The sequence below is a fragment of the Taudactylus pleione genome, unplaced genomic scaffold (assembly GCF_031769625.1).
Source record: "Taudactylus pleione unplaced genomic scaffold, aTauple2 ptg000244l, whole genome shotgun sequence".
Lineage (NCBI taxonomy): Eukaryota > Metazoa > Chordata > Amphibia > Anura > Myobatrachidae > Taudactylus > Taudactylus pleione.
Genome location: NW_028284646.1, coordinates 8,193,931 through 8,482,288, shown reverse-complemented (window position 1 = coordinate 8,482,288; position 288,358 = coordinate 8,193,931). Strand labels below are relative to the sequence as shown.

Genomic DNA, 288,358 nt, shown 5'->3' with positions numbered 1-288,358 from the left:
GTACTTCAGGATTCAGTCTTCAAACCGGGCAACACCGGGTATCCCAGCTAGTTACCGATGAAAATGTATCAAGTGAGGGGTTTTTCCAAACCAGAAGCCTAGGGCTCTATGATTTCTTAACCAGACTCTGAATCCGAGTAATTTTTCCATTTCAGGTTTGCAGAAGGTTTTTTATCTCCTTATAGTGGAGAGATATGCTCACCTTACATTAGGTGGGTCACCTATACACACTGGTATACTGCAAATGTGTAGATGAGATACAGTCAATGGTGGCTCCAGAGGTGGGGCTGCAGCACAGTCCAAAATTCAAATAGGGGAACCACACCAACTGCCACCCTAAATACTGCCAAACTTCTTCAGCCGGGACTCACAGGCAGTGAGTGTTGCTCCCCTATTTGAAATTTGGACTGCGCTGAATTTTGGACAGTTCCACCTCTGGAGCCGCCACTGGATACAGTTGTGGTATTTTATAAAAATGCTAAATATGCAGCCATTTAATGCTTTACTGTTTGCACAATTTGTCAGCTCAGATATTTTATATAAGTAATCTGACATCTTAGTTTTCTGACATGTTTGCCGACATTTGTACTCTCCTATCTGGAAGAAGCTTTGCGTCATTAGGCTTTGCCCCCCTATGGAAAACTGACACTAATCACAAGTCCATGGGGAGGGGGTGGGTACAATATGACAGGATTTTATGAGAATCATATCATATTTGTTGGCAGTGTATTGGGGTGACAGCAGGCTGGGTATGACCTGATAGCAGAGTAGTCTCTCACTATAATGCACAAGCGGATTGAGCTGGGAGCAGTAGTCTTCCAGGGAGACTCCGCGCGTGTGCAGTGGTGCATGTTAGAGGTTGTGCCTGTATGACTGAGCTATTGACCTCTGGCTCAGTCTTACCTGTCAAATGCTGGAGGGAGGCCATATCCAATCGCAACAGGGGTTCCAGTTGCCCTGAAACTCCCCTCCAAGCCAGCGGCTGAAATCATGTCCACAATAGATATCTTGTATAATATGATTTCACTAGAGCTGCGGCCACAACATGCAGTATAAGGAACTCAGGGGAACTGAGCACACTATTAGCGCACCAGACCATACTATAGAATGTTTAGTGCACAATATACTTCCTCCATGGGTTGGCTACACCATAAAATGAAGCATATGGAAACCCCCCTCTATAAATCCTGCATTTGCCCCTGGATGTAGTGCAGGAGCGCACTCCTTCCAACAATATTAGCCGTGCTGCCTCCCCACACACCAGCAATTCCTGGCTTTAGCCTTCCCATTCTGCTCACTTCACTAGACAGTCAGCAGATTGTGGAAGGACCAGCCACTATTCTGGGGCTCTAGGGGACTCCCCGCAAATTCAGGAATCCCCTGGCAGTTGCTGGAGATTAGGTAAATATCAGGGGCGTCTTAAGAGAGGAAGAGGCACGTATGCACTCCTTGTGCGGGGCCGCCTCCTCTCTCCCCGGTGGCCGGCAGCCGACTGAAGAGGCTGGCCAGCCACCAGAGCCTTAGTAGACTCCGGGCACTAGAGTATGCCCGGAGTCTACTGTGCATGCGCAGAACACCAGAAAACATAATCTGGTGTTCTGAGCAGCGCTGACACCCGATGTGGGACCACGGACAGGTAAGTTTAAAATAATATGGATTCAGGGTGTGCGGTGCGGGGCCCCTCTGGACCCGGGGGCCCATGTGCCCCACACACACTGCACCCATTATAGATACGCCACTGGTAAGTATGGTTTGGAAACTGTGTGTGTGATATGCATGGTAGAAAGAGGAACATCATCTCATTGTCCTGCTTTCTACCACTCTTGGACCATATGCCTTTTGCCTTTTCAAAAGGCAAAATACTGTACTCCCACAGTCTCCATTAAGTTGTCCTGCAAATATACAGGTATGCATAAAATGGGGTTCAAGTGTAAAATCATAAAGCAACTGTGATAACCGCTTTCGTAAATGATCTTCATTGTCACCTGGGTATGAATTATCATTTAAAACAGAGAAGATTAGAAACCATTGCTATGATTCATAGTGAAATAATAGAAGATAGCAGGGCATTTATTGCAGCGTACATGACCTGCTGCTGTGCTGTTACCGAGTTTAATTTCGCATCACACATGGACGTATGTTGTGAGTATATTTTGGCAGCCAATTTCTGAGATATAAATAGTGCGGTCCTAGTACAAGACATTTTCTATTTTTATTGCTCTGTAAGCATAAGTACTGTAGTTAGGAAAAGTATTGGAGGATCTTGGCACTGAATAGCAGCACAGTGCCTTTTACTTCTGTAATAAGGTGTGAGGGCTGGGAATTAAACACTATTTATACAGTATATGGGATCATGTACTACTTATTGTAAACCATAAAAATAGTATAAATTACAGAGGAGTCCTGTAAAATATAGGATGTAGAATGAAGGCTTTTTGACAATTTATAGAGCTTCGAGGAGACTTTTTACAGTCAGGTGCATAAATATTGGGACATTGAGAGAATTTTCATATTTTGGTCTCTATTCACCACCACAATGGCTTTGAAATGAAACAAACAAGATGTGCTTTAACTGCAGACTTTCAGATTTAATTTGAGGTTAATTACATCCAAATCAGGTGAACGGTGTAGGAATTACAATGGTTTCTATATGTGCCTCCCACTTTTTAAGGGACCAAAAGTAATGGGACTATCAACTCAAAAGCTATTTCATGGACAGGTGTGGGCTATTCCCTCTTTATTTCATTATCCATTAAGCAGGTAAAAGTTCTGGAGTTGATTCTAGGTGTGACATTTGCATTTGGAATAAGTTGCTGTCGACTCTCAATATGAGATCCAAAGAGCTGTCACTATCAGTGAAGCAAGCCATCATTAGGCTGAAAAATCAAAACAAACCCATCAGAAAGATAGCAAAAACATTAGGTGTGGCCAAATCAACTGTTTGGAACATTCTTAAAAAGAAAGAACACACCGGAGAGCTCAGCAACACCAAAAGACCCGGAAGACCACGGAAAACAACTGTGGTGGATGGCAGAAGAATTATTTCCCTGGTGAAGAAAAACCCCTTCACAACAGTTGGCCAAATCAAGAACACTCTCCAGGAGGGAGGTGTATATGTGTCAAAGTCAACAATCAAGAGAATCCTTCACAAGAGTGAATATAGAGCGTTCACCACAAGATGCAAACCATTGGTGAGCATCAAACACATGAAGACCAGATTAGAGTTGCCAAACAACATCTAAAAAAGCCATTACAGTTCTGGAACAACATCCTATGGACAGATGAGACAAAGATGAACTTGTATCAGAGTGATGGGAAGAGAAGACTATGGAGAAGGAAAGGATCTGCTCATGATCCAAAACATACCACCTCATCAGTGAAGCATGGTGGTGGTAGTGTCATGGCTTGAGCATGTATGGCTGCCAATGGAACTGGTTCCCTTGTATTTATTGATGATGTGACTGCTGACAAAAGCAGCAGAATGAATTTTGAAGTGTTTCGGGCAATATTATATGCTCATATTCAGTCAAATGCTTCAGAACTCATTGGACGGCGCTTCACAGTGCAGATGGACAATGACCCGAAGCATACTGCAAATACAACCAAAGAGTATTTTAAGGCTAAAAAGAGAAATGTTATGCAATGGCCAAGTCAATCCCCTGACCTGAATCCGATTGAGCATGCATTTCACTTGATAAAGACAAAACTGAAGGGAAAATGCCCCAAGAACATGCAGGAACTGAAGACATTTGCAGTAGAGGCCTGGCAGACCATCACCAGGGATGAAACCCAGCGTCTGGTGATGTCTATGCGTTCCAGACTTCAGGCTGTAATTGCCTGCAAAGGATTTGCAACAAAGTATTAAAAAGTGAAACTTAGATTTAGGATTGTTTAGTTTGTCCCATTACTTTTGGCCCCTTAAAAAGTGGGAGGCACATATAGAAACCGTAGTAATTCCTACACCGTTCACCTGATTTGGATGTAATTACCCTCAAATTAAATCTGAAAGTCTGCAGTTAAAGCACATCTTGTTTGTTTCATTTCAAAGCCATTGTGGTGGTGAATAAAGGCCAAAATCTGAAAATTCTGTCAATGTCCCAATATTTATGCACCTGACTGTATATCCATGATAAGTAACATTATTCTCTATAATAAATTCCTAAAACATTTAAGTGAGTAAATCAGTTCTCATTTGAGGAACGTACAGTATACCTAATGTGTGTATTCTTCTGATGTGTATTGTGGTGATGGTGGCTACTGAACTGTTTGATTATTGATACAGCACAAGATCACAATGATGTCACCAGGGGCATTTTAAGAGAGGAGGGGGCCCGTGTGCAGCCCCCATTTGGTCCTCCTCCTCTCTGTCAGCGGCTCGCCTCAGCGCACAGCGTTGTAGATTCTGGCTTCATGCCAGAATCTACTGCGCATGCGCGGGTCTCCGGGAAAATGGCACCCGTGCTTACTTTCCCGGGGACATCTTCTCTGCTCATGTGCAGATCACTGGGAAAATGCCCGCCGCCATTTCCCAGTGACTGTTTGCTGCTCTGCAGCGCCAGTCCGGCGCTACGGAGCAGCACTTCGGGATCGACGGAGAGGTAAGTATAATTGTCTATGGGTGCAAGGTGTGCGATGAGGGCCCCCATGACCCAGGGGCCCATGTGCACTGCACACCCTGCACCCATTATAAAGACGCCTATGGATGTCGCTCTTATGTTTATTAATAGCAAGAAAGGAAGAAACTAGTTGGTTACCACTTTCTTCTACTTGTTACAGAAAAAATCCCCATAATCTATTAATTCTTCTAATTGACCCTCCCTATCTATTTTACTTTTACCCTAAGATGTATCTGTAATAGACTAGGGCAGTGATTCCCAAACTTTTTTGAATCACGGCGCCTAAGTGTATCAGCATTGTTTTCATGCCACCCCTAATCCAAAAGTTTGATATTGAGAAATTCAGAATTTTTTTTTAGTAAAGTAGTAAACTGAAATAAACTGTGCTACCTGTCATCCTTATGTTCAGTTATGTGGTGGTGGACAGGTTTACTCTTCTGTTTGTCCACATATTTACATTACATTGACCATAAATAATTTGATTTGGTTCTGGACCACCAACCTGAGGCACCCCTGCAAGTACTCCGAGGCACCCCAGGGTGCCACGGCGCACAGTTTGGGAACCATTGGACTAGTGGTTCTTTTCCCATACACAATCACCAATGCCAGACAGTCCAATACCAGTGTACATTGCTTAAACTGAGGAACAGGTACAACAAGTGGCTCATCAGATAACAATCGTGGCCGACACTCAAGGCTGAATTCAAACCCTATATATTTGTGTCATGAAAACTCGCCATAAAATATGTAAACTAAAACATATTGGGCCTGTTTTGGAGTTTCACACAGTCCTATCTGCATATGTAACTCGCAATTTCTAGCAGACTTCTCTTAAGTCGGGGCCTGCATATGCAATTTAGAGCACCTACAGATGATTAAGAACGTACACATCTCAGTTTCATCTCCACATGTGGCTGAGTGGGGGTCTCATGAGAATGACATAGGAACTGAGAGCTATTCAGAGGTGAGCATATGTAGGATATGTAGAGATCCAGGCAGTATCAGCCACATCTCCTGCACCAAGCATGGGGGTGTTGCAAATGTGACCTGCTGATGTCTACTTTCTTCAGTGGTTGAATGGGGTGCTCTAGTCACATAGATGCAGCCGACTCCAAATACTGGTAGAAATCCACATTTATGACTTTGGTACGCAGCAAGAAACTCCATGACTCTGATACTCAGCAAGTAACTTCTTGATTCTGATTTACAGCAAGGAACTCCATGATTCTAGTACTCAGCAAGAAACTACATGATTCTGACACTCGGCAATGAAGTCCTTGACTTTGGTTCTCAGCAAGGAATTCCATGACTTTGTTATTTACAATAGCAAGGGACTCCATTACTCTGATACCTAGCAAGGAACTTTATGACTCTTATACTCAGCAAGAAACTCCATGACTTTGATACTCAGCAAGAAACTCCATGACTCTGGTACTCAGCAAGGAATTCTATGATGCTAGTACTTAAGATGGAATTCCACAACTCTTGTACTCAGCAAGGAACCACATGACACTGACACTCAGCAATGAAGTCCATGATTTTGATACTCAGAAAGGAACTCTGGCCCTCATTCAGAGGCGGTCAGAGGATGCAAGCGGTCGCTCAGAAACTGGGCGGCCACTTGCATCCTGACCGCCCGCCTCTGTTGCGGTCGTTAGGCTGTGGGTTAACACCCACAGCTCTAACGACCGCTCGGGTGATGGTCGCGATGGTCAGAGACCATCGCGACCATCGGGGCTTACGACGAGACCCTAGGGTAGGGTCTCACTTGTCGTAAGCCCCGGAGAGCTTCTGGCTCTGTCAGAGCCGGAAGCTCTCCACTGACATCACTAGTGATGTCAGTGGGGCCTCCCCCAAATGGCAGGCATTCCCATGGGAACGCCTCCGTTTGGGCTGCCACCCCCCCGGCCCGCCTTCCAAACGGGGCGAGCTGTCAATCAACATCGATCGTCGGTTGTAGCGGGTCTCACGCATGCGCACGAGGGAGCCGGCTCCCTCGTGCGCATGCGCACTGGCAAAACATCAAGGCGGCTGTGTGGTCGTAGACCGTACGGCCGCCTCTGAATAAGGTCCTCTGTCTCTAGTACTTAGCAAGGCATCCCATGACTCTGGTATTCAGCAAGAAGCTCCATAACTTTGATACCTAACAAGAAACTCCATGACTCTGATACTCAGAAAGGATCTCCATGACTCTGATACTCAGCAAGGAATTCTATGACACTAGTACTCAGGAAGGAACTCCATTACTATGATACTCAGCAAGGAACTCCATGACTCTGGTACTCAGCAAGGAATTATATGACACTAGTACTTAGCAATGAACACCATGACTATGATACTTGGCAAGGAACTCTATGACTCTAATACTTAACAATGAACACCATGACTCTGATACTCAGCAGGGAACTCCCTCACTCTGCCCAACTCCTCATATCAGTTACTATATTATTATTATTATTATTATTATTATTATTATTATTATGCACTATAAAGTGTCCACAGCACTATATATAGAAGGTAGCAGTGTACCAGGACATATCATAAATAATACAATGTAAAATTATATATCTTGGGAACAACACACAACAATAATAGGCAGACTTCATAGGGTGAGTACAAGGGGTGAGGGTAGGACAACTTACTGATGTGGGTCAAGTGGTGGTAAGTTGCAGGGAAAGCAGTTGGCACTCAATGAGCCTGTCCCAATCATAAAGGTGATTATTTAGTATCAGTGGCAAATGAAGGGGATGAGGAGTACAGCTCACAAGCATAGTGCTGAGGGGAGAATAAGAGGAAAGAGGGCCCATCCTGTGAAGCTTATATGCTTGGAAGTGGGATGGATAGTTGGTAGATGAACTGGGAAGAAAAACAGGTCAAGGTTGGACAGATAAGCAGAGATTTTGGAGGAGTGCTGATAGGTTTTAAGGAAAATTATGTTTTTTGTAGTGCATTTATGAAGCTGGCGAGACTGTTAGAAAGGCTGACTTTGAGGGAGTGAGTTCCACAGGGAGAAATCAGGGTGGTGGCAAAGTGGTGATCAGTGGTAGAGCGGGAAGGAAGGGGGGGTGGTGGGTGGCAGGGAGTGTGGATAAAAAAATTAGTTTGGAGATGTTATAGGGGGATAATTGATTATGGCTTTTATATGTGAGGATGAGGAGTTTAACCTTGATTCTACGGGGGATAGGAAGTTAGTGAAGAAAGTTGCAATGGATGTGAGAAAGGAAAATTAGATGAACGGCATTCAAGATAGATTGAAGAGGGGAATGAAAAAGAAAGGGGGAGATCATATAGGAGGAGGTTACAGTAGTTGAGGTAAGAAATGGTGAGTCTGTGGATGAGTCTTAGTCACAACAGGGTTGAGAAAGAGATGATCCTAGTGATGTTATGGAGGTTGAAACATCAGGATCAAGATATATTATGAGCGTGATTTTGTGAGTAGTGAGGAAGAGGGAGGAATCAAGGATGACAGCAGGGCAGATGGCTTGACAGACAGCAGAGAGGGATATGTTATCAACAGAAAGAAAGAGAGGTGAAAGGGAATGAGGGTGTCTTGGAAGTGTGATCATCATTATCTGCAAACCCATGCACTTTGAAATTTAAGAACAACTGCACAATTCGAAGATAAAGGCACCAAAAATTATTTCAGATATTTTGCACTTCACAAATGCTGCTCTTTGTTTCCAATGATACCACGCCAAACAGGCTGGCTGTGCACCGCCCCGTGCCAGTCCCACCCCCTAAACCGGTGACATCATGGGGGTGTCAAGAGGAGGACCTGCAGGCGCTGGAATGTAGTGCGCGTCCCTTGGACACTACGGGTAGCTCTACAGTAGACCTACTGCCTGCAGGGTGACTTTCCAGGCACCCTGTAAACCACGTGCAGGTGCCGAAGGACAGTAACGGTGAAAAATATAAATGTGAAAAAGACATATTGAAACAGTTGATGAGTTATAAGGATGCTTTTTACTAGATGTTTTCTTTTGCCCTGGTTGGAAGGGCATTGATTGCCACCTCTCAATTTGATTTGATTTGAACACCCAGAAAGTTCTGAACCTTTTCAAGCAAAATTCCTCCCCAGCATGCAAACAGTTTACCAGCTTGTCTGGGCAAAAGACTCTTTGGATATTTCTTTGCATTCCAGACTTCTTTTCTGTATTGTGTATTGAAAAACACACTGAGGAGTCACGCAAAGTGTAACATTCAAAATTATAGTCGTCATGTTTACAGCTATCAGAATGTGGCAACAAATACTTTCTTTAAAATACATCTTTCTGTACTTGAACTTTAGATTTAGTTGGGAATAAAGTCACCCATGTCAGGCAGCTCAGGATGCATATGCCACATGTTAGCCTGATAAAAGCAGCTGTGAAATCCATATACGAATCATAAATCATTTCCACCACTCAACCATGCAGACAGACATTACACTGGTGTCTTCTCTAGCAGGGACTCAGTGCCCAGGAGGATTATGTGTTTAATCATTTCTTGTTTATGTGTAATGGCTAGCTACACTTCTCAGTAACATATTCCTAACGGTGGAACAGGTTACCTCTTTAGTACAAATGTATAGTGACAATTGCAGGGGAATGCAAATAGTAATCTAATTATCACAGATACGTTTTTGATGTGTGCTCATGATGTTAATATAATGGCCACAGAAATGACAACTGTTATTTCTTCTCCTGCAATTATCCATAGTATAGCTTTCCTTTAGGTCAGGGATATTCAACATGTGGCACTCCAGCTGCTGTGAAACTACACATACCAGCATGCCCTGCCAATGTTCTACTATTAGGGCATGCAGGGGTATATTAATGCCCATGGGAGTCTGTGTGCAGTGGGTCTTCTCCTCTGAGCAAGGCCCCCCTCCACCTGAGCCGCAAATCTTACCTGTGCACCGGACAGCAAGCAAGTCCCTCCTCCTCTGCTGCACCATATTTCCAACGATATTTGGGAAGATGGCTTGTGCACAATAGAGCAAAGGCTCTGGCACAGTGCCAGAGTGTTTGGTTTCACTGTGCGGTGCCATCTTCCTGCAGATTTCAATGGGAAGATGTGGAGGAGAAGGGACCACTTGCCGACACAAGGTAAGTATAATCTGTGTGCAGGGTGTGCAGTGTGAACCCAGGGGCCCGTGTGCACTGCACACCCTGCATCCATTATAAATACACCTATTTTAGGATGTGTAGTTCCACAGCACCTGGAGGGCCGTATGTTGAGTATCCCTGTTTTAGGCAGATTAATGCCTCTCTCCCTTCTGCACAAAGCCACATTTACAGTATTGAGTTGGTTATCTGATATGTTTTAGAAAATGCGTTACATTGGATAGATAATACAAGAGCGATATTAATAAATAGGAAGATTTGTCCAGAAACCACCAACCTAATATTGTAGCCAAATGGCAGAAAAGGTCATTAAAGAAAGTGCTGAACTTGCACCTTGGCCATTACTTATGCAATTTGCTTTTACACAGCAATATAGCAAGTGCACCCATTTTTATAGGAACATGCATGCAAGTTTACAGTTAGTCTGTGGGCTCTGGCAATTGGAAGCATACTTGCCTACTTTTCGTTTCTCTTCTCTGGGCTTCTCCTAGAGAAGAGACCCAGCTGACCACTTTAGGTGACGGGCCGTACTCTCACGTCGTGGAGCTAACATGATGCGTTTCACACCATTTTAGCACCGCACCCTCCCTACTGACCCGCCACTCCCAGGAATTATCTCCCCACCCAGCCCACTTCACTAGGCGTGGGGGTCTACCCGAAAAATTGGAAGCCTCCCGCACCTTGTAGGAGAGTAGGTAAGTAGGAATTGGAAGTCATCCTACATTTTCAATTCTTACTAACTGGTGGCAAAACGCTGTTGGACTTAAATTGTAATTACATTTACACAGTGGTCTACAACTGAAACTTATTTATTTGTATTCATTCCTTATTTGCTTTGATTATTCTGGCATTTGCCTACTCACTAACTAACACCCATACAACTACCTGTTACCCTAAATACTCACTACCTATTGCCAATAATGTATCACATGTAACTAATTTCATTCACTATGTTCACCCTATCTGTCTCCTACACTAACACTGATCAATCCATTGCTTTTACACTATCAATTATACCCAACTCTTCTCTGTATCCTATTATTATTTTACATATTTTTCGTTAAATGTTTGCGTAAATCTCACTTACAATTTATTCTTATCTTATTATTTATTAACAGCTACTTATATAGCATCAGCATATTCTGTTGTGCCTTATAATTTGGAAAAACAGCAATGAAACAAGACTGGGTAATAACAGGAAGGCATATAGGTATAACAGGTAATTATTGTTCATTTCACTACTATTCACTACTATTCCACTTCGATTACTTGTGAACAACAACATTCTTCTTGTGCATTTATCCACCCTTACTGTACCTTGAAGTATCAAAGGGGATGGATCTGTTGAGAGGGTGGGATATGTGGATTGGTACCGGATACCCTTCCTTATAGGGCCTGATTCTGGGTTGGAGGCAGTCGCGGCCTCCCTTGTGTCTTTTGCTGCAGTTGTGTCTGTGACTTTATGCTAATGCCCCCTTCTGTCTCTCAAGCTCCCTAGTATCTCTTCAGCTACAGCCCCCTTGTGTCTCTCAAACACCATTGTGTCTTCCCACCCCCAATCTTTCTCTCCAGCTCCCCAGTATCTCTTCAGCTATAGCCCCCTACATACCTGAATTATTCTCAATCTGGTTGTCCAGTGATTTTATAGTTAGATAAGTATTTAGAGCTAATATAAGTCTTATGGGTTAACTGCAGATACCAACCACTGGGGAGTTTAAAGCAAATGCTATGTGGAATATATTTCTTTTTATGTCATCACCTAAAAACTTTGCCCACTCTACTATTGGAATGCATTTATTGGTTACTACTACATAGTGATGGGGTGAGGCAGTAATAGGATTTTTGCCAAGGACATACTAAGGTTTTAAAGTAGCCCTTGCCAATCTCCTATTATAAGTGCCTCTAAGTCTGAATAGGTGGGGTTATAAGGTTACCAGTGTATTTGTCAGATGTATGTTGTAAAGAGTAAAGCTGGAAAGATGTGGGTTTCCCAGGTGCTCTAGAAAAAAACAAACAAAAAAGGATATATTGAGATGTGGAAAAGCAATGTAGATGGCAAAAGGCTAATATCAGTGAGTTATGTCTAGAGATGTGCACCGATCCCCGTGTTTTGGTTTTGGATCTGGATCTCCCCTGGTTTTGGATCTGAATCTGATTTTGGATTTTTTTCCTTGGTGTTATGTTTTTCGGTTTCGGTTTAGGTTTTGGATCTGTATTTTTTCCAAAAAATTATATAAACAGCTAAAACCACATAATTTGGGCCTGTTTTCATTCCTACAGTAATATTAACCTTAATAACAATAATTTTCAGGCATTTCCATGCATTTGTAACCACATCACAGCTCACAATATTGATTTCACTATTTTTCACCAAAAGGCTGCAGCGAGCTAGCTGGCTAAAGTAAGCAACAGAGCAGCGGCACAAACGCACGGCAGTTTAAAAAAATATAGGACATCTATGAAACATTGCCACACAGTAGTGGCAGACAGGATGGCAGTTTAATAAGCTATAATAATGTCAGTTGGCAATGCCCCAAATTGCAAAATATAAAGAAAAGAGGTGCAAGATGGAATTGTCCCTCCCACCCACTCTTATGTGGGATATTAAACAGGACATGCATAGTTTAACAAACCAAGCACTTTAGAGACTAGGACTGACACTTTCGTGACTGAACTCCTTGGTTTGTTTGGGCCCCCACAAAACATTTTTTGGAAGGACTACCTTCAATTATTAAGGAGGAGGTTGATGATGAGGGTGTTGGTGGTGGAGATTGCATGTGCTGGTCCAAACTGCTGGTAGTTGATACTGGACTGCTTGTTACTAATTTACAAATGATAATTTTGTTAAACAAATTGCATGAACTCGCTGCAAATGACGTAACAGGGAGGAGGTGCCTAGATTGTTAACGTCCCTTCCTCTGCTAACTTTGGCTTTACAAATGGAACAGATGCCTGCACCACTGTTGTCAGAATTTAGATTAAAATAATTCCACACCCAAGACGTGGTTTTCTGGCTTTCTTTTTATCATTAGCAAGAACTGCTGCCACCGGTGGCTGAATTATTCAAACCACATCCTCATCATCAACATCCTCATTAGCATCAGATAGGACACAATTTTCTCCTCATCCTCATTTTGCACTTCCTTCACACTATCATCATCATTTTTTATTATTTCAACATCTAATACTAGCACAGCCATCATGGCGTCAGTGATCCGCTGTGAAACTGGGTGACAGCTGTTATACTTACTTCCTTTATCAAAGGACTGTTTTATAGTCAATTGTTTTTTTAAACTACTACTTGTAGTAGTCTTCTTGGTTCCTTTCTGGGATGAAGATCCAACCCCAGCAGCAGCAACAGGCATAGCACTCAAGGATCCTTCTGAGGAACAATGGATAGGAGAGGAGTCAGTCCTTATGATATTGGATGCAGGACTACTTCTGGTCATGAATGAGGATGTCGATGATGATGCAGGTGTTGGTGGTGGATATTGCAGGCACTTGGATCCCGATAGAAAGGAGCAGCTTGGTGACACTGGACTGATTGTTGTTGGTTTTTTGTCCCCAAAGTTTCTGTAACCTTTCCGATTTGATGAATGCACTTCAAGTGATATAACAGGGAGGAGGTTCCAAGATGGTTATGGTCCTTACCTCTACTCACTGTTGCTTGGCAATGGTTACAAATGGCTTGGCAAAGATTGGCCGGATTTGGGTGGAAATAATTCCACACATGAGAAGTGGATTTTTTGGTCCTTTGCCCAGGCATGGTAACGATGGGATTTTTCCCACCATGGGCAACAACTGTTACCTGATTTACAGTTTTTATACAAACATCCTCGCCATCAACATCCTCATCATCATCAACATCCTCATCATCCTTGTTGTTATCGCCAACTACATAAATATCCTCCTTATCCTCCTTGTGCAATTCCACAGAAGCATCCTTGATTTCTACGTCATAAGGCACACAAATGGTGGAAGGAGGATCCTCTTCAAGTACAGTATTAGAAAGGTCAGGCTCACGGATGGCAACTGTGGACACACTTGGACTCTCCTCTGGGATTTCAGATTTTGTCAATGTCCCAATATGTATGCATCTGACAATATATTTGGGGTGTTGTTGGGTTGGTGGAGGTCACAACAGCTAGTGTGGGTAAGAGCTGGAAATATTTATAAACAAGAAACTTAAATAGTTATTTGTTTCAGGACCATAAATTCCACAGAGTTATTGATTGTCTGAGGATACAGCAATTAACTGATATCCTTGATGATTCCTCTATAGTCATTCCAGCAGTTGGGAGATATGTAGCATCTGCCAGCTCATTTAAAGGCTTTGTTGAGTTTCTCCTAAATAGTAAGCAGAGGTGATTACTATGCTACTTTATTTTTTGTTTTGTGATAGTTATTTTTAAAGAGCAAGTAAAGCCAATTATTTGACATTACTATATATCAAAGACTGTGTATTACTAAACAAGAGAAAAATCATCACTGAAAAAACCCACTTGGCTTCAGGCTAATATGAATACAACACTTTCAAGATAAAAAATACAAAAAAACAACAACATGGTGACTGATAACCTCAAACAAATATCCAGAAACATGTATTAAAGTGCTGGGTTTGGTGTCTCATAATAGATGTATACAAACAGTGCACTTATCTCTACAGTATGTACTTTTTTAAAATAAAATATAACAAACATTAAAAAAGTATGATTTCATCATAACATTGAAACTTACTTATCAGACTGGTATCACATCAATCTAGTTATATTCTTATAAGGAACTATATAGAAGCCCAAAATGTTCATAAAGTATACATAAATAGTAACTGAAGTACCAGGCGTTGCCTGGGTTTCAATTTTCAAGTTATTACATTTTATTATGTGATGTTGTCCAAATCCATCCAGTGGAAGGCCCAGAACAGGCTCCCTGGGCCAAAGTTCTTGCCGGTGCACTCTGCCGTGAGATCTGACTGGGACCCCATCACTCCATTAGGCATCCCAGATCAATTGCCACCCCTCTGTGAAGTTTTTATCCAAATCCATCCAGTGAAGGCCCAGAACAGGCTCCCCAGGTCAAAGTTCTGCCCAGCGTTCACCAATGGGAGGTCCAACCGGGACTTCAACCCCCTAGTATGTCTTCTGGGATCCAATGTTACTACTCTGTAAAGTTTTCATTCAAATCCATCCAGGGAAACTCTCAGAACAGGCTCCTGGGTTAAAGTTCTGCCCAGAGTACACCAACGGGAGGTCCAATCTGGACCCTAGCCCCCTAAAAGCTGGCCAGGATCCAACTGGACCACTTTGCTTTGGTTTCATCCCAATCGGTGTAAAGATGTATCTTCAAGTTATTAAGTTTTATTATGTAATGTCATCCAAATCCATCATGTGCAAGGTCCAGAACAGGCTCCGTGGGTCAAAGTTCTGCCCGGCTCACTCCGATGTGAAGTCCACCCTAAGACTAGTCCAGAGGTTCCCAAATGCCGTTCTAACCACTCCATTAGGCATCCAAGTACAATTGCCACCTCTCTGTGCCATTGTCAACCAAATCCATCCAGTGGAAGGCCCAAAAGAGGCCTCCCAGGTCAAAGTTCTGCCCAGTGTCCCGGGTCAAAGTTTGCCCAGTGTACATCAACAGGTCGTCTGACTGGTACCTCAACCTTCTAGTTTATCTTCTGGGATCCAATGTTACCACTCTGTGAAGTTTTTGTCCAAATCCATCCAGTGGAAGGCACAGATCAGGCTCCCAGGTCAAAGTTCTGCCCAGCGTACTCCAAGGGGATGTCCAACCAGGACCCTAACCACCCTAAGACTGGTCCAGAGGTTCCCAAACGCGCTTCTCAAGGCTTCCCAGCAGTTCAGGTTTTAGAGATATTTTGGTGTCTGACTCGCTGCGAATTGTGGCGTTTGATACAATATTACCACAGCATTTCAAGATTGCTTTGGTGCAGTGACAGCAGCTCCGAAAATCGGCTGTGCCCATGAACCTATCACTGACAGTTGTACAGCTAAATAGAAGCAAGGTAACTTTACAGCGCTTATTCTGACTTGGCAGTGTTAGTGCGCATAAGCGACCTCAGTTCATGCATGTGCATGGAGCGGGCGAGCAGGTGCCAAGGTATCCGTGTATACAGAAGATGGAGGAATTTCTCTTTGCAACCTGGATCTCCTCTGAAAATGGCGTAGGTTCCTGCAGTCAAATTAGGAAAACTTCTAGTTTTCAGAGTTTTTATGAATGAGTGTATGTGGACTGCAGGAGATATAACTGATATCTCCTGCATTACCTGTGTGATGATTATCTTAGCCCCAATACCCTTTCTCTCTGCTGGTTTTCACTTTCTGCCCCTTAAGTCTCATCTACAGTATATTCTGATTTGTTCACTATCCATTGTGACTTGTCAGTTTGCACTCAGGGATATATTTTCTAAAGCTTCTAAAAATGAAAAGTGGAGGTGTTGCCTGTAGCAATCAACCAGATTCTGTCTATCATTTCTCTGTTGTATTCTAGAAAATGATAGCTATAATCTTATTGGCTGCTATGGGCAACACCTGTAATTCTTCTTGACACGTCAGCTGCCTTTGACAAAGTTGACCACCCTCTCCTTCTTCAAAGCCTCCAACCTCTTGGGCTCTGTGACAATGCCCTCACTTGGCTCTCCTCCTATCTTTCTAACCTCTCCTTCTCTATTTTGGCTGCTAGCTATACTGTCCTTCCCCCTTTGCATTTCCTCTGACTGTAGTCTTCCTGCTACATTAATTACATCCTACCATACCTGCATCCAAGATTTCTGCCAAGCTTCTCTCTTCCTCTGGAACTATCTCCCCCACTTCTTCAATTGCTGAAACACTCTTGTTATTCAAAGCCTATCAGTTCTCTTCACTTGCTTAGCTCTCATCTCTCTCCTACCTCCCAGTTATTCTGCATCTGCGTTAGGGTGGAATGTATCAATCCAACAAATGTGGTCAAACCTCCAAAAACTGCAATTTTCTGAGGTGTACAGCAATACATATGGTTCCCCATATATTTTAAAATGGTCCACAGCAGATATCATAGATATCCGGTGCAGTCCACCAGTACTGCAAGTCCAAAGAATTCTATAGGGCTGCAATGTGCCCATATGCACAGCTCTGCAAAGAGATACTATAGATGGTATCGCCTATAGAAGCCTACAGATGGTCTTCCTCAAGCACCATGCCCCCCGGTGAGGGATCCAAAGGATCCCTCTCTATCCCCCTGATGATTGTGCATGTGCATGCTGATGGCCACGCATGTGCAACATGATTCCCTGTTCATAAATCCGGAAGTCAGAACTTTGCAAGGGACAGCTCTTATCTAAAGTTTTGTCCGAGGAGGTAGGTATTTATGCATACTGGCGTTATTAAACATGGGTATGCCTGCAATAGAGGATGGGATGTATAACATAGTATATGAGATGCATGATACATCCTGCCCTTAGTCTGTAACCTCTAAGGAGCAGGACTCTCCTCCCTCTTGTTCTCTCCCTTCGCTATCCATGTCCCTAATGAGCTTCGACTCATTGTCATTGTGAATGATCCCACCCCAGGGCACTAGGCCATTAAGTTAGATGTTTTAGTGTCAGTCATGAAGTCATCTTACTTCACTGTTTAGTATATTCCCTTATATTAATTGCTGTTGTTTTCTTTGTGCTTTCTATATTGAAGTGGTTGTGTTTTCATTGTAATTCTTTTAATGCAATTATTTTTCTATGTGGTTCAATGCAGACTTGATGGTGCCATCTAAATAGAGGATAATAATTTGCAAGGTGCGTCCCATTTGTATGGCACTCCACTGATAATTAAAACATATAATAAAATGGTATTTAATGAAAAAAGATTGTTTAAAATACATGAATACATAAATCTTATTTTTGTCAGATGCATTACTTTATGTAGACATGTAAAGTCATACGTTCAAAAATTCAGACCTCATAACACAAACTCATGCTAAACACAGTTTTAGTATTAATTAGTATTATAATTTAATTATAAAGCATAAAACATAGTCAGCACTGCTTTACAATTGGGTAAATTACAAACAGTAAGAAATATGAAATATGCGCAAGAGAGCAAGCAATCTTAGAGGCTGGACAAAGTATTTGAGACTTATAGGGCCACTAGTGTGGGATAAGGAGAGACAGACGGATGATAAGGAATCATGAAGAAAAGGAATGCAATTCACTAAACAGGTGGGACTTTATTGACCTTTAAAACTATGAAATGTATTATAATCTTTCTCATTTGTAGCTTCTTCTACCTCTTCTTCTTCTTCTTCTTTTATTCTGGCATCTCCTGGTTGCCCATATCTCCTCCCTGGCCTACTCCACCTCCATCTGGCACCTTCAGTCTCATCCTCCTTTATTTAACACAAACATTTCAAAATACTGTCATACCCCGAACCCATCACCTCTGCATAATTATTGTGTATCATCACTGCAGCCATTGGATTCACACTGTATTTGGCAGATACACCTGGATAACAGTGGTACAAAGAAATTGATATCCCTTTATCATCATATGGGACAAATCAGATTTGTCATGCCCCTTTCCCATTAGGCCATGCCCCTTTTTCAAACATGTGTCTTCTGTCCCTATTTGAAAATGGTGGGCGCACCAATGCTTACTGGCTCAGGGCACCAAAACATCTAGTTACAGCTCTACTGAGAAGAATGAGGTAATAAAAGAGTTCCACAGAACAGAAGCAACATGGGAGGAGAGGTTGTAAGCAAGCAAGAGAGAAAGAAAATAGGTATGCAGGCAACATAATTGTAGTTTAAAGGGGATGGGTACGAGATGCCGGCATTCGGGATCCCGGCTTTCAAAGTCCCGACGCCGGCATCTCAACAGGGATAGGATACCGACAAATGTTGGTCGGTACCTCAACCCCCCCCCTCTTCCTACCCCTAACCTTCCCTTCTCGAGCCTAACCTCCCCCCCATGTGCCTAAACCTAACCTCTCCCTCCATGCACCCTAAATCTAACCTTCCCCTCCCCACACCATAAACCTAACCCTCCCCCTAGTGCCTAACCTAAACCCTAACACTAACCCTCCCCCTTACCCTGCTACTTACCTTCGGGATTCCGGTGGTCGAGATGCGGACGCCAGGATTCTGACAGGTGTCAGGATTCCGACGCCGGCATTCTGTCTGTCGTAATCCCATTTGCCGGGATATTGAACGTATCCTATTTAAAGCTAGGTACACACTATAAAGTTATCTGTCCGATCTAGCTGTTGGAACGAAAATCTGGTAATGTATGGGAGCAAATGATAATCCACCATTTGTTCCCAAACACTGGAAAACAGACAAAAATGTCTATTCAGACAATTTGTCCATTTTTGACAGACATGTAAGTAAGAACAGATTCCTTTAGAACCTTGTAAATAATTAATATAGGACTCTGATATTTGAGGTTATAGGAAACTAGTGCAGGGACCATGCTCAGAGGGGAGCAGATGTGGAGCATTTAGAGATCATGTGACTCCATATCAATTTGCTTTTATAGTTGTTTTTATGTGAGAACATTAAATATGAGTTGGTTTCTGGCATACACAATATTGCTGCATCAGTTAGTATGATCTTGAATATGTGTTGTTTATTGCAAAGAGAAAATTGAGGGAAGCAACATGACTTTATATGATTATCCTCTGGGGTCACCATTTTCAGGCTACATCTAGGCTTAAGGCTGGGTCTACATAGCTTAGATGTGTCCTGCTACATATTTGCTCAGAGCGGCATTCTGGCTTCGCTGCCGTGGAATGTCAATACGCATTATGGCGTGGCGTACTGTATGCCGCGATAGACTACCGGCCATGCAATACACAGTTTAACTGCTGGTTGGCGAATGTTCCACGAATGAAAATTACAGTACTGAATACAATTCTGTAGCAGTGGACAGTAATCTGTGAGAGGCTGGCCAATTCTGTTCAGGCAGTATAAAGTCACTCCTCCAGGTGCTTGAAATGATCTCTTTTTGCCAAGACTATTGTACTCATTACGGGCTGTCCATACTGTGGGCCTGATTCATTATGGACCACTATTGTGATTACACACGCACATGGCCGCTTGTTGCGTACTGCACATGCGACTACTCAGACCCATTGCAGAGTGATAAACAGGAAGTGAGCATTTTGGGGGGTGGTCGGCAAAATGCATGCGTGCCAGTGCATTTAAATGCCGTTACAGGGACTTTCATAAATTAGCCACTGCGATGGCATACGCAGCTTGAGCTGTCACTACTTACAGGAAGATTAGCAAATTCTGAGTAAGGCCTGACCTAGTGTAATTGTGCGTGATGCTCTGATGTTATTTGATGGTACCGATGTGTTTGCAGACTTGCAAGGTATTACGGATGTGTGTAAGGGGAAGTGGGTGTCTAATGATGGCTTTGTGATTGCATTCATTAGCATATTTTCACAGCATGTCTGCGTGCGTAATCGCAGCTGCGATGGCAATAGCGATCTGTAGTGAATCAGGCCCTGTATACTGTCACTACATGGTGTAAAGATGCCTGGCTTAAAGATGCACAGGCAGGTTTTCATAGAGAGATCATTTTAGGACCAATATGCTCAAAATACGCTGCTCAACTTTATGCATTGATCCGCACTTTCCACATCCCTTCATCTCTAGGTTATGCCACCCAGCTGCATTAGACTCGAAGCCACTATAGACATCGTATTGTACATGTTACTTGGTGTAAAGGTGAATGCTTAACATGAGATACACAACAGGTGTAACAGCTGCTATGGCTGGCTTGCATGGGCGAGTGGGTAAGGTGAATGCTTTCTGTAGCCTGCGCCTCCAGTTCAAGGCCTAGAAGGGGACAAAATCATTTTTTAAATCAGTGTTTATTTTAGCCAACTATAAAGGTTTAAATAAAGGATTCAATAATTTGGTGGGTGAGTCCTGTGTTTTATATGAATACATATCTGCATTGATGTGAAGATGCACACACAGCATTTCATAAAGGCAGGGCAATTCAAGTTCTATATTGTTAATGTACTCTGCCAAACTTAATACATAGCTCCAAACTTCCCACCACCTTTCATTTCTATGTTATGCCGCCCAGCTACATTTTACTCTAAACCGCTATAGACATTGTATTATACTCGTTACCGGCTGGCCATACTGTATACTGTCACTACATGGTGTAAAGACGCTTAAAGACACACGGTCAGTTTTTTTATAAAGAAAGATCATTTTAGGTTCAATGATCTTACAGTACTCTGCTCAACTTTATGTATTGCTCCGCAATTTTTTGTTTATGTATTGCTGGATGGGGCCCTTCACCCCTAACCTAAGCCAGCATTAGTCATTCATCACACATCTCACAGGAAAGTGGGGACGGGGAGCTGTCTACAGTATGAACGTGTTACACTGCAGTTTATGCCATACTCATCAGTGCCAATTTTGGTTGTTAGGGAGCAAAGTCATTTTGTAATCAATATCTTTGTACCTTCAAAGCTTTTAATCAACGCATATTAAACTATGTTCACTATTGTTCATATACCGTGTGGAACTCACTGAATGCTTTAGCACCTCCTCCCACCATTACTCATTTCTATTCAGTCCCACTGAGCTCACTGACTGATAGCGTCAATTATCAGTATGTATGTGAAACACCCAGGTGGAACTATAAGTCTCAGCATGACTTGAGGCAACACTGATGGTGTGACATTAGACTAGCGACATGTAGTGCACTTGGTGAATAGCATCATGATCAGTATCTTGAAGGTGCAACACGTAGTACACCAGGTGGATTGTGTCAATGATCAGTGTGTGTGTGCGGCTTCCTACAGTGTCATACAGTTCATATGGGTGCAAGGAAACACTGCGATTGAGCTTTTGTATTTTTATTTTGTTCCTAAATTAAGACCCAGGTGGAACTATTAGTCTCAGCATTAAAAGCACATGACCTGAGGCAACATTGATGGTGTGACATTAAACTAGCAGTGCGACATGTAGTGTACCTGGTGAATAGCTTCAGTATCTTAAAGATGCAACATGTAGTACACCCGGTGGACTGTGTCAATGATCAGTGTGCGTGCAGCTTGCTACTGTGTCATACAGTGCATATGGGTGCCAGGAGACACTTATTGCGATTGAGCGTTTGTGTTTTTATTTTGTTCCTAAATTGAGACCCAGGTGGAACTATAAGTCTCAGCATTAAAAGCAAAAAGAATATAGCCACAGGCTCTGAAAAATTGGATATCTAATGTGCACAGATATAAACACAGCATCAGTGTTCCACGCTGCTGTTAGAAGGTAGCCAACCAAAAATAATAAATAAAAAGAAAAAATAACAATGCCGTGGACAACAGAGACCAATTTGTCTGCCGTATGTTAGTTTAGCCACGGTCTGCCGTATGTTAGTTTAGCCACGGTCTGCCGTATGTTAGTTTAGCCGCGTCACTTCATCACTTCTTCACAAGCGCATTTATGCAACTGCCGCGGCTATTTAAAAACCCGACTTCCATTCAGCAGGCAAAAAACGGGGGTACCCATAGCGATCCCCCATGTCTGGACATTTTAGGGGGGTGATAGGATGTTTTCCTGAAAATTCCAATTTTTTTTCGCCGCTCCAAGTTTCCCCGGGTCCCATTTTCGATTCCTTTGAAATTGAATACGGGGATAATCGGGCATGCGGGCGATACTTTTCCGCCTGGAAAACAGGCGAAGGAGGTAAAAGGTCCAGCAGGTGAAAAGTCTGGACTTTTCGCCTCAAATTGAATATGGCCCTATGTGGCAGTTGAATTAAGTTCACAAACTACTGTACAATTTGAACCAGATTGGTGTGAAAACTGTGAGACATTCTCTGATTATAAAATCTGCTTCAGCTTATCTTTGATTAGATCAAGCAATGTAACCATTGCACTGATTCAGTTTTATTACTTGCTACTAAATTACTTGTAGTGATATAAGACTACTTGAACAGCTGTGTCAAAGGCTCTACTCTACCTAAATAATAATAGTGGTCATTAATCACTCTAGGGCACAGGTTCTCAAACTCGGTCCTCAGGACCCCAAACAGTGCATGTTTTCCATGTCTCCACACTGAATCAAGTGAAATAATTAGCTCCACCTGTGGACCTTTTAAAATGTGTAATTGAGTAATGACTACACCTGTGCACCTGCTGATTGACCTGCAAAACGTGAACTGTGTGGGGTCCTGAGGACCGAGTTTGAGAACCACTGTTCTATGGCCATAATGAGCAGGGGGATTCCAGGGAAGTCTGACCAGGACTCTGTTTACTCACAATTACTTGTGCAGCTCAAAAATGATGGTGTACAGAGCAGGGGCGTTTTAAGAGAGGAGAGGGCTCATGTGAAGACTCAGTGCGAGCCCCCTACTCTCTTATGGCGCAGTAGATTCTGGCTTGGTAACAGAATCTATGTGCATGTCACTAGCGCACGCAGGTGGGGTTTCTGAGTACTCAGAAACCCCCCCTGACCATCCACGAAAAAAAAATTCTGAGACGGAGACAGCATTGTCTCTCTCTGGCCATAAGCAGGGTGGCCGCACAGAGCGGAGAATGCTCTGGGGGCAGACCCGGCCGCTGCTGCAATTTCCCGCTGCGATGTATATCAGCGGCGCACCTGGCTGTCCCACTGCTGTGAGGTTTGTGTGTAGATCCCCTTCAGTAGATACATCTACGGAAGGGGATTTATCCACAACCGTGCAGTGAACTCTGCCTTCCCTGGCCCCGCATGGCGCACTGGCTCTAAGGAGAGACGTCACTCAACTGATCCCACAGTGCATGCAGCATAGCCTACAAGGGATCGAGGACGAGGAGCTGTTTGGGTGCGGCGCGGGAAGGCTGAATGGCACTGAGAGGCTGACTGCAGAATCAAGTCAGGTCAGTCTCCTGTTAGCGTTGGCTGGTTAGGTGGTATGTGTGTGCTGTATCTGTGTGATGTGTGTGTGACATTGAAGTCCTGGGGGGGAGGGTGTTTGTGATTTTTGTGTGTGTGTGTTTGAAGTTCTGGGGAGGAAGGGGATAGGGTGTTTGTGATGTATGTGTGTTAAACATAGGAGTCCCAGTGAAAGGGGGGGGCTGTTTGGCACCATGGTTTTATAAAATAATAGTGCCAGTGTGGTCCAATTGGCCAGGTGCTGGAGCATCTGCATTGGAAATGTCCTGGGAGGGTAGAAGGGTGGGATATAGTAATGTAAAATACTAACTGCTCTGGAGTTTTTTTTTTCTTTGTAAAACAACTCTATCACTATTTCCCTATTTATTTATTTAATGTGAATATTAATTGGTGAAAAATGACCGGGGAAGGGGGGCAATGTCTAGTTATGACACTAAAAAAGAGGGAGGATCATCACGGCCACCCGGCAGCAGTAGCCCGGCAAATAGGGTGTGTGAAAGTATGCAATGTGTGTGTGTTTGTAAGTAATATGTTGTGTGTGTATGTTATGTGTGTATGCTGCGTGTGCCTATATATATATATATATATATATAATATATATTATGGAAACCCCCCCCTAAAAATCCTGCGTTTGCCCCTGCATGTGCGGGTCTCCGGGAAAATGGCACCCGTGCTTTATTTTTGGGGACATCAGTACTGTGCATGAGCAAGTCACTTGGAATATGGTCATCGCCATTTTCCCAGTGATTTTTGCTGCTCTGCAGGGCTGGCCCGGAGCTATAGAGCAGCACTCTGGAGACTACAGACAAGTAAGTATGACACTATATGGGTGCAGGGTATGCGGTATGGCCCCCCAGGACCCAGGGGTGCGGTCCTGTACCCATTATAGATACGTTCTTTGTGTACAGCAAATATACACAATTATATATATTTTTTTACATCATTTATATTTTTATTCCCTGTTTAAGATATTCATAATGTGGACTGACCTCCATCACACACCACTTACACCTACCTACATAGGTTCTGTCAATAAATATACTGCTCTGTTGCATAGCTACTTTTCACGTGCACATTAGTAAATTAACATAAAGAATATTGCACTTATTTACACTAATAGTTTCCCAACTCCAATTGGGACCTACTATAGATCTAGCACTGTGGCTTCTTACAATCATTTAATAGCAGTTTGTGATGCAAATGTCTTTTACAAAAGAGTCTTACTAACTAAGCATGGGGTCTGCTGTGTGAGTGCTGCTTGGGACTTCTTTTGGTAAATTCTCCCCAATTTTGAGCCTCTACTTATGAAAATGGTGGCATCTGCATACTGTAGGTGTGCACTTGTGCGTTAATACACTCTGTCGCAAAACCAAGACTTTGTGGCACCTGATTACTTAAACGTAGCGGAGGGGGGGCATTAAGTTGTGATGCACAGAAGGCAGGATTCAAAGGTGGACGCAGATGTGGCTGCATCTTTTAAGCGGTCACCAGTTGTGACTTTATGCAAATGGCATTACAAGTCCCTTCCCTGGTGTACATCCATGCTTATGAATGTGCAAAGACACCTACTTTGAACATCAGTAGATGCTGTAATACTGCCTGTTGTGTCTATAGAAGACACCACCGGTAGCTTCATCGAAACTTGCACCAGCCCTATGGCAGATGCACATCTCCTATCTGAGCATGGCCTCCAGTATGAACAATTGAGATCTTATTGCAAACACTCCAGTGACACGCCAGCGACACTCCCATAACAAGCCATAAGAAGGACCATCAGACCATCACTGTGCATCTGTTTAACCACCCAGGGGCGCCAAGGAGGGGGCAGGTATTGTTTACCCAGGACTTATTTAAGGGTCCCAGGGGGGCCCAGATCAGCTGCTGAGGGGGACAATTCTGCATAGTATGGAGAGGTGTTACTGAGGGGAATATTCGCATTGTCCCACTTTGAAGCACAGCTCATCCCCTCCCCCAGGGACCTGTTTGACTGAGCGATTGGAGCCCTTCATGCCGGGAGTCAGGGATGTGACAAAAGAGTGATATAGTAGCAGATCCAATGGGGAACCTGGAGAAAGAGGACGCACTGGGGGCTATCTCTCCCACAGGGTGCTACTCATAGTATAATTTTCATTTTTTGGGAAGGGGATGTGTCTACGCCTCTTGGATTTGGCCACGCCCCTTCCAGTAGATGGGCACATTCCCACTCTCGACGACCTTGTAGCCACCTCCTAGTTACTGCCCAGGAACACCCAGCACTTTTCCAAGACATTACTGATATCGTTCGTCTCAATCGCAACAGCGCATTTGTTGCGATTGAGACGAACGTGTAATGCATGCACTGTAGGAGTTTTTAGGGATTTTTGCGCGCACACAGTACCACAACATCACAGTGGTAATTATCACAAAGTATCAGTGTTGGCCCCTGATGATCAGGGCCGGATTAAGGCTTGTGGTGGCCCCAGGGAAACTAATTAGTGGGGGCCCCTACCAAAAAAATGGCATTATGTCACACTTTGTCCAATTATGAACATTATGCCACACTACCCCAGTATAAAGATTATGCCACACATTGCGCCCAGTATACCACACAGTGCCCACACAATGCCCCCAGTATTAATAATATGGCACACTATACCCCCAGTATGGCACACAATGCCTCCAGTATTGATGTTATGCCCCACAGTGCTCCCAATGATGCCACACAATACCTACAGTATTATTATACCCCACAATGCCACACAATGCCCCAGTATTAATATTATACCCACAGTGTTTCCAGTATTAATAATATGCCCAGTGCTTCCCCAATATACCATACAATGCTACCAGTATCAATATTATGCCCCACAGTGCCCTCCACTGCACTATGCCACACAATGCCCCCATTCACTCCCACCTCACCCCACCCTTTATATAATATATGTAATTCGTTTCTGTGCCCTCAAACCCCACCCCTTACATAATATATTTAACATGCAGAAATTATGAGAGAAATTATGAGAATCATGTCTCATTAACTTGATACAAGGTAGAGAAAAACCTAATATGCAGTTCTATAATTACACATGCAAATATTATGAAACTAATATGTCCCAGCGTTCCTAGGTTTAGATCTAGGCAGCTATCTATTACAGGAAAAGATGTCATTACTACGTAAGTATAAAAAGCTCAAAGTGGATCAGTGCTGGATAAATTAAACAACAATTAAATTGCAATGCTCTAAGGTACATTAATTAGATATAATGTTTCAAATAAAATATAATGAATGTACAGTATTGTTGAGTGGTTTACAAATTGTCAAAGGAATACATGTATAAACAATTCTCTTGTAGAGGACTCCTGTATCCATAAAGTTCAGTTATGAAACTTCACTTGAATGTGAAAGCCTCATATCAAACAAAGGGCCTGATTCAGAGCCGGCCGCTCTGACCAGAGCGCTTGCTCTGAATCAGGGCCCTCCTCAATTAAAATGGAGCGTCCTCCTGGACGCTCGTATAGCTGTGGGTGACCACCCACAGCATATACGAGCGTCCAAAAAGATGGTCGCGATGGTCTTGACCATCGCGACCATCGGACTTGCGACGGAAACCCTGCTGTAGGGTTTCCCAGCCACAAGCCCTGGAGTGATTTTGGCTCTATCAGAGCCAAAATCACTCCCACTGACGTCACTAGTGATGTCAGTGGGGCCGGCTTCAGACGGTAGGCGTTCCCATGGGAACGCCTCCGTCTGGCAGGCACACCCCCGGCACGCCCACCAAAGGGGGCGTGCTGTCAGTCACCATCGACAGCAAACCCCCTTTGGTGCGAGACACGGAGCGACAGCTTGGCTGTCGCAGTCCGGGTCTCGCGCATGCGCACGATGGAGCTCCCTCCGTCGTGCGCATGCGCAGTGGGGAACATCGACCCACTTGCGAGAGTACTGCCGCTTGCGAGTGGGTCTGAATGACCCCCAAAGTTAGTTCAATTGGGGCGTCTACAGTAGATTCAGAATCTTGACACCAGAATGTTGACATGGAGCCATATTCAATTTCAGCGGACCCGCGATACTTTTCCGCCTCCCAGACTTTTTGCCTACATCGCGTGTTTTGTAGGCGGAAAAGTATCGTGCGCGTGCCCGCTTTAACCTGTATTCAATTTGAAAGTAAGCGAAAACAGGACCCGGCGAAACTTAGACAAGTGGAAAGTACTGTCAGATTTGGGGAAATCAGCCTGACACGCCCCAAAAGATGCTCTGACATGGGGGTTCCCTATGGTACCCCCCGATTTGGCTTGCTGAAGGTATTTGGTGCTTTTAGCTGCTAAATATTTGTATAAGTGGTGCAGAATAATATTCAGGAGGGTTTTTTTGCAGAAAATAACTTATCCCAGCAAATTTGGGGTACTTGTAAATGGGGGTCAGCATATTTAATAGTTGCTAAAATAAAGTTGAAAAAAATCATGAAAAATCCCCCTGCCGCAAGCAACTGTAATTAAAAAAACACTTGGGGCATACTTGGGGACCCCCCCCCCAGAGTCAAGTGCGCTAGTTTTTAACTTTGTCCCCCAACATTTTTTTTATGCCCCCAAATTCAAAGTAATTTTTTTGGGTGTTCTGAAGTGTTTTTTTTTTTTTTTTGACACAGTTTATCTTTGGGGGACTGTCTGAAGGCTACACCGGGGGTTCCCGCAATGTTGCACCCCAAAACCCCAATTCTGCAGTTTTTCCTGCTTGCTATTCACAGGCAAAACTTTTCCGCCTAGGCGGAAAGTCTTCCAAATTGAATACGGAGGAAAGTCAAAACAGGCGAAAATGACGTCATCGGCGAAAAAGTATCGTGGATATGGACTTTTCGCCTCAAATTGAATATGGGCCATGGTCTGAATGTTGACATTCAGGATGTCGCAATATTCTGAATGTTGACATTTGACATAAAGTTAACATGTTCAAAATGTCAACATTATAAATGTTGAAAGTCAGAAAGTCAGCAGTCCTATTTTAGCCTAAACCTAACTGCAGTCTAACCCTAACCCTGACCATAACTACAGCCAGTGGCATAACTAGGGTCTTTGGTACCTAGGGCAAGATAAAAAAATAGAGCCCCCAACTCTGAAAAATGGGTGTGGACACATGTCACAATGGGCGTGGCCACTGAAATATGGGGGCATGTTAACAAAACACACCACCATTTCTCATCACTCTGGGAACATTCCTTTCCATTCCATAAGCACCTAAATGCCCCCAGTAATAGTGCCCCTTATGCAATTCCCCTAGTAGTAGTGCCCCTTATGCAATGCCCCCTGTAGTAGTGCCCCTTATGCAATGTCCCCAGCAGTGGGGGTCAAGCAGGGCATGTACCCTGGGTGGGCCCTGCAGAGAGGGGCCAGGGCATCATACCCACACCACCCACCCACATTGCGCCACAGCCGCCCACCTGCCACCATTGCACATATTACTGCAGCACAGGCCCCCATCCAGGGGGGTGAGGTTCAGAGGGGACAACCTCCAAACCGAGGCCCTGATTCAGAGCCGGACGCTCTGACAGAGCGCTCACTCTGAATCAGGGCCATCCCTCTGAATTTTAGAGCGGCCTCCTGGCTGCTCGCATAGCTGTGGGAGACCACCCACAGCTATAGCGAGCAGCCAAAAAGATGGTCGCGATGGTCGCGAGTAACACTTCATGCATCATCACTGACAGTTATGTTTGGTAAGTGATAGTGTATTTTTACTTTATTCGCAAGCGGGTCGATGTTGGCCCAGTGCGCATGCGCACAATGGAGGCGGCTCCGTCATGCGCATGCGCGAGACCATAGCGATGGGCAAACCGTCGCTCCGGGTCTCGCTACAAAGGCGACATGCTGTCGATGTTGAGTGACAGCACACCCCCTTTGGTGGGCGTGCCAGGGGCGTGGCTGGCCAGATGGAGGCGTTCCCATGGGAACGCCTACCATCTGGGGCCGGCCCCACTGACATCACAATTGATGTCAGTGGGAGTGCTCTCGGCTCTGATAGAGCCGAAAACACTCCAGGGCTTGCGGCAACGAGACCCTATCACAAGGGTCTCCTTGCAAGCCCGATGGTCTTGACCATCGCGACCATCTTCTTGGCCGCTCGCTATAGCTATGGGTGGCCAGGAGCTATACGAGCGGCCAGGAGGCCGCTCTAAAAATACAATTTTACAAAACAAAAACGCTGAAAGAGCGTCCGGCTCTGAATCAGTCCTGAGTCTCTTTCTCTCTCTCTCTCTCTCTCTCTCTCTCTCTCTCTCTGTCTCTGTCTCTGTCTCTGTCTCTCTCTCTGTCTCTCTGTCTCTCTATAGCAGATAAACATAGAGAGGCACTGACGCAGTATAAATATATTTTATCCATTGTAAGGCTGCAGCTAATCACTTTATTGTGGCAAGATTAAGATCCCAGAGGGGGTCAAAACATTGCTCATTTTTTACTGTCTGTGTCTGCTATATTTATCTCACAATGGGCTCTATTTATTAACATTATTTTTACTAAAATAAAGTGAAAAAGGGTGTTTTCACACCCTTTTCACATTATTTTAGTTTCACCTGTAGTTACTATAGGGCAAATGGAGTAGAATTAGTAAAATTCTACTCCAACCCCTAATTATCACTTATTTTTAGTAAAGCAGATCGCATTTCCCATAATTGTAATGGGAAATGTGATCCGAGTCCGACCATAGTTACTAAAAATAAATTGTAAAAAAATACCGGGGGAAGCCCTGTGATAATAACGCCACCTGGAGGTGGCGTTATCCAGGGTCTCCCCCGGTTACCGGGCTCCCACTCTGCTCTAACGGGGAGAGCAGAGGCGGGAGCCGGTACCAGTAATCAGCTATGTGGTCTAAATAGACCTCAAGCTGATTGCTGTAAAAAAAATAAATAAAAAAATGAAACATTTTTTTTTTTACTTACCTGAATCCAGGGACCGGTGATTGGGCCTCCGGTGATGGCTCCTCTCCGGTCAGCTGGTCTCCCACAGTGCACTGCAGCCCGGTCATCAGGTGATCTGGCCCCAGTGCAGTATGGGAGATCACCTGATCGGGAAGCCCGGAGAAGATCACTGGAGGCCAGGAGGATGCAGGTAAGTGTAGTGAAGGGAGGGGGGGGTCGCGGAAGGGGGGGGGGGTCGCGGGGGTCTGCGATCACGGGGGGCGGGGCTTAGCATTGGTGGGGGGTAGCAGCGACGGTGGGTCGGTGCAAGCGCGGGCTCTTAGTCGCTGTATTTTTTCCAAAAATACTGCGACTAGAGTGCGGATGGGATCCGCAGGGACAGAGCTTTATCGCAAGCTCTGTCCCTGCAAGGGATTTATAGCAAATCCCTGTGATATTGCCTGAATTCGCAATGCGAATTCACTCGGTAATATCACACTACAATTCACATTCAATATGCGGATTGTAGTAAATAGAGCCCAATGGATTACATTTATTTCTACTGCTTCTGGAGGATGGGTGAGTACGTCTCTGATTTTACCTGTTTATCATTATGTGGGCTGATGCCTATGGATTCAGCACACATATGATGAGTGCACCACTGCTGTTGGCTATTAGACAATGAGTGTAAGATTTTATATATATATATAAAATGTATTTCTGGCCCTGACACAGTGAGACATAGAATGAAAGGGGGAGGGGAAGGGACACACAGAGATGCATAGAATAAAGGCAGGGGAGAGACATAGAATGAAGAGGGGCAGACACACAGAAAGACAGTATGAAGGGGGTTAGACACACAGAAAGACATAGCATGAAGGGAGGGAGACACATAGAGAGACATAGGGGCATATTCAACTGGGGGCGAGAAAAGCAAAAATCCACCTGCGATGTTTTTCCTGCAGGTGCGGGATTTTTGCTATTCAATTAGGTGCAGATTTTTTATTTTTTTGTGCTCCAGAAGCTTTTTTTTCTGGCACCTCCAGAGCAAGTCTGATTTTTCTAAAATTGTTAATTTTAGGCAAAATCAGCAGAACTTGCTCTGGGACCCCGGTAGCAACCCCCCTGAGGACTAATTAAGCAATTTGAAGTTTCCAATTAGCTTAATTAGTCCATTTCTTACCTTCTGCAGTGCTGTCTTCTGCAACCACCTTCGGAAGCCGGCTCTTCTGCTGCGGGGTGAGTATGTCAGTGTGTGAGTGTTTATTAGTGTAAACCATGTCCTTGTCCTGCATTGTTTGGTACTGTTAATAACTGTTTTCTTGTGTGCTCATTTGCTTATATACTTTGTTAGGCGCTGCTGAACCCTAATTGTGCCATATAAATAAAGTATAATAATAATAACCACCCCCCTGCCTACAAAACGGGGCAATCTGTTGATCAACATCGACAGCCGCCCCTTTTGTAGTGAGCTCCGGAGCAAGAGAATTTCTCTGTCGCCCGGGGCTTGCGCACGCGCATTGCGGCCCATGCGTGTGCGTAGGGCCTAAACATCGACCCGCTTGCGGGCGCTCAGCGCTTGCGAGCGGGTCTGAATGAGGTCCCATGTCCCTAAGTGCAAGGATAGGTATGATAGGGGGCCTCCAGTCTCCCCTCCCATCCCCTGTACTACAGATTTATATCTCCCTGTAATGCCTCTCATAACATCACAGGTTTACTCAATGATGTCACCTCCTCCACTGCCTAACGGTAGTAATTACCAGTAATAAAGGATGTCATTTTTTTTAGGTGTTTGAGTGCTGAGGACAAGTTAGACTCGTCTTCAGCATTTTTATTGTATATGCTGAAGAAGAGTCAGACTTGTCCTAAGCACTCAAGGGGTTAATATACAGCTCTGGTACTTCTGCTTTTGCCACCCAAGAATAGAGATAGCATTAGGAGGACAGTTTTGCATGGCAAACTCATCACAAGTGAACCTCAGTAATGGATACCACCTGCTGCTGCAGGTTTTTTAATAGGGAGAAGCCTATCTCTGGTGAAAATGTATATTATATTTTCTATAGATTTAGGGCTCTTCTGATATATGTACTAGGAGGGTGGATACAATAGTCCTGACCATGAATAACAGAGAAATTTAAGTTCAAATGGCATTTATTTTTCGACATTTACTTCAATACACCTCTCTCATCGATGCTCCAACCTCTTGATTCCTTTTAGGAAAAAGTCAGGTGATTGGTCCAAAACCAGTCCTGTACAGCAGTCATGGCATCGTCATCAGACACAAAACTCTTCCCATAAATGTGTTCCTTGAGCTTGAGTGTGAATTCCAGTTCTTCCTTTGCAGTTATTTAATGACGGTACAAATTTTGTTCCATTTATTATTCAATATCTGCAAAAATAAAAGAAGAATTATGCTGTAATTTTCCACAGTGTTTTACCAAGACCTCTAGTACATACTGTACATACAGAAAATCCATACAGGGTGACATCTACTACTACATCAGGGCACAGACTTGGATCCAACTCACTAAAAGGTACTGGATGTACAGTCTCAGTGAAAAACTAGTAACCAGAGCAATAGAGGGAAGTAGGGGAGGTATTTTGTTGGCTAGAAGATGAGGTGGGCACCCCTAGGATGGTACAACCTTTGAAATAGGTTTTCACCTTAGCTCATTGGAAAAATGCCTATTCCTAATTAGACAAGATGGGTGGTGAGTGTACACAGTATAAGGACTATTGGTCACAGACACACAAGGTGCGGATTGGGCCCACCTGATAATGTTTAGGTTAAGTTTACAATGCATTATCCCCATCCCACTATCCAAATTGTTTAGCAATCATTATTATAGGTTGCTCAAATGTAATATTTTGTTTGAAGCGTTTTGATCATGTTTGACCTGTCATAGTCTAAAGAGAGTTAAAACAGGAAAAGTGAGAAGAGTGTAAGTATATAATGCCAGATTCTATATTCCCCACTTTTGAGGAGTTTTTACTGCACAGAGTCTACTGACTCTGCTGTGGCTGGCCAGCTGCGTCAGTCTGCTGCCGGCCGCCGGGGAGACAGGAGGGGGCCCGGCACGGGGAATGCATGCGGGCCCCTTTCTGTCTTAAGATGACCCTGGATTGGAGAATGTTGAAATGTAAAGGACTAATAACCAACAAACAAAACAAGTCTCTTGAAGCACCAGCAGAGAAACAAACTGACAACTTTGCTTCTACAAGGATTGTAAGTCACCCGCAGTTTTATTATTTTACACACCACTCTTAAGCTTAAGTTAAATAATAAGACACAGACAACTGTATAGCTTGGAAAAAAGAGGTCAATTAGAATTTAAATAAATCCTGGTGGCGAAAAAGCAGTGCTACCTCGGCCCACAGCTCATAGTAAGTGTTTATTTATCAAAATGGGGTGGAGTTTCTACCCTGTACACAAATCATCCTGGGTAGTACCACCTCTCCTTAACTAGCACAGTGCTGGTCCCTCCCTAGGATGGAAACCTGGTCGTCCTCTAAAGTAGTAACCGACTCGCCTCTCTCAAAGAGGGAATGCTAGTCAAGCTCTGCTGTGCTAAATTGAGCCGCCGAGGAGCACTGCTTTCTGTCCGCTGCACCTCTCCTGCTGGAAGAAAAAACATAATGCATTCCAACGATAATTATTCTTACAAACCAATTTACTCAATATGTCGGGTGGGTGGGATCTCAAACTGCAAAGAGGAAGTTGACTCCTCCTCCAACCCTAATATAACACTGCTAAACCCCGCCTCAACGGGGCAACTAATAGGCTAAATTTAATGACTGACAACTCACTACTACCAATTATAAAGGATCAACAAAAACCAGCTCTAACTAGTACTGCTCCAAATAAAAAACAGGGTTCTTATATTCTCTCAAGCTTATTTAAGCATTTGATTACTTGAAGGAGTGATGGCCTTATAAATTTGGAAAACAGGTTGACTGCTGATTGCTGTAAGAATATATAATTGTCAATTGACTGCGTCATTGGAATGAATGCTTCCTGACGGCTTGATTCAGAGATGAGCGCTAATTCCACCACAACTGCAAATTTGTAAGCTGTGCAAAAATATGCAAATGACTCAGCCACCTAGATTTGTATTGAGGCAACCTCTGGCGGCTTCCAAAAGCCATGCAACTGCGTACAATGACGCATATCTGTCAATTATCGGCCTTCTGAGTACCCCATTGGTCGCTCAGAATGGCTACTGGAACTGAGACAATGGAGCCATTTTTACTGCATATGGGATCTCAGCTGAGACTTGAGACAGGCCCCGAAAATGGTCACAACACGTCTGCATTTGAGTTCCCACTCCCCGTTATCGCCCACAAACGCTCCCTGACTATCAATCATACTGCCAGTAAAAAGTCGCTGCGAGTAAATGATAATTTAGTAAGTGATAATAAAATGATAATAAAATATCACAATAATAATACCATTTTATAGGTTTATATATACCAAGTAACCAGCTACACAGATACTCGATCAAACATATTGATCATATATATTCCTTTTCCTACCCAAGGTCACAACAGTATCTAAGGAACAAAACAAGCATTAATAGGCTGCATATTTTAGAAAATACAGCACTTGATGACACAGTGAAATACTGTGAGCATAACTGACAAGCTGTGACTGGCTGAGCGGTTGCTTAGATATTTCCAGCTAGGAACTTGGCTCCGCCCCTCCACCTCTGCCCACAGCAGGTGCCGCTGCACGTTTGTGTCATACGAACAATCCATGGGTACCCTAGAAGCAGGTCATTAATGTACTAATGTTATTATATGTAATTTATACTGTCTATGGGGGTCTATTCAGGTACATTTGCATTACCAATATGTTAATTAACATTTTTGTAATGCAATATACAGTCAGGTGCATAAATATTGGGACATTGACAGAATTTTCAGATTTTGGCCTCTATTCACCACCACTATGGTTTTGAAATGAAACAAACAAGATGTGCTTTAACTGCAGACTTTCAGATTTAATTTGAGGGTAATTACATCCAAATCGGGTGAACGGTGTAGGAATTACAACAGTTTCAATATGTGCCTCCCACTTTTTAAGGGGCCAAAAGTAATGGGACTATCAACTCAAAAGCTATTTCATGGACTGGTGTGGGCTATTCGCTTGTTATTTCATTATCAATTAAACAGGTAAAAGGTCTGGAGTTGATTCTAGGTGTGACATTTGCATTTGGAATCAGTTGCTGTCGACTCTCAATATGAGATCCAAAGAGCTGTCACTATCAGTGAAGCAAGCCATCATTAGGCTGAGAAATCAAAACAAACCCATCAGAGAGATAGCAAAAACATTAGGTGTGGCCAAATCAACTGTTTGGAACATTCTTAAAAAGAAAGAACGCACCGGAGAGCTCAGCAACACCAAAAGATCCGGAAGACCACGGAAAACAACTGTGGTGGATGACAAAAGAATTATTTCCCTGGTGAAGAAAAACCCCTTCACAACAGTTGGCCAAATCAAGAACACTCTCCAGGAGGTAGATGTATATGTGTCAAAGTCAACAATCAAGAGAAGACTTCACAAGAGTGAATATAGAGGGTTCACCACAAGATGCAAACCATTGGTGAGCCACAAAAACAGGAAGACCAGATTAGAGTTTGCCAAACAACATCTAAAAAAGCCATTACAGTTCTGGAACAACATCCTATGGACAGATGAGTCAAAGATCAACTTGTACCGGAGTGATGGGAAGAGAAAAGTATGGAGAAGGAAAGGAACTGCTCATGATCCAAAACATGCCACCTCATCATTGAAGCATGGTGGTAGTAGTGTCATGGCGTGGGCATGTATGGCTGCCAATGGAACTGGTTCCCTTGTATTTATTGATGATGTGACTGCTGACAAAAGCAGCAGAATGAATTCTGAAGTGTTTCGGGCAATATTATATGCTCATATTCAGTCAAATGCTTCAGAACTCATTGGACGGCGCTTCACAGTGCAGATGGACAATGACCCGAAGCATACTGCAAAAGCAACCAAAGAGTTTTTAAGGCTAAAAAGTGGAATGTTATGCAATGGCCAAGTCAATCCCCTGACCTGAATCCGATTGAGCATGCATTTCACTTGATGAAGACAAAACTGAAGAGAAAATGCCCCAAGAACAAGCAGGAACTGAAGACATTTGCAGTAGAGGCCTGGCAGAGCAACAACAGGGATGAAACCCAGCGTCTGGTGATGTCTATGCATTCCAGACTTCAGGCTGTAATTGCCTGCAATGGATTTGCAACAAAGTATTATAAAGTGAAAGTTAGATTTAGGATTGTTTAGTTTGTCCCATTACTTTTGGCCCCTTAAAAAGTGGGAGGCACATATAGAAACTGTTGTAATTCCTACACCGTTCACCTGATTTGGATGTAATTACCCTCAAATTAAATCTGAAAGTCTGCAGTTAAATCACATCTTGTTTGTTTCATTTCAAAGCCATTGTGGTGGTGAATAGAGGCCAAAATCTGAAAATTCTGTCAATGTCCCAATATTTATGCACCTGACTGTATTTGTGAAATTCATGTACAGTACTGTACACCTACTTTCTCTGCAGTTCGATCTGGTATCCCGGGTCCCGGCAATCCTGATTTCTCCTTCCTTTCGGTAGATATACCGTTCTCAGCTCTTTCTTTTTTTCTTGCGCACGCTCTGTCTATTTAGTCTTTTTTATTCTTGCACATGTGCTGCCTCCTGCTCTTGATGTACCTGCTTGCGCCAGTGTGGGAGTTTATATTCATTTGAGGGTGGACTAGTATTCCAAGGAGGGAAAGACAGAGTAGTATTCAACTTCCCTATCCTTATCATATGGACGATCAGATTACATTGTACATAGACGGCGGCTCTGAAAGTGCCAGGGAAACGGAAAGCAAAGCATTCCATCCCTTTATGGATCGCACTCAACATACAAAAGTACAGTGATGCGAGGCATGCACGAAGCAGGGCCGCAGCAGGAGAAGAAATAACTTTCTCCATGGTAACCCACTCTATGGGTGCGTGAATAGCAAAAATCCCACACCTGCAATTTTTTTCCTGCAGGTGCGGGATTTATGCTATTCAATTATTTGTTTTTGTACTTGTTTTTTTCTTTTTTGTGCCCCTGGAGGTTTTTTTTCATGCTCCTCCAGAGCAAGTGTGATATTTCCCCAAATCGTTTTTTTTAAGAAAAATCACTGAGACTTGCTCTGGGACCCCAGCGGCACCCCCTTAGGACTAATTAAGCAATTGGAAGTTTCAAATTAGCTTAATTAGTCCTTAATTACTTACCTTCTGCAGCGCTGCCTTCTGCATCTTCTTCTGTATCCTGCGTCGGAAGCCGGGTCCTCTACTGCTGGTTGAGTATGTCAGTGTGTGTGTGAGTGTGTATGATTGAGTGTGTGTGTGTTGTATGTGTGTGGCCCCCGGTGTGTGTGGCCCCCCAGTGTCTGTGTGCTCCACCCCAGAATGGGCACTGGGAGAATTACATCTCCCAGCAGCCCTTGCCCCTTCCACCAGCCCCTGGAGCCTCCCAGCAGCCCCCAGGACTCCCAGCAGCCCCCTCTCCTGTGTGAAGATAGAGGAGAGGCCACCGGGAGCCGCGGAGACCATCGGAGACCCCTGGGCAGGTAAGTGAAGAAGTCTTTTTTATTTTATTTTTACGTGGTGCAGGGTTTAAAGAGCTGAAAACCCAGCGACCACTTTTTTTAATTGGATACCACGGGTATCGGTTGTGCACATACCCATGGTATTCCAAAATTCAAGCTAGGGTGGCAAGTTAGAGAATGACAAGAGCAGTAGTGGGGTGCAGGATGATGTAATGTTGTTGAATCAGTTGACTGTTCTTGAATTAAGAAAATAGATATTGCCTCAGAACTGTTAAAATACTATTCTCAGGTAAAGGCTAGAGAGAATGTAAAAGTGGTTGATAGAAACCAAATAGAGCTTGATAGTAGGTTGTCATACCCGCAAGATTTGTTGTACCAAGTGTCCAATAAAGGAGAAGATATCGTGAAACAATTTTTAGCTTCTAAAGCATATAGAAGAACCTGGCTCATGGTCACATAACTGCAGGACATCCAGGGGTAGAAAAAACTTTTAAGATAATTTTTCAGCGGTTTACCTGACAGGGGTCCATAAAGACATATCTGAATACTATGCATCCTGCCCTGTATGTCAGTACTATGCTCCCTGGCCACATTCTAGAAGTCTGCTATGAATTTGGTTGGAACTCTAATAAAGTCTGCCTGGGGTCATCAGTATATTTTAGGGATGATGAATTACGCTGCCATTTACCCAGAAGTGATAACATTGCACAAAACATCAATAAAGACAATTGCTAGGGAGCTTGTACATGTCTTTAGCAGAGTGGGAATACCTAAGGATATCCTAATAAATCAGGGTACCCCATTCATGTCAAGAATCATGAAATAGTTGTGCTGCCTGTTTAAGATTCTCATCTAAGTCTATCTGCAGTATAACCATCAGATTGATGGTTTAGTGAAGAGGTTTAACAAAACTTTAAATAATTTGCTAAAGAAAGTGGTGGAAAAGATGGGAAGATTTGGATTATTTGTTAACCTACTTATTTTTGGCCATTAGAGAGGTTCCAAAATATTCCATGGGGTTCTTGCCTTTTGATTTAAACATGAAATAATCACTGAACCAGGTGTTAAGGTTAACCTAATGCCATATAGAGTACCAGAAGCTCAATGGGAATAGATGTCTAAAGAAATGTAAACAATGTTGGCGTTAGAAACAATTGAAGATTTACATGGTGAGTGGTCAAGTCCCATTGTACTCATTCCGAAACCGCATGGGAGCTTCTGCGAAGATTTCTGTAAATTCAATAGTTTGTCTAAGTTTTGTGCCTACCCAATGCCTCATGTGGATGAGCTTATTAATAGGCTGAGAACAGTATGATACTTAACTACTCTAAACTTGCCCAAAGGGTACTGGCAAGTGCCGTTGACAATCAATGCAAAAATCAAGACAGCCTTTTCTGCACCGGAGGGGTCTGTTCCAATAATAAATGTTGCCATTTGGGTTACATATGGTACCCACCATCTTTCAGGGGATGATGGATAAGGTTATAAGGGTATCCAGTCAGCATCACGACTGTCTAATCCTGGCAAGGGTCTAATGACAGGCGTCGAAATCCCGACACCTGTCATTATGCCTATGCCGGGAGCCCGATGCCCGGCATCTCAACTGAGGGTAAGATGGGCGCTGGGCGCAGACAGCCACAGAGTGGGGGAGGGATAGGTTAGGGGCTTCTGGTGGTGGACTTAGGGTTAGGCACCCCCCGGGAGGGTTAGGGTTAGGCTAGGGGAAGGGGGATTAGGGTTAGGCAACTCTGGGGGGAGGTTAGGGTTAGGCACACCCCGGGAGACTTAGGTTTAGGCTGCAGGGAAAGGGCGGTTAGGTTTAGGCGCTTACAGGGGGGGTTAGGATTAGGCACTTGGGGGGGAGGTTAGGGTTATGCACCCCCTAAGGGAGGGTTAGGGTTAGGGGGGGTTAGGTTAGTGAATAGGAAAATACTTACCTGTCGGGTTTAGAGCCGCCGGTCTTCCAGCGTAGGGCTTAGAACCGTTGATCATGCGTCTGGCGGTAAATCATACCGATCCCGTTATAAGGCCCCAAAGACAGTATGCTGCTGCTTATCTGGATAATGTAGTCATCTATTGCCCTGATTGGCAATCTCATTTACCCAGGGTACAAGCAGTGTTGGACTCCATCCATGAGGCAGGATTGACAGCGCCAATTTAATAAAATTAAGGCAATATAAATTTCAGATGTTCTAGGTAGCACCCAACCAGCTTTGATGACACCTGACTTTAAAAATAAATTTGTCGTGCAGACAGATGCATCAGATGTAGAAATAGGTGCTGTGCTGTCTCAAAACAAAGATGGTGAAGAGCATCCTTTTATTTTTAAAGTAGGAAATTTAATATACATCAGATAAATTATGCCACTGTTGAAAAATAAGCATGTCAATTAAATGCGCATTAGAAACACTAAGGTAATTTTGGTGCGGAAATTTAGATTTGTTAGGGATCATGCTCAATTGAAGTGAATGTTTGAGAATACAGAGACTAATGGGAGAATAACTAGATGGTTTTTGGCAAGGCAAAAGTTCTCAGTAGAGCATAGACCAGGAAGCAAATTGGCCAATGCAGATGCTTTGTCCAGTATTTGTAATTTAGGTACAACAGGTCTTCTGCCCCACAGGTCACAACAGGAAGGGGAGATTTGTGACAAAAACATTGGGGAAGTTGTCAAGGGTAGATATATGCCATAAGTTTCTAGACAGTTAGCTAATTAAATGCCTTGATTACCAGACTACCTTTGAGAGGCTGATAAAAGGTGGTTCAGTTTCTCTAATCTGTCTCTTACTTCCTGGGAAGGAAAGAGGCCTGCACAGAAAGAGAGACCATTACTTGTTATTGTAAGCGCTGTGCTTAATGCTGTTTTGGTGAGTTGGACACTAGGTCTTTTCACCTTGACCCTATGTTAGAGCCAGACAGGATAGGATTTGTTTTTTGGGTTTTGTTTATTTTATTTTGTGTTCTAAAATAAAACTAGCTGCTAGTACTTGTATCAAGGTCCTGGACTGGTATACTACTAATTGGCTGCTGTGTGCAAGGTGCTGCTTTTTACCCTAGGAGACGGCACCCCTAACCTGATCTTGCAGCATGGCATTATTAGCGACATCTTCCATCAGTCCTGCAGTAGCTAGCCAGACTCTGGCTTATCACGGGCATGCCGTGGTCAGCGGCTGCATCTTTTGCAGCAGTTGCACTGATTTTGGCGGCCAATTTCAGACAGAGATTGTGCACCTCCATAGAGCTGGTGCAATATTCGATAGTGTGATCGATGCCTGGCCAATGGTGCATCTTAATTCAAACATCACTGCATAAACTCTGCAGCTAGTGTGTGCCTCTGTTTGAATCCTATCGGTTGCGGTATTTGCATAAAGACGCAGGTGCACTGCTGCAAATGACCTAGGTGAACAATTGCACTAAGGGCCTGATTCAGCAGTGCACGTAAATGCACTGCTGAACGCCGATTATCGGGAATCTGCCCATGTGCAGGACCCGTTCTGCATGACCACACGCTGGCCCACATATGCCGTTGCCTGATTGATAGACAGAGGCATTTACAGGGCGGTGTGTGGGTGGGGACTGCCTGCGTTACCAGAAACGGGGGCGTTTTTCGGGAGTGGCAATACCAGGACCCGCATCCATGGATGCAGATTCCTGGCCTCGTAAACCGGCAAACCTGTGTAAGCTGAGGCTTGCTCAGCTGGCCGGCAGCATCCATCATCGCGACTGATGGTCACAATCCTTGGTCACAGCGTTGGGATCGCAGATGCAGCAGGGAGTGTCAGACGCCTCTTGCTGCATTTGCATTTTAGCAAGGACGGAATTGCAAAGCTGCTTGTGTGCGGCTTTGCATTTTCATCCTCTGCTGAGTCACCCCCTAAATGTGGAGCCTAATTTCAACCTACATATCCACCAGGAAATTTGGGATATTGTGATACATCACATGTGCAGAACAAATCTCAACTGACTCCCTGTACCCCCAGGCAGCGATCCATGCTGATCGACATCTCTGCCAGAATCACGCCCCAGTGTCATGTCAACAGCATTCTGGAGCTCATGCACCGGGGCATATATCATCAGTTAAGTGGCTAAGACATATTTGTGGACCACTTAAAATAGTTATTTTTGAGGAGTTAAGTCTGTTATCCATAGAGATTTGAACATATTATACTCATCAATGGCAGCCTCCAGCTGTGTTCTACAAAGGGGTTACTACATGAGGGACTCATTTAGTTTCTTGGACCACTGTTGGAAGGAGTTGAGTTGTGGGCAAAGTCTAATCAGTTCACGTTAGAGTACACAACATATGTTCTTGATATGTTAAGAATTTTGTATATATCTCCTCTTTCACCTAATTGGTCTTGTTTTTCCAATGGATTCACAGGTGATATAGTCCTTGGTAGTGGAAAATGGAGTACAAACTATTTGATGGAGATTAGGTGGTATTTACTGGACCTATAATCTCAAGGTATTTTTGCATAACCAGGTGTGGAGGTGGATTTCTGGCTTTAACACCATTACTCCTTTGAGAGTGTGTCTTTTCCTAACTCATGATAATAGAGAGACAATGGTTGATTACTAATAAAATATACATATTAGTTGAGATGGAAGGTAATGTAGAACAGTTGCCAACCATGTCCCCCAATAAACATTGTTTTAGAACATAGTAGCAATATATTGTATAGTGGTTGTCAAAAATAAATCTTAAGGGGCCTATCCATTTCTAGACTTTGAAGGTCTGAACGACTAGCGTTCAGACCTTCAATTCGCCGGGTGCTGAGCGGCACTGAAAGACGTTCACTGAACGTCTTTTCAGTGCTGCCGCTGCTGCACGTCCGGCTTCCTATCTCCTAACATGCCGAACCTGACGGCTGTCGTCAGGTTGACTGGCATGTTGGAGAGATAGTTGGGGTCGGCAAGGATCCAGCGTGCACTCGCATCGCTGGTCCTTGCCGGCTATCCACTAGCAGACTCTGCTAATGGATAGGCCCCTTTTGTAGACAAAGATTTGGAGAAAATTATGAGATCTTATTGAAAATATGTAATAGTCCTATTCCTAAGCTATAGCATGCAGCTTTACAGAATGTTATATTATGTACATTTTCTGGATTGGGTTAGTCCTTCACATTTTCTGTTGTGAAATAGGTCTGGGGGAGATAATAGCTGGTTGCAGGACTGGTTGCAGATAACAGTTTTGTTGATGGATTTTTTAGTCCTCTGATATTAAAAAGGTATTTTGCTAGTATTGCCTTTTATTGCGTGCCTCTTAAAGCAGTACGTTGTGTTATTCAAATTGTTTAGCACATCTCGCAACTGAAGTTGTGAATTAGAGAATTATAAATTGTACAGAGCCTCAAGTATGGCCCATGGCAGGAGAGCTGGCTGTTAGTGAGAGCTCTAAGAAATCTGCTATCCCAGTGATGTCTAAGAAACCACCCCCAGTGATCCTCAGTATGTACTGAAAAGCTAGGCCACATCCTTATCAGAGAATCAGGGGAGTGGAGATGCCCGTCTTAATGTTGTTCCTGGCACAATAAGATGATATTCATAGGAGGATTACTTACTAGAGAAGGGCTCGTGGTGTGTAAGCCACAAGCATCTCTGAGTTTTGAGGCTTCGAGAAATGCTTAGTGACTTTTTTTGTCTTCCCGTCCCCCCCTCCTCTCCCCAGTAGAAGTCTGCCAGGTCAGTGGTGCACTGGAGGATGGGGGTGGGGACAGGCAGCTAAATGGTTGGTGTGGGAAGTGTAATGCTGTGATTTCAGCATCGTTGACATGGCCCCCACTATACAATGCTGCAATTACAAGCATTGTAAATTGATGAGTGATCCCATGGCACAATTCAGCACTTTTCATGCAGCAGCGGGTCGGCCATGGGGAGCTTCCGGGATGCTTTCCCACTTTCCTGGGCATCCGCGAGGCTCACCCGAGATTCTGGAGTCTTCCAGATATTCCAGAAGAGTAGGCCAGTGTGCTTCAAGAAATCTTCTGTTCCTAAAGTCTTCCCTGATTGATGGACAAAATACTAAACTACTCACTTTCTATATTATTATACAGCACCTTTTGTACTTTAGGTGAGAACCCCAATATGTTCTGATTCAAGTATGCAACTACTGAGCTCCAAAGAAATTTGTCTGTCCATATACAAAGTTAGTCTACTATTAACAGTTCTTTTTATTGTGCCTACATATTATACAGAACTTTACAGAGAACATTTAATTAATTGCACCAGTCCCTGCCCTATAAAAAACATAAGCTCTGTACTCTCTACCACACAGACATCAAGATTCATTTTGTCAGACTGTAATGAATCTACCAGTATGTTTTTGGACTATGGGAGAAAACATAACAATTCCAATAAAGAGTGATAACATGCAAACTCCACACAATTGCATTTGGTTGGATTTGAATCAATACTCCAGCACTAAAAACCAGCAATGCTAACCGCTCTGACACCATGCTTAATTATGTTTTTGCCCTACTTTAGATAGGATATAAAGATATAATTCTTTTTGTATATCCCTTTGTCCCTTTATGAGCCAGTTTAAATCCCGTGGTTGTGGGAGCAGTATACCTGTAAAGACTTTTGTTGTTAATTGTCAGTCATTAGTGTTAAGCTGGGTACACACATAAAGATTTTCTGTCCAACCAGCCAACTAGTTGATTGATTGGAATGAAAATCTGGTAACGTATTGGAGTAAATGATGATCAGCAATTTGCTCCTAAATGCCAGAATCAGGTGAAAATGGTCTTCAGAAAATTTTGTTAAATGTTTGATCTAAACAATTTGTTCAAACAACAGTTTTTGCCCATTTTCTGGCATTTGGGAGCAAATTGCTCATTGTCATTTGCTTTCATAACTTACCAGATTTTCATTCCAACCAATCAACTAGTTGGATGGTTGGACAGAAAATCTTTACGTGTGTATGATGAAGCTTTAACTTATAGGGGTCCTTGGGGGTTTGTCCTTGCTGGGATATTAGGTCTGTTAGCCAAAGGCTCAGCCTCTCTTTTTTCTGGAAAGCCCACCCTCCCTCCCTGTTTGTTGTGTGTTTGTTGTGTGTTTGTTTTGAGTATTGTGGTGGAAAGAACGGTAGTGTGCTTTTAGTTATACAAATTAGATGAGTGCGCTCTCCTGGTTCAATGATAGGCCAAACCCGTCCCTTCCGGGAATGACACAGCTCGTCCAGGCGTGCTTTTTGGGGAGAGTTGAACACCAACGAGTGATGTGTTTGGTGTGCGTGTGTCTGTGGGTGTGTCCGTTCTTTGTTGTCCGCCACCATACTAACTTTAAGCTCACAATTAATTTCAGTTGGCAACATCTAATTATCTAATTAGATAACCCAAATTTAATATGAATAATTATTAATTAATTATTAATAATCTGATGTCAAATAAATTTGACCTTTAATTTAAATCCAACTCCTGTTGTCCGTGTGTTTAGTTTTAGATAAGTTTTAGTTGTGTTAAGTCAGTAAGGTATAGTGCGCATAGCAACCATAGGGAGTTTAAAAAAAACTACATAGTACTTAAAGGAACTCAATTCAATTGTCCTTCAGCTGCCATTCTAGTTGTATCCTTAGAGGAAAACAACAGCAACAGTAAGCATTGCATTTACAGGGGTGAAATAATGAACAAATATATTTATGTTTGACAGTTGTGTCACACACTGACCTTTGCATGTGACTAAATTCCATAGGACATAAGAGAAACAGTAGTTGGAGGTTTGAAAAATGCCACTGGCTGTTTCAGGGTCTGTAGGTGGATGTGTTTCCAAAATTGGACAACATTGCCTATGTGTGTGAGTGCGTGCGTGCGTATTGACCAAACAAATAATTGGTATCAGAGAAGTTGTGGAAAAGTGATGGCATTCCTGGGCAGTGACTGGAAGGTGACTAGAAATGCATCCAAAAATATTCTGTTCATGTCAACAAAAGTGGCTGCGTACACAGATGCACAAACGCAGGCATAGGAGGCCATAGTCAGACAGAGAAGCTGCAATTGCCATAGGGCAGGTGCAAATTTTGATGGTGCGACTGATAGTGGTGACCATGGGCGTAAATATCACAGGTACAAGGGGTGCAGCCGCTATAGGTCCCAGAGCTTAGGGGGCCCATCTTCCTACATTTTTCACCATAGGGGCCCTTACAAACTTTTGCTATGGTGCCTTCAAATACCTAGTTACGCCTCTAGTGGCGAATAAGGATGCCACCATCGGTCAGGTCTAACCAACTTGTCTGAACAACAGTTTTCATCTGTTTTTCAGCATTTGGGAGCAAATGACTGATTGTCATTTGCTTCCATACATTACTAGATTTTCATTCCAACCAGCCAACTAGTTGGATGGTTGGTGGAAAGGTAGTCTGGTGTATGGCCAGCTTTAATATTAAGGTGGCCATTCGACTAATTTTATTTACAATATGACTGGATTGATCGATCTGGTACAAATACCTCTATGTGTGGCACACAATCTAAAACACAGTTACAGTATCTCTCCAACAAAATTTCATTAAAGTGATCTTAAAGTTTGACTATTTTGATTGTGTGATATGCGATAACTGGAAGAATTTGAATATACCTTTTTATAGTGTATGCTCAAAGTATTAATTAAGATTAACAGAATATTCTTATTCAAAAGTTATTAAAACATAAATTTTTTAGTTGGTATTTTGGAGATCACAAAACTCCACAAAGCAACCAGTGCAGTCATCCAACCAGTGCAGTCATCCAACCAGTGCAGTAACCCATCCAGTGCAGTCATCCAACCAGTGCAGTCATCCAACCAGTGTAGTAACCCATCCAGTGCAGTCATCCAACCAGTGTAGTAACCCATCCAGTACAGTCATCCAAGCAGTGCCGTCATCCAACCAGTGCAGTAACCCAACCAGTGCAGTCATCCAACCAGTGCAGTCATCCAACCAGTGCAGTAATCCATCCAGTGCAGTAATCCAACCAGTGCAGTAATCCAACCAGTGCAGTAACCCATCCAGTGCAGTAAGCCATTCAGTGCAGTAAGCCATTCAGTGCAGTAAGCCATTCAGTGCAGTAAGCCATTCAGTGTAGTAACCCATCCAGTGCAGTAAGCCATTCAGTGTAGTAACCCATCCAGTGCAGTAACCCATCCAGTGCAGTCATCCAACCAGTGTAGTAACCCATCCAGTGCAGTAAGCCATTCAGTGCAGTAAGCCATCCAGTGCAGTAATCCAATCAGTGCAGTAACCCATCCAGTGTAGTATAGCAACTATGCCAGTCAAACCTACAGGAATTGCTAATCTCTGATACTGTAAATGTGATTGCTGTTATTAAAAAATCCCATTCTGATTACATTGCAGATATAGCTTTTTGCTAGTTCAACTAGTCAGGGAAATGTTGGTGGATTAGTTCTTGTAATTCATCCATGGATTGATACAGTACAGTATGTCCTAACTCCTGTCTTCCTGTAAGAGAGGAGGATGTAATTTGAGTGATAAAGCCACACTTCTGCTATTAAGACAAATCACAGCTGGTCATATTAAAATATATATCCTCAACATCTATGGATTGCAATCACCATTATCATTTTTATGCATACATATTTTGTTATAGGATTTAATTAATGTCACTTTCCACTTGTCAACTGCTGAGCAGACTGTGCACTTCATATGAATTACAGCATGGGAGACGGTCCATCTATGTAAGGCCTATTTCAGGCACTGATCAAATCATCACGCCACTTGTCTTTGGGACAAACATTGATGTGCATTCCTTGTAACTCCATCCTCACAATATAAATTTTGCATCACTAGATTTCTTCCCCCATGCTGTATTACGTTAAATATATAAACGTATTTTTTTTTAACTATAAAGATGTCGTTTTTTGAAGTATATACACTAATATTTAAATTATTTTTGCATATGTACATCTTTATAAACACAGTTGTGGCTGGAACCCAGTCCCGATACCAGGCTCCACCACGTGGTTAAGATGGCTGCCGAGGCACTGAAACCGCCATTTTGAAGCTGGAGCCAGACGTCATATGGAAACAAAATGTTTTAAATGGTGTTATGTGTGCTGCAGCTCTGAACAAAGTATGCTAGTTGCGCCGCTTAGCATGAAGAGGGAGTAAGTCCCAACACAGATAGCACTGAAGTGGTGCTGGGCTCTGGAACTAGTATTTAAGTAGCCTGTATAGAAACATACTGTATAAATATTAAACTGTATTCAAATATTTTGCTGTAAAGCACTGCAGCCTTAGTATGTAGAGCCTGATGCAGGGCACCAGGCACCAAGTAAGGCCTTCATAAAATGTGTACAAATATTGAATGTATTTAAAAGTAGTAAAGTGCAGTTATATTGTCCCTGGTGATCTAGGGGGATCTGGATTGCTGGTTTCTCCAGTCTCCCCTCCCAGGGAATTAGAATGTGTTCCCTTGCAGCCTCATAACTCAAAGTGAGATCAGGAAGTACAAGGAAAGATCGCCAGCACAGACAACTAGTGTTTTACTGGAGTTTCAAAGAGTTCCCACTCTATGACCAGGAGACTGCTGCCTGGAGATCTATCCCTGCCTTTGGAGTCAAATTTGTCCAGAAAGGGTGATACGGTCCCTCAACAGAATCCAGAAAGTAAGTTTTGGAGTGAACCATCCACTGCTCCAGGTTTGCAGGTACCTGGGGTGTGCATTCCTGCCTAGGAGGTCTGAGGCCCAAAGGAGTGACCACTCCCCATTGTCCACGCATAGCACATGCACTTAATTTTGTTGGATAAGGGACCAAGGGCGGGCTTGCCCCTTTGTGGAATCGTGTGTTAGAAAGAACTGGATAAAAAGAGGGCCTGTGAGCCGTGAATGTGTGCATTATCAGAACACCAGGAAGCATTGTACTTCTGTGACATCTGTATTATGTCATTGTCCCAAGCACCTTTAGGAAGGGACATTGAGCAATAAAGACCTAGGGCTAAATGTAATAGGGTGAGAGTTGTAAACAAAATGCGAGTTTAGTGCTAAACTCACATTTTTTTTCAAGTTGCTCATGTAATAGGGTGCGAGAACATTCAAACTTGCATGTTTCTCGCATTTCCGCAACTCGCAATGGCTAAACTCGCATCCAGATGTTTTCCCATGGAAAACATACAATTTGGCCAATGTAATAGAGTGCAAGTTTTAAACTTGCACAAAATGACTTACCTAAAACGCGCAAAAAAATAGAAGCATGCACAGATCAGTGAGATATGTGCATGCTTCTGTCTGTATGAACTATTAGTTTTAAAAATTTAAAATGCCGCCCCCCCCCAAGAACACAGACAGCACCAGGTATTTTTGAGCTGGTCCTGGTGGTGGAAATACAGGGGACAAAATGAGTAGGAGTCCCCCTCATTAGTCACATCCAGCACCAGACTCTTTCTAGCGGGGGTGTAATGCCGCAGCCATAGGACACGCTTCATGGAGTCCCCCGGCAAAAGCATTCATCACCTCACGCTAGTCAGCCCAGGCTGGGAATCTTCAGGGCACCCAGGCCTAGGCTGATTGCTCGGAGATATCTCCGGCACCCCTGGGTGGTGGGTGTTGAGTGGATAGTGTAATAAATATTTAAAATAATATTGTCCTTCACAGGAGAACTAGAGGTCCCAGCAAGCCTCCCCTGCATGCTGGGACTTGGAGAACCACAGTACCAGCATGTGCGGCATTAAGGGCTCTCTGGTACCTCTAGTTCACCTGGAAAAGAAATATTAAAATAAAGAGAAGGCTGCTCACACACCGTGATTGCAAAACTTTAATACACTCGCACATACTCACTTTGTCCCTGGTGTAGATCATGTCCCCTTGTCCAGTAGAATCCAGATCTGGACCTGTAAAAAAAAAACTATACTCACCTACCCCTTGGTTCCGGTCTTTTTCATTTCATGTAGGCATCCACCATCTTCTTAAAATAAAAAAATTAAAAACTTGCAGCCTATTACATCTCGCCCCTTGTCTTAAGATGCCTGCATCTGCTTGTATCCTGTGACTTCCAGAGAAGTTCAAAACACTACTCTGTTCTAAGCCCAGTGTCTCCAAGCTGAAACTGTTTGCCAGCTACTCAGTGCAGACTGGTTTATAGGGAGGGACCAGTGGAAATTAGCCAACACTACCCACCCGGTGATGCAGCAGCTTGTTTACACATACCCAGAAGTAGGCGGTTACAGTTGCCAAATGGTGAAAGCATGTGTGGAATGAGTGGTTCCAAGTGGCGGTGTAGGAGCCTGGTGGAAGCATTGCGTTACCCGCCCACTTCTGCAGTGAGAGGAGTCATTGACAGGTGGTTACTGATGGTAAGAGGGAATCCCTAAGAGTAGTGGAGTAGGCACCCACTATTCTTTCAGTGACAAAAATCTGTGATCGCCTGTCGGAGCAAGGTCATTAGGTCACAAAAGTATTTAGAACTCTCGATTCCTTTCATCTCTACACCATATAGTATAACAGTGCATGGAGAGAGCTTCCCCTGAAATAATAGATTCTAACTCTAGAGTATAGAAACAACCATGAGAAAGGCTATGCACTTGTATGGTTTTTAAGGTCATCCATTTACTCTGCAATCTGCAGGTATAAGCTGCCCACAGAACTGCCAATGTCTAATACTTATTAAATTGCATTTAGTAAATATATACAAATACAAATTGAAACTTAAATTGATACAAAGTATCATGTATATGTCATTTATGTGTGCCTTAATGTTTAATTAAATTATGCTATTACTTTTTAATACTACTTAACACTGACTGTACTAAGTATCTAAAGCAAATTGTTACTGCATACTACAGACCGGGTCTTCACAGCTAAAATATTCTTGAGCCAGAATAGTACAGCGCTGAATCATTGTCTGAGCCTGTGCATTATTCCAAAGTGCTGCCGTTACCAGTAATCTGATTGCAATTATCTTCAATTGGGGGGGAATTCTTGTGTACTATGTGTAGTTAAATGTATGCATTTAGCAAAAGAAAAGATAGATGTAGATGCAAATAGGAATATGCTATATATATATATATATATATATATACCTATGTGATAGATGTATATATATATATATGTGTATTTACACACTATAAAGTATATATATGATATATATATATATATATATATATATATATACACAGTATATATACACATATATATATATATATATTCACACAGTTATATGTATATATATTATATATATACAATATATAAGAAAGGAAATGTTACATACAGTTATTTTGTAGCCAATAATAGCAAAATTGAAAAAAGTGTTAATGGAAAGCTGAGTCAAGGATCCCACATATGATTCTAATACTATTTCCTAGGATGAATGGATGAAGAAACCTGGAAACATAAAACATGTAGTGTTCAGAGTTAGGATATACTTGATCAGGGTGACCTAAAACTGTGGTAGTCCAACTCCATGTCAGCTATATATAGCATCCTGCCTTGCCATAAATGGGGTGGAAGTGCTGCAGCATTCCTCTACTGATAGATATTATTTTTGTTTTCATCACTCTGAGTTTGGTTAGTAGGTTAACACAGATCCTGTCCGACTCTGCTGGGAAGGTTTTACTTCTCTTATCACTGGTAAGTTGTTATTTATATATTACATAGGACACATAAATCAGCTTGTGACATTGCTACATCTAATTAGTAATACATTAAGAGGTCAACATATTTAGATGTTGAACAGGTCAACATCTAAATATGGGATGTTGAGCAAAATTGACAGTTCAATACTTTGCACTAAATATAAGTATTTTTTTAATTGTATGTAATATATTTACCATTAAATGCTACTACATAAACTGTGCTTTAAAATGTTAAGCAATAGTAAAAAATAACTTAATGTTTAATGATATAGTTATTAGGTAACCAATTACATTTTGCTAATCTTTATTTTTGAAACAGTAAAAACAGATTTAATGAAAATGTAAGAAAACTGCGTAAAACGCACGACAGCCAAGAAATCTAGTTATTGTAAGCCATTGGCACATCCAATGAGTAAACTTAGCTCTCTAAGATTTTTACTATTAAAACAAATCCTTGTACTTCACTAGCTTGAATTCAAGCCAGACAGTTAATAAAGCAGCACATCCCAATTGGTATTACAAGCATTACATTACAATCTCTTGCCCCGTGGGTTTAGGAAAATGCCATGCATTTAAAGTATGTATTCTGACATTTCACACAACTACACAATAACTACATACTACTAAATCCATTGTGATTTGTTGAATACATGAACACTTATTGGCACAAAGCTGTATTTGTGCGTGCTGGGATATACTAGGGATTGCAAAGGTGCTTTACTAGGTATTTGGATTCATCCAGCTTAGTTTTATTTCTTATGCCATGACTTCCTGTACTGATGGACACTGGACTAACCTCATAAATGAAGACAGGATTTCAGTCATAGTTTTAGTGATGTGATGCTTCCTACTAGTATAGCTAGATATGGTACAGTATAAACAATATAAACTTCTGCAGCTATTTTGTACATAGAAAATACTAGTGTCATTCTCACAATACAAATATTCTGCATTTAAGCAGCATATCATGGGGTTTCTCAGGGAATTGTTAGCTTATTACACCGAATTCTGATTGACACGCATGAATGTCATGTATGCAAGATGCTTGTGACTGTCTTTAATTTTTATCTGTAGGTCGTACAGTAGATGGCTTATTTTGGCTTTAATGCAGTTACAGAAAGATAATGAATGTACTGTTTAAATAATTAGAGCTAATCTAACAAATGGTTTGCATCTTGTAGCCACCAATATTATATTTAGGCATAATATGAAATATTGTTGTTATGCTTTTTGGAATAATTGTGGAACAAGTGAGATTAACTGAAAGCACCTGTTTTTGCTCATTACAAATTAGTGCTGGATGAAGACTGTTACATAGAAGAACAAAATATAAAGCGTGTTGCCAATCTAATTAGAATTCATGAATGTTCAGTACAAGTAGTTGTGATGGATTAATTACTTGTGAGACTGAATTTAGTTATGGAGGGAGCCTGACAGTGTAATATAATCTTGATGTTGATTTCTAAACCAGCTGATATCACTGACATATGGAAATGGCACGGTGACATTTTAGGGTGGAGACAATTGATGAGTGAGTTGAGCAGACACAATAGCTGGTATATGTTACTATTTTTTGCCACGCTCCTATAAACAATGCAATGTGCCATAAATGAATGTACAGTATACTGAGAATACAATGCGGTTTGGGAAAGTAAGATGTTAACAAATGAATTTTAGAGATCAGATCCATTACCTGGCAATGCTCATATGGAGTTGTATATAATTTATAAAAAACCTATCATAATCTTTTGTTATGGACATGGCAAAATATATCATTATATGCCAACTTCTATGGGGGCTACGTTAACTGTCTTTATGCAATTTGTATAGAACAACTTGCATTTAACTTGTTGATAGCTATTCAAGTGGATGTTCACTATTTTTTTAAGATAACAAATATGTTGCTGATATGACTTTTTTTTAAATATGCTTGAGATATATAAGCGATCAAAACAGTCTATTTACTTTTCACCTACATTTATCAATGGCATACATACGAGTGTCTATAGAAGAACTGGTACCCAATATAAATATGAAATGAAAGGTACTGGTTTTCAATAACATTATATTTGGTGTAAAAGGTTTTTTGATTGTTTACTTAAGTGGCACACATTTTACAGCTGGTTACCCACTTGCATTTGGAATATGGTAGTAATCAGAGCTTGTAGTAAGTAAGAAGGAGGTGTCCCTGGCAGTACATTTTATTGTCCACAATGCTTACACTTACAGTTCACATAATTGAATAGAACGGAATAGAAATAACGCTACCAACTGGAGCATAAGTATGTGTGGGTATGTTGTTATTGGAACCAATAAACTCAATCCCTGTAACCAATTACATGGTTTTGTTGGTCAAAGCATGATTTCTGATGACAGTGGGTATGTTGCCAAGCTTTACGTAACGTACACACTGCTTTTACTTTTCTGCAAGTAGGATGCTCTTCTAACACAAGCTAAGATACATAGATGTGAAAATTAAAATCACTGTAACAAATATTTGCCCTTTGCTTACATTTAAAGTACGCACGGCTAGAGTGTGTTTTTTTGCGAGTCGTGTGCATCTACATAGCAAGTTTTGTCTTGCACAACATAGAGTGTACTGGCTGACATGAGTGTAGGTAGGCATAACCAAGTCGCCCTGTGCATACTTGCACTGGGCACCCAGGTGGTGGCACCAGGTGGGCGGTAAGGGTGTGTTATAGATTTCCCTTTCATTTTCAAACAATTACAATATTGCTTTAATATTTAATTTTTGCACCCGGTACTGAGTTTGTGATTAACTTATTCTTTTGGGTGGTAAGGGAGTCCTGATGCAAACTATTGGGCAGTATGGGGGGCGTGATCCTGATATTATGTTATCATTGCCACGTTTCACTATGCAATGCTGTGATTACCAACATTGTGAAGTGGGGGAGGAGCCAGAATGACACAAGTTATAGCGTCATTATTGCAAATCGCATAATCAAGCTGTCAGGACTGCTCACTTCACTTAGAAGTGGGCATCCCTAACCGGCCGTGGGCAGCCTCTGGGAAACTTGCCTACTCTTCCGGGCATCTGGGATAGCCCCCTAGATATGGGAGTCTAGATAAGCACGTGAACTTGCTTTTTTGTCACAGACATGTTTGAAAGAGCCAGGTTGAAAGTATTTGTAAACATATCTAAACGCATCTTAGCGGCATCATACATAAATGCAATGAAATTATGTTTATTTATATATGTTTTAACATGCAATCCAAAATGCATGGTTAATGTTAGTGTGTGTATATACATAAATTGTTTCAGCTACCACTCTGTTTTAGTTTTTTGCATTGTAATACTGTATGTAGCACTTGTGCCTGTGGTATTTTTTATGAGTTTATGAAGCTGAATCTGTAAACTACAGTATAGCGCTATAGTGGCATAGTAGGAGCAGTTGTTCCCCTTCCCTGTAAGCTTAGCAATGCTTTTTTAAGTCGTTCTATGGACAGGGATTTGTAGAAAGTGATTTTGTGGATGAAATCATAGCAACCCTGCTGAATGTTTAGAACAGCTGCAGAGGCTGCTTGGATATTACCATGTCTAACACATGCCACTGTTGTAGAGACCCAGGAGCAGAAAATAATTGTGTCTGTGTGTAAATCTACAAGGTGGAGAGGCTCCATGATTTCATCAAATTTCAACAATTTAATGTACACAAACATATTGGCGACATTTATATGTGCATTTACCTTTTGTTGCAGATAATTTGTTTTATAAAAGCTTCTTGTTCCATTTCATTATATCAACAAACATCTATTACATCTATTACAGTTCAAAGATTACATTCATTTCAGAGATGTGCTTAAGGACCATTTACATATGTGTTTCCAGTTTCCACATTATTTACATATGTGATTCCAGTTTCCACATGATTTACATATGTGATTCCAGTTTCCACATGATTTACATATGTGATTCCAGTTTCCACATGATTTACATATGTGATTCCAGTTTCCACATGATTTACATATGTGATTCCAGTTTCCACATGATTTACATATGTGATTCCAGTTTCCACATGATTTACATATGTGATTCCAGTTTACACATGATTTACATATGTGATTCCAGTTTCCACATGATTTACATATGTGATTCCAGTTTCCACATGATTTACATATGTGATTCCAGTTTACACATGATTTACATATGTGATTCCAGTTTCCACATGCCTTATCCAAGATGACAAGTTCCTGTTCTGTCACAGGCACATGTTTTCTGAATTTTAGATTTAGGTAATTTTTAAACACGTATTAAATGCATACAAAATATATACAGAACTAAACACATAAACAGTCTACATGTGTGGTTACTTGCATTTTATTATGCACCAAGGGCCCGATTCAGACCCGCTCACTAGGAAGCGTTCGCACGCAGCCAGACGACTATTTGCATTCTGCGCCTGCATATGCAGCGCAATGCGCGTGTGCGAACCAGTGTGAGCCATCGGGAAGCATATGCTCATTGCACATTGACAGCCCCGCTGAATGAGTGACAGGAGAAGCCATTTCTGGGTGGTGACAGGGGCTGGCCACTAGAAACAGGGGAGTGGAAGTGCGAACGCAGGCGTGCCTGAGCATCTTAACACTGTTTCAGAGGCGCGCATAACTAACAGGCAGCATCATTGTACATGTCACTTGCCTGAAATTTACACTGAATCACTCGCAGTGCTTGCGGTAGGGTATAGGTAGCCACAAGCGCTGCGATCGCATCCAATGGTACGCAATGTACCGATGGTGGCATATACTTCCTGGAGATGACGTGCAGAAGTGGCCGTCTTATGAATAGGCTGGTGGGCGTCTGCATACACAATGCAAATGCACACTAAGACATAGTGGACATGCTAATGCCTTGCCGTGTGATCATCTACCTTACCAAAATTTGCATACGCTTCTAGCGAGCTAACGCATCTAGCATGTGGGTCTGAATCGAGCTCCAAGATCTCAGTGTGTACATATTCTTAGGCTCGTATTTCCCCAGGTTGGAGGTGGGTGTGGGTGGGTGTGGTGGGTGGGGTAAAAGCACTAATTAAAAAACTAGTACAAGGACCCGACATATTGTCAGTTCCACTAGGCTTCAGAATTTAGTGTATATTGGTACTCTACCAGCAAATTTTATTTAAGGCACCAACATTATCTAGGGTATATGTATCAAATCTTGGAGAGAGATAAAGTGGAGATAGATTAAAAGTACCCACCAATTAGCTCCTAACTCTCATTTTCAAACCCAGCCTGTAAAGTGACAATTAGGAGCTGATTGGTTTGGTACTTTATCTCCATCCACTTTATCTCTCTCCAAGGTTTGATATATCTCCCTCACAATCTTTTTATATTATTAGATTTCTTTTTGTGAATTATAGATCTCTTTCAGAAGATAATTTAATACATTTTAAAGCTAAATTAAGGAGAAGGAAAGCAGATCCATTTATTCTCCCTATATTAAGAAACTGCTTTACATTCTATAAATACATGCCTTTGTGAAGTTTCATAACTTTATATACTATCTGAGTAAGGCTCTTCTTAGTTCTTTCTTGTATTATTATGTTTCTTTATTTGTGTAGCTCTGATACCTTAGGAGCCTTGCTGTCTTCTCATACTGTTTATGGGTACTACACTTTCCAGCAATGTTTTTAGGTCATGGTCACTGCAATAAAAGATGATAAAAGCAAAGACAATATTAAGACAAATAAGAACTATTCACAGTAGTCTAAAAGTTTATATTATTTTTGTAAAAGTCAATTTATAATAACTAAGTCATAAGGAGAGATTCATTGTAATTCCTGGGTAAGCACTTAGAATTGATTGGTTGAGGTCTTGCCCCAAAATTATCAGTGAGACACTTGTATTTGCTGACTTAATAGATAATTTTTGTGTAAACACAGACCAAAGCAGATGGGTCAAGGTCAAGGATGACAACGTATAGATAAATAAACACACCTGCACCCTGATTTTGAAGTGCAAGACACACCAGCATTCACTTTGACAGGTGGCCCAGACAGATGTTCCTTGAAAGACTGTCCATGGGTTACTTTTAGGAAGAGAGACACTCCTACAAGACTTAGGCAAGCCAGCAACAACCCTTTCCAAATGATTCCCATTTTGCAAGAACAACAAAGCCAACAACTTTGGTAATAGGCCCATATAATGTCACTTAAAAAAGCAAAAATCACCTATTTTTAAGTGAAACAGCACAATTTCCACAAAACAGATTAGAGGACAGGTATTTTCCCCAGCCTTTCTCTTCCACTGTAAGTATATGCATGGCAAAGGTAATCCCCTATGTAGGCTTAAGAATACAGATGTGTCCACATACACATATACTCAAATTGTGTGAAATAGCCCCGTTTGGTGCACCATGGACTTTGTGACTTAGCCGTGCCAAGTGCCCCGCAAGTGACATTATTACAAAATATGCGTCTAATTTGTATCACTAATATGACAAAAGTACAATGCAGGTATACCTTGAATACTGCCACTGGCAATTCATGTACAGTAGCTTCTATGTGTGACTTAGTCCATAATCTGGGTTGAAAGGAAAAATACATATCATTATGCTTAATCTGAAAGTATGGCAATCCCTACCTTTGACGGAGCATCTAAGTCTTGCCAAGCATCTCATGCCATATAGCACAAAAACATACTCAATACTATTATAATTGCTATTTTATTTAGTAAATAACTTCAACTTTTCTGGACAAAACAAGGAGAAAATCCAATTCCTATATTACCCACTAAGAAAAGGCAAGCCTAGCTATAATATAACCTGCTAAATCACAATAGTCCAGGGTATACATTTTTTGGTGATCACAATATAAGCCTTCAAAGCAATCACTCACCAATCCAATGAGGAACAGCTGCTACTCCAGTTGGGAGCATTAGATCTGACTAATACACTATTAGTGTCACCCAGGTGCAGACTCACAATAAACATAGCATGCTGCAATGGAGAGTACTAGTTAAAAGACAGAATGCTTTGAAAAGATCAAAGGCAGAGTTATTAATATGGCCAATTATAGTACATTTAAGCACTTTCATTCAGTAGATGAATACTCTATGGCTAACAGGATAACTGGTCACTATGAATAATAATCCTTCAGCAAGAGGCATACTGTTATACAGTAGAATCAGTATAGATCCAGTTTCTATGTTTCCACACTAATGTAGGATTCCCCAGTATATCGCACATACCACACCTAATAAAACAGGAGTTTTAGAACCAAGCGCCAGAATAGATCAAGCGCAGGAATTATTTGTCGAAGAGAATAAAACCAACTTATACACTTACAGTATGAAGACTTGTACAGGTCACATGGTTCAGGAGTAAAATTCCACCTTCCTCAGACATTGAACATCATCTGTAATTCCAAGCATACATTGATAAAAACACAGGAGCACTAGATAATAATGTAAAGGCCCCCATACACAGTGCGATATAGCAGCCGTCCGACGGATTGGTACGATATCGTTGCTATTTCATATCTTGTGTAGGTGTGGTATCGGCCAGTGCGCGTTCCTGTGGGATCGTATATCGCACCTCCAGATCTTACTGCATGTTCACTTGATCTGGGGATTCAATGTACGATCCCATGCAGCGCTATGTGGGTGGGGGAGGGGGGTGCCGGCATATTGGGGAGTCGGCCACCCGATCGCTCCGTGTGTGGGGACCATCCGATATCTCGGCCTTCGGATCACAAGTCGCATCGCAAGGTGCATATCGCACCATGTATGGGGACCTTAAAACTGTTAGAATGTGTTGGGGTTGTCCCTTTACAAATTAAATTAATTGACTGTCTTCTACTGTCCTTTAGCAATTGTACTAAATAGATAGCTTCATCGTTTTTACTTCATACTGTGCTGTTCAACCATTTACATAATCAGATTGTTGTTTATATTGGTTGACTTGTGTTTGCTACTCTGTTTTACTGTGCTGTTTGCATGTGTTGAATACGAGTACTGTATATCCAGAGAGAAGGCTTGTGTTGTATCTCAGGGCAACAGACATAAACAATGTTGCAAGCAGCTTATGTACAAATGTGGATACAAATTCAGAAGGTTGTAAAGAAATAAGGGGAAGATGTATCAAATATAACAAATATATTGCAATCATATCACCCTCTATTCGCCTGCACACTGGCATTTTATATCACCGGTATGCAGATTTACCTGCTTGCTGGCACAGCTCTTCCAATAACAAGCTGTCCTGGTGGATGCATAGACTTCCAGGTATCAGACATGGCAACTGAAAGGCACATTCGCAGATATCGCTCAGTGTATGCACAAGCCGCAGATAACGGAGAAGAGTCTGAAAAGAATTTTGCAAAAAGAAGCCTAGGCTTCTATAGCCAACACCATCTGATGAAGGTGTTGGCTAGCGACACAAGCTCTGGAAAGTTACGCTTTCCAGAGCTTCATGCATGCAGACACAATACAGTCCGATAGCATCCAATGTGAGTTGTGGTGCTGCGGGACCACAGGACCTTTTTATATATGGGGGATCCATATATATTGCGGTAAACCTCCAAAAATTGCAGTTTTGTGAGGTTTTAAGCAACACTTTAAACATTGAAGGAGGACACAAAAAAACAGAGAATTTAGTTTGAAAGTAAAAAAAAATGCTTATAAGTTACAACCAGTATTTTGACTGCATAATGGTATGATAGAATTTTCTTCAATCAAAACTGATTACGCTTTAGTTCTTATGTGTCTGCAATATAATAAAGGCCACACAGACAAGCCCCATTTAGACACTCTTGCTCTGATAACAGATAAAGTGCAATTATAGCAATGCCGGACTGTCCACTGTTGTAATGTTTCCATCTAGTAACTGGACAAAAACTGCAGTCCTGCATCCTTGTACATGAGTCGCAGGCCTAGCATTTCCAAATGAAGCACCACTGCATGAATCTTAAGTATAATACATGTTTACTAACAGTTATTCATATAGTGCCTACGTATTATGTAGTGTTTTACAAAATATATTAAGGAGTCTATGTACTAAGCCTTGGAGAGAGATAAAGTGAACCGAGATAAAGTACCAACCAATCAGCTCCCAACTGTCTTTTTAAAAAAACAGCCTGTAAAGTGACAGTTAGGAGCTAATTAGTTGGAACTTTATCTCCGACCACTTTATCTCTCTCCAAGGCTTTTACTACATAGACCTTTTACATGGACTTTGGACTGATAATGTTCAAAGGCCTATACTGAGAAGGGAAGCAGTTGTGACCAGTGCTGTGGGGGTGTGGCCCATGGGTGTGGCCAGGGCCATGTGGGTCATACTGTACTTACCTACTCTCCCGATATGGTGCTCCCGCCCCTGCGGAAAAGTAGATAAACCTCCCGGCTTCCGAGACCCCTTGACCCCCCGCGAATCCCAGACAAACCCCAGCAGCGGGGAAGAGGGAGGTGATGATGCTTTTCGCGCTTAATCGTGTCATCATGACCCCGCTCCCTGCTTCACAATGCCGAAAATCTCAGCATTGTTTAGTGGGGGCGAGACCAAAATGATGCGATTTCATGGCCGCCCCCTCGCTCCGCCCTAATTGCCAGGTAGTCACCGGCCACGCCCCCTCTACCGTGCCACATCCCCTTTGCTTGTCCGATCTGGCTGCCCCCTCCCAGAGGGGGCTGCCAGAATGTCAGCAAGTATGATGTGGGTGTGTATACCCCCTACGCTATTAGTGCCACTGTATCTCTAAATACATAAATATTGAAAAATTGCCTAATGTGAGAAAACTAGAAACACATTTTTAATACATATGATTTATGGCTGATTGTATGACCAGCTAGGCATTGGCCATCATCATGCTGCGATGATGATTGGCCTATTTTTATGTGGAGGACTGGAGCTGCAGCTTCATCCATCCCATTGTTAATTTGGCCCTGCCTTGGAAGTCAACTAACCTATAGCATGTTTGGTGTGTCCATCCCATGACGCCAGTGCTGTGAACAACAGTGGTGATCACCATGATACTATGAGGGGTATTCAGTATGGGAGCGAAAAGTCCATGCTGGACTTTTCGCTCCACATCAGAGATTTTCCTGGGAAAAAGTATCGGGCGCGCGCCCGCTTTATCCCCATATTCAATATAAAACCTACGAAAACGGGAAGGTGCGAAGTGGGGTCTGCATAAGAAAACAAAATTTTCCTGCAATAAATTGTAGGACCCCCCTAAAGTTGTAAAAACATGGGGGGATCACTATGGGTACCCCCGTTTTAGCCTGCAAATGAAAGTCGGGGATTTAAATAGCCGCAGCAGGTGTTTTTTCCCGACATTGAAGAAGTGTTGCAGAAGAGCACTTAGGTTATTTTTTTCATTTTTTTAAGTGGTCCCATCAAATTTGTGGTACATGAAAATGGGTACTAGCATATTTTTATATCCCTAAAGTAAGTTTTAAAAAATTCTGCAACTATGCACCTGCCGCTAATAACCTATTCTAGAATACACCTGCCGCATACTTACAGAATAGCCCTGAACCTATTTCCCTATTTTTAAACACTTTTTTCCCATTTTTTTTGTTCACCCCAATTTTTAAATACATTTTTTGGGGTGTCCCTATTTTTTTTTAAAACTTTTTTTGACACAGATATTTTTAAAATGTCATTCCCAGGGGTGCAGGCTATTTTTTTTAAGCCTGCACCCCTAAACCCAAATTCTGCACTTTTTTTCGCCACCTATTCAGTGGTGAAAAGTTATCCCCATTTTTTTTCAAAGACTTTTTGAACCTGCGAAAAGTCTTTGAAATTGAATACGGTGTAAAACCAAAACCTCCAAAAATGACGCCATCAGTGCGAAAGCATCGCAAAAACTGAGTTTTCGCTCCATATTGAATACCCCTATATGCTGCATAACGTTTTAGTTCCTTCACATCAGGCACTATATACATATGATGCCCAGATCTTTTGAAACTATCTTCTTTTACCACATGGATGGCATGTTTGATTTATTACTATAGTTACTTGTGGGAAGTTGTAAAGATTTTGATGTGTCTCAGCTTTCTGCCATGCGCCTGATTCAGAGATGGACGCAGAACACATCACTGCTACGTCTTTCAACACAGCAGGGATACGTAACTATGCTAATGTGCAGGAGGTGTCTGAAGTAAAAAGACGCCTCCTGTCAGCATCTGCGATTCGAGAGCTGCGGTCGAAGATGCAGTATTGCATCAACATCACGACCATCGGTCTCAATGTTTACCTCATCAAAGCATAAATAAGGGGAGAGAAGCATGTGCACACTATAAGCACTAAGAAATCTAATGATCAAAATATTTATAATAAACTGCAACATTTAACATGGTTTTTAATGTAAGGTTTCTTAGTACATGTTTGTCCAAAGATGTTTTATCCCTTCCACGTCACTGAGAACCTTGTAAGGTGGGTCCCTTACATCCCTAATTCTGACACATTAAATAATTAACTAGGACTTACCTTTCACAGAGCCCATTAGATGTGTGTACCTGCAATGCAAAGGACTCATCCCAATTAAAATCACCTGGGGTAGGTAGGAGGAGTGCTAGCCCAAGAGAAGGGGTCTTACCTTCAAATGTACCTTAAATAAACACATACACAGAGGAAAAAAAGGGGGGGCTGGGCTGCACATCCTAACTTAAACATAATAATAGGTGGAACCATGCTGAGACCTGTAGTTTTACAGCAGAAAATAAGGGGGGGGAAAAGCAGGTGCACACTATAAGCACTAAGAATTCTAATAATCAAAATATTTATAATAAACTACAACAATTAACATGGATTTTTAAGTAAGGTTTCTTAGTACATAACCTTGCGGGGCCAGGAAATCTGCGCCAAAAGACGTAGACCCTGGCTTTGGCATTCACAGGAAATGGGGGTGATACCCATCCATTTCCAGGAATACAGGCCGGCACAACCCTCTCCCCGCCCCCAAACGGCCACAGAATGTCAATTATGTTGCTGCTTACTGGCACTGCCCGCGATAATGCAGGACTCGTTCTCCACATGTGCAGAATGGGTCCTGCATATGTGCAGGTGTTCCGCCATCGGTTTTACGTACAGACAAGTGTGGGCCCTATCATATCGTATAATATAGGTCCCTATAGTTGTGTTTATTCATGTGGGGTCTCAAATGGAAGTATTTATTAGATTTTATTACTTGAGAAGACTTATGGTTACATGTGTTTTGTGGTTTGTTGATGTCCGTGTGAAGATGCAGGATTAATGTATCACATATGATACACATGTAACAGTATGTGATCATTATGGAACTGGATAGAGCCATATCAGCTATTTCTACAATAGAACTCCTTACCACCATAGTATAAATATTACTAGTTGTAGGTGTAAATTATGTAAGTGGAGCTTCCTAATAACTGCTAGGTTCCTTAGTAACAGTTTGGAAATCTATCCTTAGTTGATATCAATGGCGTCACTAGGGTTGGTGACACCCAGTGCACTGTACTCACCCTGTCACCCCTCTTATGATGCTCTGCATGCACTGAAGGCATGATGTATAAAGGGGGTGTGGCCTTGTGACAATGCAGCTACACTCACTGATGCATGACATTTTGGGAGTGTGGCTGTGGGTCACACCGCCATTCTCATCATTCTGGGGATTTGCTCAGTGCTCTGGGAGCCCCTGGGCAGCCCCGTTTCTCTCTCCAGGCATGCAAACATCATCCAACACCACTGCTCATGACACCATCTGAGGGGGTCAAACCAAAATAGCAAAGTAGCTTTTCTATTTTAATTTCACCTTGGATGGTGTCACCTGGTACGGTATGCACCCCCCATAGTGACGCCATTGGCTGATATATTCTTTTCAATATTAAGCAAGCAATAGTTTTTGGTTGTTGGTATAATTCAACCTGTACATAAAGGCTTGTTACTTTCACAATATATGTAGACTTTTTTTGCAATTCTTCATTCAAGCTCACAATGGGCACTTATCACCCTTTGAATCAACCCTATAAAAGAGATGAGTGATATGTTTACATTTGGATACGATTGAAAATGTGTATGGTTAAAACAGTTAACAAATTGCAACCTACTTCTACTTTAGGCATACCTCCTTTATTAATGTTTTTGTGTTTCATTGTAACTACCACTATGTTTTAAAATACTCATGAGATTGATGAGACATTTGTCACTTTTTAGTGCTTGAAAGTATTTATTACATGTTAGAAGTGGACCTAGGCATGCATAAGATAAAATAATAAAATACTAGATAATGAAATTGTAGAAAGTGAGGTCATGCGGGACGGTGAGAAGATGATCAGCTCAGTCTTAGACATGTTAAGCTTAAGAAAGCTGGGACATCCAGGAAATTATAACAAAAAGATAGTTGGAGATACAAGTGTGAAGAGAGGGGAAGAGGTCAGGGGAGGAGAGGTAGATCTGAGTATCATCAGTATTGAGCTTATATTGGAGGCCAAAGGAGCTGAAGCGTTCACCTATAGAGCACATATAGAGGTCAAAGAACAGAACCTTGGGATAACCTACCATTAGTAGAAGAGGGAGGAAGAGGAGTCATGAGAGGATGCAGAGATGGAATAGATGGTCAGAGAGGTAGGAGGCCGGCCAGGAGAGCCCAGTATCACCTAGACAAAAGGAATGAAGAAGTTGCATGAAGAGACACTTGTCCACAGTGTCAAAAGCAGCAGAGAGGTCAAGGAGAATGAGCATAGAGTAGTGGCCCTTGTATTTGACAGCAAAGGGGTCATTGCTGACTTTCGTGAGGGCGGTTTCAGTATAGTAAAGACAATGAAAGCCAGACTGAAATGGGTCAAACAGGGAGTTGGAGTTAAGAAAGGCAGCAAAGCAGTTGTAAACAATATGCTCATGGAGTTTGGGGGCAAAAGGGAGAAGAGAGATGGGCCGGTAGTTGGAGAATGCAGAAGGGACAGTACCTGATGAGAGGGAGAAATTGAAGGTGGGCAAAATGTTAACAGTCAAAAGGACAGAGGTAGCGGAATAGGTGGGAGAGGATAGGGTAAAGAGGGAGGTAGAAGGGGGGATGGCCAGATGAGGGCCAGGACTGCCACTCCAGAGACAGAGGAGAAAGATGTTAGAGTTGGTAAGATGAATGGGGAGGGGTGGTCTGGGAAAGGAGGGGGTGGAGTGCTTAGGGTCTGGTGGGAGTCAATGTCCTGAAGTATGGAGTTAAATTTAGATGTAAAGTAGGTGGCAAAGTCAAGGGCATAGTGTCAGGAGGGGAGTCGAGGAGGAAGAGGTCAGAGGAGGGAGTTGAAAGTGATGAAGAGATGCTGTGGGTTTGAGGACTGGGAGGAGATGAGATTCTTGAAATATGACTGTTTAGAGAGGGAAAAGGCAGCACTATAGTATGAGAGCATATATTTTAAATAAATGTTAAAAGGCTGCCTTAGAGCATGATTTCCTCCACTATTGCTCAGCGGTTCGTGAACACTATTGCAAGTATCTGGTGTATTTGGAATGCCAGGGTTGAGGTGTGAATCTACGAGGATGAGTAGTGATTGACAGATCAACATAATCAAGAGCAGAAGTAAGGGATGCATTGTATAGGGAAGTGGCTCGTTCAGGACAGGGGAGAGAGAGAATAGGGGGAGACGTGGGTCGCACAGGGAGGATAAGGGAACGGCGTCAATGTTATGCTTAATAATGGTAGCCTTAGGAGGCAGAGGTGGAGAAGGAGAAAGAGATAAGTTAAAAGAGAGAAGATGATGGTCAGAGAGGGGGAAGGGAAATTGGTGTAATCAGAAGTATCACAACGGTGAGTGAAGACCAGATCAAGTGAGTGTCCACTCACATGGGAGAGTGAAGAAGTCCATTGGGAGAGACCAAATGATGATGTGAAGGTAAGGAGTTTAGAGACAGAGGATTCTGTGGGGACATTGATAGAGATATTGAAGTCACCTAAGATGAGAATGGGAGTGTCTGTGGAGAGGAAGTGGGGGAGCCAGGAAGCAATGTTGTCAATGATTTGGAGGTAGGGCCAGGGGTATGATAAATGACAGCAACTTGAAGGTGAACAGATTGGAAAAGGTGAATAGCGTGAACCACGAATGTAGAGAATGAGAGGGACAGTTCAAAAGGTATGAGCTGGAAGGAGTAACCGGACGATATAAGGACCCCAACACCACCACCATGGCGAGTTCCAGGCCATGGTGTGTGAGAGAATGTGCAGCCCCAGAGGAGGGAGGAAATCAGAGTGGAAATCAAAGGTTTGGTGATGGCTAGGAGATTAAACTACTTGGAGATGAAAAGGTCATGGGTGGGGACCAGTTTGTTACAGACAGAACTGGCATTCCAGAAGACAGAGGAAAGGGAGACTGAGTTTGTGGGAAAGATCTGATATTATTAGAATTGCTGTAACGTGGAGGTGAGATTAATTTAAAGGAAAGTGATGGAGAGAGTGTAGAGAGGGTGTGGGAATCTGGGCTAGGAAGGGAAACTGCAGGTGGCAGGCTGGGTGGAGTTTGGTGTGATGTGGATGGAGGTGAGGAGAGGAGACAGGGAGCCGGTCTCAATGGGGGGGGGTAACTGGACCATGGTGGTGGAGGAGCGAATGAAAAAGGAGTAATGATAGAGGTGGGAGACAGAAGCAGAGGGGTAGAAGGGAGACAGGTAAATAGGGGAAGCAAAACTGGTAGTAGGAATTGAGGGCCTGATTCAGAGCCGGACGCTATTTGCGCTCGCTCGTTCAGAAAAAGGGGCCGGCTATTTAAATTGAGCGCTCGCTCTTTGCGGTCTGTTGACGCCTCTATGTCTGAGCGAGCGAATGAAACATGCGCTCGCTATTTTGTAAAGACGCCCCCTGGCCGCTCGCATCCTACGTCATCTCCGCTATTTATTTGATTAATCGAGTACATCGAAAGGCGGCTGAACTGCTCGCAGTGCTTGTGGTTGGATTTTCCTACCGCAATCATGCGAACAGTTCAGGCTAAGAAACAACCAAGTGACGCGCTCGATTTCCGACCACAATGACTGGTTGGCGCATGCACATTACGACCCATACGCATGTTCAGTTGTGCGAACATCGCTCGGAGTGAACGAACGGCCGCTTACGAGCGGCACTGAATCAGGCCCTGAGGCTGTATAAGATGCAGACAGTGCAGTAAATTTGTAGAAATGTAGGTGAAAGTAAAGTAATGGCAAATATGTGTAAACAATGACAAAAGGTTATTATTACCCAGAATAGTTATGGAGATTTAATGGGTGCAGATAGTAGATACTAAAGTAAACAATGATAGTAGTGAAAGGATGTGAGGCAAAGCTAAAAAGCAATGGTAATTCAGACAGAAGTATAGAGGCAAATCGGTATTGGTACAGTCTGAGGTAAGTGAAAACAAAAAAACAGAACAAATACTTTCTTTCAAGCAAAGTGGTAAGTTCTTGCAGTGTCCAAGCAGTGAGTTCAGTGTGGAGTGATCAGGTTATGCAGAGAACTAGGGCCCTCATTCAGAGCCACTCGCTAGCGGCAGTACGCTCGTTCCGAGCGATGTTCGCACTTCTGCGCATGCGTACGGATCGTTATACGCATGCGCGAACCAGTCAGTGCGGCCGAAATTCATGTGCTCGCAATATAGCGAATGCCTGCTATTTTGAGTGACAGAATGAGGCGTATGTGGGTGGTAACAGGGGAAGGTGCTTGAAAATGGGGAGTGGAGATCCGAACGCAGGCGTGCTCAAAGGTCAAAACGGGCGTTTTAAGGGTGTGCATAATTAATACAGCAGCGTCATTGACTACGTCACTGGGTTATTTTATAGCCAGAACTGCTCGCAAGATTGTGGTAGCAAAAACCAACCACAAGAATAGCGAGCAGTTCATACGCTGGTCGATGTACTCGATTAATCTAATAAACAGCGGACATGACGTATGGTGAGAGCGGCCAGGGGGCGTTTTTACCAAATAAACGAGCGTATGTTTTGCACGCTCGTTCAGACTTAGAGGTGTGAACAGACTGCAATTTGCGAACGGATCATTTGAATAGCCACCCCTTGCTTTTGAACGAACGACCGCAAATAGCGAACGGCTCTGAATCAGGCCCTAGGGGTATATTTACTAAAGGTCGATATTAGTCAATTTAAAATTTATGAAAATCGATCAACATCAATGTTGTTTTTCTGAGGCTAAATCACACATTTACTAATGCTTAAAAAAAAAAATCAAAAATTGTCTGTCAGTTAATGCGTGATTTAGCCCTAGAAACAAAATATCGATGTTAATCGATTTTCATAAATTTTGATCGATTTTAAATCGAACAAAGGGCCTGATTCAGACCCACTTGCGAGCGGCTGTCCGCTCGCAAGTGGGTCGATGTTATGGACTGAGCATGCGCACGACGGAGGGAGCTCCGTCGTGCGCATGCGCCAGACGCGATGAGCGAAGGAAAGTCCTTCGCTCGTTGTGTCCGATCAAAGGGGGCGTGCTGTCAATGTTGATTGACAGCACGCCCCCTTTGGTGGGCGTGCCGGGGGCGTGCCTCCCTGACGGGGGCGTTCCCACGGGAACGCCTCCCGTCAGAAGCCGGCCCACTGACATCACTAGTGATGTCAGTGGGAGTGATTTTGGCTCTGATAGAGCCAAAATCACTCCGGAGCTTGCGGTTGAAAACCTCAACCGCAGGCTCCGGCTCGCAAATTCGATGGTCGCGATGGTCTCGACCATCGCGGCCATCACAATGCACGCTCGTATAGCCTGTGGGTGGTGACCCACAGCTATACGAGCGTCCAGGAGGACGCGCCATGAAAATGGAGCCCGGCCCTCATTCAGAGCGTGCGCTCTGCTCAGAGCGTACGGCTCTGAATGAGGGCCAAAATTGATTAAAATCAAGCTTTAGTAAATATACCCCAGATGTTTGTTTTTTAGCATATACGTCAATTTATTTTGGTAATAAGACAAATGTAAGTGTATATAGTGCCTATAGAAAACCATCATAACCTGTCAAAATCCTTACCTTTTGTCACATTATACCCAGGAAAATAAATTAAATGAAACCAAACTTTTTCAAACTTTGGGCCTGATTCAGACCCACTCGCAAGCGGCTGTCCGCTCGAAAGTGGGTCGATGTTGTGCACTGCGCATGCGCACGACGGCGGGAGCTCCGTCGTGCGCATGCGCCAGACGCGACGAGCGAAGGACTTTCCTTCGCTCATTGTGTCTGATCAAAGGGGGCGTGCTGTCGATGTTGATTGACAGCACGCCCCCTTTGGTGGGCGTGCCGGGGGCGTGCCTCCCTGCCGGGGGCGTTCCCAAGGGAACGCCTACCGTCAGAAGCCGGCCCACTGACATCACTAGTGATGTCAGTGGGAGTGATTTTGGCTCTGATAGAGCCAAAATCACTCCGGGCCTTGCGGTTGAAAACCTCAACCGCAGGCTCCAGCTCGCAGTTTCGATGGTCGCGATGGTCACGACCATCGCGGCCATCAAAATGCACGCTCGTATAGGCTGTGGGTGGTGACCCACAGCTATACGAGCGTCCAGGAGGACGCTCCATAATTATGGAGGGCGGCCCTCATCCAGAGTGTGCGCTCTGCTCAGAGCGTATGGCTCTGAATGAGGGCCTTTATTTACACATTATAACATTGTTATAACCTTCAGTATAACCTTCAGTATTAAAGCAAAAATAACATTTACACACAAAATCTTAAAAATGAATATAATTTAATTACTAAAATACCTGGTTTGGATAAGAGATCATGGGCCTGATTCAGAGCCGTTCGCTATTTGCGGTCGTACGTTCAAAAACAAGGGGTGGCTATTCAAATGATCCGTTCGCAAATTGTAGTCTGTTCACGCCTCTAAGTCTGAACGAGCGAGCAAAACATACGCTCGTTTATTTGTTAAAAACGCCCCCTGGCCGCTCGCATCCTATGTCATGTCCGCTATTTATTAGATTAATCGAGTACATCGACCAGCGTATGAACTGCTCGCTATTCTTGTGGTTGGTGTTTGCTACCACAAATTTGCGAGCAGTTCTGGCTATAAAATAACCCAGTGACGTGGTCAATGACGCTGCTGAATTAATTATGCACACCCATAATACGCCCGTTTTGACCTTTAAGCACGCCTGCATTCGGATCTCCACTCCCCATTTTCAAGCACCTTCCCCTGTTACCACCCACATACGCCTCATTCTGTCACTCAAAATAGCAGGCACTCGCTATATAGCGTACAAACGATTTTTGGCCGCACTGACTGGTTCGCGCATGCGTACTAAAAACCGTACGCATGCGCAGATGTGCAAACATCGCTCGGAACGAGCGTACTGCCGCTAACGAGCGGCTCTGAATGAGGGCCCATATCCTTAAGCTGGGTACACACTGGAGCGATTGGCAATCTTTCCAATTTTCCTGGCGCCCAGAACAAGCAATATTGAGCGTACACACTGTGCAGTCTTGCTAATGACTGAATGATATATCTATCGTTTGATTGTATATGATTTATCGTTGCTCCTGTACACAGTAGAACAATCATCTTTAAGATCACTGGCTGGGTTAGGCAAGAAGTGACAACTTCAGGGGCCAAACTGGAACGCCATATCACCTGGTCGTCCTGTTGGCCGTTCTCACTAGACAATGTGCATCATATTGCTAGCGTTATCTTTAGGCTTGATGTGCAGCACGTCAAACCTGGCGACGTCATTAGTGACCGCGGGCACCCGCATATTGAGCATACTAAACTCTGAGCAATGTAGGTGATTTGTCCTTACAAAACGGTGAATTGGCCCGACATTGCTTCAGTGTGTACCCAGCTTTAGACCATTACAAACTTGCTCAGGTAAAACCAATGACCTTCCAGATCACACTACAGGCTAATTGGCCATCACCTATGTGATATATTTTGTATTAAGTTGATTATTAAAGAACTTGGCCAAAAACTAAACATGTAGCTTTGTGTGCAGTTGTTGGAATTAATATAGAGAACTAAAGCATGCTGGTGGGAGCTTATTGACACCTGGTGAGAAGATAAAGTAGTGTGGTATGGCACTACTAGAGCCCTTCATTTTCATTTTAGGCATAATTACCCTCTATCTATGCTTTATTTGGTTGGATATTATTTGACTTCAAATTTTCATGAATTAACCAGCATAGTTTTGCTGTTAATATAGGCCATCCATAGTTGTCTACCAACCTAATATCCAGGTGGGATCGGTCCCAGATTTTAGAGAACTGTCCCCTTTTAAGTTATCCCTGAAATTGTCCCTATTTTTTAATAATTAACTGTAGGTAAAATAAATACCACTCCAGCATTTTCATAGCAGGGTTCGAGGCTGGTTCTTTGATTCCTTGGTTGACTCACTGAGCTGCATATAGTCTATTGGGTGTGCAGTCATAGACATGCATGTGAGGGATTAGATACAAGCCCACCCTAAACTGACAGAGCATATTCAAGTACAGGCCTGTTATCACTCAGACACCTGGCTTGGGTGGTATTGCCTTTAGCTGTTGCTCACCTTTGCTTTGTTCCAGACCATCTTTCATTTTTGTCACATGCTGATTCTACATCACTCATGCCTGTTTGTGTATGACAGGACCTGCCTGACCTATTCTACACTATTAATGGTTGCTAGTTAGCCTTATTAGTAAGCCTAAATAGCCTTACCAATAAGTCACTATGGGGTCTATTTACCAAGCAGTGTTAGGGGATAGAGGACCCTATTCAGACCCGCTCACAAGCGCTGAGCGCTTGCAAGCGGGTCAATATTTAGGCCCTGTGCACGCGCAGTGGCCGCACTGCGCGTGCGCCAATCCCGGAGTGAGAGAGAAATTCTCTCGCTCCCAGGCTCGCTACCAATGGGGCGGCTGTCGATGTTAATCAACAGCTCGCCCTGTTTAGTAGGTGGGGAGGGGGGTGGTTTCACAAACGGAGGCATTCCTTAAGGAACGCCTGCCGTTTTGTGGGCAGCCACACTGACATCAGCAGTGATGTCAGTGGGGAGCTTCCTGCTCGATCAGAGCATGAAGCTCCCTGGGGCTTGCGGTTGTCGAGACCCAAACTCAGGGTCTCGCCGCAAGCCCCGATAGTCGCGATGGTCTTGACCATCGCGACCATCAATCTGGTTGGTCGCTAAAGTTGTGGCTGGTAACCCACAGCTTAGCTAGCGACCAGGAGGCCGCACTTCAAAACACAAGCGGCTGCCCACATTCAGAGCGACCACTCGCATTTTGCGAGCGCCTTTGAATGAGGGCCAGAGTGAAAAGTGATAAGGTGCCAGCCAAACCGCTCCTAACTACCATCTCACAGGCTGTGTTTGAAAAATGACAGTTGGGAGCTGAGTGGCTGGCACCTTATCACTTTTCACTCTGTCTCCTAATACTGCTTAGTAAATAGACCCATATGAGCTGTGCACAAGGACAGTGGTCAAGAGAGTACTGGTAAACTCATTAAGCTCCATGAAAATGGGACACCAACGGTGAAGACCACGACTAGCTTGGTTATAGTGGCTTACCTACTGGTGTCACTGGTGACCATCACAATGCACAGTAAAATAATTTTTTTTCAACCTCTCCGGTGTAATTCTTAGAAATTCTTCATACTTTCTAGGCTTTGCAAATTGATACTTATTAATGATGAGAATATAAAATGCAAAAAAAGTATTATAATCAAATTGAGGAAGCATGACATTATTAAGACATCATGACACAGATTATGATGTTCAAAGACCTCCTAAAATAATAATACTGTATGTGCATTTTGTTTGAATGCAATTCATAGGAACAACAATTATTAAACACAGTGTTTCTGACCACTAAATGCTGAATGCTTGCATAATAATTGGTTGATGATAAAGTATTATTTACATTTAAGACATAATATTCCATCATTGAGCTTTTTCAATCTTTTGACTTCGCATAGTTTCAGATTCAATAGCAAAGACGGTGTAATCTGTAATAGATTAGTGGTCCCAAGAAAAAAAATCACAGAAGTGGGTACCTATTCTGTTTAGCTGCATAGAAGGGATTATCTACAACATAATCTTAATTTGATTAAGGAACCACTTTACAACCAGATATACTAAAAACATTTTTAAAGCCATCTACATCCAGGCTCTATTACTGGCTATTCTAAGGATTGGCAAGAGTCCAGGGCAAATGCTATTGTTCCATTATGAAATACATGTGATTGCAATGGCATAAGGCAATTATATGATTTATTACACATATGTAATACTAGATGGTATGTCTACATATTTTAAATAGCTACTATTAAATAACTTACTAATGTTCTCCTATAAAAGCCTTATGCCTGAAATAACTATTCATTTCTTTTTATATAGCTCTAAGGACAGCCTGGTGCAATGTCTTCAAAGGCTGTCACTTCTTATCAAAGGAGACATAAGCATTATGACCAATCGTATCGCAATCTTCAGACCAGATATGTAGTTCAAGAATATTCAACACAAAAGTAAGTAGTGTTCACTTCACTTTATTTTCCTTAACTGCATTTTATTCGTGTTCTGAGCATCCAGTACACCTGTATGTAGAAATCCTGTATAGTAATTACAAGTGAAATACTTTTTTTTCAGTCCCTGCCAAGATCACCACAATTTCTCCTCACATGGTCACTGAATGATCTAACGGGTATAAGTGAGCAATGAAATAGAATAATCACAAGCAGTATGATTGGAAAACTATTTTTTCCAGAAGAAAAATCAAGCTGTTTTATATTATATAATTAATTATATCACATTTATTTGACCATATATTATAATCATGGCTACTGTATTTGTTATTTATTTTTTATTATCTCTGTACAGGGTACACTTTAAATATATCAGGACTCATTACCTAATATTGCTAATATGGTGCAAAATTTGCACTGAATCACAGCAGCGAATCAAACACTTGCTTTCATTGTCTAAGTTGCACTATAAAAATAAAATCTTATTGCGGATTGGTAGCTGTGGTTCTGGACAAATTCTTCCCCTAAACACAATGGGCCTGATTCAGATTTGGGAAAAGAGTAAAGTCCCATACACACTGGATGATGTGTGTATGGAGCGATATTGACAGCGGCGGGCATGGCGGGGGTGCCGGCCTCGTCAAGTGCATCCACACTTCCCGATGCCGGCAACGACGATTGTCGGTGAGGGGGTGGGGGTCGAGGGCATGCTGCATTCCGCAGCATGGCATCAGTAACGGTATCCCCAGATTGAGCTGCATGTACAGATGACTGGGGATATCGATAATGACCCGCGGGAGCGCACATCTTTGTCATTAAGATATATTGTTCAATGATATCGTTGTCATTCAAAAAAGTCGTCCAGTGTGTATGCGCCTTTAGATAGACCAAGTAACTTTGCACCTGGAAAAACCATGTTGCAATGCAAGGGGTGCAAATACATACAAGTTTTTTTTGCATGCAGGGTACATATTGGCTGCTTTTGCATGTAGCCCACATGGAATCGGTATGTAATGCCGGCGGCTGAATAGCTGCCGAATCACATACAGACAGTGGAAGACCGACAGTTCAAAATCCTGATGGAGGGTGTTAAGTACTCTAACCCTCCCCTCTCTCCCCCTAACCCTCACTTAGTAGTGCCTAACCCCTTAGTACCTAACCCTAACCTCCCCCCATTGGTGCCTAAACCTAACGCCCCATTCCCGCTCCCTAAACCTAACCCTCCCGGGGGGGTGCCTGAACCCAACCTCCCCCCCGGGAGTGCCTAACCTTAACCCCCCCTTCCCCTAGCCTAACCCTAACCCTCCCGGGGGGGTGCCTAACCCTAAGTCCCCCCCCGGGGTTCCTAATCCTCCCCCCCGCAACTAGAACTTAAGACACCCGGCTTACCTTCCTTTGGTATGTCAGGTGTCGGAATTTCGTCGTGGGGCTAATGATAGGCGTCAGGATTTCAATGCATATCTTTAGTCCCATGTCGGGCTCTTAGTGTCGGGATTTCGGTGACCAGGATAGCGGCAACCGGTATCCTGACTATATCTCGCCCACATATGCTGGTGAGCTTTATTTTTAAACTGCAGTTTACATTTCAGTCTGAACACACCCCTCCAAAATCTAAATCTCTCTGCACATTTTACATCTACTCCACCTGCAGTGCAGCCTGGTGTCACCAAGATGGACAGTTCCTAGCTCTTTCTCTTTTCCCAAATCTGAATCAGGCCCAATGTTTGTCAATGAGTTCCATTGAGTTGATTAAGCAGTAAGTGGGGATTACATTTTATTACAATTAGAGGTTGTTGTTTTTAAGTGTACTCATAACTCTTTGAACAACCTTTCTGAACCCAATTAGCCAACATCAGTTTCCAACTGTCTTTAAACAACATAGCAGTAGAATGCAGTGCCATGTAACATTTTGTGCAGAATTTGGGCATAATTTTAATACAAAGTAAACGGGAAAGAAAGAAAAAGTGGGAGAAGGAATTAAGCATTCCTGTAAATCCTTTGCAACAGTCTATGCTAGAAAATATTTAAATGACAACCAGGCGCGTAACTAACGTGGGTGCTGGGGATGATGTTGCTATTGTGCCCGCAGCACATCCAGGACCCACCTCCCATTGCACCCAGCTCACCTCAGCAGCATTACAAGAAGAGAAGCCGCTAATGATTCTTGCAGCAAATGGCTTTTTAGTAACAGGCACACTGCAGCATGTGACTAGGAAGCAGTTTGATGCATGGATCATCATCGCTGCCGGCCCCCCTTCTCTGATACGTCTCTCATTCACAGATGCTGGGAGGAGGTGTGGTTACCCGGACCATGGCCACGCCTCCTCCCAGCTTCAGTGAGTAGAGATGGAGCGGCATGCCGGGATCAGTAGGTATAGAGTGCTGGGCTGAAGTGCAGGGTGGGAGGGGAGGGGGGTGCGGCGGATGACAGGGGGTATAGCTAGACGTATGGGGGCTCCATGGAAATTTTGCTAAGGGGCCCCCATACCATTGATTATGCCCAAAATCCAGAGGACTCTAATGTGTTACCTATAGCTTTACTCCTAGGGATATATTCAATAAAATAAAATTTTAATCGATTTTGATTTCATTTAAAATCATTGAAAATCTTGCAAAATCGATCAACATCTGTGTTGTGTTTCTGGGGCTAAATCACACATTTACTAATATATAAAAAACCAGAGCAAAAATTGTCTTATAGTAAATGTGTGATTTAGGCCCAGAAACACAACATTGATGTTGTTTGAATTTCATAGAGTTTGAAACGATCAAAATCTATTAAAATCGTCCTTTAGTAAATATCCTCATAGTATCTAGCCACCCTGAAAATGGCCATCCAATATGCTGTACTGTAGCTTTTCTTGTTTGACATTTCCTCAAACTAGCCCCATTATTTAATATATGTTTATAGCACTGTTTCTTTATGTATACCATCATACCGTATAATTAGAACATTTCTATGTATTCCCAGCATGGTACAGTATATACTGTATATTTCTAGCCATTTATTCATTCAGGCCTATGGGAAAGTCACTGAGACGATCCTATTTGAAGCACACTGCACCAGCTGTCTTATGCATATATTAATGTGCTGCTAAATTAGTATTTCAGCATCTTATAATAGCAAATGATATCTTCTCTGCACTATTTCATTGTAATGGATTTTCTGAATGTTGTTTTCTCTTTTCTCCCCTACAGCTTTTTGCCTGACTTAAATTAAAGGAACTTGTATATTTATTTATTTTTTCTTAAGAAATTATGGTGCTTTCTTGTGTGTTCTCTGTTAGTACAGTTTTCCTTACTGTAAGATCTCTGAGAAAGTTTTTATATTTTCTACAGTGAAGATTGTCAGACCCTTACCTGGCATACACAGTCTGTACACTACTGTGAGTGGCTTGCGTTCGCGAGTAAGCCATGTGACACATGAGCAGCCCACATGATGATAGAGGGAGAGATGTACTAAGTCTTGGAGAGAAAGTGCAGAGAATTAAGCTACCAACCAGTCAGCTCCTAAATGTCACTTTACAGGCTGTGCTTGAAAAATAACAGTTAAGAGCTGATTGGTTGGCAGTTTACCTCAGCCCCAGAGTCACATAAATGAAAAAGTCAGTGTCTAAGGAGAACATTAAACATTTAGCTCTTATCCGACATGCAAACAGAAACCTACAGTATTAATGGCTACTACGTATAAAATACTCAACATTAGATTACCTTTGCATCCCTCCTTTCTTTTAGATAGGAAGATATAATGAAAAAAGCTCTAAATTGAACCAGTCATTCACACAGAACAGAAGTGACCATTTTGTGAATTTAACCTTTTATTTTAAGTTTAAATTGACAGGCTGCCTTCTCATTAGCAATGGATTACAGTGGAAAATACACATCTTACTGTGCATAAGAGATGAGCGTACTTTAGTAATCATAACAACAGTGTCACTACAGACTATAATCATGTACTATCTAACATCCTAAACAAAAGAGGCACACAGTAATTTCAAAATAAAATATTGCTATCAAGTAGTTGCAAACCTATAATATCATTTTTGGTCAGTAGTAAGTGAAGAAATGCAAAAAATCCTCCTGCTAATATATATATATATATATATACAGTCAGGTCCATAAATATTGGGACATTGACAGAATTTTCATATTTTGACCTCTATTCACCACCACAATGGCTTTGCAATGAAACAAACAAGATGTGATTTAACTGCAGACTTTCACATTTAATTTGAGGGTAATTGCATCCAAATCAGGTGAACGGTGTAGGAATTACAACGGTTTCTATATGTGCCTCCCACTTTTTAAGGGGCCAAAAGTAATGGGACAAACTAAACAATCCTAAATCTAACTTTCACTTTTTAATACTTTGTTGCAAATCCTTTGCAGACAATTACAGCCTGAAGTCTGGAACGCATAGACATCACCAGACACTGGGTTTCATCCCTGGTGATGCTCTACTGCAAATGTCTTCAGTTCCTGCTTGTTCTTGGGGCATTTTCCCTTCAGTTTTGTCTTCATCAAGTGAAATGCATGCTCAATCGGGTTCAGGTCAGGGGATTGACTTGTCCATTGCATAACATTCCACTTTTTAGCCTTACAAAACTCTTTGGTTGCTTTTGTAGTATGCTTCGGGTCATTGTCCATCTGCACTGTGAAGCGCTGTCCAATGAGTTCTGAAGCATTTGACTGAATATGAGGATATAATATTGCCCGAAACACTTCAGAATTCATTCTGCTGCTTTTGTCAGCAGTCAAATCATCCATAAATACAAGGGAACCAGTTCCATTGGCAGCCATACATGCCCACGCCATGACACTACCACCACCATGCTTCACTGATGAGGTGGTATGTTTTGGATCATGAGCAGTTCCTTTCCTTCTCTTCTCTTCCCATCACTCTGGTACAAGTTGATCTTTGTCTCATCTGTCAATAGGATGTTGTTCCAGAACTGTAATGGCTTTTTTAGATGTTGTTTGGCAAACTCTAATCTGGTCTTCCTGTTTTTGTGGCTCACCAATGGTTTACATCTTGTGGTGAACCCTCTATATTCACTCTTGTGAAGTCTTCTCTTGATTGTTGACTTTGACACATATACATCTACCTCCTTGAGAGTGTTCTTGATTTGGCCAACTGTTGTGATGGGGTTTTTCTTCACCAGGGAAATAATTCTTTTGTCATCCACCACAGTTGTTTTCCGTGGTCTTCTGGGTCTTTTGGTGTTGCTGAGCTCTCTGGTGCGTTCTTTCTTTTTAAGAATGTTCCAAACAGTTGATTTGGCCACACTGAATGTTTTTGCTATCTCTCTGATGGGTTTGTTTTGATTTTTCAGCCTAATGATGGCTTGCTTCACTGATAGTGACAGCTCTTTGGATCTCATATTGAGAGTCGACAGCAACTGATTCCAAATGCAAATGTCACACCTAGAATCAACTCCAGACCTTTTACCTGCTTAACTGATAATGAAATAATGAGGGAATAGCCCACACCTGTCCATGAAATAGCTTTTGAGTTGATAGTCCCATTACTTTTGGCCCCTTAAAAAGTGGGAGGCACATATTGAAACTGTTGTAATTCCTACACCGTTCACCCGATTTGGATGTAATTACCCTCAAATTAAATCTGAAAGTCTGCAGTTAAAGCACATCTTGTTTGTTTCATTTCAAAACCATTGTGGTGGTGAATAGAGGCCAAAATATGAAAATTCTGTCAATGTCCCAATATTTATGGACCTGACTGTATGTATATATATATATATATATATATATATATAAAAACCAACTAATAATCATAATAATTATGATTAAAATAATAATAATAATGCTGGAGAAGATAAAACAGCTGCAGTAGAACAAGTAACATCATCTCCTCCCTGTCACCGCAGAAGAAGCACTTCAGCTTCAGCTTCTACTCAAAGAAGTTCAGCATTTTCCTCCGGTTCAAGAATAAAATGCGTTTGTGGGGCTGATAGAGAAATTCAAGAATACTATGTCCCTGCATTTAAAAAAAGGTACATACTACTGTGTACCATGCATGGATAGCTAATAACAAGCTAAAAACCTTACACATTAATACTTTTTTATTTGCTATAGATTCATGATTATAATGACTATAATTGCAGTAACCAAGTCATTTTTTTTATTTAAATGATCCTAACTTACATACTTGCTACAGCTCTAACAGTAGAAATTAGCTCACAATTATATGCTCTACTATAATAGTAATGTTACATATGCTACACTGCAAGGTAATCATTGGAGAGCCAAAAGTTAATTAAAGATATATTCATAAAATTGTTAAATCAGAGGTAAGCAACATGTAATTATAGAGAGAAGCTGAATAACCAGATGCATAAGGGTCTAATAATGCAAAGAGAAACCATTCATCCAAAAGTTTCATACAAATGAAAGATCTATTTTGAATTCATTATTCATGTTGAAATAATATTTTGCATAACAGTGAATATATATATATATATAATAACAGTGCACATATTAACATAAGCAAATTACTAAAGCACTGTGTTGACATTTTTATACAACAAAACAATAAACACCTACTTATTTTAATAGATAAGCTAAGTCCTAAATGATCATCCTGTTTAGGACATAGGGTAAAACTTAAGAAACTAAAGAAACTACTGACAGAAAAAAGATAAAAAAATAACTGTGCATATCTATCTATCTATATATCTATCTATCTATCTATCTATCTATCTATCTATCTATCTATCTATCTATCTATCTATCTATCTATCTCTTATCTATTTGTCTATTTATCTATAGGTGTGTATCCACTTAGCGATTAAACAGGCCAATTGAACAACAGCGTTATTGTTCAATCGCTTGTTAATCGCTCAGAAATCGGCCATGTAAATGGCGAAAATGACCAGCAATGCGCACGCCCGCTGGTCGTTTTTGACATCTATCATCGCCCGAACATGTTGGTCAACCTGACGATGCCGTCAGGTAGCCCATGTTTGGGAGTGATTGATGTGCCTACACTGAACGACTGAACGTTCAGTGTGGGCACATCACATACTGTCAAACGACTGCACGATTACAATGTCGTAATCGTGCACTCGTTTCTATGTCTGTAACTGGATATGCAATGTAACTCTCTATCTATCTATCTATCTATCTATCTATCTATCTATCTATCTATCTATCTATCTATCATCTCATATTTATCTTTTACTCTATTGCTGATCTATTTGTTTATCTGTCAATCTCTTGTCTATTTTTCTCATACTCTATCTATATTATATATCAATGTACCTATCTGACAATTTCTTGTTTAATGTATCTCAAAATCTATCTATCTATCTATCTATCTATCTATCTATCTATCTATCATCTCATATTTATCTTATACTCTATTGCTGATCTATTTGTTTAACTGTCAATCTCATGTCTATTTTTCTCATACTCTACCTATATTATATATCTATGTACCTATCTGACAATTTCTTGTTTACTGTATCTCAAAATCTATCTATCTATCTTTCTATCTATCTATCTATCTATCTATCTATCTATCTATCTATCTATCTATCTATCTATCTATCTCATATTTATCTCATACTATATCTATCACCAATTTATCTCATTATCTATCTATCTATCTATCTATCTATTATACTATATCTACCTATCTGACAATTTCTTGTTTACTGCATCTCAAAATCTATCTATTTATCTATCCTTCTATCTATCTATCTATCTATCTATCTATCTATCTATCTATCTATCTATCTATCTATCTATCTTCTCATATTTATCTTATACTCTATCACTGATCTATTTGTTTATCTATCTGTCAATCTCATGTCTATTTATCTCATACTCTATCTATATTATATATCAATGTATCTATCTATCTATCTATCTATCTATCTATCTATCTATCTATCTATCTATCTATCTATCTCATAGCCATTGTACCTGTGACAGAATGGCCTTATCATTTGACCAGGCTACATCACCTTTTTTGTAGTACCCCTGGTGTTCACCAACTGGCCGTTACTGCTATTGGTGCCACCTGGTTACCTGTGAGTGTCAATTGTACACCAAAGTAGTGTCCCAAGTTGTAGGAGGATGACACAAATGATTAGTTATTTACAAGAATCAGTTACATTTTATGCGTTCATCACATTTATGTCACTGTGCACATTGAAGTCACAAAGGTACAGTACACCTAGAAAAAAAACCAGGAGATTGGCAATTATTTAATTTCTTCTTGGTTTCTTGAAGTATGTACAACTGATACAACAGTGCTGACTGAGAAGCATAGAGTTATACTGCACCACCATGTTGTAAATGAGTTTCCTATATACTGTATGCTCATGTGCTTTTGGCAATGTTAGCATACAGTGTGAAAATGCTGAATAATGCTGATGCCCCATAGCATGTATTATTTTATCTATCTATCTATCTATCTATCTATCTATCTATCTATCTATCTATGTACGTAATAAAAGGCCGGCACCCCACCTTGCAGTTCCACCAGCCTCATTCCCCCAGACCTAGTGAGTGTCTCAGCCCCATTCCCTCAGACCTAGTGAGTGTCTCAGCCCCATTCCCCCAGACCTAGTGAGTGTCTCAGCCCTATTCCCCCAGACCTAGTGAGTGTCTCAGCCCTATTCCCCCAGACCTAGTGTGTGTCTCAGCCCCATTCCCTTAGACCCAGTGTGTCTCTCAGCACCATTCCCCCACTGTGTCAGCCTCATTCTCCCCCCAGCCCCAGGGTGTGTCAGCATCATTCTCCCCTTCAGCATGTTTCCCAGCCCCAGTGTGTCAGCCTCTTTCCCTCTACCCTCAGCGTGTCAGCCTCTTTCCCCCCACCCCCAGCGTGTCAGCCTCTTGCTCCACCCAAGCCCCAGAGTGTCTCTCAGCCTTGCCTTCCCCCTCCAGCCCCAGTGTGCCTCAGCCTTCTCCCCCCAGCCCTAGTGCATGTCTCAGCCTCCCCCCCCAGCCCTAGTGTGTGTCTCAGCCGCCCCCTGAACCTCAGTGCATGTCTCAGCCTTCCCCCTCCAGCCATAGTGCGTGTCTCAGCCTTCCCCCCCCAGCCCTAGTACGTGTCTCAGCCTCCACCCCAGCCCCAGTGCGTGACTCAGCCTTCCCCCCCAGCCCCAGTGCATGTCTCAGGCTTCCCCCCCAGCCCCAGTGTGTATCTCAGCCTTCCCCTCCCCATCCCAAACCAGCGCAGCCGCCACTTACCTTGGTTGCTTCTTCTCCGCGGCTCCTCTTGATCCTCTCCTTCAAGCAGCCTGGCCCCTTGTTATGACACGGCGCGCATGATGTCACGCACGCCGTGTCATAACAAGGGGCCGGGCCACGATGGGTGGCTGTTAGTTAACAGCTAGATCCCCTTCCGTAGATAGATCATGATGTCATCAGCAGTGTCCAACATCATTCCCTACAATCCAAGTGGGCACAGAGGGGGAATATACCCATGCCGTGCCCGAAGCGTGGCGAGCGAAGTGAGCCCGCGAGGGGTTAACTTTCTTATTTTGGTGCACTGTGTGGGCAGGAAACTACACTTCCACCCTCAGTGCACATCACTACCAGATACAATAACTGAAGTGGAACTAGTCTTTACCGTGGCTGTTATGTTGGTGGAGCCGGAGTGGCCGAAGCGGGCCCGCTCCGACTCCAACCATTTAAATAATGGAGACCGGGTTGGCGGACAGTGGCTCTGTCAGATGCAGTCAGCCACGGGACCCTGCACCATAGCGGACCCCGGTGCAAGGCCTCGGCTGCACCGCTGCTAGTCCCACCCCTGTCCTGTAGCCAGAATGAGCTTCTGTGCAGAAGCTCATTCTGACCAGTTAAAGTCACCTGACCGGCTGACAGGTGTGCTGCCAGGTTGGAGCGGAGCTCTGATCACGGCAGCGGCATGTGGGAGGCAGCGGCAGAGCCTTGAATGCCCCTAGGCATTCAAGTCGCCCCTAGGCATTAGCTTATTATGCCTATGCCTAGGGCCGGCTCTGGCTGAAATTAACATATATGTGCTGGTTTTTCCTGAAAGGATTGGCACCATTTATAAAATCATAGAAAAAGGGCACTCAATACCAAATAAATATATTTCAGCAGATACACATATTTGACCCATATAATTCTGCATTAATTCTTCTATGAGCCAGAAACACAGAATTTGTATGAAAACCTTAAATCATTCAATAGGACACAATGCACAAGATACTTTTCTCTACTCATAGCTCTTACCAGTTTACATACTCTCACTATAGCTAACAGGGAACATTTCCCCACACCTGTCATCTCTCTTCTTTTTCTAGTGCTAAGGGCAGGGGCGCATCTATAATGGGTATACACGGGGGCCCCGCTCCGCACACCCTGCACTCATAGTATTACCGGTACCTACCTCTCCAGAGTCCCACATTGGTGCGGGGGTCCAGCGCTGTAAGAACGACAGGAAAATGGCCGCTGCGGCCATTTTCCAGTTGTTTGTGCATGCGCAGTACAGGGAAAATGGCCACCGTGGCCATTTTCCTGGTGACCTGCACATACTCTATAGATTCTGGGTGCACTCTAGTGCCCAGAATCTATAACTCCAGCGCTGTCCACGCACAGCTCAGTGAGCTGCCGGTCACTGGACAGAGAGGAGGGGGCCCGTGTCGGAGACTGCACACGGCCCCCTTCTCTCTAGAAACGCCCCTGGCTAAGGGTATATTTAATGTAAGTTTTTAGAAATGGAGATGTTGCCCATAGAAACCAATCAGATTCTACTTAACATTTAACTAGCACCTTCTAGAAGAGAATAGCTCAAATCTGATTGGTTGCTATGGGCAACATCTCCACTTCCAAAAACTCTCACTTTAGTAAATATACCTCTTTGAATGAAGTAGTTGGAAGGATAGCTAACAATTAGCAACCCAGTTTACAAAATATTGTACTCCTGATAATCCAAAAGAAATTACACATTTAGGGCAGACAGAACAGACATAATTTTTCAGTTGTCAATTAAGTTGTATCTGCTGTTTAGAGATCTCCATAATCAAATGTCTAGTAGAGCTTGTCTAGTTTACAAATTGATTAGTTTGATGTGCCAAATAAATCTGACAATTTTATCAACCTATAGTACAGGAAAAAACATCTCAACATAAAAATGATTGAATGAGAAGCTGCTTATTTGCATAGCATACTGCAATATAATTAAAATAGTTCAATCTCTTTATTATACTTGGACCGGGATGTAATTTATTAATGTTGTACATTTTACACCAAGTTAGTGGATTTGTGCTCATTTCCAAAGCACAGTGATATAGGATTTTTTCTTCTAAAAAAAGTATTTTTTTTTAACCAAGCAAATGTAACATTAATACCTTGAGTAAATTACCATCCCTGTATAACTATTTATCCAAGATCAAACATCGGTTATCTTCTAACAAAGAATCTTATACATTGCCTAAAGCACCATATGCTGTTTGCTTGTTTTGTTCACTTATGACTTTAATAGCTACTTCTGCACTAACAGGAGATTTGTTTCACTGGTAACATAGTTGTAATTAGGGGCTGTGTTTGCACATCATAATGTACATCTTTTTGCATACTGCTGCTTATTTAGATCTGTTCTGACTAAATTTGTATTCTTTCAACAGCTAACAAACATGTCTTCTGTATGTAATATGATCTTGATTTTTTTGCAGCTTTTTACTGACAAGTTTTATTTTCTTTTTTATCTTTATATAAAATAACAACCTTAATACCTTCACAATTAAAAATTACCATTACAATGTTTCTTACAGTGTACTGTATATATAATGTAAGTCGGGCTACTTCCAAAATATGAGCATAGTATATTAGAAAATATGGATATGCTTCCTACTGTATCTGGATTTTTTTTACTTGTCTGAGTTTTTATCTATCTATCTATCTATCTATCTATCTATCTATCTATCTATCTATCTATCTATCTATCTATCTATTATTATTATTATTATTATTATTATCCTTTATTTATATGGCGCCAAAAGTGTTCCGCAGCGCCTTACATAGTACATAGAACTAATAGGTGAACAAGAAACAAGTAACTTACAGTACAGTACAGGACAAGGACACGATTTATATACATTGCTGCAATAGCGATTAAAGCACTCACAATAAGCAGCTGGGAGTTGGCAGTCACGTGTTAGGTGCCCTTATGGGGAGTAAAGAGTAGAAGAAAATGTAAAGAGAAGCACATGAGGGAAGAGGTTCCAGCTTGTGAGAGCTTACATTCTATCTATCTATCTATCTATCTATCTATCTATCTATCTATCTATCTATCTATCTATCTATCTATCTATCTATCTATCTATCTATCTATCTATCTATCTATCTTTTTGGCTCTTCTCAGTTGAGTTACATTTACCATCATATGTTTTTTGCTCTAGAGGCTTCAATTGTTAAGACTAAAAATATGCAACTTGCTTTATTGTACCATTATGTACTGATGTAAAATGTAAAATTGCTAATGCAATAGCCTATACTGGAAGTACTAATGCATTGTGCTGTTGATTAGTTTGCTTACATTGTTGCATGCTATTATTTTTACTTATGGCATGTTAGAATCTTGTGTTGCCATTTACATCTGTGCTTAGAATTTGTAACGTGCTTCATGCCCTTTCATGGCTTGTCTGTTATTTATTTATATTTTATAGTGCTTTTCGTGTGGTTATATTGCTTATAGTGTTTCATTATGTCACGCTTTAATATTGCTCTGCATCATTTCTCTACCTTACTTGTTAGTATTTTGATGCTTGTAGTAACTTTGTGTTTCTCTGTTTTCTGTGCATTACTAAGCCCTTTGTTGTGATAGCACCTTCTTTGATATACATAGTAAAATAAATCTATAAATCTTTATTTTTTAAGACTACTAAATATATTTATGTAATGTGCTTTCTATTCTTCTGTTTTGATGTGAAATAATTGTTTCCTTAAAGCATGGTTTTGTAAGCAATAGAGCTTTTATTGAAGCCTTATATAAAATAATTACTAGTGTGGGACAATAATTTCTATCGGTGCTCTTTTTATTACACATTAATTATATATTCTTACATATAGGACCCAGGAACAACATACTGCGAAGCATGCTGAGCAACATACAGAACGACACGCTGAACAACATACAGAGAGACAAGCTCACCAACATAGAAGCTATGACCGAAGTGTTCACTATGCCACGGAACTGGCCTTTTTGGAAGAGGATGTTCGTATTGCACGGGCCCTAGCACGGGAGCAGATAGACAAAGTGTCCATACAAAGGATGGTAATGCAAAGACTGATTTTCTCACTGTACTCCAAACATGATTGCTAATAATTTCCAGTTACTGCAAAGGGGCACAGATCATTCTATGTGGATGCACCAGTAGTAGAAACATGTAATAAAAGTATTCTAATTGGACACAGGGCCTGATTCAGAGTTGTACGCTATGTCCACCGCAGCTGCAATTCTGTACACTACTGCCTTGTGCGAAAAAATGTTGCAGCCATCGTATAAGTGTTGAGACACCCACCGGCGTCGTCTTTGCAAATCCAATTATCTGTGTGCAAAGACGCATCATTGGTCACAGATCATTTTATGTTACCAGCGCTCTATGGTTATGCAGAATGGCCGTGGGAACTGAGATGCTGGAGCCATTTTCCTGCATAATGGCTGGCAGACGCAGGCTGTGACATGCCTTCAAAATGACCACATCTCGCCTGTTTTTAGAAGGCACTCCCAGTAACCACCCCCAAACACACCCTGACTGTCATTCACACTGCGATTAAATAGTCACTGCAAGCGACTACGATAATGTACCTTGACCTAAGCGCAGTGCAACTCAGAAGCATGTGTAGACTGCCGGTAATCACTCTGCGGAAACATCAACATGCGTACAACTCTGAATGAAGCCCCCAGGGCAAATGGCTGCTATAAAAGGAATTCTAAGAAGTTTACATAAAGACTGGTCTGGTTTCACTGGAAGCAGTGCAGGTTTTTATTGTGTTGCACAATCACACACCTCAGTAGGTAGCTCACAAAACTAGTATACTAAACCACAATCTGTACGTAATCACACCAGAGCGGTAACAATGGCAATAATAAACATGCTATGGAGTCAAACAGTTAATTTATGGAGTCAAGCAGTTTAAGCAACACTACTAACATACCAGGGTATATTTACTAAAGGTTTTTAGAAGTGGAGATGTTGCCCATAGTAACCAATCAGATTCTACTTAACATTGATCTAGCACAGAATCTTATTGGTTGCTATGGGCAACATCTCCACTTCTAAAAACCCACACTTTAGTAAATATATATCCCATCGAATGTTATATATGTTAGCTTTTGTGTTATCCAGTGGTATGAAATGCTTTGTGCATTGGTTTAGGGGTCTTTTTAAAGACAGCTAACTTTAACCAGAGTCAGGCAGACTTGTCTGTTATATTCCACAGTCTACATCCACAACTGCAAAAGTAGCCTGATCCTGAATGTTCCAAAGTTCAACATATGGTTTCACTAGCTGTTTTACTTGTACACCATCCATTCTTTTTTGCTGATATAGGGACTGAGGGCCTGGTTCAGACCCGCTCGCGAGCGCTATGCGCTTGCAAGCGGGTCGATGGTGGCCCAGTGCGCATGCGCACGACGGAGCCAGCTCTGTCGTGCGCATGTGCAAGACCCAGATAGCGACGGGCAAACCGTCGCTCCGGGTCTCGTACCAAAGGGGGCGTGCTGTCAATGTTGAGTGACAGCATGCCCCCTTTGGTGGGCGGGCCGGGGGAGTGGCTGCCCAAACGGAGGTGTTCCCAAGTGAACGCCTCCGTTTGGGGGCGGCCCCACTGTCATCACGAGTGATGTCAGTGGGAGAGATTTCGGCTCTGTTTGAGCCGAAATCTCTCTTGGGCTTGCGGCCACGAGACCCTACCACAAAGGCCTCGTCGCAAGCCCGATGGTCGCGATGGTCTTGACCATCGCGACCATCTTCCTGGCTGCTCGCTATAGCTGTGGGTGGTCACCCACAGCTATGCGAGCGGCCAGTAGGCCGCTCTAAAAAACAAGAAGGCCGGCCCTGATTCAGAGCGAGCGCTCTGTCAGAGCGTCCGGCTCTGAATCAGGCCCACATTCAGCAAGGATTCCAACTGCGATTACGCACGCAATCGGCCAATTGTTGCATTCTGTGCATGTGTATGCATTGCAGTGCATGTGCGCGAACCAGTCACTGTGATCGGGACTGCGATTGCAGTGACTACGCAGACCCATCGCACAGTGATTTACAGAAAGTACCATGCATGGGAGGTGATGGGGGGTGGTTGGCGAATCGCAGGCGTGCCACTGCGTTTGAACACCATTGCAGGGGCGTGCTTAAATAAGGCACTGCGATGCCATACGCAGCTCGAGTACTCACTGCGTGCAATGAAGTTAGCAATTCCTGAGTAATGTCAGAGCTTGTGCAAGTGTGCGTGAGGCTCTGATGGTACTCGATGTTCGCAGTCTTGCTAAACATTACGGATGTGTGTAAAGTAAGGTGGGCATGCTTATGTTGTGCTGCTACAGCATAGTGATCACAATGGATTAGCATATCATCGCAGTGAGACTGCGTGCATAATCGCAGCAGCGATCGCAGTTGTGATCCGTAATGAATCAGGCCCAAAGCTAAGAAGCTTCATACAGTATATAATAGCAGAGTTGATGTGTTTAACAAAAAAAACAGAGAAAAATGAATAGGAAAACTACTGTAGCTTACTCAATGAAAGATGAAGTTAATACTAGATGTTACTCCTGTTGGGGGCATGTGTTTGATTCCTATGTTGCTTGATCTATATTGCATGTCGGTGAGCTTGAGTGAGTGATATTAATAAAGCTAATTAGCCAAGCTGTATTCACATTTTTTATTGATTAAATATGTAATCTAAATAGTTTTTATGAGTAATTTATTTATTTATATCCATTTGCCTATTGGATCAATGACTGGATGGTGACAATCACTTTCCTGTGACCAGAATGACAGTGTGGTCTTGTTTGATTTCCTGAATGTGGAATGCATGCAATATTCAGGATCTGATCTGATTGGTTAGAAAAGTGTGTGTACATTTTGAGAGCTAGTAGCCAATAGGTTGCTATTAACAACTTCTCTGCCAGTTCTCTTTAGAAATTTTATTACATCTCTCCCTGATGTACGAAGCTCTGGAAAGTGACAAATTGGAAAATGATAAACTACCAGCCACTCAGCTCCTAATTGTCATGTTACAGGCTGTGTTTGAAAGTGACAGTTAGGTGCTGATTGGTTGGTAGTTTTTCACTGTCCAATCTATCACTTTCTAGAGCTTAATAAATCTGCCCCCTTTGTTCTGTGGGAACAATGATCCTTGCATTTAGGTGACTTGAAGTTTCACACAGCATGTTGTGAAGCACATCATCATTACCTGACACTGGCACATGAAAATCCCCTGTGTGCACAAGTCCATAAAGATAAATGTACAAATTAACAAATGTTTTCTAGAACCCCTCCTCCCCCACAAAGATGGAATGGCAAACTTTGGGTCCACAATGGCACCACATGGAGGATAGATGGCATGTACCTACTTTACCCAGTATGCATGTAATGTATCAAGTGTTTGTCATATTATTCCTAACAGGTAGAGGAAAAGCTGGCATTACAAAGACAAATCCATGAAGACTGTATAACCCGAGCCCCAGATATCTTGGTACGTCTCAGATCGCATACCGTCTGGGAAGGGATGCCTGTAAAGCTTTTCTTCACTGTACAAGGGTATCCTACACCTGTTGTGCAATGGTAAGTGAGGAATGAAGAAGTATTTATACCTGTAATACCCATCATCTGAGATATAAGATACAAATAATGATTATAAACTACATTCTAATTTACCAAGTAAATAACAACAATAAGGGGTCTATTTACTAAGCAGTGATAAGAGACAGAGTGAAAAGTGATAAAGAAGTGATAAGGTGCCAGCCAAACAGCTCCCAACTGTCATTTTTCAAACACAGCCTGTGAGATGACAGTTGGGAGCTGATTGGCTGGCACCTTATCACTTACTTATCACTTTTCACTCTGTCTCTTATCACTGCTTAGTACATAGACCCTTAAGTGTGTTAATTGAGTCAACCCAATGTGTGATAATCAGGAATATTCTAAAGTTGTTAAGAGTTTAAGTTATTAGTACAAGCACGCACGCACGCACGCACGCACGCACGCACGCACGCAGGCATTAACCCACACACTCATATACAATTACAGACACACAAATACATACATACATACACACATGCACATACATACATACAGACACACACACACATATACAATTACAGACACACAGATAGATACATACATACATACTCTATACATACACACATGCACATACAGACACACACATACTCAGATACCGAACAGTTCAGAGGATGTATCATTATTGCCATTATAATGGAGTAGCTGATAAAATACCATATCCACCCAGAAGCAGTGTCCCTGGAAATTATTACTTTTGTCAGCTCTGGTTCCACCTCTACTGTAACTATTCATGAAGTATATAGTTTTGGTGTTCTCTTTTGTATAACTCCTGTTTATCAGAATGTATTCTAAGATCTTCAGCAAAGTTGTTTGTAATACATTTTTTACTTCTGCTGTAGCTTGGTATAAGACTTGGGGGTCTATTTACTAAGCTGTGTTAGGAGATAAAATGAACGGTGATAAGGTACCAGCCAATCAGCTCCTAACTGCCATGTCACAGACTTTGTTTGAAAAATTACAGTTAGGAGCTGGTTGGCTGGTACCTTATCACCGTTCACTTTATCTCCTAACACAGCTTAGTAAATAGACCCCTTGGTTTTTATGCCCATTATATAAAAAAAGAGTAGAGTAGTTGAATATTCATTTTCCAAATTAATTTTCCATTTAATTTGTTTTTTCACCCAGTTGGAAATGTTGGACTGCTCACCAGTACTACAACTCAATAAAATTTTTATAAAACCTGTAAAACCTGACACTGCCTATTGCAAACTAGCCATTAGCTTTAATTACATTGCTTGTTACTTTAACATCTGTGTGCTAAATTATTGTGCTATTAGCATTAATTAAATGAATTTATTTCTGTTAGGTATAAAAATGAATCTTTGGTTTGCCCAGCAAGTCAACCAGGAAAGTACAGAATTGAAAGCAAATATGGAGTTAATAGTTTGGAAATATACAGGTAAAAGAAAAGCATTTGTTGGTTATGTAAAGTAATTTATTGTATTATCATATACAGTACAGTATGTTGTTGCTATGAGATGTAGTCGGCATCCTGGCGTGAGGGATACTGGCGGTCTAAATACCGGCACCAAAATCCTGACAGCGTCGGGATCCCAGCACCAGTATGCCGACCGCCGGCATCCCAAAGGTAAGTATCGGCAGTTATGGGAGGGTTAGGGTGCGAGGTTAAGGTTATGTACTAAGGGGAGGGTTAGGGTTAGGCACCAGGGAGGGGGGTTAGATTTAGGGTGTGGGGAGGGGGAGGTTAGGTTTAGGCACCAGGGAGGGAGGTTTATGGTTAGAGTAGGGGTTAGGGATAGTGCTAGCATACTTACCTGCGGGTGTCGAGATTCTGACTGTCGGGATGCCACTGTCCATTCGGAATTCTGACCAGCGGCATCCCGACCACCGGCAATCCATACCCAACCCATTGTTATTGCATGGCTGGTATTAGTATAATCACATGAAACATGAAGTGGGTGCATTCTTTTTTAAACAGAAGGTGCAATCCTGAGCTTGTTTAATGGCAGGCTTATCACATGTGACCTTTGTCACACACACACACACACACACACACACACACACACACACACACACACACACACACACACACACACACACACACACACACACACACACACACACACAATCTGACGAATTCACTTCATCAAAATAAATAGTGGATTGTCCACCATGACATTTGATTGTTATAATACATTGCTACACATTTTTAAAAAGAAAATAATTATAATACAATGTTAATAGCCAAGGATTCCCGACAAGGGTTAGAGAACACAATAATAGGAGGTTGACTTGCTAGCCATGCTTGCTGGTAGTACCCTCCACCTTCATAAACCTTCTTAATCAAACATTTAAATTAAATTAACTAATATCAATCAAGCCTTACATCCTTTACCCGCCTTCCACTACATACATACTCCACCTCCATTTCTTTGTACTGCTAATGGGCCTCTGATATAGTTTTTGATTAATGAAAACTTTCTTGGTTTCTATGAGGTCATATAGTTTCTTAAACTGCCATCCTGTCTGCCGATGCTGTGTGGCAATGTTTCATAACTGTGCTTCAGGCCCGTATTCAATTAGTTTTGAACCCACGATAAAGTTTCGCCTGCAGAACTTTCCGCTGACATCGCGTGTTTTGGACGCAGAAACTTACCGGGCGCGCCCCTGCTATTTGCCATACTCAATTCCAAAACACGCAAAAATGGCAACCCGCAAAGTTGGAACAGGCGGAAAGTGCTGTCAGAAATGGGGAAACCTGCCAGAACACCCCAAAAAGATACACTAACATTGGGGATCAATGTAGAGGTCCCCGAATAGCCCTAATAAAGCTATTTGGGGTATTTAAGTTGTGTCAATAGTCTCTAATTAGTGTCTTTGCACAAGTGGTGAAGAATGGCATTAAGCAGTTTTTTTTGGTGAAAATAAGTAGTCCTGTCAAATTTGGCGTACTTGAAAATGGGTGCAAACATGTTTTAAAGTTGCTAAATTGAAGTTTTAACATTTTTAAAAAATGCACCTGCAGCAAGCACCTGCAATAAAAAAAAACACCTGACCCATCCTTGCAGACTCCATAAAAGTCTATTTCGCTAGTTTTTAAGTTTGTGTCCCCACTTTGTACTTTTTCGCCCCCAAAATGAAAGTACTTTTTTGATGTGTTCCATACTTTTTTCAGTTTTATTTTTACACAGTTATCCTTTGGCTGTCTTAAGGGTTCTGAATGGTTTCTCCACCTTTGCACCCAAAAATAACGATTTTGCACTTTTTTTCACCACCTATTCAGAGGTGAAACTTTTTCGCCTATTACATTACATTGACTTTCCACAGATGCGAAAAGTGTTTGCATTTGAAAACGGAGATAAGTTTCTGCCAGGCGAAATGACGTCATCTGCGATACTTTTCCACGGATCCCGACTTTTCGTTTCTAATTGAATACGGGCCATAGGCCCTCATTCAGAGCCGTTCGCTATTTGCGGTCGTTCGTTTAAAAACAAGGGGTGGTTATTCAAATGATCCGTACGCACATTGTAGTCTGTTCACACCTCTAAGTCTGAACGAGCGAGCAAAACATACGCTCGTTTATTTGTTAAAAACGCCCCCTGGCCGCTCGCATCCTACGTCATGTCCGCTATTTATTAGATTAATCGAGTACATCGACCAGCGTATGAACTGCTCGCTATTCTTGTGGTTGGTGTTTGCTACCACAAATTTGCGAGCAGTTCTGGCTATAAAATAACCCAGTGACGTGAACAATGACGCTGCTGTTTTAAATATACACACCCATAAAACGCCCGTTTTGACCTTTAAGCACGCCTGCGTTCGGATCTCCACTCCCCATTTTCAAGCACCTTCCCCTGTTACCACCCACATACGCCTCATTCTGTCATTCAAAATAGCAGGCACTCGCTATATTGCGTACCAACGATTTTTGGCCGCACTGACTGGTTCGCGCATGCGTACTAAAAACCGTACGCATGCGCAGATGTGCAAACATCGCTCGGAACGAGCGTACTGCCGCTAACGAGCGGCTCTGAATGAGGTCCATAGTCTTTTAAACTGTCGTATGTTTGTGCCGCTGCTCTGTTGCTTAGTTTAGCCAGCCAGCCAGCCTTTGGACAATATAGTGAACAATATTGTAAACTGTGAGGTGGTCAAAATTTACTGGAAATTAATGTTATTGAGGTTAATAATATAGTAAGAACAAAAACTGGCCCAAGTTTACATGATTTTAGCTGTCTTTTACAATTTAAAAAAAATACAGATTCAAAACTAAAACCAAAACGCGAAGATGAATCCAGATCCAAAACCAAAACACAGGGGTCAGCGCACATGTCTAATATATACAGATGTGATCACTGAGCACCTCCTGCTTTATTCACTAGGCCTGATTCAGAGTTGCAGACAAAGTGGACGTATCTGTGATTTTTCACAGTTCACATGCGTCCGAGGGCAATTGACGTGTAGTTATAGTTATGCATCTTTACAAATCTGTGGGTATGCAGAATAGCATTGACGTCTACTGGATCTTCACTTAGGGCTAAATGGGTATAAATAGGTGGCAATGAGGCAAACACTCTCAGGATAAGTCTAGTTTGATTATGTAGTGGGCATGTAGCTGGAGTTGCTGGCTATTCAGAGGTGAACATATCCAGCAATTTCAGATGGATGCTTCACGCCAATTATAGGGCTGGTGTAAATGTGTGCTGATAATGATGGTGGTTGCACTCATAAGTGGATGTATAGGGATTGTGTAGCCCCATAAATACATCTGTCTTTGAATACACAATGTGGCTGTATATGTGTGAGTCTAAATCAGCCATACAGTGACGAGCACTGATATGCAAAATAATCTTCTACCCTTCTTTCCCAGCCTACCCCTCCCCATCCATCTTTACTACTATGACTTCTTTCTCCTCAGTATCTGGAGATGAAGTCATGGCCCTCATCTGCCCCCCTTCCACCTTCCCGTTGACCCTATCCCCTCCTGCCTCCTCTGCTTCCTATTTCCTGTCCCCATCTTGCCCATCTTTTCAAACTCTACCTCTCATCAGACACTGTCTCCTTTGCATTTAAGCATGCACTTGTCTCCCCGATTCTTAAAAAACCCAACCTTGATCCTAACACTCTTTTCAACTACCGCCTTATCTCTCACCACCCATTTGCATACACACTTCTTCAATGTATTGTCTACAACCGCCTTACTGCTTTTCTTTCCTCCCACTCCCTCCTTAAAATATTTTATTATGGTTTTCATCCTCTTCACTCCAGAAACTGTCCTCACAAATGTCAGCAATGACCTCCTTGCTGCCAAATTCAATGGAAACTAATCTCTACTCATTCTCAACCCCCTTGCTGCTTTTGACACTGTGGACCACCCACTCCTACTGCAAACCCTTTATTCCCTAAGTCTGCATGACACTGCCCTCCTCTGGCTCTTCTCCTTCCTCTCTGACCATTCTTTCTCCATCTCCTCTCATGACCCCACCTCTCACCCCACCTCCACTAAGTGTCAGGGTAAATGTCCCCAAAAGTTATGTTCTTGTACCAGACCTATTCTCTCTCTATGCATCTTCTTTAAGTGAGCTCAGCCACTCTTTTGGTCTCCAATAGCATCTCTATGCTGATGACACTCAGATCTACCTTTCCTCTCCTGACCTTTCCCCCTATCTGCTCACTCGTATTTCCAACTGGCTCTCTGCTATTTCATCCTGGATGTTCCAGCACTTTCTTAAACGTCTAAACACATCTATAGAGTCAATCCAATTAGATGCAAAGGGGTTGAATTGCCATTGGAATGACATAAATACGATGGCAACAGCACAGCATTTTGTCCCCCTCGTGGTCCGATCTCACCCCGGATTTGCACATTTTTGCTCCCAGTCCTATGGGGCTGCAACAGAAATGTGTGAGTCCGGCAGTACCATAACTTAGTGCCGCACTTACTCGCACCGTGAGTAATTTGTGTTTGATTAGATTGACCCCATAAAATTGAGCTGATTATCTTCCCACGCTTCCGATTGCCTTCACCTCCCACATTTTCTTTATCTTTCAAAAGTACCATCATCTTCTCTAGCCCATGAGTGCTCTGTCTTGGAGTTATCCTTGATTCCTCCCTCTCCTTCAAACCACACATCCAATACCTCTCGCAGTCCTGCTGTCTCCATCTCAGAAATATCTCCAGGATCAGACGTTTTCTCACTCTGGAGGGAACTAAGACCTCATCCCCTCACTGGTCATCCTCAGATTGGACCATTGTAACCTCCTCCTATCTGGCCTCCCTGACTCCCACCTCTCTCCGCTCTAATCTGTCCTCAATGCTGCTGCTCACTTTCCTCTCCAAATGTACCACATCTGTCTCCTCTCTACTGCAAGCCCTACACTGGCTCACTTTCCCCTTTAGAACCCAATTCAAGCTTCTCAAACTAACTTACAAAGCCCTCACCAATCCTCACCTATTTATATCTCTTGCCTTTTTTTCCTTTCATACTCCCACCCGCCAACTTCACTCCACAAATGAATGCCCCCTCTCCTGCTAACTGATTACTTCCTCCCACTCTGCCTCTAAAATTTGTCCCTTTTCTTCCCTTACTTATACTATCATATACTCCATACTGCCTACAATGGCACCTAACCCTTGGTTTCTGCCTCCCTGCTGCTTACTATTGAGTATTATGACTGCAAATGATCAAAGTAGTAAAAAAACATCTGGATAACTATCTTTATATTCTGTATTTCACAATTTGATATCAATTTATCACAGCAAAATCTAAATTATGTATTCTCTTTATATGATGCAAAATATTATTCTACCAGTTTCATTTGCAAATGGCAAATAATACTGGTAGAAAAAAATATGTGGGCCTAATTATTTGATTATTTAGAAAATCATATACATTAACACATCTAGGGCTGTCAAAAGCGGCTGCTGCTGGTGGGAAGGGGGTTTGGGGTCCAACAAGTCTGGGCCCGGGTAAGCAGTACCCACCTCCCTCTCGGCGCCTGAACACTTTGGGCAAAATTTACTAAGTGGCGGTTTGACGGCGGTTTCTGTTCTATTCTAAAACCCGGGTGTTTGGTGGCGGATTCTATCCTGTTGTAAACCCCGGGGGTTTGGTGGCGGTTTTGCAGCAGTTTCTAAATGACAGCCCTGTTCTATTCTACTCTAAAATGTGTTTTGACTGTGGTTTGGCGGCAGTTTTGCTATCTACAGATTTACTAAGGCCAAAACCGCTGCAAAGCTGCCATCACAACACATTTTAGAATAGAATAGAACAGGGCTGTCATTTAGAAACAGCTGCAAAAGCGCCACCAAACCCCGGGGTTGAGAACAGAATAGAACCCGCCACCAAACCGCCGGGGTTTAGAATAGAATAGAACCTGCTGTCAAATCGCTGCTTAGTAAATTTTGATGATATACAGTACACTTTCAATGGTGTCAATAATTTCTGTGTTGTTTGATTTAAATCTACTGTAACTACAGTGCATATTTACAGATCCAGTACCGCATATGAAACCAAATAAAAATTATTTTTAACTTTCTGTACTATTTTTCTTTTGCAGCATATTGTGCTGTGCGATATAAGAATCATTTGTGCTCATGTGTCGTGCTTGACTGATTCTTTTTAACAGTGTCTCTGAGGATGTGTATTGTTATACAGTTTCCTGCTCAAGGCTAGATAAGGACCAAATCTGAGGCTGAGTTTATGTTTGATTACACTAGAGAGCCTGCACTGTATCAAAAGCAGTGGACAGAGGTGGACACAGCCATTTAAAAAGAAATTGCCTTTACGTTCTTGGTTGAATAAGCACGTTAGGCCAGGAAGTACAGTATATGAATGAAACGTATAGAGAGAAGTGCTTGTTCCTTTTTCTTGCTTGAGATGATAGTGTCTCTGTACTTCTCTAGTATTCTCAGCTGTTCATACCATGTCGCTGAGCTGTATGCAATTGGATCCGCTGATACTTAAAACAGCTTGGAATTTCTTGGCTGTCATCTTGACTGTACTCTAATGTTAGTGAGCTTTTTCCTGGTGACATTTGTCTTTATGCATATATTGGGTGTTCTTTGGCTGGAATGGAAAATATTTAAGGTGCCAAGATGAGAGCATCATATTTAATTATAAAAATGTCTAAGCAATTGAATTCCATCAATTTCTCTATCTGTTCCTTTGTTTGTTTCTTAGCTGATAAACTATGACTTATACACTTATACCGTATGTGTCCAAGTAAAAGTAAAATATTTGCAAGACTCACAACCACGTTATCTGAATCTTATATATTTGAAGGAATAAAATAAAACCTATGTGCAAATATAATATTGCTTATGTTAAATCTATAGCTTTGCTAATAAACATAAAAATAGCAGAAGATACTGTATGAAGTGCATAATGCTGTTTGGGATAAAGTTGGGTGATTTGTGGATCAGGGGTGCTGTTGGCAATTGTGACCCAATGTAGTTCTTGGAATGTTTTAATAATGGCTTAAAGCGAATAATTGTGAGAAAACAATATTTCCCAAACGCTTTGCCTGAATTTGTTGAGTAAGAATATTCTGGTCACTGCAGACATTATCGTGTGAAAAAGACAAACACATGTTTTGGGTTATTTCAATATTTTTGGGAATGTAGCATAACAATTTACTATGAACTAGTAATAGCATTAAGGTGAATATTCCACTTTAATGGCAGTATTCTTCCAAATAACTGCTCAGCACACAACATGGCTTCCTCCATTGCTTCTAAATGACTAGCAGAGGTTCTCAAACTCGGTCCTCAGGACCCCACACAGGTCACGTTTTGCAGGTCACCCAGGAGGTGCACAGGTGTAGTCATTACTCACTAACACATATTAAAAGATCCACAGGTGGAGCTAATTATTTCACCTGTGATTATGTGAGGAGACCTGGAAAACATGCACTGTTTGGGGTCCTGAGGACTGAGTTTGAGAACCTGTGGACTAGTGTATTTAGGCAGAGGTAAACATCCTTAGTGCATTGGACGTATGTAAGAAATAGAAATTTGAAGATTTCTGTTCTGTATAGTGATAAATGAGGTAGCATGCACTTACAGTACACTTTTCTTGTCACTGGGTAAATACACCATTGTATATAGCATGAAACAGTGAAAGAAAAAAACACTATCATACTATATATGTGCAGCATGCAATTACTCTTATCAGTACATATTTATTTCTTCCTAGTCATTATACAATTCTGCGGTAGTTCAGAAGTTGAAGTGTACCCTTACCTGTGTTAGACTCATAATATTAATGACAAAAAATGTACTTCATTTTAAAAACTTTTTTTTTCTCTACTGTTACAATCCACAAGTTCTGAACAATATTTGACTAACACTTTAACTTTTCTTTCCATGGAGTGCCACCAAGTGGCAAAGTTGACAATTGCAGTTGATGTTCTACCATTTTATTGCATATAAGAAATGCACTTTTAATAAAATGATAGTTTATCGACAACGTATCCATTCTCTGTAATAAGTAGCAATTAATTTACATATGCTTTTGTACTAACAGGTTTATGTAACGCAAGCTGCTGTAGTACAAGTCGCAGCAATCCTATTGTTTAGTAGGGTATGCAGACAGACAGCTGCCTCTATATTTTTCTATTCTTGCCAGAAAGCAATGAGAAGACAAAAAACGGCTTTTTGGGGCACACTTAAACATAGTAATTCAAACAATATGATGAGTATATTTATTAAAACACACATATTATTGGATACTACCCCTTTAAAATATTCCCAATGGGGGTATTTAAAAAAAATATTATTAAAACAAGTATTAACTATCAAGGGTTATGCAAAATATCAAATAAATTCCCTTCTGATACCTATAATAGTCTGGATTATATGTATTCAAATAGGCTATTTGCAGTAGGTGTGTGACGACAAAAATAAGTCATGAATGTTCATTCTAACACTTATCACCTATGCTCTACCTAAAAAGGGAAATCTCAAAACTCCACTCAGAAGTACCTCCTTCAATAATTCTATTTGGTGTTCATCCGCTATATCTCATGTACAATCATCCATGATAAAATGGAGTGGATTTAATATCAATCAATATGAAAAAAGAAGGAATTAAGCAATAAGCATCAAGTGATGTCATTCCTCTTTGGTACTGTGATTCGGATACATAAATGTGCAAAAGATATATAAATATAGGACAGAGTATATTCTACACTCCTAGTATGACAAATATCCTAGCTCCTAGAAATGAAAAACCAGAAACAAACAACTTGGATACAATTTTGATACAATAGTGACAACAGTGTGAAGTTCTAACACTTCTATCCTTCCGTGTTATGCAGCCGCTTCAGACACAAAATAAGGGAGTGGAAGAACTATTAATTGTCATAAGGAAGAGTTTAGAGACAGCTGCCTCTAGTCTACAGACTGATACAGTCTTTGTTACAGGGGTGTTATTTGAATTTAATGAATTTATGGTGATACAAATTAGATGAAATTATACTTCTTCTGTTTCCCAAATATTAATAACATTTGGTTTTAATGTTTTCCTCAGAACTGAGACTGATGATACAGCAACCTACACAGCGGTAGCAAGGAATGTACATGGACAGTCATCTACCAATGCTGCTGTCATTGTAAGAAGTAAGTATGATGGGGAGAAGAGAAAACACATCCAACCCATCATAATCATCTCATATAACAGTGAATCAGTCATGGTCTGAATGAAAACTAATCCATGCATAAATGCTATTGCTCAGAAGTAAGAAAAACATATATAACATAAACTGTCCCAATTCCATAGGCACTTGCCAATGTTGCCTTGTGTATAGTATGATCCAGGCATTGCAAAAAAATATTGACGTTATTTAAGTTAGTGAAATTCACACAAACCAAAGAAATGTCTAACACACTGTGCTATATACATTATTCATTAAGCTTTACAGATTGTAAATATGGAAAACTAAGGGGGAGATTTATCAGATCTTGGAGAGAGATAAAGGTGAGAATTTGCTCATAACAACCAATCAGCTTCTAACTGTCATTTATCTAGCACAACCTGTAAAATGACAGTCAAAAGCTGATTGGTTGGTGTGGGCAACTTCTCCACTTTATCTCTCTCCAAAATTTGATAAGTCCCCCCCAATTGTCTCTTAATAAAACATTGACTCAAATCCACCTGAGAAAGCAATCAGATGGGGTTCGTCTAACTCCATTTCACTCCATAAATAGGTAATTACAGTAGGACAGGGCTGACCAGAAAGCGTATTTTTTGCCCATGTCATCCCTGACAACCTCTATAGAACTATTAGAGCAAGGAATGCAGTTGCTTATACGGTCACGCAATCTGCAGATTGTTGCATACTGTGCATGCGTGTGCATCACCGTGCATGTGCGTGAACTAGCCACTGCGCTCGGGACTGCAAATGCAGAGGATGCACAGACCCATGGCAGAGTGATTGACAGCAAATGCCGTTTGTGGGTGGTGACAGGGGGAGTGGCCGGGCGAATGCAGGCGTGCCAGTGCGTTTCAATGCCATTGCATGGGCATGCATTATTAGCCACTGCGATTCCAGAGGCCATCTGAGATCTCATAGCATGGCTGAAGTAAGCAATTCCTGAGTAAGGTCAGGGCTTTTCTAACTGTCCGATGTTACTCAATGTTACCGATTGTTTCTCTATGTTGTTAAAGTATACGGATGTGAGTAAGGGGAAGTGGGCGTCCTTATGTCAGGCTACGATTGCAATGTAAATGCAAACATTTAAATAACACAGCTGATATTAGCAATGCAGTTGCGTGCGTATAAGCAGAATAGTTATCCGTAGATAATCAGGGCCAAAGTTGTTAATACACAGGGTAGCGCATGCATCGTAGGGGTTTTCAAAATGTTTTGCGCATATGCAGTAACAAATAATCACTCAACTATGTGAATATCGCCATTGCATGCACTTAGCGTGCATCTCTGAGCCAGATCCGATGTGTCCCAATCATCATCTCCTTAGACAAAATTGCAAATAGAGTAATGAAATAACAAACTTTGGGTCTGATTCAGACCTGGTCGCAAGTGCTGAGCGCTCGCAACCAGGTCGATGTTTGGCCACTGGGCATGAGCACGACGGAGCCGGCTCCGTTGTGAGCATGCGCGAGACCCGGCTAGCAACGGGTGTTCCGTCGCTCCGGGTCTCTCACCAAAGGGGGCGAGCTGTCGATGGTGATTGACAGCTCGCCCCGTTTGGTAGGCGTGGCCGGGGGGTGGCTTCACAAACGAAGGCATTCCCAAGCGAACACCTGCCATTTGTGGACGGCCCCACTGACATCACCAGTGATGTCTGTGGGAGAGCTTCCTGCTCTATTAGAGCCAGAAGCTCTCTGGGGCTTGCGGCCACGAGACCCTACCACAAGGGTCTCATCATAAGTCCGATGATCACGATGGTCTTGACCATCGCGACCATCAACCTGGCCACTCACTATAGCTGTGGATGGTCACCCACAGCTATGCGAGTGGCCAGGAGGCCGCTCCAAAAAAACCCAACAAACACCCTGATTCAGAGCGAGCGCTCTTTCAGAGCGTCCGTCTCTGAATCAGGCCCTTTGTGTTCAAGGAAAATATTTTCTTGTTGGCAACATATTTATTTACATTTTCTACCTTAAAAATAAAACAAAGAAATCATTAGAAAATGCTAATCTAAATAGTGTATTTAATTTACATTATTTGTACTATTAAAATGAAGTGTGCTGATTATCAATTCATATATCACATTATTTTTACAGGATTTCGAGGAGATGAAGAACCTCTGCATGCTGGTTTGTTTCCACACTGTAAGTAAATCTTCTGGTACCAATGTGATTAATTCAATCAACTATATTTTAAAGAACATAACTAAGGGGAAATGTAATAGATTGTGATTTCGGAAACCTGGCATGTTACCGGCATATTTCTTGCGAGTTTCAAGTTGTATGTAATAGAATGGGAATACATTGGAAATTGCATCACAATCGATCTCGCCGCAATCAGAGCCTACTCTAACCAATTTGGTACCCACCACCAGCCCCCATTTAAAAAAAATCTCTCTCTAGTGCTGGCGTGGATATTATCCACATGAGTACTGTGTTTTTTTGTGAAGTCGTCGTGAGTGCTGCCCATTGCTGCATATATTATTATTTCCTTCCCTTCATTGGGATAGGTAATTAAGGAAGGCACCAGACGCAGGATATTCTTATAAGCCCCAAGGAGTGCCGGCTGCAACTGCTGTGTATATATATTTATATATACACTACCGTTCAAATGTTTGGGGTCATCCAGACAATTTTGTGTTTTACATGAAAACTGACTTTTATTTATCAAATGAGTTGCAAAATAAATAGAAGGCATTGGCAAGGTTAGAAATAACGATTTTTATTGGAGATAATAATTTTGTCCTTCAAACTTTGCTTTTATCAAAGAATGCTCCTTTTGCAGCAATTACAGCATTGCAGACCTTTGGCATTCTAGCTGTTATTTTGTTGAGGTAATCTGAAGAAATTTCCCCCCATGCTTCCTGAAGCACCTCCCACAAGTTGGATTGGCTTGATGGGCACTTCTTGCTTACCATACGGTCAAGCTGCTCGCACAACAGCTCAATGGGGTTGAGATCTGGTGACTGCGCTGGCAACTCCATTACAGACAGAATACCAGCTGCCTGTTTCTTCCCTAAATAGTTCTTGCATAATTTGGAGGTGTGCATTGGGTCATTGTCCTGTTGGAGGAGGAAATTGGCTCCAATTAAGCGCTGTCCACAGGGTATGGCATTGCATTGCAAAATGGAGTGATAGCCTTCCTTATTCAAAATCCCTTTTACCTTGTACAAATCTCCCACTTTACCAGCACCAAAGCAGCCCCAGACCATCACACTACCTCCACCATGCTTGACAGATGGCGTCAGGCACTCTTCCAGCATCTTTTCACTTGTTCTGCACCTCACAAATGTTCTTCTGTGTGATCCAAACACCTCAAACTTCGATTCATCTGTCCATAACACTTTTATTTCAATCTTCCTCTGTCAAATGTCTGTGTTCTTTTGCCCATATTAATATTTTCTTTTTATTTGCCAGTCTCAGATATGGCTTTTTCTTTGCCAATCTACCTAGAAGGCCAGCATCCCAGAGTCGCCTCTTCACTGTAGACATTGACACTGGCATTTTGCGGGTACCATTTAATGAAGCTGCCAGTTGAGGACTTGTGAGGCATCTATTTCTCAAACTAGAGACTCTAATGTTCTTGTCGTCTTGCACAGTTGTGCACCAGGGCCTCCCACTTCTCTTTCTACTTTGGTTAGAGCCTGTTTGTGCTGTTCTCTGAAGGGAGGAATACACACCATTGTAGGAAATATTCAGTTTCTTGGCAATTTCTAGCATGGAATAGCCTTCATTTCTAAGAACAAGAATAGACTGTTGAGTTTTACATGAAAGTTCTCTTTTTCTGGCCATTGGTGAGTATAATCGAACCCACAAATGTGATGCTCCAGATACGCAACTAGCTCAAAGGAAGGCCAGTTTTATTGCTTCTCTAACGAGCAAACCCATTTTCAGCTGTGCTAACATAACTGCATAAGGGTTTTCTAAAAATCCATTAGTCTTCTAATGCGCTTAGCAAACACAATGTACCATTATAACACTGGAGTGATGGTTGCTGGATATGGGCCTCTACACCTATGTAGATATTCCTTTAGAAACCAGACATTTGCAGCTAGTATAGTCATTTACCACATTAACAATGTATAGAGTGTATTTCTGATTAAAATTAAAAAGAAATTTCTAAGTGACCCCAAATTTTTGAACGGTAGTGTATATATATATATATAGCACACACGCTGACCCAGTTACTCCCACCTACCTCACAGCAATCACTGACCCTCATCACAGCACCACATACTGCCCCCTTCACAGCACAGCAACCCTCTCCACTCTCAGCATGCCACACCTTATCCAGCTCTCCTCTCCCAACACAGCACCTCTCATCCAGCACCCTTTTCCCAGCACAGTACCCCTTATCCAGCATCCCTTATTCAGCACAACACCCCTAATCCAGCACAGCACCACTGGCCTCATCCAGCACCCCTTTTCCAGCACCCCTGGCCTAATCCAGCACCCCTTTCCCAGCACAAAAGCCCTCGTGCAGCACTCCTCATCCAGCACAGCACCCCTGGCCTTATCCTGAACCCCTCTCCCTGCACAGCACCCCAGGCCTCATCCTGCTCCTTTTTCCCAGCACAACACCCCTCATCCAGCACAGCACACCTGGCCTCATCCTGCTCCTTTTTCCCAGCACAACACCCCTCATCCAGCACAGCACACCTGGCCTCATCCTGCTCCTTTTTCCCAGCACAACACCTCTCATCCAGCACAGCACACCTGGCCTCATCCAGCACACCTCTCTCAGCACAGCACCACTGGCCTCATCCAGTACCCCTTTCCCAGCACAACACCCTAGCCTCTTCCGACACCCCTTTCCCAGCACAGCACCCCTCACCCAGCACCCCTTTCCCATGGAACCATGAGTTGTGACTCATGACTGAGCTCTGCAAAGGCCCATGGGAGGATTGGCCATGGCTGGGCATGCATCATTTTACTTGTATCCAGAATAAGCTTCTGTGCATGTTCAGAAGCTCTTTCTGACCACTGCCTGATCGGAGCTGAGCTCCAATCATGGTAGTGGAAGGTAGCAGGTAGTCGTCTTGCTTGGCCGACGTCATCACTATGCCATAGTTGCAGAGCTGTGGGATGGCCCTAAGGAAATCCAGATACCCTAGGCATTTGCCCCGAATGCCTATGCCTAGGGTCAGCTCTGGCCGCAGTGCACTTCTCCAGATGTTTATAATGTTAAACATAAAACTTGCCATATGTAATGGAAAATGAGTTGAAAAGTCACTGTAAATGCACCAGAATAACTCACTAGACATCACAGTAGATGCGCCTTAGGACAGTGAAGTAACTGCTAATGCAGCTATCTCACTATACCCCATTTGTTCAAATTTAATAATTTAAAGAAAAAAAAAGGCTCTCCCCCTCTAAACAGAACCAGCACTAGTGCTTCTGACTAAGTTGGTATTGTTAAAATCAGGGGTACAAAGTGCATGAGGTCCCCCAATTGTTCCATTACCAGCATGAAGCTTGACCAGCCAAGGCTAGTGGAACCATAACCCAGGGCCGGGTTAAGCCTTTGGGGGTCCAGGGCACTTAAGACAGAGAGGCCTGCCCCCACTCTTTCTGTCCTGTCCCTCTTGTCAGCTCTGCCCCCATCATCTAGCCTACCCTATCTCGTCATCTCTCCCACTCCCACTCGTCATCCAGCCCGCCAGCCCCCACTCATCCAGCCCTTAGAAAATGCACAAGACTGCACAGTGAAGCAGTGTGCTCTGGCCATGGGGGGGCCTCCTGAGGGGGGCCCAGGGCACCGTGCTCCCCTTTAATCCAGCTCTGACCCCACCATGTTTCCACCATCCCTAGGCCAGTTGGCACCAGAGTTGGTGCCCACAGTAAAAATGGGTGGGCCCCTACTCCTTGCCAATAGCACTAAGGCTCTTCTCTGTACCCCTGGGACTTTGGGTACAGAGATAATGAGCAAATAATATTAAGAATAATTGTGTTCTTTACAGGTGGACTACAAGGCTGCCATGTCATGATGGCACTTGGAGAACCACAAGTACCGATCACCATTGGAACAGCTGGCACCTGTAGCCCACATTTAACATATACTAAAATAAACACTGTACACACACACACACACACGGCCGTAACTATGGGTGTGTGTGTCGTGTGACCACATGGAGCCCTACGGTCCCTGCTGTGGTGCAACCTGGAGCATACTCTTTACACTGTAGACATAGACACCGCAGCCTATACAGACCCCAATGTTCTTTCGGGTGCTTTCGGCCCCACCTCCTCGGTATGACATCATGCACTAGAGGGTGCGTGGCTGACCCATTTACTGTGCTGTAAAAACACACTGTAGTATAATGTCCTCTCTTAAAAATACACCCCCCACACAGGACTTGGCAAAAAAATCCAAAAAACATAACAGACAATGTGACCCCATCGGTAATTCATAGAAATGAATGGGGCTGCTCTGATTGGTCAGAGTGCAGCAGTTCCCAGCTAACATGATAAACTGTAAGTTTTCTTTTGTGTCAATATTGTACACTAATGCCGTGTAGGTTTTAAATTACTCTGATGCAATTATTACTTGTGATTAAAGTATTTAACACATATTGTAAACCTTCAATCAGTTGAACATGTTGAATATTATGCAACACAGTGGTTCTCCATGAACACATCACCCCATCTATTCATCAGGGCCGGATTAAGGGCCACATGGGCCTGAAAATGTTTGTTCAAGGCCTATACTGAGAAGGGGAGGAGCTGTAACAGGTGGTGTTTGGGTGTGACCAGAGCTAAGTTCGTGTGTATGCTCCATATTCTAGCAGTCCCACTGTCTCCCTAAATACATAAAAATAGAAACATTTTTATAATTTTGTGTAAAAACTAAAAAAATCTATTTTAATACTTTAATTTATTATTGTTCATTCTAGCACCTGTCAAAACTCGTGCAGTTCCTTTTTCCTGCCTGGGGTGTCACCCTCTGGTCTGGTGCTTCTAGCACACAATAGGCTGTATCTCAGCAGGTTGTTGCATCAGCTCAGTGTGCTAGAAGCACCAGAGCAAACACTAATTTATGTCTGACTGTGTATCCAGCTATGCAGCTGGTCATCATTATGCTGATAATGGGCCTATTTTTATGTGGAGGCCTGGAGCTGTAGCTCCATCAGCATCATTGTTAATCTGGCACTTCTGTTAATACAGTAGCTTGTTTTATACTCATTCATCCTACAGTGACCAGCATTGCACATCTTCATTTGAACTGTACAGAATGTTGTAGTGACCAGTAAGCACATTCTATCTGACCAGTACTCCAGCTGTGCAATATAATGTAATTTCACCAATAACAGACACAATTTAACTGGTATATATAAGGTTATATCACTCGCCCATTGAGTAGTAACATACCCCTTTTGTCCCATATACAGTTCTGCGCTATTTGCCATTTACTTAGTAATTGAACCCCATTTAAATTGGATACAATACTGTGCAAATTAACCAGTAAACCGTCCCCAGTGTTTTTGCTGTGGCCAAAGAAGAACAGTGTAGATGCATTGTAGAGTAATGGTATTATATAGTATATAGCATACCGACAAGCATGGTATCCAAGATCATGATGTAATACCCCACCTTCCATGTACTTACAGTACCACTGACTACAGCGGTTTGTTTCACAAACATTGAAGTAAAGTTTTTGGAAACTTTTGGCGTAACATTTGGAGTTGAAGGTGACACCATTACTTTGACATGTTCTGTGCTCTTAACTCCTGATCTAACCAGACTACGGCCACAGGCAGAGTGGTACAGAGATGGTGAGTGACTGTTCATTTTATTACTGATAGTGTCTAATAAAACATAAACATTCTACTGGTTAAAAACTATATAAATGAGGGATTTAATGTTACAGTTTACACTATTTCATTTATGTACAGAAAATGTATGTAATTAAATGTTTACCTTAACAATAACTGCTCAGAATATGATATGGTATATACAGTACTGTAGGTGTACAGTACAACCAATGTATGCTATTTTCCTTCCTGCAGGTGTCCCTCGATGTGGACTGATGCATGTACATTATGCAGGTTGTGTTTGGTCTGATCTAGTCAGAACTTTACTGTTACTGTCTTTCAGCACCTTATACATAACTAAGGACATATATGAACACTTCACAATGATTTCAGCAGTAACCAGGGGAGGGAGGGAGCAGATTTTGTGCTATGAAGTATAAGGCAGAAAAACCTTGCTAGGACTGTTTTGCTTTTCCCTTTGCATGCAGAACATCAGTGTAAGTTTGATGACAATAGCACTTTAGTTGCTTTCAATTAAATTTCTATTTCAGATGTATTGGTGAAAGAATCCAAGTGGTACCAGCTGCATTTTGGAGAGGGACGTGCATCCCTCACACTGACACATTTGAATAAGGATGATGAAGGATTGTACACTGTAAGGATGGTCACCAGAGGCGGAGTGAATCAGCACAGTGGATTTCTGTTTGTAGCTGGTATTTGATATTGCTTGTTTTATCTTCCCATTATTTAGATTATGATTTGTGCAATAGACATTAAAATTCAGCATACTCTACATTACCATCCAATTTAGCACGTCTCTCCCAATAGCATACATATAATCATATTACATTATTCAATATTAGATCAGTATAACTATTAGCTGCCAATTGTTATAACTAACATTTCTTTGTATAGCACACACATGCTACGCAGTGCTTTACAGAGAATACGTAGTCACTCATATCCAAAGCTGCCTTAGAGTATCTTCTACACTATCACACAAGCACAGACACTTTAGGATCAATTTGCTCATAAGCCAATTAACTAATATATTTTTAGAGTGTGGGGGGAAGCCAGATCACCCTGCGGGAACTCCTCCCGAATATGGAGAACGTACAAACTCCAAAGAGTGCCTGGGGTGCGATTGAACGCATATTTTCTTTGTGTTCTTTTGTTGTCACAACTATGAAGCTCTGACTGCATATCTGGACCATCAATTTCTTATTATAAACATAATCTATGCAATTCCTTATTTAGAGTGGTGACATGCAGCTATGATTGATATTTATCAATATCTCATTAATAAAGTTAAATAATCCTAGAATCATGCAAACTGAGGCAACTTAGACAGCATGTTGTGAGGGCGAATAAAATGTAGGCAATACATTGCAAAACTGGTACTTTTCTTGTAGTAAAAAACTTAGGGCCATATTCAATTAGCCGTGATAAGCCGTTTTCGGCGAAAAGTTTCCGCCAATGACATCATTTCACTAGGTGCGAACTTATCCCTGTTTTCAATACCAAAGACTTTTTGTCAGAGCAAAAAGTCTGCGCCTTGTAACCAGCGGAAAAGATTTGCCTCTGAATGGAGGTGAAAAAAAGTGCAGTATTGTGGGTTTGGGGTGCAAAGTTGCAGGAACACACAAGCAGCCATAGGACAGTCCCCCAAAGATAAACTGCATCAAAAAATTAAAAAATATACTTTAGATCACCCCAAAAAAGTACTTTTGTTTTGAGGGCAAATAAACCAAAGTTGGGGGACAAACTTAAAAACAAACTAAATAGACTCCAGGGGGTCCCCCAAGTATGAACCAGATGCTTTTTTTGTTTGCAGGTGCATTTTTTTTTTTTTTTAAAACATCACTTTAGCGATTTTAACCATGCTTGCACCCATTTTCATGTACCCCAAATTTGCTGGGACTACTTATTTTAACCAAAAAATCCTCCTAAATGCTATTCTTCACCACTTGTGCAAAGACGCTAATTAGCAGCACTTGAGAGCATTTCTTCAGCACCCCAAATACCTTCAGTAGGCCTATTTGGGGGTATCTATAGTGCACCCCCATGTCAGTGCATCTTTTGGGGGTGTCAGGCTGATTTCCCCAAATCTGACAGCACTTTTTGCCTGTTTGAGTTTTGCCAGGACGCGTTTTTGCATCCTTTGCAATTGAATAGGGCGAAAAGCGGGGACGAGCGTGATACTTTTCCGGAGGCAAAGCCAGCGATGATGGCGGAAAGCCCGGTAGGCGAAAAGTCCCGGACTTTTTGCCGGCAATTGAATACTGGCCTAAGGCCCAGATTTATCAATGAGTGATATTTTTGTTATCACTCATTACTAATCTTAAATGGTGCTCCAACCAATCAGCCCCTAACTGTCACTTTTCAAACACATGACAGGATATGATTGGTTGGAGCACCATTTAAGATTAGTAATGAGTGATAACAAGAATATCACTCATTGATAAATCTGGAGAAGGTCACAAGACACATACAGTTTTACTCTTTTGTGGACTAAACATTATTTTCCATAAAGACCTGTGAGTTTGTCTATATACAGATGTGTCCTACCTTCTCTAGCTTCAAGACGCCATGTGGCACAAGATCAAGACCAAAAATGGACGCACATGCAGACTTTACTGATTCATTTAATACGTGACACTTGTATATTGTATACGAAGCACAATGGAACTTGGCATGTAAAAAAGTTGTGGCTGCTGTATCGTAGCACTTTGCACATTGTATACAGATTCAGAGACTTGGTCGCACACAGATATACAAGTGTTGCATATCAAATTAATCAGTGCAGTCTCCTGGTGCATGCTAATCGCTAGACAGATGCATTTTCACGGTAAAAGACACAAAAAAGACGCCCAGCACTTGTATAGTAGCACAGTACCTGGCACACCAAGAGGGTCTCTTTGGCATGACTGCAGCAATGATGAGGGAGGACACATCTGTATCCTCCCCTCCTGCAGTCCACCCACTTCCAAAGTCATCCCCCTAGCCTCCAGTCTTTCTCCCAAAGTGCTTCAGCCCTCCCTGCAGTTCTCTCTCACCACTTCTCACCCTGTAGAACTTCTCCTCCTAACCCATATAAACCCCCTACACCAGGCCTGGCCAACCTGTAGCTCTCCAGCTGTTGTAAAACTACAAGTCCTAGCATACCCTGCAAAAGTTTTGCTATTAGGGAATGCTAAAACTGTGGCAGGGCATGCTGGGATGTGTAGTTTCACAACAGCTGGAGAGCCACAGGTTGGCCAGGCCTGCCCTACATCAAGCACTTTTTTATGTTTTATTTTTACCACTTTCTCTGCAGATGCTGCAGCTTTGGTGGCCGGGGCCCCAGGTGCCCCAATGGATGTTGGCTGCTGTGATGCTAACAAAGATTATGTGATTGTGTCATGGAAGCCACCAAACACGGCCAGTGAGGCTCCAGTCATTGGATACTTTGTTGATAAGTAAGTAACTGATATTAATATTTTTATCTACTGAATATTCAATTTTTTAACCGCTTTTCTATGTTCTTCAGCTTAGTAAATCTCAACTGAAATGGCCTTTCATAAAATACATTTTCCTACTGTGTAGGTTACACCCAATCATTCAAAATGCATCCGCAACAGAGAGAAACAGTCTCCCTCCCTTCTTATTATAACTCACAAATCAATACATAAGAGATATTTAGAATAATTGCCTTCAGAACAATGTACATTTTAGGTAAGTACTTTTACTATGGCCCACATCTTTACAGCTGTTTTCTCTGGAACGGTGCTCTCTGGGATAGAACAGTATCAAACAATGAGTAAGAAGAGATGGCATTTCCAGTTGGCATGCATAGGAATAAATATATAAAACAGCACACAGAGATAATTGCCATTCATATTTATCCTAATGGACACCTTCTATGACTTGTAGTGATAAGGGTCAGTTTTTACAGCAGGAAAATCATCTAAATAATAATATGAGAGCGCAGACCATTAAGTACTGATTATATATTCTGATAGTTGTGTTATTGTTAGCAAAAAAAACACTTAAGTTATGATGCACTTCACATTTATACTCTTGTATTCCCTGCTGTGTGTAAGGTGCGTAGAATAGCAGTATATCTAGTGTCAGAGAATACAGTCTTTTGGGGTAGTGCAGTGACGTGAGTTATTCTCCTCCTAAAGTCTATGGAATAAATCCTCCACCACAGGCTCGCACAGTTATTCTGACTCTAACCTGAATTGTGGCAGACTGCCATCAGTGACTGGTTACTATGTAACTTGTTCTTTCTCAGCTTGAGTTGTAACATACAAGTTTTTACTGAAACTTTATTTGTTGATATATTGTTTTACTGTATTCGCTTAATGGTGATTGTTACTCTCAAGTCGTTGTAGACCCGATATAGATTGTAATGATCTCTCCTCTCAACACGTCAAAACAATTTAAATTAATCTCACTGCCACTGAGCCTTATCAATCAATGCTGCTTCAGACTGTACAGTATATCATTTGTTCAGCTGACTGGTATTATAGCTATTTTACTGCTATTATTCAGGACTGCCTAGCGTATTTAGCATTGGATTCCAATCTATAGTAAACGTGTGTTGCAGTTCTAACTTTAATTTGTTTGTAATTCAGTGGTCTGTTGGGATAACAATTACACAAGATCACGTGATAAAATAACTTTATTACTTTATTGGTGTAATTTTCATACAGTTTTCAATAATATATGTTAGTACATACTTCAGTTCCAAGAAATTGAAGATAAAAAATATAGTTACAGTAGGCAGTGTCAATTAACCAAACTATGCATTATTTTAACAGCAATCTAAACTGTATATTTCTAGTATAGAATTGATCTATTTTACTTGACAGTATTTTATTCCCAGCTATTTATTTACTTAATTTCATTGGAAGTCCAAGCAGTATGGGATGCTTGTGCATATTCTGAGCTAGGTGTAATATACTAAACGTGTCCTAATAAAATAAAGTAAAAAAAAACAAACACAAAACATAAGTAATGTTGCCAGTGAGCCAGTGAAATATGTCACTGTTACCAAAAGTAGTCACTGCAACTGAATTACTGTATACAGGTAATAATAATTTTTTCCACTTTGTTATTTTAAAAAACATCTGTTATATTTCCCCAATAGGTGTGAGGTGGGCACTGAGAATTGGATCCAATGCAATGATGCTCCAGTTAAGATCTGCAAATATCCTGTGACTGGTCTGTATGAAGGAAGGTCATACCTATTCCGTGTCCGAGCAGTTAACAAAGCTGGAATAAGCAGACCATCAAGGGTCTCTGTAGCAGTTGCAGCTTTGGATCCTGCTGATCTGTCACGGTTGCAAAGTAGGTACACAAATATTCTCAATGAACAATGTGAATGTATGTCTGTTTATATGTTGTACCTTGCAACATTTGTTAGCTTACAGATGGCTAATAATACATTATGTTTATTAATTATGACTATATTATATTTATTATCATAGTCTATTTAGACATGGTCATTTACTAAGAAGAACATACAGTATTTATTCCAAGTTCTACTCTGCAACCACTATTAGCAAAATATCTGACCATACTTGTATTTGCATCCTTCCATAATTAATTATTTCAACTTCCCCTGTGACTATTTCCCTTGGGGGACTCTCTGTGTCCCACACAACTTGCCATGGTGTAATTGGAGTCCTTCTTTCATCCTGTCGCAGCTTCTGTGTCCTTCCTTCCAAGCCCTCCTTCTGCTTCTACTCCATTGAGGTGCACTCTATCTATCCTATTCACCTTTGTGATGTCTGGCTACCTCGCTTCCTCTCCACTGACCTTCCCTCTATCATCCTTTTGTCTCCTCCCACTGCTGTGACCTCACTGACCACAAACTCACTCCTCCCTCTTTCCAAACAAAATTCTCTCTCCTTTGGCCTTAACTTCCATCTATCTCCCCTCCACAATGCTACTCTAACCAAGCAAAACCTTGATTGCATTGACCCTTTCTCTTCCTCTCTGGAAACCCTCTTCTGCCCCATCTCCACTCTGTTCTGCCATGAACAAGCTGTATCACTTTACAATTCCACCCTCATTTAATTTTTTGAATCTGCTGCCTCAGTTATCACCCTGATGCTCTGTCATTCAGCATCCCATCCCTGGCTTACTCTCTGCCTCTAGAAATGTACCTGCACAGATGTACAATATTGTACTCATGATGAGTTCCTTCACTTAAAATTCATACTTTACTCCTGCAGCTTTGTCCTTTCTTATGCCAAAGAATATTAGTGTAAATCACTTCTCTCCCCTGAACATTCCAATTCACATGGTACTTTCAACTCCTTCATCTGCTCCACAGCTTCTCCATTTCCTTATTCTCTCTCTGCCCTTGACTTTACAACCCACTTCACTATCAAATCAAAGCCTCCCCCATTCCCCACCTTTGGTAATGCTTTTCCCCCTCTCTAGCCTGCTCATCCTTTTTGCCTTCTCTCCCACCATCGAGGACAAAGTCTTCATTTTCATCTTCCCCTCCGCTTGCCCCAGTGATCCAATTCCCTTTTACCTTTTCTGTTTCCTCTTTCTGGCTACTTGCTCCCACCTTGCTTATCTCTTCTGTTCCTCTCTCCTGACTCAGTTCCTTCAAAACATATCCTTGTCTAACCAGCCCTTAAGAAGCTCTTTCTCAGCCCTAAATCTCTATCAAACTAAAGCTCTATCTCTCTCCTCCCCTTTGCCTCCACATTTTTTGTCTGCCCACTACCTTCTTGTCTGCCTTCTATCTGGTTTCTGACCCATCTTTATGCTGATGACACTTGTATCTTTATGCTGATGACACTCAAATCTACAACTCTTTGCCTGACCTCTATTCCTCTGTCCTCACTCGCATCTCTAACTGCCTCTCTGCCATCTTGAGTGACCGAGCACTTTCTGAAAATTAGCATGGGTAAGACTGAACTCATTGTTTTCCACCTTTCCAAGTTCCATCCACTCATCTCTCTCTGTTGATAACATCACTTTTTCTTATGTCCCCCGTGTTCACTGTTGGCCATCTACCAATCCTGCTGCTTCCATCTCTTACCATCTCTAGGATGTCCCCCTTCCTCAGCCCAGATTCCAGTCATACCCTTATCCATGCCCTCAGCATCTCCCTTCTTGACTACTGTAACATTCTTCTTCCTGGTCTCCCTCTATGTAACCTCTCTCCACTGCAATCTAAACTTAACACTGCTGCCTATCTTATTTTCCTCTCTCTCTCTGCATGACATCTGCCTCCCCTCTCTGCAACCTCCTTTACTGGTTACATATACCCTTCAGAATCCAGTTCAAACTCCTCAGCCTTACATACTAAGCCAGTGGTACCCAAACTTTTTTGAATCACGGCGCCCTAGAGTTTCAGCATTTTTTGCAGGGCACCCCTGAGCCAAAAGTTCCTTATTCAGATATTCAGGAGAAAAATTAAATGAGGCAAATTGTGCTTCTATGTCAACCTTAGGTTCAGTTATGTGATGGTTGACAGGGCTACGCTTCTTTTTGTCCACATTTTCTTTGATTGCCAGCCATTAGCACTGGTTTTGCCTACACACTGAATAACATTCATTTTATTTGGTACTGCACCACCAACCAGGGTGCCACGGCACACAGTTTGGGAGCTACTGTACTTAGCCCTTAATAACTCCTCCCCCACCTACATATATAACCTTCTCTCTATCCACACTCCTTCCCTCTCCACTTGTCCTCCAACTGTCAACCCACCTCTACTCTGGCACCTGACTCCTTTGTAATGCATTCCCTCCAAAAATACACCTTTTACTAAAGCCAACCAGCCCTCCTCTTAACACCTCTCACTCCCTATACCTACCCACTTTTGTCTACATCACCATGTAACTATTTAACTGATCCTTGTAGAATATATCCTCTTGAGCACCAGTGTGCCTTGTCTTTTGTCTCCTTCTCCTCTTCTGACTCTATCAGCTCACCCATACAATGGGTACAGGGTCATTGTGCTTTACCCTGCTACTCCGAGTTGTTCTTGCCTTTTCCTTTATATTATCCTTGTTTGTGCTTTCACTGCATTATTTGTATTTACGCTTTGTATTCATGCAATGGGTCACTTTTTTGCATTATATTTCTCCTTTATATTTATGTTTACCTCTTGTATGTCACTGTATACACCTTGTGACACATAACAAATAAAAAAGTAATACTAATAACTCCAACAATGTTCTAGTAGTTGTTAATTGAGGTTATGTATGTTGTCAATAGACATAACTCTTCTTGGTAACATACTTCAAGGGTGAATTGTGCAGTTGATTATTGTTTGGCTTTGTCATTCGATATATAAATTTTTCGTTGTATGATTATGTATATTAAGCCCTTAGACTTTAGAAGGCTATTTTTTGCTTTTGTACAGTAACCAAGACCCTGGCGCTGCAGAAAAAGATTGCATATAATAAAATGCCCTTGGCCCTCTTTTTCATTTATGAGCTTTTAAATATGTATCACTCCCTGTTCTATAAAGGTTGTGCAATTGTAATTTCCCTTCTTTCTTGAGAAGCTTTAGACAAATAATATTATGGTAGTGTTACAATACATTTGCTATGTGGGGCCAATAAAATATTGTAATAATATTAAAATGTTCAGTATGTTTTATCTTCTCAATTTCAATACATGTGTTTAGAAGTATTGATATTCTCATGTAGTAAGCATTTAATCAATGTACTGCTTTCTGCTAGTTACTTTGAAAAGATGAAGCAAATATTGCATGCAGCTCAGCAAGACTAAAATCTAGAAACAGATGTCAGACTACTGTATATTCCACCACAGAGAAGCATAAAAAAGTTTTATACCTTAGCATTAATAAATCACAGGACTATATCTTTAGACGTGCATTGTTCTTGTTTTGTTAAAATAAAAGCTAATCCAGGGACTTAATTTAATCATACATATTTTTTTCTTATTACATATCATAAACCAAGTGAAGATCTAGTGCACACAGTATAAAGGAGAAAAACGTGTCATTTTTTGTGCTTTTATGTATTGCATTCCTGTACGTATTTGTCCATATTATTTATTACCATTATTCATTTATTACCAAAGTAAAAAGAAAGTTAGTGCTACCAAGAGAGGTCCCACAAGGCATATGGAATCAAATGTGTCAATCTTATCATAGAATTTATTAGCACACACAAGAGATCTCAAATACACATATAAAATATCTGCACTTAAAATCAAAAGTCTACAATGAAACAATAAAACAATGTAAAAGAAACAGATAATAATAATAATAATAATAATAATAATAATAATAATAGTAATAATAATAGTAATAATAATAATAATAATAATAATAATAATAATAATAATAATACTACAAAGATAGGGAAGTGCTGTTATAATAAGACTTCGTTTGCCATTAAACCCATGAAAAAAATCTGCAGGTTATTTTCCACAGAGGATTCCAGATTGCTGGTATTAAGGTCCTCAGTATTAGAAAAAATAATCCTAATGGTAACTTAATATGGTATATATTTTCCTGGCATGGCCAGCTGTACAGAATGCATCATACTAACATCAAGATTCAAGCACCAGGTTATTCCCGATGTAATGTGGAATAGACTCAGCAGTAGATCGATAATGCAGGAGTGTCTGTCAGTGTCCAAACCGGTCCCACTAGCATACAGTATCAATAATGTCACTATGCGTTCTTCTATCTGCTGAATTTCATGGGGTGCAATAAGTGTTAAGTTCACTTTGTATCGTGCAGTGTGCCAGTATAATAAACAAGGCTGTAAATGCCATAAGATTTCACAGTACCGTGCACTCAGTAAAGGCTTCACTGACAATCCTGTGTCTATAGCTTTGTATTATTATTATTATTATTATTATTATTATTATTATTATAATTTTTATCTATTTCCTTTACATTGTTTTATTGTTTCATTGTAGACTTTCGGTTTTAAGTGCAGATATTTTATATGTGTATTTGAGATCTCTTGTGTGTGCTAATAAATTACATTTGACTAAATTTTCCTAGCGGGACCTCTCTGGGTAGTGATACTTTTTTTTTTATATATATATATGCAAACCGACATAGTGGTTGCTGAAGGTTTGCTGCAATCCTTAGCGAATCCACACTTGTGATTAATGTATAACTCATTGATGTTGGGATAATTTATACTATATACAGTATTATCTGGTTTCCAGAAGATTGGTTTTTCACACTTTTTATTTATTACTAGTTATTTATATAGCACACACATATTCCACAGCACTTTACAGAGAAAATATGTCCATTCACATCAGTTCCTGCCTCAGTGGAGCTTACAATCTATGGGGTCAATTCAGACCCGGACGCTAAGCTGCGCTCTCTCACAGCCAAAATGGGCCGGGTATGCAAATTCCACAATCGCACTGTCTGGTGTAAGGACGCCCTGTATGTCTTAGAGAGCGAAGGAAGAAAAGACGCACACATTTCTTTCTTAACATACGTCATCTCCAGGAAGTGTATGATTAATCAGAACCATCGAGAACCATCGGAGCTGAACGCAGTGCTTGAGGTACACCCTACCCCACCGCAAGCACTGCGATCACTGCAGGCTGACATACAACCAAGTGACGTGTGCAATGACGCTTCCATGCTAATTATGCACACCCAGAAAACTCCGTTTTGACACCCAGACACACCTGCGTTCGCAGCACCACTCCCCCGTTCACACGCACTTTCTCCTGTTACCACCCACAAACGGCACATTCTGTCACTCAAAGTAGCGCCCAGTCTGTGTACTACGAGCGCACGATTCCCGGATGCAGTGACTGGTTTGCGCATGCGTATTTTGCCACATAAGCATGCGCAGATGGGCGATAATCGCCCATAGTATGCATCCGTGGCTGAATCGGGCCCTATATTCCCTGCACACAGTAGAGATAATATACTATATATATATATATATATATATATATTTGTGTATATATATATATGTATAAATATATATATATATATATATTGTCAATGGCAATTAAACCTCCCTGTATATTTTTGGTGTGGGAGGAAACCAGACTACCCGGAGGAAACGTAGAGAATATACAAACTCCCCACAGCTAATGCCATGGTGGGAATTGAACCTAAGCCCTCGGTTAGCAGTAATGCTAAGCATTATATCATCCATGTTGCCCATATAAGTTTTTATTAGATATATATTGAAGCAAATTTCTTATAAAGAAAAGGAAGATTTAACAGGACTGCAATCATTACTGTTTTTGGGGAGATACAAAATTCTGAAGCAATTCCCAATGTCAGATTGGCTCCCAAGAGTTTATCCCAGTTGGGGAACTGGCATTTATCCCCAGCAACTGGACATTACACATACACATTCATATGCAGGTCACCCTGCTGGTAAAAAAAATTATTATGCAGTATATTTAATCAATATACAGAGTTTCATGTGGCCCAATGTCTCCTGATTGAAATCATAGTCACGACAGGCCCATTTACATTCCTCTTCTAAGATAGTATTTTTCTCCTGTATTGTCTGCAACCATTCCAGAATGGAATCAAAGAAATAGATCTGGCTTTTATTATTGTAATTAGGGAGAGTAAAAAAAACCTTTCCCAATGTTTGCACTCATTATCTATTAATTAGTCTGTCACAGCAAGTTTAGTTGTTTTTGATAAAAAAATATTATTATTATTATTATTAGGGGTGTGCACCGGCCACTTTTCGTGTTTTGTGTTTTGGTTTTGGATCTGGATCTTTCTTCGTGTTTTGGATCTGGATTGGTTTTGCCAAAACCACCCTTCCGTGTTTTGGGTTCTGGGTTTTGTGTTTTGGATCTGTATTTTTTTAAAAAAAAGCATAAAAACAGCTAAAATCACAGAATTTGTTGGTTTCTCTGCTCCTATGCTATTATTAACCTCAATAACCTTAATTTCCACTCATTTCCAGTCTATTCTGAACACCTCACACCTCACAATAGTGTTTTCATGTCCAAAAGGTTGCACCGAGGTAGCTGGATGACTATGCTAAGCGACACGAGTGGGCGGCACAAACACGTGACCCATCTAGGAGTGACACTGCAGTGGCAGACAGGATGGCAGTTAGAAAAACTAGGCCCCAAACTGTACATAATGCAAAGAAAAAAAAGAAGTGCAAGATGGAATTGTCCTTGGGCCCTCCCACCCACCCTTATGTTGTATAAACAGGACATGCACACTTTAACAAATCAATCATTTCAGCGCCAGGGTCTGCCACACAACTGTGGCTGAAATGATTGGTTCGTTTGGGCCCCCACAAAACAAGCTGGCAATTAATGTGTCCCTGCACAAACTGGCTCTACGGAGGCAAGATGTCATCCTCATCCTCCTCATCCACCGATTCCTCACCCTCTTCAGTGTGTACATCCTCATCCTCACAGAGTATTAATTCGTCCCTGCTGGAACCACAGGTCCCTCTGTACGTTCTGGAGGCTGGTCTCCCTGGAAGAGTTGATAATTCATTTTATGAACATCATCTTCTCCACATTTTGTGGAAGCAACCTCCTACGCCTTTCGCTGACAAGGTTCCCGGCTGCACTAAACACTCTTTCAGAGTACACACTGGAGGGGGGGCAACTCAGGTAAAATAGAGCCAGTTTGTACAGGGACCTCCAAATTGCTTCTTTTTCCTGCCAGTACAGGTACGGACTGTCTGACATGCCTACTTGGATGCTGTCACCGATGTAATCCTTTAACAGACAGACGCACGCTTGTCGCTGCTGCTTTGAGGATTCAAGTGCGGCTACAGCCCACACAATTCACAAAGACAGAAAAAAAAAAAGAATATTTTTATTGTTTGTGGAGCACACTTTGAGGGTTACACCACCCTTTAACAGACAGACGCACGCTTGTCGCTGCTGCTTTGAGGATGCAAGTGCGGCTACAGCCCACACAATTCACAAAGACAGAAAAAAGAAGAAGAATATTTTAATTGTTTGTGTAGAACACTTTGAGGTGTCACCACCCTTTAACAGACAGACGCACGCTTGTCGCTGCTGCTTTAAGGATGCAGGTGCGGCTACAGCCCACACATTTCACAAAGACCGAAAAAAAAAGAACAATATTTTAATTGTTTGTGTAGAACACTTTGAGGTGTCATCACCCTTTAACAGACAGACGCACGCTTGTCGCTGCTGCTTTAAGGATGCAGGTGCAGCTACAGCCCACACAATTCACATAGACAGAAAAAAAAAGAACAATATTTTAATTGTTTCTGTAGCACACTTTGAGGGTGTCACCACCCTTTAACAGACAGACGCACGCTTGTCGCTGCTGCTTTGAGGATGCAAGTGTGGCTACATCGCACACAAGTCACAAACACATTAAAAAAATAGTTTTTTATTTTTTGGAACACTTTGAGAGTTACACCACCCTTTAACAGACAGACGCACGCTTGTCGCTGCTGCTTTAAGGATGCAGGTGAGGCTACAGCCCACACATTTCACAAAGACCGAAAAAAAAAGAACAATATTTTAATTGTTTGTGTAGAACACTTTGAGGGTGTCACCACCCTTTAACAGACAGACGCACGCTTGTCGCTGCTGCTTTGAGGATGCAGGTGGAATCTAGACGGGATTTGGAACCGAGGACACACTACCTCCATCAATTGTCTAAATCCCACTGCACTAATGTCGGATACCGGACGCACGTCTAACACCAACATAGCAGTCAAGGCCTCAGTTATACGTTTTGCTTCAGGATGACTGCTGTCGTACTTCATCCTCATCGCTAGGGACTGTTGGAGGGTCAATTGTTTAGTAAAAGTAGTGATGTTCCTACTTCCTCTCTGGGATGATGAACAACTCCCAGCAGCAGCAACAGCACTAGGAGGAAGAGGTTCTTGATCCTTCCCTATTTTATTTTTATCGGAGAAAGTTTGGTCCTCCATTTATGTTATATTGATATATATACGTGCGGCTAAAGCGCACACAAACACAGAAAATATTATTTTATTTTTGCTGGAGAGTAGTGCACTTTGTGGGTTACACCACCCTTTAAGAAATGAGCCAGCCGGCTCTTTACTTATGGGACACAGGCGCACGCTTGGCGCTGCTCCTTTGTTGATGCACGTGCAGCCACAGTGCACACAATTCACAAACACAGAAAATAATTTTTTTTTTGGTTTGGACTGGAGTGTACTTTCGGGGGTTACAGCACCCTTAACGGTCAAGCCAGCCGGCCCTTTACTTATGACACAGGTGCACGCTTGGCACTACTTTGTTGATGCACATGCGGCTACTGCGCACACAATTCACAAACACAGAAATAATTTTTTTTTAGGTTTGGACTGGAGTGTACTTTCGGGGGTTACAGCACCCTTAACGGTCAAGCCAGCCGGCCCTTTACTTATGACACAGGCGCACGCTTGGCACTACTTTGTTGATGCACGTGCGGCTACTGCGCACACAATTCACAAACACAGAAAATAATTTTTTTTTAGGTTTGGACTGGAGTGTACTTTCGGGGGTTACAGCACCCTTAACGGTCAAGCCAGCCGGCCCTTTACTTATGACACAGGCGCACGCTTGGCACTACTTTGTTGATGCACGTGCGGCTACTGCGCACACAATTCACAAACACAGAAAATAATTTTTTTTTGGTTTGGACTGGAGTGTACTTTCGGGGGTTACAGCACCCTTTAACGGTCAAGCCAGCCGGCCCTTTACTTATGACACAGGCGCACGCTTGGCACTACTTTGTTGATGCACGTGCGGCTACTGCGCACACAATTCACAAACACAGAAAATAATTTTTTTTTAGGTTTGGACTGGAGTGTACTTTCGGGGGTTACAGCACCCTTAACGGTCAAGCCAGCCGGCCCTTTACTTATGACACAGGCGCACGCTTGGCACTACTTTGTTGATGCACGTGCGGCTACTGCGCACACAATTCACAAACACAGAAAATAATTTTTTTTTTGGTTTGGACTGGAGTGTACTTTCGGGGGTTACAGCACCCTTAACGGTCAAGCCTGCCGGCCCTTTACTTATGACACAGGTGCACGCTTGGCACTACTTTGTTGATGCACGTGCGGCTACTGCGCACACAATTCACAAACACAGAAAATAATTTTTTTTTGGTTTGGACTGGAGTGTACTTTCGGGGGTTACAGCACCCTTTAACGGTCAAGCCAGCCGGCCCTTTACTTATGACACAGGCGCACGCTTGGCACTACTTTGTTGATGCACGTGCGGCTACTGCGCACACAATTCACAAACACAGAAAATAATTTTTTTTTGGTTTGGACTGGAGTGTACTTTCTGGGGTTACAGCACCCTTTAACGGTCAAGCCAGCCGGCCCTTTACTTATGACACAGGCGCACGCTTGGCACTACTTTGTTGATGCACGTGCGGCTACTGCGCACACAATTCACAAACACAGAAAATAATTTTTTTTTAGGTTTGGACTGGAGTGTACTTTCGGGGGTTACAGCACCCTTAACGGTCAAGCCAGCCGGCCCTTTACTTATGACACAGGCGCACGCTTGGCACTACTTTGTTGATGCACGTGCGGCTACTGCGCACACAATTCACAAACACAGAAAATTATTTTTTTTTTGGTTTGGACTGGAGTGTACTTTCGGGGGTTACAGCACCCTTAACGGTCAAGCCAGCCGGCCCTTTACTTATGACACAGGCGCACGCTTGGCACTACTTTGTTGATGCACGTGCGGCTACTGCGCACACAATTCACAAACACAGAAAATAATTTTTTTTTTGGTTTGGACTGGAGTGTACTTTCGGGGGTTACAGCACCCTTAACGGTCAAGCCAGCCGGCCCTTTACTTATGACACAGGCGCACGCTTGGCACTACTTTGTTGATGCACGTGCGGCTACTGCGCACACAATTCACAAACACAGAAAATAATTTTTTTTTTGGTTTGGACTGGAGTGTACTTTCGGGGGTTACAGCACCCTTAACGGTCAAGCCAGCCGGCCCTTTACTTATGACACAGGCGCACGCTTGGCACTACTTTGTTGATGCACGTGCGGCTACTGCGCAGACAATTCACAAACACAGAAAATATATTATTTTTTTAGCACTTGGGGGGAGCACCCCTGATGGACAGAGCACCCCCTGGACAACACTACAGCACTCCTTTAGGACTGGGACACTGCACAGGACTTTGGAGTGGACACAGCCCCTATGGAGAACTGACTGCACAACACAGTCCAGCCAGCCCCTATGGACTTTGAAGTAGTGGACACAGCCCCTATTAACAACAGCAGCACAGCACAACACAGCCAGCCCCTATGGACTTTGAAGTAGTGGACAACAGCAGCACTACACTACACTACACTACACAGCCCTAACTCCCACCCTCCCTCTTCACTGTCCACAGCCGAGTGAGATAATGGCGCCGACGTGGGTACCTTATATAGGATCCAAAACCCGCGAGACTCGGAAGGCGGGAAGATGACGTTTTGCCTCGATTTCAGAATCCGAGTCAGGCGGGAAAAGTCGAGCCTGACTCGGATCGGACTCGGATCGGGGGGGCTCGGGGGGGTTCGGATTTCAGAAATCCGAACCCGCTCACCCCTAATTATTATTAATAATAATAATAATAATAATAATAATTCAATAAGGATTCAAGGCACGTAACAGATAGAGGGGTCTGGGTCTATTTACTAAGCAGTGTTAGGAGACAGAGTGAAAAGTGATAAGAAAGTGATAAGGTGCCAGCCAATCAGCTTCCAACTGTCATTATTCAAACACAACCTTTGAGATGACAGTTGGGAGCTCATTGGCTGGCACCTTATCACTTTTCACCCTGTCTCCTAACACTGCTTAGTAAATAGACCCCAGAATGAACATAAAACAGTACAGAAACAACACAATAAAGAGGTTTAGCTTTTCACAAAATACAGAGAGCATGGACATACTACAAAAGGGTGTGACAGCCATTTTGGTTTATCAATTCCAGGATTATTCATCCTACCCCTACAGAGTCCAGGTGAAGCAGCCATTTAGGTGCACTACATAGAATTACACTGGGCAGAATAGGGACTGCCTGAAACTGACAACACATAATGGAAGACATAAAATAATCGGAAAGATCATTGTAAGTACACCAGAACCATGCATTTTCATTCTACACCAGGTTTCAGGCAAGGCAGCTATGTCGGGCATACTAAATTGGTTAGAATATTAAACAACTGATATTGATGGTAATGCACCTTCTGAATAAAAGCTTTTTAAGCCCGATGTTGCTACAACTCACTGAAAACAATAATTTATTTTTGTGTATTCGGGCCTTTCACATTAAGAGACACACTTCACCTTCTGCATTGTGTAAATGTTACATACATACTAGGATAAGAAGACAGAGAAAGATGTAAAAAAATGTGGTGTGGGGGTTGGAGAGGACGAGAGAGCTGTAGTAACCTTTGTATGGATGATATGCTGAGTGAAGTTGGTCCTAGAATACTGTAGGTAAGAGAACAGGGATCTGACCGTGGGAAGTTATCACCTTGTCATGGAACCCTTCCAATCTTGGTAGAACACTTTTAAGAAAACGATAACCTCTGCCTCCTGGTCCTTGATGTTTACATTTTGGTGAGAAATCACAGGGGTATGAAAATAAGGAAATTAATGAGTGGTGCATTCATCATGATTAGCCAGGGTGGTAACATGAGAGCTTGCCAATAGTACAGAATGTGCAGGTGCCAGGACTTCTAAGTGCTAATCCTGTTTAATATGACTAACAGTAACTGTCAATGAAAGGAAAACATGACAGCAGGAGAAAGAAATATAATAGTACAGCATACTGGAAAATTTTGAAAGTTCCATGTCAGGAACTGTAACGATTCCTAAGGTATAGAGTCTGATGTACAACACTTCAGCGTAGACCTCCAGCTGCTGTTAGCTAAACATTACCCATGCTCAGATGACCATCATTGCTTAGCTTCTGTTAATGGCTAATGCCTTATCTTTAGCAGCTACCAGAGATTCATCATCTGACTCATGGGGTATATTTACTAAAGGTTGATTTTAATCATTTAAAATCTATCAACATCGATGTTGTGTTCTGGGGCTATATCACACATTTACTAATGCTTAAAAATAAATTAAACATTTTTCTGTTAGTAAATGTGTGATTTTGCCCCAGGGACACAACACTTTTAGTAAATATACTCAAATGTCTCAGTTTATTATAGGGTGGGACAAGGTTACATTATAACATTGTATAGTAGAACTCTGTAGCAGCTGACTAAACTTCTTGTTTTTTCCTGGTATTGCAATTAAAACATCAAACTGTTCATCGTACATCATAAAGACTGGAAGCTTAGCATGAGATTGGGTGCAGATCATGTCACACATTCTATAGCTGCCATCAAGTTATGTTCAGCCATTTTTTCCAGAAATGATCCACTGTTTTCATCCCTTTATGAATATCACAGCCAATCACATTAAATAAGTAAGGAAATATTTTAAAGCACAGACCACATTTATTAACCACCCATTAAAAAAAGAAACAATTTATTGGAAAAAATAATGAAAGAATTCACCATTGTGCCACACTACATAAAACATATTTTGTCTTGACAGCTATCCACCTGGATGGAGGAAAAGAAATTGTTATTTGTCAGGATGACTTGGAAGGTATTTCACTTACTGTATATACATTTCTGCAACTAGTGATACTGGGCTCTCCAGGTTATCAACATCCTCAATGGTTTGATAAGTTCTGCAACCTCTTAAGCTGCATACACACGTAAAGATTTTCTGTCCAACCATCCAACTAGTTGATTGGTTGGAATGAAAATCTGGTAACGTATGGGAGTAACTGATGATCAGCATTTTGCTCCTAAATCCCAAAAAACAGATGAAAATGGTCGGTCAGACAAGTTTGTTAAATGTTTGATCTAAACAATTTGTTCAAACAACAGTTTTGTCCATTTTCCAGCGTTTGGGAGCAAATTGCTGATTGTCACTTGCTTTCATACCTTACCAGATTTTCATTCCAACCAATCAACTAGTTGGATGGTTGGACAGAAAATCTTTACGTGTGTATGCACCATTACTCTTTACAGAGTGCTCTGTATTGTTTTGTATAACATAATGTAACATCAGGGGTATAAGCTCTGCATATGTTTGTGAATAATTCTGTACTAATATTTAATAGATAACTGCAACATTTCAAGTGAATAACTAAAATGAATGCATTTCTATAGAAATTCAGGATCTAAGGCAATGTACAGGAGCAGTGGATGTGTGTTTTTGTCTATGTATTTAATGTTATTACAGTGTGTTTAGTACATCTGCCTAATTCTGTATTCATGTATTTCATATTCCCAATGCTCCTTATCCTGAAGGGTCATCTGTTATGCTGTAACATTGGGCAGTGTATAATAATGAAACACTTCACCACATCTTAACATATGATATGGAAACATAGTAATCACACCACAGCATCAATAATGAATTCATTTTGAATTCCCCTGCATTCAGCTTTTGTTAAATAACAATTACTTAAATCATGTGCAAACAGCTATTTAAGAAATAGATCCTTAAGCAAGGTTTTGCCATAGAGAGATATATACTGTAAGATAGTAATAGTAATGCCATAAGTGTCTTTCCCAATTTGCTTACAATCTTTCTGTACCTTCATATCTCTATTATATGTCTGTCCTGCTAAAAAGATTTGTGTAAAGTCAAATTTTAACTTGATATGTGATTAAAATAGTGGCCAGCTGCTCTATCCTACATCCCAAGTGACAATTGACGGGGATGCCCAAGCTACTTAAATCATTTATAAATTCCATTACGTTTTAACCATTCACCTGTATACACCACATTTGCTAATACAATATAATCAGTATATTGAATACTTTTGTTATGTGCTAAAATTATTTATGGCTATTTAAAAGAATACATTGAAAAAAATGCTGTTCAAATATAATTGCTTTGTTCTTTTACTAACTGTGGCTTTTATTTAGGTGATGTCAAAATCCCTGGGCCTCCCACCAATGTCCAGGCTTTAGACACAAGCAAAACATATGTTGTTCTCAGCTGGGATCCACCTGTGCCCCGTGGCAGAGATCCACTAGTGTATTATATTGAGAAGGTAAAGTATAAATGGGCAATGTGTTTAACAATTGGTTATTGTTTCTAAAACCCTCTTGAGAAAGATCAAGGAACAATTTGTGTGATATCATGTCTGTAAAACCAATATCCCAGCAGTGCAATTACTGTTGTGTGCCATTTGAAAACTAGTATCCGGATAGAAGATTGACAATAAAAATGTAGACACTATATGGTCAACATGCAATAGGTCGACAGGAAAAAAAGGTTGACGGGTACAAAAGTTTGACTGACAAAAAGGTCAACAGTTTGACAGGGTTATAAAGTCGACAGGTTCATATGGTCAACACAAAAATGGTTGACATGTGTTTTATGGCTTTTTTAACATAAGGGTTAGAGTTAGGCACTTGGGGGAGGGTTAGGCTTAGGCTGCCGGAGCGAATGGTTAGGGTTAGGCATGAGGGGGAGGGTTAGAGTTAGGCTAGGGTTCGGTATAGGCACTAGGGGGAAGGTTAGGGTTTGGCACCAGGGAAAGGGTTAGGCACAAGGGGAGTGATTAGGGTTGTAATTAGAGTTAACTTATAAAAATAAATGTGTTGACCTTTTTTTGTGTCAACCATTTGTGTCGACCTTTGAGCCTGTCGACCTTTTAACCAAGTCAACCTTTTGCAATATCGACATATTGCATGTCGACCATTTGGTGTCAATCTATTGACAGTCAACCTTTTTGTCTTCTTCTTCTTCTTCTTCTTCTTCTTCTTCTTCTTCTTCTTCTTATTATTATCCTTTTTATCCTATTTAGGGGTTTATTTATCAAGCAGTGAAAAGTGTGGAGGAGTGAACCAGTGGAGAAGTTGCCCATAGCAACCAATCAGCTTTGAAGTAGCATTTATCAAGTACAGTCTATAAAATAATAAGTTGGAGCTGATTGGTTGCTATGGGCAACTTCTCCACTGGTCCACTTCTCCACGCTTTTCACTGCTTGACAAATCGACCCCTTAATCTTTTATACCACACCCCTGAAAACTACTTAGGTCACAGGATTCATATCACTTTAAATTAGAGATGAGCGAGTTCAGATTAGTTCGGATTTCCACGCCGAGTTCGGATTTTTCCCAGCAAAAAACGGGACTCAGAAAAAGGCAAAATGTCATCTTTCATGGACAAACATCATGATGATGTTTGTCCATGAAAAATTACGTTTTGCCTCTTTCTGAGTCCCGTTTTTTTCCGGGAAAAATCCAAAGTTGGCGTGGAAATCCGAACTAATCCGAACCCGCTCATCTCTACTTTAAATAGTGGCTAAGCAAGCCATGTACAGTAGGCCTCTTCAAAAAAATACTGTTGATAGCAATCTTGCCTAGGCCGCTAATATCAACAGGTTGTCGACCTGTAATAACCCTTAGAACTGGTGACACCAAGTTCTTCATCATGTATTCTCTATGTAATGGATGGCTCACCCCTTTTACACAACTTACATAATAGCTCAATCAAGGTTAAATTAGCTTGTCGTTAAATAGAATCAAGATAACTTTGAATTGTTAAAGTTGTTAATCACTACAAGTAAGTATTCCCCTCCCACAGAATGAAACCCAAACTCTGAATAGGTGCTAAGAGTTGCAAAACATTTGTGCACCTACTGTAGGTGTATGAAGGGCCTAATTCAGCACAAAGCGGAATTGCAAAGTGGCACGCAAGCTGCTTTGCATTTATGGTAATGCATCAGGAGGCATCATGCCTCCTGCATGCATTACGCATCCGAGCTGCGTCCAAAGACACAGCATCGGATAATCTGTGGTAACATCAGCCGGCTAAGTGACCCATGGGGTCATGCAAGCCGGCCGCCACAGATACAACAAAGAGGCCAGGAAATCTCCATCAGACGACGGAGATACTGGCCTCTTCCCTCCCCCCCAACGGCAGTGACACGCCTCGGTTCAGGAAACAGGCCATCGCTGCCCCCTCCCACCCACAAACGGTAGCAGACTGTCAATCACTGACAGTCTGTTACCACTCTGCGTGCTATCACACAGGACCCATACTGCACAGCGCGCCTGCACATATTCCCGAACATCGGAAATCAGGCCCTAAGTTATTAAACATACCTACAAAAAAGGTGTGCTGAACAGAAAAGAGTACACAATGTAAAAATAGATGTGCTATTTTATGATTCACCATACAGTCATAAACTACACCAATTTATTTTTCTATTAGTGATTGATCTTGAACTTAACACAAAAAAGTCATAGTTAGTGGGAGGGAAAGTTCATTTATAATTTGCATGTAAAGCTGTGGAATGACAAGATCGCCATCTGGTGTGACAGCTTAACAAACCAAATATTGGGCTCCAACATTAAGCCTCCAGGACAAGACAAAACAGTTGCAGCTGTCAGTGAAAATGTAGTGTAAGGGACTGGAGGTTTTCATATACTAAACCAGAAGCTGCCAGAGTTATTAAGTGTCTTGGAATGAGTCTTCTCCCTACAGCATCCTCTGAGTAGTCCATCTTTCGCCATAATACCGGGACAAGTTTTCCCCCTGCAGCACCCTCTACACATCACCTTCTGTTTGTGTGTATTTGATAGCTGTCACTGTGCAAATTAATGAACAGTGGAGACAATTCATTACCCCGGTGACAGCTGTCAGATATATACTGACAGATGGGAACGCCCATCACAATTTCCACTGAAGACAAGAAGTGGCAGAGGACGCTGCAGGGAGAAGGCTCAGGGGGTTATGTATCAAGCATTGAAAAGTGTGTAGAAGTTTACCAGTGGAGAAGTTGCCCATAGCAACCAATCAGCTAAGAAGTAACATTTATCATGTACAGTCTACAAAATAATAGGTAGGAGTTGATTGGTTGCTATGGGCAACTTCTCCACTGGTCCACTTCTCCATGCTTTTCACTGCTTGATACAGTCCTGTTTTCTATATTCCAGGCTTTTTTGTAATTATTATTCTATGTGTACTGTGTTAAGAGGCTATTTAACAAGCTCAAAAACCTTTTTGGATCTTGTCTCTGGTCTGATTCATTACTGATTGCAACTGCGATTACTCACGCAATCGGCTGATTGTTACGTTCTGTGCATGCACCACAGTGTACACTGTGAACGGGACTGTGATCGCAGTGACTACTCAGACCCATCACAGAGTGATTGACAGAAAGTACTGTTTGGGGGTGGTGAAGGGGGTGGTGGGTGAAATGCAGGCGTAACAGTGTGTTTGAACGCCGTTGCAGGGGCATAAATAATCCACTGTGATGCCATACGCAGCTTGGGCATTCACTGCGTGTGCTGAGGTCACCAAATTCTGAGTAAGGTCAGACCTTGTGCAAGTGTGCGTGAGGCTCCGATGGTACTTGATGTTACTGATGGGTTCGCAGTCTTGCTAAGTATTATGGATGTGTGTAAGTTTAAAGGGAATACATACGAATTTGTGTCCGGCGGTTCAAATCCCGACAGCGGCAGGCCGACACAGCTGAAAATACTGATCATCCCCAGGTAAGTATGAACTAACCCTAAGTCCCCCCCGGGAGCCCTAAACCTAACCCTCCCCCTCCGCGGCTGTCCGCAGCAGCACCCGGCATCACTTCTATCGGGATGCCAGGTGCCGGTCTCCTGGCATCGGTAAAATGACCGGCATCTGCATCTAGACGCTGGTCATATCACCCTCGCCGGGATATGACAGTCGGGAAGCCGGCTGTCGGTATGATGTCAGCCGGCTTCCCGACTGGGCGTCCTTATGTTAGGCTGTGTATGGCATTGCGATTGCAATCATTAGCATATCTACTCAGTGAGATTGCGTGCGTAATCGCTATTGTGATCGCAATAGCGATCCTTACTGAATCAGGCCCTCTGTTAGCTAACACCATTCTTACACTTGTCAGTGATTAACAGATCTCTATTTTGACAAGTAATACAGGATAACATATATCAGGCCAATGTAAAATTGTTTTTGAGCACTTACCATAATGTAGTAAAGTGACATTGCTTTGTTTTGTTTGGTAGCTAATCAAGCCAATCAAAAAAGATATCTGAACTCCTGTAGTGTGCATTTTATCTGTAGTAAATGATGCAGGCTGGATCCTGGTGATATGTGCAGCTTCCTGAGACAAAGAGTGTCATTATGTACCATTTCCCTAAGAATGGTATTATTATCATTCAAGGTTTGTTACTTGATGCTTTAGTCTGTGTCATAAATAGATTGCTTCAGGGAAAACGTGAAGAAACGATTTCCATCATTTCATCCAAATAGTATCTGCATCCTATTATTCAGTCATCATTGTTCTGAGTTTTTTTAACCATATAAAACTTGATGTTGAAAAATAGCAACACAAATACAATTTTTGTATTGTCTACACATAATAACATTATAGAGAATTCATAGAAAGCCGATGGCATTGAATCCTCCGCTGACAGCTGTTTTCTCCCAACTTTACATAAAACACATACATGTAAACAGGTGTTGGCAAAATTGTAGCCACACATATCTCAAAATACATCCAATTCAAAACACAGCAGTATTTCTGTATAAGGTGCAGGCCAGGCATACAAATGCCCAACAATAGCTTAGAAATGTTGCTTGGCAGTGTTAGCTATAAATGTGAAAGCTACATTGCTTATCCGTAGACAATATAATGTGATAAAGAGCCATCTACATAAGAGAAGATAATGTCTTAAATGTGTTATCAATAAATGCAGTCACATTTTCCATGTAATATTTGATTAAATTGAAACACCCCATATGCAATGTTTATAGCATTATTAATCCAGTGAGAATCTTATTTTTTGCAGTAGTTTAAATGGAACTGACATACAATACTGTGCAATAGTTTTAGGCAGGTGTGGAAAAAATGCTGCAAAGTAAGAATGCTTTCAAAAATAGAAATGTTAATAGTTTATTTTTAGCAATTAACAAAATGCAAAGTAAACGAACTGAAGAGAAATCTAAATCAAATCAATATTTGGTGTGACCACACTTTGCCTTTAAAACAGCATCAATTCTACTAGGTACACTTGCACACAGTTTTTGAAGGAACTTGGCAGGGAGGTTGTTCCAAACATCTTGGAGAACTAGCCACAGATGTTTTGTGGATGTAGGCTTGCTCAAATCCTTCTGTCTCTTCATGTAACCCCAGACAGACTCGATGATGTTGAGATCAGGGCTCTGTGGGGGTCATATAATCACTTACAGGACTCATTGTTCTTCTACATGCTAAAGATAGTTCTTAATGACATTAGCTGTATGCTTGGGGTTGTTGTCCTGCTGCAGAATAAATTTGGAGCCAGACGCCTTCCTGATGGTATTGCATGATGGATAAGTACCTGCCACTATTTCTTAGCATTGAGGACACCATTAATCCTAACCATATCCCCAACTCCATTTGCTGAAATGCAGCCCCAAACTTGCAAGGAACCTTCACCATGCTTCACTGTTGCCTGCAATTGTACCACTCGTCAGCCCTTCGGCAAACAAACTGCCTTCTGTTACAGCCAAATATTTAAAATTTTGACTCATCAGTCCAGAGCACCTGCTGCCATTTTTCTGCAGTTCCTATGTTTTCAAACATAGTTGAGTCGCTTGGCCTTGTTTTCAAATCAAGGGTATAGCTTTTTGGACACAATTCTTTCATGAAGACCACTTCTGGCCAGACTTCTCCGAATAGTAGATGGGTGTATCTGGGTCCCACTGGTTTCTGACAGTTCTGAGCTGATGGCACTGCTGGACATCTTCTGATTTTGAAGGGAAGTAAGCATGATGTGTCTTTCATCTGATGCACTAAGTTTCCTTGGCCGACCACTGCGTCTATAGATGGAGTCCTGGGTTGCAAAGAGATATCCATTCAGATCCCTCTGTCCCTGTCCGGCTCCTTTCGCCGGACATTGGGGCTCTTGTGTGCAACAAGGAGCAGTGAAGCCGCTCGCAGAGAGAGCTGATTTTCGGATCAGCTGTCTCTGGGCCGAAGCAATGATGAATTGCTCCGGAGATCGCGGCGAGTTAGTATGTTAATTATTGGGGTCCGTTCAGTCCCCAATAATTATCATAATGAATAGACCCCTTAAACATGATAGCAAACAAAAATACATTATTGTCTATTGGTCACCTTCATTAATACCTTATCCTTGGCAGAGTAAAGATCATTTTAATAATAATATTATTTTGTCATGTGTCCCAATGCTACCTCCCCCCCAGTTGACTCTCTATGTCATATGCAGAACACCATTGAGCACTCACCTGTTCAATAATATTCTATGACCAGGTGGATTGGCTGACACTCACTGTGTTACAGAGTATGTCTCTGACACACTGGACCCTTATGTAAAGTGTATGTATATTGTATAGACCTGGATACTGCCACGGTACATGTCATGCTGCCTGAGGTTGTCACTGGGACCCTGCTGCTGCCGCCACTTCCTGTGCACCAAACAACAACCCCTCACTCTTGGAACTGTGGAAGCAAAGATGTCTCTCCTTGGATTGAGCTCCTTTTTTTGCTATTATGAAATAGTTTCATTCTATTGTAATAAATATGAATTACTATTTTTATACATCGGTTTCTCAGTGAGTAATTACAATATTTATTTATTGTAATTAAGAGCTGGTTTCTTAGTAATAAAATAAGACTGGGTAATGGCAGACAGACATAGAGGTAATAGGGCCCTGGTCGCAAGCTTACAATCTATAGGAAATGTAATAGCCTATAAGATTCAGGCATCGGCGAGATCTCAGCAAGTCTGTGCAGTTTTTTTTATCCGCAATAGTTTAAAAAGCAAAACCAGTGGGCGCAATAATGGCAGCGATCGAGATGAGCCCAAATAATAATATACTATATATATTATATATAATATATATTTATAAAAAAATATAAAAATGTTCTGTAATCTATAGCAACTATTTAGACATCTTCTTTTGTAGTTTCAGTTCCTAGATGGAATACAGATAATAATAGCTCATTTCCACTTTTTAAGTTTATTAATATATAACCAGAGTGTTTGGCATAATGCCTCAAGTCAATTTGTATAGTACACCATACCTGCACTCCTAAAACTGTGTTTGTTTTTTTATTAGGTCTCTATTGAAACAATGGTTGATGTACATAAATGTAACAAATCTCCTCTATCCAATGATAAAATTAAACAAAGAAGTCAAAAGCAAATTTAAACCTTCATGGCTGATCATGTTGGCTGAGAAAATCCCTTCCCTGGCAGTTTAGAAAGCATTTAAGTTGTTATGGGCAAGAGTAGGAACACAAAAAAGCTATTTAGAAGAATCACAACACCTGTGTGACTGTATATCAGAATAAGTAATCAGCTGCCAAGCTACTGTAAGTCTGCAAGAGTTGCTGGCCACGTGTAAATAAAATGTCTTATAAAACTTGTTTTGGAAGAAAAAAATGACAAGACTGAGAGACAATGGGCTCTATTTACTACAATCCGCATATTGAATGCGGATTGTAGTGTGATATTACCGAGTGAATTCGCATTGCGAATTCAGGCAATATCACAGGGATTTACTATAAATCCCTTGCAGGGACAGAGCTTGTGATAAAGCTCTGTCCCTGCGGATCCCAACAGCACTCTAGTCGCTGTATTTTCGGAAAAAGTACAGCGACTAAGAGCCCGCGCATGTGCCGACCCACCGTCGCTGCTACCCCCCACCGATGCTAATCCCCGCCCCCTGTGATCGTGGACTTCCGCGACCCCCCCCTCACTTCATTACACTTACCTGCATCCTCCTGGCCTCCAGTGATCTTCTCCGGGCTTCCCGATCAGGTGATCTCCCATACTGCACTGGGACCCGATCACCTGATGACCGGGCCGCAGTGCACTATGGGAGACCAGCTGACCGGAGAGGAGCCATCACTAGAGGCCCGATCACCGGTCCCTGGATTCAGGTAAGTAAAAAAAAAAGTTTAAATTTTTTTTTCTTTTTTTTACAGCAATCAGCTTGCGGTCTGTTTAGACCACATAGCTGATTACTGTTACTGGCTCCTGCCTCTGCTCTCCCCGTTAGAGCAGAGTGGGAGCCCGGTAACTGGGGGAGACCCTGGATAACGCCACCTCCAGGTGGCGTTTTTATCACAGGGCTTCCCCCGGTATTTTTTTACAATTTATTTTTAGTAACTCTGGTCGGATCACATTTCCCATTACAATTATGGGAAATGCGATCTGCTTTACTAAAAATAAGTGATACTAGGGGTTGGAGTAGAATTTTACTAATTCTACTCCAATTGCTCTGTAATAACTACAGGTGAAACTAAAATAATGTGAAAAGGGTGTGAAAACACCCTTTTTCACTTTATTTTAGTAAAAATAATGTTAATAAATAGAGCCCTATGTGTGAGAATGTGTCACAATATGTTGCTGCCAGTGGTAACTTCTACCTCTGGACTGGTGGGTGGTTGTCCGGGCTAGCTAAGCATGCACACAAAACTATCCAGGCCCTAGGTAAAATCCACCACTGTAACTAATTATTAAATATAATAAATAAATATATATAATGCATACAATATTGTATCTTCATGGGGACAGGCTTTAGGTAAACAATGTAACCAGGGTGGGCACTGCCATTAGGCAGCTCTTGGCAGCTTCCTAGGGCACCAACCCCTAGAGGGCACTGCTTAGTCAGTCTTAAGGTGCATACACATGTAAAGATTTTCTGTCTGACCATCCAACTATTTGATTGGTTGGAATGAAAATCTGGTAAGATATGAAAGCAAATGACAATCAGCAATTTGCTCCCAAATTCTGGAAAATGGACAAAAACTGTTGTTTAAACAAATTGTTTAGATCAAACATTTAACAAACTTGTCTAATGACCATTTTCATCTATTTTCTGGCATTTAGGAGCAAATTGCTGATCATCAGTTACTACCATACGTTACCAGATTTTCATCCCAACCAATCAACTAGTTAGGTGGTTGGGCAGAAAATCTTTACGTGTGTATGCAGCTTAACACTTTAATGAAGGATGTCTGCTAAAGAGACTTTCTTCATTTACATAATGCTGGTGGTGACTGTGGATCCTATCATCCACAGCAGCTACATTCCCCCTGGTAAATGGGCTGGCCACAGCAGTAGCACTGACATGTCAGACGTGTTCTGTAATATTACTGTGCAGCCATCCTGGCTCCGAATCCCATCTGAAGCTATCTCCTCCCCATCCTTTTCCTCTCAACAAGGCTCAAAGAAGCTCTGCCTACCAGACGAGATGAGGAGCTGGCCTGGGCAGGGAGCTGCATTCTATGAGTGAGAGGCAGCCTAGACTCATGTTACTGGAGATAAGTACTGGGGCTGTGTCTGTGTCAGATGTTAGCTGACACAAAGAGTGGAGCATAAATGCATCTATGGTAATTAACGCACTGGGAATTCCGAATTATACACGATCCAGTGGGTTACCACACATTACCATAGATTTTACCATGCAGGTAATTGAATAGCTCCCGGCGTTAAACCTGGAGCTTTCCCCATGCTGTAAAACTGGAGCCTAATTGGACATGCCCCCAGGTCTTATTATGGCCCATTTAAATCTAGAAGCCAAAACCACTGAAGACTAGGTGGCTTTGAAAAGCACTGCATAGTAAATTAACTACAGTAAAGTATCACTAGCTTCATACTGTAACTTATAAAAGTAAAAGTTCACCCTTGAGTATAATGCAATTAAATTTAAAAATATTATATTATTTTAAAACTGCTAGCAAAGAAAAGCTATCATTTGCATATGTTATAATGTTTTAAATACTATAATGAGTCAATTCAATTAGAAGCGAATTAGTGACGGCTGTGAGTGAGGCTATATGCCACACTTATGGGGTATGACCGGGCTGCGAGAGGGCAAGTTCAACAACTAATTTAATTAACCCCTTTGATTCTGAAAATATACTTTTTCCACAAAAATGTTCATTATATTTTGGGCTTTTGTTGACTACAAGTTACTTTTTTTTATGTGTACATGAATGTCTTTTCGCAGCCACAAGCCTGACTTGTGAATGTGTACAACTAGGGGCCCAGGACAGGGACAGGAGTGGGTGTGTATGTGAGTGGTTGGGCGGAGGGTATTGGGGGAGCAAGGGCAGTATTGTGTAGCTTTGCCTAGGGCACCTAGAAACTTTGCACCGGCCTTGATTGTAACAACAAAGATCTGTGGCAAATGATCCTTGCTTTGAGCCCTTAAATTAGCTTTAATGTTTCTGTTTTGTAATAGACAATGGTTGGTAGTGGAAGCTGGCAGAGAGTCAACTCCCAGATCCCAGTAAGATCTCCTCGCTATGCAGTATTTGATTTGGTGGAAGGAAAATCATACAATTTCAGAGTTATTGCTGTCAACAAGCATGGTGTCAGTGAGCCCTCTGAAGTCACACCTCCGATACAAGCACAGGATTGTCTAGGTAAGGAAAATTTATTTCACTGTTACATAATGTTCATTACACGGTTGTAATGATATTGACTATGAGCATATTCTACAGATCACAACCTTGTGTAGTGTACTCTAACTATATACATGAACTACAGTATATTAGCATTAGTAAGGATATAGGCAGTAGAGCCAGTAATGCAGAACTTTATTGTACTAGTTTCTGGATTTATTTGCCTGACTGTTTTATGTGATCCTTTTTACTTACTCTAGATTTATGTGCTTGTTTTCTGTTTTATTTTAAAGCTGTGCCATCTGCTCCTGGTCGTATATTGGCAACTAGGAACACCAGAACATCAGTTGTTGTACAGTTTGATAAAGCAAAAGTAGAGGAGAAATTGATTGGATACTATATAGACTCATCTGTGGTGGGCTCTAATCATTGGGAACATTGTAACCACAAACCCATTAAATATAACAGGCAAGTCATTTTGTCAACGTATGTTGCATAAAATATAAAAATAGATTGTATTTGGCAAGGCAATATCAAGCACCTGACATCCTTTCTTCTTTCCCATGTTTTAATATCAGGATTTTTGTGATGTATTGTTGAATCTAATCAGCCAGGTTGCATATTTCATAAGTAGCATAGATATATGTAATAACTGTGATGCAAATGTACTAACAATTTTCAATGCATTTACAGTTTTACACCTTAATATTTCTGATATCTTTCAATATGTTACATTTTTCATATGTTAAATAATAAATGCATTATATTCTTATGTCCGTTTGAATTAAAATAAATGATTAACTGATGAATGTTGAAAAGAAATCCTGTTTCTCAGGGTCTCAAAAAGTACATTCATATTCTCATATAGGTTTTGTCAGGGTATAAATAATGCTACTGAACATAACGTTTATATTTGGGCAATATGCTATATTTGACTTTATATTTTGATAGAACTTTGTCAGACTCATATAATGTCACCAATTCCTTGAAATATATGTACACAAATCAATAATATTCCCACATTCCCTTCCAGATTTGTTGTTCATGGTCTAACTACTGGGGAAAAGTACATTTTCCGTGTGAAGGCTGTTAATGCCGTTGGTGTCAGTGAAAATTCTCAAGAATCAGAGGCCATCACTGTTAAAGCTGCTCTAAGTAAGTATCCAGCAATAAAAGTCATTCTAACTGCTGTCTATTTCTATAGATTTTCATTGACAGAAAAAAGATTTCAGAATTCATAATTGAAAGAAAACAGATATATATAAGGCATCAATGACTGCGTATTTATATATAGCTTTTTATATCTACAGATGTGAATTATTTATGTACTTCTTATTTTTCTTGCCTGACTTGGAAATGTGTGCTAATGTATTGGTTCCAAATTTGTATCATGAATAATGCTTGGCATGGAGAAGATGATAGACTTGATAGACCTGGGGCAAAATTGGGTTTGGCGGAATTTTGAAATATCACAGCAGATTGATGGCGAGATTTTGGTTAAAACCACTGAGTTTACTAAAGGCCGTTTTGACCTTTCATATGCAACCCAACATCAATGTCCATCGGTTTCTAAACCCCTATCCTGCTACAATATGTGCAGTATGGAGGTGCAGCACGGATCCCTAGTGTCCATGTAATCTTCAGTTTGTTATTTTGCTAAAAAGCAAAAAGTAATTGAAAAAAATAGCTTGGTGTCCTCCCATAAATGCATAATAAGCACTAGGCCTTTAAGCTAAGGCTGTTAGTGGAAAATATGGGGTAAACAAAGAGCAACTAGGCTTTATCAGCCACGACTGGTGTCACAGAAGCAAGGGCGACACGCTACTGAGGGTCCCCTGGTCATAGTGACAAACAGCCTTAGGCTGTTCAGCACAGGGCTGGAATCACTAGGGGATTTGCCCCCCTAAGAAAAATCAGCCCTGTACTGATAGCACTGGGGCTACTCCACATAACCCTGTAGCCATAGGCGAGAAGTTAATGACATTTTGTATAAAGAAATAAATAATTATTGTTGAGAGTGCTCTGTGCTGTTTCCTTATTCCTACTGCCGGTGCTGCAGGGTCCCCATAGTAACAAAGTGCACTGATGTCACATGCGCGACTACTGACCAAATGCACTACTGCGCATGCATATGTCTTTACCTCGCAACTTCCTCTCTGTCCTCTCTAGAACTAGTACATGCTACTGAGTGTTTCCTGAGAGTTACTGTGCCATAAACACACTGCGGCACATATATACGCCACTGTGCCCATGAAAATACAGCAGCTTTTTGGAAGTGGTGTTTATGTGCAAGCCAGTGATTGACAGTCCTAGTATTTAAATTGATGCTAAACTAACACTGTTGATATTATTAATTTCATGAGTAGACCCCTAGAAACTTGGGGGTGCCTCAGGCAGCCAGTGGGGGCACAAAATGGCACTAAGTGACATTGCTGGACCCTGTAATGGGGTCCTGGGTTCTGTCGCGTGACAATGGTTTATGTTGGCTACACATCAGTTGTTGGCACAATAGCTCATATTTCCATCTGTGACAAATCAGGGCGTTGAGATTGTATAGTCTCACCACCATTTACTTATTCTGCAAATACAAACATAGGGACATTAACTCATTTCATTTTACAATGTGCTAGATTATGTTTGATCTGATGTTTAAACCAGTATTTCAGAGGCTACAATGATTGGTACATTAGGGAACAATTATCTTCTGTCTGTCGAAATATGCTTGTGTGTCCAGCTTTATCAATCACAATACATTTAAATCATGTAACAGTATGTGCCCTTGCCATGGCAGAGAATGTAAGCAACTATTCTGTATAATGAAGGAATACAATGGAAAAATAGAGGTGCTGACAAATATGGTACAGGTTGAGTCTCCCATATCCAAATATTCCAAAATACGGAATATTCCGAAATACGGAATATTTTAAGCATGACTGAAATAGTGAAACCTTTGATTTTTGATGGTTCAATGTACACAAACTTTGTTTGAGGCACAAAATTATTAAAAATAAAGTATAAAATGACCTATAGGCTGCGTGTATAAGCTGTATATGACATATAAATGAATTTCATGTATCTACACAAACTTTGTTTGAGCCACAAAATTATTGATAATATTGTATAAAATAACCTTCAGGCTGTGTATATAAGGTGTATATGAATCATAAATGCATTCTGTGATTAGATTTGGGCCCTATTCCTAAGACATTTCAAAATGGTATACAAATATTCCAAAATATGGAATATTCCGTTATCCAAAATACTCTTGGTCCCAAGCATTTTGGATATGGGAGACTCAACCTGTAAGCACAAATGTATTACACTTTAACGCTTATAGCAACCAAAACACCCCAATAAAATTATTTCTCTAATAAACGACAGAAGTCCTTGACATAGGTGTACTCTTGTAATATCACAAAGTAACATAACTATTAATGTCCAGAGAAAAGCCCAATTGTGTCAATGGATTAATTGCATAATGTGTTGTAATCACCAGTACTTTGCATGCAAAAGCAAATTTGGTTTATTATCAGTTTTTTGCATCCTCATTAATGGCTTAGTAGATTGTAATTATTATTATTATTATTATTATTATTATTATTATTATTATTATTATTATTATTAGAGTAGTGCACACACTGATATAGAGACCGGATCATAAGATGTTTCGGCTTTGATGTTGTACAGATAGTTCAGTGTTAATACAGGATTAATCCTGAATCTGAAGTGTCATAGGATAAATGAAGATTTAAATGTCAATCAGTCAGCAGAATATTTACAGCAGTACATGCAGGAAATGTTCTCAGCCTCCCAGCTGCTGGAGTGCACCTGTTAAGCAGCCTGCAAGGGGTTCCACAGCTCAACATCCATTGTGGTTCAGCCTACAGCCTGTCTCGGTCCCAGTAACTTCCAATGGTGATATACAACATGCAAGGGTTCATGTGCCACCACATCCTGATGTGTTTCTCCTCCTCCGAGGTGGTGGTTTTATCAGAAGAATTATTCTATGTTATCAGACCTGCTGGAAATTTGAATAAACTCCTGTATCTGGCTGTTATTTTGCACCCCCCTCATGGCGACTGTCGGTCGCCATTTTGACTGACTGGTGTCATTCATTTTGTTCATTCATTTTTGTTCTGTGTTAGTCTGTAAATATATGCTGATTTTATGAAAATATATGTACAAATCAATTTATTGGTGCAGATACTGTAGGTGACAATGACAAAAGCAGCATGCAATACAAATAAATGATAATAAACTGAAACAATTTACAATGATAATAAATACTCAGCTTTGAGTGTCAGACATGTCTTTTGTTATCTTCAATTCTGTCTGAGGGAGATCAACTTCTCAGATTCAAAAGTTATTTGTCAATCCAGTGAAACGCCACTCAGTCTGGGCTGCGACTTTAACTGCACAGGAAATAGTGTTAACTATACAAAGTCGCATATGAAGCCCAATGGAATTTGGCGTGAAAAAAAGCCACGGGCGCTGCATCATAGCACTTTATATACAGATTCAGACTAATTTTCACACAGATGTGCAAGTGTCATGTCAAATTAATCAGTGCAGTGTTTTTAAGCTGTTTTGTCGCATCACATTGCATTGCTGGTTAAGGTGACTACTGCAATAGTGTATGACAACATATATGTATGTTCAACTTCCCAAAACTGGTTAGAACTGGTATAATATCCCATAATGCCTTGCATGTGCCCACTATGTGCTCAGTCAGTGCCAAACACAGACAAAAAAAGAAGTATGCAATTTACAGCATATACTGTACTAATTGGCCCATCAATGAATGTCTTGTTTGAAATATGTTGAAGAACAAGTAAAGAATGTGTTCTTCAATGTGATAACTCCTTTACTGGGCCTCTCACAGGATAGTTGCTAGTCATACAGAAGTCACTATTTATTATATTAACACTTTGGTGACACTGACCCATCCTCTATGGTTAGGAGACAAAATCTGACAGAATTAACCAGGTATTTTCCTGCATTTAGTGAATTTGATACTCCTAGGTACTATATAAATGGGAATGCAGTTTTAATCTTGGCTGTCAGGATGCCGGCGCTCAGAATGCCGACGTTGGAATCCCAACACCAGTCAGAATCCTGGCACCAGAATCCAGACCGCCGGCATCCCAACGATAAGTATTGGGGTTTGAAGGAAGGGTTAGGGGTTAGGCACTAGAGGTGGGTTATAGTTAGACTGCGAGGGGCGTGGGTTAGGGTTGGGCTGCAGGGAGGGAGGATTAGGTTTAGGCTGCGATGAGGGAGGGTTAGGATTAGGGATAGGGTTGGGATATTTACCGACATAAACCTGTTGGGATACCAGTGTTGGGATTCTGACCACCTGGATCCCGAGCAACGGCATCCTATACCCAACCCCAAATGTATTGTAACCTTCTATTGTTACTTAAATAGAAAGCATAGAAATCCTTCATATGTGCTTCTTCTGTGAGCAGATAATATTCTCACTGTATGTGTAAATGGTTCAGTATGATATATAGGCATGTTTTTATGTATAAAAAATGAAAATGTTGTTTTAATCACCTTTCCCAATATTTGCATTCATTATCTATTAATTAGTCTGTCACAGCAAATGTAGTTGTTTTTGATAAAAAAAATAAAAATAAAAAATAATAATAATAATTCAATAAGGATTCAAGGCACGTAACAGATAGAGGGGTCTATTTACTAAGCAGTGTTAGGAGACAGAGTGAAAAGTGATAAGAAAGTGATAAGGTGCCAGCCAATCAGCTCCAAACTGTCATTTTTCAAACACAGCCTGTGAGATGACAGTTGGGAGCTGATTGACTGGCCCCTTATCACTTTTCACTCTGTCTCCTAACACTGCTTAGTAAATAGAGATGAGTAGTTTGGTTTTGCTGAAAACTAAACACACCTGAACTATGAGGTTCTGAGTTGAACCAAGTCCTGGCTCAGATCACTTTGTGATTCCTGACTCGTGTCTTCTCACCAAGTTCGGAACTTGGATCCAAAAAAACGGATCTCACGTGTTTTAGATTGCATTTAAGTCAAAATTGTCTGGAAATGACTGAAAATTAATGTTATTGATGTTAATAATACTATAGGAACAAAAACAGAAAACTGAAACTGAACCAAAACACTTGAGGGTAGTTTTGCTAAAACCAAACATTGGTGTCCGCACACATCTATTCTAACTTCTTACTTTCAGATCAACATCCACAGGGTCTATGTCTTATCGTTATTTTCTTGAATGGGTAACAAAGTGTCATTTTACCTTATCAATGAATGGCACGATCAGTACAAAGTTGGGTCTCCCTTGTCCCCCTGCCTGCTCTATGTTCCTCTACACTTTTGGATTTGCTGTTTATCACTAGCGGTGGTCAATCTGTTTTAAAACCCTGATACATCATGTCTGGTCCAATTGATCTGGATTTTGATCTATAAGGAAAAGGCTACAAATTATGTGGTAGTTGCCCAGATTATAAAATGAAATTAGTACACATGTGCCCATGCATAATCTTTTGAGTTTATCAATTAGATGACAATGACTAACGTCTAATGTTAAGGCCTAATAAACTTAAAATATAAATGTATTTATAGGACAGAACTACTATAATAACATACATAAAATATATTTCAAGGATTTTTGAAGTTATCAAAATTTTAAATATTATGATTACTGCATACAGATTTTTCTTTTTTATGCATATTAGGATTTAAGATTCTTAAGCTAATGAAAGACAAACTGAGGGATCCCTTTATCTAAAAGAGCCGGTGTACAAACTTTTTACTCACATATCTGTTTATTATCTGTTAATATTAGGTAACTTGTGTTCAAAGGCAGATTGGGCCACCGGGAAGTCGGGACATTTCCCGCTGGGCCGGGCCATCTGCTCCCCCCTTCCACTTTGTGGGGTGATATACTACTTCCTCCGATTGGGCAGTGTTCATAGCTACTAGTGAAAATCAATTGCAAACAAGTATTCAGAAAAATATCTGAGACCATGTAAAAGTTCAGGTGAAAGTTATTACTGATAGGAATGCTCATAAATCTTGGTTATGGCTGATATAGTCAATGGGCATGTACGGGGGGGGGGTTTGGGGGGGTGAGGGGTTGTGGAAAGTCTTGGTTGTTGTAGCAAAAAACAAAGTCTTGTTGTAAAGTTAGGGTATGAACGCTGTGTCTGGATGGGGTGGCGTCCCGTATCCCCCAGGTGCACAACTTACCCTCGATGACTTGCTTCACTCTCCTCCTGGAGAGTGGTCCACTCCGGTCTTCTCCTCCTCACGGTCTGAACTTAGCTTCTGGGTTGCAGTGTGTACCCGACGGTACATGCTGAGGATCACAGCTGACTGCTGACTTGCCGCGAGACTTCCGGGATACCCACGATCCCGCGAGGTCACGAGGTCCCCGGGTCTCAGGCTGGTCTAACTGCCTGCTGGCTGTGTGGTGGCATTATAATAAACGCTGTTGAAGGTGTGGATATTGCAGAGTTCCAATGCGTATCGGCCTATCAGGCCTTCCTCAGGGAATAGTGTAGCGCTCTGTCTGATGGAATTGTATTTTTATAGGTAAATTAAGTGAGCCATCTTGGTTGTGGTATGTGCATCTGTGTTAGTGGGCAGTACTATAGTCGCAATTTTGGAAGTGGGATCAATTGCTCATGTGATCTCAGTGGCCATCTTTGTTAAAGGATCCATATCTAATGTATTATAATAGTCAGTTTCAAAACCACTGGAGTGTTAGATGCAAAGCAGCTAGTTAATTGTTATAGCTGTATGGCCAATGTTTGACCTCAAACCAAATACTGTTAGTTATGTTTCTCCCTTATTGCAGAGGGGTTACAGAGTCGCTCAATGGGTCAAAATGTGGTGTATTACTGCATAATAACTGCCCTAATTTCATTGTCCAAATTCAAGCCATATGGTTTAAGGGTTTTCATGTTGAAGATCCATTTTAGCTCCTTTCTGTTTAATATTTTTTCGAAATCACCTCCTCTCCAATTTTTGGTTATCATAGAAATCCCTCAAAATTTCATACCTGATGGATTTTGGTTATGCTTCTCTTTAAAGTGCAATGATAGATTGTGTGTTTCCAGGCCCTTCTTTATATTTCTGATGTGTTCTGAAATACGTATTTTAAGTTGTCGTGTAGTCCTGCCTATGTATTGTTGGCCACAGGGGCATTCTATCAAGTAGATCACCCCTGTGCTGTGGCAACTAATGTGTTGTTTCATTTTATACGTGATTTTGGTATAATTCGACACAAAGTCCCCTGTTCTTTTAGTAGTTGTTTGTCCATTTCTACAGTTTTGACAGGTCCCACATTTGTAGAAACCCTCCTTGATGGTAGTTTGGTGTAGGGTAGTCTGTACGGTTCTGTCAGGTTTACTGTGGTTGCGGACCAGTTTTTGTTTCAAGTCTTGAGCTTTCCTATAGATAATCTTAGGTTTATCAGGTAGCACTTCTGCGAGGATGTCATCTTCCAATAGTACATGCCAATGCTTCCCTAGGATTTGTCTGAGTTGCCTAGTATCACGATTATATTGTGTGATAAATGCAGTTTTATATATATTATTCGCTTCATCCTTATTTTTCTCCTTATATGTCAACAATGTGTCTCTATCCATCTCTGCTACCTTTATACGTGCTTGGTCTACTAACTTTTCATCATAGTTTTTCTCTAATAATTGATCATTGAGTCCTTGACTTTGGGTATGGTAGTTGTCTATTTTAGTACAATTCCTCCTAATTCTGGTAAATTGACTGGTTGGTATGCTTTGAAGCCAGTTCTTGTGATGACCGCTACTCAACAAGATGTAGCTATTAACGTCTACTGGCTTCATGTATGTTTTGGTGTGTAATTCATCATTCTCAATGTATAATGTCAGGTCTAGGAAATTCACGGTTGTTCTGCTGTACTCAGTGGTGAATGTCAGGTTATACTGGTTACTATTAATATGTTCCAGAAATTCACAAAGTGTTTTCTCGTCACCCCTCCAAATAAAGAACACATCATCAATAAATCTCCGCCAGAGGACTAGATTTGCATCGTAGCCATGCCCAGACCAGATGTTCTTGTCTTCCCAATAGCTCATAAAGAGATTTGCATAGCTCAGCGCAAATCTAGTCCCCATCGCGATCCCTGTGGTTTGTCGGAAGAATTGTCCCCATACCAGAAATAATTATGTTTCAATATGTAATGTATGGCCTTTTGAATGAATTGGGCCTGTTCTTCTTCCAGTGTGTCATCCTTACTTAGATAATGCTGTATGGCCCCTAGGCCCTGGTCATGACCTATGACTGTGTACAAAGATGTAACATCACTGGTACACAGCCACAGGTCCTCACCCCGTTCGACACCAGAGATGGTTCTCAATATGTCCGTTGTGTCTCTTATATAGGATCTTTGTTCCTTTACATAGGGCTGTAGGAATGTGTCAATGTATCTGGATAAGTTGGATGAAACTGAATCTATGCCCGATATGATCGGGCATCCTGGTGGCTGTGCAATTTTCTTATGCACTTTAGGCAGATGGTAGAAAACCGGAATTATTGGGTGTTGTATATTAAGGTAATCGTGTTCTTTTAGTGTCAAGATCCCTTGTGTAAGTCCTTCTTTCAGTAGATTTGTCAGGGTTTTATGGTATTTCTTTGTGGGATCTGTAGTCAGTAGTTCGTATGTAGTTTTGTCTTGTAGGATTCTATCCACCTCTAGATTGTAATTGGTGGTGTTCTGTACTACGATCCCCCCCCCTTTGTCTGCTGGTTTGATTGTTATTTTCTTATTTTCACTGAGTTCCCTTAGCGCTTGTTTTTCAGCTTTAGTGATGTTCATGGTGCCACCCCTGTTATCATTCTTAATCTTATCTACATCCCTTGTGACCAATTTTGCAAAGGTGTCAACCAAGTGTCCTCTGAAATGTTGGGGTAAAACTTGGACTTAGGTTTCAGATCAGTATGTTGGTATTTGGAATCTCCTGTTTGTTTGGTGCTTGGTTGGTTATGGTAATATTTGGCTAGTGTCAATTTCCGAATGATTTTGTGTACATCTAAGTAAGTTTGAAACTTATCTATTCTTGCTGTAGGGGCGAATTTCAATCCTTTGTTTAGTAGTTGTTCTTGTGCTTTGGTCAGTGTTATGTCACTTATATTTATTATACCATAATTTATATTGCTATGTGTTGTTTTTTCTTTGGTTTTTCCAGTATGTTTCCTTCCTCCTCTTGTTCCCCTTTGTGTATATCCAGCTTTCTTTTCTGTGTACTGTTTGTCATGCAGGGCTGGTGATCTGCCTCCTGTTCTAAAAAAATGTTTACCCTTTTTTGATCTTTGTTAATGGGTTGTATCAAATCGATTCCTGTGTTTAGTGTAATTTGTGAGCCTCTTCCTAATGATTGTCTTGCTAATGTTTCGTATGTGCCATCTTCTTCCTCAATACTATAGGTGGAAAATGAAGTGTTAATGGAGATGTCTCTGTCCATCTCTGGGGAGGAGTTTTCTTGATTTGTCAATGGTGTGTTGTTAGCTAAAGTTCTGACTGGGGTTCCCCGGGTCTCAGGCTGGTCTAACTGTCTGCTGGCTGTGTGGTGGCATTATAATAAACGCTGTTGAAGGTGTGGATATTGCAGAGTTCCAACGCGTATTGGCCTATCAGGCCTTCCTCAGGGAATAGTGTAGCGCTCTGTCTGATGGGATTGTATTTTTATAGGTAAATTAAGTGCGCCATCTTGGTTGTGGTATGTGCATCTGTATTAGTGGGCAGTAGTATAGTCGCCATTTTGGAAGTGGGCTCAATTGCTCATGTGATCTCAGCGGCCATCTTTCCCTCAAAATTTCATACCTGATGGATTTTGGTTATGCTTCTCTTTAAAGTGCAATGATAGATTGCACTTTAAAGAGTGAAGAAATCTAAAATTATTAGAGATAGACTCCCTAAAGAACATAGGAGCAAAAAACATCAACCCTACGAAGGAGGGGTGGAAAAAAGGAAAAGGAAGGAACATGGGACAACAACTGACGTCCAAAAAACTGACAAATACCAAATAAGGAACAAGAGAACACCAGTGAACACAGTGTATGGGCATAGATTCAGTTTCATCCAACTTATCCAGAAACATTGACACATTCCTACAGCCCTATGTAAAGGAACAAAGATCATATATGAGACACAATGGACATATTGAGAACCATCTCTGGTGTCGAAAGGGCTGAGGACCTGTGGCTGTGTACCAGTGATGTTACATCTTTGTACACAGTCATAGGTCATGACCAGGGCCTAGGGGCCATACAGCATTATCTAAGTAAAGATGACACACTGGAAGAAGAACAGACCCAATTCATTCAAAAGGCCATACATTACATATTGAAACATAATTATTTCTGGTATGGGGACAATTCTTCCGACAAACCACAGGGACCGCGATGGGGACTAGATTTGCGCTGAGCTATGCGAATCTCTTTATGAGATATTGGGAAGACAAGAACATCTGGTCTGGGCATGGCTACGACACAAATCTAGTCCTCTGGCGGAGATTTATTTATGATGTGTTCTTTATTTGGAGGGGTGACGAGCAAACACTTTGTGAATTTCTGGAACATATTAATAGTAACCAGTATAACCTGACATTCACCACTGAGTACAGCAGAACAACCGTGAATTTCCTAGACCTGACATTATACATTGAGAATGATGAATTACACACCAAAACATACATGAAGCCAGTAGACGTTAATAGCTACATCGTGTTGAGTAGCGGTCATCACAAGAACTGGCTTCAAAGCATACCAACCAGTCAATTTACCAGAATTAGGAGGAATTGTACTAAAATAGACAACTACCATAACCAAAGTCAAGGACTCAATGATCAATTATTAGAGAAATAGTATGATGAAAAGTTAGTGTACCAAGCATGTATAAAGGTAGCAGAGATGGATAGAGACACATTGTTGACATATAAGGAGAAAAATAAGGATGAAGCGAATAATATATATAAAACTGCATTTATCACACAATATAATCATGATACTAGGCAACTCAGACAAATCCTAGGGAAGCATTGGCATGTACTATTGGAAGATGACATCCTCGCAGAAGTGCTACCTGATAAACCTAAGATTATCTATAGGAAAGCTCAAGACTTGAAACAAAAACTGGTCCGCAACCACAGTAAACCTGACAGAACCGTACAGACTACCCTACACCAAACTACCATCAAGGAGGGTTTCTACAAATGTGGGACCTGTCAAAACTGTAGAAATGGACAAACAACTACTAAAAGAACAGGGGACTTTATGTCGAATTATACCAAAATCACGTATAAAATGAAACAACACATTAGTTGCCACAGCACAGGGGTGATCTATTTGATAGAATGCCCCTGTGGCCAACAATACATAGGAAGGACTACACATCAACTTAAAATATGTATTTCAGAATACATCAAAAATATAAAGAAGGGCCTGGAAACACACAATCTATCATTGCACTTTAAAGAGAAGCATAACCAAAATCCATCAGGTATGAAATTTTGAGGGATTTCTATGATAACCAAAAATTGGAGAGGAGGTGATTTCGAAAAAATATTAAACAGAAAGGAGCTAAAATGGATCTTCAACATGAAAACCCTTAAACCATATGGCTTGAATTTGGACAATGAAATTAGGGCAGTTATTATGCAGTAATACACCACATTTTGACCCATTGAGCGACTCTGTAACCCCTCTGCAATAAGGGAGAAACATAACTAACAGTATTTGGTTTGAGGTCAAACATTGGCCATACAGCTATAACAATTAACTAGCTGCTTTGCATCTAACACTCCAGTGGTTTTGAAACTGACTATTATAACACATTACATATGGATCCCTTAAGAAAGATGGCCACTGAGATCACATGAGCAATTGATCCCACTTCCAAAATTGCGACTATAGTACTGCCCACTAATACAGATGCACATACCACAACCAAGATGGCGCACTTAATTTACCTATAAAAATACAATCCCATCAGACAGAGCGCTACACTATTCCCTGAGGAAGGCCTGATCGGCTGATACACATTGGAACTCTGCAATATCCACACCTTCAACAGCATTTATTATAACGCCACCACACAGCCAGCAGGCAGTTAGACCAGCCTGAGACCCGAGGACCTCGTGACCTCGCGGGATCGCGGGTATCCCGGAAGGCTCGCGGCAAGTCAGCAGTCAGCTGTGATCCTCAGCGTGTACCATCGGGTACACACTGCAACCCAGAAGCTAAGTTCAGATGGCGAGGAGGAGAAGACCGGAGCGGACCACTCTCCAGGAGGAGAGTGAAGCAAGTCATCGAGGGTAAGTTGTGCACCTGGGGGATACGGGATGCCGCCCCACCAGACACAGCGTTCATACCCTAACTTTACAAGATTTTTTTTCTTGCTACAACAACTAAGACTTTCCACCCCCCCCACACCCCCCCCCCGAGCATGCCCATTGACTATATCAGCCATCACCAAGATTTATGAGCATTCCTATCAGTAATAACTTTCACCTGAACTTTTACATGGTCTCAGTTATTTGTAAATTCTATACTACAGATCAGTCCATAGACCACAGGATTAGCGGCTATCACATTTCAATTGTCTATACAAATAAACATATTATATTTTTATGAATCCATGTTGGCAATTGATTTTCACTAGTAGGTAGACTCACCACTAGTGCGGACTACCTCTATACTTTTTGTTGATCCTATACCCATAGGGATTGGTTACTCCCTATTTGAGGTGCCGCAGCTGCGACAAACACCCCAGTGGAGTACTGAGCTCTGTACCTACCTACAGTAACTCTATAGATAGTGTTCATAGCTGTTCACTGCAGGGGGGAATAGCCGGCAGTACAGCGGGTCAGCAAGGCTGATAGCTAAGCTTCGCCGTCTGTACAGTAACAGTACACAACTAAAACAAATGAGACAGGCAGTCAGAGCATTGCGTCTCAGTGGCTGGCCCCTCCTACCAGGCTCAGAGTGGGCTGCGTGGATCAGGCCAGCCCTCCTCTGCATGCTGCTTGTCTGTATCTGGTCTGTCTGGCTCTACCTGTGCTTCCTCCTTTCATCACACCGTTGGGGCCGGCTCCCTGCTCTTCACAGGAAGACACAAGAAAGCCAGTTGGGGGCTGTGTTTACTGGGGGTAATATAGGGGAGGGGGGCCAGTGTATAATGCAATCTAATGATGATGTTGTGTGTACTGAAGGTAATATGGGGGGGCTGTGTATAATGCAATATAATATGAATGCTGTGTGTACTGGGGGTAATATGGGGGAGGGGAGCTTGTGTATAATGCAATATAATATGGGTGCTGTATGTACTGGGGTAATATGGGGGGCTGTGTATAATGAAATATAATATGGGTGCTGTATGTACTGGGGTAATATGGGGTGGCTGTGTATAATGAAATATAATATGGGTGCTTTGTGTACTGGGGGTAATATAGGGGAGTGGGGCCTGTGTATAATGCAATGTAATATGGGTGATGTATGTACTGGGGTATTATGGGGGGCTGTGTATAATGAAATATAATATGGGTGCTTTGTGTACTGGGGTAATATAAGGGAGGGGGTCTGTGTATAATGCAATGTAATTTAGGTGCTGTATGTACTGGGAGTAATATGGGGGGGGCTGTGTATAATGCAATATAATATGGGTGCTTTGTGTACTGGGGGTGATATAGAGGAGAGGGGCCTGTGTATAATGCAATGTAATATGGGTGCTGTATGTACTGGGGATAATAAGGGGGAGGGAGGCCTGTGTATAATGCAATGTTATGATGAGAGACATAACTATAATGGGGCCCAGGATATTAGTGGGCATAAAGAAAACAACCGCTAGGAAGATAAAGGTCTGATTTAGAGGCGGACACATTGCCAAGGTTTGCGCAGTTGAACGATTTTTTTTTTTACTCTGCATGCACCAACTTAGATTACAGATGGTGGTCATAGTGAGGACTTAATTTGCAGAGTGATTAACAGACAGGAAGCGTTTGTGGGAGGTAACGGGGATGGCAAGTAAAACGCCTGCATGTTGTGACTTTTTTCGGGGACGTGTCTCAGACTGCGAATTCGTACGCAGCTGTAAAGACCCCAGCATCTTAGCGCTGACAGCCTTTCTGAGTGACTATGGAGTTGCTCAGAAGTTCAGTGTATGTCAGTTGCTGTGTTTTTGTATGCAAGTAGCGGATTAGAGATTGCGTCAGTAGGCAAATCTATAAATAATGATATTTATATCAAAGACAAAAAAAAATACGGGGTTCAGACAGTGTAGTATGTTAAAAGCACACGTACATCAGAAACGTGAAAAACTGGCATATCAGGGGCAAACAAGCCTGTTGGTAGAAAGCGCCGTAGCTCCGTTTTCAAACCAGGAACCAGCCTCTGATAACCCCTGGACGCACTTTCTACTAACAAGTTGCTTGTCCCTGATATACCAAGTTTTAACTTTTCTAGCATAGGACTTGTGCAATTTTCAAAGGTGCAACTAATGGTGGAGTATAAAGACGCACAAAGGATGGCTGTAGCGTCTGTAGATACTGACAGTGGTCGTCTCAGTCCTTGTATATTAGGACGCACTCATGTGCACCAGGGAAGGGCTTTGTAGCTGCATGAGCATAAAGTCTTAGACATAACTGTAGCAAAAGATGCAAGGAAGGAAGCGACTGCCTCTGACTCAGAATCAGAACCTGCCCCCTCCACCGACCTGCCCCCTTTAGGGCTGCTTCCAGATACTTCCCGGTCTGGTTTTCCATCCCAATCCGCTCCTGCTTGTGTTATAGGTTTAATAAATGTTTTAATGACAATATGACTATTGCAATAATTTAATTTAAAAAAAAGAACTGTGAACCATTGTACTTTAGTGTCATGCCGATGAGTTTTCAGTGCTTCTTTAATGTAAAATGCCTTTCAATTTTATTGTTTTAGGAGGAGGTATACCACATGGTAGGTTCCGCTAAAAAGCATGTTCGCATATACTGTTCACTTCACTGTTCACTGGTTCTTTTTTTTAACAGTTTGCCATCACAAAACAATTTCTTAACACAGAAGAGGGGTGTAACATTACAACTGTTTATCCACAAAATAGAATTACACCTATCAATTTTCCACTGAACATGTACATTACCGAATATTACCGAATATTCAAAAGGAGAAGCAATTTCATAGATAAATATGTAATAATAATAATAAAAATGAAGTAACACATCACCCACAAAAGAGATTTTTTATATTATATGATAAATCTATAAATATAATTTTATTCACATTTGGATCACTTGCACTAACATCATCATCCTCACAGCTAGTTCTCACTGATTAATATGTAGTGTAATTATGGCATTGTGACCAGGTCCAGATTAGTGACAAGGCCAAACAGAGTCAGATAGGCGCAGAAGAATTGTAGAGATGACAGGATTTCCTTTATTTTCACTTATTGCAGATGTATTATCTAATTCAAAATGGTCTCTAAGTCAACATTTATAGTTTTAATTAAATATATATTTTGAATACAACTACAGCAGGTAAATAGAACTCTGTGGTGATGGGTTTGTCGGAGACAATGGGATGGCAGAACAACAGCTTCCTAAGAGAAACAAAAAAAAGAGAAACCTGTGATTCAAAGACAACTAGTAATGAGTGATTAAAGAGATCCATTTGCAGAAGTCAGTCCCCTTATAGAATTGTTTCTGATTGGATCATTAGAATCTGGACTCTGGTGGATAATGTTTTCAGTCTTCAAATTATTCCTACATGTATTATGTATAACTACATATGGTATCTTTACTATGAAGGCTGTAATATTTGCCTTCATCTTACAGTACTTTATAGATCATAGCATAATGCCCAGTGATACAATAACACTCTTCCTCTTTCAGCTACTCCATCCCATCCATATGGAATTACTGTCCTGAACTGTGATGGCCATTCACTGACCTTAGGCTGGAAATTACCCAAATTCACTGGTGGATCCAATATCACTGGATACTATATTGATAAGCGGGTAGCTAATCATCTTAACTGGCATGAAGTGAATTCCAGCCTTGTGCAACAAAGAATCTACAAGGTTTGTATTTATGTATCTTTTCTATTATACCTTGTGTTGTATATTTTGAAAAGCATATACAATACTATACAAAGCCATGTCAACATACTTCTGCAAAATTCCAATTTCTTAATGTTTCTGAAATAATATGGGTATCAAACTTAAAAGATAATATGTATTTATTTATTCAACATACAGGTATATGTTTAATTAATATAATTAATCACTGACAATCCAAGTATACCTAATACCCACTTCTATATGTCACTGAAAACAAATACTGTAGGTAATTAGGTACCCTAAGTTTTTTAAACAAATAAATCAATTGACTATAAAAATAATGTATTTTGTTTACTATAAAACCTAAAATGGTATATTTCCAATACTGTGCTTGGTTATTGCAAGAGTTTATAGCTTTTGTCTTGTCTGTTTAGCGCTAACATTCCTGGTTGAATGTACAAATAGAGAACTGATATTTTTACATTTTATAAATTGTTGCAGAAGTTATTTTGCACCAAAAAGTACATCACAAGTTATACCTTGACATCTTACATTTCAAGACAAAAATACATATGGTATATACAGTTAACTTCCATATAAACACTGTAGGGCTCATTTAAAAGTAGGATATGCATTTATGAACTGTGCACATGCACCAAAAATTCATACACATACATCCGTAATATTTTTGGCATATTGATTACTTGGATCTCCTTATATTTGAAGAGGTGAAAAGGGGTTGTCCAGCCTAGGATGATTACAGTAAATGTATATTCATGTTATTATAACACATGAACGCATCTGCAGAGATGCCTTTAGGGTGTTTTAAACTCCCTATCAGTTATATCCTATGCAAATACCCCTTTTTAATACTTAACATTATAACATATATAAATGATCAAATAAATACACAACACTGGAGGTGGAGTTTCCAACTGAGGTCAAATTAATTTGAATAATATTTAATTATTTACTTTCAATTGGGTAATTATAGTTAGTATGGTGACGGACCAAGAATGGATGACAGAAAAAATAAAACACGACAAAAAACATTCATACAATTCACACATCAAAATTAAATAACACACCCAGACGGGTTTGTGCTAATTCCCAGTAGGGGCAATGCTTTTGGTCATCATAAACAATAGAAGATCACACCCTCTAAGCTAAATGACAATTAAAAAAACATACAACAAATTACAAAAACATGGAGGGAGGATGGGACTTCCAAAAGAAAAGAGGGGGAGCTTCCAACAAACAGTTGCTTATAAGTAAGCAAAAACACATTCCTCAAACCTGAATGTCATCACTTAAATCAGCAATTAAAACACATCTTAAAAAGTGGGAAAAGGGGAACTTAGCTTGGGCCTACCGATGGGGTTTAGGTGTACTCAGCCAGATAACAGGCTTGCAACTCATTTCTGGGGCAACAATATGCAATGGTAATGATAACTACTAGAAGCACTGCTCCTTGTTGGCTGATTGCATATTGATACCTGCACTACTACAGTTGACAGTGCCTAAATCATTAGTGTGTCAGAAATCAGAGCTTGGCACCTACTCATTCTTTTCCTACCGGGGCATCTTGCTTCCTCTCATATGCTCTCAGCAATCTATTCTCTCTCTACTGCCCATCATTCCAGGTCCTTTTCAGTGTCCTCTTCCCTAGATGTCCACCATGCAGGTCTCCATCTAGAGGAGGGGGCACAGCAACTTACAAAGTCAGTCAGATGATCACTAACTTCATGGTTATACATAGTACAAAATTAAGCTGCCTTTTTAAACCTCATTGTGGCTAATGCAAGATTCCAGATTACTATTTTTTTTGTCTTCTTACAGCAATTAGTTGATCTTGTTTGTCTATATGTGCCCTAGGTTCAGCTTTGTGCCCTAGGTTCAGATTGTCTCACAATTTTGCTACATTGCCTTAATATTGTTCAATCCTTTCTGTAATTATTTATTAGATATATGTATAGGTTGGAGTGTATATATATTATATATGTAACATCTTTACCAGGGACAGTTTAGGAGAGGAGGGGGTCTGTGTGCAGACTCAGTGTGGGACCCCTTCTCCCTGTGGTGCAGTAAGCTCTGGCATTGTGGAATAGTCTACTGCGCAAGTGCAGGTCTCTGGGACCATGGCACGGGTGCCATGTTACCGGAGACCTGCATATATGCAGTTTGCTGCAAACAATGTTACCATTGTTACTTATTAAACTAATTAATGAAAGTTACTTTTTTGTGGTTATTCTTCTTAGTGCACCATTACATGACAGTTTCCTTTCTTGTGTTTATATCTACTTAAATAGACATGGAAAAAAATACAAGTCTTGGCTCACTCTAAACACTGGCCACAAATTTTGTTTGTGAGATTCATTTGCTTGGTCCTTTTATCTGATAAAGGTTTCTGTCCATGGGCGTAACTATCATAGGTGCAAGAGGTGCAGCTGCTATGGTGCCTAGAGCTGAGGGGGGCCCATCTTCCTTGTCCAAGTTACATGTATTATATACATTTTTTTACCATTGGGTGGTACATAGGGGCCCTTACAAACAGGGGCATTTTAAGAGAGGAGGGGGCCCGTGTGCAGCCTCCGCTTAGGCCCCCTCCTCTCTAGCAGCGGACTGAGCACAGTAGATTCTGGCTTAATGCCAGAATCTATTGCACATATGCGGGTCACTGCGCCTTATTCCCGGGGACATATTCTCTGCACATGTGCAAGTCACCGGGAAAATGGCTGCCGCCATTTTCCCTGTGATTTTTGCTACACTGCAGTGCTGGCCCTCTGGCCCCTCACTCCCAAGACTGTGGAAAGGTAAGTATAAACTAAATATGGGTGCAGGGTATGCGGTGTGGACCCCCTGGACTCAGGGGCCCATGTGCACCGCACACTCTTCACCCATTATAAATACGCCCCTGCTTACAAACCTTTGTTATGAGGCCTTCAAATACCTAGTTACGCCCCTGTTTCTGTCATCTCTGATTACGCTTAGGACAGCTGCCTTACGATTGGAAAAATATACTACCACAGTCAAATTCCGACTGCTGCTGTCTTCAAAGTGGATCAACTTGTCCTACATGGAAGTCCTAACTATTATCTTACCAAAATCTCACTCAAATTCTTCACTGGTTATTAACTTATCTGCATGGGCATGGATTTGGCTTTCATGTCTTTTTGGGTGGGCGAATGAAATTATGGGACCCTTGTTGGGGACATCCCTGTAGACTTGTAAAGTAGAATATATACACATTTTGGATTTAAGCTATTTTGTACAATATAAAGCTGAAAGCAATATGAAATTACACTTTACTTTTAATGGGATTAAAGACAATTGTGGTACTCTTTAGATGACAGACTGATGCATTTAGAGTTCATATGCCACGAATACAGTAACTAGTAGATTTTAGCAGTCATCAATCTGTCAGAATTCAATGAGATAATATACCATTGTGCGCTCATGAAACAAATTACATCTGCAAGTAATTTGGACAAAGCAGACCTAATAGTACTTTCACACAATTATTTTAAAGCTTCCTCTATCTTACAGTGATGAATCTTTATCTCTTCAACAGCTCTTTGCAAATATAATGGTTTCCTTAGTTTTTAATCCTTTCAATTTTCTTTACTATAATTATGTATTAATGTATTATTGTAAAAGTACGCTGTAAATTCCAAGGGTCCAGGTTAATTCTATACATCCTTATTTCATTTTTGTGTTAAATTAAATTATAATATTATACATAACAGGAAAGGCGTATCTAGTTTTGCATACAATGATACACATGACTTATGCCATTAATTGTCTCTTAACGTTAGTTGGCAGCTACTAATACACTTTATCTATCTATCTATCTATCTATCTATCTATCTATCTATCTTAGATTGCAGTGGTACCTTTGCAAACTTTACAAACTTTATCTCAAGATATCTCCATTATTTATTGAACTCTTGAAATGTTTAGATATTCATTACATATATATATATATATATATATATATATATATATATCAGTGTATATTATCCGTAGAACTTTTATTAAAGACAACAGTGGTGAAACTACCTGATAACACAGCCTCTCCAGCCTTTCTGGATCTGGAAAGAAAAAAAAATCCTCTTCTTCTAAGTGAGTGCTGGACACAATAGTGAAATAATAAGCACACAGATATTCTTTCCCAATCGACATACTCCTATGTGAACAAGCAATTTTTATCTCCCTGAAATCATCCTAGTGCGGAGAGTTTACTGGGTAATAGCATTCCAGGTTTGATTTCTATTTTCAGCTCCACCACTAAACCCAACATTCGCAGATATGATCCATGAACATAAAATACATTATTCAGTTTAAACCTGACATTCAATTGCAGGCCTTTTTAAAATTAATGCATTACCTCCCTCTCCACTTCCATATTTAGCACAATGTTCTGCGTAATATTGTTACTGTGACATCAGTGGCTTTGCCATTTTATATGAAGGAAGGAAGTAATTTGCACAGTAACAATTCTGCAAAGCAAGTCTGCCGAGGTGTCCATCACATTGTCTCTGTTGTTGCAGCAGATGTTTTTCCCAACTAACATGGCAGTCTGCTGGAGTGAAAGAGAACATGATAGACATAAGTATAAATATTCCAGTTATTTCATGTATATTTTTTCAGATATTATTCAGCTTCTACTATATTTTAATGGAAGATAATGGCTGTACTTGCTCCTTAAGGGTACATGAAGCCATGATGAAAATCAACATTAGTCCCTAGAATATTATGATAATTTGGCTATGGTTATTAAGACATTAAATTTACAGAAAACATATACTTTATAGTGGTGTAATAGCACAGCCAGTAAATGTATCATCTAAATGTTATTTGCTTATAATTACTGCAATTGTTTACCGGCTCATTATCGTATCAGTCAGAAAAATATCATAGAACCAGCATGCTATTATTGACTATACTGCATTAAATTTGCCTTTAACATTCATGCCTTATAAAATAGAATGATAGTTTAAATTATTTGGAAATTTTGAGTTGTGGTATTTGAAATTAAAAAAACATTAAGTCAAATTTATGCCAATGGTTCAATGAAAAAAAAATCCAACCATATCAGATAATAGTCAAGTGGCATCTTCTGTGTCATATAAAATACAGTTAAGAATCTCTTTTTGTTACTTTTCTATCTTATAATGTTAAAAAAGAAGTTTAGTTTCTACAGCAATTTTATTTATTTATAAAGTTTTCAGTATTCTTATATTGCTGAACCATGGGAGTATTCCAAATCCATTGTACATAGTTTGTAGCAATTAAAGGCCCACTAGGAAACATGCTGTAATTTGTATGATAAAAAGCCTTCAAATAAAAGCAAAAAATGTACACAGATTGCTCAGATTGCACAATACCTAACTTTGTCAGGGGTGACTTTAAAGCACAACTCCTCCTTTAGTAGAAGTGTCACTTATGAAATATATACAGTATAGACAGTGACCAGGAACTTGTCAGGAGCAGGACCTTGCCAACTACTGCTGCATCTTTCGGTCCTAGAGAACTAAAGTCCATTCATAGCTGTACAATAGACCTTTGTGTCCGTGAGCTATGGAGAGCATTCCAGAATGTTGCAATATAGTTGCAGGGAAAGCTTGCAGGATTTTTGAGTAATTTTGTCTCTCTTCTTCAGGTAATGGGAATGTTCCCAAAGGGAAAGGCCCATCTGATTTCTTTATGTCTGAGGCATATCTAAATAAGTACAGCGCTGCTAAATTTGGAGTTGTCCTTTAAAAAATCTGTCAATTGCTGTCTGTACAAATATCAGCTGATATAAAGCGCAGTCATCACAGACTCATCACAGGTATTAGAGGCATTGCCTACCTGTCAAAAACACCATTGATGTGTGGTGTGCTCTTGACTAAGGAAACCGTATGCTCTGAAAATAAGAGCTTCCTGTTAGAAACATTCTTTTTTAAGTTTGATTGGTATGTTAAAGTTATGCCCACTAGTAGTAGGATCTTTGTTGAGGTGAGAGAATGCCGTCAACAGTAATGTCTTCAGGAATTACATAAAGTGTCTCGAAAATTAATGTAGATGTAATATGAGTGAATAGAAGATGTGTATTTAAAAAAAGCTTGAGTGTTTTTTAATACTCCTTATCGCTTTGCATTCTTATTGGAATCTCAAAGTGTTTGCAGACAGATTGCATATGTGCATTACCAATGCGATTCTGGAGGTGCTGAGTTCGCCAGGGGTGATTTTTCAGACCCCTATTCCTGCTACTGTGACATTAACACAGTCTGGTGCTAAATCTTCCTACTTTGCTATGCTAAATGGCAAAGCAGGAGGACTTATAGCTCAGAGATAACTCAGTGTGAATATGCCACTTTGCTTCTATGTATAATATTTAATTGTTTTCTCATAATTTATTCTCACTATTAGACATATCCTAATAATCAGCATTACATAAGCTCATGCTCTGCAAATCAGATGACATCACTATCATCACAAATACTACAATATTTAGCATAATATACACAGACATTTTACATCAAATGACATCATCAATACATTATTTAAAATTAATGACATTATACCCAAACAATAAATGAATTCAGAATGAAGTTTAATGTAACGAAGTACCTCTTTAATAATCTGGGTTTTATAACACAACACAACTATGTCCGAGCTCCAAGGCATGGTAAACCATTTAAACAAATGAGCCAGCAAACATTTGCAATACAGACACAAAGAATAAAATAAACACATTCTGAAACTTCTCTTTAGGTTTGAAATGCCTGGCCCACTTTGGCATCCAGTCTTCTGCTGCTGGGCAGGTTCCTCCATATTTAAGACCATTAGTAACAACAGCTGTCCTTCTGAGGAGTCCGGTATGTGTATTGGCTTCAGGAAGCTTACTTGTGCTCCCGATGTAACTCCCGGAAACTCTGAGAAGTCTGGGCTGAAAGAAATCAGATATCACACAATAAGATCATGTGAAATGTTTCTTTGCCTTGTTTCCAGATCTGAGGAGGGCAAACAATTTCTATTTATACCAAGTCTTGACTGTTATGTAAAAAGTAAAACCCAAAGAATTTTGACATATTTCAAAACATTCTCTCCTCAAACATGTCATCACATTCCCTCCCTATCTTACCTCCCCATTTTTCCTGCAGGTGAAACTGTCTATATGACTGTATTATGATAACTTATGGTCAGCAGCTAGCTCATTTGTGGGCTACTCAGTTATCGCTTCCCTATGGCTAAACTAACACTGTTTTCTAAAAAGTCCTCAATTGACCGGAGAATAGATCTAGCTTGATACACTCATTATATGCTAACAGGTTTGATGTAGTATATCTGCAAGAGATACATTTTAGGAAGGATGCCTCCCTGGGACTTCACTCTCGTCACTTTCCTCAGGCATATTTTAATGACATCTTTAGCTCTAAGGCTTGGGGAGTTGCCATATTATTTTCTAAACACCTTAAGCTCATGGGTTTTACAGAGGGGCCAATAGGAGATGGTAGGGGGTTGCTGATTAAAGCCACTATGTAAAATTTATATTTATAAATTTATATCTACCTAACCAAGGCCAATCCCACATCCTTAGTGAATCTTTAGAATTAATTGAATCACATATAGAAGGGGTCCTGGTGGTCGGTGGAGATTTTAACTGGGCACTGGAACCCTCACTGGACACCTCCACTATGGCATCTAGGACCTCACTTAAAGAAGCCAGGTGCTTTTGATCGATTTTACATGATTTCCAATTATTGGATACCTGGCGATTGCTTCACCCTACAATGAGGGACTTCACATTCTATTCACCCCACACAATTCATACTCCCATATAAACTATTTTTGTGTGAACCACTCCTACTTAGATCTACTCTTAGATGTGACCGTCAGCCAGATTGTGAGATCTGATCATGTTCCTATCACTCTCTCCCTGCATCTCTGTCACCCCCCCACCTCATCATTGGCATTGGCAGTTTAATGAACAATGGGACACGACCTGTAGGGCACAACTTGCAGAGACTATAGATGAGTATATCTTCTTGAATGTCACCGTAGATGTATTGCCAGTCATGATTTGGGAGCCACACAAGTGTGTTGTCAGGGGCAGGTGTATTCTACTTAGCTCCTTTCTTAAGAAGCAAACAACTGAGTGCAGAAATGTTCTGTTCTCAAAAATAAAATCCTTGAAATGGCCCATGAAAGTACCTTAGCTCTTGACACATACATAGAGCTTCAAAATGCTATTACTTCTTTGAATAGCTAGCTTAATGATGGGGTCCGGCGAGCATACCAATGCTGCTGCCACAAATATCACCGATGGAGAAATAAACCAGGCAAGATGCTAGCAAGAGCTCTCAGGACCCAGAGGTCACTCACATACAGTATATATCCAACTGGTGCTCCTTGTAGTACAGATGTAGCACTTGCCAGGATTTTCCATGCTTACTATTGAGAATTATATAATTTATCTTTGACTCGCATAGAGTCTGAACAAGCAGATCACGAGTAAGCAGTTGCAAGCTTCCTGGAGGAAGTTGAGTTCCCTACTCTACTTGAAGCAGTGACACAAGCCCTGGAAGTGCTATACACGGAAGGCAATTTGTTTCATATTCTCAAGTCATCATTGACAGACAAGAGCCCTGGTCCTGACAGCTTTACTATTTAATATTATAAAGCCTTTCAGGACAAACTTATTTGTCTTTTACTGCGGGCGTGCAATGCCATATCTCAGCAGCCCCCTTTCTCTGGCCAGTCCCTTGGTGATCATATTACCATTATCCCAAAAGAGGGCAAAGTCCCATTCCTTCCAGCCAGCTATAGGCCTATTTCCCTGTTAAATATTGATATTAAACTATACGCCAGACTGATGGCGAATCATCTTCGGCTGCTACTTCAGGGGCGTCATTCACTCAGATCAGGTTGGCTTTGTACCAGGCAGAGAGGTGAGGGACACCACTACTAAAGTGATCGATTTGATAGCCTACGCTCAGAGTAAAAATATCTTGATGATGCTTTTCTCCTCAGATGTCAAGAAAGCTTTTGATTGGGTGGACTGGGGCTATATGAGGGTGGGCCTGACGGGGTTGGGCTTGGGACAGGGGTTTTTGCAGAAGATTATTTTCCTATATCCGGCTCCATCAGCACAGATCAGAGTAAATGGGATATTATCTGAAAAGATTAAAATGTCTAATGGCACATGCCAAATCTGCCCTCTCTCGCCATTGTTTTATGTATTGTGTATGGAGGTCTTGGCGAGAGCAATTAGAGGCAGCTCTAAAATTACTGGGTTGAGAGTGGGTGCTAGAGACCACCATTTAGCTCTTTTTGCTGATGACCTGATGGGAACCCGGTAACTTCTCTACTTAACCTCATGTAGGTATTTGACTCAGTTGGTCAGATGACCAATTTTAAAATCAATTTTACAAAATCCATGTCTTTAAATGTTACTGTCTCAGTGGAGACTGTCTGGGCCCTGACTGCTTCCTTTTCATTTGTCTGGCACCCCTCCCACATCAAGTATTTAGGCATACTCATCCCAAAATGTCTTCATACAACTGTGGCCCTAAGTTATGTCCCTCTCCTAAGTAAGAAATTACTGGAGTCACAATGGCTCACTCAAAAGTTTTCTCTGTTGGGACTCATAAACATAATTAAAATTAACATACACCTTAGGCTCCTATATCTCTTCCAAGCAATTACCCTGAAGCTTCTTCCCCGCTTCTTACCAGATGCACACAAAATTATTCCTAACTTTGTGTCAGACAAAAACCCAAATATAAGCATCTTCATCTTTTTAGACCAAAAAGGCAAGGTGGCCAACAATTGCCCTTGATTTCAGCTTATTATCAAACTACAGTTTTAAACATGATCTTATATTGGTCCAGGGATCTGGGAAGGAAGCAGCATGTATAATTGGAATCCTCCTCTACGAACCTGTGCCTTAACAACACCATGGTGCTCTAGCATTATAGGCTCGTTGGCCCCATTTTATTATATGGAAAAAAACTGTGCCTTAGGACAGGAATTTCCTTAGTGATAGTTTCACTTACACCTATTTTTGTTACCCTCTCTTTCCTCCTGGGACATGAGGCCAGACTGTGTCCTTGTGGAAGGAGGCAGGTGTTATCAGACTGAGACATCTCATCTTTAATGGGGTGATTAGGTCCTTCTCTGCACTATGTGCTTGTGCTGGTAACCCTGATGAGATTATTGGCTTTACTTTCAGATGCATCATTTTGCCTCCTTTCAGGGAGGGATCTCCCAGTATGGTAGGGATCTTACACCGTTTGAGACCATGTGATCTCACCCCCTCAGACCCCATCCATGTCATTTCTGGTACTTATCAAATCCTTCTGTCTGGCCACTTTCCTGCTAACCCATCATATAAATTGGGAGAAAGCCTTTCAAATTACCTCTGTCTGCTCTTCTAGCATCGAAATACTTGAAACTCAATATACACTTTTGACAAGGCGGTACAGGTGTCCGGTTATGCTAAATACATTTTTCCCTTCAGTGTCCCCTATGTGCTGGAGATGTGGCAAAGATAGAGGTATTTTGATACACATATGGTGGGACTGCCCCCTCATTTCCCCCTTTTGGTCCAAAACTATAGCACTATCTTCAGAAATTCTGGTTTACCAGGTGCCGATAATACCAGACTTTTGGTTACTTTTGTACACAGACACACTTATATCCCAGTCTAAAAAAAACCTCCTTAAACATATTAATGCAAGAGTGGTTGTCCCAGTTCGCTGGTGCTCAGTGGTGGCCCCTTTGATATAGGATTGGACTTCTCTATGAATATGGAGGATATTATTCACGCAGCCTTTATTGCAACCTGGTTTAGCTGGATGGAGTTTAAGTATTTTCCTTCATATAAAGTCAGAATCCCTGAAAATCAGATGTAGACATATTTTATTTAGCTCAAGCCTTCTCTGGCCATCGCACTTCTTCATTCTTTTACATTATCTTTGTTCCCCACTGTTTTCCTCCAAATCCTGCGTTTTCCCTTCACTTCTTTCCTTTGTCTCGTCTTCCCCACTCTTAGAAATGGTTTGTTGTGTACGTTTCTGTTTTCAGGAGTTTTGTCTGTATATGATGGTAAAAGAGGTTATATATTTTGTCTTCATTTGGTTAAGGCTTGGTTCAAAAAATAAAGAATTGTCACCCCTTATACTCTACCAGTGTGATAATGATATGTAATTGTTTTTATATGCTGTGAAACTCTTCAAACTCAAAATAAAGAATTTATAAAAATATTTCATCACATTAACATTAAGTTCAAATGTCTATTGAATTATTCCTGACAGGTTGAGGACCTGAGTGAGGGTGCTTTCTATGAATTTAAAGTGACTGCATGTAACCTTGCTGGTCTCGGCCTTCCCTCTGATCCAAGTGAACACTTTAAGTGTGAGGCATGGACGTTTCCTGAGCCAGGTAAGACACACCTAATATGTTATTTAGTTTTCTGTGCACACTGAGGGCCTGACTCAGAATTGGATGTAAGTCCACTTGTGGATCAAAATATGTATTCTATATTTAACCCCACATGCACAGGAAAACAAAGTAATATTTAATTTTTCTTGCATCTATGGCCCCTTATGTTTGAAATTGGGTCTGAGGAGGTGGATTGGAGCTTGCAAATGCAAGTTATGGTCATATTAGTGAAGCATGCTCCCTGCAGATGCACACCTATGTAGCCTAGGCAGCATCTCCAGATATGCCTATTTCACATAGTTATATAAGGCCCGCTGTCCCCATACACTAGTATGGGGACAGAAATTCACCAAGCTCTGAAAATACAATATTTTCAGAGCTTGACTGCGGGAGCATTCGCCATCTTCAGATGGTGTTTGATCCCGCTCGCGACGCACACCGCAGTACTTCCCTATGGCAAGGAGTCCCAGGTTGCGAAGAGGGATCCTTACGGATCCCTCCGTCCCAGTCCGGCTCCTTCCGAACGCAGGGGCTTTTATGCCACTGCGTGAACTTTAGTATAATGTAGATTAACCTACATTATATTCCATTCCATGACCATGAAAGCACTGCCAGCACATGCAAGAAAGGAGAAAACAAGTGTGTATATTTTTATGCATCAGAAGTGCAAAATAAATCTCTGTGTGTTTTCCATATAGTTTTGATGCAGCTTAGCCCACTTTATATTCGATTCCATCACCGTGAAAGCATTGCCAGCACATGCAAGAAAGGAGAAAACAAAAGTGTGCATATTTTTATGCATCAGAAGTAGCATCAGACATGGCAATATATAGGAGATTAAATAACTGGTGACGTATTGAATAGAGAATAGAGTAAATTAATTCACTTACCTCTGCATTTATCTTACTTGGAGATTGGTGATATGATTCAATCGACTGTAAAATAGTTAAACTACTGTATGTTCATTAAATTTTTCCATCTACAATAATGTATATTTGGATTATTCAACACAAGTATATGTTTATTGTATAATATGCATCCCATTTACACTTATCTTTATATAAAGCTGTAATGTGTTGTATGCCATTACTTTAAATACAGACTCCATTTAAAGTAATGGCATGGTGATACTGGAATAGATAGCTCAGAGTCATTATCAGTCAAAGGTTTGATCAAAACCAGGCACTACTGAGAATATCTAATATGCATGAAGAAAAGTAGCATATAACATATGGGATTCTAGTGGAAGAAGGTAACATTTAAGCACATTAACACATATAAGTATTAGTACACACAGGGGCTGTCAGTGGCTGTAGCATCGTATGTGCGTCTTTTGCCGGTATTGCTTCTGTGACTTTATGCAAATTCCGCTACAAGTCCTCCCCTGGTGTACATCAGTGTGCCTGCATGTGCAAGCACTGAAACACCCACATTGAGCTTCTTTAGACTCTCAAATACCGATTGGTGTGGTCACACTATCAAAACTTGCACCATCATTATGGCAAATACAGATTGTCCATCTCAATATTGCCTTCTACAGTATGTGAACAATTCGGTGTATGCAACCACTATCAGTGAGTGACATGCCTGTGACTCCCATAACACACCCACAAAACAGACCATCTCTGTGCATTAGCTTAACCACCTCGCTGTCACCGGCTAGGAACGTTCAATACATTTTTGAAACTTTACTGTGATTGTTCATTTTCCATGCGCCTCAAAAGCAACTGTGTCTGTGCGCGCGGACTTTGGAAACAGGCGCAGAAGAAGAAAATCACTTAACTGCATCCGACTCAGAATAAGCCCCTTAATGAGGATCAACTCAACTAGAAATAAAGATTGGTTGCAATAATGAACATAAGCTGAACCTAAGAATAGATAGAGTAGACAGACCTGTCTTAGATGGTGCAGTGATAGAATGAGCATCTTTGCGGCTTATCAGCTTAGCTGAATGTAGGATAAATTTCTTCCAATAAAACCAAATCATTTTATTTTCCACAAGCACACATATATCGTTAAAAACATACAAGAAATAAACATAAATTAGCTTATCTGTTGCAGTCAGATGCTGGTGGTTATAGAGAGTCCAACCAGGTTCCAGTCCAAAGTTTCTATAACTCCAGGAAATTAAAAGTACCAAGATGGGTTGTTATCCTTGTAGCATAGTGTTCAAATGCGTTTCATCCCTTTCCTAGGACTTTCCTCAGGGGATATAAAAATAGTTTTTTTTAATTACACATATAAATTTTCTTTCCATACAACGTGAATCTGGAAAGTATAGTGACCTAACCAAATACTTTTGAGAGAAACAACATTATTTCAACTCCAGAATACACAAGGTGCACCCCCATAAATAAACTGTCTACACCCCTTAAATCTTAATATCTAGTCCTGAACAACAATTATGATACAGTTACTAAATGTACTATTTTAAATGTGTCTGTGTTTAATGATTACCATATCTAAATTAAAGTTGAAAATTATCCAACTAACTATTTGCAGTGGATTTAGCAAGTGGAAGGACAAAATAAAAAAGTTTGAAATATCCTTAGTAACTTGGACAAAGATTACTTCCAGAGAAAGGATGTGGACTTTGTATAGGATTACAGAGTGTGTTCACACTTTTTATGCTACAGGTATCTGGTTGGTACACAAAGGGCTATATTTAAAGTGTGTGCTGTCTTAAGTCTTTGTGAATGTATATATTTTATCTTAGTTACTATGTACTCCGTATTGGTTAAGTTAATAACGTAAGTGGTCTAATTCCAACTTCAGTTCTTTTTCTTAATAGGTGGATTTATATACTGACAATTTGATTTTGCTTTTATAAATGTAGGACCATCCTATGACCTTACTTTCTGTGAGGTCAGGGATACTTCCCTGGTGATACTCTGGAAGGAACCTATTTATTCAGGAAACAGTCCTATTGTGGGGTATTTTGTTGAATACAAAGATGTGGATGAAGAACAGTGGACAAGAGTGAACCAGACAGCAACAGCAAACCGCTACCTAAAGGTACAGATATTTGCTAGACATATACTGACTGTACTGTGGAAAGATACCAAGCACTGAAATGCTCCCAAATTACAGGGGAAGAACATTTACCCATCACAATAATGTGTCTTTACAGGCAAAGCTGGATTGGGGGGGAGGGCAAGGGGGCACAATGTTTCTTTCTCTCTTCGCATTCCTAAACTTGGTAAATCTGACAATTTCACAAACCCCATAGAGACCTACGGAAGTTGCAACTGCTGTCGGAAATAGAGGGAGCGCAGTAGATATCGAAGATCTCTGCTGTGATCTTTCCATAGTACATCTTGCGGATATTTAATATTTGTGGATATCCCTCGAAAACAGGTGTTTTCGATGAGTATACTGCAAATTTTTAAGGCCTCACTGTATGATACTGTATAGCAAGTACTATGAGAGGCTTGTATGATATGTATAAGGGGTATAAGAGGTGCAATTTGACATGTTACACACACACATGCACACACGCACACACACACGCTCACACGTACACATAAAAAAGTAAAAGCCTGTGAGACAGTAACTGTAGGTGTAGCCCAGGATAGGGATCTAAGTCCTGGTCTGATAAGACCACTAAAAGAAGGCTGTAGGCAGCAGTATAGGATGAAAGCTGAGTAGGAATCGGCTCCCACCCTAAAATTGCAGGTAAGAGACAAGAGCACTGAAAGAATCTGAGTGAAAGCAGATCTCTTGCAGACAAACTGCTAAATGAATTATCTGCACATGTCTTAGAGAGGGTCAAAAAATGTAGAAGAGCCCAGAATGGGGATAGGAGTTTAATTTGTTAAATTCCTGGTTTACTGTGAATAAAAGCAACTTTATGTGAGCAGTTTGCGGTTTGGATATCCTTATTTGGCAGTGGCACCCCTACACTGCACTAAGGGTCTTATTCAGAGATGTACACCCACCCTCGGCTTTGCAAATCCAAATGACTGTGTACAAAGACGCAGCTTGGTCACAGATCAGTTGATTATCAGACTTGTGATTAATCCTACAGTCGTGCAGAATGGCCACAGGAACTGAGACAATTTTTACTACGTGATGGATCACCCTGCAAATGGTTGCGTTACGCCTGCCTTTCAGTCAGCAGCTCCCCATTGCTGCCCACAAATGGTCCCTGCCTGTCAATCACTTTACAAATAAATTCTCACTGTGAGCGACAGCGAAAATTAAACTTGACGCATGCACAGTGCAACTCAGACGCATGCACAGTGCAACTCAGACGCATGCACAGATTGCCGATAATCACTCAAAACCGTAAACGACAACATTGCGTCAGACCCTAAGGAGGGATTAAATTAGACCTGATAACCTTTTGGGCCAATAAAACTGGATTTTAATGCTTGATTTGCCATTGGGCAGTACAATTAAATCCCGTTTTATTTGCCTGAAAAATTATCTATTTTCGGGGCGAATACACATAGGATACGATATAAGTTCATGGATTCTATGTGTTAACACTGATGCCTATATCAAAACAGTTAGTTATCTGGGATTTTTTTCATAGCCTGCTGAGTTCCTGAAATGAAATGCCCAATAAGCAGCTGTCAGCAACCCATTACATGCTGCTCTGTGCTGGGCTGCAGTGGGACCAGGGAGACTACCGTCTCCACTCCTCTGCCTGTGTGGGGGTGGAGAGGAGTGATCACACTGATCATGCCCCCCTGGATTTGCCCCTGGCTGAGGGGCTCACAGCGCTCCCCTCCATAGCTCCATAGTGTTTTCTCTAAAGGGGGCGTGGCCATGCCTCCTGAGATTAGGCCACGCCTCTGATAAGTGCAGGTTCCGGGGCTAATTTAATTAGCCTGGAGGATCAATTAGCAGGCATTAAAGCACAGAAGTTAATTAAATGCCCCCTTAAGACTGATACCAGAGCTAGCTAGCCTGGTCAATCAAGGATATCATTTGGCTTAAAGGGGTAACAATATAAGGTATCATGTTCAGGATGCGTGATGACTCTGTGTGGGATTCACACAACATATGAAACACCAAATGGCATAGTACTAACTCTGTATCAGCACCCAAGTTCCCAATTACTGTCCAAATCTCTAACCCAAATTTTAACCCTAGATCTAGTTCATAAAACAAGTCCATAAATCTAATCCTTATATCAGTCAAAACAAACTAGTAGTTTCCAAATGTCACAGTCTACTGTAGATATTGGTTGTTAAATAGACTAAAATCCAATTGACCGGGTGTTCAAATGACCTAGAACTTGAATGATATGTGCCTACGCATCAACAGAGAGTTTTCTCAAAACCTGGGCATTTTACATTTGTACTCCTCTAAAGTAGAGGGACTATGTACAGTATTCCTATACAAACAATGTTAAACAAAAGTACTGTGATTCTTTTAAACATTTCATTTTGCCAAGCCATTTCCCATAGAAATCACTGTCTAAACATTTATTTTTTTATCCATATAAACTAAAATACTACCAACTTATACATTACCTTATGGCCACATACATTAACTTATGGCCACATATGGAACTGAAGTAATAATTACACCTTATTAATATCATAGTGATTTATTGGAGTCTTCCAGTCATTTTTTGCTATTTTAGGAACAAGGTTAGCTTGGAGTATTTACTAATAGCATGTTAACATTGCTAACATTACCAAACATTACCAAAGCTTCTTCATCATATTGATTTTTTATGTCATGTTTTGATTCTGATGATGTTGTCAAGGTCAAGGAACTGGAAGACGGAAAAACATATGTTTTCCAAATCCGTGCTGTGAATGCATCTGGCATTGGTAAACCATCTGATATTTCTGAGCCAATTCTTGTCCATGCAAGACCAGGTATGTATGTAAGGAATATCAAATTACCAAAGAAAATCTAAATATAATTACAAAGAAACAGTTTAACTAGACACAATGTTTTATTTGATTTCCTTTGACCTGTAAGATACTTTCTAAACACCTGTATATATATATATATATATATATATATATATATATATATATATATTTATAACACTAACATTCACACCAGTGACTATCATGTATTGCTCTGAATAAGCACAAGCAGAGTGGCACTACTGTATCTAGAACACAGCAGGACTCATCTGAGACAGCTTATGGCCCATGTGCATGTAATTCTAATTGATGATTCTGTGAGGGAATTGTTCCTCTGGAACAATTACTAGCAAAACAGTGAAAATTAATCCCATGGACATATTGTCAAGGGAAATTAGCACATTTGCTTTTAAGATTTATGTTTGTTACTCACCCGTAAATGTTTCCAATATGTGTAGTATGTACTTCAGTAAAAGATGTACTGAGCCCAATGTTTTGCTATCATTTATATCTTGCATGGAATGTTTTGTGACAACTGCTTCTGCTAGTCATAGAAAAGCTATGCTATAATAGGAACTATAACTGTTTCCTAAATGCCAGGTGTTCAGGAGATCACTGCAGGAGTGGACGAAGAAGGAAACATTTACATGTCTTACAACTGCACTGAAATATCAGAAGCATCTCAATTCACCTGGTGCAAAACCTATGAGGAAATTAGCGATGACCAAAAATTCAAGATCGAAACTATTGGAGAAAAGTATGTCTTTATCTAGAAACAAATTCTGACCTTAATGTAATGTGTTATACATGATGAATATGATACATATTTATTGACCGTGTTTATGCATCCTCTTTTAATTGCTTTTTAGTTCCAAATTGTACTTTAAAAACCCAGACAAGGATGACTTGGGAACATACTCAGTGGCAGTTAGTGATACCGATGGAATTTCATCTAGCTATGTGCTGGAAGCAAATGGTAAGAGGAAATATTATTGTACTATTATACCACAATATTATGCAGCACTGTACAGAGAATATTGAATCATTCACATAAGTAATTGCCAAATTGGAGCTATGGGGTATATTTACTAAAGTGAGAGTTTTTAGAAGTAGACATGTTGCCCATAGCAACCAATCAGATTCTACTTAACATTTATCTAGCATCTAGAATCTGGTTGGTTGCTATGGGCAACATCTCCACTTCTAAAAACCCACACTTTAGTAAATATACCCCTTATAGCCTAAATTCTCTAACACAATAGCACACACTTACAGGTACTACTATAGTGTCCATTTTTGTCAGCAGCTAATTCACTTACCAGAGTTTTTGGACTGTGGGAGGAAACTGAAGCATCTGGAAGTTACTGACACAAATATAGGGAACTGATGAAGAGTTGGGGTAAAATTGGGCATGATATATAGAAATAAATAAAAAATAATTCACCTGCAAAAGTAATGTGCTGAGTCTTAAGATCTGATGAGCGTAAATCTGTGTGTATACATAAAGCATGATGATAAACTAGTATTTCATCATGCTATTAAAACACCAGTCATCATCTCATCATGATCTTGTTAAAAATAATAATAATTATCCTTAAAGCCTTCGTACTCCCCAAATATTGCTAGCACTAGCAGAGCCGTAACTAGACTATTTGGTGTCCGGTGCCAGAAAGAGCATTGGCGCCCCCCTATTTTTGAAATGGGGACAAAACGCACCTGTAAAAGGTGCCATGGCCTCATGGGGAAGGGCCAGGGAAAAGATGGGGAGGCCAGGAGATGCTGGGGATAAAATAAGAGGAAGCTACAAGTGAGAATGATTATAAACGGAAAATTTAAAGGCTCGAACAGCGCCCCCCTGCCCTGCGGTGCCCTGTGAGGTGGCACAGGTCGCACTACCCTAGTTACGGCCCTGAGCACAAGTTCTCAAAGCCTACAGTAATCTAGCAGTGGTAAAATCAGGACAACAGATAGCATGGGGAAAGAACCACTACCATCACTAGGCTATAACAGCCTGGACTTGTGACACAATAACAGGTAAACCTATTCTGCACTATTATACAGTATGATTATAAGAAGAGGCTTGTTCATATATTAATTGTTAATATATATATATATATATATATATATTAAAGTACCTGCTTATAATATAACAAACTACATTATTAATCAAGGTATACAATATTCAATTAAATATGATTTTAGACAGAGCCAGCACACCCTCAGAAGAGTCCCCTGCTTTGTTCTTCTAAAATCAGAATGGAGGATGGCAAGGGAGGGAAGTGGCTTTGCCATGCCCTACCCAAATTTAGCTATGGGGCCTGGCAAAGCACTGTCAGAGTCAAATGATTTAAGATAACCATGATACTAAATTTACAAACTAAATTAAAGATTATATTTTTTAAGCAAATAATAATGTGTATTACCTTGTAGTAATATGAAAAATATAATAAAAAGTATGGAATAATAAAAAAAAAATTGTTTGTATTTATTTGCAATGTTTATGTTTTTTTGATTATGACAAGGATCAATAATATATATTCTGTATTTAATGATAACAACAAACTCATTTGTATTTGTTTATTTTCTAGAACTGGAACGTCTGATGGCTCTAAGTAATGAAATAAGAAATCCCAGTAAGTAGCACTTTAAAATTATTTTTTGCCACTGTGATGTCTTAGCTAAAGCCATGATGTTTAGCTTCTTGCATTTGTTGGGAACAACAGTAAATCAACTGTATTTAATGGATTGACCTATATTATAAGGAGCAAAAGACTCCTATATATATATAACACTACAAATCACCTGGAATCTTCTTATCTTGCTAAAAAAAATAGAAGGAACAATAATACTAATGAGATGTTAGTCAATATGTTTTACCTTGAGACGAGAAGCAAACACAGAACACTTATCGCAGCATGCTTATCAACACTTATCTCAAATGACATTTCCCCAGTTAAACATAGCAGAGACCTGGGATCAAAGCAAGCTGGTCTTTGTACTAGACATGAATTTGTTTTTTCAAGGTTACATCCTCAGTGATATACAGTAGGTCTAATCTTGATAATCATACCTACAAAATCTGATCTTGGTTAGTGATTTATAAGGTTTAATCTCCATAAGCTACAAAGATATATGTACAAGTTCATTTATATAACATATTTGCCAGCAGACCTTTGATTTAAGATGATGCTTTTATTTATATATAAGATGTGCTCAAATAACATTTGGGGTTGCAGTAAGGGACAAAATAAATTTATTGTATACTTAAATAATACAGAATTCCAGGAATAGCTGAGTGCAAAGTGTACAGAATTCTAAATACAGTACATGGAGACAAGAATAGGATATTAGGATTTCAGCAGCACCAGGAGTACAGAATATCCAATACACAATGCCAAATGTATCAGGGTATAGAATGCCACAAGTAACAAAAGCATACAGACTAGGGGGTAGATTTACCAAAGTGAGAGTTTTTAGAAGTGAGGTTTAGAAGAGATGCTGCCCATAGCAAACAATCATATTGTACTTAACATTTAACTAACACCTTCTAGAAGATAATAGCTAGAATCTGACTGGTTGCTATGGGCAACATCTCTTCTAAAACTCACTTCTAAAAACTCTCACTTTAGTAATTTTACCCCTAGTAGTTCAGGATACCAGAGGTATCAGGAATAATGGAACCAGGAGTTCTGGATGCAACAATTACATGGTAACAGGAGGTCTGAATATCAGCAGACAGCAGTATCAGGAGTACAAGGTACCAGCAATTCAAGCTGGCAGGAGTAACATGCTAACAAATACAAGGAGTTCTGGATGCCACATCTACAGGATACCATGGGCGGAATGCATCAAGCATCGCATTTTGAATGCGACCCATACCGCCACTGATCGCATGCATAGCTGTGTTTAGTAATGCTGTATCAATGAAGATTTAAGCAAAGGACAGCTTTTCTGATAAGAGCTGTTCTTTGCATCATGAGGATTTCAGGGTTTATGACCCAGGGATGGCTGAAAAGACAAAATGGGGAATGGCTGTAGAGACACTGAGGGAGCTATAGAAGGGGACTGGCTGGAGCTGGAGTGACACTGGGGGGTTGTGAGAAAGAAGGGGGATAACTGTAGAGACTGTGGGGGCTGGAGAGATAGAAAGGGGCTGGCTGGAGCTGGAGAGACACTATGGTGCTGGTGAGACAGAAGAGGTCTGGCTGGAGAGACTTTGGAGCTGGTTGGTGAGATACTTGGGGGGCTGGAGAGACAAAAGGGGGTTTGCTGGAGAGACTGGGGGGCTGGAAGGTATCCATCTGGAGAGACACTGTTGGGCTGGAGAGACAGAAGGAGGCTGACTGGAGATACACTGGGGGGCTGGAGAGGCAGAAGGTGGGCTATAGGGATGGAAGGGGGCTGGCTGTAGCTGGAGAGACACTGGGGGATAGAGCAACAGAAGGAGGCTGGCTAGAGAGACAGGGCTGGAGAGGGAGCAGACTGGCTGGAGCTGGAGAGACACTGGGAGGACTGGTGAGGCCAAAGGGGGCTGGCTGAAGAGACTGGGGGGCTGGTTGGAGAGACACTGGGGGGCTGGCTGAAGAGGCTGGGGGGCTGGTTAGAGAGACTGGGGGGCTGGTGAGATAGAAGTTGGCTAGCTGGAGAGACACTAAGGGGCTGGAGAGACAGAATGAACCTGGCTGGAGAGACAGAAGAAGGCTGGCTGGGGAGAAACTGGGGGGCTGGAGAGACAGAAGAGTACTGGCTTTGAGACACTAGGGGGGCTAGATGGACAGAATGGGGCTGGCTGGAGCTGGAGAGACACTGGGGGATAGAGAAATAGAAGGGGACTGGCTGGAGCTGGAGAAACACTAGGGGGTTGGAGAGACACAGGGGGCCCAGAGCAAGCCAGAGCCACCAAGGAAAGGGGGTGGCACAACCGTCTATTTTGCCAGGGCCACTTGACACGAACTTTTACTCCTGCATGATTCCAGGATTTAAGGATTCCAAAAATACTAGGTGTATAGGATATTAGAAGTTCAAGATTCCAAGAATAATGGGAGAACAGAATGCCAAAAGTACTAGAAAGGAAGACGAGGCATACATAGAGACAAGGAATAAAGAATTTCAGTAAACAAATAAGTGCTCAGAGTGGACAAACAGATGGAGTTAAATATTCCAAACAACCAACAAATGTCCCTTGTTAAATTTAGAGTCAGACTTTTCCCATCACAGAGCTGAAAAGTACAGCTGGATCCAAAGGTAAATGTTGAGAAGTGAAATAAGAAAAAGGTCTAATCTATTTTAACTTCAATGATACAGAAGATATAGGCTCATTTAGTGTCAACCATATGAAATGTCCATTAAGTTTTATAATATAGATGTTTCCCTTTTAGCTTTAATGATATGGAGGATCTGATCTCTATAGCTTATGTAATATAGGTGTGTAGCAAATATATCAGGATCTTTTTATACAGTTTGTTTAGTCCCCTTGTATTAACAGCTGATTTTTCTGGTAGCTGGTGGCCGGAAAGGTTGGAAAAGAGGTTTGAGTACCTGGGAAGATAGGCTGCTATTTTATGTATGTTTTATTATGAGTCATGGCTAGAAATCCCCTGCTGTCTTCCCAGCTTACAACCAAAAAGTATTATCATCATACATTCATTGAAATCACTCATCTTTCAAACTTCTCTCATTCTGTAAGTGCTGTAGCAAACCTTAGCAAAGGGAATACCTATAAAAGCACAACTGGTAGGATACAATGGGTTGTGATTTCTGATGTACCGGTAGCTGTCACTAATTTGTATTTCTATTTCTGAACAATATATAACTGCAATGTATTATATTTCCTTGTGTTTTCTCTCCATCTGAAACATGTTTGCACTGATTTGTGACCTGAACATGTGCCCATCTCTTCTGTTTCTATCAAATTACATTTTACTACCTCTGTCACTGTCAGATTCATATTAGCTCGGGAAATAAGGGCACAAAGATGATAATGGAACTGTATATTAGCTATTTACATTTTAATCAGCTCACCAAAGACCAGCAGAAGTATACAGTAATACATGGTCCTGAATGGATAAATAGCATTCACCTGATATTCTGGAGTTATCTCTCTCATGTGCATTGTCCACTCCCCATTGACTTTACTTACATACCAAGGCAGCATACGGCTACGGCTGGTACCGCAAGATTGCTGAATCCTGTGCATTTTTTATATCTGTGTGAATAAATGACGTCTTAGGCAAAAAAACAACAAATAAAAAAACAGGTGTGATGATGTCTCAACTCTCAATAATGGCACTTTGGTGAGCTGTGCCAGCCTTAATGGTAACCACCATGTGTTTTCGCTTGTAGCTATTCCATTGAAGTCTGAATTGGCCTATGAGATATTGGAAAGGGGCAAAGTTCGTTTCTGGATTGAAGCCCAAAACTTGTCTGCTGAAACAAGCTATAGGTTTGTTGTGAATGATATGGAGGTTAAAGACAGTGAGGTACGTATATATTTCCCTTCCACTTTCAGTAATTTTTTAAGTGTTTGATGTGCTTTTATAATAACTGAGATATATCTATATACTTGCACCACAACGTCCTGTTGCAAAGGGATGGGATATGGGTCCTTTAAGAGTAATCACATCAATTGCTGTTCAGTATAATATGATGATTCAGAACACAACAAATCCAGCCTTTAGTCTTTTCAGAATATAAACCGTTAATGTCCAACAGTAACAACAAAACATTATTTTAGTATTGTTTCCAAAAGGAAAAGTGTGGGTATTTGGGTATTGATCTGTATAATAAGCCACAGTTAATATTGATCTGTTACATAGTCTGTAAATACAGTATATTTGTGTTTTCCCCTTAAGGAGTAGATGTAATTATTGTTTTCTCACTCCCTAAAGCAATGTCTCTCGTTTTGTAACATAACAATCATGAGTTTCTTATACAGTATACAGGTTTGCTATTGTATTCTATAGTAGATAACATGCTTTCCAATTCATATGCATGCTTCATCAATGAGTTCGGATCAGCAGCAGTAATGAAATAGCAAAACTAGATGGCTAAATAATAATATTTTACTTCATCCTTTCTTCTTTTGTTAATTACCATTGAATAACTTTGTTTATACTATATATAACACACTATAATATGCAATTTATATGAATATAAAGTAATGTGAAATATGAATATAAAGATACGGTTTCACATGTTCTTACTTGTATATAAATGAAGTACCTCTAGGCTTACAACTCCGGATGCAGAAATTAATCACATACCTCAGTTATCAATCATTTCTGCTATTGCCATTCATCTAGAGTGGTTGATTTTTGTTTACCACATACACAATGAGAATGGGTGAATTTCCTGTCTCTATATTCTTCTATATTCTGCCAGTGTCCGAAATCTGCCTAAAATGGCCTAATATGGTCACTTATCCTCCAACAAAGCTCCCAGACTTGCACAAAGGACATCTACGTGTCATATAAAAAGTCCTTATCTAATAATTGAATATTTGAATCAATATAAGTTAACACTGTGATAATATATTAGGATGTGAAAATATTTAGACCTACTTAGTAATAATTATGTGGCTTTGATGCTGATTCGGAGTCTCATGGATTTCTCTTCACGGTGCAAATAGCGAGTTTTTGCATACAACGTACGCACTTTTGTGTGAATGCCTATCCTACTGTCCTATACTAAGGGCCGTATTCAATTTGAGGCGTTAAGTCCAGATCCGCGGTAATTTACCGCCGATTACGTCATTGTCGCCTGTTTTGGTTTTACCCCATATGCAATTTCAAAGACTTTCCGCCTAGGCGGAAAGTCAGTGCAATGTAAAAGGCGGTAAATATCGTCTATGAATGGCAGGCGGTAAAAAGTGCAGAATTGGGGTTTTGGGGTGCAACGTTTCAGGAACCCCCGTGCAGCTTTCAGACAGTCCCCCAAAAGTAAACTGTGTAAAAAAAAAAAACTTAAGGACACCCCAAAAATTAACAATTTAACAATTTTTTCAACTTCACTTTTTCAACTTTAAATATGCTGACCCCCATTTTCAAGTAGCCCAAATTTGCTGGGATAAGTTATTTTCTGGAAAAAATACTCCTAAGTACTATTCTGCATCAGGTATAGAAAAACTCTATTTAGCAGCTATTGAGCCCATTTACAACACCAAATACCTTCAGCAAGCCAAATCGGGGGGTAGCATAGTGAACCCCCATGTCATAGCATCATTTGGGGGGTTACAGGCTGATTTAATCAAAAATGACAGTACTTTCCGCTTGTTACAGTATCGCCGGGTGCCGTTTACGTGTACTTTGAAATTGAATACGGTGTAAAGCGTGCATGTGCGCGATACTTTAACACCTACAAAACAGGCGAAGTCAGCGTAAGTCCGGGGCACGTTAAATTATCGCGGCTCGGCTCAAATTGAATACGGGCCTAAGTTGGATGCAACTTGGCTGGATCTATCTTTGCGTGAAATATGGCATTTTGGAACAGGAACTAGCCGATGGCAAAGCGATCACATGGAACCACTCTGACTTGTGAGCATATCCTGGGCATGAGCAATGGAAGCCTGTTTGTGATGGATCTCTTACACCTAACATGGGGCTGGTGCAAGTATAGATACTAATGATGATGGATGTGATGTCCGGTGTAAAAGTAATGAGTGGCACTGATTCCCGTTTGCACAAGCACCATCCCCCACATTAGGATACTCACAGCATCAGAAAGTAGTAAAACAGGCTTTAGTGGCTGCCCGCAATTCTAGCCACTTTGCATGTAACTCAGACTCAGGACCTCATTCAGAGTCGGTCGTTGCGACTGCACGGTCGTACACCACCGATGTTCGCTAAACTGCGCATGCGTAAAATTCGCATAGCGCGTGCGCAAACTAGCTATTACGATCAGAAATTGCTCTTTCCTTCAACGGCCAGGTCGTTAGTTTCAGTGACAGGATGAGGCGTTTGTGGGTGGTAACAGAGGAAGGTGCTTGTGAACGGGGGAGTGGAGATCCGAACGCAGGCGTGCCTGACTATGCAAACGGCATTTTATGGGGGTGCATAATTAACTAAATAGTGTCATGGCACATGTGACATGGGAGGTTTTTACACTGACTTGATCGTAGTGCTTAAGAGAGGGTATGGTCAACCTCAAGGTCTACGACCAGCTCCGATGGTTCCCGATGGTCTCGATTAATCCTTATATGCCCGGAGATGACGTGTAATGGGAATGAGAAGGGGGCGTTTTTTTAGTCTTACGGCCACATCCTCCCCTCGCTCGTCCAGCTAACGATCCCATCTTAACGACGCAACTTGCGAGCGCTTCATTTGCATATCCGGCCACTTTTACCTTACGACCGTGCGGCCGCAACGACCGACTCTGAATGAGGTCCTCAGTCCCTGTATGTGCTTATGCGGAAAGAGCCACTGTTTAGATTGTGAAGCATGGAGGAGGAAAATATGGGGCCCTATAACCATCTCTTCCTATGGGAATGCCACCGGTGACAACTGTGCAAATTCTCTGCCATGAGGGAAACTATGAAGGAAAAGGTGGAAAAGTGCCTCTCTACCCTCTCTATTTACATTACTAAATAGACTACATTGAATGTAAATATGTCTTAGCAGAGTTTATAGCCATGGTTTATAAGTACAACTAATGTATATAGGGGCTGATTCTGAGGTGGGAGTAAAGCAAAGAAGAGCAAGTAGCTTTGCACCTTGGTAGATCCATGTTGCACAGCAGGTGGGGTGGATTTTATAGGGGCAGAGATTTAGATTTGGGAGGGGTGTATCCAAAATCTGTTCATGCAAAAAAATATAAATGTACTTGCACCCCTTGCATTACAACATGGTTTGTTCCAGATACAGTTACTATCTTTTTTTATTTACTCCCAACTGAGAATCTGCCCCATGGTGCACATAGATGGGTTGAAAGAGGCATTAAACAGTATTTTTCTTTTATGTAACAGTTTCGATATTTTACCTTTTTTACTTTTGAAATTTCAACAGTAACAGTTGACTTTGGTGATAGTATTATTTATAGCCTGACTCTGAGTGAAGGGACACAGCAATATTTCTGCATTTACCTTGTAAAAAGTAGTTTAGATGTATAAAAATAAAATTATAACTGTGTGAAGAAAATTAAGCCTTCATGCAAAGTCTTGTATTACATTCTCTTGTCCAATTGAAAACCCATATAAGACATACAGCACCTACTGAATGTAAATTATAATTTTATTTTTGTTTACAGTGATTGGTCATTTGTAGTGTTTTTAGGTGTGCAGTTTTTGTATTCACAAACTTCTATATAAGTTTATATATAGCCAATGTTTTGTATGTTCCGTCTTCTAGAGCCACCGTATTAAATTTGATAAATCTACTGGTACTATTGAGATGGTAATGGACAGATTTACAGTTGAAAATGAGGGCACATACACAGTACAGATCCAAGATGGTAAAGCCAAGAACCAATCATCATTAGTTCTCATTGGCGATGGTAAGATGTTTTCATGGCCTTAAATCAAGTTATCCTTTGTATCTTACATTATAGAGTGACTGTTACATTTGTATTAATCTGATGCTTTGTGGCATTAAACATTTTTATTGAGGTTTTAAAATAAAGCCTTAAATGTACAAAACTATAGACATGGTGCTTAATAAGAGATGTGCTAGATCAGATATGAATTCAAATAATATAATAGAAAGTGACTAGATCATTGTATGAAGTTAGGGCACCAGAGCCATCATAGTCAGAGATAGTAATCAAAGTCTAAATCCTAGACCCTCCTGTGGTAACTCCATAAGACCGTCATTTCAATATGGGGATAAACTGTATAATATTTTCACAACTCTGTAACACGACTTACATTGGGATGCTCAGTATTTTATTTACTGGCAGCAGCCTGGTGCACTTATGAATGTGTATTTTAATATAATCTTACTTTAGACGGATGAAGGAAGTCGGTGTCTTTTCAAGTATTTATTACACTATCCTCATTCCCTTTGAAATTTTTGTTCAGTATATAGCATTTTTAAAACAGGAATTTGAAACAGTCTTTTAATTAACAGCTTTAAATGTATTCCTTCAACTTGTAAGCATGTAAAACCAGTTGAATTATAGGGAATAATCCCCATATCTAGGTGTGTATTTGCCCTTGGTAAAAGTTATTCATTTTTACATAGAACATTATGGATATCAGTGATGGCACTGATTGGCACCGCTGATTCCCTGGGACATGTACAGGATGATTTGCGAGAGCACAGAAAATAATTTTCCCAAACACATCTGAAAGTACTTTTTGTATGATTTTGCAGCCTTCCTTACTGCTACCTGGATAATATTAAGCTTTTCTAATGCAGTATTATTAGACCGAATATATTCATTACACTTATTTGCCTAACACATGGGAACCATTGATACAACTGGTAATGGCTTGTTTAAGTAGCATTGATATCTCCTTACATATTGCTTCTTAATGTTTGCAGCGTTTAAGGCACTTTTGGCTGAAGCTGAGTTCCAGAGGAAGGAATACATCAGGAAACAAGGTATGATTTACCAGATAAATATTGCACAAAGAAGCTAGGGCTGGTTTCCCACTGGCACTGGGAAAAAGCCAAAGATGCGGTATGTCAAAACTGATTTCAGTATCTAGTTATATAACTGCCATTTGCACTTGTAGTCAAGTGGTGTATGGAGGACAATAAACAGGAGTAATAAATAGAACAGGCAGCGGAATTGACACCCCATAGGCAACAAGTTGGTTTGGAACCCCTCCCCCGGCTTACTGTTGTTATAAATTAAAATAAAATCAGGTTAAAATAACCTGAGCCCCTCAGTGTCCACAGTACTCTAGGTGGGAGTGTAATGGTAGTTCCAGCTATGATTGGAACTAGTGAGATTCATCCCCACATATATACTGTATGGATATATACCTTCTAAACATATCATTTAATAGGTGTTTCACTGATAGAAACACATATAACACCATACTTTAATGTACATATTAACAATGAGATAGGAATGGGAAGAGAATAGGTATTAGTTTCTACAATGGAGTTGGAGAGTTAAATCGTTATCCATATTATCCATATTATACCTGATTTAAAGAGGCAGGTTCATTAACGTGGTGGAACTGAAGTAAATCACACAAAATTATCCTATAAATTTATCCTCCTGTAATTGCAGAAATTCATCATTTAAAATGGAATTTGAACACACACCATTACACTTAACGTAAAGTGGAAAAGTAGTGTCTATTCATTCATTTATGCAAATAGCTCTGATGAAAGCACTTCATGTTCCTCATCATAGCCAACATTTTAAAATGAGTTTCATGCAGTTTTATAGAACGTAATCATTCAAACATTTCACAGATTTAATATAACAAAGTTGATCATTTTGATTTGATGCTGTTTTCATTCAATATGTTATGCTTCCCAGTGGCTGTAATAAGTTATATTGTGAGGTTGACGCGCACTGTAGCTTCAGTTCCTTTTGCTGTACACCTAGATCACTATCTGCAAGAGTGGGCAGACCGGATAATTAGGATTAAACACATTGGAGCTGTAATTGCTCCTGCATTGCATGTACTGTATGGAACTAAGGCCTGATTCAGACCCGGACGCTATTTGTGTCCGCTCACTGGCTAAAAGGGGCCGGCTATTTAAATCATTTGTTCGCACTGCGTTGCGTAAAGCTACCCACTAAGTAATAGCGAGCAGCTGCACAATGCACTTGCACCTGTATAAAGATGCCCCTTTGCCACTCGCAACACACGTCATCTCTGGCAGTTGCAGGATTAATCGGGAACATCGAGAGCCATGGGAGCTACTCGGAGTGCTTGTGATAGCCTTTTCCCACCACAACATTGCGAGCAGTTCAGTCTAAAATACAACCTAGTCACGTGTGTAATGACGCTACTTTGCTAATTATGCACACCCATTAAATGCCGTTCTGACGGTCGGGCATGCCTGCGTTCGCACATCCACAGCCCCGTTTTCAAGCACCTTCCCCTGCTACCACCCACAAACGGCACTATCCGTCACTCAAAATAGCAGCCCGACTGTAGGCTACGGGTGAGCACTTTCCCATCGCAATTACTGGTTCGCGCATGCGCATTGCGACTCATGCGCAGATTGCGAAAAATTGCTCAATGCGAGCGAGCGCAGCATAGAGTCCGGGCAGTGGCGTAACTAGGGTATTTGGAGCCCAGGGAAAATTTGAAAATGGAGCCCCCCCCTATGTGTGAAAAATGGGCGTGGCCACTGAAAAATGGGGCGTGTCAACATGACACACACCCCTTTCTTGTCACTGGGAACATTTCTTTCCATTTGCACCTTAATGCAGTGCCCCTTATACAGTTCCCCCCTATGCAGTGCCCCTAGTAGTGGTCCCCCTTATGCAGGCCCCGATTAGTTCCCCTTATACAGGCCCCCAGTAGTGGTCCCCCATATGCAGTGCCCCTTACACAGTGCCCCCTGTAGTGGTCCCCCTTATGCAGCCCCCTATTAGTTCCCCATATACAGTGCCCCCAGTAGTGATCCCTCATATGCAGGCCCCCAGTAGTGATCCCCCATATACAGTGCCATTTATACAGTGCCCCCAGTAGTTGTCCCCCCTTATGCAGTGCCCCCTGTATTGGTTCTCCCTTTTCAGTGCAGTGCCCCCAGTAGTGAGCCCCTTATATAGTGCCCCCAGTAGTGCCCCCAGTAGTAGTCCCTCCTATACAGTGCCCTTTATATAGTTACTCCAGTAGGAGTCCCCCTTGATGCAGTGCCCCCTGTAGTAGTCCTCAGTAGTGGTCCCCCACAATGCAGTGCCCACAGTAGTATCCCCCCAGTGGTAGTCCCCAGTAGTGGTCCCCCATGATGCAGTGCCCACAGTAGTATCCCCCCCAGTGGTAGTCCCAGTAGTGGTCCCCCACGATGCAGTGCCTACAGTAGTATCTCCCCCAGAAGTGGTCCCCCCCCTGAAGCAGTGCCCCCAGTAGTATCCCCCCCAGTAGTATCCCCCCAGTAGTGGTCCCCCCCTGAAGCAGTGCCCACAGTAGTATCCCCCCAGTAGTGCCCCCAGTAGTAGTCCCCTTCTTTGTAATAGAACGCGCCCCCCTGAAATACACACTAAAATGAAACAAAAGAAAAATACTTACCTGTATCCATGCTCCTGCTCCCGCCGCCATCCGCACGTCCATCCTCCCGGGCCAGGCCGCTCTGCTCTGCATTATGGGAGAAACGTCATGACATCATGACGTTTCTCCCATTACCACTGCAGGAGCCAGACGGAAGCCCGGCTCTTGCAGTGGGCGCGCAGCAGTCAATGAGAGTCTATCTGACTCTCATTGGCTGCTGATTCAGACACACATCGCTGCCGCTCGGCAGTGATGTGTGTGCAGCAGCAGCCAATGACAGTCTGTCTGACTCTCATTGGCTGCTGATTAACACACAGATCACCGTCAGTGCTGGCGGCAATGTGTGTGTTATGCACAGTCTGAGCCCGCCTGCCACCCTCCTCCTGGCACTATTGGGCAAGCGCTCAGGGGGAGGGAAGGGGCTCAGCTGTGCAGCACAGGACCGGCACTGGAAGCCTAGTGCTGGTCCTGTGTAAATGTGTAGCGCTGACTGCACTCACTGCGGTCGGCGCTACACTGGCTAACTAGGGCGGGCCAGTACCGTGGCCGGCGGCACCCCCCCACGCCGCCGGTACCACGGCGCCCAGGGCATGCACCCCACTCGCCCTGCCCTAGTTACGCCACTGCATCTGGGTCTGAATCATGCCCTAAATGTGTATATTTGCCCCTATGGAGAGTTGTACGTATCTTTGTGCTCAGACCGCCCCTATCCGTATTCATGATTTTATAGTTGTTGTCATTATCAGTGCACACTTGTACCAGCACTATTCTAGGTGCAATAGATGTCTGAAATCAGTTGAATTTATGCATACGTACATATCTGCTTAGCCCACAATTAGCAGGCCCTTGCTGAATTTATCCTATTTGGGAATGCCCCTGTGACTCATGCTTGGTTCTGGAGCATGTGCAGAGCAAAAAGAGGCAAGGTGCTTTCTGCAAAATAACTTGTGTTACATCTAGGGACGTGCAGTCAGGGTAGGCTATCATACACCTGAGATTTGATATAAAAATTATTTATAACTTATAAACATCTTCTTTGTTTATTGTAATCATTTTTACAGTTAATACTCACCAGCTTTGTGGAACTCCCTGGAAATGTAGATAAGAGATGAGACAGCAACAGCTCAGCCTCACTTCTATATAGTCAGTCAGTCAGTCAGTCAGACACTGCTTGCAGAGATGGGTGCGTGGCCAGACCACGGGAAGTAAGCTGTACAGAAAGAGAGCTAATAGAGGCATGCTTCTGAGTATGAGTGGTGTGCCTTGAGCACTGATGGGCACCTTGGATGTGTCATGTGACCAGGAAGAGCACTGCAGTGTTTAGAGATCGGACCTCAGTCAGCAGCAGCAAGAGAAGACACAGTGATGCAGGTAGGAGAGTCAATGGACACTGAAACTTAGTGTAGTCAGGCGAGAGTTACAGTGAAGAAATACCAGAAAATGGCTACTCGATCCAATATATACCAAAAAAGAAAACAGATGTACTTGGTATTAAAAAAGTACCTAATGCATTTATTGACACATCATATTCACACAAAAAACATCAAATGTATAATATAAATTTGACAACAAATTTCTTTATAAAGAACCTTTTCGGATAGTGTAAGATACAATGTAATACAATCTCCTCAGAGCATTTTGGTTAAATAGTATTTACTCTTAAAACTCACACACACACATACAATATAACTTGCACTAATATGAGTCCCGGCAGTACTGACAGATTTGCTGTCATATAAGGATAATATTGCAGCTGATGGTTAGTCCTCTATGGTACACAATAAATGGTAGTGTATCGGACTGTGAAAACACTACGTGATGGCTCTTATAGATGTATAGAGCAATTTGCATAGATTGGGTACAGTACCTTAGGATAAAGTGGATGAACCGCTCACTGTGAGGTAGTCTGATGCAGAGTTACAGGCTCCCATCACTCAGACCCATATCCATGTGTACCAGGCTCCGCAGCCATTGACCTCACCGCACATCGCAGCTTGCATCACTGCAATACAGGCCTTTTTACAGGACTGTGCTAATGTGATAGCTAATCTCTTCATTCTGACCATAATTATATAGAACATAATTCTGTTTTTTATAACCCATGAGGAATTAATTTAACATTTGGTAAAGATCATTAGTGAGCAATTCCCTTTTCATACCTTTCCATGGGAAGTTTGTAATTATGGCGTGGGCATGATTGCATTATACAGTAGTGTACTACATCCCCAATTGGTATTAGAAGCGTGTATAGTATACAGTAGTTTCATCATATAGCACTTGTTGTTCTTACTCGTAACTCAATATTTCTATAACCCATAAGGTCTCACTCTGTACACATAATGATTTCATATCTATGCAATATTAGTTTGATAAATTATAACATCTTAACTAGTCATTGTGATTCTCATCAACATCAGTAGAAAAGATGGGAAACAGGGCTACAATGTGGTTATTATCTAGCTATCTAGCTAAAGTATACATATGTAATAACTGTGGGCCTGATTCAGAGCCGGACACTCAGAACGAGCGCCCACTCTGAATCAGGGCATTTTTTTTTTTTTTTTGGTGCGTCCTCCTGGTTACCACCCACAGCTTAAGCGAGCGTCCATGATGATGGTCGCGATGGTCAAGACCATCGCAACCATCGGGCTGCCGCAAGCCCTGGAGTGATTTTGGCTCTATCAGAGCCAAAATCACTCCCACTGACATCACTAGTGATGTCAGTGGGGCCGGACCCAGATGGTAGGCATTCCCATGGGAACGCCTCCGTCTGGGCAGCCACTCCCCGGCACGCCCACCAAAGGGGGCGTGCTGTCACTCACCATCGACAGCACAGCCCCTTTGGTGCGAGACCCCGAGCGACGGCTTCCCCGCCGCTCGCCGGGTCTCGCGCATGCGCACGACGGAGCAGCCTGCGTCGTGCGCATGCGCATTTGGGTACCATCGACCCGCTTGCGAGCATCCTGTGCTCGCGAGCAGGTCTGAATGAGACCCAGTGTTTTTACATTTGGACAAATTCAGATTGTACGTGAAAGACCATTGTCTTAGCCTACAATTGGTATTATGCAGCTTTATGTAGCATGTGAAACAAGAAAGAATATCTTTCTTTTCAGTATTATTTAAGTTTTATCCTCTTAGGCTGGGTACACATTAGAACGCTGCCAAAACGACGCAATGGTCGTTCCAATTTCCCTTCATCCCAGAACAAACAATATTAAGCGTACACACTGTGCAACCCTTCAAACTATGGAACGATTTAACGTGTCGTTTGATCGTATATGATTTATCATTGCTCCTGTACACACTAGAATAACCATCTTTAAGATCACTGGCTGGGAGTGGCAACAGGTGACGTTTTCAGAGGTCAAATCAGAAGGACATATCGCCTGGTGGCCTAGTTGGCCATACACACTACACGATGTGTACCACATCTTTCACAATATCTTGTGATTGACCATGCAGTCCAACCAAACAGAAAATGTCATATATGATGCACCAGAGCGAGCGCAATTGAGCGTACACACTGTGCGATACGCACGATATGTCGTTCCAATATGCCTCAAAATGACATATTGTGCCAATATCTCTCTAGTGTGTTCCCAATCTTATGCTATTTGTCACCCATGCTTAACCTCATAAACTCACTCATAAGCGCCAGCTCTTATGGGTGCTTGGGTGCCCCCAATATTTGTTCTGCCATAGTCACTAACCATGTCTATCCATTACAATTTTTAGTCCGGTTTTCTTCGCTTTAATATAAACTCTCCCTTAATTTACTTATTCACATGATTATAAGTTTCAAGTAATTTTTACGTGGAATCATTGCATTAAGATGACTGCTTCTTTATTCAGTGGGGAGTTTGAGGTAAATACCAGCTAGAGAAAGTAATCAGAAAATATGTAGACACAGGATTTATTTTCTAAATGTAAATACCCATGTTTGTCTGCTGAGTGCATTCACTGATGAATTCTTCCAGTGCACGGATGACGTTCGTCTACACAGACCCTTTATTGTTTAAAAAAATAATCCTAAATTAGTGCCTATTAGCAGATTTGGCCAAGAACCTTCACATTTTTTCACCTATAACACAGTTAGTTGGAGCATTATTACATAAATGATGGTGGTGAGGAGATATATTTTATAGATTAGAATGTTATTTATATACGCTTATGTACACATATTAATTTGCTTCCATGATACAATGTGGCTAATTGGTATAAAAGATGCCATTTGTAAAGTAGTTTCTGATTACTGCCACCTCCGAGGGGGATGTAAAAATCTGCCCATTCTGCAAAGATAAAAAGATAATTCTTCAAGTCTACTGTATCCTGCTTTGCTATGGGTGTAAGTGCACAAAGGCAGACACATAACAGAAAAGACACAGCCTTTGTCTCTACACATTTTTCTCACATGTAACTGACTCTTACCATGTACCCAATAGTGTAGAAAATGTTTTTTTGTAAGATCATCTTCATTTGAATACTTTTTTGCATATGAAGATTTTGCTGATTATATATTTCTACAATCTACAGGCCCTCATTTCCTGGAATATTTGTATTGGGATGTTACAGAGGAATGTGAAGTTTTACTTGTTTGCAAGGTTGGTACTATTTAAATATTCTTCTGTCATTTGATATTTAGAAATGAAAAATCATCTAACTTTAATTATATGTGATTTGAATGTCACAAATATTGATAAGAAAACCCTCTAAAAACAATGAGAATATATTTATATGTAGTATTTGTTGCTTCCAAAGTGCCAGTTTCTATGTACGCCAGTATGTTAGTGTAGTGAGAAAGGTAATCGTGTGGCTGTACACCATACCATATCATCCTAATAGCCACCCTGCATCTTTCAATTCTCTCCCAAAAATATTCTTTAACCACTTGCCTGGCATGGTCGCATCGTTTGCTGTATGTTCCCCGACAAGGTTGCAAAAATGAGACCAGTCAGAAAAGCCCACTGGGCGGCCACTGGAAAATAATCTTCCGGCTGCTGACACAGATGGACCTCCCAGCCCCACTTCATCCTTGTATCCTCCACCATAGTGTGCTGTGCAGCTGATTACTGCTGATCCAGCAGCCTAGCAGCACCCACCATCTGGCAACTGCAGTAGGTAGTAGCCACCAGGGGAAATGTAAATGAAGCAACCCTTGGCCCCCCCAATATATACCCAGTGGCTGATCAGAGGAGAGCCACCGGGGAAATGCAAAGTTGCGATGTCGTGATGTTCTGATCATCTATGGTGTGATATATCATTGATCGATATTAAAATCAACAGTAATGCTATGTGTTTAAAAAATTATTTTTTTTAAATAAAATCATGTTCGATAAGTATTAAATACTGTAGATGTTATTGGCCATATTCAATCATAAATATACACCATTTTTTGAGCGTTTTTTGGAAAAAATATTAGCCATTTCAGCGGTTAATACAATATCTGCTTATTAAAGAAATATCCAGGATTTAGGGATTCTCCTTATTTACCATTCATTGAAGCCCGAGATGGTCCTTTTTGGGTATCACTGAGGGTGGCCATCGCATGGGCTCTCCTACAGTATAAAGCATGGGGAAGTTACAACAAATTCCTCTATGCAATCTCCACTTCAGGATGGTGATAACAGATGCAGTGCAGAGAAAAAATTATTTGTTATTCAAATAAATCATTTTTTCTCTAAATTGATACCAGGCTTCCAGTGCAGTGTTCATTTGTGACCAATGGTGTATGAGGGGAAGCGAAGATGGAAAAGTGGGCACGCAGGTATTTCAAAATTGAAATATCATATTCAAATATCAACAGATTTCATAGTGAGCCATGTGCTTTGGGGGAGGGGGAATCTGATTTAAATGCATACTGCCATTTTTCCGAGAATGTGCAGAGCCAATCTACATATCTGAAACTAAGCAAAACTAAGCAAACCTCATTCATCCCGAGCAAAAGAAAGAGCCACAAGGATAGAGAAGGTAAATCGAGAGCCAAAGAGGACCGTTAGTCAGAGTTACCTGGGGAGGAGTCCAGAGAGAGATTACTGCTGGTTTTATGACTGCTGAGGAAAGGCAGCAGGACACTGATCAGCTTCAAGTGTTAGCACTCTGCTTTTGGCTGGCTGATGGCACGGGAGTGTCGCGGAACTTCTCCAAATTCCTGTATGTCAGATAGTGGTAACACCCAGCATCGGATGACATCAGGAGTTGTCCAGCTGACCCCCTTTCAAAGAAAGCTTTTGTGGCTATATCTTCCTTATAGGTCACCTCCACCTACACATGGGGTTTGTTCGTGAAGCACAGTTACAAGCTTGTCCAAATATGCATAGCAAGAGGATCTCTTTCATCCTCTTGCAGCTGCATAGGCTCCATTTTTGACAGTTTTTCAGCATCCCTGGCTATGCCACAATGCGTTACCTGGTGTTACCTTTTAATGCCCATAAGGATGCTGACTAGCCTGAGAAAAGTTAAGTCTATACTTACCTCTGTCGGGCAAGCATCGCAAGGGAGTAGAGCATTGGTAAGCTGCCAAGGTGACATTGTATTGATAAATAGCAGTGATGGAAGATAAAAAAAATCTATCCTGTTCATTCAAGTCATGTATGCAAAATCATTTTCTCATATTTGCATTCTCTTCTACTGCTCACTATCAATTATTCCAATTCCCCTCCAAAAACACCAAAATTAATTTTAAAGCACTTGTATTGACGTCTATGTCTAATCTTACCTTATGTATATAACCACAATCATTTACTGAACTTCTGCTGACCTGCAACTGGCTTCTTCATTCATTACTGTGTACCAGTCATCTGTAACAATACTTCAGGTTCCTATGGTAACAGTTGCAACCTTAGTTCCCTATACTACCACATTTTAGGAACACATTTAGCTCTGGCCACAGGAGGTTCTGTAACAAAACATGGTCACAAGAGAAAGTGGGACTTTGGTCTTTCCCTCGCCTACTCTAGCACTTGTGACTATTTCATCTCTACTGCACAATCCTCTATCTTGTGCCTGTTGCCCTTTATTCTCTTTTTACATTGTATGCTCTAATGAGCAGAGTCCTCTCCACCTACTGCATGTGTGTGGTTCATGCTACTGTACCTACTGTATTATCAGTGACAGAACTAGCGAGTGGTGGGCCCATGTACAAAAATATAATGCAGTGGTGATGCAGGCTGCTGTCCACTAAGGGTAGGGGCTCCCCTCCTCTCCTTTGGCCTGGCCACTTCCTCCTTCGTTGGCACGCAGTGACTGGCAGGGTGGCATACTATATTGAGTACCTTTCATTGTCGCAGTCCCCGCTAACATGCACCGACTGCACAGCAAGTAGCTCTGTCCTTGCCTATTATTATAAAAGGCTTTGGAAGAGGCTGGCACTTTATAACTATCTACATAGCTATATAAACAAGATATAACAAAACAGTTAATGTCAAATAAATTATTTAGTTAGTAAATAACAATACAGTTTTCATATGTAATTGTTATTATGCCTTGATATGACAAATCAGTTGTTATTATTTCACAGGTAGCAAATACAAAGAAGGAAACAGTATTTAAATGGTACAAAGATGAGATACCAGCAGATGCTGTGGATGTTCCTGATCTGCAGCAAGGCGTGTGCATATTTCGTATTCCAAAGGTAGCGTTCTAAAATCACAATGTGACATACATTTCTTTATTTGCATGGTGCCTATCAATATACTGTACACAGAGCTTAGCAGTGACTTAAGATAATTACTGATGGCATTTCTGTTGTCCTTCCATGTAATGCACATATTTTGCTCTTGTTTTGGTAGTTACAGGGAACAAGTGCATTCTGCCTGGGTGTTGAGGAGAATTATTTCTTAAAATAAGGAGTCTTTAGTCACTGTTTGATGCTCATGCCTAGTTGTTGGACTAGGTACATTAAATAAGTACTATACAGTGTATCAGTTTTGCTTGAGGTTTGAAGTTTACATCCAGTTTGTTTCAACAATCACCCACATTGGAAACTACTGTATCAATTTTTTTTCTAAATGATCACTGTTCCAGCTTAGCAACAACGTAACAAACACTCCACTCACTAAACAGAAACAATTGTAATTCATTTATTTCTTATTGTAACTATTATTTGTGACTTCCTAATTGAGGACAGGTGGCTCTAAATATAACCTTATTTTTTACATAAATACCTACCAGATTCCATATGAATGTGTGGTCACTTGAAAGGTAAACTCATTACGTGTCAATGTAATTATTGCATTGCTTTCAGTAAATCAGTACTATGGGACTTAGGGCCTGATTCAGAGCCGGACGCTCTTTCACAGCGCTCGCTCTGAATCAGTGCCCGCCTATTGTATTTTTAGAGTGGCCTCCTGGCTGCTCACATAGCTGTGGGTGACCACCCACAGCTAGTGCGAGCGGCCAGGATGATGGTCGCGATGGTCAAGACCATCGCGACCATCGGACTTGCGATGAGACACTTGTGGTAGGGTCTCATTGCCGCAAGTCCCAGTGGACTTCTTGCTCTTACAGAGCAAGAAGTCCCAGTGGACTTCTTGCTCTTACAGAGCAAGAAGTCAACCCACTGACATCACTTGTGATGTCAGTAGGGCCGGCCCCAGACGGTAGGCATTCCCATGGGAAAACCTCCGTCTGGGCAGCCACGCCCCCGGCCCGCCCACCAAAGGGGGCGTGCTGTCACTTAACATCGACAGCATGCCCCCTTTGTAGCGAGACCCATCGCTATCCGGGTCTCGCGCATGTGCACGACGGAGCCACCTCCGTCGTGCGCATTTGCACTGGGCCAACATCGACCCGCTTACGAGCGCTCAGTGCTCGCGAGCGGGTCTGAATCAGGCCCTTATTTATTAAGCCACAATAATGAGGAAATTGCAGGTTCTGGAATATTAATATACCTATTTATATCAGGGCTATTTAATAAAGGCCGAATGCAGGGGTTAGATATATTTCCTAGGTGCAGCTAAGCACCGCAGTCCCCAAAATTCTCTATTGAGAGAGCGGTCTACACAATTTATGAAGCTCTGAAAAGCTTGACCCTGCTAGCTAATGCCATATTTAGATGGCTTTAGCATGCCCAGTACACCTCTTTCACACCAACAACATGGAAGTGCTGAAGAAGCTTTCGATGGGGAAAGCCATTGCTTATAATTAAGACTTTGACATGATTCTTGCACAGAAAATGGGTCATGTTTATGACATCAGTGAAGATACAGAATAGTTGAAATGTAACATCACCTTTTGTGGTAACATTGTGCCTGTATTTGTACATTTATAACTTTATATGTAAGACAGGAAGGAGTGCAAACAAGGGGATATCATTGTGAATGTATAAAAAATTCAGCAATACAACAGGCTGATTGCAGCACTTAGTAGATGTTACTAACTTTGATCATACAGAATACAATGATATGCACAGTGCAATATAACAGATGACTGAGCCTTACATTTAAATTGCCAAATACTGTAAATTGTTAATGAAAACTATATAGATACAGATTTGGACAGAATATGTGTAATGATATTGCAAACAAAGAATGAATGCATGTTTATGCTTAGTCACATACATCCCGTAGTATGTCTAGCCAAAATACAGTGGTATTTCTGCATAAGGTATAGCGTGAAAGTTGCATATAACCCATGTACACAGTATAATTTAATGGAGTAGTATATATACAACAAAAAATAGTGTATTGACAGTCGCTAATGAAAGCAAAAGTATTCGCAAAATTTACACCTGCTAAGAGGTAGGGATGCAGCATTAGGTTATATTTCCTGAGTGTACTACACTCATATAATGACGCCCTTATTGTACTCAATTTACACTTGTATTCCACCTCTCCAGATACCAGGGGCTGCAGTCTACATTACGCACACACAATGAGCCATATTCAATTAGAGGTGAAGTTTTTGCCTGTCCGACTGTTCGCTTCATTCGCCTGTTTCAGAGGCGAATTTATTCCGTGCTCGTCCCCGCTTTTCGCCTAAATCAATTGCAAAACAGGCGAACACGGAAACAGGCGAATGCGGAACATGTGAAAAGTACTGAAAGAATTAGGGAAATCAGTCTGTACCCCAGAAAAAGATGCTCTAACATAGGGAATCAATATAGATGTGTACTAATAGCCCTAATAAAACTATTTTGCGTACTTAAGTTGTGTAAATTGCTTGCTATTAGCGTTTTTGTAAAAGTGGTGAAGAATGGCATAAAGCTGTATTTTTTGGTGAAAATAAATAGTCCTGTCAAATTTGGGGTGCTTGAAAACGGGTGCTAGCATGTTTTTATGTCTCTAAAGTAAACTTTTAAAAAATTTGAAAAATCCACCTGCTGCATGCACCTGCAATCCCCAAAACACCTGACCCATACTTGTGGACCCCCAAGAAGTATTTTTCACTACTTTTAATGTTTATCCCCCCACTTTTTAAATTTACACCCCAAAAATGACATGTCTTTTTTGGGGTGTTCTTAGGTTTTAGTTTCTGGTTTTTTTTGCGTATTTGTCCTTTGGGGGGTTGTCCCAAGGGGTCTGAGTTGTTTCCCCACGTTTGCACCCCAAAATAAAGATTTTGCATTTCTTTTCACCAGCTATTGATTGGAGAATCATTTTTGGAGAATTGTTTCCACTTAGGCGAAATTGTCCTGGAATTGAATTTGGCTAATTTTTTTTAGGCAAATTTTTCACAAAAAAACAGGCGAATATGGCTTTTCGTCTCTAATTGAATTCCCCTCAATATGCCTGCATCTAGCTATATACTCATATTGGTAGTACGGATATGCTTATCTTTAAATGAGGCCCTCAATGTGATGGGTGACAGCTTTTGTGAACCAATCATTTTTTTACAGCTGATTCTAACATTTTCTGCCTTTTCTATTTCACTAAGTTATTTGATAAGAAAATTATGATCAAATGACAGGGATCAAATGAATGGGATAATGGCATCACTATGGTAATGGAGATTTTTCAATTGAGTGAGATAAATGGATACAGGTAGTGTTTGCATATGACCTTCTGGTTTGCTCCTAGAATTTATATATAGGGTACAGTATGGGAGATGGACACACATACAAACCCTGCAGCTTACTGTATATATATATATATATATATATATATGTATATATATATACATATATATATATATATATATATATATACATATATATATATATATATATATATATATATATACATATATAAAGAAGGGCACACACCAGATTTAGCATGTAAAAATATCAAATTGGTTTAATCTCACATGATGATACAGCAAGTGTGTCACTCAACATTTTGGTCCAATCTGGACCATCTTCAGGAGATACAACAATCCAGCAAAATCAGTAGCACAACGGGCCTGCAAGGATCCAGCAATGAACTAGACCCTGTCTAACAGGCCCTTAAATACCCCAGCTGATCAGTAAAATAGCGTCAAGTAGCCAACAGATGTAACTACTCAAAGTAATGAATGGAGACAACTTACCAATCAATGCAGTCACCATGGTGATCCAATGACCACCGCAAACAGTGACCAGAGCACAACAATCCAGCTCAGTACTTGCCGTGCTGTCAACTCCGAATCCAAACATCCATGTGGGCCGTATTCGGAAGTGCTGTGGCTCAATCCCTTGTGGTTGGAACGCACACGTCACCAACCCACCAGGTGCCTGCCAGGTGACTGCAACCACGTAATGCTTGCAGGGCATCAACAATATGCAGCATCTCTCCACCATCTCAAAAACTGTCCCACCAGACCATCAAAAACAGGATGCGGCGTCACTAGGATGCTCCACTGTTGCCCAGACAACAAAGGCACTAGCGATACTAAAGGGCGATATAGTAAACCAGGCACCACATAACAAGATTGTTTGGGGTATAAGGGACCTGAAATACAGGGATAGAGAATATATTCTAAACAATTATCTATACTATAGTAATGGAGATATTTCAGTTGAGTGAGATAAATGAATACAGGTACCGTATTTCCCCGATAATAAGACACTGTCTTATTTTTTTTTTTTTGGTCAAAAAAACTCCATAGGGCCTATTTTCGGGGTAGGGATTATTTTAATTAACATTGACAGCATCATGCTGTCAGGGCTTAATTTTGGGGTAGGGCTTATTTTGGACCTTTTTTCAAAAGTAAGGGTAGGGCTTATTTTCAGGGTAGGTGCAAGTCTTGCACCCTGACGAAAATACAACATGTATTGAAACGTTGGTGAACAACCTGCCTGCAGAATCTATTTATTTGCATTGAGTGCCGCCATCCCGCTGTTTATATATATATATATATATATATATAAATCCATCACGGCAGCAGTCTGGTAAAAACTCAACAAGACACAGGAATAAAGTAATAAAGTTCACAGGAACTTTATACCGATGTCTTGCTGAGTTTTTACCAGAGTGCCACCGTGCTGGATTTGTTTTTGGGCCGACGGAGATCAGACCTTTGGAGGGCACCTATTTGTGTGTACATGATTGTTGGGATTGCCATCCTTGGAACATTTCTCTCTCTCTCTCTCTCTCTCTCTCTCTCTCTCTCTCTCTCTCTCTCTCTATATATATATATATATATATATATATACACATAATAGTGGACTCTACCAGGGGCTTAGGTATAGATAAGACCAGCACACCAAATAACCATCAATTTAATCGTCAAGGCATTCACTTCATAGCAGCACGATAGTTAGCAGCATGTTCAGACATCTTCAGCATATCATAAATTACATGTCAAATCATGATCAACTTAACTTGGGTCCATCATCACACCCAGCTGATATATATAATATATATTTGTGTGTGCTGGCAGCAAAAGAATGCAAAGAATAAATGTGCAGAATTATATTGCAGTTGACTATTGTTAATGACCACTATGGAGTAATGTTTTCCTGCAATGATAATGTAATAATGCTTTCATTTATTATCCCAGCTAGGTAAAGTAACATAACGTAAAGTGACATAATGTTTACATTTAATTTATTTATAGCTGACTAAAAAGGATCAAGGTGAATATAAGGCAACATTGAAAGATGATAGAGGCCAAGACGTATCAGTTCTTGAACTCTCTGGAAAAGGTAAAAGCCCCGATATTTCTTTAGTGCATGAGAGGCTAAAACATTCTTAGAAGAAATAGCACAGTGATATTAAATAATCCTGAAGGTAAAGAGCAGTGATATACTATTTAATTCTGCTTGGCATCATACACACATTGGTATTATATATATTGATTCTGGCAGAATGCCCAAGCACAAGTAGGACAGATCTTGCTCCAAGGACATCACCTGTGTGGAGGGATTATTCTGTTGCCATGCTGTTAATCCTCAACAGCAATCATACACCCCTGGCAATTTCAGACACTGGCACAGAAATAAAAATGTTTTGTAGAACTAATGCTACAGTTTTATTTGGAAATGTTTCAATAACTATGAATGAATATTATAGACTGCAAGGGGAATGCAGGTATGTTGGTCCTTATCAGGCTCACTACATGGTTAAACTGAACTTTTTGCATTTGGCAGTTGAAGAGACTTTTCCACCTGTCTTTATGTAATGGAATGAGTGTTGCTGTCTGATACTCAGAAGAGCTAAAGAAATATATTACAGCACAATCTGAGATTTAGGGAGCTAATTTCTGAAGTGTAAGCAAAGCAAACTGCAAAACACCTTGGTTTTGCACCTGTGTGCTTCGACCAACTACTCAGTATATATCCACGTACACCTTTACTTTACTATCTCAGGCAGAAAATGTGCCTTGTTGGGTGGAGATGCAGAAAATATTTTGGAGGGGCAAAGACAACATCCATCAAACACCGAAGTCCTGCCCCTTTTGTATGACTCTTTTCAACTGAGTAAAGTTTACCCTTTTTGGCTGAAAATGTAGCTTCATTTATAAACTTACTTTATCAGAAACATAGTATTGGGACTGTATTTACTACATGTGTCACTTTAGTGTGTGTTACATTGCGCAAAGTATACCCACAAATGCACTTACAAATGTACATGCAAATGCACCTCTGAATGAGCAAGTTGTTTGGTGGAAATGTATTTGCATGTACACTGACCATCTGTAATTTAATGACCTTTATGTACAGTGCTGAATTAAAAACAGGTAGTGTGTCTGCTCCACAAATCTTCAGATATCTTCAACTAACTGCAGAAGTAGATAGCCGAGGCTTGCTTCCACTATAATGAGGCCACAGGTGCCTTTATAAAGAGTAAGATGCACAAGGTAAATAAGAAAAATTGGAATCCCAGTTGGAGCATATTAGCCACCCCAGTTGTGCCAGTTTAATCTATAGGAGTCCCTAAGACACCTGCCTAGTATACTAAGACATAAAAAAAAAACAAAAAAAAACATGTCTGATTTTCAGTTACACTTCCCAGGATGAGATTGATTCTTCTGCTTTTGACAAAAATCCTTCTTTAGAAATAGATTTTAAGAAATTTTAAGAGTTGCCCTTCCAAATTTTAGAGCATTTCAAATTAACAGGGCAAATGTTAAAGTTATTAAAAGAACATAAATGAATGGTCATGCTATTGTGACATCTATTTATTTTTTAAAACAGTAATTTGTCCTATAAAGCAGATAGGTTTTTATAAACTGGTACAGCTATTTATAGTAGATAATGTCTAGCAACATGAGCTGGGATTTATCAATAACCATGTTCTGGGACATCACCTACAAGTAAATAAAATTACTAATAGGATACTAAGAAGATTCTATTGGCAAGGTAAACATAATGAGATGAATCAATATTGTGAGTTTTTCCCAGAGTGGCAATTAGGAGCCTCAGTAAAGGTTTTCTATGTTTTTTTTAATCAATTATTCATGATTAGTGGCCCTTTGAGTGTGTAATTATTGATCTAGTTTTCATCTGTTACATTTTCCATCTGTCTTTGCAGCAATGTATTAAGCAAACAGCCCAGTAAGAATGATCTCTTCTTTATATTTACCTGAAAGAATAGTTTTGTAAAACAACAAGTAAGGTTTTACTTTATAAAAAATGTCAAATAATACTGGACTGGACTGTAAGAGTAACCTAGTATACTTCTGTGTTGGGAACCAAAATGAAACCACTGCCACTCACATTTCTTGAACTTGGTGGCTTGCAGTAACAACACTCACAGCTCCATTCACTTCTGAGTATTATGGTATAGGGTGGGTAAGGATAGGGTGTACTCCATTTAAACCCTACCTCAACAGGACTCTACAATACTGAAGTCGAGAAGGGGTTAACATTGGAATGCTGAAAATGAGTGGCTATATTGTAGTTAGCCGCCATCATATGCTTGACTAAAATAGAAGGAAGTCTTTTGTAAATGTATAGTATTTACAGGCGTTTGGTTGTTTTAATCCTTTGGATTCATTGTCTTTATTGTTCATTCACTCATTTATTCTTGTGTTATTGCTTTTAGTGTATGAAGACATTGTCCTAGGAATGAGCAAAGTAAGCGGTAAGGCATTACCTGTTCTTTATTCTTCATAAATACAAAGCAGTTGCAAAACCAATAATCATTATAGAAGAAACAAGCTCTGTTGTTTAGTATATTTCTTCGAAGTTTCTCAACTCGGTTTCCTGCTTATACATTCTTTGCAGTACACTCAACCATCATGACAAAGTAATATGATTGCTGATAACCTGCAAAGTCATTTTTGACCACCAAATAATAACAGGGTCTTTATTTATATAATCAGAGCATGTAAACAAATTTTACCGGAAACCTTCTGAAGCATTATTAGTCCTGTCGTATCATTACTGTATATGATTCCTGATACCTAAATGAGTTTCTTTTTGATGATGAACGGTTTGATACAGCACTGAGCAGTAAAGGGCCACGTCTCAGCCTTTGGTAAGGCTGTATTTTTTAAGAAAGTAATGTATTAAATAACCATCTAAAATTATGTATAAAATCAAATATTATACTAACCTCCAAATGTATCATAAAGAATTAAAGTAGTTCTAAAGAAAAAAATAAGACAAATTGTAGCTTTTCTTTAAAATAGATTTTCCTGAAATGTTACGTTTTATGAAAGTGTAAAAATAATAATGGATCTGGCAATGCTAATGAATTCAGAAAGACAACTAGGACATGGGGCAACTCATTGATGAGGAACAAAATATAATGCAAACATTGTGCACATATAATGAAAAGTCAGTGGGCTAATAGTTGGTTTTGTTCTTGCTGAATTAAACTGGAAAAGCAGATTAGTTCTATATGATCAGTAGATGAAACACTTCAGATTGGAATCAGAGGTTTAATCCATCCTCTCTTTATAAATGTTCTAGCTTCAGTTAAATAGACTTAATACAAAAGGAAAAAGGGATAACGTGCACCCATTAGCTAATAAAATATCACCATGAGATGATGTCACTCAGGATACATAAAAAAATGAAATACATTTAATTACACAATCACAATAAAAATATGGATACAAAAATCCATACAGAGATTTAACATATATAAGTAACAATAATACATTCTATTAAACTACTATGTTACTTGTATGCAATATAAAATTCTGCACTGCAAAACCGTTCATATAATATGATATATTTAATATCATATATTCCCCAGTCTATGGGTTTTTATTATAATTGTATCAGGTCTTGCTATATTGATATTATAAAGCAAAGTTCCACTCACACAGGGAGATCTCGTTTACCAGTAGGAGTCCAGCATGTGTGAATGAGGTACTCTCTTGAAGGTGAGTAGTTAATATTCACAGAGTAATGGTGCGTACAGATGGTACGATAAAAATGTGCGATATGAACGATAACGATATCTATCATATCGTTCATATCGTGCATTTTTCTGTGCCACCAATGACCTGCAATGCGCGGGGTGCGTATAGACGATAAAGATATCATCCATCAACCATGCAGGCCAACCTGGTTGATATCAACCAGGTTACTATAGGGACCCTCGATCGTTGATCGCGGGTCACTGGCCATCGTTGGTGGGTTGGTGGTGTGCTGGATGATCAATATTGATCATCCAGCACCCTGGGAAGGTGCAGGGAGATTTGTTCAGCGATATCGTTATCGCTGATGATCGTCCCATGTGTGTGCGCACCATAATGGTGCTGGTATTCCTTTAATAGCTTTGGAATCCAAAAGTTCCTTTTCTTTTTCCGGTATACCAACTGTGAATTAAACATTTTGATAAAGCGACAAAGTACCAGAGCAGCACTGCTCCCAGGACAATTAACGGATGTCCAAGCTGGACTTGCTGTTCAATATCCCATAGAGAGGTACTGGGTCACAGACTGCACATAAGCGGAATGAATGTCATCCATAGCCGCAATGTGTATGAAAGCTGTGATGCTATTAGCAGGTCCTGTATATAATGGCAGTGACAGACAGAATTGTAAGTGGTGCCAAATGGGGGTCCTCTGATGCGTTTTGCCCCTATTTTTTGATAAAGCCTCCACTAGATGGAACAGTTCAGTGCGATCGCATGGTTTCTGGCCAGTTACAGCCCAGAAATGCCCATTTCATGAACAGTGTGCTCTGTCGATGGACGATCAATCTGTACACACTTACAATCTCCATCTATGTGTAGTTATCCAATCAGCCGTGCATGCAAAAGCTGATTTCTTTATTTGGCACATGTGCAGTATGCTGAAATCTGCAAGATTTATCCATGTTGTGACTTGTGTGTGACTCAGAATAAGTCCTGATTTTACCTTGTAGTGCCTCCATTTCACACATTATTCCACACTGTAGTGTCCCAAGTTCACATTATGCACACTGTAGTGACCCAAGTTTACATTATGCACACTGTAGTGATCCAAGTTCACATTATGCCACACTGTAATACCCCAGTTCACATTATTCAGAACACATGTGCCAAATAAAGATATTGGCTTCTGGGCACACAGCTGATCAGGTTTCTGCACATACTGTAGATGGAGATTGTACATGCCTCTCAGACCACCCCACTGCTACTCACCTATATGCTCCTCTTTCTTCCAAATACTGTATATGTGTGGCAGGCTGCTGTTGATTCAGCTGTCAGATTCACATTCCTCATCAGAACACGCCACCCCCTTACTCCAAATATGCTCTGTACAGATGTTTATGTTCTGCAGTTATGTGGCTACAGGTGAGCCACAAAAGGCCAATGCAGTCCTGGCTGGGGATCATTCACGGAACTGCTAGTCATCTGGACCCTTATGTCCATTTGTCATGGCACATCTGGTTGAAAGTCACTGTAATAATAGAACAAGGGCATGAGGGTGGACAGAGAAGGTACATACTTAGACACAAAATAGAGAAAGTCCATTTTGTGAGAGATTACAATCTAGAGGGAGAGGGCAATGCTGAGACAATAGTAGCGTGTGGGCCGAGGTGATCCTGTAGCTGTTGTAACCAGAGAAACTAGTATCAAGTAGAGGTCTGATAGACTGGTCTGTGTCATTTCTGAGATTATGGTTTTCTTAGGTTATCTCTTATACTGTAGTTAGTGCATGGCGAATTCAAAAATACAACTCATTTTGCTCAATCAAGTCAGGTTTTTAATCTCTCAAATTTAAAAAAGTTCATATTTTGTAAATAAATTATATAATAGTTTGGAAATTATTATGTTTATTGTTTCAAAGCAGACTTACTGTACATTCACATCAATTGTAAAGTATATTTATGAAATGGAACACAAATACAATTATTCTTGAAGAAAGGACTTTTTCAAAGACTTTTGTGTGTATTTTGGAACAACATCTTGAGGCACCAGCAATAGTCTGCTGCATTTTCACATCCTGACAATGCTTTCCTTGTTCCTCGAGACTAGCAAGTTGCTACAGCAATAACGTGCAACTCTATAGGCAGAGGTGTGCCGGTATATCGCTGCTCGCTGCTCCAGGTAGACTGACTGCTCTCTGAGTGAATTGTTTTACAAAATGAATAGAAAGTGCAAGAATCACCCAAACAGGTTTTGCTACATTGGAGGACAATGAGAGGAGAGCCTGGCTCGCATACAAGTCCATTATCACAAGCTTTATGGGCAATTATCGAAGCCCAGAGCACGAACATGTTGTTGAGGAATTCCTGCAGAGCTTCCAGGCTCAGTAATGATGCATTTCTTCAGTTTGCACAAGACTACTTTCCAGAAATATATAGCGATCTCAGCGAGGAGCAAGGAGGGCACTTTCATCAAGACATTTGGGTGATGGAAGAGTGGTACCAGGGGCGCTGGGATGTGAATATGCTTGCAGACTATTGCTGGTGCCACAAAAGAGATGTTCCAGGTGCAAAACACACATAAATGTCTTTGAAAGGTCCTTTCTACCAGAATACCTGTATTTGTGTACCATTTTATATATATATTGTACATTTGATGCAAATGTAAGTCTGCTTTGAAACAATAAACATTATAATTTCAAAACTATTATATAATATATTTACGATATATGAACTTTTTTAAACTTGATATAGGAAAAACACTTGACCTGATTGAGCTAAATGAGTTATATTTTTGAATTCACCATCCACTAAATATAAAAGATGACCTATGAAAACCTTGACCTCAGGAAAAAAAATTAAAATGCAGACCAGTGTAATCTATGTTGATGATACAAGGCTTGCTATATTAAAGATTAGTTAGGCCACAAACAGCAATATTAACTTTTTCTATTTATTGCATGTTCAATGTGTGGTACGTTCTGTACTATACTCACATATTATAGCAATCTAATATGTAAATAAGGATATATAAAAACAAAATGCATTTGAAAGTAAAAATATTACCTTACTTCTTACAAGATTTTGTATATATTTTGTAATAATATCTAAAATAGTGCTTATATCATGCTTTTTGTAATATTTGATTCCTGATGCTAGGGCTGTCTTTCTTGCCTAGATAAAACATCCAGCTAAAGCAGGTACTGAGGTCAGATTACTGCCACCGCTAAAGTGGTGTCAGATCTTTCTGTTTTGCACAGCTAAAAAGATTCTGTAAAATCCAACTACATCAAGACAGTCTCTTCCCTTTTCATTTCTTCATAAAATTCCATCTTGCAAAAATAATATCTCATTTTTGCAGATGGGCAGCTATCCCACATAGAAATTGGTCTGTGTCTTCTAAATGCATGCGTAGTATTTTATAGCAGGAGAAAATGTGATGAAATTGCTGCAAACAATGTTTATGCAGTCACATTTTGGCCATCCCTATATGATCCCAATTCCACTGAGATAATTATTACCTTTAATCTAAATTTAACGTTATCCTTTAATATCCCATTAACATATTCTTCTTTTATGATTGAATAATAATTGCAATATAATCATTATAGAACTTTGACACTATTTTTTAATGTGAACAAACAAATAAAAAAACATATACACAGTCCCCATTTTTTAGAGACCAGGTACCGTTATGATGCATACATACGGTCAGATTTTTCTTCAGATCTGAACGATAACGATTTTAAAAATCGCTCAATCGTTCATATCTGAAAGAAAAATCTGACATGTGGGCAACAATGAACGATGAACGATGCGCGTTCCCGTTTGCCAGATAACGATATCTGACATCTGATGTGTTTGCAGTCAGATTTGGTCGATTTAATCCATTTTAATACAGGCTGAAATCGTTCAATCGTTTGCAAATCGTTCAATCGTACAATCGTTCATCTGACATATCTGACCGTGTGTATGCACCATTACTTATAAAGATTTCAGAAGACAGTGGGAGAACACCATTAAAGGTTTGTGCATACAAGTTTGCATTGTACTGTTTTTATGTTGATCTTCAAAAATAAAAAAAGTTTCAGTAGTAATAAAATTTATATTTCATGCAGGACACTAACTTAGAAAAGAACAATGTGTCATTGTGACAAGAGACCTGTGAGGTTTTGTTTATTTATTTGTTTATTTAATGAAGAAATTATAGTAATAAAATTATAGAATAACATAGCATAAAATAAATGTCAAATCCCTGTATAGCACATCACAGGGTAGCTTGCATGTAGTAGAAACAGAACAAGAAGAAAGATAAGAAGAATTACAAAATATACTAAAAGAGAAAATAGAAATAAAGGTAGACACTTGAAGAGGGTAACCACTTGGGTGTCGCTCACCAAAATTAATCAGCTGGGTCAACACAGTCTTTTATTCATTAGCCTAAATATAAAATGTAACATTAGTCCTCACAAAGCCTCTTTAGCCTGTTGGGGTCTTTATGGTCTGTTTAAAGTGTTTGCCGCGGTGGTGTATGGTAACCATAACCTCTTAACATATCCTATTAGCAGAGTATTCTAGCATGTGGAGGGCATCGGAATGATACTAGATATATTTATTATTCAGACAGATTGCCAACCAGGATAAAATACACTTAGCCAGACAGTTGTTTGGTGCTGGTGGCAATTAGTCCACACGTGGTACAGTTTAACCAGTTCTTAGGTCTATTGAACCAGGTAGAAAAACTAATAGCATAGGACACAGGGATATAATATGTATAACAGAATTGTAGAAGCAGCCTGGAGCTTATGGGTATTGCTGGGTGTTGTAGTGCACTGGACATCTGGGTGGTAAAAAACATTGGCATATGTTAGCACTATGCCCCCTCACTGTAGTGGTGGATTTGGTGGATCTGCACATAGCAAACAGATGGAGAGTCTCAGGGTTGCATTTGTTCATAAGTAATGCCAGGGAGGAAGATAGCATGGAGACACCGCCTATACGCAGTAGCGCATTTCAAAGGTGGGACCACTTGCTGACCTTTGGTAGGTCCTAGAGACCAGCAGCTGTATAACCTGTCAGCAGCATGAATGGAGGAGGCAGTGCCAGAGCACTCCTCATCCAACAACCCCTCACTGAAGACTGCCTCTCATCACATGACATAACATGAGCATCACAGAAATTGACATCTCACCTGTAATGAAAAACATGGAGGGTTATGCAAACATAACATTATTCATCAAGAAAAATATCAACAATACATAAATGTTACAGTCCACAGTCTTGCAAAAAAATCATTCTGAACATGGGAAAATCAGACTTGTGGTCAACATTTCAGCAATATTGTTTTAACTGGATACATAAGATACATCAGGTCCCTGATAAAGTGATATTTAGCAGTGATGTCTAAACTAGAAATGTTCAAATTACACTTCATCCCAGCAGTAAGAAAGACAACTACAAGCATTCCTTCAACTTTTCTTTTTTGCAGTTGGGTACACTTGATGCTTTCACCCTTTTTGGATACTTGTTTTGAATTTCAGGACTTCCATTTTTGCCACAGTTTGGTTTAGGACCATGAAGTGTGTGAGGTACACAGAAAAAAAAGTCTAGCAAACTCCTCACTATACTTTAGTGGAGGTTTCCCTTTCTTACTCCTCATAGAACTCCTTTTCTCTGAATGGTGGCTTACATTGGTTGTCTCACTTCCTGACGTGCTTTCAGCTGCAGGCATATCTACCAACACAAGTCTTTGTATGAGACATTAGCTGATGTAGTCTCATGAAACACAACTTCCCCTTGATAGTATGAGCTTCCTGTTGTTAAGGTCAGATAGCTGGCAACTCTTGCTCTGTTTACATTATCCTCACATGATGCCTTTGATTAATTTAAGATCAAGTTTATGCCTTTTCTCTTTAGGTACGGGAGCATAAGCTCTACTCCGAAATACAGATAGATGACTGATATTTGGTTTTTTACCAGTCCATGTCTCCAATGGTGTCTTTGACTGCCACTGTAGGTGATCGATTTTGTAGGTAAACAGCTGTTTGTATTACTTTGGCCCAAAATCTTTTATCAAGACTTGAATCATTCAGCATAGCCAGAGTTCTTTCTACTATTGTGTTATTTGTTCTTTAACTTACACCATTCTATTCTGGTGTATAGAAATTAGTTAGAGGATCTTGTATGCCATTTTCTTAGTACCTTTAGTTTCACATCTGTTTGGTTTTCTATGAGATTCTTGTACACTTTGAATTTACTCGTTACTTCGCTCTTGTTTCTTAGAAAATAAATGTGTCATTCTTGTAGCATCATCAATGAGTGCCATAAAATGATGTTTCCCATTCATGGATTCTACCTTCATTGGTCCACACACATCAATATGCACTAACTACAATGACACTTGCACTCTGGATGCAAACGTGTTTGTTTGCCCCTTATACAGTTTTCATGCTGATCTTACAGGACTGCCCATTGCCATCCCAGTTGCCATACCACTTTGAGGTTTTTGTACACTGTCATAGCCTAGGTTCCTAGCTTTCTGTGCCACAATTCCATTGATTGGTTGGATACAGCAGCTACCATTGCATGACATTCCACTGTGTCTAAGGAATATAGTTGTTGGTACTGAGTTGCTGCAGCAATTACAGTCCCTCTTTGGTTGTGCACAGTGCACCGACCCTTTGCAACTTGGACTCTGTTTCCTCTCCTCTCAAGAACACTTATCACAATTTGAATAGTTACTTGGTTAGGTACAAATAATAGGTCTTCAAAGTCTGTAACAATTTCCTTGCCTTTCACTTTTAAGCATTGAGTAATTGTCCTGACTTTAGTGGCATTTAGGACCATTCTCCAAATACCTCTGTCTTTAATTGACTCACATGGCTTTAATGATTTGAACCAACTTTCATTACAGTTGAGTCCATGTACCAACAGTTCTTATGGTGGCTATCTGCTACATTTAAGGCTGACTCATTCCTGCTGTCACATTTAAGTGATGAGATGCCACTTGATTTATTTGATCTGCCTTTGGCCTTATTTCCCAACTTGTGACATTTGAAAAAGCAAAATTTAGGCTTTTTGTGCTTTGAACTTGGAGGACAGAATTTCAGTATTTATTTCTGTAGGCGTACACTCTTGAAACTGCAATAATGTATCATATACAGTCTCTGAGGTTAGCTGTCTTGTACTTGACACTAAAGCTACTATTAAAAAGTAATACTGTTGCATAAGATTCTGCTGTATCAACATTGCAACCTCCTTGTCATCTGTTATAACTTCTAATGAAGTCAATTGCTGAGAAATATATAACATTCAGTTTATATATTCATTCATGCTCTTATTACATGCACTGTTTTGCTACTTTTGATTAGCCCTTTATCTTCATAAACCATTTACAAATATATCATGTGCTGTTGCTTTACTGTGGATAATGGAATAAATGTGTGATTCCACTACAAGACCAGTTGTCCCCATAGCTCTATCTACTATTTCATATTTTATAATATCACCAGGAGTGCTAATAACCTTTCGTAACTTCTCCCACTTCAACTGCATCTTCATGGCTATTTTCCATGTTCTGTAGCATAGTTTATAGCATCTGCCAGCATCTCAAAACTCATGCTGATCCCTGCACTGTACATTTTTCTCTACAGTTGAATAAGGGTATGTCTGTACTCACACAGATCATCTTACTCTATGTAATTTTCAGCTTTGTTATTTCGGTATCGACTTGTTAAGTACCAAGGGTATCTGGACGTTTGGCAGCCGAATTCATTCATGGACTTGGTTCAGATACCACTTGCCCTAGCCTGGTGGTTAGAATGATGTTTAGTATGCTGTTTGGGCTTAGGGTGAAGGCAGTGACTGCTGGGCCCATAACCTGTTAGCAGAGGTGGTGCATGGGGACCATAACCTATTAACTTAAGGCTGCTGGATTGTGTCCTGGACCCTTAAACTATTGGCAGAGTAGCCCAGCAATGTGGAGTGCCAGGGAGAAAGATACATGAAGATGCCACACATTCGCATTTGTGTATGTCAGAGGTTGCTTTTCTATCTAGAGATCACTAAGTTACCTATCTCAAGTATGGATGGAGGCAACAGCAGAGTTTTATTGTGTCCTGAATTGTCTCTATTCTAGAGCTTCAGGGATAACAAAACCATTATTCTAACTAGGTCACTGCTTAGACAGTCAACGTTTCAGGAACTCTGAGGATTTAAATTAACCTTCAACTTCCTGGTTAGCTGACAATGGGGATGAGGAGAATAATTTTTAAATCAAGACTTTCTATAGGGCACACTAGGGACTTAGGGGGTCATTCAGACCCGCTCGCGAGCAAAGTTCGCTCGCAAGCGCGTCGATGTTGTGAGAATCCGCCTGCGCATGATGGAGGGAGCTCCGTCGTGCGCATGCGCGAGACCCGGCGAGCGATGAGAAATATGTCGCTCGGGGTCTCGCACCAAAGGGGGGCGTGCTGTTGATGGTGACTGACAGCACGCCCCCTTTGGTGGGCGTGCCGGGGGCATGGCGGCCAGACGGAGGCGTTCCCATGGGTAATGATGTCAGTGGGAGTGACTTTGGCTCTGATAGAGCTAAAATCACTCCTGGGCTTGCGGAAGTGAGACCCTACCGCAAGGGTCTCGTCGCAAGCCCGATGGTCGCTATGGTCAAGACCATTGCAACCATCATCATGGACGCTCGCATAAGCTGTGGGTGGTAACCCACAGCTATGCGAGCGTCCATAAGGCCACTCCACATTTAAATAGGACGGCCCTGATTCAGAGCGAGCGTTCTGCTCAGAGCGTTCAGCTCTGAATCAGGGCCTTATTACATTGTGCCATGGTTCCTCTTGCTGCTGCTCCTCTCTGTCACTGATTGCCTAGGAGTGTGGAGCTACCCTGTGATAGGAATGGCCATCTGAAGCCAATGTTGGGCAATCATAGATGTTTCTGATTCAATGGTGATGGTTTTGCAATTTGAATGTGATGGTTGCCATTGCCACTCCTGCTGCGTACACTTGGAAGGAGAAACTCTGTGTCCTTACCAGAGCTCATCACAAGTGTAAACTACAGCTGTCAATTGTGCATTCACACTAGCATACCATCTACAGGTAAGGCATCAAATGGTTAGCAGGTGATAGTTACATGCATCAGCAATTTGATGCTACCCTTTAAATGCCCATACCTACCCTGTGGTGTCACATTCCCTGCTTTCCACTGATGAACAGGAGCAGCACTTGGTAGCATCACAGCAGTGAAGCTGACATCCTCTATGCTTCCATACCAGCCCCCATCTACATACAAGGTAAGAATTGGGGGGAAGGGGGGGGATCTGGTCAGTCTGCATTGCATCTGATTGGTATTTCAGATGGTATTTTGTAAGTCAATATATAGATGTGATTTTGATCTTGTATAATAGATTTCAGAACACTGTAATACCTTTCTCTATAAGCAATTGTAGTAGATAAACCTTTATTGCAATACCGCTTCTGTTGAGTTTGGAAAATAAACTGCATCTTATCCTTGATAATCTTTAATTTTCTTCTCTTCTACTCTCAACCTCCCTTGAGTAATTACAAAGCTCTTCCTGAAAATGCATTTTAAAGTGTTTCACCTCATTTAAAAAAAATTCAGCTGGGTCTAAAATGAATATGCTAATACTCTTTAGCTTAGCTGCGTTATGGAAGCCTTGCCGAAAAATGTGTATTTTTATGTTAATGTATTACAAGGAGATACACATATGTGTAGGCTGAGGAAGCAGAGAAAGCACACATAAACTAGAGGCACAACAGAAATGCTGGATGCTTAAAAACTATAAAACACATTCTGACAAAAAATTGTAGCCACATTATTCCTAAATACAAAATGATCAGAACCATTATACATATTGGGTGAGTAAATCCAGGATGCAAAATTAAACCTGATCTAAGCATGTTGTAATACAAGATGAGCAAACAGGATCGTAAGTTCATATCAGGTGCCCAGAGGAGAAATATACTGTGGAGCCCTCCAGCCTCCCCCCACTCCGGTGACGCCAGCTTGCACACGTGTCTGCATATGCGCAGTAGCATGGCTGAGGGACAAAGGAGGAAGTAATGTGATCCCAGTGACTCATCAATGGTACATCTGGGCAAATAAAGATTCCTTATTGCGGTGAATTGCAACGAAGAGGAATCTTTATTTTCAGACGCTGGCCGCAAATAATAAGCCCTATATGTTTTATTTTAACAATTAGTGTACTACCTTAAAAGTTAAAACAACTACTGCTCTACTTTCTTTCATTATATAAGACACAGAAGCAGACACTAGTTGACTACACACCGTGATGTGCCCCACACATTCCAGGACTTTTCAGCTCAAGGCCCTAGGGAGGGGTGTCCACCAAGGGGGTTTGTGAGCAAGGAAAGCAGTGAGCAATGACTGCAGCAAATCCCTTATAAAATGTGTGGAGAGATCTGTCCTTGCTCAGCAGCCCCCTTGGTCCTGGTACCCCTCTGACAGCTAGCGCCTGCAGGCCAATGCTTCAGCTGCCTCTGGGAGTTATAACACTGGGTGCAAGAATTAATGACTGATTTTGCATATAGCACATAAGCACATAACTAACATCTGGGAGTAGGAAAGAGGGACTGTCTGCACCCAAAAGGGGTGTAGCCTCACAGCAAGTGAGCATGACATCACAACAAGCCCACATTCACGTCACTCTGGGAGTGGGACCAGTGCTCCTCAAGCTTCTGTGCTGCCCCTAGGCTCACCCCGCACTAAGATGCCATGTGCACGGCATCTATTCACCTGCTGCTCTGCTTTACTGAGAATAAGTGATATAGGGCTTCCTCTGCCTTGGGACACTGAGGCCCATGGGTGCGACAGCAGGGCAATGCCTAAAAAGAAAAAAGCAGGTCTGTCCCAACATAAGTTATATGGTTGGGGGGTATACAATCACTGGGCAGCTTTAGTATAACACTGAGATTCAGGGTTGGCTAGGATGCCTCCCCCTAGCTACTCTGAATCTGTCTGCACAGTTATATTTTCCCCTCCCACAGTGAAGCATAATTTCGCCAAGGTGCACCTTCTAGATGGATTTACTACAAAGACTAGATAGACAGGTAGATTACCTATGGAGTGGGTTATCAAAGCTGCTGATCATTGGTGGCTTTGAAAGATATCTTTATAATGCCAATAGGACCAGGATTGTTTAGCATTTACTTCTATTGGCATTTTAAAACTATCAGTCAATGCTGTCAATGATCGTCGTAAAATCCGTGCCTAGGAAATCTACCTCCAAGAGAGGAATTTCGCAAATCATCACTTGTGAGCCTAATTTTGGTCAATTTTAAAGTTGCCAGATGTAGTAAATCAAAACTGCCAAATATATCACAGCAAAATTGCCATGTTCAAAAAAAATGCCTGGGCATCCCGAGAATGTTGGTAGTTTACCTTAAAACTTTGCTTTGCCTAAAAAGAGTGATAAAGCTAACTTCAGTAGTTTGGAGGGCAAAATTATTGGCGATGTGTGTCACCCCCCTGGAAAAACTTCAATAAGACCCCCTTAAATGTTTATTTGCTCTAATGATCAGTAAGATAAAGGGATACTATCATTTTATGGGGTCTATTTATCAAATAATGTTTGCTGGATAAACACACATTTTCGGGGGATACCCACAAATATTAAGGATCCCCTGAAAGTATGAAGGAGAGACCACAGCAGATATCAGAACCACATCCCCCATAGATTTGTATGAGGGCTGCAAAGCTGTCAGATTTACTATGTTCTGGAATGTGCAGCCATCTCCAGATGGTATTATCCTGTAGTAGCCTATGGTCTACTAACATGCATCATTTTTCAGAGAGAGGCCCTCTGGCTCCATTTCCGTGGTCTCCTCATCACACTGCTTCCAGCTCTTCACCAGGATGGGCTCTTATCAGAGCCCGGCTCCTGGCAAGTGAATTTTAGCTAATTTGCGTGAAGATATTCATCTTCACTTTGTGAATTTATGAAAACATATTGATCACATTCACATTAAAAATGCAGACTCTGATAATTATGCTTCTAAATCACAATTTGGCAGTACTAAAAGACATACCCTAGTGTCACAAATATTTAGATCCTTAGATTAATAGTATTTGCTTACATAAATATATATTCACAGCCACCTTATAGTTAAATATTTCTGGTAAGCAACACATCTCATTTTTATAACATTGTTCCTTTAACTGATTACCGATATTATATTATATGCAGAGTTGACAGATTTTCAAAACAATTAAAAAAAAAAAGAACTAAAAATTAAAATGAATGCTTTTCAGAATTTGGTACTTAGTGGTAATACCTCAGTGCCCTTTGAGAATAATAGGGACTGTGGTCTGTAGTGCTAATTAAGGGGTGGCAGTCCAGGGAGAGGTCTCTTTAATGTTTATTCCATCCTTAGCAATGGCCATATGTTTATCCAATACATTCTTGAATTCATTTAATTTAAAAATCCCCACTACAGCAGCTGGGAGACTATTCCATAGACATCTCACCCTTTCGGTATTTTACTTTTTATCTCAAATATATTTAAGTATTTATTATTTATTTATTTAAATAACTTACATATCTCCTAAATGAATTATACCGACAGATGTAATTAATTTTATTACATTGTAGTCACATTTACTGTAACTAAAATAACAGACTAAATATTGTTTGAGGTAACAAAAGAGAGTCAATTTGTAAAAAAATTTTGCTTAAACCTAATTACATTCTATCTTTTTTATCATTTTAATAAATTTCTTATACCAGTACAAAGTACAAACACTTTGAAATATCTTACAGCAGCTCTCAAAAGATAAATTGAAGAGTCTGTTATAAACATAATTACTGAAATTACTGAGCGTTTATCATTTGTAGAAAGAAAAGGTACCATGAAATGTTGTGCCTAAGAGCTCATTGTTAAGATAGCAAAGTAAAACTAGGTTGTTTGGAAAGAGTAATATCCTGTTCGACCAGAAAACTATAATGTCTTATTATAGCTGTCTACATTCTTGTAGGAGGATTGCCATAAAAATTCATCAAAGTCAGTAATTCAATCTATTTCAAATATAACTGGCTTGCAAAGAATGTATCTGTATAGCACTAAAAATAGCTCTTCTTGCTTTGTATATCTAGTGAACAACTGTATTTTTAAGCTTTCCCAAACACAATATCTAACGGAGAGTAAGGGACATGAAATCATGTGGTATATCCTATTCTTTGTTCTTTAGGATCGTCAGCTTCTGAGCTTAAAATTAACTGCACACCCGAAGGAATTAGATTCCATTGTTTCATGAAGTACTACACAGAAGAGATGAAAGTGTCCTGGTACCAGAGGTATGGAGTATTGCACTAGCTCATTTGGCACCAATGAATGAAAAAGTTTAATTGAATGTGAATTAGCTAAGATATATGTTAAATATACACTAGCTTGGACATCGAGGGGGAGATTTATTAAACCTTGGAGAGAGATAAACTGGATAGAGATAAAGAGATCTATGTACTAAGCCTTGGAGAGAGACAAAGCGGATGGAGATAAAGTACCAACCAATCAGCTTCTGTCATTTTACAGACTGTGTTTAAAAAATGACACGATTATTAGTAAGTATTTTATATAAATACCTACTAGCGAGATTCACAAATATATACCATCTAGGATCTAATTAGAAATTAAGAAATATGTATATAATAATTGAAGATTGCTGTCATGTCTCTGACATATATCACTTAATTACATGTGTAGCTGTCAACATTATTCTTTATTTTAAAAGTAAATATTTTCTACATTTCCAAACATCTGGAAATAGAAGAACTGTTATTGTAGAAAATACTTCTTTGCACACAGTGGATGCAGTCATTTTTTGGCTTGAATCAATAGCAATTATCATAGGTGCATGGGCTACAATGGCGCCTAAAACTCAGCTGACAAAGTCCCATGTGTGTATGTTTACCTTTTTGGGCCCCTAATATATCTTTTTATAGGGCTCACAAATGTCTAGTTATGACCCTGCTCATTTATCATGAGAATACAATTCATTAGATCACCATGCAGTGGCCAAATTCGAAGCTGAATGGCAAGGATACAGATGTGTCCTCATACATGCGTCTTTTTCACTTAAGACATGCATTTTATTCACACAAAGAAAACAACTGGAACCAACAAAACTACATTGCTAAATTGCACTGATCAATTTAATGTGCGACATTTCTACATCTGTGTGCGACTGAGTCTGAATCTGTATATGAAGTGCTAGGATGCAGCGGCCACAGCTTTTCCTCACACCGACTTCCATTATGCTTCATCTGTGCTTATCAGCTAACGAGAACTATCTTTAGTTCTCGTTAGCTGATAAGGTTCGTGTTCATAAATATTGGCTTAGCTCAGAGAATTGAATGCCTCCATTGTGTGTGTAGAAGATTTTTTTTATAGTGTTACAGCTCAGTATATTCATCATATTAAAAACTAGAATACATAGTACACAACTGTGCATTGTGTGTTTGGTCATAGGAAATATAACAATAACTTAAGCATATGTTCACAGAATTAAACATTATTTAATTTTCAAAGACTAGCTCAGAAATTCGTGAATGCTATAGCCGGGCAATTTTTATTAATTTACTATCTCTAGATTTTCATTTTGCCAATTTGATGATAGTTCAGATAATTGTAATGGTGAACACGACATTGCCAATTAGACAGGAAATGACTGCAGGGTGACAATTTGTTTTTGAGCAGCAATGTTCTACTTTTGCTGATTAACTTTGTTATTGCTGGAATGCATCGCAACTTAAAATTAACATACTGTAGTAGATGTTCTTCAAGAATCACTCTAGTAACAGATGAAAAAAACATTTCATAAAAAATACATAACATTTGAGATAAAATTAGAATTGTCTTAGATGCGGGGTTGTTTGTTTTGCCACCTTAACTATCAACATGTCTTAAAATAAACATTGAATTTGAATTGATTTTTTAAAATAAAATGTTGTTGAGTCTACATATACTGTAGATGTAACATATTTTAAAATATAAGACCTCAAATCATGTCTGTTAAAATCAATGTGAGTTTTGAGGTAGATTGCATCCCTGAATATGTTTTTTTAAAAACTCTATTATACAGAGTGGGGAAACATTACAATAAGGAATAACCTATGTGAGGTAGTAGATAAAAGGGGAACCCCCTCTGATCAACAGACTGGCCAACACAGATGTACTAGTTACATCTTAAGGTTTGATTTTGATACTAAGGGGTCTATGTACTAAGCCTTGGAGAGAGATAAAGTGGACAGAGATAAAGTACCAACCAATCATCTACTTTTTTTACAGACTGTGTTTAAAAAATGACACGATTATTAGTAAGTATTTTATATAAATACCTACTAGCGAGATTCACAAATATATACCATCTAGGATCTAATCAGAAATTAAGAAATATGTGTATAACAATTGAAGATTGCTGTCATGTCTCTGACATATATCACTTAATTACATGTATAGCTGTCAACATTATTCTTTATTTTAAAAGTAAATATTTTCTACATTTCCAAACATCTGGAAATAGAAGAACTGTTATTGTAGAAAATACTTCTTTGCACACAGTGGATGCAGTCATTTTTTGGCTTGAATCAATAGCAATTATCATAGGTGCATGGGCTACAATGGCGCCTAAAACTCAGCTGACAAAGTCCCATGTGTGTATGTTTACCTTTTTGGGCCCCTAAAATACCTTTTTATAGGGCTCACAAATGTCTAGTTATGACCCTGCTCATTTATCATGAGAATACAATTTATTAGATCACCATGCAGTGGCCAAATTCGAAGCTGAATGGCAAGGATACAGATGTGTCCTCATACATGCGTCTTTTTCACTTAAGACATGCATTTTATTCACACAAAGAAAACAACTGGAACCAACAAAACTACATTGCTAAATTGCACTGATCAATTTAATGTGCGACATTTCTACATCTGTGTGTGACTGAGTGTGAATCTGTATATGAAGTGCTAGGATGCTGCGGCCACAGCTTTTCCTCACACCGACTTCCATTATGCTTCATCTGTGACTTTGTATATGTTTAAAACCAGCAGTACCTCCTACCTTCTCGCATGAGGGGGGCTGCCACTGCTGGTCTAGGATCCCGGAATCTGCATAATAGATCTGGCAGGAGCCAGAACCGACACATACGCAGGCGTGGTGATGGTGCTGTGCATGCATATAACACCGGCTTCTAGGGACTGCATTGGCTGCAGCCCCTAGAAGCAGTGTAGCGCTGCCTGAAAGACAGAGCAGTGGCTTCCACTAGAAGCTGATCTCTGCTAATCACAGCCCGGACTGGCAGTCCCAGGGGAAGAAAACACCTCCCCCTCAGGCTGCCTGTCTTGTACGTGACTGGCATGTAGCACCTTGCAAAGTGAAGCCACTGACAGTCTCAGTGTAGCCAGTACAGTCATGGACTGCAATTGGCTCACTGAAGTGGCGGATTCTACTGGGGAAGGAGTGCAGCCCTATAGTCTCTAGGTAAAATCTGCCACTGTTTAAAATGAATTCCTGTGCTGTTAAAGTCGCAGCCCAGCATCTGTAGTACACTTTGAGCAGTGTTTTGCTGCATCTGCAAAGCGAATAAGACAAAGATGATTCCATACACCTCTCGGAGCAGGTCAGTCTTGCGCCATATGGTGTATTGAATGGTGTATTGAGACTAGGTGTATGAAGACACATCTGTATCTCCTGTGTTACTACAGTGATTACAAGCTGTGGCACCTGGATTTTACAAATATAAATCACAATTTATTATTATTTCCCAGTGAAGCTTACAATCTATATTCCCTACATGTATCCCACATGAGCCAAATAACCTAACATTATACATATTATTGGATTGTGGGAGGAACCTGAGTAACTGGAGGAAACCCACACAGACACAGGGAGAATATAGGGTATTGTGGGAATCAAACTTATGACCTCAGTGCTGTGAGGCAGTAATGGTAACCATTTCACCATCCACCCATGATGAATGGGCCCCTAAGTGTTATCTTTAGTTCTCATTAGCTGATAAGGTTCGTGTTCATAAATATTGGCTTAGCTCAGAGAATTGAATGCCTCCATTGTGTGTGTAGAAGATTTTTTTTATAGTGTTACAGCTCAGTATATTCATCATATTAAAAACTAGAATACATAGTACACAACTGTGCATTGTGTGTTTGGTCATAGGAAATATAACAATAACTTAAGCATATGTTCACAGAATTAAACATTATTTAATTTTCAAAGACTAGCTCAGAAATTCGTGAATGCTATAGCCGGGCAATTTTTATTAATTTACTATCTCTAGATTTTCATTTTGCCAATTTGATGATAGTTCAGATAATTGTAATGGTGAACACGACATTGCCAATTAGACAGGAAATGACTGCAGGGTGACAATTTGTTTTTGAGCAGCAATGTTCTACTTTTGCTGATTAACTTTGTTATTGCTGGAATGCACGCAACTTAAAATTAACATACTGTAGTAGATGTTCTTCAAGAATCACTCTAGTAACAGATGAAAAAAACATTTCATAAAAAATACATAACATTTGAGATAAAATTGGAATTGTCTTAGATGCGGGGTTGTTTGTTTTGCCACCTTAATTATCAACATGTCTTAAAATAAACATTGAATTTGAATTGATTTTTTAAAATAAAATGTTGTTGAGTCTACATATACTGTTGATGTAACATATTTTAAAATATAAGACCTCAAATCATGTCTGTTAAAATCAATGTGAGTTTTGAGGTAGATTGCATCCCTGAATATGTTTTTTTAAAAACTCTATTATACAGAGTGGGGAAACATTATTATTATTATTATTATTATTATTATTATCCTTTATTTATATGGCGCCACAAGGGTTCCGCAGCGCCTGACAAAGTACAGAAACAAATGAGCACACAAGACAACAGCTATTAACAGTACAGACAATGCAGTGCAAGTACATGATTTATATACATTGCTGCATAACACCTAAATAAGCAGCAGGGTGTCAGTAATCAGTTTTAGGTGCCATTGTGAATGAAAGTAAAAGTAAGGCAAGAAGAAGCACGTGAGGAAAGAGGGCCCTGCTCGCGAGAGCTTACATTCTGAGGGGAGGGTCAGACAAACAGGGGTGACACAGATGGGCTAGATAGTGAGGAAGAAGCATAGAGTAGTGGGTTAGGATGAGCGCTGGAAAGCATTGAGGAAGAAATGGGTCTTGATGGCCCATTTGAAGATTAAGAGCCAGGAAGCCAAGTGATGGAGGAATTTTGCAGGAGCAGTGGTGTCAGAGGGGTAAATCCAGGGTTTGGTGATGGCTAGGAGAATCCAGGCATTGCAGATGAAGTGCTCATGAACGGAGACCAGTTTATTATAGACAAAACTGGCTTTCCAGAGGGAACAGGAGAGAGGGACAGAGTTAAGAGGTGAGAGGAGAATGAGATTATTAGGGTTGATGCAGTGTGGAGGTGATACTGATCTAGAGAAGGGGAATAAGGAGTGTGGGGTTATGTGGCTGGCTTCTGAATGAGGAAGGGTGACAGCAGGTGGCGGGTCAGGTGGAGGTTTAGTGTGGTGTGGGGGGGGGAGAGGATAGGTAACTTGAAGAAAAGAGAGGGTGCAGGGTTTAGTGGTGGTGCAGCAGGACCAGGGTGGAAGAGAAGTGAATAATACTGGAGTTGTGGGAGATGCAGTTGAGAGACTTATATGTGATGAAGAGAGACAGAGGAGGGGGAGAACGTAGAGGGGACTATGGATGGAGAAAAGAGGTGAAAACTGGTGGTAGAGGAGAAAATAATGTAGCGGCTGAGTGAGGGTGGAGTAGAATAAAAGAGACATCGTGTAGATGAGGCGGTTGGGGGTGAAAAAGTCAGTAGTAGTAATGAGTTTGAGATGAGGGAGCAGTACAGGTCAAAGGTCAAAATCAGATAAAAGAAAGAACAGTGCTGGAAGATGTAAAGGCACAACTACAATAGTAAATTATAACCAAAAAAGGAGTGTAGAGCTGTTAAAGTAGCAAGACTTGAGAATTAGTCTAAAGTATGAATATATATATATATATATATATATATATATATATAAAAAAAAAAAAAGGTATAGGTGTGAAACAATGGTAGATACTACAGTGGTATAAAGATAAATTGACAGTGGTATTGGAATGATTTAAACAATGTAGAGAAGAAACGCAAACATACAAGTATTAAATGTTCAGTAAGCAGGTAGGTGCTTGCAATGCTGAAGCAGGGTGTTGTCAAAAGGTGGGTCCAGGTTATAATGGAAGCTGGTTGCTGAGTAGCAGGGTTTCCAGAAGCTCAGAAGATCCTTTGCTTTTTTCCAAGTTATAGAGAGTTCTTTTAAAATATTGTCCTCCTGTCTTCCTCCTGCTTAACTCCTGACTAACTCTTGAAGTTATGCTGTACATGTAGTCCCACTTAGAAAAAACCCACTTTGAAATAAAACCTAGCAGCCTTGTACAAGCCTAAAGCCTTGTGACCTACTGATTATATAGTTAAGCATTACATGTGTAGTCACTGATGACACCCACCCTCATTACCCTCACCCACACCAGATACAAGTCATAAAATTCTAATACAAACAAGCAAGGCCAAAACAGCATCCCATGAAGCTAGGAGATAAGATCTGACTATATAATTAAATTTAAAGTTACTCAGGTGTTTACAGATATTAAATAAAGACAGTATACCCAGCAAATCAGAGAATTCCAAACAGCATTGGTTTTTCTATAATAGGTGCCTGGTGCAAATATATGATTACCCAGCAAATCAGAGAATTCCAAACAGCATTGTTTTTTCTATAATAGGTGCCTGGTGCAAATATATGATTACCCAGCAAATCAGAGAATTCCAAACAGCATTGGTTTTTCTATAATAGGTGCCTGGTGCAAATATATGATTACCCAGCAAATCAGAGAATTCCAAACAGCATTGGTTTTTCTATAATAGGTGCCTGGTGCAAATATATGATTACCCAGCAAATCAGAGAATTCCAAACAGCATTGGTTTTTCTATAATAGGTGCCTGGTGCAAATATATGATTACCCAGCAAATCAGAGAATTCCAAACAGCATTGGTTTTTCTATAATAGGTGCCATTACAATAAGGAATAACCTATGTGAGGTAGTAGATAAAAGGGGAACAACCTCTGATCAACAGACTGGCCAACACAGATGTACTAGTTACATCTTAAGGTTTGATTTTGATACTAAGGGGTCTATGTACTAAGCCTTAGAGAGAGATAAAGTGGACAGAGATAAAGTACCAACCAATCATCTACTAACTGACAATTTTCAAACGTAGCCTGTAAAGTGACAGTTAGGAGATGATTGGTTGGTACTTTATTTCCATCCACTTTATTTTTCTTAGTACATAGACCCCTAAATCCTTGCTACAACATGGCATGGATTGTTATGGATGGTTATGGAGATTAAGTCTATGATTTTTCCAGTTTGCATGTACTGTACTGTAGCTGCATTAAGAAGCTGAAAGGACAATTTATCTTGTTGCGTGTGTACTAGGTACTATCAATTATGCATTTTATATGCATTACTCTTCATTAGTGAGGAGATGGTCCTTTTGGGTTTTCTTTCTTGGATCTCTTTCTACAAATCCTTATCTCGAGGGAGGTTGAGAGTAATTTCCCAGTCAGATTTTTATAAAGGTTGAGCAAGTCTTCATTCTAATATATAAAGATATAGTATTGAGATGATGTCCCTATGGGTTGTGGAGTAAAGACAAATTTGTTCAAAAGAGTGTCAAATTGTTAAAGTATTTAATTTGTATGTACTCTAACTCAATAAGATATGGGGATGAAAAAGTTTGGGTGAACCTGGGAATGAGAACCATGGGTAGGTGTATTTTAAGTCTATAGCAAACTAGTCACACATTTTGCATTTTTGTACATCAAATGTTTTATGTGCTTCAGCAACATTGCCAGTCCCAAAGTCCTTATTGTAATGTTGTGCAACTGTATTAGGAGTTAAACCATTTTTAGTCATAAACCAAAACTGTTCTGTTCTACCACTATTTCTGCTGTATCTTCTGGAGTTAAATCCAGTTAAAAGCACAAAGAACATACAAAATCCATGCAGATAGCACAGAGAAGCCTCAATTAAAGTGCCATTTATTATGCCGCTATGTGAATTAAGGATACAGACAGTAAGTTTTCTATCATTTGGTAAGGGCTGATAGCAGAGAATAATACATGTAAATATCTTAGTGTACATAGGGTCTTACAAATATGTTTGTCATTTAATGTGAAAAAAATAACACTAAGTACAAGTATAATAAGTTAATATCATATGTGTATTTTTATACAAAAGGGAATCTAAGATTTCTTCAAGTGAAAAGATGAGAATTGGAGGCACAGATGAATATGCCTGGTTGCAGATCTGTGAGCCTACAGAGAAAGACAAAGGAAAATATACATTTGAGATATTTGATGCTAAAACATCCTACAAAAGAACAGCTGATCTATCAGGACAAGGTAAAACCTTACAAATCGCATACATTTTTAGAGATTGTCTGAGATTACCCATAGTTCAAGTACAACTAAAAATGCTAAGCTTTTTTCTTTTACTGTCTTGTGAAACTTCTTACAGTATGTTACTGCTTCCATACTCAGTGTTGTCATGGAAACCAAATGACATCTGCTTTTTAATTCCAGCTTTTGATGAAGCCTTTGCTGAATTCCAGAGACTCAAGTACGTTTGAAATTCATTATTTTGTATGCAAAATAAGAATTATAAAATATTATATTAAATAATTACTTTTCTTTTTCCCTCACAGGGCTGCAGCTTTTGCTGAAAAGAGTAAGTCATATAAAACATGTATAGCACTCTGTAATGTACATACTGTATATACATAGAAACATCTTCATCTCAACAAGTGAATTCAACTCAAATACATTGATATTGTTGCTACTTATCTGAAGCAATTCACTGTTAAAAACTTTTATACTGTATTTTAAGAATGTCTACGGATGCAATCACTGACCCCCTGCTTTGCTGGTTTTTACATGTCACCATATTGGGCTAACCCAGGGCCAGAAACATCTTCAAATCAGCACTAATGAGAATTTTTACTGCATACAGGGAGATATGTCCAAATACCAATGTGAACTTGCACAGTACCGTAGCTCATAGAAACCAGTCATGAAGTATAAATTAAAGCAATGAAAATAAGTGTTTGATAGATTTTATAGGCTGCTGTAAGTGTATACTTATTTTAGTATATAAGCCCCACAATCAGCAAGATATTTAATCATAAAAGAGGTAGATTAAGACCTTAAGGGGTTATGCGCAACATACTGGTTTAGAACCCCTTCTACCCTCTGTTTGTAAAAAAACAAAAAACCCACAGAACACAAAAATGGGTTCACGTAATATTGGACATTTAGTAGCCATTGCTTAATGGATGATCCAGTTTTTATGCACAATACTGTAGATTTATAAAGCTATGCTAATCATCCTTATGTTTTGAACTATATTAAGCTGCAGCTGTTGTGCCATACACTAACTGTCATTAAACTTCCTTAGTATTTATCTAGTTCCAACTCAATTGATAACCCAACACTGTATTAGTACTCAAACTATTTTCCATATTTTCCACATAGATCGTGGTAAAGTGGTTGGTGGATTGCCTGATGTGGTAACTATAATGGAAAGCAAGGTAAGAGAACCCCAATATGATAGGATAAACTTTTTAGGAAACTGTATGTGTTATCCTCTAGATCACAGGTTCTCAAGCTCGATCCTCAGGACCCCAAACAGTGCATGTTTCCCATGTCTCCACACTGAACCAAGTGAAATAATTAGCTCCACCTGTGGACCTTTTAAAATGTGTCATTGAGTAATGATTACACCTGTGCATCTGCTGGGTGACCTGCAAAACGTGAACTGTGCAGGGTCCTGAGGACCGAGTTTGAGACCCACTGCTCTAGATCTCTGTCAGTAGAGTAAATAAAACTTTTTTTTTTTTTCATTATACACTTATATAATAAGTGAGAAAGTGTGTGTGTGTGAGTGTGTGTCTGTCTGTTTGTCTTTTATGCATGGCCAGAGATTTGTACCTAGCTCCACCAAATTTGGTGGTGTAGTTTGACCAAGATTAGGCTTTTGCCTAAGTTTGAACTTCATCAGGGCCGCACTGGTTCTGGGGCTGATGGACTGGCTTAATACACACACTGTCACACTCTGGCAAGCTCATGAGCTGCTCAGCACTCAATATATTCCACTTGATATATTCAGACTGTGGCAGACAGCATAATCAATCCACAATTTTGATCCTGGCAAAGGTTAGCATATGGAGATTACAAATAGCAGGGGAGATTGATTGACCCCACACAGTGCCACTGTGGACAGGCCCCCTTCTGTCCAGGAACAGGACTTCAGTCCTGGCATTCCCCCCCTTATGGCATTCCTGCTAGACAAGAGAGCATATTCAATTGGGGGCGAGGTTTAGCAAAGTAAAAAACCTTGCATCCCTTACGCCCCAAATTTTGGATTGGTATCAGGAGCGCCCATACCCACAGTATCCAATAAAAAAAGTGGTTGCAGGGAATTCAGCTTTGAAAACCCTGCGACGTATAAAAAAAGTAGAATAAAAAAATTATCCTTACCTGTCCGGGGTTCTCCGGTGGTCTCCTCGGTTACCCATTGCCTCCCCTTTATCTTGTCACTGGGGAGGGGGCTGCTGGGAGGCTCCAGGGGCTGCTGGGAAGTGCAAGGGCTGCTGGGAAATGTAGTTCTCCCAGCGCTGGCTACAGGGATGGTGGGTCACACACAGGGGGGATCACACACACCAAGGGTCACTCACACACACTCATGCACACACACACTCACTCAATCATACACACTCACATACTCACCCTGTTGCAGAAGACCCGACTCACGATGCTGGAGGAAGAAGACACCACTTTAGAAGGTGAGTAATTAAGGACTAATTAAACTAATTGGTAACTTCCAATTGCTTAATTAGTCCATAGGGTAAGGGTTGCCACTGGGGTCCCAGAGCAAGTCCCACTGATTTTTCCTAAAATTAATGATTTTAGGAAAAATCAGACTTGCTCTGGAGGTGTGATAAAAATGACGGAGTGATTTCTATAGAAATCACTCCATCCCATTTTCAGTCATATAATTGAATAGCAAAACCCAGCGGCTGCGGAAAAAACCCCACACCATATTTTTTTTTTAAAAGCCCTCTCACAATTGGATTCCCCCATGGTCTTCAATGTTGGTCTGCAGAGTGATTTCAAGGTGTGATTCAGCTGCGGACGCAGTGACAAGGATCACGCAGATTCCCAATTATCAGGAATATGCACATGCGCCTGACCAGTATAAATGGAACTTTAGGTTCATGAATTAAAGCATTGTAAATAATTGTTAGAACAAAAACAGTTCTAACAGTGAACACTGCTCAATGTACATTATTGCCCCATAATCCCAATATACAAAATAGTAATATAATATAGTGGTATATGTTATAAGCCCCATTTATAGTGTGCAGTGTGTCAGCATTGATAGTATGCAGCAATGTAAGATCAGTAACACCAAAAAGTGGTGCAATGTGTTACTTAAATTAAGCAATGTGTTGCTTCTGTGAAATGTATACATTATAACTAGTGTCTCACATTTACCAAACAGTGCCTCATAGAGTGCCAGTATATGTATCCAGATATCTCATCACATGACACCCATTATATAAAATTAAGTGCTTCAATACAAACCAGTTTATAGTACAAAGGAGTCTCTAGCATGCAAGTTTATAGTTGCTAGTAAGTATTTAGCTTCCTTTGTCCTATGTCACATTTGCTCCCAGATATTCTCATTAAAAAAGATGACAGATATAGACTCCTCTGCATGTTTGTAACTCTGTCACCTGCGCACATAGGCTGAACCTAGATTTATTAGAAAGTGGTATGAAGTCATTAATGAAACAGTGAGATATAAAATGGCTCACGTTCCTAATGTGTATATGTTTATATGACCGTTGTCAGCTGGATGCTTCATCAGAGACAACGGTCATATAGATATAGGTTTTAGCTATTGAAATATGCATTAAATAACTTAATATACTCTTCCAAAGACATTTCTTTAATTAGCATAACAGTATGTATAACATAATGTTTTAAAATCCCTTCTGGATTATATATTATTTTTGTTATTTGAACCATAGTTAAATTAAAGCATGATTCTTCATGCCAGGATCTTCAACAACTCTGAATTTGTACTGTACAGTTATGGTGAAAAAGATGTATATCAACTATAACACAACTAAACTATAACAGAACTCAAATGTACTGTTAATAATAAAGTATTCACTGCACTATACCAACCACACTGTGCATAATACCACATTTAGTGAAATATACAGTCAACTCCAGAATTATTGGCACCCCACTAGAAATGAGGAAAAACAATACTATAAAATAAACAATACATATACTGGCTCAAATGCTCCTCAAAAATTTTACCATTTATATATCAGACATCATTCCTTCCTCGATTTATTTTAAGATTAATGTAGTCTTTTAGAAACATCTGGGGCAATATTATTGACACCCCTAAAGAATATCTTAAATAAAACCCAATGAATGTACCTCTTAGTACAATAAAACTGTATGTTTGTATTACTTATGGGGGTGAATTTACTAAGATTCGAGTCTGATCGAGTTTTTGTTTTTGCCAAAATGCGGGTGATTTTCCCATTTTTAAACTCACAAATTTACTAATAAGTGAGTTTAGCTGAAAGTGAGTTGGCCAATGGTGAAGCAGATCGAGATTTCTCCCCCGAGTAGCAAGTTTAGATGATATTACTCACCTGAGATTGCAATGTTTTCACTCTGCAAAACTCTCCCGAGCAAGCAGCCTGTACATACAGTATCAGTGAGTTATGTGAAAGCTGCCTGTGTGGTCTACCTGTTAAACAAGGGTTAAATCTTTATAAAAAAAATGATGTAGGGTCCTCCCCCAAAAGTATAACCAGTCCTGGACTGCTCAGCCAGTACAGGTTCCTAAAATTATGGGGAACAAAACATGTAGGGTTCCCACGTAATTTAGGAACCAGCACCTGACTGCAGGGCTAGTGCTGGTTTTAAATATAGGGGGAAAAATGCATTGGGGTCCCCCTATATTTAAAACCAGCACCAGACCCAACCAACCAGGGTGTAATGCCACAGCCAGGTGACCCTTTCACCAGGTCTCCAGGGCCAAAGCATTAACACCCCAAGCTGGTCAGCCCAGGCTGGGGATCTTTGGGGAGGTGGGGACACCCCTAAGAAGGGGTCCCCCCTCTCCCAAAACCCCAGGCTTTGGCTGAAGCCAGAGGCTCTTTCCCCGCACCCCTGGAACGGTGGGTACAGAAGTAATAATGTGGTATATAGTTCTAAACTATTGTAAATTACAGTGGAACTACAGGTGCCAGCATGCATACCCTTTGGCACTTGTGAAACTACAAGTGCCAGAAGGTGGCCGGCACTCGTACCTCCACTGTACATTAAATAGTTTAAAAAACACAGTACACACACACTGTCTAAAGTAAAACTTTATTACACACCTACCTACCTCACTCACACATACTTACCTGTGCCAGCTGGTCACGTCCACTTGTCCGGTAGAACCCATTTGGAGTACCTGGAAAAAAAGATCTCATACTCACCTCCATCCTCCAGCTCCTGACTCACTGACCAGCCCACGTGGGAACTATCAGGAGCCGGAGCCAATCAGCGGCCGCTCTACAGTTAGTGCCTGCTGATTGGCTGCCGGCTCCTTACAGTTCACACTGATCAGTCATGAGCCAGGTAGCGGTGTATGTGGTCACACACATACACTGCTAATGTAATTATCTGGATCGGGTGGCAAGATGAAAAACATGCCTTAACTCACCCGAGATTGCAATCTCGACCAAACTCTATTCTAAGTAAATTTACCCCATAGTCTCTATGAAAGCCTTTTTTAGCTATGACCATTTTCTGTTTCCCTTTGGCATAAATAGGAGATTACACACGTAGGGCCAAATGTAATAGGGTGAGAATTTAGAAAATGTGAGAGTTTAGCAGTAAACTCTCACACTTTTTAAACTCGGACAATGTTTTAGAGTTCGAGAACATGCAAACTCACATGTTTCTAGACTCAATAAAATTCTCACGATTTAAACTCTCATTCAGATGTTTTCCCATTTTGAAGATAAGACTCGACCAATGTGAGTGTTTACTGCTAAACGCTCACCCTATTACATTTGGTCCATAGAATCCCTTTGTCATCCATCAACATGGCAACTCAAATGAAATAGAAGGTTGTGGACCTGCAAAGATTAGAAAAAATTTAGCAGTTTGTTTAAATTACCATGAAGCACAATCAGGACTAAAATAAAAAAGCAAGAAAAGCATGGAACAGTTGAAATTAGCCAGGTAGAGGATGAAAGAGCATACTGCCCCAATGTACAGTGAGGAGAATGGTAAGAGTAACAATGATGAACCCAAAGATCACAGGGGTAGATGTATGAAGGGGCGTTAGGGTAAAATTAGTATGTACTGCAGTTACAGGGCCGCCTCTATCATCAGATCCCTATTGCCTATATCTGTTTTCAACCATTGCTGACACAATGATAATCTGATATATTAGTGGCATACTGCATTTTTCATGCGTGCTGCCTCTTTGTATGTTGACAGCTCATGTTGCGATTTATGTACTTGACTATCATGAGATTATGCTATTTATGAACTTATATATTATGCACATAAGATTATATACCACCTTTTTGGACTACGGTTTATGTGCATTGTTTCAATTATGAGACGGATGATTTAGAAGGCACTTGTAAGCGGCTGGCATATGTTCACACAATAATACAGAGGAAATATCCACATACTTATAAGCATATTATTGTTATATTTTCACCATGGTATTTGATTGTTAATAGTATCCAGTGATATGATTCAGTGGTCCTATTAATTTCCACATATCCATTGAGTAGTGTGTATATTCATACATACATATGTGGATCACTGACATAGGACAGTATTCAGTTTGAAGCGAAAACTCGTTATTGGCGATAATGTATCGCAGATGACGTAATTTTCGCCTGTTTGCATTATCCCCGTATTCAATTTCAAATACTTTTCGCCGGTGCGAAAAATCTTTGTTAAAAAAATGGGGATAACTTTTCACCATGTTTTACATGGCGAAAAAAAGTGCAGAATTGGGGTTTAGGGCTGCAGGCTTAAAAAAATAGCCGGCACCCCTGGGAGTGTCCCATAAAAATAATCTGAATTTTGTGGTAAAAAAAAAAAATATGGGAGACAAAATCCTAAAGTAGTGAAATAGATTCCAGATGGGTTCCCAAGTATGCGGCAGGTGTTTTCTTCATTGCGGGTAGTAGAGGCAGGTGCATTTTTGAAGAATTTTAAAAATGCACTTTAGGGTCTTAAAAATATGCTTGCACCCATTTTCATGTACCCCAAATTTAATCGCCATAGTTATTTTTTGGAAAAAAACACCTAAGTTCTTCATCATTTCTTCAAAGGAGCAAAAAAGCACCTGCCGGGGCTATTTAAAAACCCCTAATTAGCTTCAGCAGGGGAAAACGGGTCCCCTATGACAGGACATCTTTAGAGGGGTCCTAGGAAGAATTCTTGAAAATTCCCGATTTTTTGCGATACCTTTCCGCTGGCTCCCGTTTTCGCTGGATCCTAATTGAATGTGGGGATAAAGCGGGCGTGCGCCCGATACTTTATCACTGCAAAACCTCCGATGTGGAGTGAGAAGTCCAGCACAGACTTTTCGCTCCCAAATTGAATATGGCCCATAATCTACTATCTTGGCCATTTTCAGGCCTATATTCATATTTATAGGTTTGTAATTGTATTTATATGTTGTCTATTTTTTCTTCTGCGGAGGATTTTAACCATTATAATTAAAAGTTATATTTTATTTAAAAATTAGGTAGAACTAGTGCCCCTAACTAAGAGTACTTGCTTCCTTTTCTTTTCCCATATACCATTTACTCTTTTGGGTGCACCTCCACATTTTGGTTTATCAATTTTTCGGAATATTTATCAGTCATTCGTGGAGTATTTCTACCATCATATGTGATTTCTATACTTACTGGTACCAGTGCTTGGGGTATCCCACTCACTCCTTCCCTACATTTTCTCTGTATTCATGGGTCGACAGTCACTTTGTCAACAATAATGATGCTGATCCCAGAATGCGGGAGCTGGCATGCCAACATGGTTAATGTGCTACTTACAGCATGTTAACTGAATCGTCATTTTTACTGTAAAAATGCTGCTTTACCAGCATCTTTTTGCAGTTGTAATTTTGATCTGGCTAACGTGCTGTAAGTAGCACATAAACCTTGTTGGCATGCTGGTGCCTGCATTCTGGGGTTGACATTGTCACTGTCGACAAACTGACTGTTGATCCTGCTTACCAGACCCAGTATCAGCCTATTGTCATATTTTCTGATACATTTTAACTTAAGTTTATATTATGATACAGTAATACAAAACCTCAATTATAACAAACCTCAATTGTTACAAAAGTATGTACAGTATTTTTAAAACATTGCTTTTAATTATGGTGAAGTGTAAGTCAGTGCAAGTTCTCAACATTTGAGACACACATTGACATTGTTTTCAAAGCTGTAAAGTTTTTACTACCTCTAAAATTTTACTTGGCAGTGAAAAGTAACATGGGACAGAGGCCTGTTTTATTTGAACTAGCACAAGACTTGCTTTTAAATTATTTTGTACAATATATTGCCTTCAGGGGATTCTTGTAAGCATACATAAAAGCTTTAAAGACATCAGCCGAGGATTTATCATACAACATTAAAGAACTTTGGACCTTTCGATATTAACAAAGACTGAGCTAGGAGAAAATAACATTAAAAGAAAAGTCTAGAAGATACAAAAATACAATATCATGCCAAACAGTAATCTTAGCAGTCAAATGTATGTTATTGTAATCAAGATGCTAAGTAACTTCACAAAAGGTAGATCAATAACCTGTCTTTATACACCTACTGTATTCCCCTTTTTGTTAATAAAACCCTAACTATACAGTCAGTAAAAAACAAAGTTACTGTAGCTTATCTTTTTTTCTTTGTGGTGTTTTTAGACTTTGAATCTAACGTGCACAGTCTTCGGAAGCCCTGACCCTGAAGTGGTATGGATGAAGAATGACAGGCCTCTAGAGATGATCGACCATTATTCTTCTTCACTAGAAAGCGGAAAGTATGCCAGTCTCACAATAAAGGATGTTTCCTCTGAGGACTCTGGAAAATATGGCATCAACGTTAAAAACAAGTATGGTGGGGAAACAGTGGATGTCACTGTAAGTGTGTACAAATACGGTGAAGATTTACCGGAAATAAAACCATCCCAGTTTTCTAAACCTGCACCTGCCCCGGCACCTGCCCCTGCACCTGCCCCTGCACCAGCACCAGAAAAATCTAAACCAGCTCCCAAAGCAGGAAAATCCTCTAGAAAGTAAATAACATACATATAACAAAATATATCACTCTGGTTGACATGTGCTAGTATTGCTAAAATGATTATAATGTAAACTAGATGGCTTAGCTTTCTAATAATTATCAACTTTTTACAATTATATTAAAAGTTGTAGTTGCTGTGAAGACTAAAATGTTAATAGATCATAATGTAGTGAACCAAATAGTATGTTCTGAAATCTTTTGGATTATTCTAAAGCCTTTGAATAGGTTAAGTTATTAAACCATTAGGTTTTCCCTTTTTGCAAGTAAGAAAGCTGTATCAAAGCAAAATATACTAAAAACTCTTGAAGTTCAAGGTTATTGTATGTTTAGCTCTTAATGCCTCATGGTTGTGGAATACAGTAGATAACATGCCAAATTCTTCTGATGTGACTCTTGAAATCACAATACCAGGGGGTATATTTTTCAAGAGGCATTTTTTTAAACCGCCAGTTTTTTGTGTTTTTTGCATGGGATTTGAAGTACAGTAGCAATAATATAAAATAATATACAATAATATACAATCCTGCTGCAAAAAAATGCAGAAAATTAGTGGTTTTTGGATACAACTCTTGATAAATAAACCCACAAGCATCCATTGGATTTCAGAGCTAGACAGCACCCTATGGATTCAGCTTAAAAAGTTTTTTGTAGTTTATTGAAATCAACAATGAAACTAGACAGAATCATGTATAACCTATTCACAATTCTGTCTGCACAAACATTATAATCTTTTCCTCTGCTGCCCAATGTGTATGTTCTCAAAGTGGATTTAGTTCAAAGGTTTAATTTATTCTTATCTAGACTTAGCTTAATATAAATCAGCGAACAGCAGCTCACAGGTTTCATGGATTCTAAGAAACACAAGCATAGCCCATAGCTAAGATTGCCAGATGCATTATTGTCATATCAACCAGTGCAAATATCAAATTATACATATGCATCATTGGAAATTAAACATTACCCTGTGATGCTAGTTTCATTCGGCCATATTGGAATCAAACCAATGCTGTTTTCTTGCTTTGTGCTAATAAACTTTAAAAGACACCTGTGCCTTTTCTGCATTAAACCACCTCTCCTTTTCTTGTATTGTCCTTCTTATTTCACAGGCATGCTAACATTGCACTTCACACATGTGCTGATCACTTTTTGTATGACTTCTCTACTGTCACAACATTTCATTGGTATGCTACTAGAGCCCTTGCATAAAGAATTTTTAGCATATGTTATTATGTTTTTTAACATTTAATGTAAAAAGGTAGAAAATGTGTTTGCTTTTGTGTAGGGGTGAGCGGGTTCGGATTTCTGAAATCCGAACCCCCCCGAGCCCCCCCGATCCGAGTCCGATCCGAGTCAGGCTCGACTTTTCCCGCCTGACTCGGATCTGACATCGAGGCAAAACGTCATCATCCCGCCTTCCGAGTCTCGCGGGTTTTGGATCCTATATAAGGTACCCGCGTCGGCGCCATTTTCTCACTCGGCTGTGGACAGTGAAGAGGGAGGGTGGGAGTTAGTGCTGTGTAGTGTAGTGTAGTGTAGTGCTGCTGTTGTCCACTACTTCAAAGTCCATAGGGGCTGGCTGTGTTGTGCTGTGCTGCTGTTGTTAATAGGGGCTGTGTCCACTACTTCAAAGTCCATAGGGGCTGGCTGGACTGTGTTGTGCAGTCAGTTCTCCATAGGGGCTGTGTCCACTCCAAAGTCCTGTGCAGTGTCCCAGTCCTAAAGGGGTGCTGTAGTGTTGTCCAGGGGGTGCTCTGTCCATCAGGGGTGCTCCCCCCAAGTGCTAAAAAAATAATATATTTTCTGTGTTTGTGAATTGTGTGCGCAGTAGCCGCACGTGCATCAACAAAGTAGTGCCAAGCGTGCGCCTGTGTCATAAGTAAAGGGCCGGCTGGCTTGACCGTTAAAGGGTGCTGTAACCCCCGAAAGTACACTCCAGTCCAAACCAAAAAAAAATTATTTTCTGTGTTTGTGAATTGTGTGCGCAGTAGCCGCACGTGCATCAACAAAGTAGTGCCAAGCGTGCGCCTGTGTCATAAGTAAAGGGCCGGCTGGCTTGACCGTTAAGGGTGCTGTAACCCCCGAAAGTACACTCCAGTCCAAACCAAAAAAAAAATTATTTTCTGTGTTTGTGAATTGTGTGCGCAGTAGCCGCACGTGCATCAACAAAGTAGTGCCAAGCGTGCGCCTGTGTCATAAGTAAAGGGCCGGCTGGCTTGACCGTTAAGGGTGCTGTAACCCCCGAAAGTACACTCCAGTCCAAACCAAAAAAAAAATTATTTTCTGTGTTTGTGAATTGTGTGCGCAGTAGCCGCACGTGCATCAACAAAGTAGTGCCAAACGTGCGCCTGTGTCATAAGTAAAGGGCCGGCTGGCTTGACCGTTAAGGGTGCTGTAACCCCCGAAAGTACACTCCAGTCCAAACCAAAAAAAAAATTATTTTCTGTGTTTGTGAATTGTGTGCGCAGTAGCCGCACGTGCATCAACAAAGTAGTGCCAAGCGTGCGCCTGTGTCATAAGTAAAGGGCCGGCTGGCTTGACCGTTAAGGGTGCTGTAACCCCCGAAAGTACACTCCAGTCCAAACCAAAAAAAAAATTATTTTCTGTGTTTGTGAATTGTGTGCGCAGTAGCCGCACGTGCATCAACAAAGTAGTGCCAAGCGTGCGCCTGTGTCATAAGTAAAGGGCCGGCTGGCTTGACCGTTAAGGGTGCTGTAACCCCCGAAAGTACACTCCAGTCCAAACCTAAAAAAAAATTATTTTCTGTGTTTGTGAATTGTGTGCGCAGTAGCCGCACGTGCATCAACAAAGTAGTGCCAAGCGTGCGCCTGTGTCATAAGTAAAGGGCCGGCTGGCTTGACCGTTAAAGGGTGCTGTAACCCCCGAAAGTACACTCCAGTCCAAACCAAAAAAAAATTATTTTCTGTGTTTGTGAATTGTGTGCGCAGTAGCCGCACGTGCATCAACAAAGTAGTGCCAAGCGTGCGCCTGTGTCATAAGTAAAGGGCCGGCTGGCTTGACCGTTAAGGGTGCTGTAACCCCCGAAAGTACACTCCAGTCCAAACCTAAAAAAAAATTATTTTCTGTGTTTGTGAATTGTGTGCGCAGTAGCCGCACGTGCATCAACAAAGTAGTGCCAAGAGTGCGCCTGTGTCATAAGTAAAGGGCCGGCTGGCTTGACCGTTAAAGGGTGCTGTAACCCCCGAAAGTACACTCCAGTCCAAACCAAAAAAAATTATTTTCTGTGTTTGTGAATTGTGTGCGCAGTAGCTGCACGTGCATCAACAAAGTAGTGCCAAGCGTGCGCCTGTGTCATAAGTAAAGGGCCGGCTGGCTTGACCGTTAAAGGGTGCTGTAACCCCCGAAAGTACACTCCAGTCCAAACCAAAAAAAAATTATTTTCTGTGTTTGTGAATTGTGTGCGCAGTAGCCGCACGTGCATCAACAAAGTAGTGCCAAGCGTGCGCCTGTGTCATAAGTAAAGGGCCGGCTGGCTTGACCGTTAAGGGTGCTGTAACCCCCGAAAGTACACTCCAGTCCAAACCAAAAAAAAAATTATTTTCTGTGTTTGTGAATTGTGTGCGCAGTAGCCGCACGTGCATCAACAAAGTAGTGCCAAACGTGCACCTGTGTCATAAGTAAAGGGCCAGCTGGCTTGACCGTTAAGGGTGCTGTAACCCCCGAAAGTACACTCCAGTCCAAACCAAAAAAAAAATTATTTTCTGTGTTTGTGAATTGTGTGCGCAGTAGCCGCACGTGCATCAACAAAGTAGTGCCAAGCGTGCGCCTGTGTCATAAGTAAAGGGCCGGCTGGCTTGACCGTTAAGGGTGCTGTAACCCCCGAAAGTACACTCCAGTCCAAACCAAAAAAAAAATTATTTTCTGTGTTTGTGAATTGTGTGCGCAGTAGCCGCACGTGCATCAACAAAGTAGTGCCAAGCGTGCGCCTGTGTCATAAGTAAAGGGCCGGCTGGCTTGACCGTTAAGGGTGCTGTAACCCCCGAAAGTACACTCCAGTCCAATCCTAAAAAAAAATTATTTTCTGTGTTTGTGAATTGTGTGCGCAGTAGCCGCACGTGCATCAACAAAGTAGTGCCAAGCGTGCGCCTGTGTCATAAGTAAAGGGCCGGCTGGCTTGACCGTTAAAGGGTGCTGTAACCCCCGAAAGTACACTCCAGTCCAAACCAAAAAAAAAATATTTTCTGTGTTTGTGAATTGTGTGCGCAGTAGCCGCACGTGCATCAACAAAGTAGTGCCAAGCGTGCGCCTGTGTCATAAGTAAAGGGCCGGCTGGCTTGACCGTTAAGGGTGCTGTAACCCCCGAAAGTACACTCCAGTCCAAACCTAAAAAAAAATTATTTTCTGTGTTTGTGAATTGTGTGCGCAGTAGCCGCACGTGCATCAACAAAGTAGTGCCAAGAGTGCGCCTGTGTCATAAGTAAAGGGCCGGCTGGCTTGACCGTTAAAGGGTGCTGTAACCCCCGAAAGTACACTCCAGTCCAAACCAAAAAAAAATTATTTTCTGTGTTTGTGAATTGTGTGCGCAGTAGCCGCACGTGCATCAACAAAGTAGTGCCAAGCGTGCGCCTGTGTCATAAGTAAAGGGCCGGCTGGCTTGACCGTTAAAGGGTGCTGTAACCCCTGAAAGTACACTCCAGTCCAAACCAAAAAAAAATTATTTTCTGTGTTTGTGAATTGTGTGCGCAGTAGCCGCACGTGCATCAACAAAGTAGTGCCAAGCGTGCGCCTCTGTCATAAGTAAAGGGCCGGCTGGCTTGACCGTTAAGGGTGCTGTAACCCCCGAAAGTACACTCCAGTCCAAACCAAAAAAAAAATTATTTTCTGTGTTTGTGAATTGTGTGCGCAGTAGCCGCACGTGCATCAACAAAGTAGTGCCAAGCGTGCGCCTGTGTCATAAGTAAAGGGCCGGCTGGCTTGACCGTTAAGGGTGCTGTAACCCCCGAAAGTACACTCCAGTCCAAACCTAAAAAAAAATTATTTTCTGTGTTTGTGAATTGTGTGTGCAGTAGCCGCACGTGCATCAACAAAGTAGTGCCAAGCGTGCGCCTGTGTCATAAGTAAAGGGCCGGCTGGCTTGACCGTTAAAGGGTGCTGTAACCCCCGAAAGTACACTCCAGTCCAAACCCCAAAAAAATTATTTTCTGTGTTTGTGAATTGTGTGCGCAGTAGCCGCACGTGCATCAACAAAGTAGTGCCAAGCGTGCGCCTGTGTCATAAGTAAAGGGCCGGCTGGCTTGACCGTTAAGGGTGCTGTAACCCCCGAAAGTACACTCCAGTCCAAACCAAAAAAAAAATTATTTTCTGTGTTTGTGAATTGTGTGCGCAGTAGCCGCACGTGCATCAACAAAGTAGTGCCAAGCGTGCGCCTGTGTCATAAGTAAAGGGCCGGCTGGCTTGACCGTTAAGGGTGCTGTAACCCCCGAAAGTACACTCCAGTCCAAACCAAAAAAAAAATTATTTTCTGTGTTTGTGAATTGTGTGCGCAGTAGCCGCACGTGCATCAACAAAGTAGTGCCAAGCGTGCGCCTGTGTCATAAGTAAAGGGCCGGCTGGCTTGACCATTAAGGGTGCTGTAACCCCCGAAAGTACACTCCAGTCCAAACCAAAAAAAAAATTATTTTCTGTGTTTGTGAATTGTGTGCGCAGTAGCCGCACGTGCATCAACAAAGTAGTGCCAAGCGTGCGCCTGTGTCATAAGTAAAGGGCCGGCTGGCTTGACCGTTAAAGGGTGCTGTAACCCCCAAAGTACACTCCAGTCCAAACCAAAAAAAAATTTATTTTCTGTGTTTGTGAATTGTGTGCGCAGTAGCCGCTCGTGCATCAACAAAGTAGTGCCAAGCGTGCGCCTGTGTCATAAGTAAAGGGCCGGCTGGCTTGACCATTAAAGGGTGCTGTAACCCCCAAAGTACACTCCAGTCCAAACCAAAAAAAAATTTATTTTCTGTGTTTGTGAATTGTGTGCGCAGTAGCCGCACGTGCATCAACAAAGTAGTGCCAAGCGTGCGCCTGTGTCATAAGTAAAGGGCCGGCTGGCTTGACCGTTAAAGGGTGCTGTAACCCCCGAAAGTACACTCCAGTCCAAACCAAAAAAAAAATTATTTTCTGTGTTTGTGAATTGTGTGCGCAGTAGCCGCACGTGCATCAACAAAGTAGTGCCAAGCGTGCGCCTGTGTCATAAGTAAAGGGCCGGCTGGCTTGACCGTTAAAGGGTGCTGTAACCCCCAAAGTACACTCCAGTCCAAACCGAAAAAAAATTATTTTCTGTGTTTGTGAATTGTGTGCGCAGTAGCCGCACGTGCATCAACAAAGTAGTGCCAAGTGTGCGCCTGTGTCATAAGTAAAGGGCCGGCTGGCTTGACCGTTAAAGGGTGCTGTAACCCCCGAAAGTACACTCCAGTCCAAACCAAAAAAAAAATTATTTTCTGTGTTTGTGAATTGTGTGCGCCGTAGCCGCACGTGCATCAACAAAGTAGTGCCAAGCGTGCGCCTGTGTCATAAGTAAAGGGCCGGCTGGCTTGACCGTTAAAGGGTTCTGTAACCCCCAAAGTACACTCCAAACCAAAAAAATATATATTTTCTGTGTTTGTGACGTGTGCACTGTGGCTGCACGTGCATCAACAAAGGAGCAGCGCCAAGCGTGCGCCTGTGTCCCATAAGTAAAGAGCCGGCTGGCTCATTTCTTAAAGGGTGGTGTAACCCACAAAGTGCACTACTCTCCAGCAAAAATAAAAAAATATTTTCTGTGTTTGTGTGCGCTTTAGCCGCACGTATATATATCAATATAACATAAATGGAGGACCAAACTTTCTCTGATAAAAATAAAATAGGGAAAGATCAAGAACCACTTCCTACTAGTGCTGTTGCTGCTGCTGGGAGTTGTTCATCATCCCAGAGAGGAAGTAGGAACATCACTACTTTTACTAAACAATTGACCCTCCAACAGTCCCTAGCGATGAGGATGAAGTACGACAGCAGTCATCATGAAGCAAAACGTATAACTGAGGCCTTGACTGCTATGTTGGTGTTAGACGTGCGTCCGGTATCCGACATTAGTGCAGTGGGATTTAGACAATTGATGGAGGTAGTGTGTCCTCGGTTCCAAATCCCGTCTAGATTCCACCTGCATCCTCAAAGCAGCAGCGACAAGCGTGCGTCTGTCTGTTAAAGGGTGGTGACACCCTCAAAGTGTGCTACACAAACAATTAAAATATTGTTCTTTTTTTTTCTGTCTTTGTGAATTGTGTGGGCTGTAGCCGCACTTGCATCCTCAAAGCAGCAGCGACAAGCGTGCGTCTGTCTGTTAAAGGGTGTTGTAACTCTCAAAGTGCTCCAAAAAATCAAAAATTTTTTTTTAATGTGTTTGTGACTTGTGTGCGATGTAGCCACACTTGCATCCTCAAAGCAGCAGCGACAAGCGTGCGTCTGTCTGTTAAAGGGTGGTGACACCCTCAAAGTGTGCTACACAAATAATAAAAATATTCTTCTTCTTTTTTCTGTCTTTGTGAATTGTGTGGGCTGTAGCCGCACCTGCATCCTTAAAGCAGCAGCGACAAGCGTGCGTCTGTCTGTTAAAGGGTGGTGTAACTCACGAAGTGCTCCAAAAAATAAAAAACTATTTTTTTAATGTGTTTGTGACTTGTGTGCGATGTAGCCGCACTTGCATCCTCAAAGCAGCAGCGACAAGCGTGCGTCTGTCTGTTAAAGGGTGGTGACACCCTCAAAGTGTGCTACACAAACAATAAAAATATTCTTCTTTTTTCTGTCTTTGTGAATTGTGTGGGCTGTAGCCGCACCTGCATCCTTAAAGAAGCAGCGACAAGCGTGCGTCTGTCTGTTAAAGGGTGGTGACACCCTCAAAGTGTGCTACACAAACAATTAAAATATTGTTCTTTTTTCTGTCTTTGTGAATTGTGTGGGCTGTAGCCGCACCTGCATCCTTAAAGCAGCTGCGACAAGCGTGCGTCTGTCTGTTAAAGGGTGGTGACACCCTCAAAGTGTGCTACACAAACAATTAAAATATTGTTCTTTTTTTTTCGGTCTTTGTGAAATGTGTGGGCTGTAGCCGCACCTGCATCCTTAAAGCAGCAGCGACAAGCGTGCGTCTGTCTGTTAAAGGGTGGTGACACCCTCAAAGTGTGCTACACAAACAATAAAAATATTCTTCTTCTTTTTTCTGTCTTTGTGAATTGTGTGGGCTGTAGCCGCACTTGCATCCTCAAAGCAGCAGCGACAAGCGTGCGTCTGTCTGTTAGAGGGTGGTGTAACCCTCAAAGTGTGCTCCACAAACAATAAAAATATTCTTTTTTTTTTTCTGTCTTTGTGAATTGTGTGGGCTGTAGCCGCACTTGAATCCTCAAAGCAGCAGCGACAAGCGTGCGTCTGTCTGTTAAAGGATTACATCGGTGACAGCATCCAAGTAGGCATGTCAGACAGTCCGTACCTGTACTGGCAGGAAAAAGAAGCAATTTGGAGGTCCCTGTACAAACTGGCTCTATTTTACCTGAGTTGCCCCCCCTCCAGTGTGTACTCCGAAAGAGTGTTTAGTGCAGCCGGGAACCTTGTTAGCGAAAGGCGTAGGAGGTTGCTTCCACAAAATGTGGAGAAGATGATGTTCATAAAATGAATGATCAACTCTTCCAGGGAGACCAGCCTCCAGAACGTACAGAGGGACCTGTGGTTCCAGCAGGGACGAATTAATACTCTGTGAGGATGAGGATGTACATAACACTGAAGAGGGTGAGGAATCTGTGGATGAGGAGGATGAGGACGACTTCTTGCCTCCGTAGAGCCAGTTTGTGCAGGGACAGATTAATTGCCAGCTTGTTTTGTGGGGGCCCAAACGAACCAATCATTTCAGCCACAGTTGTGTGGCAGACCCTGGCGCTGAAATGATTGGTTTGTTAAAGTGTGCATGTCCTGTTTATACAACATAAGGGTGGGTGGGAGGGCCCAAGGACAATTCCATCTTGCACCTCTTTTTTTTCTTTGCATTATGTACAGTTTGGGGCCTAGTTTTTCAATGCCATCCTGTCTGCCACTGCAGTTTCACGCCTAGATGGGTCACGTGTTTGTGCCGCCCACTCGTGTCGCTTAGCATAGTCATCCAGCTACCTCGGTGCAACCTTTTGGACTTAAAAACACTATTGTGAGGTGTGAGGTATTCAGAATAGACTGGAAATGAGTGGAAATTAAGGTTATTGAGGTTAATAATAGCATAGGAGCAGAAAAACCTACAAATTCTGTGATTTTAGCTGTTTTTATGCTTTTTTTCAAAAAAATACAGATCCAAAACACAAAACCCAGAACCCAAAACACGGAAGGGTGGTTTTGGCAAAATCAATCCAGATCCAAAACACGAAGAAAGATCCAGATCCAAAACCAAAACACAAAACACGAAAAGTGGCCGGTGCACACCCCTACTTTTGTGTGTGTGTGTATGTATACACAGTATAATTTGTAAATATACAAGATGCTTTCATAGATGCAATGGGCCTGATCCTGAGTAGGTCACAGTGGTGATGTCAGACACAGTGGTGCGATGTAATTTGTCTGTGCATGATTTGGAATCTCACCGCAAAATTGTCCCAAGTTTGTTTGCATAGAGAGAGCCGTAGTACAGATTTAGATGCATAACCACAGAAGTGTATTGGAATTATATATATCGGGCATTTCTCTGTGGTGACTGGTTTCAGGGTGATGACTAATGAGATGATGATTCTCATGTCCCAGGCATGTCGCTGGTGGTCGCTGTGTACAGAGATGAAAAATCATTCACATAATAGGCCATATTCAGATGAATAATCTGCACCTGCCATAGAGCTGGTGCAATTTTCAATGGTACGTCCAATGATGCAATTAAAGATATGCCAAGCATGAATGCTGCGTGTGAAGACTCTCAAAGTGGGTGCCTCAGTTCTTACACATGGTTGTACACCAAGGAAGGGCTTCATAGTGGCATTAGCATAATGGCAAAGACGCCACTTTGGCAAAAGATGCACAGACGACCGCAGCTGCATCTGACTCAGAATCAGGCCCCATAAGTGTTAGTTATGACTGCCAGAAGCAGTAATTATTTTTGCACACCTTGTACTTAGCTTGCTTCCATGTAGGGTTTTAGGTGTACATCTATGATGTGCAAACATTTGCCTGAATTGTTTATACCATTTGATCTGTGATTTCCACCCTTTTATGTTCTGGACCTGAGTGTTAGTTAACCACTTGTGTGGCATGGTAGCATCAGATGCGACCACACCAGACTGCGCTTACCCTGACATGGTCGCTTCTGATGCGACCAGTCAGAAATGCCCACTAGGCGGCTGCGGGAAGCTAATCTTCCCACAGCCACCACTGGTCTCTCTACACCCTTGGTTCCCCCTGCATTTTGTCGCAATCACTGCGGCACCCCCCTCCCTGAGCGGCTGCAAAGGCAGCTGGGTGTCCCATAGAAGCAACAGCCGCGGCAGCTGCTGTGACCCAATCACTGTGGGCAGCAGTGATCGGGAAGCAGGATCACCCCCCCTGACTGCAGGGAAGCCGTGACCTCTGTGGTGACCAGCAGCCATGGTTCCTGAAAGCCGACTGTGGCTGCTATTGTGTACAGTTGCTGGTACCCCCACCTTCCTCTCCCGGCTGCAGCCCGAGGATAAACCTATCTTATCCTACCTTCCGGGCCCGGCCAGCAAGCTCCGCTTCTGCCTTCCATGTTTTGCCCGATCACTGCTGGCAACATTGATCGTGTAGTACAGAGTCTAGCCACTGTTTGTGTGTGTGTATATATATATATATATTAGGGGTGAGCGGGTTCGGATTTCTGAAATCCGAACCCCTCCGAGCCCCCCCGATCCGAGTCCAATCCGAGTCAGGCTCGACTTTTCCCGCCTGACTCGGATCTGAAATCGAGGCAAAACGTCATCATCCCGCCTTCCGAGTCTCGCGGGTTTTGGATCCTATATAAGGTACCCGCGTCGGCGCCATTTTCTCACTCGGCTGTGGACAGTGAAGAGGGAGGGTGGGAGGTAGGGCTGGCTGGGCTGTGTAGTGTAGTGTAGTGTAGTGCTGCTGTTGTCCACTACTTCAAAGTCCATAGGGCCTGGCTGTGTTGTGCTGTGCTGCTGTTGTTAATAGGGGCTGTGTCCACTACTTCAAAGTCCATAGGGGCTGGCTGGACTGTGTTGTGCAGTCAGTTCTCCATAGGGGCTGTGTCCACTCCAAAGTCCTGTGCAGTGTCCCAGTCCTAAAAGGGTGCTGTAGTGTTGTCCAGGGGGTGCTCTGTCCATCAGGAGTGCTCCCCCCAAGTGCTATAAAAATAATATATTCCTGTGTTTGTGAATTGTGTGCGCAGTAGCCGCACGTGCATCAACAAAGTAGTGCCAAGCGTGCGCCTGCGTCATAAGTAAAGGGCCAGCTGGCTTGACCGTTAAAGGGTGCTGTAACCCCCAAAGTACACTCCAGTCCAAACCAAAAAAAAAATATTTTTCTGTGTTTGTGAATTGTGAGCGCAGTAGCCGCACGTGCATCAACAAAGTAGTGCCAAGCATGCACCTGTGTCATAAGTAAAGGGCCGGCTGGCTTGACCGTTAAAGGGTGCTGTAACCCCCAAAGAACACTCCAGTCCAAACCAAAAAAAAAAATATTTTCTGTGTTTGTGAATTGTGTGCGCAGTAGCCGCACGTGCATCAACAAAGTAGTGCCAAGCGTGCGCCTGTGTCATAAGTAAAGGGCCGGCTGGCTTGACCGTTAAAGGGTGCGGTAACCCCCAAAGTACACTCCAGTCCAAACCAATAAAAAAATATTTTCTGTGTTTGTGAATTGTGTGCGCAGTAGCCGCACGTGCATCAACAAAGTAGTGCCAAGCGTGCGCCTGTGTCATAAGTAAAGGGTCGGCTGGCTTGACCGTTAAAGGGTGCTGTAACCCCCAAAGTACACTCCAGTCCAAACCAAAAAAAAAAATTATTTTCTGTGTTTGTGAATTGTATGCGCTGTAGCCGCACGTTCATCAACAAAGTAGTGCCAAGCGTGCACCTGTGTCATAAGTAAAGGGCCGGCTGGCTTGACCGTTAGAGGGTGCTGTAACCCCCAAAGTACACTCCAGTCCAAACCAAAAAAATATATATTTTCTGTGTTTGTGAATTGTGTGCGCAGTAGCCGCACGTGCATCAACAAAGGAGCAGCGCCAAGCGTGCGCCTGTGTCCCATAAGTAAAGAGCCGGCTGGCTCATTTCTTAGAGGCTGGTGTAACCCACAAAGTGCACTACTCTCCAGCAAAATAAAAAAATATTTTCTGTGTTTAGCCGCACGTATATATCAAATCGATATAACATAAATGGAGGACCAAACTTTCTCCGATAAAAATAAAATAGAGAAAGATCAAGAACCACTTCCTCCTAGTGCTGAAGCTGCTGCCACTAGTCATGACATAGACGATAACATGCCATCAACGTCGTCTGCCAAGGCCGATGCCCAATGTCATAATAGAGGGCACATACAATCCCAAATGACAAAGTTCAGGAAAATGACCTTGAAAAAAACATTTAAATCAGCTGAAGAGAAACGTAAACTTGCCAATATGCCATTTATGACACGGAGTGGCAAGGAACGGCTAAGGTCGATCCCTAGTATGTTCATGACTAGTGGTTCAGCTTCACATGACGATGGAAGCCCTCCTCCCACTAAAAAAATCAAAAGAGTTAAGCTGGCAAAAGCACAGCGAAGAACTGTGCTTTCTAAGAAGATATCACAAATCCCCAAGGAGAGTCCAAGTGTGGTGGTGGTTGTGATGCCTGACCTTACCAGCACTGGACGGGAAGAGGTGGCTCTTTCCACCATTTGCACGCCCCCTGCAAGTGCTGAAAGGAGCACCCACAGTCCACTTGCTGATATGCAAATTGAAGATGTCACTGTTGAAGTACAACAGGATGAGGATACTGGTGTAGCTGGCGCTGAGGAGGAAGTTGGCGAGGAGGATTCTGATGGTGATGTGGTTTGTTTAAATCAGGCTTCGGGGGAGACAGTTGTTGTCCGTTAGATGAAAAAGCCCATCACGGTCATGCCTGGGCAGAAGACCAAACTTTCCACCTCTTTGGTCTGGCAATATTTCTATCCAAATCCGGACAACAACTGTCTTGCCATATGTACCTTATGTAAAGGTGGAATAAGTAGGGGTAGGGATGTTAACCACCTAGGAACATCCTCCCTTATACGGCACCTGCAGCACATTCATAATAAGTTACTGTCAAGTTCAGAAACTTTGGCTAAGACCGTAAGCAGTCCAGGGACACCTAAATCCCGTTGTCCTGTTGTATCCAAGCGCCTGCAAACCACACCGTCAACTCCCTCCTCGTCAATTTCCTCCTTAGTCAGGATCGGAAGTAGTCCTGCAGGCCATGTCACTGGCATGACTGACTCTCCTATCCCGGATTCCTCTGGAGGATCCTGCATTGCTACGCCTCCTGCTGCCGCTGCTGCTGTTGCTGCTGCTGGGAGTCGTTCATCATCCCAGAGAGGAAGTAGGAACACCACTACTTTTACTAAACAATTGACCCTCCAACAGTCCTTAGCGAGGAGGATGAAGTACGACAGCAGTCATCCTGAAGCAAAACGTATAACTGAGGCCTTGACTGCTATGTTGGTGTTAGACGTGCATCCGGTATCCGCCATTAGTGCAGTGGGATTTAGACAATTGCTGGAGGTAGTGTGTCCCCGGTTCCAAATCCCGTCTAGATTCCACTTTACTAGGCAGGCGATACCGAGACTGTACAGAAACGTCAGAAAAAGTGTCCTCAGTGTCCTGAAAAATGCCGTTGTACCCAATGTCCACTTAACCACGGACATGTGGACAAGTGGAACAGGGCAGACTAAGGACTATATGACTGTGACAGCCCACTGGGAAGATGTATCACCTTACGCAGCAACAGTAGCAGCATCACCAGTCGCAGCATCTGAGAAACACCAGCTCGTTCCAAGGCAGGCTACGCTGTGTATCACCAGTTTCAGTAAGAGGCACACCGCCGACAACCTCTTAGAGAAACTGAGGGAAATCATTGCCCAGTGGCTTACCCCACTTAGACTCTCCTGGGGATTTGTGATATCTGACAACGCCACCAATATTGTGTGGGCATTACATCTGGGCAAATTCCAGCACATCCCATGTTTTGCTCACACAATAAACTTGGTGGTGCAGAATTTTCTGAAAAGCGACAGGGGCGTGCAGGAGACGCTTTGGGTTGCCCGAAAAATTTCAGGCGACTTTCGCCATTCAGCGACTGCGTGCTGAAGACTGGAGCACCAGAAAACACTCTTGAACCTGCCCCGCCATCACCTGAAGCAAGAGGTTGTGACGCGGTGGAACTCAACCCTCTATATGCTTCAGAGGATGGAGGAGCAGCAAAAGGCCATTCAAGCCTATACATCCACCTATGACATAGGCAAAGGAGGGGGTATGCACCTGACTCAAGCGCAGTGGAGAATGATTTCCGTGTTGTGCATTGTTCTCCAGCCCTTCGAACTTGCCACACGTGAAGTCAGTTCAGACACTGCCAGCTTGAGTCAGGTCATTCCCCTCATCAGGCTTTTGCAGAAGCAGCTGGAGAAAGTGAAGGAGGAGCTAAGACGGAGCGATTCTGCTCGGCATGTGGGACTTGTGGATGAAGCCCTTCATTCACTTTGCTTGGATTCCAGGGTGGTCAATCTGTTGAAATCAGACCACTACATTTTGGCCACCGTGCTCGATCCTAGGTTTAAAGCCTATGTGGTGTCTCTCTTTCCGGCCGACACAAGCCTGCAGAGGTGCAAAGACCTGCTGGTGAACACACTGTCAGCTGAAGCGGAACGTGACACGTCAACAGCTCCTTCTTCATTTTCTCCCACAACTGGGGCTGCCAGGAAAAAACTTAGGTATCCTAAGCAACCCGCTGGCGGTGATGCAGGGCAGGCAGGACCAAGTTTGGACATCTGGTCCGGACTGAAGGACCTGGCAACAATTTCTGACATGTCTACTGTCACTGCATATGATACTGTCACCATTGACAGAATGGTGGAGGATTACATCGGTGACAGCATCCAAGTAGGCATGTCAGACAGTCCATACCTGTACTGGCAGGAAAAAGAGGCAATTTGGAGGCCCCTGTACAAACTGGCTCTATTTTACCTGAGTTGCCCCCCCTCCAGTGTGTACTCCGAAAGAGTGTTTAGTGCAGCCGGGAACCTTGTCAGCGAAAGGCGTAGGAGGTTGCTTCCACAGAATGTGAAGAAGATGATGTTCATCAAAATGAATTATCAGCTCTTCCAGGGAGACCAGCCTCCAGAACGTACAGAGGGACCTGTGGTGGTGGATTCAAGTGGGGACGAGTTAATACTTTGTGAGGATGAGGATGTACACACTGAAGAGGGTGAGGAATCGGTGGATGAGGAGGATGAGGATGACATCTTGCCTGCGTAGAGCCAGTTAGTGCAGGGACACATTAATTGCCAGCTTGTTTTGTGGGGGCCCAAACGAACCAATCATTTCAGCCACAGTTGTGTGGCAGACCCTGACGCTGAAATGATTGGTTTGTTAAAGTGTGCATGTCCTGTTTATACAACATAAGGGTGGGTGGGAGGGCCCAAGGACAATTCCATCTTGCACCTCTTTTTTTTCTTTGCACTATGTACAGTTTGGGGCCTAGTTTTTCAAACTGCCATCCTGTCTGCCACTGCAGCATCACGCCTAGATGGGTCACGTGTTTGTGCCGCCCACTCGTGTCGCTTAGCATAGTCATCCAGCTACCTCGGTGCAACCTTTTGGACATAAAAACACTATTGTGAGGTGTGAGGTGTTCAGAATAGACTGGAAATGAGTGGAAATTAAGGTTATTGAGGTTAATAATAGCATAGGAGCTGAAAAACCTACAAATTCTATGATTTTAGCTGTTTTTATGCTTTTTTTAAAAAAAATACAGATCCAAAACACAAAACCCAGAACCCAAAACACGGAAGGGTGGTTTTGGCAAAACCAATCCAGATCCAAAACACGAAGAAAGATCCAGATCCAAAACCAAAACACAAAACACGAAAAGTGGCCGGTGCACACCCCTAATATATATATATATATATATATATATATATATATATATATATATATATATATATATATTGGACCTCCTAAATTCCATTAACCAAAATATTCAGAGAATCAGAATATTTCAGATCTGCCGTGACATTGTGACGTGACCTGACGTCATGACATCACTGTACTACTGTGCATTGACTGCCAGTGTGAGAGTGGCTTTGCAGCCGTTCTCTCACCGGCTGTTTTTCCACAGCACCAGATGCTGCCGGACCCCCCCAAACCCCGCAATGGGTGAAACCCCCGCATCCCGCCTTGGATTCTGCCAGGCCCCTGTCATAGATGCTGCCGAATCCTTGCATCGCAAGCCTTAATCCAGCCACCCCTGCCTATGCTGCCGGATCCCTCCACGTAATTAATAGCTATATAGACTTGATTTAAAATTTTTGTTAAAAAATGATATTCAATCAGGTGTAAATAGCTTTTATTTACATAATTTGCTATTTAAAAAAATCTACAATTTTGGGGATGTTTTTTTAAAAAAAAAAGTATTAGCCAATTAAGTGGTTAAGGGCAAACCTTCAAGTTGCTTAGATATCTTTGTATTAATGCATTTAAGATCATGATCAAAGAGCCACCATTTTTTGAATGTAGCATTTCAACATTGTATGTAACTCCCTGACCTGGGCTCCCACTGCCCATACTGATGAAACCTAGCTAAATTTGTTGCACTCATGAATGCTTAGCTACCCCAACATGAGAGCAGTAGGTGTGACAGTGAATCAGGTAAAAAGCTTCTTGGTCACCTTTCCCCAAACCACTTTTCTATTCATCTGGTGGAACTTGTATTAGAAATAGCCTCAGGTTAACATACAACTTAATGCACTGGAAATTTAATTTTTTAATCTACATTGTACATTTTCCAATCTTGTAGAGTCTATCTATACCTGCAAGGACCTCATTCGAGTTTCAGCTTGACTAACAGTGACTTTCAGGGGCGTTTCTAGAGAGGAGGGAGCCTGTGTGCAGTCTCCGACATGGGCCCCCCCTCTCCGCCCGGCGGCTGGCGGTGCACTGAGCTGTGCACAGCCAGCGGTGGAGTTATAGACTCTGGGCACTAGAGTGTGCCCAGAGTCTATAATGTATGCACAGGTCACCGGGAAAATGGGCGTGGTTGCCATTTTCCCTGTACTGCGCAAGTGCAAACAACGGGATAATGGCCGCTGCGGCCATTTTCCAGTTGTTTTCCAGCACTGGACCCCCACCCCGACGTGGGATCTACAAAATCACCAGGGGCGTATCTATTATGGGTGCAGGGTGTGCGGTGCAGGGTCCCCCTGGACCCAGGGGCCCGTGTTCCCCGCACACCCTGTACCCATTATAGATACGCCCCTGGTGACTTTGTAGATTGATGGTAATGACCTCCTGAAGATTAGGTAAACTTTTTGTCCTTTAACCCTCTGTTACTGCTTACTCCTTGCCTTTTCCCCATAACCGCAGAACTTTTTATGGCAGTTTCAACCCATATCACATTGTATCTGTATAACAAATATATATGTTCACACATCAATTAAAAATGTTCATTAGTTTTTTAATCTGGCAAGTGTACATCTGAAAAAATCTGTCAGAATCATAAAATAAGGTGCAGCCTGTCCAGGCCATTCCATCATAGGAAAGGGAAGCTCCTGATCAGGAAACGGTGAGGGTGATGTGTAATGGGTATAAAACTGTGCCATTCACAGTCATGGTATTTCTCAATGCAATTCTTCATGGACTCTATAGATTCTGAATGCCAGCACTATCATATATTCTTTTATGGTAAATGCTAAATCTGACTGATTGACAAAAAAAACCAGGCGAAAACAACAACAGGCGGAAGAAACTGGAGAAAAGTTTTCTCCATCCCAGACAATGAGAAATAAGATGCAAAATCCCTATTTTTGTCAAAAATGTGGGGATTTCATTCAGAACCCTTTGAACACCCCCCCTAATGATAAATTACTGGGAAAAAAAATCGTAATTTGCGTACTTTGGTGAAAAATGACCGCGTACATTTTGGCCAAAAAAAAATAAATTGATGAAAATGGTTTTAATGTATTAGGTCTCATTTTTTGGGGGGTGGTATGGATGTGTCAAGTGTTTTAAACATCGTATGCGGTCACAGCAGGCTTTTTTTTTAAACAAATGTAATTTAGTTTTTAGGACATGAAAATATACTTGCACCCATTTTAACATACCCCCAATTTACGTGGAACAGTAATTTCCGGGAAAAAAAATCTATCTTTCTATTTTTTTTTAACGATTTTTGTTTTCACCCAAAATTTGCACGGTCGTTTTTTTGCCAAAGTACGCAACTTACAATTTTTTTTTGGTAATTTATCATTAGGGGAGGTGTCCAAAGGGTTCTGAAAGAAATTCCCACATTCACATTTTTAGCCAAAAATAGAGATTTAGCATTTTTTTTCTTCTGGTCTGGGATGGAGAAAACAGCTTTTTTTGCCTGTTGAAGTTTTCACCTATAGTTTTGGAGAAGATGTCACCGTTGTTTTGGCAAAAATGGACGTTTTTAGACAATGGCGATAAAAAAGTCTGTTTTCGATACTAATTGAATACGGCCCAATGTCTCAAAACCCTATTAGTGCATGTATTAATGGAGCTTTGAGCATGATAATAAGACCCATATTGTAACAAAAGTTTCATATGGAGACAGTCCGCAAAAATTCATAGGTTTATGCCTAATTTTGGTCTATTCTGTATCTGGCTTCCAAGCTGCATAAACAGGAATTCATTATATAATTGTATAGCAAAAATGAAATGCACTTTCCTACTCAGTGAGCTCAAAGCCAATCTGAATGCTGTGAGATAACATAAAAACCTGATTCAGACCCGGTCGCTACACGCATGCATCGCAGTGCACGTGCGCGAACTACACATTGTGATCGCATACCGCCAGCTCGCCCAGCAAAGACAGCCCAGCAGAGTGAGTGACAGGAGAGGCCATTTGTGAGTGGTAACATGGGCAGTCCATAGGCAGCGTCATAGTTAACGTCACTTGGCTGTTTTTTTACACTGAAGTCCTCACAGTGATTGAGGTAGGGTAAGGCAACCGCAAGTGCTTGATGCATCAGTGTTTTAAGACACTTCCAGGAGATGACAAGCGCTAGTGGGCAGCTCTGTATACATGGATGGGCAGCTGCATACGTAGAGCGATCGCCCGCACAGCCAAAGTGGGTGTGCTTTTGTCTTGGCGAGCGTTGGCATCCCATGACGTCAATTTTAAAAATTAGCATACGCAGGATGCGAGCGGACGCAACATGCGAGCGGGTCTGAATCAGGGCCTTAGGCTTTCTGAAAACACTTAATTGTATGCCAATGATTTCATATTTATTTTTGCAATATACAGTAATATAGCAACACATTTAAATTGAATCTCTTCATAAATACAGCCAATTTTATTTTTAAAATGCAAATAAAATGTAGGCTGACTGAATAAGTTAGGAATGCTTCCTTTTCTTGATTTAACATAAACAATTGGGTTTAACCTTGGTTTCTATCATTGTTCAGCCACCAAATCAACATCACCATAACACTAGCTCCATGTCATTAATACAAATAGAAACAATAATCTAGAGGTGTGCACCGGCCACTTTTGGTGTTTTGTGTTTTGGTTTTGGATCTGGATCTTTCTTCGTGTTTTGGATCTGGATTGGTTTTGCCAAAACCACCCTTCCGTGTTTTGGGTTCTGGGTTTTGTGTTTTGGATCTGTATTTTTTTTTTAAAAAGCATAAAAACAGCTAAAATCACAGAATTTGTAGGTTTTTCTGCTCCTATGCTATTATTAACCTCAATAACCTTAATTTCCACTCATTTCCAGTCTATTCTGAACACCTCACACCTCACAATAGTGTTTTTATGTCCAAAAGGTTGCACCGAGGTAGCTGGATGACTATGCTAAGCGACACGAGTTGGCGGCACAAACACGTGACCCATCTAGGCGTGATACTGCAGTGGCAGACAGGATGGCAGTTTGAAAAACTAGGCCCCAAACTGTACATAATGCAAAGAAAAAAAAGAGGTGCAAGATGGAATTGTCCTTGGGCCCTCCCACCCACCCTTATGTTGTATAAACAGGACATGCACACTTTAACAAACCAATCATTTCAGCGTCAGGGTCTGCCACACAACTGTGGCTGAAATGATTGTGTCGTTTGGGCCCCCACAAAACAAGCTGGCAATTAATGTGTCCCTGCACAAACTGGCTCTACGCAGGCAAGATGTCATCCTCATCCTCCTCATCCACCGATTCCTCACCCTCTTCAGTGTGTACATCCTCATCCTCACAAAGTATTAACTCGTCCCCACTTGAATCCATCACCACAGGTCCCTCTGTACGTTCTGGAGGCTGGTCTCCCTGGAAGAGCTGATAATTCATTTTGATGAACATCATCTTCTCCACATTCTGTGGAAGCAACCTCCTACGTCTTTCGCTGACAAGGTTCCCGGCTGCACTAAACACTCTTTCGGAGTACACACTGGAGGGGGGGCAACTCAGGTAAAATAGAGCCAGTTTGTACAGGGGCCTCCAAATTGCCTCTTTTTCCTGCCAGTACAGGTATGGACTGTCTGACATGCCTACTTGGATGCTGTCACCGATGTAATCCTCCACCATTCTGTCAATGGTGACAGTATCATATGCAGTGACAGTAGACATGTCAGAAATTGTTGCCAGGTCCTTCAGTCCGGACCAGATGTCCAAACTTGGTCCTGCCTGCCCTGCATCACCGCCAGCGGGTTGCTTAGGATACCTAAGTTTTTTCCTGGCAGCCCCAGTTGTGGGAGAAAATGAAGAAGGAGCTGTTGACGTGTCACGTTCCGATTCAGCTGACAGTGTGTTCACCAGCAGGTCTTTGCACCTCTGCAGGCTTGTGTCGGCCGGAAAGAGAGACACCACATAGGCTTTAAACCTAGGATCGAGCATGGTGGCCAAAATGTAGTGGTCTGATTTCAACAGATTGACCACCCTGGAATCCTGGCAAAGCGAATGAAGGGCTTCATCCACAAGTCCCACATGCCGAGCGGAATCGCTCCGTCTTAGCTCCTCCTTCACTTTCTCCAGCTGCTTCTGCAAAAGCCTGATGAGGGGAATGACCTGACTCAAGCTGGCAGTGTCTGAACTGACTTCACGTGTGGCAAGTTCGAAGGGCTGGAGAACAATGCACAACACGGAAATCATTCTCCACTGCGCTTGAGTCAGGTGCATACCCCCTCCTTTGCCTATGTCATAGGTGGATGTATAGGCTTGATTGGCCGTTTGCTGCTCCTCCATCCTCTGAAGCATATAGAGGGTTGAGTTCCACCGCGTCACAACCTCTTGCTTCAGGTGATGGCGGGGCAGGTTCAAGAGTGTTTGCTGGCGCTCCAGTCTTCAGCACGCAGTCGCTGAATGGCGAAAGTGGCCTGAAATTTTTCGGGCAACCCAAAGCGTCTCCTGCATGCCCCTGTCGCTTTTCAGAAAATTCTGCACCACCAAGTTTATTGTGTGAGCAAAACATGGGATGTGCTGGAATTTGCCCAGATGTAATGCCCACACAATATTGGTGGTGTTGTCAGATATCACAAATCCCCAGGAAAGTCTAAGTGGGGTAAGCCACCGGGCAATGATTTCCCTCAGTTTCTCTAAGAGGTTGTCGGCGGTGTGCCTCTTACTGAAACTGGTGATACACAGCGTAGCCTGCCTTGGAACGAGCTGGTGTTTCTGAGATGCTGCGACTGGTGATGCTGCTACTGTTGCTGCGTAAGGTGATACATCTTCCCAGTGGGCTGTCACAGTCATATAGTCCTTAGTCTGCCCTGTTCCACTTGTCCACATGTCCGTGGTTAAGTGGACATTGGGTACAATGGCATTTTTCAGGACACTGAGGACACTTTTTCTGACGTTTCTGTACAGTCTCGGTATCACCTGCCTAGTAAAGTGGAATCTAGACGGGATTTGGAACCGGGGACACACTACCTCCAGCAATTGTCTAAATCCCACTGCACTAATGGCGGATACCGGACGCACATCTAACACCAACATAGCAGTCAAGGCCTCAGTTATACGTTTTGCTTCAGGATGACTGCTGTCGTACTTCATCCTCCTCGCTAAGGACTGTTGGAGGGTCAATTGTTTAGTAAAAGTAGTGGTGTTCCTACTTCCTCTCTGGGATGATGAACAACTCCCAGCAGCAGCAACAGCAGCAGCGGCAGCAGGAGGCATAGCAATGCAGGATCCTCCAGAGGAATCCGGGATAGGAGAGTCAGTCATGCCAGTGACATGGCCTGCAGGACTACTTCCGATCCTGACTAAGGAGGAAATTGATGAGGAGGGAGTTGACGGTGTGGTTTGCAGGCGCTTGGATACAACAGGACAACGGGATTTAGGTGTCCCTTGACTGCTTACGGTCTTAGCCAAAGTTTCTGAACTTGACAGTAACTTATTATGAACGAGCTGCAGGTGCCGTGTAAGGGAGGATGTTCCTAGGTAGTTAACATCCCTACACCTTCTTATTCCACCTTTACATAAGGTACATATGGCAAGACAGTTGTTGTCCGGATTTGGATAGAAATATTGCCAGACCAAAGAGGTGGAATGTTTGGTCTTCTGCCCAGGCATGACCGTGATGGGCTTTTTCATCCCACGGACAACAACTGTCTCCCCTGGAGCCTGATTTAAACAAACCACATCAGCATCAGAATCCTCCTCGCCAACTTCCTCCTCAGCGCCAGCTACACCAGTATCCTCATCCTGTTGTACTTCAACAGTGACATCTTCAATTTGCATATCAGCAAGTGGACTGTGGGTGCTCCTTTCAGCACTTGCAGGGGGCGTGCAAATGGTGGAAAGAGCCACCTCTTCCCGTCCAGTGCTGGGAAGGTGAGGCATCGCAACCACCACCACACTTGGACTCTCCTTGGGGATTTGTGATATCTTCTTAGAGAGCACAGTTCTTCGCTGTGCTTTTGCCAGCTTAACTCTTTTGATTTTTTTTAGTGGGAGGAGGGCTTCCATCGTCATGTGAAGCTGAACCACTAGTCATGAACATACTAGGGATCGACCTTAGCCGTTCCTTGCCACTCCGTGTCGTAAATGGCATATCGGCAAGTTTACGTTTCTCTTCAGCTGATTTAAATGTTTTTTTCAAGGTCATTTTCCTGAACTTTGTCATTTGGGATTGTATGTGCCCTCTATTATGACATTGGGCATCGGCCGTTGACGACGACATTGATGGCATATTATCATCTATGTCATGACTAGTGGCAGCAGCTTCAGCAATAGGAGGAAGTGGTTCTTGATCTTTCTCTATTTTATTTTTATCAGAGAAAGTTTGGTCCTCCATTTATGTTATATCGATTTGATATATACGTGCGGCTAAACACAGAAAATATTTTTTTATTTTTGCTGGAGAGTAGTGCACTTTGTGGGTTACACCAGCCTTTAAGAAATGAGCCAGCCGGCTCTTTACTTATGGGACACAGGCGCACGCTTGGCGCTGCTCCTTTGTTGATGCACGTGTGGCTACTGCGCACACAATTCACAAACACAGAAAATAATTTTTTTTTTGGTTTGGACTGGAGTGTACTTTGGGGGTTACAGCACCCTTTAACGGTCAAGCCAGCCGGCCCTTTACTTATGACACAGGTGCACGCTTGGCACTACTTTGTTGATGCTCGTGCGGCTACTGCGCACACAATTCACAAACACACAAAAAATATTATTTTTTTGGTTTGAACTGGAGTGTACTTTGGGGGTTACAGCACCCTTTAACGGTCAAGCCAGCCGGCCCTTTACTTATGACACAGGCGCACGCTTGGCACTACTTTGTTGATGCACGTGCGGCTACTGCGCACACAATTCACAAACACAGAAAATAATTTTTTTTTGGTTTGGACTGGAGTGTACTTTGAGGGTTACAGCACCCTTTAACGGTCAAGCCAGCCGGCCCTTTACTTATGACACAGGCGCACGCTTGGCACTACTTTGTTGATGCACATGCGGCTACTGCGCACACAATTCACAAACACAGAAAATTATTTTTTTTTTGGTTTGGACTGGAGTGTACTTTGGGGGTTACAGCACCCTTTAATGGTCAAGCCAGCCGGCCCTTTACTTATGACACAGGCGCACGCTTGGCACTACTTTGTTGATGCACGTGCGGCTACTGCGCACACAATTCACAAACACAGAAAATAATTTTTTTTTTGGTTTGGACTGGAGTGTACTTTGGAGGTTACAGCACCCTTTAACGGTCAAGCCAGCCGGCCCTTTACTTATGACACAGGCGCACGCTTGGCACTACTTTGTTGATGCACGTGCGGCTACTGCGCACACAATTCACAAACACAGAAAATAATTTTTTTTTTGTTTGGACTGGAGTGTAGTTTGGGGGTTACAGCACCCTTTAACGGTCAAGGCAGCCGGCCCTTTACATATGACACAGGTGCATGCTTGGCACTACTTTGTTGATGCACGTGCGGCTACTGCGCACACAATTCACAAACACAGAAAATAATTTTTTTTTTGGTTTGGACTGGAGTGTAGTTTGGGGGTTACAGCACCCTTTAATGGTCAAGCCAGCCGGCCCTTTACTTATGACACAGGCGCATGCTTGGCACTACTTTGTTGATGCACGTGCGGCTACTGCGCACACAATTCACAAACACAGAAAATTATTTTTTTTTTGGTTTGGACTGGAGTGTACTTTGGGGGTTACAGCACCCTTTAACGGTCAAGCCAGCCGGCCCTTTACTTATGACACAGGTGCATGCTTGGCACTACTTTGTTGATGCACGTGCGGCTACTGCGCACACAATTCACAAACACACAAAATATATATTTTTTTGGTTTGGACTGGAGTGTACTTTGGGGGTTACAGCACCCTTTAACGGTCAAGCCAGCCGGCCCTTTACTTATGACACAGGCGCACGCTTGGCACTACTTTGTTGATGCACGTGCGGCTACTGCGCACACAATTCACAAACACAGAAAATATATATTTTTTTTGTTTGGACTGGAGTGTACTTTGGGGGTTACAGCACCCTTTAACGGTCAAGCCAGCCGGCCCTTTACTTATGACACAGGCGCACGCTTGGCACTACTTTGTTGATGCACGTGCGGCTACTGCGCACACAATTCACAAACACAGAAAATATATTTTTTTTTTGTTTGGACTGGAGTGTACTTTGGGGGTTACAGCACCCTTTAACGGTCAAGCCAGCCGGCCCTTTACTTATGACACAGGCGCACGCTTGGCACTACTTTGTTGATGCACGTGCGGCTACTGCGCACACAATTCACAAACACAGAAAATAATTTTTTTTTAGGTTTGGACTGGAGTGTAGTTTGGGGGTTACAGCACCCTTTAATGGTCAAGCCAGCCGGCCCTTTACTTATGACACAGGCGCACGTTTGGCACTACTTTGTTGATGCACGTGCGGCTACTGCGCACACAATTCACAAACACACAAAATATATTATTTTTTTAGCACTTGGGGGGAGCACCCCTGATGGACAGAGCACCCCCTGGACAACACTACAGCACCCCTTTAGGACTGGGACACTGCACAGGACTTTGGAGTGGACACAGCCCCTATGGAGAACTGACTGCACAACACAGTCCAGCCAGCCCCTATGGACTTTGAAGTAGTGGACACAGCCCCTATTAACAACAGCAGCACAGCGCAGCACAGCACAGCACAACACTACTCTGCACTACACTACACTACACTACACAGCCCAGCCAGCCCTAACTCCCACCCTCCCTCTTCACTGTCCACAGCCGAGTGAGAAAATGGATCCGACGCGGGAACCTTATATAGGTTCCAAAACCCGCGAGACTCGGAAGGCGGGATGATGACGTTTTGCCTCGATTTCAGATCCGAGTCAGGCAGGAAAAGTCGAGCCTGACTCGGATCTGCCTCGGATCGGGGGGGCTCGGGGGGGTTCGGATTTCAGAAATCCGAACCCGCTCACCCCTACAATAATCTATTCTTATAATTGTCTTTTTAAGGTTTCACTTGGGTTTATTCAGTATTCAACTTCTTTTTGTTAGGAATGTCCTTTCTTTTGAAGTGGGTGGGGTTTAAATTATCCTTTCCTTAGAATGTTGTGCAGTTTTCTTGTTAGAGGTAGTGATGTGTCTACTCCTTTGATTATGTTACTGAAAACAACATTTGACAAAAACAGTCGCATGAGGAAAAGAATGAATCTATTCAGGTAGCCACAGACATAAAGTTATTTGGTGAATGGGGCACATTCTCCCACCAGCACAAAGTAGTGATGTAATGCTCTTATGAAACATATCCATGTGAAAACACACCAACTTCATATATCCATCTTGTTCATTAAACCAGTCTATTCTTTAAGAAAGTTCACAAAAGAGTAAAGGTAAGTTTTTTATTACTCTGAATGTATAAATCCCAAAAGTGACATTTGGAAAGTAAGTAAAATCATACTTTTCTCTGCTTTCATACATTTTAAATATTATAAAATGATTCTTGCTTTTATAATCCACTTATAGTCTTTTCTATGCATATATAGTTAAAGTTTCATAGGGTAACTACAGAAAGCCTGTTCATCCTTATTGTGCATAACTGTTACTGTCAGTATTGTCACATCAAATTGGCACAAGCACATACTGTATAAAAGAAATGTATTAGAAATAAAAGAAAAAACAATATTTAAAGTTCAAACAGATGAGTGCACATCTGAAAGCTGGAATCTTTACCACTGTCTGAGCACAAGGGTATTTTCTTTCAATGAGAACGTTGAAGATTTTGTCAATACAGTAGTTCCTTTTAGGGAGTTTGGGATGGAAAAGTACAGATTTAATCTTTGTTAGAGTCTTCCAGCTAGAATTTAGTGAATAAGTAATAAAAAATAGCTGTCAGAGAGTGTTATAATGAAAGGGGATTTGATAAATATAATGTAGAAATTTGAAAAGAAATTTAAATGGTCAATAGTGAAGGAGCAAGTGTTAGCTTCTGGGGAAGAAGTAAGCAACATAAGGAAAGATGAAAGACTGAGATAAAATAGGGAACATTTAGAAGAAAAAAGCACTTCAGAAGACAGAAGTTGATAAATATAGAGGGTTCTGCAATTTCTGAAAGGGAGAATTTTGGAGATGACAGTCCGTCTAAAAAACATCCAATTGTAGATGGGCCGTTTCAAAACTGTTTCAATAGAGTCAGAAGAGCAATATATTTTCCAAAGCTTTTACTCATAATGCATGCTATTGAAAGGAGCTTATTTAGTGATACCATGATATGCTAATAGAAGAGTTGATGCCAATGAAAGTAGCAGGATGAAAATGACAAATTACAAACAGGAGACCATATTAGCAGGAATACAACAGCTGAATCCTATGCATACTTGCCTACATTACTTATCCTCTTGTCGGGAGAACCTGGGGAGGAGAAAGATTGGGTCGGTATGGGAGGCAGGGCCTGATGTATTGCAAATACATTGCAAATTGCAAATTTGTGGGAAATTGCCACAAATTTACATAAGGGGAGAGGCTAAATGACACAATTCATGCAGAATCATGTCATTAATCCCTGCTCCTACATGGGGACCCATGATTGCCGTGCAAGTTCTCTCCATTCTGCCCACTTCACTTCACAGGAAGTGGACAGAAAGCGGGAGAAGTGCCTACCTTTCGGGGGTGTGGACCAGGGTCCAGCCAAGGACCATCCCCAGGGCATCACACGAAAAGGGGAAAAAAGGTGATAGTTAAGTGGAAAGGATAGATGTGTAAAGATAAATCAATAAGTGTTAATGAAATGTAAAAGAATTAAAATGACATAAATAATAAACGATTAGAGAAGTGAAAAAATATTCTATGTGAATTAAGTGGTGATGCCATGAGAAAGGTCCATCCAGAACAACCCTGTGGGCCCCACTCCCAAATGCTCACTCCAAAATAATGATTGCTACATAATAGTAGCACCCACTCTGGGTCATATAACTACAAATTGGTGTACTGCATGATAACAGTACATGTATGAGCTGAGAGCTAACTTACCTTGGCGGTACCCCAAAAACCTCCACATGGCACTATAAGAATCAGCACATCCTCCTAATGCTGACTCCCTTCATGCATCCAAACTGCAAGCAAAAAATATGGTAGTTGCTCAATCAGCTGATTGAGCAACTACCATATTTTTTGCTTGCAATAAGTGTGTTCTGTCAGAGAGTGAGCAGAACTAGAAAGGCAATAAGTGTGTTCTGTCAGAGAGTGAGCAGAACTAGAAAGGCAATCAGTGTGTTCTGTCAGAGAGTGAGCAGACATAACAAGGCAATAAGTGTGTTCTGCCAGAGAGTGAGCAGACAACATGGCAATAAGTCTGTTATGTCAGAGAGTGAGCAGACATAACAAGGCAATAAGTGTGTTCTGTCAGAGAGTGAGAACTAGAAAGTCAATAAGTGTGTTCTGTTAGAGAGTGAGAAGAACTAACAAGGCAATAAGTGTGTTCTGTCAGAGAGTGATCAGAAATGGAAATACAATAAGACCCTCATTCAGACCTGCTTGCAAGTGCTATGCGCTCGCAAGCGGGTCGATGGTGAGGGCCTGCGCACGTGCAGCACTCATGTGCGCGTGCGCAAGCTCCGGAGAGAGAGACAAATTCACTCACTCCGGGGCTCACTACAAACGTGGCAGCTGTCGATGTTGATCGACAGCTCGCCCCATTTTGTAGGCAGGCTTGGGGGGTGGCCGGACAAACAGAGGCGTTAGTGAAGGAATGCCTTCCATTTTTAGGCAGCCCTACTGACATCACCAGTGATGTCAGAGGGGAGTTTCCTGCTCTGTTAGAGCAGGAAGCTACCTGGGGCTTGCGGTAGATGAGACCCTACCGCAAGGGTCTCGTCGTAAACCTCGATGGTCGCGATGGTCTCGACCATTGCGACCATCACCTGGTCACTCGCTAAAGCTGTGGGTGGTCACCCACAGATTAGCGAATGGCCAGGAGGCCAGCTTTTAAAACAAAAGCGGCCACTCTCATTCAGAGCGAGTGCTTGCTTTTTGCGAGCAGCTCTGAAACAGGGCCTAAGTGTGTTCTGTCAAAGAGTGAGCAGAACTAACAAGACAATAAGTGTGTTCTGTCAGAGAGTGAGCAGACATAATAAAGCAATAAGTGTCATAACAATTGGATCAAACAGTTCCCCACTACGATTTTATTTGGACATTGAATCATATGCTCCTCAGATATAGGGATTTTATATGTTTATATGTTATGTTTTTCATTTTTACATATGCTCTATAGTACTATTATTATGAAATAAATGTGATTTAAATTGCACACCCATCTGTGTTTTAATTATAAACAGCAACTCTATCTAGCGCCGGTATATACTTTTGCATATATTCTATATTTCGTAGGGGCTGACAACCCCACTGGCTGCTTTAGATAACAGCGCATTGGATAATTTTCTCCATTTCTATAATAAAGCAATAAGTGTGTTCTGTCAGTGAGTGAGCAGAACAAGGCACTAAGTGTGTTCTGTCACAGAGTGAGCAGAACTAACAAGGCAATAAGGGGGTCATTCAGACCCGGTCGCAAGTGCTGAGCGCTCGCAACCGGGTCGATGTTTCCCCACTGGGCATGTGAACATCGGAGCCGGCTCTGACCTGCTCATGCATGAGACCCAGCTAACGACGGGTGCTCCATCGCTAGGGGTCTCGCACCAAATGGGGCTAGCTGTCGATGGTGAGTGGCAGCTCGCCCCATTTGGGAGGCGGGCAGGGGGCGTGGCCGGCCAAATGGAGGCGTTCCCTATGGAATGCTTGATGCTTGGGTTTGCTTGGGTTTGAATCCACTGACATCAGCAATGATGTCAGTGGGGAGCTTCCTGCTCGATCAGAGCAGGAAGCTCCCTGGGGCTTGCGGTTGGTGAGACCCAACCTTAGGGTCTCGTCACAAGTCGCGATGGTCTTGACCATCGTGACCATCACCCTGGTTGATCGCAAGAGCTGTGGGTGGTAACCCACAGCCTAGCGATCGACCAGGAGGTGGCACTTAAAAAAGTAAGCACGGCCTCATTCAGCAAACGATCGACTCTGAATGAGGTCCTAAGTGTGTTCTGTCAGAGAGTGAGCAGAATTAACAAGGCAATAAGTGTGTTCTGTCAGAGAGTGAGCAGACATAAAAAGGCAATAAGCAGCCCAGCCCCGATTTGTAGGCTCGGTGGGGGGGTGGCTGGACAAATGGAGGCATTCCTTAAGGAACACCTACCATTTGTAGGCAGCCCTACTGACATCACCAGTGATGTCAGTAGGGAGTTTCCTGCTCCATTAGAGCAGAAAGCTAGCTGGGGCTTTCGGTAGATGAGACCCTACCACAAGGGTCTCGTCGCAAACCTCGATGGTCACGATGGTCTCGACCATTGCGACCATCATCTAGTCACTCGGTAAAGCTGTGGCTGGTCACCCACAGCTTAGCGAGCAGGCAGGAGGCTGGCATTTAAAACAAAAGTGACCGCCCTCATTCAGAGCGAGTGCTTGCTTTTTGCGAGCAGCTCTGAATGAGGGCCTTAGTGTGTTTTGTCAGAGTGAGCAGACATAACAAGGCAATAAATGTGTTCTGTCAGAGAGTGAGCAGACATAACAAGCAATAAGTGTGTTCTGTCAGAGAGTGAGCAGACATAACAAGGCAATAAGTGTGTTCTGTCAGAGAGTGAGCAGAACTAACAAGGCAATAAGTGTGTTCTGTCAGAGTGTGCAGACATAACAAGGCAATAAGTGTGTTCTGTCAGAGAGTGAGCAGACATAACAGGGCAATAAGTGTGTTCTGTTAGAGAGTGAGCAGAACTAGAAAGACAATGTGGGCCTGATTCAGACCCGGTCACAAGAGCTGACCACTCGTAACCGGGGTCGATGGTGGCCCAGAGCACATGCACACGAAGGAGCCGGCTCTGTCTTGTGCATGCGCGAGACCCGGATAGCGACGGGCAATCAGTTACTCCAGGTCTCGTACCAAAGGGGGCGTGCTGTCGATGTTGAGTGAGCACTCTGTCAGAGCGTCTGCTCTGAATCAATGCCTAAGTGTGTTCTGTCAGAGAGTGAGCAGAACTAGAAAGGCAATAAGTGTGTTCTGTCAGAGTGAGTAGACATAACAAGTCAATAATTGTGTTCTGTCAGAGAGTGAGCAGAACTAGAAAGACAAGTGTGTTCTGTCAGAGAGTGAGCAGAAACAGAAATACAGTAAGTGTGTTCTGTCAGAGAGTGAGCAGACATAACAAGGCAATAAGGGCTTTATTCAGAGGCGGCCGTACGGTCTACGACCGCATGGCCGCCTCGATGTTTGTCCAGTGCGCATGCGCACGAGGGAGCCGGCTCCTTTGTGCGCATGCGTGAGACCCGCTACGACCGACAGCACCAACAGGGTCTATTTCCAAAGGGGGCGAGCTGTCGATATTGATTGACAGCTTGTCCCGTTTTGAAGGCTGGGCGGGGGGGTGGCAGCCCAAATGGAGGCGTTCCCATGGGAATACCTGCCGTTTGGGGGAGGCCCCACTAACATCACTAGTGATATCAGTGGAGAGTTTCCGGCTCTGACAGAGCCAGAAGCTCTCCGGGGCTTACGACAAGTGAGACCCTACCCTAGGGTCTCGTCGTAAGCCCTGATGGTCGCGATGGTCTATGACCATCGCGACCATCACCCTAGCGGTCATTAGAGCTGTGGGTGTAAACCCACAGCCTAACGACCGAAACAGAGGCAGCCGGTCAGGAAGCAAGCGGCCGCCCAGTTTCTGAGCGACCGCTTGCATCCTCCGACCGCCTCTGAATGAGGGCCTAAGTGTGTTCTGTCATAGAGTGAGCAGACATAACAGGGCAATAAGTGTGTTCTGTCAGAGGGTGAGCAGACATAACAAGGCAATAAGTGTGTTCTGTCAGAGAGTGAGCAGACATAACAAGGCAATAAGTTTGTTTGGCAGAGAGTGAGCTGAACTAGAAAGAAAATAAGTGTGTTCTGTCAGAGAGTGAGCAGAACTAGAAAGGCAATAGGTGTGTTCTGTCAGAGAGTGAGCAGCCCTAACAAGGCAATAAGGGCCTGATTCAGACCCGGACGCAAGTGGCCGTTCGCTCGTTCGGCGTACGAGCGGAAAAATGTAAATTCAAGAGCACGCTCGTATGTTCGCACACAGCTAATCTTCCGACCCCATAGTCTCCCAACACCTCCTCTAGCTAGCGAACTTTCAAAATAGCGACCGTCCGTCTCCTCTTTGGTTGCAGGGAACGCTCGCACAAGTCAAATACGGAAGTGGCCCTGTCAGTTTTCGATTGCCTGCTATTTCATTCAGCAAACATACTTGAATCGATTAATAGCAATCACTATATTATTTAGCTTAATTGTTATTCACATGTTTGCAATCCTTTTTTTTTTTCCAATGTCAATAAACTTTATTATTGTTATTGTGTGTCATTGCTTCCACAGAATATGTACGGTTGGACCAAGGGGATGGTTTTTCAAATTTAAAACTTTGTTTGAATGCTACTCTTGTTTAGCGTTTTTTTTCTAGCCCTATTTTTCTTTTTATTAATTAATATTTAAATTAGCTTACGCATGTCACTGCATCAAGCCTATCATAACTCACATTATATTTGTGAGGGTGTAGGTCACATGACATACAATAACCAATAGAATGCTTTTTGTTAATTTACAAAGTACATTAGCCAATCAAAATTTTTCTATGCCCTTTATTAAAACTGTTTTGTGTAAAAAAAATCATTGCCATCATGAGAGCCGCAGCATTTTGTAGACGTGAGTTCCTGGTCCTCACTGATGTGATGGACCGGAGAATCACACACCAGCCTCACCCCATCACTAACCTCCGCAAGCGGCTGGCCTACGCGGAAGTGCGGCGCCGCCTGCGTAGGATCGGCTACCGCAGGAATACCGGCCAACTGGAGAGGAGGTGGTCCGATCTGGGGCACAGATCCGCACACCTGTTGGCAAATTTGTGTCAGCAAATCACGGAAAGTAAGTCTTTTTTTTAATTATATTTAAAATGTAAGCATACCTGCGTGTGCATGTTTCCCGTATAGCCCTGTTTCTTTATTTTGGACATACCTGCGTGTGCATGTTTCCCGTATAGCCCTGGTTCTTTATTTTGGACATACCTGCGTGTGCATGTTTCCCGTATAGCCCTGTTTCTTTATTTTGGACATACCTGCGTGTGCATGTTTCCCGTATAGCCCAGTTTCTTTATTTTGGACATACCTGCGTGCGCATGTTTCCCGTATAGCCCTGTTTTTTTCTTTATTGTGTGTAAATTTTGGATTCTAAATATTAAATATGTAATAATATAAATTTTTCAACATCATTTAGGGGCTGAGCGCAGACTACGATGTCTCCAACGTCACCGACGTCGGGCTCATCCCCTATCCCCCACTCCCACCCAAGCATCCTCTCCCCACTCTTCCCCAAATTCCCCCTCCACCCCAGACCTGGCAGACCGTGAGGCCCCTCCCTCTCCTCACATTCCCATCCCTCCAACTTCACCCTCCCCTCCACCCCCCCCTCTCTTACCCTCACCCTCCCCTCCACCCAGCCTCTCTTTTCCTCACCCTCCACTTCCTCACAAATCACCCCTCCTCTATCCGTGCAGCACTGGCCCACCTCTGAGGAGGACGTTTTCGGGACTCCTGGCCCAGTCAGCAGTATGCCCGGTATGTTTCCCTTTTAAACTATGGTTGCTTTTGCATTTTTTGTTTTTTTATTGATGTTGTCCTTTTGCCTGTGCAGTTCCAAATTGTAAAGTAGTTCTAATGTTTTGGATATATATCTTTGTGAAACAATGTCTAGGATGTTTTCCCCTTACACATATGACACATGTCCAAACACTCATACTTGTGTCTTTCTTATTTACGGTACCAACAAATTTAGTATTTTTGCGTAGTTGTCCCTATCTTTTGTTGAATTTTGTTGTAAAATGTTTTTTTTTTTTACATCAATCTTTGCGTTTGGCGTTACTTTTGTTTTGTTGATGTTTTTTTTCTCGTTTTTTGGTATAGTCTGATTTTTAAGTTGTTCGTTAACATATAAATTAAGGTGTCATTTTAGTAATCCCCACATTTTTTAAACCCACAGAGTACCAGAGGCGAATCGAACAACTGTATGCAGGCTTGCAGAGCTTGAGGGGCCATGTAGTTAGCATGCTAGTGGTCTTGGATCATCTGTTGGTGCTCCTGCACCACTAATTTTTGTTTTTGCACCCAAAAAATGTTTTTAAAAAATAAAAGATATTTTGTTTTATTTAAGTCTCATTCCTTGTCTGTAAATCTTAGATTGTTGAACCTTACATAAGTCTACTATTTTACCATGAGGTTTGAAGTAATGTAAATTGGATTGTAGAAAGCTCAAGTAAGTATGTAAGCTGGCACATTAAACACCTAACAATACCAATAGGTTTGTAGAATTAACAGCAACAATAGTTTGTTCTTTTTTGTGGGTAACGTAAAATTAAACCAAACCTACTTAGGCCTACATTGGCAAACAGACTGATTCACAATAATACCTTTGGTGTTTGTTTTTAGCCACAAAGCAGGGTCAAAAAGATTACAATTTAACACATTACAGGATTAGCCATTAAGCAAGTTTGCCTTTTTTGGACCAGGTTACACTTGCTTGTAATTTACCCAGGAAATGTTTGTTTAACGGTAAAAAAAAGTTTAATGCACACAAAAATAATACACCAAGTGATTTGGCACAATCAATTCACACAATGAAAACACTCAAAAAATTCCAAAACACAACCAAAACAACAAAAGTAAAACAACAATCAGGAACTGTTTGAAGAAGTAGCATGCCAACATGATTCCACAAATGAGGCAAAGAAATCATTGTTCTCAAAGTTATATCCAATGTGTCCACATGAAGTCATTTTTTGGGATCAGGTAGTAGGTATCATTTTTTATGGTAATTTTATGGAATAAAAGAAAAAAAAAGAAAAAAAAATTTAATTTGTACATTAAAATCTTACATGTCTACATTGTGTCAAATAACTTAATTTTGGAAAATAATTACCTAAAAAATCTGGCCACAATGTCATCACGTATGGCCCCCCCACATACTGACCTCCGATCAACCTCGGGGGGGCATCCTCACGCAAGGCATCCTCTGGCTGCATTGGGAGACCACTCCTTATGGCGATGTTGTGAAATATCCCACACAGGACCACAATTTTCGAAACCATAGCCGGCAAATACATGAGCTTGCCACCAGAGCGGTGGAGGCATCTGAATCGGCCTTTTAAAAGGCCGATACAGCACTCCACCACCTGCCTGGTGGCTGTAAGTGTGGAATTATACTCACTTTGTGGCCCTGGTGTGGGAACCAAATAAGGAGTGAGCAGCCAGGGCGTGCAAGAGTAACCACTATCTCCTGTGAAAATATAAAAACAAACATCAGAACCATTGTGTAACAAGCTTTGCATTGGTTTCAACAGGTTTCAACTTACCCAGAAGCCACGCATCACCAGCTTGTAGGTTGTTTAATTTGTGCCAAATCCCTCATTGCCGGATGATGAAGGATCATGTGCACTGCCGGGGAATTTGGCATTCAGGCACAGGATCTGGAGGAAGGCATCACATACCACCATTACATTCAGTGAATGAAAGTGCTTGCGGTTCCTAAAAATAGCCTCCAGCCTTGCTGGAGGCTGAAGTGGTATGTGAGTGCCATCCACAACCCCTATGATGTGTGGGAAGCCAGCTATTTGGTAAAAATTCGCCTTCGCCACATTAAGGGTACCCATATCCAATGGCATTTTAGTAAAATGATGGAGGTGTTTAAAAAGGGCCTCCATCACTGCCCTCAGGATCCTTGAATAGGAGGATTGGGATATTCCCGCAACTATTCCAACAGTGGTTTGAAAGGATCCTGAGGCACAAAAATGTAACACCAACATTAATTGAGTAAGTGGTGGTATTGCTGTAGGACTGTCAATTTGCCATTCAAGATCACTCTCTATTAATGAGAGAGTGTCTATGATGATTTGTGGCGGCAGACAGTATCGCCTTAACACCTCATCATCTGGCATTCCAAAAAGGGTGACACGTGTTCTATATATCTGGGGCTTTGCACGCCTACGAGGCCTACGCCTGGGAAGAAATTGAGGTTGGTCGGGTTCTGGAACCATACGACCAACATCAACCTGAAATGGTAACCAGGTAGTTATTGTTTTAGACAAATGTGTAAAGAAAAATATACTTATCTTTTCTCAGAAATCCAAAGATGCTTACAGGCCTGGGACGTGTCATGTGCAGAACAACCTACAATTCCAAAGTAGAAAATATGTTTAAGATTAAAAAAAAATAAAATATGATTGGAAAAAAATTGTTTTCGTGAAAAAATAGAGAAGGGAGCACACATTAGTTCAGAAAACAGTACGCTACATTTAGTGTTAAGACATGATTTTACACTGAAAGTTTCTAAAAACATTATTTCGCAAAATAGTACGCTACTTTTACAGTTAAATCAAGACACATTAGCTCGCAAAATAGTACGCTACTTTTACAGTTAAATCAAGACACATTATTTCGCAAAATAGTACGCTACTTTTACAGTTAAATAAAGACACATTAGTTCGCAAAATAGTACGCTACTTTTACAGTTAAATCAAGACACATTATTTCGCAAAATAGTACGCTACTTTTACAGTTAAATAAAGACACATTAGTTCGCAAAATAGTACGCTACATTTAGTAGAAAGACATGATTGTTCCCAGAAAATAAACAACATTACTTAGCGAAACATATGCTAAGACCAACACATCGAATTTGTAAATTCATGAAACCAAAAACACTTACCAAAAACAGACAAATATCCCAAAGTTCAAAAACATCACTGGGGCAATGCCAAACTAACTGTAAAACAACAAAACAAAAAATTACAAACATTTGTAAACTATTTACTATTATTTTTTACGGTGGTTTTTTAAAATACTTACTCAAAAATGCAAAAAACAATAGCCAAACAATAAAAAAAAAAGCGAACGGAAAAGAAAGAAGTTAGAAAAAACCAAAATATCGCACCAAAAAAGTCCTCCTTCTACTCAATAAGCCAACAATCCACTCCAACGCAAAACCTCCAACAATCAACATGCCACATCGACTCGAGTCACACCATGCCATAAATAGTCTTTATTTTCCCGCTCAAATTAAGGATGGACAATAGGAGCGCACAGTCAATGATGCGGCTGAATAATGCTGAAAAGCCAAATCGGTCTGCTGTAGTGAGACCTGAAAGTCCAAAATGACTACAGAGCACCAAAGCAGTGGCCAAGAGGCGCCAGGTAAGTATATCTCTTTTTTGGGCTAAAGGATTATGTTTAACAATAATTTTGGGAACATTTTACATGATAAATTTTTAACCCATTTAAAAAAAAGGTGTTGAGGATGCCATGGAAGAGGCTGCTGGGCCTAGTAGGCCAACTAAATAAAAAAAAAAGCAGCCACAATTCACAAGAAAGGAGATGGAGGTTTTGGTGCAAATGTGCAATGACAACCTGCCACAGGCAGCAAGGAATATGGGTGCAAGCCAGAAATGGAAAATGTGGGATGACATAGCCAGTGGTGTCAATAGGGTGGATGATTTTGAACGTTCAACCCGGGAGGTCAAACGCCGGTATGTAAAAACTACATTTTAGAAAAAAGTGTTTACAGGTCCAAATACTGCAGTAATAATGCCAACTTTTTACCCCACAGTTGGAGCGACTTCAAATATCATCTTAAGCAAAAACTGGCTGAAAGGGCTAGGCATGCAGGGGGGACAGGTGGGGGTCCCACCCCTGTGTCACTGGAGCTCACAGATTTGGAGGAGATGGCCCAGGGGTGTGTGCAGGATGAGGATGTGTTTGGCGTGTCGAACATGGATACCGACATGCCAGACTCTGCGGCTCCTCGTGTTGCCCCAGGTAAATGTTGTAATGTTAACAACTCAGAAATGTGTTTGGGACAATATCTAGATTATAATGTTACTCTTTTCTGTTTTTTATCACAGAGACACAGGCGGATGAGTCTGCTCCAGAGGGGAGCTTTGGCCGCAGAATTTCTGCTGGCTCTGCAGGGGAGGAAGCAATAGATCCGGCTGGGGACCCTGTGGCAGACAGTCCAGGGCATTCCCTCTCACAGGCAGTGGGCCTCCTCACTGATCTCAATATTAAAATAGATCAGCAGACCGAGATTCTGCTGAGGCTGGATGCCAGTCTGCTACAGGTGGTGGACGCCCTGGAGCAAAGTGCTGTGGCCAATGTGACCATTGCTAAGGCCCTGGTGGAAAATACTGGGGCCAACGTGCGAATAGCAAATGCCCTGGAACAGCTCGTTCGCCAGCACATGTTGGAGCCGGCCTCCCTGCCTGCCGGAACATCAGGACCCTTCACCTCTGGCACAATAACAGCCATCCCTCCAAATCTGCCTAGCCCTATACCTAGTCCAGAGGAAACAACATCTGCCTCTGGCCAGGCCAGTAGAAGGACATCTCGGACCCGTTCAGGCTCCCTCCCTACCTCGGCCAAATGGGCCAAAAGGCGATGACAGCTCTGGCTAATTTCCCCACAATCCTTCTCAGTGTTTGCCCCATATTCCTTAATGCCCAAAACCTCCCTCTCCTTTCTTGTGAATTTTTTTATAATTTTGCTTGTTTGTGGATTTCAAATGCCAGTTATTTTGTTTGTGTGTTTCTAAAATAATTTGTTATTTGTTTTTATGTTATCAAGTTTTTATTATTTCCCAAAAAAAAAAAAAAAAAAAACAACCAAAAATTAAATACTGTTGAAAATCTGAACAATTCTATTGTTAATTTATTCAAAAACTGGTTAAAAGGTAATCCCGCAAACAAAATTACAAACAATACAACAGAAAAATAAACATTATTTTTGAATAAAAAAACCAAGGGTTAAAAACAATTTATGAGTTTTAATTAACACTTAGCAAAAAACAAAAGGACGATTGTTTTCTTGGCCCCTAAAAAATGAAGAAAAAAAATAATCATGCGTACAATATTGTTGCCCAAAAAAAAGAAAAAAATTAAATTTGGCAAAAACACGCAAATTTACAATAAATTTGTAAGCTAATTGATTGTCTAACCCAGAAATTAGCAGCTGAGTAGTTCACCTGCTACTAAAAAAAGGCTATTTGCTAAACACCTTACAAGCATTTTTGCAATTCAAAACTGATTGTTTTTGAGGCCTCAATTGATAAATCGGAAAACCATCGATGTGCCTCAGGAAGGACGAAGAGACCATCGTCATTTCTGTAGAGTATACCAGACCGCAAGCTGAGTGAGCAGTTTTAATGGAAAGTGGATCAGACAGTGACGTAACACTTGTTCCGTTCACATTGGCCATTCGCATAATATAATTTATGTATGCCCAAAAAAAGCCTCGACACGCCTGCGTTTTCCCATCTCCACCCCCGTCACCACCCCAAAATGGACAGTTCTGCCAATCACATCTGACATGTCACTTCCTGTTTGCTATTCGACGAACGACTGAAAAAATGATCGCAATCAGCTGTACGCACATGCGCACTGTTACACCGACGCATTCGTGGTTTTACAACATCGGATGACTACGAGCGTACGGCCGCTTACGAGCGGCTCTGAATGAGGGCCTAAGTGTGTTCTGTCACAGAGTGAGCACACATAACAAGACAATAAGTGTGTTCTGTCAGATGGTGAGCAGAAATAGAAATACAGTAAGTGTGTTCTGTCAAAGAGTGAGCAGAACTAACAACGCAATAATAAGTGGAGCGCTCACAACCGACTCAATGTTTCCCCACAGCACATGCGCATGACGGAGCTGGCTCCCGCATGCACATGCGCGAGACCTGGCTAACAACGGGCGTTCTATTGTTAGGGGTCTCGTAGCAGACGGGGCAAACTGTCGATGTTGATTGACAGCTCACCGCTTTTGCTGGGTGGGCCGGGGGCGTGCCCGGCCAAATGGAGGCATTCCAGTCGGAATGCTTCCCATTTGGGGGCGGCCCCACTGACATCATTGCTGATGTCAGTGGGGAACTTCCTGCTCGAACAGAGCAGGAAGCTCCTTGGGGCTTATGAGTGCCCAGACCCTACCCTAGGGTCTGGTCATAAGCCCGATGGTCGCGATGGTCTTGACCATCGTGACCATCACCCATGTCGGTCTTTAGAGCTGTGGGTAATAACCCACAGCTTAATGATCGACAAGGAGGTGGCCATTCAGGATGCAAGTGGCCGCCCTGATTCCGAGCGACCGCTTGCATCTAATGACTGCCTCTGAATGAGGGCCTAAGTGTGTTCTGTCAGAGAGTGAGCAGACATAAAAAGGCAATAACTGTGTTCTGCCAGAGAGTGAGCAGACATAACTAGGCAATAAGTGTGTTCTGTCAGAGAGAGAGCAGACATAACAAGGCAATAAGTGTGTTCTGTGAGAGAGTGAGCAGAACTTGAAAGGCAATAAGTGTGTTCTGTCAGAGAGTGAGCAGACATTACGAGGCAATAAGTGTGTTCTGTGAGAGAGTGAGCAGACATAACAAGGCAATAAATTTGGTACTGTCAGAGAGTGAGCAGACATAACAAGGCAATAAGTCAGTGTTCTGTCAGAGAGTGAGCAGAAACAGAAATACAATAAATGTGTTCTGTCAGAGAGTTAGCAGAACTAACAAGGCAGTAAGTGTGTTCTGTCATCGAGTGAGCAGAACTAGAAAAAACAGTAAGTGTGTTCTGTCAGAGAGTGAGCAGAAGCAGAAATACAATAAGTGTATTCTATCAGAGAGTGAGCAGAACTAGAAATACTATAAGTGTATTCTTTCAGAAAGTGAGCAGAACTAACAAGGCAATAAGTGTGTTCTGTTAGAGAGTGAGTAGAAATACAATAAGTGTGTTCTGTCAGAGAGTGAGCAGAACTAACAAGGCAATAAGTTTGTTCTGTCAGAGAGTGAGCACACATAACAAGGCAATAAGAGTGTTCTGTCAGAGAGTGAGCAGAACTAGAAAGGCAATAAGTGTGTTCTGTCAGAGAGTGAGCAGAAATGGAAATACAATAAGGCCCTCATTCAGACCCGCTTGCAAGTGCTATGCATTCGCAAGAGGGTTGATGGTGAGGGCCTGCGCGCCCGCAGCGCTCGCAGTGTGCGTGCGCAAGGCCCGGAGAGAGTGACAAATTCACTCGCTCCGGGGCTCACTACAAACGTGGTGGCTGTCGATGTTGATCGACAGCTCACCCCATTTTGTAGGTGGGGTTGGGGGGTGGCTGGACAAACAGAGGCGTTAGTGAAGGAATGCTTTCCATCTGTAGGCAGCCCTACTGACATCACCAGTGATGTCAGTAGGGAGTTTCCTGCTCTGTTAGAGCAGGGAGCTACCTGGGGCTTGCGGTATATGAGACCCTACCACATGGGTCTCGTCGCAAGCCCCAAAGGTTGCGATGGTCTCGATCTTTGCGACCATCACCTGGTCACTCGCTAAAGCTGTGGGTGGTCACCCACAGCTTATCGAGCAGCCAGGAGGCTGGCTTTTAAAACAAAAGCGGCCGCCCTCATTCAGAGCGAGTGCTCGCTTTTTGCGAGTAGCTCTGAATGAGGGCCTAAGTGTGTTCTGTCAAAGAGTGAGCAGAACTAACAAGACAATAAGTGTGTTCTGTCAGAGAGTGAGCAGACATAACAAAGCAATAAGTGTGTTTTGTCAGTGAGTGAGCAGAACTAGCAAGGCACTAAGGGGGTCATTCAGACCCGCTCGCGAGCACAGGACGCTCGCAAGCTTGTCAATGTTGCCCCACTGCACATGCGCACGATGGAGGGAGCTCCGTCGTGCGCATGCGTGAGACCCGGATAGCGACAGGCTCTCCGTCGCTCCGGGTCTCGCACCAAAGGGGGCGTGCTGTCGATGTTGATTGACAGCACGCCCCCTTTGGTGGGCATGCCGGGGGCGTGGCTGCCAGATGGAGGCGTTCCCATGGGAATGCCTACAGTCTGAAGCCGGCCCCACTGACATCACTAGTGATGTCAGTGGGAGTGATTTTGGCTCTGATAGAGCCAAAATCACTCCAGGGCTTGCGGCAATGAGACCCTACCGCATGGTCTCTGTCGCAAGCCCGATGGTCGCGATGGTCTTGACCATAGTGACCATCATCATGGACGCTCGCATAAGCTGTTGGTGGTCGCCCACAGCTATGCGAGCGTCCAGGAGGATGCTCCATTTTCATGGAGGAGGGCCCTGATTCAGAGCGAGCGCTCTGGTCAGACCATTCAGCTCTGAATCAGGCCCTAAGTGTGTTCTGTCATTGAGTGACCAGAACTAACAAGGTAATAAGGGGGTCATTCAGACCCGTTCGCAAGCGCTGAGCGCTCGCAACCGGGTCGATGTTTCCCCACTGTGCATGCGAACGTTGGAGCCGGCTCTGACGTGCGCATACACGAGACCCAGCTAACATCGGGTGCTCCATTGCTAGTGGTCTCACATCAAACAGGGCTAGCTGTCAATGGTGAGTGGCAGCTCGCCCCATTTAGGAGGCGAGCAGGGGGCATGGCCGGCCAAATGGAGGCATTCCCTATGGAATGCTTGATGCTTGGGGGCGGCTCCACTGACATCAGCAATGATGTCAGTGGGGAGCTTCCTGCTCGATCAGAGCTCCCTGGGGCTTGCTGTTGGTGAGACCCAACCTTAGGGTCTGGTCACAAGTCGCGATGGTCTTGACCATCGTGACCATCACCCTGGTTGATCGCAAGAGCTGTGGGTGGTAACCCACAGCCTAGCGATCGACCAGGAGGCGGCACTTAAAAAAGTAAGCACGGCCTCATTCAGCAAACGATCGACTCTGAATGAGGTCCTAAGTGTGTTCTGTCAGAGAGTGAGCAGAACTAACAAGGCAATAAGTGTGTTCTGTCAGAGAGTGAGCAGACATAACAATGCAATAAGTGTGTTCTGTCAGAGAGTGAGCAGACATAAAAAGGCAATAAGCAGCCCAGCCCCGACTTACAAAAGTAAGCGCCGGCCTCATTCAGAGCGATCGCTTGCAGCAAACGATCGACTCTGAATGAGGTCCTAAGGCCCTCATTCAGAGCCGCTCGTAAGCGGCCGTACGCTCGTAGTCATCCGTTGTTGTTAAACCACGCATGCGTCGGTGTAACAGTGCGCATGTGCGCACGGCTGATTGCGATCATTTTTCAGTCGTTCGTCGAATAGCAAATAGGAAGTGACATGTCAAATGTGATTGACAGAACTGTCCGTTTTGGGGCGGTGACGGGGGTGGAGATGGGAAAACGCAGGCGTGTCGAGGTGATTTTTGGGCATACATAAATTATCTGATGCGAATGGCCAATGTGAACGGAACAAGTGTTACGTCACTGTCTGATCCACTTTCCATTAAAACTGCTCGCTCAGCTTGTGGTCTGGTATTCTCTACCGCAATGACGATGTCTCTTCGTTCTTCCTGTGGTTCATCGATGGTTTCCCGATTTATCAATTGAGGCCTCAAAAACAATCAGTTTTGAATTGCAAAAATGCTTGTAAGGTGTATAGCAAATAGCCTTTATTTAGTAGCAAAAAACATACGCAGGTGAACTACTCAGCTGCTAATTTCTGGGTTAGACAATCAATTAGCTTACAAATTTATTTTAAATTTGCGTGTTTTTGCCAAATTTGTTTTCTTCTTTTTTAGGGCAACAATATTGTATGCATGTTTGTTGCTTTTCTTCATTTTTTAGGGTCAAGAAAACAATCGTCCTTTTGTTTTTTGCTAAGTGTTAATTAAAACTCATAAATTGTTTTTAACCCTTGTTTTTTTTATTCAAAAATAATGTTTAGATTTCCATTGTATTGTTTGTAATTTTGTTTGCGGGATTACCTTTTAACCAGTTTTTGAATAAATTACCAATAGAATTGTGCAGATTTTCAACAGTATTTAATTTTTAATTTTTTGGGAAATAATAAAATCTTGATAACGTAAAAACAAATAACAAATGATTTTAGAAACACACAAACAAAATAAGTGGCATTTGAAATCCACAAACAAACACAATTAATCAAAAATTCACAAGAAAGGAGAGGGAGGTTTTGGGCATTAAGGGATATGGGGCAAACACTGAGAAGGATTGTGGGAAAATTAGCCAGTGCCGTCATCGACTTTTGGCCTGTTTGGCCGGGGTAGGGAGGGAGCCTGAACGGGTCCGGGATGTCCTTCTGCTGGCCTGGCCAGAGGCAGATGTTGTGGCCTCTGGACTAGACATAGGGCTAGGCACATTTGGAGGGATGGCTGTTGTTGTGCCAGAGGTGGAGGGTCCTGATGTTCCGGCAGGAAGGGAGGCCGGCTCCAACATGTGCTGGCGAAAGAGCTGCTCCAGGGCATTTGCTATTCACACGTTGGCCCCAGTATTTTCCACCAGGGCCTTAGCAATGGTCACGTTGGCCGCAGCACTTTGCTCCAGGGCGTCTGCCACCCATAGCAGATTGGCGTCCATTCTCAGCAGAATCTCGGTCTGCTGATCTATTTTAATATTGAGATCAGTGAGGAGGCCCACTGCCTGTGAGGGGGAATGCCCTGGACTGTCTGCCACAGGGTCCCCAGCCGGATCTACTGCTTCCTCCCCTGCAGAGCCAGCAAAAATTCTGCGGCCAAAGCTCCTCTCTGGAGCAGACTCATCCGCCTGTGTCTCTGTGCTAAAAAATAGAAAAGAGTAACATTATAATCTAGATATTGTCCCAAACACATTTCTGAGTTGTTAACATTACAACATTTACCTGTGGCAACATGATGAGCCGCAAAGTCTGGCATGTCGGTATCCATGTTCAACATGCCAATCACCTCCTCATCCTGCACACACCCCTGGGCCATCTCCTCCAAATCTGTGAGCTCCAGTGACACAGGGGTGGGACCCCCACCTGTCCCCCCTGCATGCCTAGCCCTATCAGCCAGTTTTTGCTTAAGACGATATTTGAAGTCGCTCCATCTGTGGGGTAAAAAGTTGGCATTATTACTGCAGTATTTGGACCTGTAAACACTTTTTACTAAAATGTCGTTTTTACATACCGGCGTTTGACCTCCCGGGTTGAACGTTCAAAATCACCCACCCTATTGACACCACTGGCTATGTCATCCCACATTTTCCATTTCTGGCTTGCACCCATATTCCTTGCTGCCTGTGGCAGGTTGTCATTGCACATTTGCACCAAAACCTCCATCTCCTTTCTTGTTAATAGTGGCTGCCTTTTTTTTTTGTTTAGTTGGCCTACTAGACCCAGCAGCCTCTTCCATGGCATCCTCCACACCATTTTTTAAAGTGGGATAAAAATTTATCATGTAAACTGTTCCCAAAATTATTGTTAAACATAATCCTTTAGCCCAAAAAAGAGAAATACTTACCTGGCGCCTCTTGGGCACTGCTTTGGTGCTCTGTAGTCATTTTGGACTTTCAGGTCTCACTACAGCAGACCGATTTGGCTTTTCAGTGACGTTTTTATACATGCGTCAGCATTATTCGTCCGCATCATTGACTGTGCGCTCCTATTGTCCGTCCTTAATTTGAGCAGGAAAATAAAGACTATTTATGGCTCGGTGTGACTGGAGTCGATGTGGCATGTTGTTTGTTGGAGGTTTGGCGTTGGAGTGGTTTTGAGGCTTATTGAGTAGAAGGAGGACTTTTTTGGAGCGATATTTTGTTTTTTTTCTAGCTTCTTTCTTCTCCGTTCATTTTTTTTTATTGTTTGGCTATTTTTTTGTGAATTTTTGAGTATGTATTTTAAAAAACCACCGTAAAAAATAATAGTAAATAGTTTACAAATGTTTGTAATTTTTTGTTTTTTTGTTTTACAGTTAGTTTGGCATTGCCCCAGTCACGTTTTTAAACTTTGGGATATTTGTCTGTTTTTGGTAAGTGTTTTTGTTTTCATGATTTTACAAATTAGATGTGCTGTTCTTTGCATATGTTTCGCTAAGTAATGTTGTTTATTTTCTGGGAACAATCATGTCTTTCTACTAAATGTAGCGTACTATTTAGCGAAATAATGTTTGAGTGGTTTTAATTGTAAAAGTAGCGTACTATTTAGCGAACTAATGTGTCTGTTTTTAACTGTAAAAGTACCGTACTATTTAGCGAACTAATGTGTCTTGATTTAACTGTAAAAGTAGCGTACTATTTAGCAAACTAATGTATCTTGATTTACCTGTAAAAGTAGCGTACAATTTAGCAAACTAATCTGTCTTGATTTAACTGTAAAAGTAGCATACTATTTAGCAAACTAATGTGTATTGATTTAACTGTAAAAGTAGCGTACTATTTAGCGAACTAATGTGTCTTGATTTAACTGTAAAAGTAGCGTACTATTTAGCGAACTAATGTTTTTATAAATTTTCTGTGTAAAATCATGTCTTAACACTAAATGTAGCGTACTGTTTTCTGAACTAATGTGTGCTCCCTTCTTTATTTTTTCACGAAAACAATTTGTTTACAATCATATTTTATTTAATGAATCTTAAACATATTTTCTACTTTTGAAATGTAGGGTGTTCTGCACATGACATGGCCCAGGCCTGTAAGCATCTTTGGATTTCTGAGAAAAGATAAGTATATTTTTCTTTACACATTTGTCGAAAACAATAACTACCTGGCTTACCATTTCAGGTTGATGTTGGTCGTATTATATTGGCCAAGGTTCCAGAACCCGACCAACCTCAACTTCGTCCCAGGTGTAGGCATTGTAGGCGTGCAAGGCCCCCGATATATAGAACATGTGTCACCCTTTTTGGAATGCCAGATGATGAGGTATTAAGACAATACCGTCTGCCGCCACAAATCATCATAGACACTCTCTCATTAATAGAGAGTGATTTTGAACGGCAAATTGACAGTCCTTCAGCAATACCACCACTTACTCAATTAATGTCGGTGTTACATTTTTGTGCCTCAGGATCCTTTCAAACCACTGTGGGAATAGTTGCGGGAATATCCCAATCCTCCTATTCAAGGATACTGAGGGCAGTGATGGAGGCCCTTTTTAAACACCTCCATCATTTTATTAAAATGCCATTGGATATGGGTACCCTTAATGTGGCGAAGGCAAATTTTTACCAAATAGCTGGCTTCCCACACATCATAGGGGTTGTAGATGGCACTCACATACCACTTCAGCCTCCAGCAAGGCTGGAGGCTATTTTTAGGAACCGCAAGCACTTTCATTCACTGAATGTAATGGTGGTATGTGATGCCTCCCTCCAGATCCTGTGCCTGAATGCCAAATTCCCCGGCAGTGCACATGATCCTTCATCATCCGGCAATGAGGGATTTGGCACAAATTAAACAACCTACAAGCTGGTGATGCGTGGCTTCTGGGTAAGTTGAAACCTGTTGGAACCAATGCAAAGCTTGTTACACAATGGTTCTGATGTTTGTCTTTATATTTTCACAGGAGGCAGTGGTTACCCTTGCACGCCCTGGCTGCTCACTCCTTATTTGGTTCCCACACCAGGGCCACAAAGTGAGTATAATTCCGCACTTACAGCCACCAGGCAGGTGGTGGAGTGCTGTATCGGCCTTTTAAAAGGCCGATTCAGATGCCTCCACCGCTCTGGTGGCGAGCTCATGTATTTACCAGCTATGGTTTCGAAAATTGTGGTCCTGTGTGGGATATTTCACAACATCACCATAAGGAGTGGTGTCCCAATGCAACCAGAGGATGCCTTGCCTGAGGATGGCCCCCCCGAGGTTGGTCAGAGGTCAGTATGTGGGGGGACCATACGCGATGACATTGTGGCCAGATTTTTTAGGTAATTATTTTCCAAAATTAAGTTAATTGACACAATGTAGACATGTAAGATTTTAATGTTCAATTTTAATTTTTTTTTTTTTATTCCATAAAATTACCATAAAAAACGATGCCTACTACCTGATCCCAAAAACTGACTTCATGTGGACACGTTGGATATAACTTCAGGAACAATGATTTCTTCGCCTCATTTGTGGAATCATGTTGGCATGCTACTTCTTCAAACAGTTCCTGATTGTTGTTTTACTTTTGTTGTTTTGGGTGTATTTTGGGTTTTTGTGTGTGTTTTCATTGTGTGAATTGATTGTGACAAATCACTTGGTGTTTATTATTTGTGTGCATTAAACTTTTTTTTACCGTTAAACAAACATTTCCTGGGTAAATTACAAGCAAGTGTAACCTGGTCAAAAAAAGGCAAACTTGCTTAATGTCTAATCCTGTAATGTGTTAAATTGTAATCTTTTTGACCCTGCTTTGTGGCTAAAAACAAACACCAAAGGTATTATGGTGAATCAGTCTGTTTGCCAATGTAGGCCTAAGCAGGTTTGATTTAATTTTTACGGTACCCCCAAAAAAGAACACACTATTGTTGCTGTTAATTCTACAAACCTATTGGTATTGTTAGGTGTTTAATGTGCCAGCTTACATACTTACTTGAGCTTTCTACAATCCAATTTTCATTACTTAAAACATCATGGTAAAATAGTAGACTTATGTAAGGTTCCACAATCTAAGATTTACAGACAAGGAATGAGACTTAAATAAATCAAAATATATTTTATTTTTCTTAACATTTTTTTGGCGAAAACAAAAAAATTTGTGGCGAAGGAGCGACAACAGATGATCCAAGACCACTAGCATGCCAACTACATGGCCCCTCAAGCTCTGATAGTCGGAATACATTTCTTTGTTCTGCCTCTGGTCCTCTGTGGGTTTAAAATATGTGGGGATTACTAAAATGACACCTTAATTTATATGTTACCAAACAACTTAAAATACAGACTATACCAAAAAACGAGAATAAAAACATCTACAAAACAAAAGTAATGGCAAATGCAAAGATTGTTGTAAAAAGGAAAAAAACATTTGACATCAAAATTCAAAACAAAATAAGGACAACTATGCAAAAATACTACATTTGTTGTTACCCTAAACAAGAAAGACACAAGTATGAGTGTTTGGACAGGTGTCATATGTGTAAGAGGAAAACATCCTAGACATTGTTTCACAAAGATATATATCCAAAACATTAGAACTACTGAACAATTTTGAACTGCACAGGCAAAAGGACAACATCACCCAAAAACCAAAAAATGCAAAAGCAACCATAGTTTAAAAGGGAAACATACCGGGCCTCATGCTGCCTGAGCCAGGTGCCCAGAAATCGTCCTCCTCCGAGGTGGGCCAGTGCTGCACAGAGGGAGGAGGGGTGATTTGGGAAGACGTTGAGGGTGAGGAAAAGAGAGGGGGGGTGGAGGGGAGGGTGAGGAAAAGAGAGGGGGGGTGTAGGGGAGGGTGAAGTTGGAGGGATGGGAATGTGAGGAGAGGGAGGGGCCTCACGGTCTGCAAGGTCTGGGGTGGAGGGGGAATTTGGGGAAGACTGGGGAGAGGATGTTTGGGTGGGAGTGGGGGAGAGGGGACGAGTCCGACGTCAGTGATGGTGGAGACGTCTTAGTCTGCGCTCAGCCCCTAAATGATGTTGAAAAATGTATATTATTACATATTTAAAATTTAGAATCCAAAATTTATACACAAAAAAAAACCAGGGCTAAACGGGAAACATTAGGAAAGAGGTACACGTGCGCTCCTTGGTGTGTGTGCGGGGGAGGGGGGGGAGAAGAATACAGAATGGAGGGGGAAAAGGATGGGAGGTGTGCTACTGGGGTGTCGTGTGTTGGTGTGTAACTTAATAGGTAGATGGGTGATACACAAATGATGAGTCAGACACTGTAAATGATTTGAATCCAACCTGTTTATTGGTGAGGCACAATGCTCCCCAGGTGGTATCGTGGGATGGGTTGGGGATGAATAGGAAGTTCCTGTAGATCCTGGTCAGGGTGTTGGTGGGCCCTTTTAGGGGGCTCCTTGCCGTGCGGCCCTTACTTCTGCACGTCCCCTTTGCTGGACCTATGGTCTCAGTCTTAGTGGACCAGGATATGTGTGTTAACAAAGAAGTCCCGTTCAGTGACAATGGCGGCGTCCCGCACTATTGAGTTGTTACTTACCGGTAGGTTTGTTGTCCTTGGTTGGTGCACAGTATGTGTGTTCTCCGGTGTGCTTCCAGTGGTTGGTGGCACCCTGCGAGCCCGCAGGGTGTTATCTGGATGGGCGCTCGTCACTGTTCCGAGGGTTGGGGTGATGCAGCGGTCCGCGTACAGTTCAGTCCCACCTTGGTGGGGTGGTGATTTCACCAATATTGTGGTGATGCAGCAGTTGTATGTGGGGGGGTTTTGTTCACCAATGCGTTTCGGCCTTAAGCCTTTATCAAGGAGTTACTGAGTGGTGGACTGAAGGTGCTTTATATGTGGAGGGTGGGTGTGTGGGCGTATCCAATAAGTAATGTGACCTATCGGAGCCATTGGGGCTGATCTGGGTAGGACGCGGTTGGTGGGAGGGGGGCAGTGTCTGTGATTGACATTTGTGATGGCTAATCTTTGAGTACTGTGCTTCTGCTGTGAGCGTGACCTCTTGGTGTGTGGGCGCGGAGTTACCTCCACGTGGTAATGGCTGGGCTTGCGGGGAGGTAAGCGTTGTCTTGGTAACGTCGGGTGCTCCTCTGACGTCACCGGTCCACGTGAGTGCTTGGACCTATTGTGTGGGGGCCTGATAGGTCATGTGACCCGGGGATGTGTGACGCGCCGCGTGGCGTGTTTGTCCAGGTATACCCCTGTGTTTTAGGATCACGTGGTTTGGTGCGGCCTACCAGGGGGGGGTCCCGATGTTGATGCTGGTTGCCATGGTACCGCCCTCTACAATGGGTATAGTGTTACCCCGGGCGCTACGTGTGGAGTGTATTGCGCGATTGACGCCTATTTGTGGGGGTGTTCCCGTGTATCGTTCTTGTGCATGCATTAAACTAACTAAAAATTGTGTGGTTAGTGTGTCATAATTATGGACATGTGTAACGCGATATGTGCCTGAGTGGAGGGGATGTCCCTGTGCGCGATCTCGTGAATCAAGCTCTTCTAAGTGTTTTTGGGCAGGCGCGTTGTAAGGGAGGTGAAGTGGTTACCATGATGAGCTCTACTAAGAGTTGTTTAGGCAGGTGCACTGTAATGGAAGTGGAGTGGTTACCGTGATGAAAGTCAATACAGTAGATGTGGGGGGATGCAACCATGGAGTGTGATTAACAGCCCGATCGGACAGTCGTTACACTGGGTGTGTGTGCGGTGGGGTATGAAACTGGGGGAAGTGTCCGGTGTTGGTTCATAAAATTATTAGTGGTGAGGGTTGGGGTGCAGATATAGGGGGGGCTCAGTGCTCAGGTGTCCCATGAATGGTGGTGTGAGGGTGGTTGTGTGTTGAGGTTGGTCATCTTGTGGGTGCCTGTGTTGCATGCTTCCCAGCATTTATGTGTAGTAGTGTGGTAATGTTGGGTGAACGCTGAAAAGGTTGGGTGGGCTGTGGGGTCTGTATGTGGATCGCTGTTGGAGTGTCATGGTGCGAGTGCATTGGTACTAGTGGGGTCACATTAATGGATTCCTTATGGGGTGGAATGATTGGGTGTTCTTAGGTAATTGGTAGTATGTGGGTATGTTCCTGTTTAATGGGACCTGTCCTTACGGGTGTGAATCTAACGGGCTATGACTGATTTGATTTCATTATCAATATTCAGGCCGTATGGTGCGAACGTTTGCATGGTGAAAATCCATTTTAATTCTTCTTTGTTGAGTCTTTTAAGTAAGTCTCCTCCTCTCCAGTTTTTGTTCAGTGCTTTGATGCCTGTGAATGTCATGTCTTTTATGTTACTATTGTGATTTTCTTGGAAGTGTAGAGGGACATTGTGGGTATCAGTCTTGTTTTTTATGCCTCTTATGTGTTCTGCGATTCTCATTTTGAGGGGTCTTATTGTGCGTCCTATGTACTGACGGTTGCATGGACATTGTAGCATGTATATCACGTGACTGGTGTTGCATGTTATGTGTTCCTGGATATTGTAGGTGTTTCCTGTTCTCAATGAAGAAAATGTGGTTGTGGGTTTGGTACTTCTGTGTCCTAGTGTCCGGCAATTGGTACATGTCCCACAGTGGTAGAAGCCTTTCTTGAGGGGTTCGTGATCTATGGTGATTTGTGTCAGTGAGGATGGGGTTATGTGGTTGCGAACTAATTTGTCTTTGATGTTTGGGGCTTTGCGATAAAGTACCTTCGGGTGTGTGGGGAGTATCGTGGCCAGTGTATCGTCCTTAAGCAGCAAATCCCAGTGTTTCCTAATAACTTGTTTTATCCTTGTTGCACTAGTGTTGTATTGCGTTATGAATGGTATGTCTTCCGTGTGTTGTGTCTTAATGGGTTTATATTGTAGTAGTGGTGAGCGTCCCTCGTTGCCTATTTTGTTTAGAGTTACTTCGAGTGTTTCGCTGCTGTAGTTTTTGGCTATGAACTGCTCCTTCATTTGATTTCCTTGTTCGTAGTAGTCTGTTAGTTTGGTACAGTTGCATCTGATGCGTTTAAACTGGCTGCTGCGTATGTTTTGGAGCCAGTTGGGGTGATGTCCACTGTCTGATAGAATGAAACTGTTGACGTCTACCGGTTTGTGAAAGGTCCTGGTGTGTATTTTGTGCTCGTCGATGAAGATATGTAAGTCCAGAAAGTTGAATGCTGTCCAGACCTTGTGTGTGGTTGTTGACGGTGTACAGGGATGTGATGTTGCTGGTCAAGAGCCAGTAATCGTCCTTCCACTCTACCTTGTCGAGAATTTGAAGTATCTGTGTTATGTCCTGTATGTATGACTGTTGTTTTTTGATGTAGGGTTGTAGATAGTGGTCTAGGTAACGTGAGAGGTTTGCAGTCATGGAGTTGATGCCGGACACTATTGGTCTGCCGGGGGGGTTGGTGGTGTTTTTGTGTATTTTGGGAAGGTAGTAAAACACTGGGATCATGGGGTGTGGGTTGTATATGAAGTCGAATTCTTTTTTGGTCAAAATCCCTGTCGAAAGTCCTGATTGTAAGATGTTGAGTAGTTTATTGTTGTAGGTTTTGGTCGGGTCTTGTGTGAGTGTCCCGTATGTTTGTTAGTCGTTGTGCCTCTGTAGTGTAGTCTGCTTTATCTAGGATGACTAACCCCCCTCCCTTATCTGTTGGTTTAATGAC

At 41.6% G+C, this 288,358-nt stretch overlaps 1 protein-coding gene across 2 annotated transcripts; it reads left to right on the top strand.

Moving 5' to 3' along the window:
- Positions 1 to 51,546: 51,546 nt before the first annotated feature.
- Positions 51,547 to 236,290, top strand: MYOM2 (myomesin 2). 2 transcript variants are annotated; one of them, XM_088479696.1, is made up of 37 exons: positions 51,547 to 51,630; positions 73,887 to 74,014; positions 79,897 to 80,022; positions 87,077 to 87,281; positions 90,635 to 90,792; positions 92,117 to 92,209; positions 101,304 to 101,392; positions 103,521 to 103,568; positions 109,031 to 109,195; positions 109,726 to 109,887; positions 112,491 to 112,632; positions 114,309 to 114,508; positions 127,727 to 127,780; positions 129,118 to 129,245; positions 139,406 to 139,589; positions 139,862 to 140,036; positions 140,602 to 140,723; positions 156,464 to 156,651; positions 167,934 to 168,060; positions 170,897 to 171,075; positions 173,783 to 173,897; positions 174,495 to 174,651; positions 174,764 to 174,870; positions 176,483 to 176,527; positions 180,237 to 180,373; positions 184,235 to 184,379; positions 185,369 to 185,428; positions 192,544 to 192,611; positions 195,527 to 195,640; positions 200,983 to 201,070; positions 203,412 to 203,450; positions 217,913 to 218,018; positions 226,036 to 226,199; positions 226,380 to 226,416; positions 226,502 to 226,524; positions 227,328 to 227,383; positions 234,835 to 236,290. In XM_088479696.1, the coding sequence occupies exons 2-37, from the start codon at positions 73,908 to 73,910 to the stop codon at positions 235,207 to 235,209; spliced, it is 4,488 nt and encodes a 1,495-aa protein (XP_088335822.1). In that variant the 5' UTR covers positions 51,547 to 51,630; positions 73,887 to 73,907; the 3' UTR covers positions 235,210 to 236,290. The 2 variants fall into 2 exon arrangements, with proteins under 2 accessions (XP_088335822.1, XP_088335823.1); XM_088479697.1 differs by lacking the exon at positions 79,897 to 80,022.
- Positions 236,291 to 288,358: the final 52,068 nt, after the last annotated feature.

Bases quoted from the DNA above. Each gene is read 5' to 3' on its own strand.
- MYOM2 (XM_088479696.1), top strand. From the start codon at position 73,908: ATGTCTTCAAAGGCTGTCACTTCTTATCAAAGGAGACATAAGCATTAT. The intron at 90,793-92,116 runs GTAAGTGAGGAA...TATTTCTGTTAG, and splicing joins CCTACACCTGTTGTGCAATG to GTATAAAAATGAATCTTTGG. The intron at 103,569-109,030 runs GTAAGTAAATCT...ATGTACTTACAG, and splicing joins TGCTGGTTTGTTTCCACACT to TACCACTGACTACAGCGGTT.